The sequence below is a fragment of the Dromaius novaehollandiae genome, chromosome 6 (assembly GCF_036370855.1).
Source record: "Dromaius novaehollandiae isolate bDroNov1 chromosome 6, bDroNov1.hap1, whole genome shotgun sequence".
Classification (NCBI taxonomy): Eukaryota; Metazoa; Chordata; class Aves; order Casuariiformes; family Dromaiidae; genus Dromaius; species Dromaius novaehollandiae.
This window is the reverse complement of record NC_088103.1, coordinates 27,968,515-28,256,872: the sequence shown is the minus strand read 5'-3', so window position 1 is coordinate 28,256,872 and position 288,358 is coordinate 27,968,515. Positions and strand designations below refer to the sequence as shown.

At 42.7% G+C, this 288,358-nt stretch overlaps 4 protein-coding genes and 1 long non-coding RNA gene across 12 annotated transcripts; 3 read left to right on the top strand and 2 right to left on the bottom strand.

Annotated features, from left to right (window-relative positions):
• Positions 1–64,858: 64,858 nt before the first annotated feature.
• On the bottom strand, positions 64,859–153,347 carry LOC135328719 (uncharacterized). Its single transcript, XR_010389723.1, has 4 exons — positions 153,103–153,347; positions 143,789–143,948; positions 103,717–103,837; positions 64,859–65,983 (listed from the first exon to the last, which is right to left on the bottom strand). It is a non-coding gene; the product is annotated as an uncharacterized LOC135328719 (long non-coding RNA).
• Positions 153,348–153,876: 529 nt separating this feature from the next.
• On the top strand, positions 153,877–203,555 carry ERCC6 (ERCC excision repair 6, chromatin remodeling factor). Its single transcript, XM_026109965.2, has 22 exons — positions 153,877–154,013; positions 154,469–154,695; positions 155,622–156,055; positions 157,936–158,056; positions 160,358–160,466; positions 161,654–162,404; positions 172,329–172,454; positions 177,356–177,514; positions 180,938–181,073; positions 190,413–190,583; positions 190,976–191,152; positions 192,578–192,694; positions 194,149–194,244; positions 194,995–195,213; positions 196,061–196,171; positions 196,679–196,798; positions 197,925–198,019; positions 199,888–200,033; positions 200,123–200,851; positions 201,429–201,630; positions 201,955–202,033; positions 202,480–203,555. Exons 3-22 carry the CDS (start codon positions 155,625–155,627, stop codon positions 202,900–202,902), a joined length of 4,518 nt encoding a protein of 1,505 aa, XP_025965750.2. The 5' UTR covers positions 153,877–154,013; positions 154,469–154,695; positions 155,622–155,624; the 3' UTR covers positions 202,903–203,555.
• A 1,943-nt stretch (positions 203,556–205,498) lies between these two features.
• Positions 205,499–218,264, top strand: LOC112989065 (bone morphogenetic protein 2-like). 2 transcript variants are annotated; one of them, XM_026109971.2, is made up of 5 exons: positions 205,499–210,690; positions 212,387–212,526; positions 213,832–213,948; positions 215,143–215,344; positions 216,486–218,264. In XM_026109971.2, exons 1-5 carry the CDS (start codon positions 210,468–210,470, stop codon positions 216,935–216,937), a joined length of 1,134 nt encoding a protein of 377 aa, XP_025965756.2. In that variant the 5' UTR covers positions 205,499–210,467; the 3' UTR covers positions 216,938–218,264. The 2 variants fall into 2 exon arrangements, with proteins under 2 accessions (XP_025965756.2, XP_025965757.2); XM_026109972.2 differs by lacking the exon at positions 205,499–210,690 and adding an exon at positions 211,208–212,101.
• Positions 218,265–231,206: 12,942 nt separating this feature from the next.
• DRGX (dorsal root ganglia homeobox) lies at positions 231,207–251,325 on the top strand. The gene is made up of 7 exons (XM_026109966.2): positions 231,207–231,316; positions 231,898–232,067; positions 234,705–234,802; positions 234,967–235,068; positions 237,618–237,790; positions 238,136–238,248; positions 248,342–251,325. The coding sequence occupies exons 2-7, from the start codon at positions 232,034–232,036 to the stop codon at positions 248,605–248,607; spliced, it is 786 nt and encodes a 261-aa protein (XP_025965751.2). The 5' UTR covers positions 231,207–231,316; positions 231,898–232,033; the 3' UTR covers positions 248,608–251,325.
• A 14,144-nt stretch (positions 251,326–265,469) lies between these two features.
• C6H10orf71 (chromosome 6 C10orf71 homolog) lies at positions 265,470–288,147 on the bottom strand. 7 transcript variants are annotated; one of them, XM_026109959.2, is made up of 5 exons: positions 288,019–288,147; positions 287,704–287,779; positions 285,231–285,397; positions 273,333–273,498; positions 265,470–271,437 (listed from the first exon to the last, which is right to left on the bottom strand). In XM_026109959.2, the coding sequence occupies exon 5, from the start codon at positions 271,266–271,268 to the stop codon at positions 266,679–266,681; it is 4,590 nt and encodes a 1,529-aa protein (XP_025965744.2). In that variant the 5' UTR covers positions 271,269–271,437; positions 273,333–273,498; positions 285,231–285,397; positions 287,704–287,779; positions 288,019–288,147; the 3' UTR covers positions 265,470–266,678. The 7 variants fall into 7 exon arrangements, 4 of the variants coding, with proteins under 4 accessions (XP_025965744.2, XP_064370070.1, XP_064370071.1 ...); XR_010389721.1 differs by lacking the exons at positions 265,470–271,437; positions 273,333–273,498; positions 287,704–287,779; positions 288,019–288,147 and adding exons at positions 277,764–278,359; positions 279,350–279,530; positions 280,074–280,135 and having other exon boundaries at positions 285,231–285,549; XR_010389720.1 differs by lacking the exons at positions 265,470–271,437; positions 273,333–273,498; positions 287,704–287,779; positions 288,019–288,147 and adding exons at positions 277,764–278,359; positions 279,387–279,530; positions 280,074–280,135 and having other exon boundaries at positions 285,231–285,549.
• Positions 288,148–288,358: the final 211 nt, after the last annotated feature.

Below are 288,358 nucleotides of genomic sequence, written 5' to 3'. Positions count from 1 at the left end.
AAGCCACATCTGCATGCCACCTTGCCCATGTCCACCCCGGGATGCATGCATACACACCTCCCCATTCAGGCACCCCATAAAAACTGTGAGGCACGCACACCCCATGCACAACACCCACGTTTACACCAGCAGGCACCAACGCGCACAAGCCCTCAGACTCGCTAACAAACATATCCCATTGCTCGCACCACTGAGACCTGCAGGTGTTTGTTGTAATTTTAGTGCCTTTACTAGCAACTTTCCGTTGCCCCCAACACACAAAGATGTCTCAGCCTTGCATAACCTTGGTGTCGCGAGCCTATGCTAATAAATCTGAATAAGTAATGGACAGATACAAATCTGAGTAATAGAGTTAAATATCCCTTCTTAACTTAAACACAAACCAGATGTTTTCCATCTACCAGCAGGCCTCCACGATTATCCACACTGCCCATGTCGTCCCCCCAGGCTCCCTGCCGGCCCCTCTCTCTCGGGTGATGAATATGATGCATTGCTGTAGCTAGCTCAGGGCTCAAGTTGCGTTAATTCAATAGTACTTTTGTCATGCAGGTTTTCTACGTGTCTTTATTCAGCTGCTTTAAAGCACCTCTTGTTTTGTTTTGTTTTGTTCCCCCCAATCAAAACCTATGCTTGGAATCGCTGCTTTGTTGGGAAACTCAGCCCAGCCAGCCCATATGAGGCTGTAATAATATTTGCCATTTTTTTAACAGTGCAGTAAGTGATCTTTGCAGGCAGCATATGAGCAATAATTAATACTCAACGTATTCTGTGAGGGAGAGCTTTGCTGGCAGGAAACCGAGACAAGGTGTAGTTATTACACAGCCCTTTGGAAGTGGAGCTGGGATTCAGACACGACTTCACAGTTAGTGCTCCCTTGCCCTGCCTCGTGGTGTGGCACGAGCACACCAGCGCTTTCTGCCGACCAGGCAGCTCAGATCTTCCAAGCAGGTGAAAATTGCCAGATGGAGGCTTTTGTGTACAGTGCAATCAAGAGCCTGATGTTTTTCACTATATAACTATTTTATAATCATCAGGGTGTTTTTGTAATGTTCTTGTGAGCTACTGTGCTGAAAACCATGGCTGCAGGCACCACCGCATAGCACTGAGAAAGCTTCCACAGCCCACGTGGCAGCAGCAGCAGCAGGCACTTGCTGGAGTCTCTCTGACCAGTTCCTGCCTGTGGCAAAGAGGCCGTCTTTACTTTCTGGAGTGGAGATGGCCTGTTGTATGTATCTGGGATCAACATGACGCAGATGAAAAGATAATGTTGAGCTAAACAATAATCTGGCAAGAAGCTTTCAAAATTGGGCTTGCTTGCTTACTTTTAATTAGAAAAACACTTTTTCTCTTTCTCTCTATCTGGAACAAATTGAGAGCAGTTCAGTCTTGTAATTGTATTTCCACAGCATTGTGCCAAGGCAATCAGAGCTGTCAGGACCAAGCTGTCTTCTTTAAGACTTAAATTTTATTAGTGAGGTTGCTTGCAAGTCAGCTGCATGAACTCCAAGTTACGCCTTGGATCTGCACAGCAGAGCCTCCATTTGGACCGCCGGTTGCTCCACATACAGAATCCTCCTGGCAGGATGACTAGAATAATGTGTGCGAAGATTGTACCAAAATTCAATTAAAAATGGTGCTTTTTGTTGGAAACAGACAGGGGGAGCAGCTCACATCTCAAAAGCCAGCTTGCATCCCTGGGCCAGAAAGCACTGAGTTTTACAGGAAAGGCCTGTTTGGGGAATTGCGTGACTTGGACAGTAGACTGTGGAAGATATGGGGACTAAAGTCTGAGCTGATATACACTAAGCACTCACTACCAAATTCATCTTTGGCTTTCAAACATTATCACTGTTTTCTCACCCATTTTTGCCCTCAAATTCTTTGGAAATGGAGGAGAATTTTAATTGACCTTTAGCCATGAAATCTTGGCTAGCAATACAACCAATGCCTTCAGAAAGTCAAAGGTGCTTGGATCCAAACCAGATCCCGGAGCTCTGATCCTGCCATACGTCGCAATCTCTAAAGAGAGTCTGAAGAAAAGTGAAGACAGAATATGTGCTTCTCCAAATAGAAATTCCCTCCAGGGCAGGATTTAGGACAGAGAAATTTCCATTGCTGCTGCCTGAATTGGACGTGTCCAGCAGATATTTAGAACATCAGGGTGGCTTTCTGACTTGAGTTGGACTGAGGTTTGATCAGTACTCCTATCCTGGGGATTTCAATGGTTTCTTTCCTAGTACTAAGTCCAAAGAAATAAATAACATTCACATTTAAAAGGAAAAAGAAAAACCATGAACATCTGAAAGTCAATCCTCACAAATGGCTGCATATAATCAGGAATAAGCCATTACTACATCTTGCTTCTTAAATGATGGAAAATAGAATTGTTCTGAATTACAGTTCTCTCTGTTAAGAACCTGTTCCAGATAGGGAAGAAAAGAAAGCATCACTTGAAACAGCAGCAGAAGAATTTCAGCTTTTGAAAAACTCAGGTTTCCCCTGCGTAAACCATTCAAGCACTGGAATGTAAAGTAGTGATGAAAAATGAAAGCCATGTCAGCCCAGAAAGCGATATATTAAAGCAAAGTGTTTGGGAGTCAAAGGCCTTTAAATAAATCTAAAATACGTACTTTATTTTAAGCCCTAAATCTGCTGCTGCTAATCCTCATATTTAAAACCAGAAATCTATTTTCCCAGAAAGCTAGCTGAAGCAGGATGGAATTTGACATGACTAGCTCAACAGTAAGTTATCATCTTTGATATTTGCTGGGTCCATCACTACCGACATAATATCTCTGATATATTTCAGAATTACTCTAGTATTTTATTGCACTCTAGTGAGCAGAACATAACCCTGGAACTGATAGCCCCGCTCCCCATCCCGTGCAGCAGTAAATACAGAAGGTCTAGGTAGTATCCGAGCCTGCTAACCTCCCCCATTTCCTTTGCTGACAGCAATCAGCAATCACACCTTGTCTTTTCATCAAGCTTTGCATGCATTTAATCCTGTGCCAGTCGTGAGGCTGCAATTCTATTTGTCACGCTTTTACAGTAGAAGGAATCGGGAAAGGGAGATTAAATGAATTGCCCAGGGGCATAAAGAGATGTGGTGTTATAATGAAAGCTAGAAACTGAAGGTGACGTGGTCCATGGGTAGGACACATGCTACTGAGAGCCAGGAAATCTGTGCTCAGTGCTCGCTGCAGTGGAGAGGTGATGGGACTTAATGTGATCCCCCCTCTTCTCTGAACATCACTTTCCTTTCCTGTTGGTATCTGTCTCATCTGCTTTACCTAGCAGCCCCGTGGGCAGGAGGTCTCAAAAGAAAAAGTGTAGCCCAATGGAGCTTCCCTCTGAGTGCCCCAGGGCACCTCTGCGCTACAGACGTGTGTCCCCTTGCGGTGAGAACAGCCAGCTTCAGTAGTCACTTAGCGGTTCATAAATGCTCTTGCTTGCTGTTTGAGCAGCATGCAGGAAAAATGCTGTGTTGCTGTGAGATGCTGTTATGTAAATTTTGGGATAATACAAGAGCATTAGCTGTCAGCGCTCATGAAGCTGACCCAGTCAGGGGGCTCTAGGTGGGGGCCGAGATTCCTGAAGGAAGAGGTTTCCCAAATTGTCCTTGTTTCTGCCTCTGTTGTGGGACTGGTATAAAACAAGGTTCACTAAGAAAACACACAAAACTGACTGTTTATCAGCCCCTGCGCCTGCTTCAGGAATGGCAGGGTCAGCAGGGGAATAAGGAAAACAAGAGGCGTCCTTGCAGAAAGGGAAAAGGCCACAGCCTGTGGGTGTGAAGGGTTTCAGAGGATGGAAAATGATAAAGTGAACAATTTTGTGACAGGGAAAACCCTGACAGTGATTTATTGTCTCTTCTCCACCCCTCTCTCCTGTCTCTTCTGTATCCCTGCACTATCAGAGCTCAAAGCAAACCTGTCGCTGGCCGTGGGACAGGCTGGGGCCCGAGCAGTCCCAGTCCTTCGATGGGGTGGGCATGGGGAGCGGAGGGGCAGGGTGAAATGCTGGGCAGCGAAGGCAGGAGCATCCATTTCTCTTGCTGAACAAACATGTTTCCCTGCTGTGAGCTGGATCCTGCCAGCGTGCTAGCAAATACGTGCTGCAAACTTGAACAGCGTTGTGCAGCCTTTGGAGCTGCCCTTGGTGCAGTGGGAGAAAGAAACAGTGGGGAGAGATGTGCTGGGCTGCGGCGAGCTGCACTGAGCCCTCCAAACCACACCGTGGGGGCGGCGGGGCCGCCTTTAGACATCAGAGAAGATAAATTGGCCAAGCGTACCTCTCCGCAAGGCAAGTTTCCGAATACAGAAATATGTGAATACATGAATACATCCAGGTCACTCCCAGAGTAGGGGGATTTTATAAACATCTGCTGGCAGAACTCTTTTGGGGAAGAAAAGTCAAGTCACTGTGGAGAATGAGGGAATTTCGCAGACTGCAAGCACTTGTCCTGCTTGAGTAATGCCTCCAGCTCGTCCACACACTTTGATCCTGCCAGATCCTTCATTCCCTCCTTCTCCCTCCTATTATTTTAGGTTAAAATCAGAAAATCGTAACAGATTCAGTGGGAAGAGACTAGTGAGCCAGCATGGACGTAGTCTGATCTACACAAAGAAGTATCTGACTCCTAAAGCACTGCTAATGAATAGACTTGGCCAAACAATGAAACAGATTCCTACCAAATAATACATTTTTCTGCCAAAAATATTTGAAACAAAACAAGCCAAATAATTCTATTGATTTTTCAAACCCAGGTTCCTATTTTCACTTTGTTTTTAAACTTTTCTGATCTTTCTGAAGGGGTGGTGGAGGGAGAAAGGCTCATATTTCTCTCCTTTTTCCCTCAGGTGAAGGAAATGGAGAGGAGAGAAAAGAGAGAGAAATGCCAGGTTTGAGCTCTCCCTCCATATCTTCTCAGCTATTTTATTTCTCCCCACTTCTTAAGCTGGGATTAAATCAGAAGAAAAAGAGGAGGGAATGTGGAAAATGAAGAGGGACCAAGGTTTCTCCCTTTTGTCTCCCTTTTTTTCCCACTTTTTTCCCAAGAAGATAAAGAGATGGATAAAGTGATACTGAGAATTCACAAATTCAAATACTGAAAAGCCAAATCCAGTCCAAGAATTGTGAGGCAACACTGAATGAAAATGGTTCTTTATTGTGTTTTCATTTACTGAAAACGTTTATTGGCATGGAACACTTACAAAAAATGTGCTTTCAAAATAGACTGGATATTCTGTTGGTGGGAAAATATAACAGATAAAAAAGAGAATGAACAGAGAAGCTCAAAATGCAGAAACAAGTTCTTTCAGACCCTGATTCTGAGATACGTGACATTTCCCATAATACAGAGGACAGCTAGAAATACCTATCAGTCTAATCCTGCAAGGTGCTGAGGCCTCGTTGTTTCCAGGGCCAGGGAAGGATTGTAGTTTCTGGTCCCCGCTCACATATCCTACTGTGGAATCCCCCCAGGTTCCCTCCATATGGGACTGCAATGCTCTAGTCATCAGACAGCTGCTCTTGTCTCCAACCTTGCTGTGTCGCTAGCTATAAACATGAATGATAAATGAGTGTTACGGTTGTACGAGGAATGAAGCACCCCCAGTCAAGCTGTGAAAATTACAAACCTTGGAATAAAATTAACCAAAACATAATCTTCACTACTGTTGCTTTTGCTATAGTCAAGGGAGTCTTCAAAATATGTTTCCAAAAATATGTTTCCCAACACCTCAGCTTTGTTTTACAGGCTCCAGGTACAAATCACAGCCCTCTACCTCAAGGATGCTAGTGGTTTATTCTGTGTTGAGCCTTCATCACCATGTCTGAGAGTCTGCATAGCATACATTGTGCAATCAACTTATATAGATAGAGGCAAGCAAAACTATATATAGTCGGAGGTGCCTGATGTATTCTTTGATATGACCTTGTGACTGATACGACTTTTTTGTGTTTCAACCAGCCATGTTGATATTTTCCATGCTGGGGACATGAATTTTGGCTCAGGATTACATTATTATTTCCAGAGGGGAGACTTTCATTTGAAGTTATTCAGTTATTTTTCACAATGTTTGGAAAGGGAAAGAAATGGCTGTTTTAGACACTCTTATGAGAAGCCTACTTTGTCATCTAGCATCTCTCTGCTTGGAAAGTCTTGAAACTGGGCTGTCCACTCACCAAAGCAGCTAGAAAGCACCTTTTGTCATTCTCAGGAAATTTTTGCCTATATTTAGCAAGCTACAAATGGTTGAAACACTTTGGTTCCTTCATACTGAGCAGAGACTTGGCTGACATGGTCATGGTCATGTCCCAGAGACTTTGCCTGCACTGGGTGCTTGGCTCCTGTGTATGTCATCCTGGGGCTCGAGGAGGGGAGCCAGACTTTTCCCATAGTTGCTCCCTGGCTTCCCCACCACGGTCTTGCAACCAGGCCAGGCTGGGCAAGCACACAGGCTTTCTGGCCCCTTTCCCACGAGGGTCTCTCTCTGATGGATTGGACTGAGCTGTTTCTTTTTCAGAGGTCTCTGTAATCGAGCACTCTTGGAGCACTTGAAACGAAACAGGGAGAATTCATTTTCACTTTTCAAATACTCATGATTCATGTGCTAGGAATCACCAGTGTCTCTAGAGAGCTGGAAAAGCAGTGATTCAGGAAAACCAAGAGTGCAGTGGCAGTCTGGGGCAGTGGTCCGTGCTGTGTGGACTGTGCGTGGGCATCTGCGCTACACAGCAAGTGCCGCTGAACGAGGGACTTGGCTGCCTTCCTGCAAGGTGAGATCATCAGCAGCAGTTGTGTGATGTGTTTGCAGCTTCTTTAACTCAGCACCACATGACTGGCAGATCAACCCATCGGTGCATCCAGAGACACCCCTTCCACCCTCTCTAGTGCAAACACAGAAACTGTGGAGAAGTATCTCCCAGTGACCTTTGCACCGAGGAAATGCACTGCCTTCCTCATCCTCTGGCCCTGTACACAGCCTTGTCTGCTTTGATGCCAGGTTCTGCGGAGCAGAAATCACCCTTTTGTGCTGTGCTTATACAGCTGTTTAGCAGCCCCAGGCACTAAGGCAATGCAAGGCTAATCACTAAGCCGCACTGATACACTTTGCTGTCCCATCTAGCTTCTTTAAAATCACATTTCCAGAAGGGACTGCCATTTTCTCTACCCGTCCATTTTAGAGGCCCAAAGGTCTGTGCTGGCTTCACCTTTGCAAGCTGCCTCCCTCCATCAGGATCCACCAGAGTGAGTCTGTATAGCAGAGTCAGTTCCACTCAATCCACAGGAGATAACGTGAGTGGGGAACCTCCTTGGATTATTCTTTGCAGTAGTAGACAGGAAAAAAAAAACTCTTGGAGAATACCATGGGAAAAATGAAGTGAATACATATCACTTTAGCCTACTCACGTGCATTCCTGGCCTGAGTCAGGGGAGCGAGAGCATTAGAATATGACCCAAAGCACCCACTTTATTTCACTGTTGCTTTCTTTTCGATATTGTTGGAGGGAGGAAATGCAGGTGGCCTTCTCAAACATGTTGACTGCATGTAATAAGGGGAAGAAGTGGGAAGAGGCATGATTAGACTTTCAGAAAGGAATCAGTAGTCCTCTGGAGGGGTGGTATACTTCAGCTGTAAACATTTCAGCCCTCCAGTCAAGGCAGAGACAACGGTATGTGACTCAGACACCACTGTCCGGGATAGTCAAGGAAGACTTCATGAGAAAGTGCAGCTGAGCTCCTTGAGGATCACTCAGCATGTCAGTGGAGAGCAGGAGCAGCTCACGAGCAAACAGCAAGCAAAACAGAGGTTGCATATATATTTATATATGTTAAATGCCAAATTGGCAAGTGTTCGCTTGGCCCAGCCAGGGCCTGGACACTGCCTTGTATGAGTCTCTCCAAGCTGCAGGGACTGAAATAACTTTTCCATGCAACCCTCTGTGGCACCTGTGCTCTGTCAAAAAAAGGAGCCTTCAGGAACGCACACAGGCACACACACAGTGGCTGCATGATTGAGAGCTAGAGCTGGCTTTCTTCCACCTGCTCCACAAGTATGCCAGTGCTGCACGCACAGCTAGAGCAGGGCCTGTTGTGAAGCCAACCAACAAGACACTCCAGGATCACGGGCCTCAATCCACAACGCTCCAGTGGCCAAGCCTCCATCACGTCCCGTTTAAAAAGACGAGGTGTTCTCACTGCCAAGACCAGAATAGCTCTGCCTGTGCTTTGATGCTGCCTGAACACCTAAAATAGGTCAAAACCAGCCTTATCTCTTGCTGTCTCTCCCACCCTCTTTCTCGCTTCTCCCCGGCTCTCCCCCTGCAGTGCTGAGCACCTCCCAAACCGAGCAGCTCTCCGACAAGCCCGCTCCTGGGGCTGCTAGGTCTTGGGCAGGTGCAGATCAGTTTCTGCATTCTGCATCGCTCCTCACATATCATCTCGTAGCAGCAGGCTCTCTGGGTCCTGCGCTGAAGCAGTAAGTGACAGAGGAGTTGATTACAAGCAGATTTTTTCAGTGTATGTACATATAAACATATACTATGTTCAAGACTGGGAATCTTAGAATTATTTTCTTATTTCCTTATATTTTTCCTACTCATTCCATGTTCCTTTTTTAGCTGTGCTTGAAAGTTATTTGGAACTTTCCCTCCTAAGTCACATGGATGAATTATTACTTTGCTTTTTCTGGGAAAATAACACTATAGAACAGTTACTCTAGCATACACTACAAGTACTACTGGCAAAGAATATGTAGGTATTTTAGATTTATATGGCTGTAACTGAAAGCAGAACTTGGCCGTATCTTGCCTGACTATAATGAAAAGAGATAGCCACAACGGGCTTTTGTATGAACCTGACTCCTAGAAATTATGGCAATAAAAATAGCAATGCCATCATTTGTTAGTTCTAATTATTTCAAGGCTCAGACATGTAAGCCTATTCTTAAAGGGATGTGCTGACCTGAAGTGCATAAGGAGAAAGTAGTTCTTTTCCCGGCAGAGCAGAGGCAACATCAAGTCCTCCAGGAATTTATATCATGCTTGTCAGCACATGGTCTGAATATGGCAGGTTCTTCTAGACAGAAACAATATACGCTTCTCTCCCAAAATCCCTGGTGTAAGCCATTTTCCTTGCTTGTACAGTTTCTGAAACAAGCTGCAGTTAGTAAGGTGCATTATACATAGACATGAAGAGGTGCTATGGTGGCTGACTCGTGCCTTGGTCACCTGCACACAGAAATGTCACCAGCCAGGCTGTAGGCCTCACAGTTTAGCAAGTTAGCAAAAGATGGTCGGTAGTCCGCAGCCAACAGGAATCAGAAGCAAGAAAGCAGCTGTAAGATTTTTTTTTTTCCTTTTTTAATACAAGTTTCCTGTAGAGCCTTGGGGCTTTTCTCATGGATTTGATCAGCATCCCAGCCTTATCCTTCTCCTGTTCTTACCGTCTTACAGATGGTAATGGCACTGATTTACCCTATTTTGTCCGTCAATCTCCAATTAAAAGTATTTTAGGTCTAAGCCATTCCAAAACTCTGAAAAAGTTATTCACCAGTGCCTGTTGCGTGGATCTGCCAATTAACAGTTCTGAAAGAGAAAAAAATGTTTCACTTAAACGCCATGTCCAGCTGTTATATTTTGTTTATTATTTCTTGAATGTATTTGCTTACATCAGGTTAATTTAGGGAAGATGACAAGTATCATACTGACATGCCCTGAATTCAGCACAAATTCTTAGTGTCCTCATCATGAGAGAACTTGAACACCTTCCAGTAGCCCACGAATCTGCACAGCTCATCTACCCCCTGCAAGGTTTATTCCCTCATATCATCCCCCTGGGGAAAACTGTATGCGCAAGGCTGATGCGTTTGGGTGGCAGTTTGCTGAAGATGTGTTTACGCAGCCATGATCTCTGTCAATTAGTTCCCTCCGCAGTTATCTCCTCCCCTGCCACTTCTGACTGCACTGGCCAATTTCAGGCATATTTAGCAAAATGGGAGAGATCTGAAAGATAGGAAATTCCTATAAAGTAGTGAAAATTAGGGCCTGGGTAGAGCAAGGAGACCCCAATTAGCATCCTGACTGAGGAAAGGACTGCATGGCGAGAGCAGCAATTATCTGCCCTGTTTGATCTGCCAGCTGGCCAAGCAGCAAACATGTCCCAGAGAGCTGATCAGCACCACACAGCTCAAACGGGGCTGCGGCACGTGCTGCTTTTGGCTCCCCAGTGGCGGGGGGACTACCGGAGAAGAGATGAGGGCGTTGGGAGGCATTTCAGGCAGTGCATGGAAACATGAGATCACGGAAAATGACTATGCTGGTAGTGATTCTGCAGACGAAATACAGAAGTCCCATAGAAAACCAGGCCACATCAGTTCGCATGCTCAGGAAATGCCTTGTTTTAGTATTTACCTTCGCTGTGGAGAAGGTTGGTTGGTGCCGAATGCCTGGCACTAGGAGACAGAAAGTGCTGAACTGTATGCAGGGTGTTCCCTGGGGGACTGGGAATGATTTGTCTTCTGTGCAGATGGGTTGCCCTGTCCAGGGTTGTCATGGACGTCTGCCCCGCAGCAAATACAAGGCAACTGAAATCAGCTTAGCTCCGAATGAAGCAAGCCAAATTCACTCAAATCACCTTCCATGCACAGCGTGCAGAAGATGTGTCCACAGGCTGTTGCCAAAGTTTTGTTCAGCTGCAGTCAATGAATTAATCTGACTTCACCGTGATGCTGGAAAATACTGATAGGTTTGAGTAGGATGATAATTTAGCAGTAACACACCTGCTGGACTATTAATCATAGTATATTTGCAGCTCTTATCTTTTTTTGTACATGCTGGTCTTATTTCAGAAAGGATTCATTTTTCTCCTTCTAATGGGCTTAGCCTACTTTTCCTCTTACAAATCAGTAGCAATTCCAATTAAATCAGTGGAGAATGAGGAGAGAACAAAGCTGCTGATTTATACCACAACAGCATTGCTTTCACCAAATGAAAGAGGAGGTTCTCCTAAAGTAAACATGTGCTAGGTTCAGCAACACATGTTGCCCTATTGCAGAGTCCTTCTGACTGTTCATTAGTCAAAATAAGAGTTCTTTCCTTCCCCACCTGTATTTCTACATGGAAAAGATGCATCAGTAATGAAGACGACTGCCTGCATTGGCTTTGCATGTGACCTTTATCCAAAAGCAATTCTTTTTCATCAGTTTCACATAAAATCCATCAAAATCTCCCCATCTGGCTTATTCCTGTGAGGCATCCTTAGTTCTCTCAGCTGGATGGCTAAAGCCTCTGCCTATTCCCTGACCTTAGCATCCATTTTATTATTGAACCTCCCCCCGCCAAAAAGCAAGCTAGTCTTCAGAACGGCAGGCCAGACAGCAAACCTAGGCTTTAAGAAACCACACACTATGCCTTGTGTTTTGTTTCTACCGAAGATCGCTGGACTTGGCCAGCTGCTGTCTCCTGGATTAATGACCAGTACCTCCTCCCCTCAGGTGTCCCACTTAGCATTTCCCTGGAGAAACCAAGCAGTCATCAGACCTGCTGGGATCTGAATCCCAAACTACTTTGGACATTGACCTTTCCACGACTGCATGGATTTTTTAAAGCAGTTACTGAGAGTTCAACTAACAATTTATTTATTTTTTTATTAGTCAGCCCCTAGGAAGAAAAGGAGAAAGACTCTGGCAGCTCCTTGGTCCCAGGGCTGCTTATCAGCATCTGCAGTAAACAGGGAAAAACTCATAAATATTGCATTTTCCCTCAAGATAAGGGATTTCAGAGTGAAGGATTGCTTCCCAATAGCAAATTTCAGGGCAATGTCATGGAAATGGGTCACTTGGATTCCCGGAATACAAAAGCCATCACGGGTCTTCCCTAGAGCGAGAAGTCTCTCCTGCACCCTGCACCACCCCCATCTGGGTCCCACACAGCCCCGTTCGAGGTAACTGTCAGACAGTGTGGTCAGCACTGAAAATCAAGGCTGTGGCCTGGAGGCATCTGCATGAGTACCTGCACTGGTGGCCTTTAGGAAAGGAGCGGAGCCCAGGTTTGTTTCTTGTGCTAGAGAAATAGTTTCCTAGCAAAATGACTGGTGGTTAGAGTCTTCTGTCTGTGCAGACAGTACAAAGACTGGTTCTTTTCCTGCTCTGTGAGGGACAACATCTCGTGGACTGAAGGAACTGTGCTGCCTATGGCCCACACGCAGTCTCCAGCCCCTCTCAGGGGCTCGCTCCAGCACCAGCCTCTTTGCAGTGGGAACTCAGCAAGACCCAGACTCACCCCACCCAACCCAGCCAAGCAGGAGAGAGGAGTCGTCAAGCCCCAGCCCACCGTGGTGTCCTCTGGGCAGGGGTCCTGCAGTGGGTGGCAGGAGGTGGGAGATGGGCCCCCTCTGAGAGAGGAGTGACGCTCATCCACCACTGCTGGAAGTTAGCCTGGTTCCTGGCTTTCTTCAGCATTCACAGTGATGACTTGGCATGTTCATGCTCTCTACATAAATTCCGATAAACTCCTAACCTCAATAACATCCTGTAACTAGAGGCTCCCTTGTCTAGTTGCCATATTGTGTGAAAAAGTGCTTCTCCTTATCACTATTACATTTGTTGCCTCTGAGTTTCACTGAATTTCTTCACCCTCTTGTTTTAGGAGACAATGTGAATATTAATTCCTCCCTCTCTAATCTATCCCACCCACTCTCTTCATACATTTATCATGTCCTCTCTTATTAATCTCCTCTTTAATGTAAAGTGTTCCAGCTTTTTCAGTCTGGGCTCATGGAAGTTTTGCTTGTCCACATCTGTAATGGAGTCAGTCACTACTTACCTGCACTGGATTGGGACCAGCAGTCAAGTGATCAAGGTGGCTCTGTAGCTCATTATTCAAAAATTGGAACAAGCACCACTTCATTTAATATGGCTATGGAACTATGTTTAAGGAAAATCTCATGACAGCATCTCCTGATCCTGTTCGTAGCTTAATTTTACTATCATTATGTTCTGTACAGAAGGGCATATGTTTTATTCATTGTCAAAGCATAAATAGCTTTTTTAGCTTCTATTTAAGGAACTCCTGGCAAACTGTGTAAGGGGTGAAAGAACACAATTATTTCTTTTTACATGCCTTTAATCTCCTCCGTAAACAAATCCACTGAGTTGATTTTTTTTTTCATTTTGAAGGCAGCTGGGTTTCCAGTTTGCTGTGTGATACTCACTGATAATGGTACCCATCACATTTTTGTGGTATCAGCATTGTCTGTTTTCCATAAATGTGTCATCATAATTCAAAACAGCAGCTTTTGAATGTGTTTTGCCTCTACCCAAGAGAGATCACATCACGTTGTTTTACGCTCTCAGAGGAATTGCAATGACCAAAGTATAATTTGCACGGCCTGGAGTTCCCTTTCAATCTTAAATGTTTAACCAAAATGCCCTGGCATTGTTTAAATAGCTATTAATTCTGCTAATTTTCAGCCTGACTGTTAAGTAACTGCAGCTGCTCTACAAAGAAACCCTCCTTTCAGCCTTCCTAAGGGAGAAGGATACAAGCCTGAACCGCAGTTTCAGCTTATGGAGCCCCCTCTTCTGTTCCACTGGAGCACTTCCCATGTTCCCTCTTTTCAGAGTGAGATAGGAATTTGAGGAAATTGTCTCTTTATGTTATTGTGCTTCTCTCTCCATTAAAAAAATGAGTCTTTCCTTCTTTCTCTCACCCCTTCCATTACGTTCCCAGCATAAAACCTTCTTTCTACTACAGAGACATGACATAGTGCAGAACAGATGAGCCACAGTTTGCATGTCAGCTTAACTTGCCAATAGGAGTGGTTCAATGTAGTTCCATGATGTAAAGTAAAATTAAATGTTTGCATGTTTTTTAGAGTGTAGGAGTTTAGTTGCCAAATGAGGAAGACACCCTGAATACCTCAGCTGTCCTCTCAAAACTATCCTTCTTCCTTCTAAAATAATGGTCTCGCTGAATTTCTGCTAGCAGTGTTTGCAGTCCCAGAAGCCACACCAAGACCAAAGCTATTAACAGCATTACAGCTCCTAGACAAAGCTATCACCTTGAAATTTGTGTTTGTACCAGAGTCAGTGCTGAGACAAAAAGTGGTGCAGTGACCTGATTGTGTCTATCCACATTCTTTGGCCCAAGGGAATTTACTTGTATTGTTTCCTTAAAATAAAAAGCACAATTAAAAAATAATAATATATGAAAATACAAGCAAAAAGGAAATGATTAAGCACTATGCTCGGAACAATGGGATGGGTGACAAGTGACACGCCAGGCCAAGTAAGTATTGCAGTCTTGGCTCCAGCCCTTCAAGGGCTTCACTCTAACTCTGTTTCGCCTTGGCCTGGTCCTGCACTGATTATGTCACTAGGGCCCCAAGTTCAATAAGAGCAAGATCAAGCCCCAGGAAGAGCCACAGCGAAACCATTTTGCAGAGGCCAGACTGGAAGCTGAACAGCATGAACATAGAGCTGAAGTCATGCTGAAGTCCTGCCAGGGGAGAATTTCATTTCCCCGCTCTGGGCAAGCAAAAGGGGCCTGGTGCGGACTTAGAGGGTGACCTTTTATAAAAACTGAGAGGGCTGCAGCGGGTGGTCGAGGTGGGTCAGTGGTGGTTTCTCTCTGACCTCAAAAGCACCTAACGTCCCAGCAGAGCTTTAGGAGACAGCATGCAATGACAGGCATGAAATCTTCACCTATCATGTCCCGGGGCATTTTTCTTTCAGGTGAGACTGCTACACGTTGCCGTAGTTTGCTCTTACCTTTTACCAACAATCGTGTTATGCCCAGCTCTGGGGCTCTGTGCGTCTTGTTACGGAGTTTCAAGGAATCATTAGGCTGAACTGTCATCAATTTGTTCGGGGTGAACTGCATGTTGATCCCAAACAGCCCCACAGAGCTCTGTAGAAATACCCATGGGGTGATATTATACCCACTTGGGTAAAGTTATCCCAGTCTATTAAATAATCTGAAAATGGCCTTTTAAGCAGACTCAGAGGAGCCATTACAAAAGCCTTCAGCTAAGTGAAAAATATCATGCCATATGTAGCTGTAGCCCAAACATCGGTTATAAGGTAGCTAAAAATGTAAATACAGGACCAATATGTTGATGACTCATGATGATCATACGCAAACCCAGGGAGCCAGGGGAACAGAAAGGACTAGAAATCTCTGTCCATATTATGTGACACCGCTGACTTCTGGGAAGCTTAGGACAGAGATCTGATATGGACTATTAAATCAGTGATAGGAAGTAGAGGAAGCTTTTTACAAATATTTGTACATGGTTTCCAAAGAATAAGATAAGGTAATAATAGTAGATTTTAATTACCAAAAATTGGGTAGGAAAAGCAATAGAGAAGAACACCGTCTAGAGCGTTCCTGCAGTGTATTGGCACAACTTTCTGTTTGGAAATGGGGAAGAAGATAGCAGGTGGACTGTTTTTGGTTTGGTTTGAAAAACACAGAGGAATTAAATAAAATTCTAATGGCATGGAAATTTGGAGGCATGTGGCCATGAAATGCCAAAGCTTACCACTATTCCAGAAAAAGAAAGTAAAAGGCTGCAAGTAAGGATAAGCATCGGATCTCACTTTCTCAAGGACCTGCTAATTAAGCTCTCTCAAGTATATAACCAAGGTTATTAGCAAGAGGAGAAGACTAGACAGATCCCAAAAGATGGCTATGTTGAATACATAACGGCAAGCTACCCCTACGCAGAAGAACACCAAGCAGTTAAAGATACGATTACAGCTGCATCACGGAAAGCATGTAGCTCTCTGAGGACATACGAAATAAAAAAGTGGATAGTGTAGAAAATACACAAACAATCACTAAGGGTGAGTATAACGGAATAAGACAAATGTGGGATAGAATCAGAGCAGCTACAGCACAACAGGATTTTCAACGAGCAAAGGACATAAAAGGGAACAAGGAAAAGTTCTATAAATACATTTTAATTAGAGGAAGAAAAAGGAAAGTCTTGATCCATTACTAAACAGGAAAAGAGAGCAAATAACAAATGATGCAGAGAAGCCTGGCATATCCCTTGATCCCGCCCTTATAAAAAAAAATGTTTGTGACCAACTAATCAACTAAATTATTTTTAAAATGAGGTAGGACTGCAGGCCAAAACAGGAAAAGACTAAGTTAAAGAACACTTGGATGAGCCAACTGCATACAGGTCATCAGGGCCTCATGAAATTCACCTGAATTTATCCAAGGAGTAAGATGAAGTAATCTGTGAATCACTAACAATTTTTGTAAAGCAATTATTGCAAAGAAGTCACATAGACCAGGACTAGCCCTAGAGCACAGCAGAAGAGTGAATATATTAAAAGGGAATAATGAGACCCCAGGAAGCTATAAAGCCATCACTCTGATTTGCAAAGAACCTGGAACAAGTTATTAAACGATCAGTCTGTAAATACCTAGAAGGCGATATGGTGATAAAAAGCAGAGTTTGTCAAGGACAGATCATGTCAAACCAATCTAATTTCCCTTTTTAACAGATCAGCTGGATAAGTGGATAAAGAAGAGCAAGTGGATTTGATTTGCCTTAGCCTCCTGACATGGTCCAGCATTACATGGTCAACAGCGAGCTAGGGAAGTATGATCTACAGTGCAATCACGACAGAATGGGTGCACAGCTGGGTGGACTTCACTCCAAAAACATAGTTATCAATTATTCCTATCAAATAGGAAATTGTTCAAATGGGATTCCACCGGGACCTTTTCTGGGCCTCGTTCCATTCTTTTCACTAATAATATGAATGATGAAATCTTTAGTTACCATAAACTTGGAGAGGTTACAAGAGAATCACAGTCCAAGGATGAAAGTGCAGAAATGATCAGGGTAAACTGGAAATGTTGTTCAAAGCCAACCTGATTAAGTAAGTAACCACTAGGACAAAGCACTACTTTCAGGAAGGAGAAATCAAATTCCCAACTACAAAGCTGGAAGAACGTTGCAGGCAGTGGGTTTGAAGAAACAGGTCTGAGGCCTGTAGAAAATGACAGTCTAGATGATGTGTGTTGACAGTACAGACTGTGTTTCTGCCAGTGCCCTGGCAGAAAATATAAATTCCTCTGTGTGTTGTGTTTATGGAAGCATCATGTATAAGACCCTGTATAAGACTCTGGAGACTCTTTCCTGCCTAAAGTTCCTATAATTTTGAGACTTAGTACCTGGAGGTGCTGGTGTGGAATCTCTGACCCTATAGTGCAGCAACTCCGTTAATGTTTTAATGGCAATGATTTTATACATAATAATGATCAGCCCTGTTCTCCCTAGCCAAATATTCCCAGCTATCAGATTTCTTCTGTTGCTGGTCAGGCAAGACAGATATAATGAGAGAAATGAATACCTGCTGATTTTCTTACCTTTGCATAACGAGGTTTTGGACACAATAAAATCACTGTGTTAGTTGCAGTATAGGCATAGAGCATATGTCTGTTTTTACAGGCTTAGGTATGTAGCCAGTCAGCACGCCAAATTCATATTAGGGCCCAGGTACACTTCAGCCTCCATTTTTCCCAAATGCAAAGAGAGGGATGGGGCTGCAGACTGGATGGGATGCATGGCGCACTCCTCCAGGCCACCAGTCTGCCCAGCTGGGCCCGCTGAGGGACACGTGTGAAGCACCAACGGGTCAGTGCAGGTGTGCCTGGGCAGCCACGTATGCCTCTCCTTGCAGGGCTTGTCTGGGAAAGAGCTTGGGAGAGCAGACAGAGCCCCTGAGGGAGGGAACGAGGTGGCCATGGGCACACGTAGGTCCAGGGTAAATCCTCACCCGAGTGCAGCCTCTCACACTGCCATTGCTCCTTCGATCCTCCAAGAGGAGCTGACACCCTCTGAGGTCCTACTCCTACCAGCAGCCAAGTTGCTCAGCTGCCACCGCTTGGAAAGGGCTCAGCGTTTCCCACCCAGCAGTCCTCTGAACTTTACCAGCTGTCACCCTTCACTCCTAATTTCACACAGAAGTGTCCAGAATTGCGTACCACCTTCCAGGCTTGGTAAAAAGAGAGGGAGATAACAACCCCCCTGCCGGGATCATCCACCTTTGAGAATCCCTAATTCATATCCACAGCCAGGCATAATTTATCCCCAGTGCTTGTTATTCCACATGTCCAAAGAAGATTGTTCAAAAAACACAGGGTAAATTAAATGAATGAATGCAAACTGTCTTTCCCGTCTTTTTTAGTATGCTTCTATGTATCTCTTTGAAATTTATAACCTAACTTTTTTTTCTTTTGAAATTTCAGAGCTGGATTTTTGCTGCTAACTTATTTCAGTGCCACCTTTTGTTTTCTTAACTGCTTGGGTCTAGCACATCTGGTGAACAAGCAAAGTTTTGAGGGGGCCCAGCTATTTCCTGTGAGGCTATGATGTGTTTTGTCCTATCACTTCACTGGTCTCCAAGTGACACTGAGTTAAGGTACTCAGACTGCTTTCCTGTCTTGAATGCTGTAAATCAGTGCCAAAAATTAAGGGCGTCAGGAAACTACTGAACAGGAGAAGTGGCAGCAGTCATTAGAACATATGCAGCCAGGTGATGGCCAAAGATAGTACTAGGGAAATGATGGAAATCTCTGCAAGGGAATCAGATGGGACAGTATCATCAGTGGATAATTTAATTTTATAGTTAAATTAGAACTGTTCTAACAGAGGCACTGATTTGGATTTCACAGTTAAAGCTGAGTTCCGCTTTGCACTGAAAACAGGAATTCGGTCTCTTTGTTATGTTTGAAAAATACAGTCTCCTCCTCAAATTGGCAGCATTTATCCCTCTGGGTACAAGATGAATGGTCTGGTAATTCGTTAGCTTGTGATTTGCAATTAATTAGAAACTATGTCCTTTAAGAAATCTGTTCTAGTCTTTTCTTTGTTTGAAACATTTCAACAATGAAAAAATGCAGACCATTAAAACGGCCCGTGTAGTCAAAATTCATTGAAACTTTGCACACAGACTCTAGCTGAATAAATCAGTTTGCAATTAACAATTGTTATAGCTTATTGCAGACAGGGAATATTGTGACATCAAAGTAAACTAAACCGATCATCAACTTTCCTCTAGAGTGAGTTTACACATGATAATCTTAATGGTTGTAAGGATTTGTATTACATTCATTATTCCCATTGACTCGAAGAGCGCTGATTGTGTCAGGAACACATTACTTTAAGAAGTTTAAAAAATACTGTTTCAAAGGGGTCCACAAAAGATGATTAAGAATAAGTAGGCTATTGCAGGAGGCTCAGGTCTACTATGCAGGGAGATATACTTCCATTAGAAATTTCGTTGTCATCCACAAGCTGAAAAGGAAAATTAAATAAACCAAGAGCAGATATGATTCAGTGGTGTTCTTTGTCTGAGTAGCTCTGGTGGTGCACATCAGCTGTAAAATCCTGGCACGGAGCCAGACAAAAATGTCAAGAGTGAAAAAACAGACATAAAAAATAGAAGGAGATTCAAGAGTCATGTCAGAGAAAAAGAAAAAAAGAATAGAAGGATTAGTCTGGGAGAAGATATTTAATGAGCTCCAACAGACTCAGCAGAGGACAGAGGTGTCCTTGGAAGGACCTTCTGGATCCCTGCAGCTGTGCAGGTTTATCCCTCTGCTTCATGCCAAGGAAGGTTTGGCGAAATGGATGCCAATAGCAAGAAAGCTGCTGTGGCTGAGAGGTGGAACAGCTCCTCACCCACGGTGGGGAGAAAAGGGAGTGCTTGGGTTCTGGTAGGGAGATGGGAAAAAAATTCACAGAGACACTGACTGAAGCCAAAAGTGACTCATTTGGCTAGAGTTTCATGCAAGCCTTTAAAAATACTCATTTATAACTGATGTCAATTTGCAAATGAAAATGCAATTCAGAAGCAAAAGAATGTTTCTGTTTAGAAAGAGTTGAAAACAAACACTGTTTAACATTTAAACAGCCTCATTTTTTCCTCTCAGGCAAACAGTTTTTTGTGTTTATTCCAAACTCATAAATAGGTCTGATTCCTCCTCAGTTGTACAGTTGGATGAGTTTATTTGTCAAAGAAAGATCTCCCCAAATCTTAAAATAACTAACATCCAAAAACATCAGACCAAACATCGTAAGCTGCATTCAAAAGATTTAATAAAGATCTAGTACAAGAATGACCTAATGACTGGAAAAGAGAGCTGTCATCAAAATGCGGAGGATCCCTGCAGATCCCTCCGCAGAACTGCCATGAGCCCCAGGAGACGGCAGAAGCAGAAGAGTGAAGCAGCCTGCATGACGTGGAGCCTTTGCTGTGGTCACCAGCTAGGAGAGGGAAACAGAAGAGAGAAAACACAAGGGAAACGCAGCTGCACAGCTACCGTGACAGAGAGAGAGCCATCCCAGAGCTGTTCCTGCTGGCCTGCCGAAGCCGGCCGGGTGCAAACTGACTTCTTTGCATTATCTGTGAGGAAAACGCTCTGCAGCGGAAAACGTGGGAGGAAGCTGCCGCCCCACGGCAGGAGGGAGTGAGGTGGGAGCAGCGGCGTGGGCTTGGGGCTGTGCCATGACAGCGGGCTGGCAGCCAAGGTGACACCAGGCTGGTGTCCCGGGGGGATGTGGCCCTTCAACGCAGTGGCTGCAGTGAGAGTCAACGAGGGGCCTCGAGAGGTCCTGGTGGGCAGAGAGGCCGCGTGTGCGGGCAGCCTGCGAGCGGCTGACAGGGCAGGAGCTGTGGGAACGCCCCCGCCAGCAGAGCTGGGATGGGGTGTCCTGCATGTGAGTACCAGGGCACCGGCATGGGACCATCAGCGGCCCTGGTTGTCCTTTGGTACTGGAAATGGTCATCCTGGGGTTTAGGGCAAAGGTGCTTTGTTTCACCAAATTCAACGTTTTATTATGGGGCAAGGCAGTTTAAACACTAGCAAGCAAGACCTTCTTCAAAGGTAGCACCGGAAAGCTTGAGACTTCAGCCTTAGCTCAGGACCTCATGACTTCTGGTTTATTGAATTTCCATCCCTGTTTGGATGCTAGCATTGCACAAAAACCCTCACTAAGTGCAGTATTGCCCGCTTTCAGCTTTCAGTTCAAGAGCTGGGTTCAACCCCCCAGACCTAGGAGATTATAAAATAAATAAATCAAGCTGGCAACGAATCATGAGCTGATGTGGCTCTGCTTTTGGGTCTGGCAGCTGGGCCAGTGGTGAGGTCCCGCACATAAAGCAGGTCACAGGGCTTTCGAAGGACCTTTTATTTCTTCGGAGCTTATTAGAAATGGTGATTTATTAAAATCCAAATGGCTTGCAGTAAAGCAGTGGTTCTGATAACAAAACCTTTTAAGAGTATGGCCTGAGGTAAGTGCTTCATCAAGGAGACTATACATCACTATTGCAGCCCACTGAAAAGGTGCGGAGAGAGGAGAACGAGCGGCATGTGCTGCAAAAATAAACTACAAGAAAAGCTTTCCTCGCCACTTTTCTATTTTATACCGTGAAGCCCTCCATTTCAAAATTCAGGTAAGCCAAACATGTATTTTCCCCCTCCTCTCACCACCTCAGAGTGCGGCGGGGTGCCCGGGAGCCTCTCGCAGCGGTGGAGGTCCCCTTGGCACGTGCGAGCGCTGCGGAGAGAAGCAATTTCCCGTCTCGTTCAAAAGCACGGAGGTGGCCAGCGCAGTGCTATGGAAAAGTAAACGCGGTCTCGCCTGGCACAGTCAAAACAAAATTTGGTCTTGTGCCTCTTTCCCCCGCCTCGGCAAGCGTGCCCATGCTGGCAGCCGGATGTGCTGCGGCAGAGGCCGGGGCGCAACAGCCTCCGCGGAGCTTTGCGCTGCTCTGGCTTTTGTTAGATTTATGTAAAGAAAAACACTTCTTTTTTTTTGTATCAGTGTGTGCCTGCCTCACTTGTTGCCTGCCTCCCACAGGATCCCTCAGCAGGTGAGAAACCGCTCTCAGCTTCACCGCTGAAGGCTGTTCAGCGATGTGAGCGGAGGAGCAGCAGCTGCTGAGCTGCGGGACGGCCGGTGAGCCTGGCCAGTGGGTGACGGGGAAGAGCCCGGCCAGGACCTCGACCGGTCGCACCCCTCCCGAAACGAGAAACGCCCCCAGCCCCAGACGGCCCACGGCCCACACCCTGCCTGCGCTGCGGGACTCACGGACAGCCCTGGCTCACAGTCCCTCTGGCCCTCAACTTTACTGAAATAACACAGGGAAGTGGATGGAGACAAACCGAGCCTGGGTTCAGGGTCTGAGCCAGACTCTCAGTGCTGCTTTGTAGTATTTGTACTGATCTAACAGCAAAAAAGTAGGAAGACTTGGCATCACAGGCACAGCGAGGTTTTGCTCCATTATTAGATAATTTATAAACCAGGCAAACATTCCTGTTTGTGCACTAGGTTGCACCCTCAGTTTTATGCACTACAGGTCGTGGTTTGTGGCTATTCAAAATATTTTTTGCAATTGCTCATCTTCACTCGTAGCAATTTTTATTCATAATTTAGACAGTGCTTTTACAACTCTCACCCAAAGTAAAATAAATGTAACAGCTGGTGTGTCTGTAGCTGATGAGGTCGATAAAAAGAAGAAAGTATCTCTGAAATGAAATTTCCTTTCCAGGACATGCTTTGGGCCCAACATAAAAGACACAACAGAGGGTTTAATTTAAAACTAATTTATTGGTGAAATGTTATCAGAATCCCAGTAAAGACAAATAAATCAATGTGACACTGGGAAAAAGATCAGCTGGTGAAGATGAAAGCTACCAACATAACCATGCGCAGCCGGGGGAAGAGTTATACAAACTGGACTACAGCAGCAAAGCCAGAGTGAAATGCTCCTTCCACAATTTTGGATTCCAAAATGAAATAATGTGAGGTTAAAATGCTGATGGCTGCAAATATTTGCTCCTTTCACAAGAAGTAAATACCAGGTTTTTGACAGTGAAACATTGCCGCGGTTTCATGCCTCTGTTTCCCCCCATTCTGCAAAAGCACTATGTTGCATGCAAGGAGCAGAGAAAAGAGGAAGCAACATTATTGCTCTATGTTGATCGAACTTCACCAACGCTTGATTTATATGCTTCTCCTTATTAAGGTGAAGGACAGGGAAACTGGAAGGTCTGCCTGAAACAGTAAAACATACATAGCTCCTCAGTTGCTCTGAATCAGAAAGCTATGAATGTTTTCTGGGCTTTTTATTTTTTTTCCTGGAAAGAAGGTCTGGATGAACAAGAAACAAGAAACAAAATGGGCTGACAGAAAAGCCTCTTGTGACTCAAACTGCGCCCAGATTGTATCTCAAGCTGAGAGATGGGCCCTTGGATCAGGACCTTGTCAGGGGTTTTGGGGCTGCACACAGAGATGTTGTCTCCAGCTGTCTGATTCCTCTGATTTTTCCTGTCTGATTTTTCACAAGAAAATGTGACCACGTTGTTTTGCTAAGTAGTTTATGGGTGTCTGAGCACAGAAGAGTCCAAGTGCCCTCGGAGAAGGTTTGCCCAGGAACCCCCTCGTGACCAGAAGCTCAGGATGGACCCCTCTGAGGAGACCCTGCTATCATAAAGTCTCCAGCCTGCACTTCAGAGAAGGTTTAAATTTTGCATCTGAGACACAACAGCTTCACGAAGGGTCCCACAGCTTGCATGTTGAAGGATGCATTTTTTTTTTAGCAACAATGACCACAGAATTATGAACAATGGTTACAGTTCAGTTCAAGCAAAAACAGACACAATTGCACTTAATCAACGAATTCACTTCTGTGTGAACCAGTACTCCAATTTGGCCAACGTTTTCTTTCCTATATTGTGACAAATTACTCCTATTGACTGAACAGAGCGTGCCAAAGTTTCTTATGCTCTGATTTATATGAAATAATTAGCATGATATTGTCTGGATTTAAGGTCACTAAGCTATTTCACTTGTATTTTAATATCGACACTCATTTCCATCCTGTACCAATTAGCACAGAAGAAGCACGATCCAGCCATAAAGGACATCTCCTCTGCTTTACAACATTCAGTTCGTCCAGACTTTTCTTACACAGATTCTTACCAAGATTTTCTCCAAGGAAAACCCTGATATGTTGGTTTCAGAACAACAAAAACATTGACAAAAAGAAAATATCAGCAAGGGTGAGATGCCAGTGCATGCTAAAAATGTCAAGAACTGAATGTTCCTGATCTTGTAATTGCTTTCTTTATAGGAGATAACTCTTTGGGACAAAGCAAAGGGCATTTGTAAGGAATAATAAGAGACCCTTCTTCTGCTTTCCACCTAGAAGGAGTTTAAAAGGCTGCAAGGATTTCTGCAGAGCCCAAGGCTTTCAATTAAAGTAGAAGGCTTGGTTCAGTCTAAAAATGAACCTCCCAACCCTATTAAAATGAGCAAAATAAAACCAAGCACCCCACATCTAATCCTTGAAATATAATTTGACCGGTCCCCAGGGTGGTAACTCTGAGAGCCAGCTCTTCAGCTGGGGTAAATCAGCAGCTCCCCACTACAGCAGTGCTGACCTATGCCAGCTATTTAGGGACCTAACTGCACACTTTTATGAAAGAGAGGAAGTTTCTATGGGCTTTTTAATAGGAGGGTGGAATGGGAATGATGCAAACGGGTCAGGGAGAGACTTCTGGAGATTTCTTGGTGGTAAACGCTGCTATTCTGAAGGAGTCTCTCTCCTCTAGGCAGGCTGCATTGCTATTGCTCTATCAGCGGGGTTCATCAGCATTTTTCAATAGCAAAAGGACTCTAGACGGAAATGAGAGAGTTGAACAGGGTGTTTGTTCTCTGCAAGAGCTCCTCAGCATAGATACTGGCTCTCTACCCCGTCCTTGGCATGGAGCCTCCTGCCTCACAGCCCTCGGGCTCTAACAACAGACCCCGTCTGTGTAGCTAGCTTTAGATGGGCTGGTGTTGGTGTGCCAGCGTACAAGGGAAGAGCAGCCTGGCTTCTTCTTCCCATGGTGGGAAGGGAACTAGCTTCCAGCTTTACTGATCAGTGGATGGATTTTTAAAATCCTAGCTGCAGAATAGCAAGAAGCTTATGGCAGAAAGATGAGCCCATCTGCTGCACAGTGTTAGATGTCTACACCAGCTAACCAGATAAGGCTATGCACCACTGACATCTCTGCTAGTCCTTTTCTATAGGAGAACTTCATCCTCTCAGCGCACAGGGGAAGTGTTTGTTAGAGCCAGGTGAACAGAGACCTGTCCGGGCCCTGGAGAACTGGCTTAGAGCTCAACTTCCTCAGGTCTGGAGTGGCGGGAGGGCAGGTTTCTCTCCAGGAAAGATCGGGGACCCAGTCATAACCGAGATCGAGTTCATCTGGAGAGATGGCGCTCATTTTAGAGAAAAATGTTCTCTCCAAAGACATATTTTGAAAGAATGCAGTGTCAGTATCAAAAATATGCCTGGGAAAAACTCTGCTTTTCTCCCCCAAAACAATAAATCTTAAACCTGAAAGCTGTAATTTATCTGAGTCTGTAGTTGGGGTTGAGAATTTTTTTATTAGGTAAATGGCAGCAATCACCTTTCTCCTGTTTCCAACATACCACCCCGCTGACACACAAAGTCTGACCAGAGGAACCTTCTGCCTATTTCTTTTATAAACATGCTTTTGCATAAAAGTGAAACAGGAGAAGAAAATGTATGAGATAAGCTAATGCCACGCCATGCTGCAAGCCTTGAGCCAGAGCTTTTAGGAAATGTTTCATTTCTTCACCGCTTGAATTCTCCATTACTTCAGAAAACTGGATAGATATGATGCGATCTTTGTTTCATCTCTTCACGTTTAGCAGGATTTATCAGATGTTATAGCTTGCAGCTTTTTTTAATAATTATATTATCTCAGTGGACTGGAGTCATTGCCGGCAGGGAGAGAGATCTGGTTTCTGAGTGAAGCAAATAAGACCTGCATGGTCAGATCCTCTGATACAACGAGCGTGAAATCAAGAAGGGTAAGGTGTGGGTTTGCCTTCTGGGATCAGACCAGAACCCAGGATGACTGCTAAATGGAGAAAGTGTTTTTTTCAGTTCAGTGGCCTAGCTGAAAAACAGTTTCAGATTAGATCACAAAAGCTCTCTTTAAGATTTTTCATCAAAAATGATCTTCTCCCCCAAAATATGTCATCTTGCTCCAACATGACACCTTTTGTTTAGCTCCAAATGGACCTCTTTAATTTTAGCTCATTTCAAACTATTGTTTCCTCTTTTCCTTTTAGGATAGCTTTTAACCGAAAAAAAAGCTGCTGGAAATGGAAGTTAAAAAAAGTTTATTAAAATGTCAACATGAAACATTTCATTTCAAATGTACTAATTTCAGAGCTTCTCTCCCATTCTTGCTGTCAGTATTTTCATCAGAAACTTTTTCGGTAAAATTACTATTTGGTTACATAAGCTGTGTATGCCTCCTTCTGGCTCTGAGAAACAGTGTGACCTGAGGTAAGGTTTATTTGGCTTTTCTGCTGTTTTGCAAAAGAGCCAGCCAAATGACGATATTGCGGCGAGATGAGAAGATGTGAAGTACAGGCATTAAACATTTCGTGTTATTAGCAGTCTGCATCTATCCTCAGCACCATTGATTAAATTTCCTTCTTCCCTTTGGAGTCATATTCCAGGCTCTGCTAGCTGGCTGGCCGCTGCTTTCCAAGTTCATTACAGTAGTGAAGTGTGTCAGGGGTGTGGAGAGGCTTTTCATCTCTTGTGATGGAAAATGAGGTGTAATTGTAAGAGATTAAGGACAGACATTCTCTAAGTGGGGCTAAGGGGCTCACATCCCATTTTTAGGCATTCATCTCCCAATTTTCACATCTCTTAGGACATCATTGCTACATGGAAGATCAACGGATCACACACAGGTTTTCTGGCTGCTTACTCTACACTGGCATTTTCCCAGGGAGAAGCAGGTGGCACTTTTGATGTTACAATAATTCACAGTGAAAAAGAGAAGCCTGCAGATGGACCTGGCAAGGCACAAGTAAATTGCCTGCTAACAGATTCATGTTCTCCAAGCATCGCCTAGGCACATGATAAAAAGAAACACAGGATCGGGTTGCAAAGCGGCCTGTTATCAGGTGATGTCTCCTAGTGATATCATAGAAGGTCCCAGCTCATGAAACGTCAGCTAATTTGTCCTAGGTGTTCTTTATCTGGTAAAGTTTAAATAGCGCATTCCTTATGTGAGGTGTCCTGCACACCTGACACAAGCTAAACACGTTGTGATGGGGGAGAGCTGCCCGCGGTGTTTCTTCTCTTAACGCATAGCATGTTAGAGAGCACATACAGGGACTATAGGTCTGTTTACGTTTCAGAGTTTCCCACTGTACTTTATGGAATAAACATATCTGGTGTTACTTCAAACGAGGAATGAGCCAGAAGAAAACTTCAGCTCCAGACGCCCTCGGGGCAAAGATTAAACACTAGATCGCAGCACCTCAGGCTGGGCTCTTCTGACACTGTAGGTCAAAGCACCCCCAGACTCTGAGGCCATGACGTTCAGACCTGCAATTTGATCTTCCACTCCTAGCCGGGATTTTTATACTGATGTAACTTCATTGACTTGGATGGAGCTCCTTTTCTGTAGAAGGATCGATTAAAAGGGGAGCAAGGCCTGGTTCAGAATGCTGTGATTTGGGTACTTCTTTATCCCAACTCTTTTTCTCACAGCCTCCTTCAAGCCCTTTGGGGCCATTCAGTGGGAAATTTACACACATTTCCAAGGGCAAGAGTTGGCCTTTGAATTTTATGGGACTGGGATAACAATACGCATCTATTTGAAGTCCCAAAATCAGACTGAGAAAGAACAGCCCTTATCGTGCTACTTATGATAGCAAATCTGCATACGCACAAGTCCCAGATGAGCAACCAAAACTCTGCTGTGCTTCCAAGACTCCCTTGGTGTTTTGAAAACCAACAAAAAACGTGTATTGGCAGAGATGGGTGCCCAGAGGAGGCACTACTTGCTACCGTTTGGAAGACCCAGATGGCCCTTTTATGCTTTATGGAAAATAGCATACGATGCACTGGAAAGGACATTCTCACCAGAAAAGCAGAAAGGTACAAATGGAGCAAATAATGATTAATGCTATTGCTCACGTAACCCTGCGTTGTTTCACAGTCCTCTAATATATCTGGCAGCTCTTCTTCATGTGCAGCTCCTGCACACTGCCTGAGCCGCTCTCCGGCCTGGCCACCCACGGCCGCATGGGTGAGGAGTCGGCCCACAGACACGCACCCTCACACGTGGCACCAAGCTACTCATCTGCAACCGGTCTCTTCGGAGCGTCCTCATAACCTTGTTCCTGGCCAGGGCCGTAGGGACCCTGTGTTAGGAGAACTGCATCAGGCGCTTTCCTGCCTGACAATAAAATCTATTCTAATTATAACTCCCGCACATGCACTCTCTGAAGGGCAGGGCAGAGTTTTCGCGGCTCGAGGTCACAACTGAAAAATTAGCCGGTTGGCTCTGATGGGGTGGATTCAAGGAACACCTGCTGTAGGAGACTTTTGCAAGAGCAGAGGTGGCAGGAAAATTGATGACGACCTTGCACTGCAGACCTAGAGGAGAGATGTACAGACAAGCCCATGCTCTGGATTTTGGGGCTCGCCGAGCATGCAGCAGACTTGGCGCCGTGTCTCTGACCGGCCCTGGTGGCCTGGGAGGAGGCTGCAGACCCCACGGTTCAGGGGGAGGAATGAGACTTCTGGTGCTGTGGTTCCGCAGGATGCACCTCCCTATGGATCAGGACAGTCGAGATCACCGTGGGGCAGGCCCTGACCGTCCTCCGCGGGCTTTGCAGCTCCTTCTCCCCATCGTGGCATGGCTGCGTCCCATGGGGACAGAAGTAGCTTTTTTCTGTTCTGTGCACTAAGTGAATTTATACTTGGGAATCTTTTCTTTTTATTTTAAAATTCTGACAGGAAATCCAGAGGTTAGTGCTACATTTTTACATTCAAGGATTCAAGGGGTTTTTTTTTTTTTTGATTTATTAGAAAGAGACACAATTTTAGATTTTTCTTGGTTTTAGTCAAATGTCAAGATATTGCCAGCATATTGGAAAAAATATTTGAGAAGTTTCCTGAGTGAATAAAAAGTCATTTTCCGGTTGATTTTACTACCTGGATATTTATCAGGTTGGGCACATGAATTTCTCTTCAACCAAGGAAAGAAAGCCCACACAACATCAGTAATTCTCACAGCAGCCCAAGATATCATTCTCAGCCAACATGCCCAGCAGCCTCTGACAACATTTCAAGACATTTTTAAAGAAAATACATCCAAGTATTCACCATACCAGACCAAGGAAAACAGAAATTCTATATAAATCAGAGGGGAAAAAAATGAAACATCTATAGTTTTTCTCCTTACATAATGCATCATTCCAAGGCTGGAAGCCAGTTGCACAGTGGTTTTCTAGTGGTGAGAGCAGGATATTGGGTTTCAGAACTCTTGGGTTAAATTATCGAATCTGCCATTGATTTGCAGTGTGACCTTGGGCAAGTCACTTAAAGGGAAATATGTAATTATTAGCTTCAATTGCCCACACTCACTTATGGTCTATGGTTTTATAACACTTGCTACTTTTTATAAGGAGGATGATTTTTTTGGAGGGGGAGGTCTGTTTTTTGCAAACACATTTTCTTGCTTTAAAAGGCTTTTTTTTTTTTTTTTTTTTTTTTTTTTCCCCCTCTCATAATTCATAGAATACCCAAACAATCCAACAGGGAAAACTAATAAACTGGATTCTACAAGTACTGTCACATATGCTTAAAGCTATATTCATAATTAGTCAATTTAAATTGTTGTCTGAGGTTAGTAAAGTTAGTTGCATATGTACATCATTGTACATTTGGAGCTTAAATGACTAGCAAGGGAAGAACAAACTGCACAAATACATGACAAGAAGAGAAATATTGCCCTGTCTAGTAGTTTCAATACAGACAGTGTAAAATATGGGGCTTGGAGGGGGGAATTAATTACAAAGCCTTTTTTTTTTTTATTAGGAAAGAGTTTTGTCCAAAGTGAAGGGTAGAAGCAGGAATCATCTGCATATTTTTGTAAAAATATACGTTTTCCAATAACTTTCTTCTAAATGAAATGTTTTCTGGATAAAAAGAGTTGCCCACAAGAGGGTTCAAGCATTTTGTTAGTTTTATTTAAGACAGTAGCAGTGCTTCAGATAAGAACCCCCCAATTTTTCACGCCTTGAAGTAGATTTGCTGAAAACGATATAAGAAGGGTTGAGGGGGTTTCCCACCTATTGTCATGCTTTCTGCCTCATCTACAGTTTTCAAAACATTTCAAGATGGAAATTTTAATTGTGAAAAGTATTGTGGGGAGGAGTATTTCTAAAAGCTCTACTCTCATTTATAGCAATCTTAGATTTTATTTTTAACAATATGTTTAAAAGCAAGTTTAAAGTTAAGGTAGTTTGTAAGTTAAGGGTTTGTTCTATTTTTTCTGTAGTCTAATGGGACCATGCAAAATACAGTATAATACTTATTCGTCCTGCAGGATTATTTACTTTGAAGCTTACCTATAATTTATAAAGTGCTTAGAGATTGTCTGATGAAAATGCAATAACTATGTCATCGTCATCATCATTGTTATTATTGTGAATATCATTATTTTTATTCCCTCAGTGAAATAAGAAATCGGTTTGGAAAGATTACAACAGCTGCAGGGAATGTGCCTCGATAACTTCTCCTCTGCATTTTGTACTACTGCCAAAACAAGTTTATAAAACGTGGCAGGAGTAACCGTGGCCCTCAGCTATCGGGCAGGAATTTGCTTGGGCTGTCAAATGTTCACTCGATATGAGAAATAAAACCAATAGCTACATGGTGCACCATTTTTCATTGAAGGGATGCATAAAAGTCTTTTATATAAATGCCCTGGGATTCACATTTTTAACCTCAGACAGACATTTGTAATTTGTAACGGCATGCGAGGTGCAATTATTATGGGTAACATGTGGACTGTTACGAGTGACATCTGGCAAATGACACAGTAAAGAGCTCCCCGCTCACGAAGGCACCAGCGCCTGGTTTGCTACAACCCCAAACCTGGGCTGCGAGCGCAACGTCGTCGCAGCTGCCACGAACAGCTCCATTTCCTCAGTGACCTGAGCGCGTGGTTTCATCTCACACAGAGGTAGGTACTGCTGTGCTTAGGAGGAAAACAGTTTTGAGTGCTCTGGTAGGAACGAAGGGATCACAGAAATTCCCTGGAATTTTGCCTAAAATCTCTATATGGTACAAGTGTCACATCCTGGACCTCCCACTCAAACTGAACTCACATACATTAATGGGCATTTATCTGACAAGTTAATCCAGTCCTACTCATGTGAGAGGAAAAGGCAGCAGTGACTGAGGGTAGGGAGAAGGAGAGGTAGCCCGGAGATTGGGGCAGTAATCCGAGCCTTGAATGCCAGCGTCTGCTCTGCCACAGATTCACCATACGACCTTGTCCACGTCCGCGTGCATCAACTACCCTAATGTAAACTGGGACTAATAGCACTCCCCGGCTTCCCTGAGAGCACAGGAAGGATCGCTGCAAGAAAGCTTGCAAGGTGTTCAAATAAACACCTTTCACATGGAGAGAGCTGTGCTCACTAGATGTCTGAATCAGAGGGCAGTCTTGAAACTGTGCCGCTGAGATTTGTTCAGGTGACGGAGCACTTACATGCCCGCAGATGGAAAACTCTCCTTCTCATTCTAAAATGGTTGTAACAAACAACGGGAGAATTAAATCTACTTCCCAGGATACATGCCTGTACAGGAAATTCACTGGAGGGGCGTTTCCCTGATAGAAATATTCCCTGGGAAGAAACTGAGTCTGCCTTTTGTAACACTCCCTGCAAAATAACTCCCAGAAACCAGATCCTGTCAAAATTATGTGAGAACACTAGACATTTTGCTATCAAAATATTTTGGCTTTAGAAACTAGCAGATCTTCCTGCCTCATTGTGAAAAGACACAGGCAAATGAAGTGATTGCTCACTGCCACAAGTCTGTGGCATTGAGAAAATCACCTCATTTGCCTGTGTCTTTAGACCTCACAAGCTCCTGGCACCTAGCCCTGTGCTCAGACCACTGTATCATGCTTCCAGCTAGAAGCGTGGGTGCTTGTCTGGCCCGCTGGGCATTCCCCTTTTATGCTGATATTTCTTCTGCTAAAATTATGCACCACTGGCTCCATAAAAGAGCGTTACTGGGGACATAACTTGTATGCTTGAAAGCCTCCTCCTGAATTCAGTTGTGGTCATGGGACTCTGGAGGATGTGCACTGAAAACAGTGGCATCTCTGTAGATCCAAGCAGGCGCGTGGGAACTCAGAAATTGGGGATGGGGGTCCTGGCAGCTCTGTTTTCCATGCTGGGATAGTGTCATCCTGTACTTAGTTGGGCTTACCTGCAACATGGCCTGCCCAGCATTGCCTCATAAACAATTTACACATTTTGGATTGATTTTGACACTTTGGTGTACTATTTCATTATTTTAAGAGGCTTTTCTAATTTCTTGTTAGAGAGGGATCTGGAATTTGACAGTTTTTCTTCTTCAACTGATGTTTAGAGCTATAGTTACTCCCAAATCCTTCTGTTTAAAATAGCACAGCCAGATATTTTCTTCTGAAGTCTTGATTCAAAAAGTCCCTGTGGGTTTTCATGACAAAAATATTTCCAGCAAGCACCTTGTAATGCATGAGATCTGTGGAAGTGGGGAGCCCTCCAGTCTGACACTCATCTCCAGGCCGCCTTCCCTGACCAGACTGGGGAAGCAGCCCAGGAGTTTGGTCTCCAGGTGCTTTGGAAATGTCACTGTGCTTTTGTCTGCATCCCTAGGCAGGGACAGGTTTATTAAGGAGCTGAAAGGAGAGAGAGGGCAAAGGAGCTTTTTTGCAGCTCACAGCTTGCCCAGGTGGCACGAGAGCAGCTGTGAAACCTGCATGCGTCTCAGAGCTAAATCCAGCCCTTTTACAAACCCTTTAAATTCCTGGCTAAGACCTTGGAAAAGCCCATCCTCAGTTCACCTCTTTTAAAGAGTTCTCAGTTAGCTCTCTAGCAGGCAGGCAAGTTTTCTTCAGCTGCAACCTGCACCTTAGCCCAGAGGTGCTCATTGCAAGGTGCTGTCTGGGCCCGGGGGAGACACTGTGCCAGGCAGGGTTGCTGAGCCAGGCCAGGGCACCCCGAGGAGGTGCCTCTCTGCCTGCCCCAAACGTGCTCAGCATGCTTGTTCACGGCGTGGGGCGCGCCGGCGGCTTCCCGCGCAGGTCTGCTTCCAATCACCCGGCCGCGCTCAATGAAAGGCTGCTCACATCAGAGCCAGTGCGGGTCGGGGTGGCCGGGGCAGAGTGCATGAGAACTTCCCTCCATTCCAGGAAAACACTTTTAATAGAACAAATCTGGCTCCTCACAGCAAACAGCTAATCCGTGGTGGAGGGGAGGGAAGGGGGGACAGAAGAAGAGGCTTCTCCAACAGCTGTCAGCCTGCATTTAGAGCAGCAACTCTAAAAGCTGGTGAATAAGAGCCACCCTCCCACATTGCCCTCTGTGCTCTCATGGCGTATTTGCACCAAGGTGAGCGAGCTGGGTGAACAGTCCAGAAAAATTTTGCATTGGTCTCGTACGAGGAAGAGGCTTGCACCATGAGGTGCCTCAGTTTTCCCTCTGCCAGCCAAGGCAGCCCTGCACCAGCACCCGCTGTGAAATTATCACAGCGTTAGATCTTAGAGGATTTATGGGAAGGCTGGCCCCACCGCGATTTCAGGCTCAGATTTGTTCTGACCTGAATTAAATCCCTAGGCCAATATTAAAAATCGGGTGGTCTGCAAAATGAATCCTGCCCAGCAGGATGTGAGCAAGCTTGAAGCCAAGGCTCTGAGCTGCAGTTCACAGGATCAATCCCACGAAGCGTGCAGCTGCTTCGGCTCAGGGCTTCCTTGCGTGCCGCCAGCCTGCCGCACAGGCAGGGCCCTCAGGCATGTGTGAAGGCTGCACTGATGGACCATCACCTGGGCAGGGCAGGGTTTGGGTAAAGGCCATAGCTCCTGTCCTGGCCAAAAGGTGAAATCTAGAAGGAAAAATGGAGCTGATCTTAATAGGAACCTCGTATTTAATATTTGTCTGAGACACAGATTTTGCTCACTTTCTGCAAGTAAGTAGAAGAGCTGGTGCAGGGGTCCAGAAAGCCTATTTAAAGGTACATATGTAATCAATATTAGGTGGCACTTCTCATCCATCAAATGCAAGCTGCTGTCAGAAGTTTGTGGGCCAATAGCATTTTTCTCACTTTACAGAGGGCAGGGAGGCACCACAGCCAAAGTGACTTGGTGGCCTATGGATCGCTAAAAAGGCATACAGATTTTCCAAGGCCAACCAAGTAATTCAGCCACTAGGTCCAACTACATTTTAAATTTGTTCCTAAATAAACATTTATCCTTGGATCTTTTGAATGCTACATCTGGTGATTTGATCTGACCAACCCCATTCAGGTAGCCAAGTAACCCCAAGCAAGCTACTTTCAATCCACTGGTATGAAAGTTGAGCACATGGTCTTGGCTGTCTAAAATCAAAGCAGAAAGACAGGTACCTCCATGGGCTCTTCACCCCACCTACAGTGGGATGTGAGGCACATTATCTCAACTGGCTATTGAGAGCACCAAGATATCTGAGATAAAGAAGGTGTCCAACTTCTACGTGGCCAAATCTGTGTAAGCTCTGTACAATCATAAAAGCATTGCTTTTGTTATTTAAAAAGATACTTTTTCATCATCTGAAGTAGAAATATGAAGAATGAGCCATCCAAGCCAGACTCCTGCTGGCCACCGTGTTTTATCAAGGTCTGGGGATTTTTTTTAAATATATAAATATTTTGTGTCTTCTTATTCAAGGCAGCTGGGCTTTATCAGCAGGTCTCCACAGTAGGGAGATAAGAAGGCTCCTTTCCTAGGCGCCCTAGTAGGAGTTTCACAGTCCCAGCGTGGCTTATACGGCAATTAAAAACTCCTCTAAAGTGGTTTTGACCTCAGCGTCTTTCCCTGTGACAGCTCCATCAGCTCTGCGGTTCAGAGGGCTCTTGTGCTAACAGAGGAAATGGGGCTTTTGTGGCTCTATCACATATTGAAGTACAGACATACAGATACACCTTAAAAACCTCTTTTATTGCCTTTCTCATAAATTTATAAGGTGGGACCTCATAAATTTGCAGTCACTTACTCCTGTGCCTGCCCTTCTCATGCTGCCTTGCCGCATGCAGTGCATCTCCCGCAATGGGCTCCTTGTTCTAGCGGAGGTGGATGGGGCCAGGCCACCCGCAGCATGCAAGCTCCACTGGGCAAAGTTTTTCAGCTGCGGTTCCCTACATGCCTCTCCTGCCAGCTGAAATTTTAGGCTAGAGAAACATTTTAGGAGTCCTCAGTGATTTCAGTAAATTGTTTCTGTCAAAAAAAAAAAAAAAAAAAAAAAAAAGAGGGAGAAGAAAAGCAGGAAATTCTCCTGCTTCCCCCAACTGCAAGACTTGAAATATTTTTCAAATCAAATTGTGAAGAAATTTCACCTTCGTTTGAAAGCACCTTTTATGCAGAATTGCACTTAAGAAAGCCAGTGCTTCAAACTTACGCATCAGCTTTCAAAAATGCAGACAGGTGTTAAGTGGCTGGAAATCTTTTACTTTTCTGCAGTTCAAGTCTCCAAAATATGTCAGGGATGTTTCTGCACAAAAGTTTTTTTTCCTTGCATGCTCTTTGGGTCTCACTGGGGATGTGAGAAACCCGCTCTTCACTCAGCTGCAGCAAGGAAGGGCAGGGAGGCACCCACGGGCACCGGTCGGACTCCCGTGCCTGCGCACTCCGGACCCACTGCTGCGGTACCAGCGTAGTGCTGCACATGAGAAGCCCTGAACCACTTTCCTCCATGTTGCCAGCAGAGGGAAATCATCCCAAGAAGGCAATCATGGGCCCACTGCGGTAAAATGAGAATTACAAGTCACATACCCTTGCTAGCTGGAGATCTGCATGCAAGCACTTTGGTTTTAGTAAGACATAGTTCTGCGGTTCCGATTTGTTAGGAAATGAATCTTTGTAGTTTCCCTCCATCCTTATCTTTTTCATCAGCATGTCTTCCAAGAGTCAGGCACTCTGTGCTCAAGAGTTAGATTCAGGGTGTTCAGAAGACATTTTCTGCTCGCAAAGGAAAAATTGATTTTTTATCAAAAAAAAATTAAAAAAGCCTCAGGAACTTGTGGAAGACAAAAGAAAAAGGAAAAAGAAAGGAAAAAGGAACTCCTGTTGGACCCAGATTGAAATAAAATGGGGGCAGATATTTTGAGGGCTTTCAGTTTTCTGACAAAAAATACTACACTTTCTAAGAAAGCACATGCTTTCTGCAAAATAGCAGTGTTGTCAAAAACAAAAAAAACATCCCTTTTCCCATAGAAAATGCTTCTACCATCCTAACAAATCACCCCCTTGCCCTAGGACTGGCTGGTGCCCCAATCTCATCCCTCAAGCAGGCAGAGGGTTACAAGCTCCGCACTGAGCCTTCAGGCTCACGTTGCAGAAAGGGCAGCCGAGCAGAGCAGAGAAAGCTTCAAGGACCAACCACCTGGTTCCTGCAAGGGCAGGAAAGCTGCTGATCTGTGTCAGCAACACTTTCTAACTAGAATCTTTTTTTGTGAAAATTCAAATAGTCTTTGCCTTGCTCCTCGTTACAGCAAAGGCCGAAAGCTGTGCAGCAGAAACTGGGGAGCGAGCCTTCGAACGTTGTAGTTCCACTGGGATCACAAATGTGTGTGGGAAAAAGACAAAAGTGGCAGCCTTACTGATACCATTTCAGCTGGATAAAACACCATCTGTCTTTCATGTATGTAGGTGTAGATATTCCCTACGTATGCATATTCCTCCTTAGAAATCACCGTAGCTTGGAAAAGTTCATCTTGACTGCTGTCTGTCAAAATATTTCCTCATTCCACTAATAACAGTTTTGAGTATGTTTATGTAGCAGCTAACATTTGCAAAATGCTTTACCCATGAATACATATCCTAATGACTCACAGAAAATAATTTCTTTACCCAAAATTAGCCCTTTTTGTTTGCCTGACCTGCTTCCAATCAGATCATGATTACGGCAAACTTAATGAATGCTTCACGCAAGTATACTTCATCCTGTGGATGGCTGGTAATTGTGATTGCTGTGAATATCACTGTATTCTGCATTTGCTTTCTAAAATCAAAGCAGTTTTGACTGGACAAATAAATCACTGATATATATCTGTTATGTCCATTTTTTTTTCCTGAAAAAACAGTTAATTTTGAGTTGAAAATTGACTTTCTGTAACTAATATGAAATTTTCAAGTAATATTTGTGGTTTGGCCAACTCTCCTATCTGTAAAATTCTCTTTTTCCCCAGCTATACCCAGTACATACCCATCCATCCATACACATATTTCATATGTACTACAATAGTCACAGGAAGAAAAAAGCAGAACAAAATTCACTATGTGGTAAAGACTACAGTGAAATCAATTCATTCACTGAAGAGGCAAAGCCACCACTGAAGTGGAATATGTTTAATACCAAGCTGCCATGAAAAGATTCCAGTCGAACAGCACGAACATCTTCCAAACTAGAATATTGATAGTAGTTTAGGCTGAAACCTGTTCCAGACACCAGAGCCAAGACTGAAATGGTGCCTTTTGCATCTATTGTGGGATCTCAGCATATGCTACCCAAAAAACATGACCCCATTGTGGCCTGGTTTGGCACAGACGCTGTGGAGGAAAGCTGCTGGCTGTGTCCTCCGCGTGCTCGCTGGACGTGTGCTGTGCCAGTGACCCCAGGCCCTCTGGCTGGCAGGTCCCTGCGTCACAGCAAAAGCACTACAGCAGCGTCCACCAAGCAGGCAGCTCTGAAAATGAGACTTCATTAAAGAGCATGGACCCCCCAAAAGGGTGGAGCTTTGATGGCACAATTTTCAGAGATTTTGAGACCCTTTCTGTCCAATGATTTTGAATGATTTGGGGTGTAAAGGAGAAAGGTGGCGAGAGAAGGGAACAAGCTCAGACAGAAACGTGATCTTCGGCAGCTACAGACACTGTTGAAAAGCAGCTAGTCTGAAGTCAACAACAGGCAAAGCCAATGTTTCAAGGCCAGCATGTGCAACAGAAAAAACACTCACTGAGATGCACGTGCAGCTCCTCCACATACAAATCCCCACAGCTGCCGGCTTTCATCCATAGCAGCTTTTATCCTGGCTTGTGCCCATGAGGACGGTGCTGCCAACAAGGAGAGGGAAACCATCATTCCTCAAAACCTCTCCAAGCAAGGAGAAGAAAAAGTGGCAACCAGTGTGTCACTTCATACCTGGAGAGGACCCAAGTCTGTCACCTTCTAAACTGAAATTGGACAGGGCTGGGCTTGCTCCACTGAGGTCAATGGGAATACACTAGGGTAAACACAAGCAGAACAAAGCCTATTGTTTAGGGTATGTTGGACCTGCAACATCTATTCTTCTATCCCGCGTGCACAAAGCAGCAGGCACTCTGGCTGCCACTGCCACGTCAAGCCCCGGCAGGACCCGAGCGTCGTCGTCGCACAGGGCTGTCCCTCAGCGTGTCTCCGGTCTGGGATGGCACGGGGGACAGCCAGCCATGACGAGAGCACTCTCATGCCCAGCCGACGGGAAGAGGAAACCAGCAGAGACAGGCAGCTTAGGGACAGGCAGGAGACAGGAACAAGGTCAGCACAAACGCAGGAACCCCTGTTTCAGTTCCAGACAAAGGTAATCTGACTAGCGCCTTGAAACTCCCGAGTGAGTAAGGGTTTTATTGGGAGAGCTCCCATCGGGAAATAAGCACAGCCTTCAGGTCGGGGCCACAAAGGCCATCAAAGCTGAGTATTGTCCAAATATGCAGAGGGAGATCCTAAGTCCCATGCTTTTGGCAGACAAGTTGAGTCAAACTTTGGGAATTGGTGACGTGGACACCGGGATGTCTGGCATGTCCCAGAGTGATTTAGATACTTGTCACCGGACGGTCAGGCAAAAATAGACTTTCCTTGAATTGGGCAAATATGCCTCTCATCTGCATGCTCACTGTTAAAAACAGAAAGCTTTTATAGCAGTAAGGGTTGAATTTACAGTAGAGCTTTGTCCTCCCTGCTCCCCATAAAGGATGACACCCACGGCCATGCAAGGCCCACCACACATGGTGTGAGAGCAGCTGTACAGCTGTTTGGTCTGTCCCCAGCCCTCCGAGGGCTGCGCCCAGACTGCCGCAGGATTAAAGTCCACCATTCCCCCAACCCAGGATTAAGCTCACTATTTATCAGTGGTTATTTAACAGATTACTGGGAGGCTGAATGAGTCTTTTTAGACAGACAACTATTCTGCCTGGCCCAAAAGCATACTGATGTTGCTTTTGCTTTGGGTCCAATGTTCTGTCACAGAGTAGTGGGAAGCACAGATAATTACAGAAACTTGACAATTACTCCCTTTATCCAGATTTGATTTACATAGATAAAATTCGTACCAGCAAACAGTACGTGGGCTTTAAAAGAGCTTTAAAATTCTCCTCCTTTGAAAGGCTTTAAGTAGGATAGACAGAAAATTGTTGATACTGGGTTTTTACTGAAAACCTGGTTTGCAATTAATAGAAAGTTTTCATGAGAACTGTTTACTTTCTTTGGAAAAGTTTGGCTTTCTGTCAAAAATGAAGAAATAACCATTGGTTATTGGAATTGAACATTTTCCTTTTTTTCAGCTGAAAAGATCACTTCCATGCGGACTAATGCTGCAGTGCCTGCCGGGAGCTGAAGCAGAACATCTTTGACGTTCCACCAGGGAGGCAGCTGTGGGACAGCACGGCACACACTGCACCGGTGGGAGGTCACAGCAGAGAAAGCCAACAGTAAGGTCCCCGAGGCGCCAATCTGACTATTCACAATTTCAGAAAAAGGAACCAGCTGGGGCGCGGCCTGATAAATTTTAAAATTATCTGTGGAGAGGAGGGGAAAATGGCCAATATATATATGAAAAATACTAACCAATCCCTCTTCTCTCTGATTTTCTTTTGATTGACTTCTCTTCAAGTACGGCCAAAGATTTCTGTCATTGGGAAAAAATTATAGCAAGTGGAATGACATCTCCTTTTCCAGCTTTGTCCAGACCACACATCAGACCAGAGAACCTGTAGGGCCAGAGCCAAGTAAGGACGTTACCACCCAGAAACTAGGTCTTCCAACACTTCTGTTCCTCCAGGCATATTTAACTGGTGATCAGTTGATATCTTAGCTTGCAGAAAAGAATAAGCCAGCCTGGAAAGAGGTGTGTTCCAAACACCATGGGAAGATGAGATCTGGGCCCCATTAAAAGATAAGAAGAGACTTTGCCTTGGTTTCAGCAAGGTTAATATTCAGCACAGAATGAGCTCAGCCTGAACTCTCCTATTCTGCAGAATCTGCAAGGACTCACAGACCAAATCTGACTAGTCTTGATTTTAAATTCTCATTTGGGGAAGCATAGCAGAAAAATCAATCCCCCTATTATTACTTGCTAAGGCTAGTGACATCTGGTAGGGTCCCACCAAGAGAAGGCCTACAAAATCTGAGCTGTGTGAAAGGGACAACTGTGGGGCTCTGCAAACATCCCAGCTGTATTGCAACCTGGAGAGTGACACCTACATAACAAGGCATTGAGGTACAGGCCAGGTGGGCAGCAAGGCTAGCCTGGCCCTGCAGCCCGCTCTTCCTCATACAAAGGTCCCACTCAGACAGGTGCCACTTTGGGAAAGACTGGCAGGATCAGGCCAGACAACGGCTTCTGAACTGGTCTCTGAGAAAGAAATCTGACTCAGCACACAAATGTTTTGCACTCTCGCTAAAGCAATATTTCCCATTTGAAATCATATTCTTTTTAAAGCAGGAATGAAAGTCTACCTGAACTCTGGTCTGCCTTTCCCTATCTCCCTCCCTCTCCTTGCTTTTCTCTCCTGTTTTTGGATCAAACTTTCCTATTTTCTAAAATATTCTCTATTGTGAAAGCCCTTCAACAGCCACCCAGCAAACAGATTAGCTCCTGCAGAGCTAGCATGACGTACAGGAGAGGCTCTAGGTCTCTTTGGGATGGTTCAGGGCTGATAGCTGTCATGATGGGGCTGTGCAGACTGAATCTCCAGTCCCCAGGCGCTGATGGGCTCACGGGGTGCCTGGCCCCAGGGGAGGCCCTGGAGACCCTCTTTCCAGAGGCCTCCCCCACAGAGCTCAAGTCCCTGAAGCAACCCTGGGGTCATCCATCTGGTAGATCTGCCTCAGTCATGAGAAAATACACCTGACAGATCCACCCTAGACCAGAGACATGGGAACTGCAGGGTCTGTGACCCTGGCAGGGCCACCTGAGAGCAATTACTGCAGTGATGTCTGTCTGAGTCTGCAGGTAACCTGAAAAATCAGCCTTTGGAGATCTCCCTGAACACCTGAGCGCTCCACCATGCAGGCCCCTGCGATGCTCAGCCTGGAGGAGGGGAAGAGTGGGAGGGACGGTGAGGGAGCTGGGGGCAATGGGGCACCCAGACTCCAGCTTCTTCTTCCTGAGGAGCGATAAGGCCTCTCCCTAGCGCCAGGATGAATTAGCAACATTTTGCAGAGCAAGGACAAAGATTCGGGTAAAGAATGTGACTTGAACTGGCTGTGCAAGACTGTCAGTCTGGAAGCATTTCAAGAGCAGGGCATGCTCAAATTTCGGCCATTCCTAGCACAAGGCAGAGTTTGTATACAGGGTTCCGTAAAATAGACTTAAGTCTTTTTTAGAGAAAAATGCAGATTTGGAGGCCACAAACTGCTTTGCAAATTCATGTTGATTTTGTTGCCACGGTCATTTATAGGAGAGAAACAACACTACAAAAGGCATTTGGAGAAAAGAAACACTCCAATTAAGTCCTTTCTAAACAAACCATTTGGGACTCCAGGCTCAAAATGGCTTTTCATTTTTGAAATCCCTTTAGGAATTTCATGTCACCGTGTTTTTATAATAGAAAAAGTATAATGCATTGCACAAAGTCACAGCAGAAATGTTCTATTTCATGCTCAGATGTGTTCTCTTTTACTTTTCTATTTTCCAACTTCTTCAGAGATTGATCTGTGTAGCTCCAAACACAAACTGTTTGTTTTTACTACTAAAGCTCGCTGCTCTCTTATTTTGTCCTGCACCATCTGTTCAAAACTCTACTAGCAGCATTATAGTCGGTGATCTGCCCTGATCTGCAGTAGTCTCAGCTACTCAGGGAGGATGCCAGGGTAACCCCTGGGCCCCAGCCTGGACCAGCCTCTGGGAAGCCCACCCGAGGGGCTGTGCATCAAAGAGGCCACCTTTGGGGAACATTAGCCGGGCCTAAGCAGGGTTGGAGTTTGGCGCTAACATGCAGCCCAAGACCTGATGGAAAATTTCTGTTAATTTTATACAACCAAGTTTTAGAAACTCTGTCCTGGTTTCCCCTGGCTGTTTCTTAAAAAGAACAAAAAGGAGGGTGGAGGTAGAGCAGAGGGGGAAGAATATATCAGCTTTGGAGTAAACAGTTTGGAAGCCAAATATAATTGGCTGGTGAGTGCATATTGTGATTCACGAAGGGAAGGCTTTTTTTAAACTCCAGGAGCCGCGGAGCAAGGACAGCCATGCAGTCATCTTCCTGTGCAAACAAAAGCTCTGAGCAAGCGAGGTGCTGCACCAGCGCACTGCGACAATGGGGAGAGCATTACCTCAAGCCTCCAACATGCCACTTTGTTACTGGCCTCATATTTCTATAGACAAGCTATGTTTTTTAGGATCAGGGTGCAATGATTCAAGCCCTGTCCCCACTCAGGGGCTCTTAGCATTAGAGATCATTCCTATTTGAGGAAAATACCATACTCAAATCCAACATTGCCTCAGCTTACTATAAACAGTGTTTCACTCCATATGAGGTCTATGCACTGAAAGCTTTCTTAAACTAAGGAAACCTGTAATAAATACCTCTTTGTCTTGAGGACTTTATCACTGTGGTATGAAAGAAAACCAGTGTATGACTGTGTTGTCCAGCAAAAAAGTTCTTTCAGTCTCAGGAAGGGCAGTTTTGATTTGTAAATTTATTGCTCTCACAGTTATGACTTCACACTTGACCAAGCTAGTGATACTTTGTCAGGGCTCTGATCTGGCATGCAGTCTGCAAACACTATCTTTGTGTTTGACAGGAGGAGAAAAGAGGGTGATTTTTTTCCACTTTTTTTCCCCTGGCTTTTAAAGCAAAAAAAAAAAAAAAAAAAAAAAAAGAAGATTCAACAACATCAATATGTTTCACAACTTGTCTCTAGTGTGCCAAGCTGCTGTCAAGGGAAATTAACTCTGTTCTTGCAAAAATCAAACACTTCATTTTTTGAACGAGAAATGATTGTTATAAAATGTCCTTTGCTATTTGTTTCATAAAGAAAAACCTTCAAAACTGACCAAATCTGAATGGAATGCTTTATTTCATTCAAAACCTTCGCTTTTCTTCTTTACTTTCTGACTTGCAATTTTGGAAGTGATGACATGTACCTCAGAGTTGTAGCAGCAAAGCAGCGTAGGATTTTCTGTGACTGTGCTGGCAGAGATCTGACCTGTGTAAATCTTGATGCTAAATCACAGCAAAGCCTACCAAAGCCTACCTGCTGAAGGGGACAAGCTAGGTGGATCCCTGGCTTTTCTTTACATATGTAAAAGCTGCATGTCTCCTCAGCCTCATCCCACCTTTATTTCACTTTGACCATGTTGACATACAGAATTATGCCAGAATTATGCTATTATTTGGTTTGTATGTTAAAATGTTACAAGCCCATCATCTGTTTTCAGCCTAACTTGCTGTTAGGGGCCTGTTTGGGGAAAGGGCAGGGGAGAGTGTCCCTTGAACCTACACTGCCCATTAGCAGATTTCTGCCCTCTGCTTCGTGCCTCTGATAAAGCTAAGATCTCCTCTCCAGTGCAAGACTGTTAGGCAACAAGGCTCTAACGTAAGTGAAGAGAGTTTCTGGGCGCTGGTGACCATGAAGCCAAGACAGAGACCTCACTGGAGTTGCACGGTCTCTCTTCAGGTCAGCAGGGGACCTCTGCCAACCGCTGAATGAGAGACACAGCAAATTATGTCTCTAGATAAATATTTGTAGATTTTTGTATAAAACCACTGTACTCTAAAATGCCGAGGGCAGACGCCATTTGTCTGATTCAAATTAGGAGTCATCCTCCTGGAGATAAAGCTAAAGGGCTTCTTGACCATCCTTCCTAACAGACTATGCTAGGATACTTGTTAAGTATATTTAACACTTTGCATACTTTGTCTTTTACTGCGGCCTGTCTGACTTCAGCAAAAGCATTACCTCCATTTCAGTGGCAGAGGGGCAAAGTGCAAAAAGGCAAATGTCTTTAATTCTGTCTGATCCAGAGACAGTGAAATCCCACCCTGACTGGGTAAGTAAATGCAGTCCATTTATCATGCATCCAGTCCAAACAGGAATCCTGGCTGGCCAGCTTGGGTTTTAGCTGAAAGATGTATCACGGCAGCATGCGAAAACAAGAGTGTTCCCTGGCGTAGGCGGAAGCCCCAGGCGGAAAGGCCTGGGAGCACCAATCCTGCTGAGAACGGACTTGTGACACGAAACAACAAACAGGGCGTCTGGCGAGGCCCCGGGTAACATTCCAGGCACATGTGAAGGAAGAGTCATTTTAAACACAAGAATGGGACCAGATGAGCTGATTTCAATGGTTTATTGTAAGAGAGCTCCTTAGATTACGCAGATTAAAATCTTCATGGAAACACTTCTGGAGACTGTGTGTTGCTCAGCTTCCTGCGCAAGGCACCACTTGGTCATGACTACATAGAATGGCAGGCTTGGGGGGGGGGTTATTAGTTTATTATTATTACAAGGCTACAGAGCTCATGTATCTCTATATTGATCTCCTCTTGCACTGGAAGTAAAGTAAATCTCCACTTCCATATCACCCACAAATGAGGGAAGGAATATCAGCAAGGCAGAGGACAGGCAATCAGGTGAACTTTCCCCTCAACTCCTACAAAATGAGGCACAGGACTCCCAGGCTAAAGAAAGGGAATAGCTGGGCTATAGGCTTTCCTAGTTCTGGCATTCCACAATTAAACTAAATTATCTGAATTATTCAGCCATGGGTCTGGGGGAAGCTGTTAAGTTTTTACACCCCAGCCTGCTCCTTAGCATAATTCCTTTGCTGCGGTCAGTGCAGAAGTCAGAAGACCAATGGCTGTTGTTAGACTGCGAGTGATGGGACAATTCACCCGCAGCGGGAACAAACTCCTCAAAGATTTGCAATGCTCTGGCATTGTCCTGGGTGTAAACAGTCCTTAGGAAAGGCACTGTCACCTCCTGAGCCAGGCCCTTATCTACCCACTGCAGTCTGCCTGGTGAAAAAGCTTTAATTCTTTATTACTACAGTTTTTCCAATGAGTCTTATTAAGTTGAATCCCACAGCTGCTTTTTCCCTGAGCAAGGATTGAAAATTGAGAAATGAATAGTAAAAGTAAAAAACCCAGTACTTTATGCTTAACACTCCTTTCTCAGCCCCTCAGCTTCGGAGCCCCTTGCTGTTGGCCTTCACCTATATTCTCAGCATCTCTCCAGTCGAGCCTTAGGCTCATCAATCTGATCTGTCTTCCTAAAACTCAAGACTACCAGCAAAATCAGCTTCAGTCAATTCTCCAAAAGCACATTAGCACCATGAGTAAACGCTGTCAACCCACCACTCCACTTTCTTTCAGTTTTCTTCCCTTCAGGCATCTCACCTCCTGCCTACTGCCATTTCAGCAGTGTTAATCCAGGGAGGAATGCACCATCTGACTGTAGCCTCCCAAAGGCCTCCACAATCCCTTCTGTAGCTCATGGGGACACGTGGGCATGTCCAGAGGGTGCCCCATCATGGTCAGAGGGAGTTTCAAGAAGACAGAGGAGGAAACACTCCCCAGAGAAGTTTGTCTCTCTTCAGGGGCTGTAGAAGGAGCCTAGAGCGATGAGCTTATGCTACATGTCTAGCTTTTAGACAGCTGGAGGTAGGCGAGAAGCACACTGTCCACACCAACCTGTGACTGCTGCTCCTCCTCTGTGCATGGAAGTGCCATCACTAACCTGTGCTAAGTGCAGCTGAGAGACTGTGGAGAGGGGGAAGAGGGGTCAGTGTATGGGCCACTGGGAAATTGGGGAGCAAAGAAAGACAGGGGAGAGGTACTTTGAAACTGAAAAAAAATATTTTCATAAACGGTAGAGAAAAAATTTGTTTTCACTCAGTCCAAAATCCTGGGTCTCTTTTGTCTTTCATGTTCTTTAGCCATTGTAAATACGGCTTTTTATCATGCCTGTTTTAAATGAAAGATGCTCTCTCAAAATGAAAAGCCAAAAACCTTCCATTTGCAGCTATTTAGGGGAAAGGCTCTGGTGTTTCAAAATCCCAGTCTGTTGTCTTTCTTCCAAACTACTTGTCAAATTCAACATGATTCTGGAAATCGGTCCAACTCCTCTGAAACTGGTTCTCAATGAATTTACTTCCCTAGTATTAAAAATTTCTATTTCAGTTACCTTCCCTCCCTACCATGACCTGTTTGTCGTACTCTTTGGTCCTGCTTTTCAGGTTTCCAGCCCTGTGGGACAGAGGTCCTCAGTCCCATGCAGCCCCCACCAAGCGGGCCCAACCTCACTGGTGTTTGCATGTGCTCCCTGGGATAAGCACTCTCTAATAACACACGCATGATCACTCTGCAAGGTGCTGCTGGCTGCAAGAGTTGACTTCAATTACTAAACGTTCCTTTTAAAATTATCAGCCACACAAGCTTGAACCCATACAACAAAACCTGGGAAGGTTACACACTCCTTTACATCCTGCCGAGGTAGCACTTTCCTTTCACAGGGTGGGTGTATAAAACTGCTATCACAGAGTAAAGAAACATGGCATTCGTTTGAGGAAACATAAGAATCGTAAAGTATACAAGTAGCAAATAAAATGTTAAACTCACCACATCTCAGGCAAAACTCCTTTGTTTATGTTTTTGCTTCAGTGTTGTGGATGTCCAGAGGGCAAACTTCTGCTGTTTTCCAATTGCACTTCACTGTTTCCCACTTGCACTTCACTATGAAGGGTTAGCCGGGGCAAATGCATCTCCAGGTTGGCTTTCATGAGAAGATGCCTGTAGCCCCAGTGCCATCTCTACTCTATTGCTCCTGGAAATGGTCATGTACTCATGTTATATAAGCTGCCATTTCAAACTTCTAGATGTCCCCACTTCCCCATCCTGTCAGGCAGTCCTTTTCAACAAAAGCTTAAAACCCTTTTTTTTTCACTGCAGATGTAATTCTAGAGACATTACCTGTCAAAAAACCAAAACACCAGTGAAATATCACATTTTAGAATATCAAAAATTAATTACACTTTTGACAAATAGACAACCACTTTTTGAATGTTTTCCAAGAGGTCTGTGACTTACTTATAAAGCCAATGGAAACAGGCAGAAAATGATAACATAATTATGGCTAATGATTTAGGTTGGAAGTGGGGTGAGCAATTAATTTTTATTATGTTTATCAATATCTTTGGTCACAATATTTTGTGGAAAATGCTTCTTTTGTAACCCAGGAACTTGAAAAGCCATTTGTGGCTGCATGTTTGAGTAATATAAATAACTATATATTTGCGCATGTTTTATGTTGCTACAATATTGTTATTTCCTAGCATGTGGTTTGTGCATTCTTGTAATTGTCTTATTAGTCTAGCTGGAGTTTCAAATAGCACCTATATTACAATGTTTAAGATGTTTGCTTTGGAAGGAATTATGGGACACAAAAACATATGGATCACCTTATCATGCACAGAAAGCATTCAGTAAAAAGCTGGCTTTCATTACTCCATTACCGTAGATACATATATATGCACTCAGTCTTGAGACTTGGTTATTCATATGTTTACGACATTTAGGGCTGCTTTCTGTTACTGTGGATGTACATTCACTCTGCTGGAAATACAACACATCTCTCTGCTGAATATTCCTTCATATAAACACTGTGACTCCCAGGGTAAATGAAATCAGTGCGTGTTACTGGTGTCTATGGAAAGGTTAATAGGTTTCTTAACAGATTTGCTTCCAAACAGCTGGTCTCCCACCATCTCCCCTTATCTCTGTGCTTTAAATTTCTTCTCTGTACTGTTGTTCAGATTCTTGCCCTATGTCCATCCAAGTGAGGTTGGATTACCTTATAATAGTATGTAAAGGCTGGGCTGGCACCTCTGACAGGCAGCTTTTTCCCTGCCAAAACGTCACCTGTCAATGTTCTCCATGTGTGCTCTGATGAGACTTCTCGTCAGTGAAAGCGGGTCAAAAAGGTATTCCTTGCTATTGCAGTGGGAAACAGTGAGGTCTGATGCGCTCTGAGATCCAGGGCAGGGTCTGCAGCTTTATGGTGTCCCTTCCCACCCTCCAAAATCTCCATCCCTGAACAAGGAAGCTTTGTCCTTATGAAACATGTCACACATTGTGCTGGAGCAGCAGTCATGGGGCTGCCAGTGTTGCCCAGAGCTTCAGTCAGTCTTTTAGCTGTCTTGGATTCCGATGGAAAAGCATCTGGAGGATAAGGACTGGGATTTTGACAGCAGTGAAACACAGACAGGGGAATCACAGGGCGAGTAGAAGGACTTCCAACGTGTAATGGGAGCTCTAGCTCCGAAGAACGGTTAATACCTGGATTTGGGTATACTCATAGACAATCACAGACGAGGTAGTCTATACCGTGGCAGTGTTTTACTTCTCTGACTGGATGACTGAGACTTTCGTAAACATTGAGTGAGAAATCTAGCAAGACAGAGATAATAAGGACAGAAAATCTTCTGGGAACAAATCTTTCTTCCAGTACACATCCACACATATTCCTGGCCTTTCACCAACAAAACTACCCAGCATTGTGGATAAGATTTTATTTGCTAACATCTTTTCACATGCAAAGGAAACATGATAAGCTGGGTATACTGGGAGGAATAAGTGCTCCAGCAAGCTCACTGTATGCCTGGGTGACTTCAGTCTAGGCGGACTGAGGATTACTGCTTCTGTGGACAGAGTGCTTCATGGCAAAGGACAGTTGGCAGTGTGGAGTCATGCCCGATACACAAAACGGACAATCTGACTTTCAACTAAACATGTAAACTTTGTCATCATTCCCTCTAGTGGTTAAATATGGAAGAAGCTGATAAAGTTTCTAAGCATTAAACTTCATCTTTCTTCTCAAACGAAACTGTCTCATGCTTTCAGCACTGTTGACCATGGTCCTAATCCCAGTGACAGTACAAATAGGGTCTTTTACTGGATCACACTGGCCTAGGAAATCTTTTGGATACTTCCTGTTTTCCTAATGCTATCCTGGAATTCAGTGCCATACATTTCATTACAACACCCAGTCTTTGCGAGGGCCTAGAGAGATGTTTTCTGGGATACTTCCAGTGAGCCATAGGCTTTTGCAGAGGAGGTAAAAAGTCAGCAAGTGAGAATTTATTTGGTGCTGAACACACCTCCATAGCCAGATTAGAGCGATAGTGTTGCTGCACACAAAAACCCGAAGGTAAGCCTGCTGAGACTGTGTGGCAAATCGTTACACTGATCGTTAAAGTTCCAGCTAGCAAACACTTTCATCAGCCAAACCCACTGCACCATGAAACACTATGCTTGGAGGGCTACAGCCCGGGCAATGGAAACTTCAGGTTAAAAAAAACATATGTCCAGTCCTGGAAGATGCTGCAGTGGTTCAGGAAAAGTGTTGCGGCCTGAGGGGCTGCTTTTCCTTTTCTGACCCCACGTTCAAGCTGCACGAGTGTGGAGAAGAAGTGCCCTTGCCTAGACAGGAAAAGCTGTCTGGGGAGCACGATGGGAAGAAAAAGATTTCCCTCTATTTTTGTACCAAATAAACTGTGAAAGTGGTGTATGGGCATGTATGTGTACTTTAACTTTACTGAGAAGAACTTTGCGGGGAGAATCAAATGCAGACCAGACACCTGGAAGCTATGTGTGCCCCAGGGATTTCTACAACTTTGTAGATTACAGGATGCAGGTACATGGTTATGCTGCAGCTGAGAGTACTCCAGCAATTATGCATCTAGTCATCACCTAGGTGAAGGACAAACTGCAGCATCCTAAAGCTTGCTGTCGCCCAGTAGGAGCTAAGGTAATAGCATCCACAACATCCCTTTTCCTCTCTGCCACTTTCTCAGCTAGGCATTTCTCTTGAGATTTCTACTATATTCTGCATCTTCATTTTCTTTTCTCCCAATTTCAAGGGATACTACTTTAGCTTCTTGTCTTTTAAAAAATTCATGTTAACTTGAAACCTGAAGCCCAGCAAATGTTAGCCTATGGTAGAGTTGTATTCCTGCTTTGGATGATTGTGTTAGTGAGATGAGTGCTAAGGGGGATGATGGAGGAAGGGAGAGAAAGCTCTGTTCATACAGGCTAGTGTCACAGCTCTTCTGCCACAGCTGCCTCAGTTTCCCAGCACCTTTGCAGGACAGTGACAACAGAACCCAGTTACCCACCACTGAGAGCACCTGGCACTGATGGCAGCTCATGCTGAGACATTACAGCCAACAGCTTCAGTGTCAGCCAACTAGCCAGGAAGGAGGGCTGTATTCCACAAGAGATGATGTCTGCTCACTGCATACCTCCTCAGAGTGCTTCAATGGGTAGCTCTGCTCCCTCCATTGCTTCTCACTGTTAATTTGGTTTTGCAAGGTTTTAAAAAATGAAAGTCTGTGAGTGTTCCTGCAGGGAACCCTCACTCCCTCCAGGGCTGCCACCCCTGGTACACCAGCAAGCCCTGAGCGGCGGCTGCAGAGCCGCAGCCCTGGGGGACTGCGCAGGACCGTTTCTTCTGCGCTTTCTAGCAACATTGGAGGTTGTACCCTTGGAAGAGTCGCCTTCTTTCTCTGCTTCTTTTCCCTCTCTTGAAAAAAAATAAAAAGCTTAACTCCCTGAGAGTTAACTCACTGAGGATTCAGCGATTTCATGTGCTTTGGCCCACTCTGATTTATACCTTTTTTAATGCAATAAACATTTTTCCCACTGTATGACTCTGCTGGCCTGATTTTCAGCTCCCACTTAGCTATCCCAGTGTAACTCTCAATGCTAAATGTTTGAAAACTGGCCCCAAATTCCCCTCTGCCTCATGCCTCCAGGACAGAGGAGGCATGTTCTATTCTGTAAAATAAGAAAGACAAGATATACAGTTGGACTCATACCCTTTGTTGTCATTTGAACTAATTCTAAGACCATAACTTGCACACAAAGTCAGTGAATAACAGATTTTTAGTTCACTTGCAGTTTCAGTAGATAATTAAGTGTATTTTTCTCATATGATGTGGCTCCACCTGATATGAAAGTATTTTCAATTTATTTATTTTTCTGATGAACTGAAAAGAAAAAAATGAAGAAAATATGCTGGGGTTGACCCAAAAACCCCTTCATTCTTGATATATTTTTAAGGGATTTGCGGTAAACTAAACTCAATTAAATGTCTGTACAAAACATGTATAATGAAAGAATTAAAATGTTTTGTTGAGGAAATGCCGAAAGGAAATGTTTTCATTTTTTCCTGAAGGGAGGGATTTGTGCAAAACAGTTTTGTAAATCTGACACCAATTTATACATTTCAGTCACTCCAAACCTGCAGTTGTCAGTGGAAAAACCCCCCAACTGTTTGAAAAGTTCACATAGCTCTATTTACATCCATTCTGGCAGCAATTTTACCCTCTGCTCCCCATCTTGGGATCTGTTATTCAAAAGTTCTTAGCCATGACAGAAGAAACAATGGTACCGAAGTTCACCACAAAGACCCACATTCTTTGCTAGCCTGCAATCTCCCCCCATTCATAATTTATCTTACCCTCAAGCCCACTAATTTGTAAACTGCAAAAACAAAGACAGTGCCCAAGAACCACGCATGAGATTCCAGCACACAGAGCTCGCAGGAGTTCACAGAGTCCCCTGAGATAGCCTGTGAACTCAGCAGCACAAGTTTAATGTTGCCCAATCGTTTTTACAACTTACTTTCATGATCTTTTTTCAATGGCAATATAATAAATAATGTCGGTTTGGGATTTTTTTCCTTGCCTTTTTTTTCATTGCAACAGACACACAGAAAATCCATGATAAGCATCTGTTGTGAAGAAAAATTAGGTACAATATGTATACACAGAACACATATTAGTTTCCCAAATCATTTTAATGACGGGCTATAAATATTTTTTTGGCCTGCCTGCAGGCATATTACTTTCGGCTGTGATCATGTCAGATTCCATTAACAGAGCTCGATCTGTATTTTTAATGGACAGCTAAAGTAAATGTAGCTAAAAAACAAGAGCTCTTTTTCCTTAGTGCTGATCATAAGCTCCACCATATTTCATTAGGGTTCTGTGTTAGAGAAGAGTCACCTGCCTGACTGAAGTATAAAACAGAAATCTTATTCTCAGTGGGGAGCTCACAGCATTATCTTAAGAGTACTGGAGGACCACGAGGTTCTACCAAACTGTAACCCAAGATGTTAAATGTTTGTGCTCTGCCTCCCTAAATTCTCCATTGTGGTTGGTTAGATCCGTATCCTTTATTTCCAAAGACTGAGTGCCAAGTAACTTTATGCAACTGCTGTGTTCCTCACCAGAAGTGACTGCATTCCTGCACCACAGCAAGTAATCTATTACCCATCTCAAAGGTGCTGCTTAAGTAGATAAAACTCTATAAGACAGATGCAATTTGACAAAGCAGGAATTATCTACAATGGTTAATTATATCACTAAATATTTAGCCACAGCTGGACTTAAGCAGTTGGACAGACTCCAGATGAAGGGGAACTCCAAGAAAAAATCATAAACATTTTGTTCGAACAACAGCATTTCATCAAAAATTTCCAGCTCCCAAGTAAGTCTGACCTGATTGCACTTAATAGCACAAAATGTAGATGCTGCTGATTCTTGAACATATGACGTAGTACAGAGAGCAGCATTGGAATCATAAGGGCTTGGAGATGGAAGAGAAATGAAATAGGGAGAAGGGAGATAAAATTATACAGTGAGACAATGCTGGAAATCAATGGATACTGCATAGAAAAAAGGAGCAAGATTAAATACATAACATGATTCTTTAAAGGAAACAGACATAGAAACAAAAGACAAATCAGACCTGTTAAATAAGTCAGTTCATTCATTTGACAGGATTGGTTCTGGATTATAATTCATCAAGGAATTTATGAATTTGCTGGAAATACAGAGCATATGCCTTTAAGTCCCACTAACATCAGTAGGTCTATGCTTATACTTAAATTTAAGCACCTGACTAAGCACTCTGCTGAGGGAAGGGTTCAAAGGCACAATGCACAGTCCTTGTCAATGCCAAACTCTTGCTGTCTTTCATGAATCTGGTATCAGGCAAATAACCCCAGATAAAGCAAACATTCAATACTAAACTCACTTCAACTTTGCAACAAATTCTGATGAAATGATGCCAGGTTCATAATTTTTTAATGAACTTTGTAACTTTCAAAGACTTTACAAAATACGGTTTAATTAAAACTCTCAGAATGCCACTGCGATATGGGTAATTATGTGATGGTTTGGGGCAGGGAAGGAAAAAGGAAAGTTTGGGTTAACCAGTCCCACCCAGTAATCTCAGCTGGAGGCACCTTCCTTGCCTCCAGGGGCTGGATTAAGATGGCTTGAGCAAGGATCCAAGTTCATTTTTTCCCACTGTGAAGGGAAATCTGAAATATGCCAACAAATTTGAGGAAATCAGGCAAAGAGAAATGAGAATGATGATCTGGAGGGGTTGCCTTCAGGGGAAAAGGGTAAAAAAAGAGCGGTGGATTGTTAATGTGACCAATGCTGTGCCTCTTTCATCCCTTTTCAGCTGTTCTTCTGTGCTGAAAAGACACCCGCTAATCACTTCAACAGAATGCAATGGGTGCCCAAAGCCTAAGCCAACTTCAGGTCAGCACCAGTGGGGTGGTATCATAAAGGGAGTACTTGTAAAACAGAACTAACTCACAGGGAACAGCATCATGGACAAATTTAGCCTAGTTTCTTCTGTTCAAAAGTTATCTGGGAGCAAGTAGCAACTTTTAATAGAGTAGTTGTAATTCCAAACAAATTCCCCACCAGAAGCAGGATGTGGTAGTGACAGGCAAGGTTCGTTTTGTCTAGACTCATGTGCCATAAGCAGAATTCCCATCTAAAAATGGATTTCAGAACTGCTATTGCTGATGGCAGTGTGTGAAGCAGAGCAAGCCCAGTCCAAATACCAGGCTGAGATGCCAGGACTGGGGAGCAATCCATAACAGACTTTTGGAATCCTTCTCTCCAGTTCAGCAGCAGACCCAAATAAAAGGTTAAGTGCCCACACTAGGTGTCAGAGATGGAGGAATGCATTTCTAGTGCTTTAGAGAAACAGGCTTTTAATGCCAAGACCCACGTACAAGTTCTACTGATGACTCTGGCAGGGGCATTAAACCCTAGGGAGGGGGAAAAGCAGCAGACAGTTTTCTGGGAGTGTGTGAACATAAAGCAATGCCTGGATCTGGGAGTAGGTCATGTGTCCAGGATACAGGCTCACTTTGTTTTCATACGAGTATTCTCCCACTAAGCAAAGTCCAATACAGAATGTGTCCTGCTCCCAGTTCCACAGTATAAGGGGTTGCTTTCTGTATAGAAACTTCCTGATCCAGGCTTAGACTTCATTTCTGCCTCAGTTTCCCTGCCACAAGCTTGCCCACACCTGCACTGAGGCTCTTGTAAACCAAGAGGTCTCCCTTCTAAGTTGATAATTCAGAGGTCTGCTCTAGTCGAACACAGTCCTCCCCCAGCCCTACAGTCTCTTTTAAGTGATTGGCTCTGCAGCTCAGTTTTCTGAAGCTGTGGGGGTAGGCAGGCCCAGTGCAGAAGTGTGAACTCCAGAGGTGTGCAGAAAGCCAACCCTGTCCCCAGGGCTTTGACTGGCATGGAGACAAGCAAATAGAAGAAACTAGCTCCCTCACACCCGCAAGGCTCTGAACGGCTTGAAAGACGGCAGGAAATCCTGCCCATTTCCTATGCTGGCAGGCTTTCCTGGGAGGGAGAAGTGATGGCTGAGGCAGGGGCCACACAGCAAGCAAAGGAGCACTGAGGACAGGCCCTGAGGACACCCTGGGAAAATTCTGCCCAGGCATTTGAGACCCGCACAGAGCCCAAAGAGGTGGAGACCCCAAATGAGCAAAAGATTTGCGCTGCTTTTTGGTGCTAACCCAGCTAAATAGCAAGCAGTGTTCTGATGCATAAACTTAAGTGTCATAATGTGTTCAGAGCATCCTTGGTGGTACCTCAGCAAATGGAACCTGCTGTCAAGGTGCCTGGAGGGGGGAGCTGAGAGCCAGTGGAAAGGGGAAACACAGCAGAGACATCAGGGCCAGTATCTCAATCCTGGTGGCAAGTGCCAAGGGTGGCAAAGATTTGGCCTTAGCTGGAAGGATGGGCTGAGGGGAACTCTTGGCTCCAAGTCAGTCTGGTGTTGATAAAGCTGGCTGTTGCTACTGACAGGGTACCTGAAGTGATTTCCCAGTGAATTCTTGCCTTCTCTCCCAAAAATGAGACTGCCCCAATCTGAGGGGCAGGAGGGGGGAACCATCTCCTGGAAGGAAGGAGGCCACCACATTAGGATGGACAGACTTTGCTTTCACTCTTTCTTTGCCATCACAGGAGCTTTCCTGCTCTAGGTAGGGGCGTAAGTCAGTCTCTGTCTGGTCACTGTTGCAGGAACAAATCGGGAACAAGCACCAGAAAGGGGGCTCAGAGAGGTCCTGGAGTGTCCATTCTTGGACATCTTCAGGACTCAGCTGGAAAGGGCCCCGGGCACCCTGATCTGACTTTGAAACTAGCCCGGCTTTAGCAGGGGGTTGGGCTAGATGATCTCCAAAGGTCTCTTTCAACCTATATCCTTCTATGACTGTAAGAATCAGCATTGCTGGTGAATATCAAATGAGTATCTCCTCACATAAGAAAGCCCAATGCCAACACAAAATATGGACTATCGAGGTTTCTTCTCTAACCTCAGGTACTTCGGGGAAAAAAACTGAACTCCTGGAAGCGTGGAGGAACCCAGCTAGGAGCTGTGGCACTCTGCTGCACTGCCTTCTCTTCCCTGCTGAGCAGCTGCTAATGACTCACTCACCTCAGAAACACTGCCAAGAACTATAGGGGCCATAGGGACTGCAGGAGAATTCCTTTCTCTTCTGCATCCAATAATATTTATTGAATAACAGTGCTACTAACTCTGAATCACTGCTCCTGTCAATGGTCAGGTGGTACATGAACAAGCTCCTCCACTGGTTCAAACTGATTTCCTTGGCATGACACTTGGTACTAAAAGGTTCAAGGGCTGAACCCTGTTTGTCAAATATTCATCCAGAGATTAAACCTAGAGCAGAATGATAGTTTCATTTCAGATACCGCACACATGAAAAATTTGGCTAGGTTGAGGTTTGAACAGAAGCAAAGCTGTCTGAGCTTTGAAGAGAAGCCATTTGTCAGAAGGCATTTTGCTTCAGCCTTGAACAGTAAAATGTTATAACTGTAATGGTTTTTACGATAGACCCACACTACCAGCATAGGAAAACAATCATCTGTTTTTTTTAAAAGGCTCCAAGATAAATCACAAGTAGTGTACTACTATTGATTTATTTATATCTCAATGGAATATTGGAGCTATAAATTACGTTTGAATAAACACAAACTGTGCAGAATTTTGCATTGTTTGAACTTGTCAATGGCAGGTCTTTCTTGTGTTTTCATTTTAATGTAAATCAAACTGTGAAATGTATGGATGCAATTTATTTCCAGTTATGTTTATTGGACTTGGGAATGACTTATTAACCAGGGGCTTTACTCAAATTCTCATTTGATTTCCTTGGATTTGACGGCCCAGCCTCCATGGAGCTTTCATGACTTGAGCACTGCAGACCCTAAATCTGATATAAGAGACAACAGTGATTTTCTCACAGTGTCCTTGTGGAGTCCTGGAGTGAGAATCTAATGGAAAGAGCACATCCTGCAGAGCAGAGTGTTCAGAAGAAAGGGCTGGTGTCTGGGTGAAATCCCTGCTTGGCTGCCAAGTCTCCCCTTCATTGCAGCAGGGCCAGGAGTTCAGTTTCTGTGTGCAATTTAACTCTGTGGGGAGACTCACCCTCCAGAATATATCATAGGTCCCCCTGGGGTCAAGGAAAGGACTGCAAGAATTCAAGAGAAGATGGTCCTCACACAATTTTCAAATAAGGGAAGCAAAACCTAATAGTGCTAACCAAATCCAGATCAGCAAGGGCAGAAAAGGTCTGTCCCAGGATGTGACGGTCAGCAAAATCATCTGAACGCCAGTGGAGGTGTTTTCAGCCAAGATAGCCCGTGCCCTTTTATGCCAAGTCTGATGACAGAGCCTCTTAAATGGAACAGACACAGCAGCAAAGGTGGAAAAGCAAGAGGGGCATGGATTTTTCAGTCTTTCTTTTATTTAACCATCTGAAAAATCCCAACAAGGCATCTTGAATATAGCTGCCCTTACAACTCTTCTCCAGCTGAGAACTTCACTGAGTCCCCTATGGGACTTGGGGAAATCCAGGTGAAATCTTGGTCACCATGAAGTCAGTAAGAGTTTTACTCTGGCCCTAAAACAAGCTTCCCCTTGTGACCTTCATGAAGTCATCTCATCACTGGGTGCCTCAGTTTCTCTAGAGAATATAATGCTTTCCTATTCGACAGAGGTGTCATGAGGATAAATTCATGGTGTCTGGGGACCACCCACTGTAACAGTGATAATAGGCACAGGGAAGCCTGTGGGGGTCACTGGACACATTCCATTCTTATGACACTTGAATGCAAAAGAGCATTTAAATCAAAACATCACTGGTTAAACTCAGTCCTTGGTGAATGGCAGCCTGTAAATTTCTTAACCTAAATTATTAAAAGAACACTGCATACTTTATAACTGCATGTTTGAATATACTCATGGGGTCAGGCTCTCCTTTTAGCTCCAGCAACATAAAGTTGGAGTCATTGCCTGACTCTGAAGCAGCTACTCCAGATTTATTTCAGGGTAACTCTGAGCAGGATCCTGGTTTTTGTTTATGACTTTTCATTTGTATTTTGTGAAAACTTAATAAAAATCTTTTAAAACTGAAAAACATGGCTCCATAAACCCTACATATGGGATCTTTAAACTTGACCAACTTATGAACTTAACCCTGACTTGCCTTCTTCCTCCTGGCCTTTTCAGCAGCTAGCACTCTTCAGCCATGTCTATATTGACAGAGGTCAAAACACCCTTAGACAGCCATCTCTTTCCTTCTTTGCCTAAAATAATAACAGGAACGTATGAGAAAACTGAATCACCATGTACTGAAATGGAAAAAAGTGTAGAAAATGAGACTAGACAGTTCAGAGAATTCAACTTAATGCCTGCAAAGTGGAAACCCTAGTCAGGTTGCCTAGGACATGGCATTAGCTAACAGTTACTGGAACCTGTTTCGAAGTGTTGGTATACAACTGGCACCTTTTTTAGGGTTTGTATTAATGCATTGGAAAAAGTACATGCCCTGTCCTAGATGTCTTTCACTCAAAATTCTGCTTGTGTCCCATTCTGTTCATGCTAGTGACAGTTATCCAGAGATTTTAAGGCCAAATGGGACTTTTATTATAGTCTGTTCTGAACTTCTCAATGCTGGCCATGGAATTTCCCCCAACAACTTCCACATTAGACCCACCAACATGTGGCTGATCTAGACCGCATCTAATACAAGGTATCTGGTTTTGATTCAAACACTTGTAAGGACAAAGAGTTCGCAAGTTACTGCATCACTTCGTAACTTCTTCCAACAGTTTACTAACCCCCCTCTTAAAAATCTGCACTGTGTTTCTGAACATCCCAATGCAATTCCATTAATTTCAGTGAAGTTCCTCCTAGGTAAGAAAGCAGAGAATCAGGCCAACAGGAAACTGAAGAATGGAAGGGTAGAAAGATTGCTTTAGATTCAGACCTGGGATAAGACCCTTAGATATAAAACCCAATAGATCTGTGTCACCTCATACCTCCTGAGGATCTGCCTCTTTGCTTTGCTTCTGACAAAAAAAAAATGTATTGCAGGCTAAAATGTTAAAACTGACTAAGAAAAATTTAATTAGTTGCGAAATGAGCAAACAGATCTCTCCAGTGGCTTTGGAAACCTTCACTTCAGCCTTTTCAGGAGCTGTGGGAGAGTGAAGAATGAAGGAACTAATTAAGGGCCGGATCTACATCCCCAGTGGCAACACATCCCAAGGACATCAACATTAAATTTGGAAATGAGGTAGAATAAAATAACACGCAACTGGTTAACTAAAGATACTAGTTAAATACTCAAATGGCGTACATGGAATAGTGCCTCAGACAGCTTCTATGGAAAAGCACTAATCTACCTCGACAGTGCAGCCAGCCCAGAAAGCGCCACAAAAGAGCAGCTTCTCACTTTAGTGCCCGGAGCTCCTCTCCCCTCAGGTGTTCCCAGGGGTGCCTGCAGCCTGCCTGGAGAGCTCTAGAGCAGGCTTGAGCTCTGCTGCCACCCGGACTGCTGGTGATCCCTGCCCGAGGCTGGCAGTGTTTCTGGCACTGTTTGGGGATGTTCCGTGCAGTGCAGGCTGCTTAGCTGAACTACTCATTCTTTAACAGCTGCAGTCAAAGGTCAGAAAACTAGCAGAAGCCATCTTCTCACAGTCAGAGATAGCAGAGTCCACCCAGGAAACCGTGGTCTTGATCTCTCTGGGTGATGTAGGTGTGTACTTTCCAAACGCTTGTACCTTATTGCGAGCTCCTTGGGGACTGGCCTGTCGCTTAGCTCTTTTTAAGAACAAAGTCTCACACAGGGGGACCCTCATCTACTACAAATCTTCTCCTTCGGCAAGGAATCTGAAGAACTCCATGTACTTAGTTTCTCAAAAAGAAGACTGAGTGGTGGCTTGATTTCAATGTCCAAGTATCTTCACATGGAAGATCTATCAGTCATTAATAGAGCCTTTTAATCTAGTATCAAAAACAGTAACACAAAGCAATGGCTGGTGGGTAAAACCCAAACAAATTCCAGTTAGAAATGTAGTCATACTTTTTTTTTTTTTTTTAAACCAATGTCATCAGATTTTGAAGTAAATGACCTAAAAAATTGGAGGATGTTTCTAGCTCTTGGAGTACTTAGATCACAGCTGAAGGCCACCCTGAAAGACACACTTTTTTCTAACACACATTACTGAACTCTGTCCAGGAGTAATTGTTCAAAATGAACAGCCTGTGATGCATAAGAAATCAGACTCAATGACTGTCTCTTGCAGATTTGGCAGTGTTGCAGTAGTACCAGTCAGCTGAGGGCAATGCTTTGTTTTCTCTCTGGCATGAAGAAGTAGGCAACCGAGCACCCTGGAGTGCTCAGCAGGTATGGGTCAGGAATGCCTGGAAGGATAACCACCCCAATGTGATCATAATGCCCCTCTCTCCTAAGCTTTCTGCAAAGCCAGTTTCGAGCTACAGTAGACTGATTTTGAGAAATAAATAATTGCTTCTCCTGCCTACAGTCTGTGGTGTGGTTTTGAATCAATCAGTGCAGCACACAGGTGGTGGAGGGAAGCATTCTAGCCCACGGCAGGAGGACTCAGCAAGCGCAGCCAAAATAAGCTTTTATGTCCCAGCTGACATCTGTGGGAATGGACAGGTCTTTCACTGTGTGGGACATACACAATTTATACTAAGGGATCCCTAAACGCTTTAGTATTCATTATTTTTAAAAGATGCTGGATTCCACAAGGGGGAGGGAATGTGTTTTCATACCTTGAGAACATTATTCCTTAACATGACACCAGTGTTTTAACGACTCATTTATTTTCTCTCATCTAGTGGAACAGAAAAAAGAAAGAGAATCATTTATTTACCAGCAAATTCTAGTTACTCTTCTAGGGAATCTGAGAAGAATAAGGTTTCTTACTGATGTTTATTTTGTAAGATCCTCTATAAATGTTTGTTTTTTTGAGGAAATATATATGTATTTTTTTCTAAATGGTGGTTCACAAACATCTAATCCTCAGCTGAAAATGTAATGGTATTACAGAACTGCTGGGTGGCATGGTCCAGACCTTAAGCATTGCATAATTGAGGCTGCATTGCTGAGTGAGTATAAATAGTTGCAATTTATTTTGTACATGCAAATTAGGAATATAATGAAAACATTTCAAACTATGAGACTGGAAGGCCATTTTTACAGATGGCTTTTTCTGCCAGTGGGCAATTTGTTCTCCTCATATAAACATTAAGCAAGTTGAAACATCTGCTCCTAATTAGTTCCCTTGCACAAGTTACTGATGCACATAACTCACACTTCCCAGTGCTCACTGTTGTGATGTCAGATGATTAGTTTGTTTGCACACTGCTCCTTGGAATTAGACAAAACTGAAGATCTGAAGTCACAGCTGTTCCCCGCACCACAAACCCAATTTTTATTGGAATGATGAAAATTGCCAAGATCAGATAACCCTGGGAAGGTAGCACAAGTTAATTGGGCCCCAACTGACCCTAACATAGCCACATGAATTTGGGAAAAATCTGGCCAGTATTTGATTAATTTGTTTACAGAACATGTTGTTTGAATGACTTTTCCATTCTAAAGTAGGGTTTCCTATCCAGGAAATCATTTGCGAGTTTTACCCCTGAGCCATCGTGAGTTCCCTAACAGAGCTGGAACAAAGTCTCACTACATCTTTCAGTCCATTCAGCCCTAAGCTCTGCTCTGCCATCTAACAGCTGACCTGTATGTTCACAGTAATTTAGTGTTTGGTTCTGGCCATGGTATAAAACTCTGTCACACATAAGTGACATGCAGAATGGACAGAGCCACCCAGAGACTCTTTCTTTACAGTTCATTAGAGCACTGTGTAGTTTAGACCTTTCCAGAAAACCTCACTCAAACTTACCTTTAGTGTGTCTAATGATGCCACCAAACCTCTATGCAGTCATAAAAAGTTCCAGAAATGTTAGTTCTGGAAGATTTTCCTCAAACTTTTTATTCAAACCAATACAAGAGAAAAAGAAATCATTTGGCTGATTTGGAAAGACATAAAGTATACAGTCTTGAGCCTCCTGATAGTCAAATATCTCACAGAAGGATCTCACATACCTCGTACCAATATGGATCCAGTTAACAGAAGTGTAGTGAAGCTCAAAACCCCTCTTGCCTACAATACAATACAGTAACATTCATCTGCAACATATGATCATATTCATCATCAATATATTCAAACTTTATTGGCTTAAGAACTAAACCAAATGTTTCACCTGCCTTGTACAACATCTTTGACTTTGTTGTTCATACAGTAGCACAAAAGAGAGCATTAACAGAAACACAATCTCTTTGTAACTCTTCATGTTTTTGCATTAAATTGGCCATTCCTGTACACGTAAAATAGTGCCATGCAAAGATCTTACAGTCTAAGGCCTCAGCAAAAAGAAACTAAATTTTAAAGTGCATACAGTTTTTAATTACACTTATCTCTTGGGGACCATTCCTTTGCAGTAGTCAAAACACTTTCCAAAGAAGTCAAGCATCATTAAGCCCATTTTTAACACAAGTAATGGACTCCAAGAACGGAAGACACTTAGCCAGTATCACGCAGATACCTACCTGGTTATTGCATCCCAGTTATTCAGAGCATGCTTCAGCTCTCTGTGTGCAGACAATAGATGCTCTCTCTTTAAGAAAGCGTTGTCACGCATGTGCTTAAATTTTTTTCCGGAGAAGGATGTTTTCTTAACCTAACCCAAATATTTGAATGGACATAAAACTAGGCATGCTGGGAAATCAAAAGCACCAGAAACAATGAAATCAGTTTCCTTCAGATTTGTGTCTCATGGATGAGTGACTTTTATATCAAAAATTTGATTGCAGCTGAGACATCTGTTAGGGCTTTCCCCCACATGGATTCTCTCATCTCTAATAATGCACACTCTCATTCTGATCTCTTCCCTACTGTCAGGTCCTCCCAATGTCTTTTTCATCCACCTGGACATCTGCTTTTAGAAGCTTACTTATCTTAGATATCTTTACTCCTCTGACAAATCTGGTGAAATTCAGCCAATGAATTCAAAAGGCATCAGGGACACGCACAGACATACACATAAGCTTCTTTTCTGTAAGAAATCAGGGATCATTTCCCTAGGTTCAACTGACAAACCTAAAAAATTGCAAATAAATAAACTTCCCTTCCATAATTATTAAAACACTGCAAAAATTAGCTGCAAATTAGACTGACTGGCACTTCAGTTAAAAAGATCCCAACATCCTCTGTGCATTTATTATGCATCTAGATCTGAATCCATTAACTCACCCATTTTAATACTGACATGAGCTCTGCTGACATCACAGCAGTTGTATATGGTACGTGAGATCAAAATCAGGCCTGTTAGCTTTAATTAATATAGACAGCAGAACAGTAACTACAGTGTGTACTAAATACTGGGGATAGGAAAGAAAACATATTACTCTTCCTCTGTTAGAGACCAGGGTAAAGACCACTGAGTTTGTTTTTCAAGGATCTAAATAGTGCTTGTGCTATTCCTTTTCCCAGCAATGAGTTTCATCCTTTGAGTGCAATGTAGTTTGCTAAGTGTGAAGTTATGATAAAGGAGAAGCAGTGCTGTTAGAAAGATGGTTCTACAGCAACTATTTAAATGTAAACCTCTCAGAAATGTTATTTGACTGTGAAATCCAAGAGACCATACTGCCAATACCCTCACAAAGGGCCAGAATTGCAAAGCTCAGATTGACGTTTTAACTACACAGCAAAGTGTTCGGATGAGAAGATTTGGATTTTGTCTATTACGGATGACTGAAAGTTTCTGTTACAGAAGTTCAATTTAAAAACACCAATTTATTGCATACACAATACCTCGTTTGCAATAGCTCAAGAAGACTTTTGCCAAACTGCATTCCTGATGCATCTGGGGCCAGAGATTTCCATAGCTGCTCAGTGAAATTGATGCTCTTACCAATTTCTCAGCTAGGTTGTCAGCAAAAACAACAAAAGTTGTCAATTTTGATCTCCAGATCCCAGGAAACATCTCTGAATTTGAAGGTTTGTTTAGTTCAGACTGAAACCAACTTTAAAGACATATAAACATTTTGGCAAACTAAAAACTCAGGTTTTGTTCAACTCTTGTGCCCATTTCTACCATGGGCTGGCTAATACTTGTCTTAAAAGTGTCTCATTAAAGGAAATCTCAATATACCACTGTTTTCTTCTTATAGAGAAAATAAAACATTTGCTACTGCAAGCTGCTATTCTGCATCCAAAAAAATCTGTCCTTCTTACTTGGTTTTCACTCAGTGCTTACTCAGGCAAAATTCCCATTGACTTTGGTGGGTGCCTCATAAGCAAGTAGGAACGTCAAGATTTGGCCAACATATGTTTTGTAAGTAGACGCTAAAGGAAAAGCAATTTGATCTCTTTTCAAAGCCTGGCAGAACATAATATAGCATAATCACTAAAAAATCTAAGACAGAATTTCATCAAGCAAAAACAAACACTGTTCTAAAAGTCAGCAGGAGACGGCCAGTTCTGAGCCTACAGTAATTGTGACGTTGAGAATAGGAGTAAATTCCCTGAAGATGCTCCATACAGTAGCAAACCATCTGTCCAAACACTTGCAAAAAAGGCTCATGTTTGAAAACCCTGGATCTCGCCAAGGCCTTTGCCATTGGCTTTAGAAGTGTAATGAGTTGGAATATTCACAGATGTTCTTTCTGAATGTCCCTCACTCTCTGTAAAGCAGATGCATCTTGGAGACTGCAAAATGAACTACCAGGAAAGACAACAAAACCTTTTCTGCCTCCTGTTGCCTTTCTCTACAGGAGGGACTGAGGCTTCAAAAATCAACTGGCATTTTTCTGCTGTTGGGCAACTCTAAGGAAAATGCTTCCTTCAAAGATTGACCATTACTGAAACTGACTCCAATGCAGAATTTCATCAATGTGCACTTGCATATGGCACCGGACCACCAACCATATCCTTCAAAATAAGAATCTGTGATTCAAAGCAACTCCAGAGAATATTTCCTAATGAATCTTGGCAAAAAGAAGGCAGCTCTTGAGACCTAGCAGTCACCAAGCCTTGGATTTTTGCAGAACAAGTACAATTCATTGCTGATATACCTAGAAATTCTGGTTCACAGTAGAGTCTTTAGTTAATGGCAAAAGCTTATAAGGCAGAACATAATTCATATTACAGTGTAAAAGCAATAACACTTGAAGTTAAGGGTCAGCTGCCAATTCTAAGTCCTATTTTTCAGGGCTTTAAAAGTGAATAACTGCACAGAGCATCAGGTTGACAATCTCAATGATTTTTAAACAATGGATTAACTTTGTTAAGCTGATTTGAACACTTAAAATAACGTTCAATGGGTATTTTAGAAGTTGTGAAATGGAAGCACCCTGAGAGATATGCAAACTGGAAACTTTGCACCCCCACTCACTACACAGTCCAGCACCAGAGAAGGCTTCTTCTGATGCTGCATCACTGGGCCTCATCTCAACACAGAGAAAGCCAAGAGCAGATTCATCCCTACATTGTCCAGGAAGTCACTACCACAAGCAGATCAATAAAAGATTAATACCAGTGGAATTTTATGCTGGGTAAAATCTACATAAAATTTTCCATTTGCAGTCAGTTTTCATCTCAGCTTCCAACTGAACTCCTCAGAGTTGGAGTTTCAGGCCCCACCTACCTGCCCTCCTGCATAGGCCTTGTTTGGTGGCTGGACTACATCACCCATGCTGCACAGTGGTCTCTCCTTGTAGCTCAGCTGCTGCAGGATGGTAGTTTTCAAGCTGCTCCACTCAACGTTTTGCTCCATCGACAAAATGAAATTGTTGACAAATGGGAAGGCCTTAGATCTGGAAGAAATTCCAAACAGATTTTTGCACTTCATTCCAGGCACATGAGGAAAGAGGGACTCTGCCACTAGGCTGTCTCCTGTCGTGATCTGGATACTGTCTGGTTACATGTGTTTTGAGAGCCTCACCTCAACATCCGCTTGCTGGAATGTAATTGTAATATTCAGGGCTAGCTGTATGCTAACCTGTATAACAGTAACTAGTGGAGACAGATGTTCTAAGCATCGGCATCTGTGATTCATAAAGGAACCTGAGGATCTGGTAGATGCAACCTCCTGGACCTCCCAGAGAACTGACAAGAACCATCTCAGCACTCTGCTGACTTCTAGGCACCTCCAGCACAGCATTCTCCCCACTTTTACAATGGGGAGTTGTCTTAGCTACTTTTATGGCCCTTCTTACTGTAGTATCTCACAGTCTTTATTGAATGGTTCCTTAAAATACTGCTCTGAGGGAAGGAACTACTATTTCCCTGTTCACAGACAAGGAGATTGAGGCCAAAGTCTGATGCAGAGCTTGCACTGGGACCACACTAGGAGCATCCACACAACTCCCATCACTTAGGTGCCGAAGCCAGCACAACATCGGGACCTTCTAGGAAGGAGCATCAGCCACACCAGTGCATCTGCCCTATAGTGAGCATAAGAAGCTGCAAAATACCTGATATATAGTGGGGAACTTCACCAAGCCAGCATGGCCTCCTCCAAAGGATAGGCTGGACTGGAGCTTCTTCCCAGCTTAACTCGGGAGCTCAACTAAACCTTGTCTCAGATTGTTTGGACACTAGGCAAGTCTGGGCTCAAATGCAAGCTCAAAGTCACGCTTAAAATCCAAGCCAGAGAATCATTTGATCATGCACTCATGGAAGGTGTATAGCAGAGTAGGGACGTGGACCCAGGTTTCTCTATTATAACTGGTCTTTCTCATTATGTCTTGCCTTTCTCTTAGAGGTCTTTTACCCCATTATTTGGCTTGGGGTTTTTTTCCAGCCAAAAAGGAAGAAAGAAAAGAAAAGAGTAGGAGGGGAAGGAGAAGGTAAGCAGGAAAAGCAAGGAAAACAAAAATTGTAAACCAGAACATTGTTTCTGGACAGTGTTAACTGATGAATTCTGGAAGATCAAAAATTATAAAATCTTAAAAAAATAACCCACCAGTACCAAAACATTTTCACTACAGCAACTTCTGGGTTAAAAAACTGAGAAAGTAAGCTGACCAGCTCCCAATAAGAGTCTTTAAAAATCTCTCATAACAAGGATCGCAGCACATTTATGAGGTGGCCATTCCACATGCAATCAAGCCAACTGACTCTTTGTTGTGTTCCTAATAATAAAAAGAAGTGCTGCTACACTAGTGTAATGCCCATGACAAGAGCTCTGAGATAAGTTTACCTTCCATCAGGTCCTTCTCAAATGAATTCTGTAAACTATGCTTGCCCTTTTAACATCCAAGTGCATAATCTGCTTTACCTTTGCAATGGAAAACATGGTTATGAAGAGTCGTCTCTACCCTTTTCTTTATTTAACATAATATGAGGATCAGTAGCACTGAAAACAAGAACCCAGGTTACATGCCAGGAGCCGTGGAATATAAAACCTTGCTGTGGGCCGATAATATCTCACTGACTCTTACCGGTCTCCATGACCCTTCTACTAAATAAACTTCATGAAATCAAAACTTACACCCTTCTCAGAAGTCCAATCCCTTCCTGCAGCGAGCACTGCTTTTGTGATAACCAAAGGAATTCTATATTTAGGGACAGCACTTGTTCTTGACCTTCAGAGGACTGTTTCCACTGACACATGCTGAAAAGAAAAGGGATAAAAATCCCTTTTGGGACTTCATTTCAGATCCTACAGTTCTAATATGAAACCTAAACTACTTCAGGCTGCCAGTGTTATAATACCGCCTGCTAAGTATAAAGCAGAAGGGAAAAATCCAAAAGACAATACTTCATTACATGGAAATTCTTTGAATCCTAAAACCATATGGGATATTAAAAGCTTTCCCCAAATCCCTCTCAGATCAATCGAATTCAATTGCTGTACAAAATCGGTATTTGGAAGAAGAAGAAAATTCTGATTTTCTGCATTTCTGGTTACTGGGAGCTGATTGATAATCATCTGTACCTGGAAAAATAGCTTTTGTTTCAGAGCAAATATAAAAGCCAGGAGACAAAATCTCTCAATCATTTAATTGGTGGCTTTCTCAGTGAATTAGGCTGTGTGCCCTGTTCCAGCTCAATGAGATCTTTTAAGAACTTTTGCAAATCCTACATTTTATGAGTAAAGTTTCACAAAAAACTGCAGTTTGTGAACATTCCTACAATAGCATATGATGGCCAGCCCTGCTCACACAGTGATCTTGGAAGTCCTGTGTTTTCCCTCTGCTAAAGTACAGAAGTTGTAGTGATCCTATCAAAAAGTCAGGTCACCTCACACAACTCATCAGGTGTAAGGTACAAACCCCCACAGAGGCATAAACAGGAGGTAGTTCACACCTAAATGAATTTGCATATGTTGTTAGTCAATCCATTACGAGAAGAAAGCACATCTAGAAAGATGATGGCCTTCATCCTGGATAATTCATGAACAGAAAACGAGTCTGCACTTGACAAACACACTATCATTTTGCTACCACCAACTTAAGTTCAAGAGTCTGTTCTGCTGGATTGGAAAAAGTATGTGATCTCAAGCTCCCAGATTAGTGGCTGCTCCAGAATGGATGAGACTCTGTTTTAGGGCTTTTCTGAAAACCAAATTTTAAAAAAATCTTAATTTTGTCCCAGACTGTCCTGGAAGGGTAGTATTTTTTTAAATTACAAAAACTTTTCACGGGACACAAAAACTGTTTGTTTCCCCAGATCATAGTAGACACCAGGATTTGCTAAAATACCCCAGGTAACATGACTGATCCACCCTTTATCACAAAAGGCATTAAAATGGCACAGTATTTTTACAAAACTTTCACAGCACCTCTCCAGTAGTTAAGGGGGAGGGGGTTGTAATTTTTGTTTTAATTTCGCTGGAACAGCTCCCTCAGAGGAATAGCGTGCTGTGCTTTTTGGCCTCCTTCCATTCAAGGTTATGAATCAGAGCTGTGTTAACTAACTCGGAGAAATCTCCTTCATGCTGAGAGGAGCAGAAGACCAACCAACATTTAATTGTCCTTGCTATTGCAGTCCGCTGCTAGCTTCAAGCTACAGGCTTCAAGCCCTGAGCGGCATGGCTATTCCCACGACACATTCCCCATTGCACGGACCCCATGTCCAGCACAAAGGCAGAATGGAGCATGACCAAAGCATTTGAAGCAAGATCTCTGCCTGCCGCCACCTTGACTTTTCAGTGTGCCACGAAGAGTTGTTATTCATCCATTCTATTGCACCCTGTGGGTTTACATACATCTACCAACGTTGTTCCATCTGGTAACAATTTTCTGCAAACAGAAAAATCACATGCTCTTGCAGGGAGTTTGTATGAGCTGCATGGCTCCTGCTGCTCCCCATTCAGGAAATACTGCCCCTTTGGTCAGATCAGTAGGCCAAATCTTCACGTCCATACTCAGCTCATTTTTGTTGTGCAGAACTCTCACTAGCCATGGTAGGCATATGCCTCAGCCAAGATGGAGTAAAACACAATCACCAGACTGTCAGGTTGCATAACAAAGGCTCTTTTTTAATGAAAAGCTTCTTTCTATTTTCCTCAAATATCAAAGGGTGATACACAGATAGCTACATGGGTGCAATGCTCCCAGTGCAAAATTGGATATTTCAGAAGATTACATAACCACGCTCCAGTTTTTGCAGTCACTCTCCAGACAGTAGGGTATCAGGATCAGTTTCCCATCACCTCAGGCTGGGCACTGTACAAGCTGGAAGCACCATGGCTGTCCAAAGCTTTCATTCTGCTCTGATCACCTCTGATACAAAAGCAACATTCACTTTGCAGTAGTACAACTGAGGCTGAAGAGAGACAGGCACACACAGCCCAATTCCACATCACGGGGGCAGAGGGCCATCAGAAGCAGTGAGCAGGATGACGCATGTTCAGACAGCAACAGGTGATTAACCTTTAGCTCGTCTAACCAAAGGACTTGGTGGATCTTCTGTCTCTTGACAATTTTGGAACCACACAGGATAGAAAAATGTACTCTGACTCTGCCACAGTTCAGACCTCATAGATGATTCACAGGGTATCCCAGAAGTACACTATCCAGAGTCCACCTTGACAATCACAAAAATCCCTATGGCTTTAAACGCAATGAATTAGGCCTTGTTTAACCTACACCTGCATTATTTCCGGGGCCAAAGCCAACCCCTTTGCACAGCTCCAACACATTTCAAAGGAGCTGTGCCTGCTTACATTATGGGCCTGCATCCAGTCTCCACAGAATATCAGATGGTTTTTTAACTTTTTCCAAACTTCTGAAAAACTTCCAGGTACCACGTAGTTCCACCTCTTCCAACCAAATCAGTGACTAGTGAATCCTGGCCAGAATCTCTCCATTTAAACATCCAGGTTTCTCGACTGTGCTGGCCCATTTACACCCAAGAGTTTATTTTAACACAAGATTTCTTTTCCTCCTTCTCCAGTTTCTTTGTCTTAAATGGAATTTAGAAAAACAGAAAAAAGTCTTTGCTGATATTTGGTTACTCGCCACATGCTGAGTTGAGTTTCCTGTTTAAAAAAGAGAGAGACTTTGTGTGTGTGTGTGTGTGTGTGTGTGTGTGTTTTTGTGTGTGTGTGCTGGGACCTTTTTATGGGTATTTCTAACATGGCCTGACAACCCCTGCAGGAGCAAAGATCCAGGCATAAGATTTTCTGAGATATCTTGTCCCAGCTAGCATCAGACACAGCTCATGCACTACAAGCAGTGCTGGACAGAGGTTCCAACAAATACAAATTTTTTATTATTTCCTGAAGCAAGTCTTGATATGGAGAGAGCAGTCAGAAGTACAGCAAGAATGGTGATATTTGTCTTTGACGAGGATTTCGCCTGCGATAGATGGCTTTATTGGAGTGCAGGTTTCTCCAAAACTTTGTTCCCAAAATGAGGATGTGCAAAGTGCAATGACAGAGCTACAGAGCATGGGAGAGAGGCAATTAATAGCAGATGGGGCGAATAAAGAACTGTTTTCAACAGGCCTGTGAATCTGTATGGAAAAAGGTGAGAAAGAAGAGCTGCAGAGAAAGCTTATCTGCCCCTTGTAAGAACTGCAGAGAAAGGGGAGAGGGGTGGGGAATGGAGGAAGCGGCTGTGCCTTGAAAAACTAGATTTCCTAGTAAACAATATATACAATATATACAGTACATTCAGACCCTGAAAAAGAGGGTCATATATGGAAGGGAAGGAAAATACTGGGGCTAAGACTCCATGGATCCAATATTGGAAACATTTCTTTCAGATCCAAAGGGTTACCAGCTCTCATAATCTTAATGCGGGTATTGCGAAATTTTGTGATTTTTTTAAAAGTACAGCTTGTGAAATCCTGGGATTTACATGTGAACTTCAGCTGGTGTTTGCTCTCTGCTTCATGGACACTTAGAAATGTAACTTTCAGGTTTCCTAAAGGATCAGAAATCAGCTGCATGGAATAGAGCATTCACGTATCCTTTATTAGAAAAAACTTTTTTAGGGCCAACTCAAGAACCTATAAGGCTCATTATATAGCAGTAGTGGAAAATGGAAGTTGAACTTTGCTCCCTTTTGACAGTCAGGGACTTTTATATCGCTCTGGCAAAAGAAAACAAGCCTGAAAACAATATGATTAGGTAAAGCTTTTTCTATTAATGTCCTAGCAAGAAATCCTCTATGGCAGAAACAATGTCCTAATCTCTGATCTGCTTCTAACTCTGTAATATCACTGCAAGCACTATATTAAGCCTTATTGTTCCCTTCAGTAAAAGGCAGCTCTAAAATTGTATTTCTGAGGACAGCTTCACAGAATTAAAGACTCTATAACTGGAGAGGAATGAGGATTTAGCATGGCTCTTCCTAAAAGACAGAAGACATGAGAATAAAGGTCAAGTACTTTGAACCAAAGGCTGGGAAAGAAATCTGCTTCTTGCTACTGTAAGCAATGATACCATCTGTTACTATTTTGTAGAGCTGCTGAGCTCTCTTGTAAATGAAGGGTGCATATGATGACTCATATCCCATTTTCTTATGGGGTTCAAGTTTGCTTCATCTGTACTATACTTTGGATTGTTACTAGCCCAGAAAAAGGGCCTACCTAAACTACAACTCTTTCATGTTTTTTAAATGTGAGAAGGAGAAGGCGTAATATGAACACAAATAGAGGGGCTAACACTCTCAGTTTCAGAGCCTTGCTCTGACCTCCAACGGCTGCTCTACAGTTAGGCATATCACTCCTTTGGTGCCTCCATTTCCAAATAAATAATTGTATCTCTATGAATGGAAGAGCGTTGAATCTGGTTACTGCTTGCAACCTGCCACATACATGTGAGATATTGTTTAATAAGTGACATTTATTATAAAGGGAAATACAAACTAATTTTCAGATATATTCAGGACACGTCAGATATAATTCAGATATAGTCAGGACTATTGTCATTTGCTGAGGGACTCTGTGTCTCCCTGCTGAAGGACAGGGCTTTAGATCCCGTCCAGAGGCATTAAACAGTGGATAAGGAGTTTTGGCAGCTAACATAAAATTACAGTTATCTCTCTGAGTTGCAGAAGGCAACTCTGGTTTATTTCTTGGGAGTGACAGGAAAGGTAGAGAATAGCCTCAAGACTTAATGGAATTAAATGGAATCAAAAATAATTGTAAAGGGGCTTAAGTTTTTCACTTTCAACACAAATTGGTCCATAGCTGTGTATTCAGCTAAGGGAGTTCCTATTTCCAACCAAAAGGCAAAATTCAGAAGCAACGCAGAGCAAAAAGCTCCTAAAGTCTCAGCTAATCCTCTATCTGCCTTTTTCCTGTAGGTTCATCCAAATAATTGAAATGTCACTACATAATGAAGCTTATAAAACTTTCATATAGGATTTGTACTTTTTCATGTGTGTTATTTCCAAAGCTTGCCTCCAAGCCTTGTCAATAGACTTCCCCAAGGGTATGGGTGAGAATCGCAGCTGCATCTGATTTGATTGCACCCTAACAAAAATGGTGAGTTGATAAGTATCAGATATATCTGAGCATGCTCTAAAAATTATATCTGACATTTACAAGGAAATAATACTGTAAATTCAGCCTTAGGATCTAGTAGTTGCTTGTAAAGCAAGAATTGCCATTGGCAGGCTCATGTTGACCTTGAAATATCAGGAAATAAAAGAATTCCTTCAGAAGAAAAAAATCTGTGTCTGCATTGGCAGTAAATTTTAAGCATCCAGTGTCAATCAGAAATGAAATGCAATGTAATTCAATTCCACCTCTTGAGATCTGGCCAAAAAGGAAAGCTTTCGCAAGCTCAAGAACAGATACCAACCCATCCTCCCCTATTGCATAATGCCACCCAGTCACATATGGTTCTGCTCAGTGTTTATCAGACAGCACAGAACCCTTCCATGACAGGGAAAAAAGAGTCCTTGGGACAGACTGAGGAAGTAAAACGGAGATCCATGACAAATTGCATTGCCTCAAGGTGAACCCGGGAAGGCAGAGTGCTGAACACTGTCACTTTCCTGAGACAGCTCTTGGGCAGAGAGGGTCAGGCTTTTTTTCAGGGATTCACAATACAGTGGTATTTCATTAAAACTGTTTTTCTCCCTACGAAAGAGTTTGTTCTTGTAAACTTTTTGGCTCAAAGTTACCTCTTCCCCCAAATGCTCAAATGTTTCCTTTTCAAAGTAGCTTTTAATTTCTGATTTTAAGCTAATTATGGTATCTGGAAACCCTTTAATATGGCTAGAACTGAAACAAAACATTGGAAAATTATCTAAACAAAATGCTGCTCTTGACCCAAACCTTTTTTCTTTCCCTCAAATTTTCAGTTCACCAATATGTTTCAAATTTTGACTTTCTGGCCTCTGTGAGGACGAAAAGGTTCTTCCAGTACCTTGGAAATCCTCACAAAGCAAGAAAACCATTTCTACCCCAAATCTGGTCACAGTCCCTTGCCCTGCCCTCTCTACAATTCTTGGTTTTGCTGTAGTAACAAGGATGGTAAAAAACAGTTTTGGCATTCAAGAGAGTGCAGAGACTGTAGCTGTGGCAGGGAGAGAGCAGAGGAAACAAGAAAGACAGTGTCAGGCAGAATGCTTCCTTCTGTGAACTTCAGTTCTGCTCAACTCAGTTTCTCTCCACTCTCCATAAGCCTCCACTGGAGATGAGAAATCTCCCCATGGCATCAGGGCTCCAGCCCACAGGAGTTGCCTGTGGGAATTCCCTGTGTCTTTTACACTTGTTCTCATGTGCGCTAGCCATGAAGTTCAGATCTTGGTTAGGGTCAGCTCTCATCCACAGACTCATTGCTTTCTCTGGTTCAGATCCATAACTTTAGTGCCAATTCGTGTCATCCTTACTCAGCCAAAACTCTCAACTGACTCCCAGAAGACCTGATGGCTAAGTATGTCTCTACCATTGCTCAAAGTTCTTGCAAAACATCCGTGACCTTAGAGGAAATACTGGCTGCCCTTCTGGATTTAGGGGAATTGTCCTCTCCTTTAGAACAGAGGTCTAGTTCACATCACCCTTGCATTCTGCAGCTGCACAGGACACCAGTCCAGCCCCTCCAGCTATTACAGGCCTGAGTGGGAGCTGGAGAGGATAACATAAGTCATACAAATTCAAAGTAAGTATTTCTCAGGTCAGGTTAGTGCTGTCTCTCCTCCCATTTCCTTCTGCCACATTGGCCAGCATAACAGGCTGGAGGGCAATCTTCCAGCTAGAGACATGAGAAGCAAGGAAGTCATGCAAAGATTGTTGTTCTGAACAAACAGTGGACACACACATGCATATGCATGCACACACACACACAGCCATAGATCAAGCTGGCAGAGGTGGGGATTCATCTCACCTGACTTTAGCCATTTAGGCTAAAAGCATATTACGTAAGATATGTCATCTGGTGTCACTGCAATCAAAAGACAGGCACCTCAGGGGAGCAGTGACTTCATCTGGAAAATATCATCTCTTAGTCCATACCTCATGATGCCTGGGAGACCAAAGGGGCTGAGGGCTTTAGGCAACATCCTATCATAGCAGTATAGCAAAGGCTTTGGGTGATGCTGAAGATGCCTAAGTTCACCAGACCAGCCCTTGGCCCCACTCCTTCTCCCTAGACCTGTCAAGAGAAACCAGCCCAGAATGGGAAATACACCCAGTTCCTTGAAGTACACCACTTGTCATAAAACCAGCCAGATGAAAAGATAGGTGTGGGCTGCACTCGCTGAAGGCATGTAAAGTGCATGCACACAGTGCAGACTGCATAGTACAATGCAGAGCAGAGACACATGGCTCATACTGTTGTAGGCAGACAAGAGATCACATCTCTGAGCTGTCACAAGAAAGGTAATCTGCAACATCTCCACACTAGGCATGGCTTTTGCTTACAAGCCCAGAATTGGATCACAGAATAGCTAGGGTTGGAAGGGACCTCTGGAGATCATCTAGTCCAACCCCTCTACTCAAGCTAGGTCAGCTACAACAGATTGTCCAGGACTGTATCCAGTGAGGTTTTGTATATCTCCAAGATGGGGTCTCCGCAAGCTGTCTGGGCAACCTGTTCCAGTGATCAACCACCATCGTAGTGAAGAAGTTTTTTCTTATATTCGGGTGGAATTTCCTGTGTTTCCATTTGTGTTCATTGCCTCTTTTCCTGTCACTGGGCACCACTAAGAAAAGTCTGGCCTCATCATCTTGACACCTTCCCATCAGATATCTGTACACATTGATAAGATTGTCACTGAGCCTTCTCTTCTCCAGGCTATGCAGTCCCAGCTCTTTCAGCCTCTCCTCATGAGAGATGCTCAAGTCCCTTAATCATCTTTGTGGCCCTTCACTGGACTCATTCCAGTAAATCCATGCCTTGTACTGGGGAGTCCAGAATTGGACACCAGATGTGGCCTCACCAGTACTAAGTAGAGGGATAGGATCACCTCCTGCTGTCCCAAATGTAATGGAGCAGGGTGCAGTCCAGCCAGTGTGAGCTCTGGAAACCGTCTCGTGTGAACAGTTCCTTCAGGGCAGGACACACTGTTTAGGCAGTTAACTGTGAACGGGAACAGGCTGTTTGTTCTGGCATCTCATGTACCTCATTAAGCCAAAAAGGCAGCAAACATTCAAAGTGGCCTTTGCAGTTCCCTAGTGCCTCCAATTCTCACTTTATAATGACTGGAACTATGTCTAAGGCAGGCTGAATCCAAAAAGACTGATCTTTACCCCAGGCATCTTAATACCATAGCAGATCTCAGAGCAGTGTGACTGAGTGCTATGAAGCATCTGTGAGAGGTTTAGAAGGAAAGACTGCAATGGGACCTGGGTGTGGAGAAGTATGTGTGCCTCACGAGTGTGGCCAAACCTACTGTTTCAAAACCGTAAGTGAGATCCCTAAAGAAGGCAGCTTAAAAATCACTGTATTTATCAACCATAACAGTAAAGTTTCTGGGATTATTTTTATTTGCTATCTAGTTTGGGGACCTTTTAGATGATATTTGTGAGTGTTTTTCTGCAGTCGTAAGACCTAAAGTCCATGCTGAGATATTTATTGTTCCCATGAATCCAGGAGCAGGAGGTTCACAAAATGATCATGGGACTTACAGTAAAACTCATGGACTAAGAATATGTAGCTTTGCCTTGGAGAGGCAGCTGTGTTGTGCTAGGCAAATTTAGTCTGCATAACAAGATGTGAAGGGAAGCATGTGAAGAGGATGTTGTAAGTTTGTACAACGTGTCTGTGGGGGAGATGGCAGGTACGTAGGGCATTGTTGCATTTTTGGAACATAAGTACATCTCCAGTAAGCATGTTTTCTGAAATGTGCCTGGTATTTTTCTGCCAACTGCAGAAGTTAACCTACACAGTTTCCTAGCGACTTGCTGGCTGCATATGGGAGGTGTTAGAGAACACAGAAACTCAGGTATTCGAGCACTACATGGATAAAGCTTTGAGCAAGAATAGACACAAACAGAACTGGCCTTTGGGTTAATCTGTACATAACAGAGTCGACTTCTCTCCCAGCACACACACTATAGGACTGCATAGGCTCCCTGAATGCACATCACAAGGAGGATTCAATCTAGTTGAATCACACAGTGCTGGCTGGTGGTGAATGAACTGTAAGGCTGAAAAATAAAATACCAGAATCAGTTATTGTTGGCTGTTTTGCATCCATTTAGTCCTCAGTGCTGGCAAACCCTTGGCTTCCTCTAGTAGGCCCATCTGCTGTTCAGGGACTTTGCTGCCTAGCTTCCACAGCAAAAACTGACTCTTCCCTACAATGGGAATTCAAGACACCTGCACTAGTTAATGCTGTCTGAAATCTCTGACTCTGAGATCTGCTGATGCATGAGCTACCCCTGTCCCCCACACCCCTCATCATTTTTGAAGCTCATACGTGCTGTGTACCACACACACATACCCCTCACAACAGCACAGTGTTTATCTCCAGGGGCAAATCCTGTCACAATCTAACTGAGCTCCCAGTGCCACTGTGGCATGAGCCAGCATTGTGCTGTTGCATAAGGCAGGGGCACGCAGCCAAGATCGCCATGCCAGGCCTCCCCTGTGAGCCCAGAGAGGTGATCCTCTTGGAAAGTGGCCAAGGCAGTGCTGGAATATCAGCTGCTCCGCATGCCTGCTACCCTGCGTAGTCACGCTGGCTTCGTTAGTGTAGCCCTTGTACCCCTCTGCCCGTAAGGAGCTCCCCATGGGGATCCAAAGCTGCTCAGCGCAAGGTAATCCTCTCCTCTGTAAGCAAAGTAAGGCAGAAACAGAGCTGGGGGCAAAATTCAGGTCTTCTGAGTTTGTGCCAACTAGTGGGCCATGCTACCTCTCTCCTGAAGCACCACAGCACACAGGAGAGGGGGGTCTGCATGTCTCCTGTCCTTTCCTTAGCCTCTTGGGTGTCACAAATGGAAACATTCAGCATGCAGGACATTTTGTAATTCTCTAAAGACCACTCGATCTTTCAAGTGAGACTGTCCATTCAAGCCCTGCAGCCATATATCTGGTTACCCTTATCTCAGTGACATAACTACCATGTTATTATCAGCCATTAAATTGTCTGACCATTTTTAATATGTCATCAACACAGTTGACCTCATGACCTCTCCCCCGCAGGAAATACCACAGGCTAAAACCTCCAGGAGACCCTGAAGAAATCCACCACTTTATTAAATTGTCCCACTGTTTTTCTGAGCTGGTTGTGCAGTTTAAACTGCTCAGCTGTGTCAGTGGTTAGCTCTTTGGAAGACCTCTTCTCATGAATGCCTGGCTCATCTTCAAGATACAGTACTTTCTTGTTTATCATTTGTCTTCTCCAAGTTTTCTGCCTGAGGGCTGGCAGCTCACTTGGAATTAAGTTCTATTTCAATAATACTTATCACCTTGCTCTGTGAACAACATGGCACTCAGGTTCCTTAATAAGTTATCCTTGGGATTTCACTGGGAACACGCAGAAGTGGCCACCAGGAACATAAAATGTTGCAGACTTTCACACTACCCACCTCAGATTTAGTACTTTGTTAAGATTATTTAATAGACACATAGTAAAAAGGACTCTGTTGCTAACTGATCACCTGATAAAGGTTCTGGGCTTCCAGATCTCATTTTTCTACTGAACCAAGCTTTCTTTCATTGCCTGTCAACACAGTTGAACGTGAACCTTGCCCAATGTAAGCACAAGAGCTCTCTTCACTGGCATTACTTTCGTGATTGGCAGGACATGCCAATGAAACACTGGCTTCAGATCCTGCTGATTTAGAGGATTACACAGAGATATTTACTTCTATATAATGAATTGTTAATGATAACTTACAAATGTTGTAACAACTTCAGTAAGACAATCACTAGAAGAAGTGAGAGTCTTGCATATAGACAGCGCTCCCAGAAACGTCATCAGACTCACACAGAGCTTTCAGAGCAGGATGGTGAAAAATAAGCATTATTTTTTTCCTACTACATTTTTCTTCGTAATGTTTACTTCTAACCTTGCATTGGGAGCTGAAGCAGAAATGGCAAAAGCAACAGAAAATTCTGCTCTGGAGGTGGGCATGTTGGTGATGGAGGCAGAGCTGAGGAACCAGAACTTTGCAGAGCTGCAGTCAGACTGTTCCAGTCCAGTTTAGCTTAGCCCATCACGTTCAGAATGCATTTGCTCAGGGGTGGCCTGTGCCAAAGACGGGGAGAAAGAGCTAAATGAGAACGTATTTTTCCAATGAGTTACTATTTCAGTGACTCAGACATGTTACTGGAGAGTGTGGGACAGTCCTCAAGTGATTCTATTAAATTGATGGACAGCTGTTTTTCAGCATCAAAAAAATTCAATTACAGTAAAATTCCAGGCCTGACGCTTACCCACATGGATTTTAGTTCCTATATAAATCCTCTTGGCAGCATCACAAGGGAGGAAAAGGCTCTTCAGTCAAACAGTTTAAAACTTATTGTTTTTTTAAGTAAATACTTGATAACATCTATTTAATGCAAACTCTATGTGAATACATGTGTAACGAAAAAAAGCTGTGTGTGAGAGATATAAAACTATAACTAAAGCTGGTTTGCAAATTTCCGACTAAACACAGTTTCATCAGTAAACACTGCTTCCTTGAACGTTTCATCTGAAGGATCTCACGTTTGATCAAGTTTCGTTCAGCAAAACTCAATCAAGACAAAGCTAAGGTTGTCGAGACAAAGCTAAGTTTTAAAGGTTGATAGTGAAATTGCTCTGTATTATTAAGCAGCTGCAGATGACTTTCATTTCCCAAAAAACTTTTCTGAATTTTCAGCTACAACATTAAAAAATGAATTTAAAACTGAAAATAAGTAAACCCCAGAAAACTTTCCCAAGAGCCAGAAATGTTGATTTTTGGTCCCTTCTAATGACCACAACTTCAGCCACAACTTGAAGAGTTCCCATCCCTGTTCCTTGTGCCTTAGAATGGTGAGATGAGATATTACTAAACAATCAAAAAGATTGTAATTTTTGTCAGGAAAACAAAAAAACAACATTGGGGAAAAAATAAACAATTTCCCAACTAGCTTCTAATTCTCACCTCTTCAGTGTCACTGTGCAGAGCCAAGACAGACTCTGGTGTATTAAGCGGAAATAGCTGCAAGCTTTTTGTTTATTTCTATTTATTATTTTTGACCTCTGACAAAGCACTCAGTAAAGACACCAAAGAAGAAGCTGTGGCCACAGTTTTTGCAGTGACTAAGAATTTGGAGGAGCATACAATTTAAAGCATATCCTACGTCCCAAATTTCAGAAAGCACTGAGAAGTCATGCCCTGGAAATGAGCCTCGTTGTAGTATCTCCATTCAGAAACTCAAACACCAAGGCATTCAAAATCACCACCATATGGGCTCTTTGTATTCCTCAGAGCTCAGCCTATAATTAGGATGATGAATAAAAATGTGGTCAATTTTGCTATCTTTAAAAACTATTTTCTAAATACTAACTCAGTTTATCTCCTATCTACATACTGGGAAATTACCTACCTTTTAGTCAATCATCTAAAATACTGATAAAAAACAACTTTGCAAGAATGTGCCTTGATCACCCTGGGAGTTTTCAACACTATTTCATGCAAATCAGCCTCAGTGCTGTCATTGTCATTGTGCTTCAATGTTCAGGTACACACATATACATATGGGCTTGAAGGGGCCAAAATACGCTGAAAGGCCATCCTGGCATTTCAAAATCTTACAGGTCTTACAGGTATATGCAGTGACTGTGAAATGGGAGAATTTTTCTTCCTCAGCATATCTCAGCATCCATATCTGTACTTAAATCCTATTTCTAGCACTGACTAAGCCTGTCTGTGTATGTACGTATGTGTGTTTTGCTTTCTTTTTTTTCTATCTGCATCATTAACTGGAGTAACTCAGCTCATGTGCAACACATCTGCTTTTCAGCAAAGTCCTGCTTTTCCTCAGCTTAACAGCTGCATTGATTGAGGCATGAAGCTGTTGCTGAATTGTTCACAGTCAGTATGTGACACAGGCAGAACAACAACTTAGATTCTTTCCTGGTTTTGGTCCTTTTCTTTCTGGTGCCAACTCAGAAAAATTAGCATCCTGAATGATTAATAACACACAATCAGCTGCTGCCAGGACTATTACCATCCCTGATTTAATGAGGTAGGAGGTGAACCAATCTTGTTTATACTACTGAAATCTGGCTGGAGGGCTTTGGCTGGGCTGCGGAGGCTCAGTTCAGTCCATTTGGGGATTTATGTCAGCATTTCACACATTCTGGGAAACTTCACTGGCCTTGTGCCTCTAGCACTAGAAGTTAACCTGGGATATAGAGTCTCTAGGACAACACATCATTATCCAAGGTGATTTCCATCTCAGCTCCAGTTTGTAGGTAGTGTTTATTATTTCTAGAGCACCATAGGTGTGTACAGCATGCTTTATGGCCAGGCACGATGTGGAAACCAGGGCTCTAATCCTGCAAATCAAGTCTGCTAACCTGAGTTTCTGTGACCATGCTTTGACTGGGAGGGCTCTGCTGGAGTGTCAGCATCTGGGTTACTGCATCATGAGGCAGGATCAGGCAGAGTGCTAGGCAATTCACAGATAAGGGGTGGAGGGAGACTGAGACATGAAATCCTGGAATGCAAAACACTTAACTCACTGGTAGCTTCAGGTATTCCTCTGATGGTGGTGGTGCTATTGCTGCTATTAAAAGAATTCTTCACCTAATTGGCTTTTTAGTTGTATTAATGCAACTCAGCCCACATAACATCTGAATTTACCTGGGATATGCATGTCTGTCACCATGGATGAAAAAGGAGACGAAGGCAACAAAGAGCCTGATACTGGTATCTCAGTCGAGTATCTATACTTAAGCTAAATGGAAATGGGATGTGAAGGAGCCTAGAGAAAGACAGGACTGCTCTGGGAAAAATCTGTTCAACTACAAATGCTCCCAGTGTAAATAGGAAGATGACAAGCAGGCACAGACGGACAGGGCATTCTCAGGAAAGTTAGAATGCTAGGCAGAGTTCTCAGCACACCGGCAGCCTTGCCATGGAAAAGGCACCATGAGAAAGGCAGAAGGTTTTTTCAGGATGGAAATCGGGCTGTTCTGTGCAGGATGCTAGGAAACTTCTCCTGAGTCTGGGGGCAGCACAGGTAAATGCACAAAGGTGCTAATCTGACAGATGAATCATGGATGATGGAGACTGGTATCATGGGCAGGTCAAAGGCAGGAGTCTCCTAGTAAAAGGAGGTACACTGAGAGAAACAGGCTCCTCTAGGTCCTGAGGGAGATAACAGGCAGGACTGACGGGATAGCAAAGGAGGGACTAGCCAAGAGCTCCAGAAATGGTTGGCACATTAAAAAAACAGCTTGATGGCACTGTCTCACTGTCAACGCACATCATCCAGGCCTGGCTGCTACAGTCAAGTGATTCTTGATACAATGAGACTATTACAGAGCTTTTGGCTTAAATGAACCAAAATAAACTAGTAGCTCTGTTTTGGCTGAATTTGATCCATACTATTCCTTCCAAAGTAAATACTGTTTGGCTGTCCTGTATTATCAGTGTCCCTTCCTCTCAGGGAGTGTGAAGCAACTGCCATCTGCTCATTCATCTTTCAAATCGCACATGTATAGGAGAGGACATAGGAAGGCTGGGTGATACATGACAATGCTGAAGCCCCCAAAGTACTGATGACCTCCGTGCCTCAAGCTCTGTTTTTGTCTTGGTTGTATTCTATCACTCGCACTTACTCATGGCATTACCAGCCACACGTGGAGTTACAGCTGGGTTGGAGGTCCTCCTCCTTTCTGTTTGACATTAATGAAATTGCAAGCAGATATGGCTATGAGAGTCACATTCTTGCTGCCCCTGCTTCAGCGATGTTTACAAAGCCATTACCTTGCTGGGCTCCCAGTTCAGTGCCATGTGAAGGGCAAGCCTTTGAGGTTGCATCTTCTATTTCACCTCCCTGGGTAATGTTATGTCTGCTGGCTGGAAGCTGGATACCAGTGCAGACTGAACTAATTAGCCAAGCCTTTCACATCTGGCACGCGAGTACCCACATGCTACCATAGCCAAATGTTATTTGACCTGGGAGCTTGGTCTTCCATGGACAGCAACTTTGTTAAGGTACTGCTCAAGGAAATCTCCTGCCAAGCTGTGCTGTGCTAAGTTGCCCTCTGCTCAGTCACTCCTGACAAATACTGGATTGCTAACTAGGCCTTGGGGCATACACACAAAGCCACCACAATGTATTTTACTGGCAAACCCACCCTTCTCTGCTATTGCTTATTGCCATCTTTCAGCACAGTGTCATGGGATGTTTGTATAAAAGGCTTAAATATTCATCTCCCTGGAGGTTCATTTACACTGTAACATCTCAGACTTGAGCCCTACCTCTTTTAATATATTCTGTGGGATTTGCAGTGCATAAACCAACACAGAGTGGTTTATGAGAAGTTTCCTCCGGCAGTGTGTGAAGCCAAAGTTTCTTGAAGCATGGGAGTTTGTGTGAAGGGTGTGAGTTTGGCTTCTTGAAGAGCTGCTTTTTTCAGTCAGTTGGTTCTTAGCTTGCTCAGCCCAGATGCATGTGCAGTTTTGAGCTTGAGTGAAATCAAATGCCCAGAGTGAAACAAGCCAGTTTCATGGCAGGCAAAGACTTGATGCAATGATTATGACATTAGCAGAGGGCTCTAGAGATGCACATCCAAGTCGCAATAAAAAGACCCAAATAAGGATGACTGTTAATATGTACTTACTACAACCTCTTTCACAACTGAGAGACCTTTCCAGATCACCCCATCACAAGGGTAAGATCAAAAAAGGTCTGTTAAGAGATGACCCCATTCTAAATACTTATATAATTCCACTGTTGTAGCATCTGAAAGACTGTAATGTTAATATTCCTAACCTGTCCTAAAGCGCAAACTTGGGCATAGACAAAAAAAATTGGACGATCAAAGTTACACAGCCTGTCCAGGGCAGAAGATTGACCTTGGAGGCTTGGAGTGCAGGCCTGGCATTCTTTGCACTGGACTGGCTGTTCTCTCAGGAAGCTTCAATTACAAATAATAAGGACATGCATACAGTCTCTCTCTGTTTTGCTTCTCTGGCTGTACATATAGCAGGCAATGGCCTGGTTGCACTATAGTAAAGAACAGAAGAGACACCCTGGTATTTCTTGCTTGAGGCTGAATCCTAAGGGCTTCAAAACTGGGTGGTAAGTCTGTGCTACAAACAGAACATTTAAGGTGAAATGCCATCTGTCTTCTTTTGGATGTTGATTATTCAAACCGGAAACCACACTGTTCAAATCCAATCAATGACCTGTTTCCAAAGCCATCTTTGTCTATGAGTTCCTGTTATTTTCTTTATAAAAAGTGAATTTATACTTTAAAAGCAGAGGAGAAGGGGTAGCATTGTTTCAGTACTGTTTCTTGCTGTGGGTGGACTACCTTAGAAATAAAGCAATAGGAAATATTAACCATGCAATGTCATTGCAGATGTACTACAGATTTATGATTTACTATAGGTTCCTCAAAGTTTGCAGGCACTTTCAAGTGACCCTCATAACCAGAGCTGAGTAAATCTCAACTAGTTTACAGCTCCAGATCAGAACTAGAAGAAATTCTCTCTTCTGACCCCAAAGCAGTTGATTTTGAGTATGCTTAACCCTCAGACCTTGGATATGTGTATCAAAACCAAAGAAAACCTTTACAGAAGAAACCTTTTCACCATGAATCTGCCTAGTTTTCATTGAGAACTGAAGGAAAGAAAGCTCTTGTTCCCTCAGCTTTGAAGGAAGGGCATAAGCTGCAATCTGTTTAGAATCAACAGTGTTAGAGGAGAATGCTACAGTAGTTTATTAAGCAGCCTGGAATTCAAGGCACGTGGGTTCATTTCCCACTTGTACCACTACATAATGCAATTATTTACAAGTTCATTCTTGATCTCGATGTTTCAGCTTATCATCAGCACAATGTAGGTACTTTTGCTCCTCCTTGGTCTGCCTCCTCTCTTTAGATGCTAAAGAGATTACAAATGTGATGTATTCTGAATACAGTAACTGGCATTGGTGGAGAAGTAAGTTAACCTTGATTAAAAATCAGTAGGCGCTATAAAAGCAGAAATAGTAACTATCAAAATAAGAACTGAACTACATGAAAATGCCCCAATCTGTTTGTTGATTCATTCAAAGTTCTTACTTCAGAATAAGCAATCTCTGAAAAACAGAATGTGCAAAGGCAACATCACTAATACAAAGACTAGCTGGATTTGTTATACCTGCTGTTTAGAAGAAAGAACACAATCACCATAGGAGGGTTTTTGTCACACGTTAGGATGAATGTTTGACTGCATTGTACTCTGCTTTCTGTTGCTAATTGACTACAACATATACATCTGCTAAAAAACCAAAAACTAGGTACATTTACTGTGATCATGTTTCAGTCAGGCATAAAAATAACAAAATCGTTACACTGGCAGAGAAGCGGGAGTGTCCAGGGACATGCACCCTGCAACTACTCTAGAGGTCCCCTGGCCTGCCTGCCCCAGTTCAGCGCAGAGTGAGAGGTCTAGACGAGGGGCCCAGGTACCATTCTGACAGCCTTCTACAGGGATTCAAGGCTAAGGTGTGCCTCACTTTTTTTCTTTCTTTCTTTCTTTTTTATTTTTCTTTTTCTTTCTTCCTAGGAAGCAGAAAAAATAATTGGGCTTCCCTGGCCATCTAGTTCCCTACAGGTCCCATAGCAATGAGCTCCTTTGGCTCCAGATGGGATGCAGCCCTTCCACCTCTTGCAGCACAAATGAGCCTCCAGGCAGCCCTTTTCAGGAAGCCTTCTCCTCCATCTCCATCTGCTGAATGCAAAACAGGCTGCTGCACTCATGGACATGAGAATCAAGGCTGCCCATCAATAAAAAATTGCCATTTCTCTGGGCAATCTTCCTACTTTTTCTTCTCCGCTGTTTACGCTCTGGCAGAAAGTGTGTTTAGAAAAGGCCCTACTTCCTCTCTGCAATTACTTCTCCTATTAAGGTTACTGTTCCCTAAGCACCACATCCCTCTCAGCGGACATTTTCCCTCCAACCAGTAGCACACTCCTGACCTGTCTACTCTTCCAAACAACAAACTGATGAGCAGGACTCACTCTCACAATAACTGGGCTCATTTTCTCTCTTCAAGCTATGCTTATCTCAGTGCTTTGCAACTGGAGCTGGCCAAATGATTGGGAGCAATGAAATAACCAAGTGGTCTCAAGTCTGGTTCCCCAGCTTGATTGAATGGGCATCATTTTAACTATTTTTAATGTTAATGACTGAAGACAAATGACCTGTCTTGATTAGCTGTGATTGGGCAGAGAAGTCACCTGAGATTTTCAGACTCCCCAACCGGTGGATGCAAATCCTACACATGCAGAATATTCATGGTGAGGGATACCCTCGCTTGCAGGTGCTTTGTACAAGCTCGTGCCAGTGAAAACTGTCCTATTAAAAGCTCTTTGAAAACTGAAAGAACCCAGCTGCTATTAGATCATTAAAAGCATTTTGCAATCAAAGCATTTTGATCAAAAGAGCTGACTGAATTTTGTTTATCAATGAGAAATATCTGGTGCTGAACGGAAATTTGACAGAGCCATTGCTCCTGCTCTGTCTTTCTGCATAAGGGGACACCACTCAGGATCAGGTTGTTAAGATCAAGACTAAAACACTCAAACACTGTGGTTTGTGTGGGTTCCCCATCAAATTTGTGTGGGATACCCTATGAAAATTTGTTTTAAAGTGTCATGCCAAAAACTGAGGGCTCTTCTGAGATGAGTGTAATGGAAATGATGGCAAAGAAATCCTCCTCCAAACCATTCGTTTCCTTTCAGCTAACCTATCTAATCCACGGTTGGTGGCACACAGCTTTATGAACTTTCCTCTCTCCCACGCTCATATAAAATCTGCCAAGGAGAAACTCAGCTCTTGTTGAAGTTAGAAGGGACTTCTGCAATCCCTCATAAGGAGCACATGGCCATCATCCCTTCCTCCCTCCCCTTCACTGGGTACACCATGCAGAATGCCCCTTGAAGTGAACAGGAGTTTTGCCAGAGTAAGATCTGCAGGTTCAAGCCCTGCATGCTATAAATAATTAGCCTTAAAAATATCCACACATCAAATTCACCGCCTGAGGACTAGTAAATGTGCACAGTAAAAACAATTCTCTTGCTGCCTCTAAAATGTGTTTCTTATTAGAGATCTCTCCTGACCCCAAGAGTGCCCACACTGTATTTCTCTCTCCCTCATACTTTCATGGACATGCACATGCACACACACACACGGACACACAGTTGCTTGTTCATTTCTAAACGTGGCAGCTTTAGTAGTAACAGCAGTTGTAGACATTTTGAGTATTTATTCATCCTCATACGTTGTGAAAGTCTTCAGGGTTTCGGAATAAGATCCTTTGCTCTTGCAGAAAGAAGAATACGTATATAAAAACGGAATATTACAAATTTGGCAAAGACCACATCATAACATCAATCCAGACCCTCATCAGAGCGAAGCAAATAACAATGTGCAGATTTTATTAAAAGTAAAAGAATGAAAAAACTCTTTCCCACAACTGAGGAACTTAAAGCCAAAAATAAGTAAGCCTGAACTCTAGCTTTGCCTGTGGTAATGAGCTGTTCTTCCCCTGGTGGACTACAGATGACTGTTTGCTTCACCCTGCATTGCACTGCTTTCTCTGAGAGTTGTCAGTTAAAAAATAGATTGCATTGACCAAAAAAGAAAACATTTTCTTTAGTAGCCAATGAATCCTGATCCCCCCTCTGCCCTAGCTTTAAATGTTTTCTAAAGGAAAAATAACATTTTTATGGATGAATGCTTTTCTATGCGAGGTGCCTTCTGTTCCATTTCCCACTATGTGATTGCTGTTCAGTTTCCACCAAGATATAACATCATTTGATCTCAATCTTATCAATTTTTGATCAGAACTAAAGCTGATTTATTGCCACAACAGGGTCTAGAGCAAGCATGTGTTAATGACCTCCTTGTTGTGGATGCAGAGAAAATCGCAACCACGAGCACAAGAATTGAAAGTACTTTTTCAGGAGAAGGAAAATTCTTTTTGCTGTCTTTGGGATTGTAATCACTGAGATCAGGCATAAGAGGGAGACATGGTCACATTATAGGGCAATTCAGGGTTTAATTCCATTCTTTTTACTCTTAACTGATGATAACATGAGATCAGAATTTTCCCAAATGAAAACATGGAATAACTATTGGTTCCACTGAGGCTGCTCTGATTTACACCAATGGAAACAAAGCAGTGTCTTGCCTCAGGGGCTTTAGCTTTTACAAAGGATTTATTAAAGGGGTAAAATGAAGCCACAGAAGACAAAAAAGTAGAGTTAAGTTCCCTGCTCTGGATAGGTTCAACCTCAACAAGAAGTTCTGGGCTTGAGGATGAACTCACAGAGTGAGCTTTCAGACCTATGCTCTGCAAGAAGTCAGATTAGATGATCACAGTGATTCCTTCTGGCCTTAAAACCTCCAATCTATGAGATGAGACTATATAATCCAAAATAAACATTTTCTTAAAGATAATTTGCCTAGTTTCTCTGATTTCCTTTCTACTTCCTGTTTGTTCACCCTGTTGCTGCTGCATCTTTTTCAATGAAATGAAATGTTCTTCAGCTCTTTAAGCCAAGACTGACTAATAATTCCCAGCAGAACCCCTTGGTGGGTAATGCTTATTCATCAAATTTGACATTGATTTGCAATTTTGACACTGACAGCAACCTGATCTTTGAAGAAATTGGCATCTTTACATTGTCTTTTGAGCTGAAGGGTGTTTAGAATCATTCTTAAGACACTGTAAATGAAGATATTTATCCCATAAGAGGATTTTACACAGAGCTTTGATTGGAAGTTTGAATCAGTTGTATTAAATCCGAACATTTTCTTAGCAGTCAGGCAAGTTTAAACTCCAGTGAAGCCAAAACATTTGCAGCTACATAACAAACAGCTTTTTGTGCTAATAAATGTCATTTTCCTCCTGTCTACAACATGTCACTAGATTCCCCCAGCATGAAATGAAACTGGTTGTAAAGAATGCTAACAGAGACCTCGAATACATTTCTACCTCTTTGGACCCCTAAAGCTGGACAGCAAAGGTAATACTTTTCAAACTCTAGTGCTTATAACATAATTTGTCTTTGTCCTCAAGGCCATGCTTGCCTCTCTGATGAGGTGAAAGGGGTGACTGGGATGGAAGAGTTCCTAAGCACAGATCTCACTTCTGCCGTAGACAGGGTTGGCTATTCTAGGCAGGTCACCGGACTCCTGAGGGCCAAAATCAAAGAGGGAGTCTACAGTGTTGTAACATCTGTTTCCAGGGGCACCTTTCAGTTCCCTCTGTCCTTCCACACACAGTTTCTCTAGCTTTGTTTAGACATGGGCCCAGTTCCTACCATGTAACATATTCCTCACCCTTACAGAATCAAGCCAGTGTATGGCTCAGCCAGGACGATGTATACAATGGCACACGGCCTTCAGCTGCCTCTGGCTGCCTGCTCATATCCCTTACCCTACACGTGTGGGATCCCACATGCCAATAGCTCACACCAAGCACAGAGCAAGAGCGACTAGCAAGATGATGTAGACAGCTGTAAATTAAGAGACTCATTCTGGTAAATCTGCACCAAAGCAGATCCTCAACCACACTGGCTGGGAATAAATAGATCGAAGAGAAAATGAACAACAGGGAAATCTAAATCAGATCATAACCCTACTGAATGTAGCCCAACCTTATTTTCCAATTTACTGTTTGTAGCCTTTGCTAATGAAACATATTACCTCATAGCGAATGAATTAATATGCCTCATGGGAGCTTTTGGTGCACTGTCAGAGTGTTGCCCTGGACCTATTACCCAGTGTAACCTTATTAACAGAGAGTAAACCATGATGCACCGAAAGCTCCAAATGCAAAAGAAAAAACTGCTTGTATCCACTAAATGCATGCAAGTGAATTCTGATGGTAAGACAATATAGAGTTGCTGGTGTAAATTCCCAGTATAAAGACACCACAGTTTCCAAAACATTCATTCTAATAACTGAGATCTTCCAGACTCAGTCTCTTTCCCAGTTACAGTCCCAGTCCCAGAGAGCTCTCCAAACTTTCTTTTGTTATTAAAATATAGAGGAGGAAGGGGAGATTTTTCTTTTTAATTAAATCCAAATGCAGTACAAGTTTGCACCTAATAACAAAAAGAAAGAATTAAAGCTATTTTTACACTTTCTGCTCAGGTTGGACCATCGATAATCTCTGAGATGTTCTTCTACATCAGAAGGTGAGAACAGGCTTGAGGGATGCATTTTAATATAGAGAGATGCGTCCCTTGGACTTGTGCATTACAGACCCTACATTCCTTGTCCCATCCTCCAGTCAAGGTCCTGAGACAGATGGGAAAAACAGAAACAAAAACAGTCATATTAATAAAGTCAGGAAGACTAATTATTTATAGGCAGGTAGCCAGTATCCACCTGCCATAGCCTGGGACTGCACATTGCTTCCAGAGAGGAACCTGAACCATGATCAGACACAACTGAGGCCACAGACAGCTTAGAGGGAAGCGGAACTCCAGCTTTTTTGCTCCTGTTTAATCTTTAAATAAGAGTATGGCTCCAAATGGAGGTGGCGGCTGTTTCTACTGACAGCTAGGGGGTTGGCTGGGGTCACTGTGGAATTCAAGCCCATCTCAAGGTAATAGGCAGCATGAACAATCTTGGGACTCTGGCTGAACTGAGATACTGATTTATCTTTGGCAATGACTGTCCACAGAGCTTACAAGCAGTAGGGAGACAGAGGAAGCAATACAGGGAAAATTATAAAATATTCAAATATTCTACAGAGTTAGCCAGAGGATGTGAATTATGTTGATCTTGATGTCACGAAGTTCTAACAGCTGCTTCACATGTCACAGTGACAGCTATGAATTCAAGCAGACACATGTTCACAGCAATACTTTTATTACACATCTTACGATTTTGGCCTAAGGGGAAAAGTAACATGAGTGTAATTTCAGAACCGTATTGTACATATATATAACATGAAGTTGGCTTTGTGACATCTCCTGACACTGTTGTATCATCTTTCTACTGAGGAAGGAGGAAACTCCTTCCAGAAATCACAGCAATCACACAAAGAAGGATGAGTTAAGATGAACGTGTGCTGGGGGGGGTGGGGGGAGTTGCACAGTACAGTCAAAAGTGGTTCTTACGGAGCAAAGATGGGCCATCATAAGAGTTAGAGATCAAAACCTTCTACACGTAGAGAAATTATCTGGCCCACCATTTTCTACTGGAGTTTACACATGAGATTTTCTAAGCGACTTAATGGTCCATTTTCTGCAGGGTTTGAAGTAGATAGAGACTAAAATCCTGATCTAGATTTATGATATGCCAAATGTGAGGTTTGCAACACTGGATTTAGAGAATTCTCTAGTCCAAGAGACCTCCATCACAGTCCACTAAACCAGTCTCACTTTATGACACTTCCTCATGTAAGAGAGCTATAAATAAGTACATGACAGCTGTTATTATGGTTTATTTACAGCAAACCTTTCTCTCTGGACATTTGCAGTTCTGATTAAACAACATCATTATAAAATGCCTAATCTTTTACTATTTTTGCTTCAAAGGCTCATAGCTTAACAAATTTAAAATGTTTGCCACAAATTTATTTGGTGGCAAGGTTGGTGGAAAGAGGCAGGTTTGAGGCAAGAAGGTAGTAGTTGGTAGTGTCTGGTTTCTATTTTCTGCCAAAAATTTGCAGAAACACAAGTTTTTAGGGTTTGAAGAGGATTCTTGAAAAGAAAACAAAAGTTTCCATGGTGGGAAAGAGAGATACTTCTGTGATTAGCTCTACATGATTCATCAGCTCAGTTGTGTGTTAGATGAATCAGCAGCCTGAAGTTCAGTGTCTATGCTATTGATTATACAGAGTAATAGGGGAAGGCTGATCTAAACAAAGCACCAACATGGATAATATAAAACATATGTAGAGAAGGTTGGAGCACTGCACATGGGCAGGGTATAGTAGCAAAAGGAAAGGTCACTGAGAAGAGGAGATAATTGATTTGGCAAAAAACTAAGCTGTCATAAGACAGTGGACTGGGTAGGCAGACCAAGTCATGTCCAAAAGCTGAATTCATGCAGCACCCACACAAGCCAATAAGCCCTGGCAAGAGTATAGATACTCATTAGTTGAGGGGTGGCCCCACAAACACACAGGCAGCACGCTTGCAGGGCAGTGCTGGACAGACTAAATGAGCAACAGTATCTCTGAACCCACTCTGCCGCTTAAATCACCACTGTGCTATCCAGATTACTTTCCCTTTCATTTGGAGTACTTAACTTTTTCTCTTTTCCCTTTCTGCTAAGATGAAAAACCCTCTTCCACCCATTCTGATCCTTTGCATAAACCAAACACAGCAGTTGTTTGAAATGCCTGCTGATCACAGCTGAGTCAACTGCATGGAAGAATTTCAGCACAAGAAGGTACCTTATTCTGATCTGGTGTGGAAGCTGTCCTAAATAATGGAAGATGGGGTCCAGAAGATGGTACCTTCACTGAGATCCTAAGAAACAAAATTCTGTTCTTTAGGAAAAAGATCATTTCTAAGAAAACTCTTCATTCCAAATTTCCCTGTCAAGAAATGACAGCTGCCCTGCAGGAAAATCAGAAAAAAAATGAGCAGGGGGAAGGGTGAGAAAACAAAGACCCACTCTGTTCCCCACCTCTGACTGTCTTTGAGCTTTTTTCAGTTGAAAACCAGCTAATTTTTTTTTTATTCTAACCTTTGCCAGTTGGAACAGAGCTGTGAAACTATGTGGAAGTGTTGCTTTCTGAGTGGCAGTAACATTTCCATGTGGAAATAAAATGCTTTCAGCAAAATCCGTTCAAGGGAATCAAAACCTGCAATTACAAAATATTTCATTTTGGTAAAAATTTTCTTTTTTGACAAAAAGCTTTTCTCTTCTTTTAAAATGTCACCCAACATGGTTTTCTAACCAGCTCTATCTACAGAAGGTGTTTTAAAGCTCTATTTCACAAAAGAGTGCTAGTCTTTCTAGGGCTCATTGGTGTGGCATTTCTTTATCCAAAGCTGTTACTCTTATCCAAAGCTTTCTGCCTCAGCTATCAAGCTGATCAGCTTATTTGTAACTGCCTTGTTTCATACTTGAATGCCTCATTTACACCAATAAAAACATGTGTGTTGGCCCAATCATACTCTGCTCATTACAGAAGAACTGAGGGCAATTTCATTTTATGTAGAGCATGTTAACTACATAACAATGGCCATTGTGCCTGTTAAACCTAAAGCAGACTGCATTATTTAAAGCCCCACATGCTCTTAGTTGCTGCTCTGGCTAGAAGGACCAGGCTTCCTGTTAATGCTGTTCTGCTCAAAATGTTTTGGTCTTTCCAGCAGGAGACCAGATACAGATCAAACGCAGAGGATCCTCCTGCTGAATGAAGAAAAGGCCAGGAATCACCATGAAGTCACTCTTCTGTTATGATTCGGGTGGGAAACAGACTTTGGGCACTTTCTCTACAGTTATAAAAAGTTGGAAGCACAAAATGTAAAGAAAGATATAAATGGAGCTGTTCACATGACAACAGCAGTCAGCGTTTAGAGTAAGTGCCAAATTCTCAGTGCAGCAAAAATACCAGTCTCTATGAAGAATAACTGCCCTAACCTAAGACTGGATGCTACCCAATGAAACCCATGGCAATGCTCTAGCGGTGTAAAACTGGGCCAGAATGGTCAAGGGACATGCCCTTTATTACCTAGAAATCAGTGGCGGAGCTGAGAGGTTCTGTACGGGATCCCTGAATTAATCGATATATATCTGCAGGCCACAGAGCAGGCTTAGCTTTAAAAATTTTAATTTCTAGCCATATTGGAGACTGGGCTGGAAGCAGCTCCTTCAGAGGGTAGGAAGAACATGGAATTAGATAGAGCTCACTTAAAAATAGCTGCTTTCCATACCCCTGATTGAATGGACAGATTAGTATCTTTTTTCACTGATGAAAAACATTATTCCTCAACCAAGGCAGGGATTGTAAACTTTGCTTAGTTTGGCTCCTGCATAAGGTCATGCCACCATTCATTAAATTCCTCCTCTCTCCGCTCTCACATTTGCAAGCCCTCAAGCCTTCCTGTACAACAGGGATGGAAAGGAAGACACTACGCTGCGGCCTGAAACAGATTCACACATGAGCCTTTGTCCTTCTTGGGTTGCCCCTTGGCACAAATAGCCACATTACAATAGCCTCCTAGTTCGGAGAAATTTGCAGGAAACACCTAAGAAAAATAGCTTTTTTTCTTTTTCTTTCTGAGGGGTAAAAGGAGAAAGAGGACTGTTAAATTGCCCAATTGCAGCACATACTTTCTAAAATGTCCCACTTAAAACCAATCTCCCTTCATCGCTGATTTGCCAGGTAACTCTCTCAGGAATGCAAATCCAGAGCTCTGAACTCCGGAATCTATGACACCAATCTTATTGCCTTATTTATAAAGGAAAGTAAATGATAGGAAGGCCCTGGATGGACATGCCAGTGATCTGGTTTTATTTCTTGGCTGTGGCATAACAGTCTCATTACCAAACACATCATTATCTTGTGGAACTCATTTCCATTGGGTCCTCTAGACTGAGGCCACAGGCTTAGTGGGAATCAGGAGACAATTACACATACATACAAATAATGAGAACAGCCACATTAAGATTAGTTGGAAATTACTTTAAAATATAGAAGAGATAAAAGCTCTTATCTACTTTGGGCCATGAACCGAGCGCCAATTAACAGAAATTAGAACAATGGTGCACGCTCTCATAATTTTTCCATTACTGTTCACAATAATTTTTCTATGATTTTTTATGACTTTCTTGGTGGCATTTCATACTGGAAACAGAAGAAGGACCAGACAGACTATATGTCAGAACTTACGAACAATTTCTATTTTCTACGTATTTGTGCAAAAGCTACCACCAACCCCTAAAGGACACGTTGGCTCCTAAGCCCCAGTAATGTTGATGGGACTTCAGCTCTGTATATAACTAAAGAATTATTAGGTTTTAAATTGCTCTAGCCTTGATTCAAAGTCAAGCACATAAGTAAGTGCTTTCCTGAAGAAAGGCCCCGGTGTCTCAGTTTCCTATCTGTTTAACAAGCACAGTAGACTTGTCACTTCAGAAAAGCCTTAGGACAAGGAGAAAGATGTTTGTTCCTGAGGGTGAGAGGGCTCTCTTGCCACACTTAAAAGGAAGCAGAGAGAATCGGCCAAGTGGTTAATCAGATTTTGGAGAAAGGTTCATGGAGACAGCACCAATAAATCCCCTCAGCCACCCTACTTTACCTTCAGTAGCAGCCTTTCCCAGGACTTATGATGCACTGTGGCCCTCCCACGTCAAGCAAAATGAGGACCTGATTCTTGGCTGGGGACCATTTCGGCAACCTGTGATGATGCCACGCAATCAAAGATCAGTGTTAAGACATGAATCCAGATGCACACAGCAATGCCACTTTGGGTAGCCTCTTTCTGGTGCTGATGTGGGATGAGATAGTGTCCCCTTGGGATTGCTGATGGTGAACTCAGGTAGCAGAGACAAGCAAGATTTGTTTGGTGTTTGAAAGGGGTCAGGAGAAGCTACAAGAGCAAAGGGTGCCTCCACAACAGGAAGATAAAGTAGTGATGACATCCAACTGAACCGAGTGTTCACATTCATGCCTGAGAGGGATCTGAATCAAACTACGAGGTCCAATACATTACTTATTCTTGCAGGGCATCTGCCCCAAGGTCCGTACATTACAAATACGCATTCTAAAAAGGCTGAATCAAACTTATGTCTCAGTTTCCCATGTTATGGGGTGGCCAGAGAGAAATGCCAGACTCAAATTCTGAGCTTGATCCTCTTCCCCAGATTAGATCCCTTAGGGAAATTCAGAGGTTCAGCTTGGTTGCTTATCCTAGCATCTGTACTTTGCACAGTGGCCTAGAAACCACAGCAAGCTCGACTCCCCCCTGGCACTGCAAGATTCTTTCTACAGTTAACCCTGGAAAGCAACCAAAAGTCACCACAATTCAAAACCACAAAAGTCCTGCTGCTAGTTTCACAAACCTTGGTTTTGCACCAAGCTAAGAGCAGCAACATTACTGAAGCTATGCCTGATTCGTAGTCTGTAAGTGAGAACAGAAGCTGGCTGTCTGTGTAGAGACGTTAAATCCCTTTAATTATTAAAACATATCCTATTGCTATTCAAAATCCCATCGCCATTGGAAAAAATACACTTGTAATAAATTTATGCTATATATCAAAGGCTACTTTCTGTAAATAAAACATTTCTTCTTTTTTCTTTTTTCAAAAAAAATTTGGCCCAGGGGCTAAATTAATGTTTCATCTGTTATCTTTGAAACATTTCAGAGTGGCAGATTTATCTTCTGTTTACATTTTTCCTCCTAATATAGCAATGAATTATTTTGGTTGATAAGAGGAAAAGATTTAATATAAATGGTTGGAGGATCCTGTTCTGAAGTCAGTGGGAAATCTGGCTGGGCAGGAAAGGCAGCATTGAAATGGAGGGTATTAAAACTCGAGAAGCATTCCTGCAGTCCCAAATGCATTTCGCAGAGTGTAGCACCTGTGCGATCCTGCTTCCTTCTGGCCCTCAGAGATGAACAAAGCTGGATCATGATTCCCAACAAGTACAGTGTTTCGCTCTGAAACTGCAGCTATGCACCCACCTCTTGCTTATTTTGTTACCAATTTATAAGGACCCAGCTTGTGTTTCCTGGCTCCCCTCCCACCTGGCTGTACAAACAGCATTTCTGGCACAAGGGCCAGGGTCAGCCCTGCTAGCCCCCAGAGTTGAGCTTAACTGCCCATGCCCTGGGTGGGTGCAATGTGGCCGCAGTAGCATCCTTGCTTGAAAGCAGAGGTGGCAAGTGCTCAGCCTGCAGAAGTGAGGATAAAAACCAAGGCCTTCACCATCCAAACAGCACTGGTAATCCGAACTCTGCGGGGAAACCCAGTGTGAAAGGGGCTATTTTTACTAGCTGCATCTGGCTTTCCATGCTCTTGCCTCCTCTGCAGAGAGCAGATGGGCTTCTGATTTTTCTCCTGTGGCCGACTCTGGGGACAAGCACTTTCTGCCACCGATCCCCCTGCCGAAAGCATGGCTGGTGCCTGCCCAGTGTGCCATCTGCTCTGCCCCGGGCTGCCAGCACAGTGGGAGGGAGCCACTGGTGCAGCCCACAGTCCCCGCCATGCCCCTGCTCTCAGCACCCTGGTGACTGCCCTGCCACCTCAGGGTGCCACTCCTCCCCAGTCTGTCCAAGGAGGCCTGGGCACTGAAGCAGGTTGCTGCTTTCCCTCCTGCTGTGCATCACAGAGACCCAGCCAGCACAGCATTTGTGAAACGCTTCATAAACAAGACTATCTAAATAAGCGCAACATCTGCTACTGAGCCCTACCAGTTGTATTCCTGGAGCACTTCCATCAGCACTGCCCCTGACTCCGAAGTCCAATTAACATAAGGATGGTGACTGCACATTTCTGTGTGGACCATCACTTACACTGCAATGTTGCAGGGTCAAAGTAATGAGCCCTTGGTGTATTGCAGAAGGAATGTGCTCCTGGAGGTCCCGCGGGCCTTCAACTCTGGGCTTTTTTCTGGCTTCCACCCTATTCAGCCTCTCTGACCACCAGGGAGAGACCCCCACCATGGATGGCCCTTTTTCAGAGCATCCAAGAGGAAGGAGCCATGGGGCCCCCCTCACTGGTGGAGCCTCCAAGGCATCATCCTCTGCCTGGGGACTTCTGGAGTGCTCTGAATTTGGCCTCACATACCCTGTTCCCCTTACAGGCCCAGGACACGTCCCTGATGTGTTATTTCCGTAGAAGGTCCTGGGAAGATCTCTAGCCATTATGTGATGCTTGGCTCTGTCCTTGTACAACTCTTCCGTCCCTTTGTGGTGCTGGACTGGCACAAAGGGAATGGCCCCAGGCTGAGGACTCACCTCCTGTGTGAGTGCTGCCTGACCCTGACCCTATCAGAACCGGATGAAGTTGAAAGTAAGACATAGACTATAAAAAGGCAAGAGAAAATGGCAAATTAGCTCAGCAAATGGTGACTAGCTAGATCAGGCACTGCTGGGGCTTTAAGACATTAAAGCAGGAATTCTTCTAAATTAAGCCACTTAAAAATGAAGGGTCATATCTAGACCAAATATCAAGGGCCTCTATATAGTCAGAGGACGACACAGACACATCCAGAGTCTATTCAGATCATTGATAGAAGGACAGCTCTAACAGGATCTTTCTGGAGATGCTGGTCTCTTTCTTTTGACTATAGAGACAGCCTCGATGACTGCTTTAGATTTGATGGCATTTACATGGCTGAAGTTGGGAAAAAAGCAAAAACAAAAACAAAACCAAAAAAACAGCTATTGCAGTGTTAGCCCAGCCAACTAAAGCTCCCAGCTGTTGGAGGGGGAAGCCTGGAAACAAACCCTATACCAGGCTTCAAGCATCAAGAATGCATCCCCTCAAAACAAACCCCAGGTATAAATGTTCCCAACTTAGGCCTTTCTACTCCATCCTAATTCTTACAATTGCTATTTATAGTATTCCGTTACTCCCCGCCTGATCAGATTTGCAGACGAGGAGACTCTCTTGTGTGCTTTTGCCAAATGTTCACACACTCCCTGTGTTTGAACTTTCCAGTCATGCAGGCAATTCTTATTTTGAACTATAATAAATCCAGCTCTGGTTGGCAGGACATTGCAAGTACTCCCTTAGCTTTCTTGCTGCCCACAGGGCTGAACTGAAAGAAAACCTACCATCTGAAGAGAAGAAACAAATGCAAAGCCTTGCTTTTGGGTAGTTAAGAGTGCAGGATCTATTTTGGGAGCAACTCAATGAGAAATTTGTTTATGAGACTCTGGGGAAGAGCAGAAGTTACAAGCTATAAACCAAAATAGATCCTTTACCCTATTCCTAAATACTGTGTACCTGAAGACTCCTTTAGGGTGGAAATACATACAACCCTTAGAGACAAACCACAGGAAGGAGACTAAAAAGGAAAACAGCAGTGCTCTGCCTACCCACCCCCTTGGCAATATCCCTCTGTGAGGCAGCTAGCAACATGGGGCAGTGGTTGGAGATTGTCTAAATGGACTCTAGTCAAGGAAAGCACTTTAGCAGTGCAAATACTACCACAGGTTGAAATACAGACCTGTAGGGCTGAGTCTCAACAGGAAGCCATTGGCACCCCACACTTTTAGGGCAGCTGTGGCCAGGCACATTAGTAGCTATAAGAGCCTAATGCAGAGACAGCCGCATGGCCCCATCTTCTGAAGATCTGGCTATTAGCCGTTTTGGCAGGCAGTTAGTCCAATGATTTATGACACCAAATGCTCACTAGAGAGGATACAGCAAGGTCTTCATGAGGGAACCAGTGGCTGAAAGTTTCATTAGGATTTTAATAGGGTTGGGCTTTTAGCTTCTTAATTGCATTTGCATCTCTCTCTGATACATCACAAAGCAACAAATTGGTAATCCAAAGTATACATCTACGTCAAGTCTACACACTTTTACATATTCTGCTCTGTATCACTGGGATTACAGAGACCCTCTTACTGTAGACCAGGCCATGCCCTCAAAGGAGCTTGGCAACTATTGGCAAAATTAGGTGAAATAGTTTTGACCAAAAAAATTTTTTTTAATTCTAATGACATTTTTTAAAATGAAAGGTCTCATTTTGAAAATGCTGAAAAACTTCATGATGACATTTTCTAAAATTATATTTAGGTCAGAGTTTGCTTTCAAAATGGAAATTTTCACTTAAAATGATCTACACTTGAAAAAAAAGGCAAAACAGTTTTAACATGAGCAAACTAACTTAAGAGCAAAGCAAAACTTTTGTTGCAGGTGGATCTGAATTTTGATCCAAAATCTTTTTTTTTTTCTCACTATATCTGTTTACTCTACTTACAACAACTGCTTGTCTCAGTCACTGTATCAAAAAAACGCTTGCTGCTCCAGCCTGAAGTGAAACTCGTCTTCAGCTACTGGCAAGACTGCTTCCCTAATGAAGTCACAGAAGCTTCAGGGAGTAAGGTCACAGCAGACCCTTGTGAATATATGAGGATATAATGGCCCAGTGCTCTCATTCTGGGGTGTACCCAACCCTCTCTCCTTCCAATCCCTCCATCTCTTGAGGGAAGCTTAACTATGGCTGGGAGATGCACTGAATGCTGGAGATATGCAGAATACTGGAATGATCCTGATGGGCTTCTTTATTGACCACACAGCCTCAAAGTCAGTCCCAGCATCACTGTCTACTCCCTTTTCCTGATCATCTCAGTTGGTCTCTGCCCAAACCACATTTGAAGACCCCATAAAAAAGCAATGACACTTCAGCTGGAAGCTGAATAACATCATTTAAAAAATCTTGTATCCATCTGGCTTTCTTTTGCACCCCACTCAGTCAGTATGATCCAGAAGGCCTTCACACACAGCCTTAAAAAATCTCCCATCATAATGCAGGTTCCTTTTCATTGCTCTACTTATAGCATATCATTGACTATAGCTCAGGAAAAGCAGGAGCTGGATACCCTCCAAGCCTGATGAACAGAGCACCAAGACACTGATTACAGAGGAGGAGACTCCTCATACCCTCTGCTTCAGAAGGACAGACACATCTGAGTGAAGGATCAGGGTCTTGCAGTCCCCAGAACTAGAAGAGTTTTCAATGTGAGGTCCCTTCTGAGGCCCATCGATCACTCTTCATTACAGGGGTGATGATTCTCTGCAAAAACTGATCTGCCTTTTGTGAAAATCAGAGTTGCAGCAGTTTACTCCAAAATACCTTTCCACTTTACTGTGTTTCACAGCCCTGCAGACCCAGACACATAAGATAATTAAGCTAGTGAGTTAGCCAAGGGCAGACAGCCTGGAGTCTAGTCCTGCTTGTGCACTGCCAGAATTGTCTACTAAGTTCCAGTCAGGAACAAGGAAAGCCTACCTCAGAAAACTGGGACAAGTAAGTACAATTTGTCTGCACTTTTTGCTGGTAATCTCTTTGCGCAAGGAATCAGCCAGCTTGACTGTCAGATTCCAGCTGGGTTTGCAGGGTGGACAGTTGGAAAGGCATATATCTCTCTCCTGGCAAAGGGGGTGCATCTGGCTTGGGATCTCTGTGCAGCAATAACTGAGGCACTGCTGAGAGCCATTTGCTTGCCTCACTTTTCAAAGCAGAAATGCACTTAAATGGGAGATGCCCAAATTAAGGGCCAGGAAACTGAAAGCAGCTTGAGACCCTAATTGCAGGCTGCAGCCTCTGCCTGCTGGAATGGCCACAGAAGCTCCCCTGGAAGAAAATGAGCCCCCATGCACTTAGGGAACTAGTCCTTACAGGCTAGCAAGACAGCAAGTCCCGGGGCCTGCTATTCCTGCTGTCATTCCTTGGCTGTATTAAAGATGAGGGCGGTGTCTGTCTGTTCTACTCTATGCACTCTGTGCTTGGCTCCTGGCAAGTTACCAGCTGAAGCCGTGGTGGGAAAGCCTGAAATTCTTCCTTTCCATCTATATTTCCCCTTCAGTTTCTCATGCACTCTGGGACAGTCACTCCTACAGTCTTCCTTCCCTTTCTCCCCGACCCATTCAGCACTCCAGCTAGGTGGTGATGGCATCCTGCCAGATGCTGAACCTGAAAGCACCCCCATCTTGCCCAGAGATCACACAGGGTGGGAGGCAGTATTTATCACCACTCCATCGGCCTCTGCCAGACACTTTTGCCATTAAGATGTCAAAACAGGTTTCTCTCTGGAAATCCAACAGCCCTGCAGACTTACCCTTACAGGCAGCAGCCCCAGTTGGACATCTGTTCCCTTTCAACCTCACACGTGCACTTAAAATGCCGGTACTGTCCACTTCTTTGGGGGCTTAGGCACCTATTAAAGCTGCCTTCAGCAAGATTCATTGTTATCTCCTGGTGTTGATCTGATTTATGGATTGGCCTGTGTTAATTAAGGTCATAAAAATGGCAGCAGGAAAAGGCTTCCAGCACTGTGATGCTGTTTAACGTTGGATTATTTTCCAGCCCCTGTGCTATTTTGTAGGGGATGGGAGATGGCGCAGCTGAAGTTCTGTGATCAGAAATGAAACTTCGCTGGGATGAGCCCTTGCTCTTCTCTCAGCCTGAGGGGAGGTAAGTCACTGGGAAAGGGAAGCCATCTCCACAAAGCACTGATTCACAGACACCAATGAATTCATAGTCCAAATGATTATTATTCAGATTGGCTCTGTGTCTACAGCCTCATCTGAGGTTGGAGCTCCATTGTGCTGGGCACTGTGTAAGTATCTTGTAAAAGCTATCCTTGCCTCACAGAGGTTACAGTCTGAGTTTGGAGTTTGGGGCTTTTTGTTAAAAAAATCTTCAAAGTCCAGAGATTTTTATCAAGATAAAAATTAAAAATGAGATTCATATCTGATATAATAGCACACCACCTTAAGGATGTACATGTGACCTCATGTGTTACCTATTAAATAGACAGATAAATACACACAAAACCAGTGCTACATATTTCTGTCTGTAATCTGCTACACTTTGTTACACTAATTTGTTACGATTTGTAATCTATTACACTTTCACAAAAGTGCTTTATCCTATTTTAAACCCTGCTTGTGCTCTTTGGTGTTGCAAGTTTACTTTCGGCATGTGAAGCTGCCTTCCCCAGAAAGGGTGATTTCTTTCTCTTTCTCACTTTCTTCTTTCTAGCCAATTTCATCACAAGGTTCCCATGACCTGGCTCAGAAATTTGCTCATGTGGCCACATTAGTGACCTGGGACTTCATACGCATATTCTTTACACTTTTGTTTTAACATCAAACTTAGTCACTGTAGACTCCACTGGCAGCCACAGCAAAAATGTGTGCTTGATGCAAGTATCCTGCAATCATATGTATATCCAGTGCAAGACAAAAATATTTTATGTCTCAAGATAAAAATGAAAAAAAATGCTATTGTACTTTGTCAAATTCAAATTAAAAAATGTAATTGCAGCATGTAAATAAACTCAGTTCTTCAGAGATCTCTAAATAGGTTAAGAGTCACATGAAGTCTTTATTTAAAGAGTACGTATCTTTCAAAAAATGCTACAAGTTATAGACTGGTTGAAGGAATTTCTGAATGAGTTTCTGTGACCTTTGTAATGCATGAGGTCAGATCAATTATCATAATGGTCCCTTCTGGCCATGAACTATGAATCTGTTAATTTTAGCTCAATATCCTCTTTCTCTGAGGACTAAGCTAACTGAAATGATATCACATTTTCCACTTTAGGACACATAGGCACATACACAGTCACCACAATTGAGCTGATGTGCACTGCTGTATTACCATACACTAACTTCTGTGTATATCTGAACTTTTACTTAGCTATTTGTTAAGTCACATTCTCCTCCTCAAATCAGCAATTAGTACTGACATCCCAGATGATGAAAATCAGACTGAGACATCCCTTCTGCTCCATCCTCCAAAAATTAGGACATTTAAAAATAATTAAATACTTACCTTCCTTCTGGCATGAATGTTTACATTCTGTTTCAGAGTTCCTCTTCCATTTTACAGGGTTTATGTATGTTTTCTAAGAGGAGCTGAAATTCTCTCAGTCACTTGATTGCCATAGGTGGTGCTTTAAAAATGAGTAAACAGATACTGTGAGGCTTAGCAGTGCTGCAAAAAACATTACAATTGTAGGTTATCAGAAGATAGATTGAACAATTTTGCAATTAAAGCACACCAATATATTTCATGGCGGCAAGGCTTCTCTGCAGCCAAGTAAAAGCCACAAACTTCATTTCCAGACCCAGCCGCTTGTATGACACAATGTTAAAAAACGTCCCTTTTCAACACAAATAATCCACCCACAGTTAACTGAGAGTTGACTATTCCATTTCAGACTCATTAAGGTGAAATCAAAACATTTTGTCTTGGCCAACTGAACAGAAGCATTCTACTCCAAGGCAGCTGAATACTCCTCTGCCTTTGGGCCTGGTGTCTCCCCGCTGTTGTACAAAGCAGGGTGCAGCACACCTGAACGCTTTGTAGACTGCGTCCCTCATCCATTTTGAGATTCTTGACTCCCCATTTTTCCTAATAGTTCTTTTTGTGTGGGAAACAAGGTAGTTATTTGGTCTCTTTCTCACAGCTTGGAATGAAAACTAATACTGATATATGAGGATTTTACTCGAGACAAAATATCCCATTTTTGCACAGCCTCTATTTAAGATGTTGAACTTGGATAGGAAAAAGCTTTGGTGAAAGCAGAGTGGAGGTTTTTAACCCCAGGAAAATTTACATAATGTTTAGTTGTGATCAGTTCCCCAGTCCACCCCTCCCCAGGGTGTGCAAAGAGCTGTGCTAGTACAAAGGAAAGGGCAAAGGAAGGCATGCTGGGGGCTGAAAAGAGTGGCACGAAGCCAGGACAACTTAATCAAGTACTTGTGAAACTCAGCATCAGAGAAGGAAGGTCAAAATGGGGTTTATAACAGAAATGCAGACACAACATGATGATGCAGAGACAATCTGCTCTCCGTAATATTCTTATTATCCTAAGCAAACAGAGGACAAGAATGGCATGTACCACGGGACTGTTCTGTTGTGTTTGTGTAAGAATCACATTTTAATTCACTTTCACCAGTGGCTTTCAGTCTATACTCTTCCATAGCCACATTCTCATGTGAAATGTATATCCTGGCAATTTGAATCAAAACTGCCCCAGGTCAGACACCTGTAAAGCTGAACTACAGTGGGAAAGAGTGGTGGTTCTGCATTAATAGGCAAGAGAAAATTCAGAGTTATGGTTTTCCTCCTGTACCTTTAGGAGGCAGGAAGGAATATTTGCCTGAAATTACAAATGTTCATATCACTATGCAATTTCTCATGAACCTCCCTCCCTCACCCTTCTCCACACACAGTTGTAGAGAGGCAACTGAGGGAGACAGACTTCAGGGCGAATTGGGCATAAAACATATTCATGCTAAATCTGTCTACAAACAAACACTTTTGTAGATTTAATCAGTTTTTAAAGACTTCAGCTCCAGGTTCTTTGCCTTTCCCAGACTTTGGTCTCCAAGATTTGTCTAGTTAGATTCCTGTGGCTTAGTCACTGAAAGCTACAATGGGACAGGGATTTGGGAGTACGAAGGAAGAGTCCAGTCATCTGTAGTTTATGTCAATATAGAACTATTGAAAATGTCATCAACACTCAGTAAGAAATCGCCTCAGGAAGAAACTGCTTTTACCTCCAAAAGCCACAGTCTCTGCCTTGACCTAGTAGTCCACAATGCAAAACGCGTTGCGGGCTCTTAACCACCTTCATCCCAACCAATCCTTAGAGGATGCTCTCAAATGTACCCACAGCCCCTAGAAGATGTTTTGCCAGCTCAGGGTAGGCATATACAAGGGAACCTTGGTGAGGTCCCCTTATACCCATAACCATCCCTGACACCTGTGGTGGGAGCTGGGAGAACTTGCTCACAAGCCACAGAAGACAGGTTGGGGTGGCAGCCTGGGTCGCCCTTCCCAACCTCTCCACTCCGTCATGCTCTCAGCGATTGCTGCCCCTGCAGCAGGGGTGGCTTAACTGTACATGCGACTGCTTCTGAACTACTACAGCCCACAGTATTGAAGGCTTTTCCAGACATGCTGGAAACAGCCTCCAATAGAGCAATGAGACAAACAGCCAAGGACAGTGATTTCACCAGCTGTCCCAGCTGAACCCATGGGTGTCTATGATTCAATGCCCTCCAGCTGCTCAGCTCAGAGGCAAGGGGTCTCCTGGCACACAGTTCAGCAGTGCTTGAGTGTGAAGAAGAGCAAGTACTAGCAGATCAGGCCTAGAAAGAGTGGCTCAGTAAAGTGCCAGGGACACGCTCCTGTTCTGTGTCTTCCAGCAAACAGCTAATGGTCTGCAGGAGGCAGCTGCAGGGGAGCGAGACATTGATACTCTGTATGGATTTTTTGGATGGTGTCTTCTCTAGCAACTCACTGCTAGGATTCTCTGAGCAATTCTGCTGTGGCTTACATCAGATCTACCAATTTTCTGGAAATGCTGAAGAATTTATAGGCTATATCCTAAGCCTTAAAACATCCATCAGCTTTAACTTAAACAAAACTGCTGTATATTACATAAGATGAAGTCCTGCTATTTTCCCCATGTGTTAAGTGTCTCTTAATTTAAATCCTTGATTGTTTTTTTCCAGGTCCCTCTCCAGCACCACCCATAGCTGTGTGTGTAGTAACATGTCGACGTGCAACAATGTGTGGTAGGGATTGGCCATGATTATTTCACCAGTTCTTCTGTGGTCTGGTCTTCTTACTGAGGCAAAAAGAACTTGCCAGACTTAATTAAAATTAAGTAAGAAGAAATTTTTCCAGGGGTCTCCACAAATTAGAAATCACATACACAGCATTCAGTTTTCAGCCCATAATCACATTAGTAATGCAACTGAAGTGAACAGAACTCCTTGGGTGAGTAAGAGTTACTCAGAAAAAAAGTATTTCAGATTTGGTTACAGCCTAGGTTGGACTCATTCCAAAGTGAAAGTTTCATATACCCTAGTCCTGTTCATGATTTTGGGGCAAAGTTCAAAGGGCAAAGTTTATCCTTTCAAAAAGTGATGCCAGCTACATATCAGATGAGCGTGGGCTTTCTGTTTAAAGATACATTGAGTGGTTCTAACAACTTAATTCCACTGATGCTATGGTTACAGTTCTAAAATGAAGGACTGTTTTTGCAGCTGACATTAGAAATGAAATAAAACCAATGCCGTCTTGTAAGGAAGAGTCTTTTAAGCCACATTGGCTTGGATGCATGCATATATCCCTGAGAAGCAATCAGAGATATATGTGCTGAACAGAAGAGGAGAACAGAAGAGAAGAGGAGAGAGCAGGTTCTGGCACCAAATACTATTTAACATAGTTCATGTCCATGGAAATGCCTTGCCTGGGATGTTCAAAGATGTAAAGAGAGCTGGGCATCTTACTTGCAGTGGACCTTTCAGATAGTGGAGTGTTCTAGGGCTCTGGGTACAAAGTTTCAAGCAACAGCTGTATCTTCTGCTGTACAAAGCCCACGGTATGCTGTGGGCTTGCACTGAGGGGGTCATTCATACCACCGGAAGACATTCCAAAGCACTTCAGTTGCTAATGAAGGCATTCATCTGGGGCTCTGCTGACCCACTGAGCTCCTCTCCCAGGCTTTGGCAGGCAGCCCAGCAGCTCCAGTAGTTCTCCTGTGCCACGCCATTGCATAAGGAGAAGCATTACAGATGTGGGCAATATGGTCCAGGACGATATTATATAAGTGCAAGCCCCTGTGGAAAAACCTCCTACCCCCTGAAGACCTTAACTCAAATAGATCTGGCACTGGACTCTTATTTATGGTTCATTCCCACACCAGTCCCGGCCCAGCAACTTTCTGACAAGACTTACTGGCTGACACAATTATCAACAGCTGCTGAGGCAGGTTGGAAAGGAGCACTTTGTTGTGTTTATTGTATTTTGTGAGAAGGGCTTGGAGTTAGGCGACAAGGTAATTCAAAGCAGTATTAAACCTGAAGGGAGGATAGAATTAAACTATAAACCCTTTAAAGTGTGATTTCCCTGAGAAGATAAAGGAGTTAAGTACTAAAGCCACACAAGCAGTGGCTCTTAAGGGAATTAGCACCTAGCTCCCTTTAGATCCTTTTGTTCATACACAATGCTAAAATATCTACAGCCATCACAGCCAATATTAGTGACTGAATAGATCTCAAAAACCCAAACCACAAGGTTTCAGATGGACTCGAGCCACAGAGCTAGTCTGCACAATGAATGCCTGCACCACACACATCCACAAACGGTCAGAGCTGAAGGGCCCCTGAGAGTCATGAGACACTCCCCACCTCACACAGATGCTTGTTGTTTGGTCTTAATTCCTGTTCTCTTGGGCTAGACCATTTGCCCAAGGAGGAGGAACCCAGTGCCGGCTTACTCTGAAGTTCAAACCAGGCCCCCCCAGCACGGTCTCCCTTGGAGCATGAACAGCAAGTCACACCAGAGTTTTGTCATTCCTTGGTGCTTTGCCATCCTGACATCTTATGGAGGGTGCCCAAGCTTTCAGGAGAAAGGGCTTTCATCATTGAAGAGGTGGCTAGAATGGCCAGGTGGAGCTTCCAAAAAATCTAGTACAAGGAATGTCCTTCTCCCACTCCCAAAAGCCCTTCCCACTAGAGCTACCTCCAGCAGAGCAAATCAACCAGCTAACAATAAGTAAAAGTTCACTTCCTATGAAGGATCTTTTAAAACCCTTTGGGACTGCAGTACAGATCAGAACAATATAAGTCTTTTGGATTGCAAGTGCAGGAAACAATGAAACAATGTTCAATTTTTTATTATATTTTTAATAAAATGAATTCCATATTGTACTGCAGTATTTCTATAAGACTGTGCTCTTCAGCCACTCATGGCCCTTAGCACACCCTCTTCACCTTCCCTGGGGGCATCTGACATTTTTAACATCAGCAGATTTGAACGTGATTTATTCAGTTTCTTAAATATAGCACTTACCTAGTTATAAAATACTGCCCCAATTCTTTTATATACAATAACCATTGTGCTTATGATGACTTAAGCCATGCATATTATTTTTTAAAAGAATTATATTTACATGGAATGTTTAAGAAAAGAATTTCCCAGATTCCGGAAGTAAAGCTTCCTCTAGAACAGGAAGGAAATCATTAATTTTTACCTTAAATTCCAACAAGTGTAATGGTTTACTACCCAGCAGGAAAACAGTGAAAGAGTTTCTTTTTAATTTGATGAGGTGGGTGTTTATATTAAGAGACTGCTCTGAATCTCCGGTGCCACCAGAAAGTGAACAATAAGGCTCAGATCTTACCTCAAGCTCAAAACATTTTAGAGATGAAGTAAATAATATTTTACAGGGGGGATGGGAACTGAGACACAACTAAAAGCAGTGACTTACTCAAAGCCACCTCGAAAGCCAGTTGTAAAGCTGAAGATTGAACTCATGTCTATAGCCTTTCTCTTCTACTGGTCTAACCATGATTCTTACCTTGCATTTAAAGCACTAGTCAAAGTCTTTTTTTGTAGTGATTAATTCCTCCTTAATAGATAGGTCTTTAGGGATGCCTTCTGTCATGCCGCAAGGTTCTAGTACACTTTGTCCTGGATTTAGAGCTCAAAACAAGGAGATTTGAGGAGACTGCCTGTAACTCAGAATCTGACAGCATTTTGGAGAGTCCTATATAGAAATTAAGAGGAGTAAAGAATAAAAAAGGTCTGTGGTCTTGCTGCAGCAGGACCACTGTGTGTTCACACCTATTCATATCTCCCAAGTGACCCTATTTCTGGAAATGCCCTACATGGATCTGCAGGGATCCGAGGAGGGAGATTTAACAGGGAGTGTTTTCCCAAATCATTCCTGAATCACTGTTCTTGTAAAACTGAACTGCCCCAGCTGCAACACAAACTGAAAGCAAACTCCCCTTCCCCTTCAGTGCTACAGGATCCAGCCCAACACTAGGAGCTTTGTGCCATTGCAAATACTTTCTTTCAGCCAGAAAGCGCTTGTCTTAAGCGCTTGTGCTATCAGTGATCTTGTGACACATGGGAGTAGCATGATACCAACACTGATATCCTGGCCATGTAACAATTAGGAAAGCGTTTTTTAGACCCTTCCACATTCCTGCTGGTGATTTAGTTCCCTTCGTACACTGCTTTGCTGCACAACTTTGCTGGTAAATAGGCTGCCCTGCTGCATCCCAGAGATTGGGCTGCATCTCAACAGTGGCAAAAGTAATTCCTGAGCATAATTGTTTTCTTTTGTTTCCAGTCTTCAAAGCATTTTGTGATCCCTCAGAAGTTCGGAAGATATTACTCCTCCTATAGACATGCACATATCTCTAGGACAAGGGGAAGTTCAGTCCTAGAGTTCATCTCCGACTGCATTCACCACCTCATCTGCTATTTGATGGACTTTTGCCAATGGGCATTATCAACCTGGGAGCAAGGCAGGGGGGACAAAAGGACATGAAACCCTTTTCAGCTAGTATTTCAGAGCTGTGAATTACAGGCCATTTCCAAGAAAGAAGTACAGACATTTTGAGCATGGGTGTTAGCTCTAGCTGGACATGGGGAAGGTGTGCAGCTGTATGACTCCTCTTCCAGTATGAACACTGTATTAATCAGTCTTAAGGGGAAGAGCTGCAGGCCCCTGGGCCACGTGTTCTCCCACGGTAAATCTGTCCCTTCACTAGAATTCAGCAAGAGGGTAAGGAGCAGGGAATAAGATTTCATATTGGGGTCTCCTTCACATTCAGATGTTCCAATGACTTTAAAGTAACTCCAGCATACATGTGCCAGTGAAAGCAAGTCCTGTTCTGGCAGTGACCCAGGCTCATGGGAGACTTTCTGTGCCTCTGCTAACACCAGTCCAACCGCAGCTAGGGAAATGGGCTGCACAAACCCCTGATCCCTACACACAACTCTCAGAGACTGCTTTTAGAGAAGTCTCCCCCTGACTTAAGGGCAAAACTAAACTCAAAGAAAAGTTTTCTGCACCCTTGTATTCCACAAGAGCAGCACTTTTCCAGGCTTTTCCATCGTGAACACCCCTCATTTGCTTCCTCTATTTAATCGTGGTTTGTCACTTCACACCAGTGAGTGGGCTGGGCTGAATCTGGTGGGGGGCACCTCTGTGTGCAGTCACAGACAAGTACATTCACCCTGAACGGGATGAAATCAGAACTGCAGGACTACAAAGCTGTGTGTCCTTGACCTTCTGTACTGCAGAAGGCAACAAAGGATTCTCTTAGCACACAAGACCAGCAATCTGAGCTTCTGGAGCAGTAAGTTTTATTTCCCTGGTTTCTGCGAAATAAGATGTAGCTACTGGGGATATAGCCTAATCAGTCCTGGAAACCATACACTTGTTAAAATTCTTCCTCTGTGGGATTTGCAGTTCTCAGAATTGGACACAAGTGTGCCACAGGCCAGTAGCCTGGGGGATTAGCTGACTCGCATCCTTTGCATTTCTAACACCTGTGATTCAGTGAGCATCAGACTCTTCACCTTCTGTAAGAGACAGACCTAATTTGTACGTTTGCTGCTGCTTACTATTAGGCTTCTCATCTTCTTGGATGTGAGGTTGTCATCTTGAAGAGGCAGAGCACCTATAGCATCTGCTCCTCAAAGGATCAGAGCTACAGATCCTCTTTCAGTGACTCATAGCAATCTCAAGCATCTCAGCCTGAAAATGTGCAGAACATTAGGGACAGACATACTAGTGTATGAGTGGACACTGATTCAGAGGATATGTCTGACCTCATTGCCAGGACTGGGGGGAAAAGGAGGGAAAAAGAGGAAGGGAGAACTGGAATGAAGTCAAACATTAATATTCTTCTACTTGAAGAATGAGTCTAGAGAGCAGAGGCAAATAAAGTCAAATGTTCATTAAAATAATGGGATATAATAGCCACCAGGCACAGCTGAAGTCACTGAGCAATATTTGCCTTTTTTCCCCCCTCCAAAGAAGTCCTGTCTAAGCAAAATTAAGTTTCTGAGGAGATGCTAATCCGTATTTACAGTCCTCCGTGCTGAGGCAGAATGGAGCAAACTGCCAGATGCAGGGTGGAGGCAGCTGAGAATGAGCTGCTCTGGGCCTTGGGGATATCACCACTACTGTGCCACAGAGCAGCGCACACTAACTTAGAGCTGCACAAACTGCTGTTACAAGCAAGTCACCTCTGGGCATCCCGGGATTTGCAGAGGTGGTGGAGCATCCCCTCATATGCAGTAGCGAACAAGATGGTTGGGAGCTCTGAACCACTGTACTTCTTCCCAGTTCGGGTGAGAGGGCACTTGGTGCCTGGAGAGGGCTCAAATGAGCAATGCTTTTAAATGTTGTTCCCCTGTATCTTGTTACTAAGCCATGAAGCCCCTTCCCATACCCCTGTCTGGATCTGATTCATTGTGAAACCAATGTGAAGAATCTCTGTGCTTTCACTGACAGGTCCTTGAGAAATCACTGGAAAATGCATTTTTGTACACACCTTTTTCACAGATCTGGTAGGAAAGTCCCCATCTAGTGGTTTGGCCAAGGAAGTTACACCTACAGACTTCATGCTCCAACTCTCCCTTCCATTCAGAGCAAGTCCACTTTGTTCCACTGTGCTCTGGCTTCTCCAGCTGTACATTGATACAACAACATTTCCCAAACTTCCAGGGGGTCCTGTTAATGTCAGAGAAAGGCCTGGAGATTCTTGGCCGGACACTCGGCTGCGAGCTAGAGTCCAGATTCCGCCCACTCAGCTTAGCCAGAGCAGGAGGGGATCAAATTGTCATCTCAACATCTGTTTTGAATACAGTAAGAGCGATGCTACAGTGTGACACATGCACACACACACACATGCACATACACTCAAGCGCTTACAAATATTAGGCCTTGGTGACATCCCAGTGGTTTCAGAGAGTGGAGGTGTGAGTGAGGGGAAAATCTGGCTGTCCATTAAACTCTCTCTTAACTACTCTGGCCCTCCTTGACACCCTGTACAATTAACACCAACATTAATGCGTTTATCTCCTCAGCATCCCTGAGAGACAGGGCAGTGCTGTTAATCCCGTTTTACAGAGGGGGAAACAAAGGCCAAGAGTAGCCCAAGTGAGTCAACCCAAGTCAGGCCAGAGGCCGAGCACGGAGGTGAGTACAGGTCCTCGTGGTTCAGCCTAGCCCTCTTGCTGACTCCACTCTTGCTGACAGTCCTGGAGCCTGGCAGAGGGGTCCAGAGCAAAGCTGCAGCCCAGTATAATACAGCCTAATTCCCCAAGCTTTGTGGAAAGTACTATCTCAGCGAGGGGACGCACTCAGATATCTCAACAGGAGAGCTTTGTGTTGTCACCAAGTATGATGATGAATTGCCTGCTAGAAGGTAGATTTCATCCTCCAGGGGAGATGGGGAACAAGCCATAAGGACAGCTCACAGGAGCACTGAGGAGAGAGGGGCTGGGTCCTCCTGCTGACCAGGCAAAGTGCATTGCCTGCCATAGTGTCTTGGCCCCAAACGAAGCATTTTGAGGGGCAGCCAAAATGGGAGAGTAGAAATGGACAGGGAGATACAGAATATGGCAAGGACTTCACACAATGTAAACAGATACATTTAGGATGGAAAAAGCAGCTCTAATCAAGCGGACCTCTGCATTTCCCTCTAGACGCGGGGTATTAAAAATAATCCCAGCTGAACTTTACCCACCTCTCTCACAGCACCGCCCAGCCGCTTCAAAAATAAACAGCTCTGTCTCAGTGGAGCTGCAGCCACACATGGTTATGGGCTCTCGGTTAACCCACACTGAATGCAGAGAGAGCGAACAGGGCTTCCCTGGCTCAGCTCTCCTGGGGGGTCTGCCACGCACAGGGTTTGTGACTGCAAGGCTAACCACCCCGAGGATGAGACACAGTGAAATGCAGTGTGAGAAGAAAGGCTCGGAGGCCACAAGCTGCTCCTCACTGACCTGCAGCCTCCCGAAGCTCACGGACACACTCCCACCCCTGCAGCCGCCGTGCTCTCCTACCCCAGCACAGCATGCACTCTTACCCTGCCATGGGGCCGCCTCAGACCAGCCCTGGCTCCAGCTCCACCTTTCCCCAGCAGTGGACCTGGTTTGTTCTTACTCAGAAACCCAAGGCGCACATGCTCAGCCTCTGCTCCGTTCCCGCATGCCCACCCCAGTGCGCTCCCCCGCTTGCCCAGCGCTCCCAGACGGCCCCCGCTCGCCCGCAGGCACTCACACCTCCCCACAGTCCTTGCTCTGACACCTCCCTCCTTCCCACACACACATTCTCACGAGCAGTCCCCTGCGCCCCCCAGCCTCACACAGTTACACTCATCCCCCTTCCCCACACACGCTACCTCACAGTGCCACTCTGCCCCATAGCCACAGGCCCTTGGTACCCACTTGCTTCCCCAGCACACTGTATTTTTCTGACGCATGCCTCCTTCTCTCCTTCCCCTGTGCCTCACCCAGGCTTGGAAATCTTGTCCAGGGAGGTTTTGAGATAACACTATGTTTTTCTTACCACACTGTCAGCAGCACTCCTTCACGCCATCCCACCCCTGTGCCTTCATGCGGCAGCACCTCACCAGGCACCCTTCAAAGAGTCAGGTTTAGGCCTCACCTTGACACAGCATGACACAACCACCAGGTTACGAGCTGCCAGGCAGTGCACTCACCACATATTAAGGGGCTTTAGCACAACTTACATAAATCCCGGTGGTCCCTGGGGTTGTTTTGCCCACAGGCTATCCAGGCCCCAGACAAAGATTTTGCTGGGAGGGCTGTAGCGCAGGGACTTCTAGCGCGCATGGGGGCCTGCAGGGGCCAGGGCCAAGTGGGGGTGCAAGGCGACCAGAGCACCCAAGGGCTCTCAAAGACCATGTTTGACCACAGTCATCACAGGCTCTGCATCTCTCCTCCACAGCTGGTCTGGCAGCACATCCAGGCTGAGTCTGTCTTGTGCTATGTGGGAGTCAGGGAACACAAAACCAAGGCTGTATGGGTGCCAGGGAGATTACAGTGTTGGGTGTGAAATAGTCCCTGACTGGATCTGGAGTGTTAAGCAGCTCATGCTGCAATCTCTACATCTTTAAATTATCTGAGGTTATTCAGGTACACAAAATTTCCTGCATCGGGCTTCACCGATCTTCCGACACCAGAAGGCTTTCACTTTTGAATAAACTCCCTCCCAGAGGCTGAAAGATCTAACAGAACCTGACAGATGATAAATTAGCCTATCCCAGGCTAGAATGCTGCTCTCCATCACTTGTCTTTCTGTTCCCCTTTCAATCTTTCTCTCATCTTTGAAAGGTCATGGCGATCAGGAGACATGCCTGAGGACTGGAAGAAAGCAAACACCACTCTACCTTTCAAAAAGGGCAAGAAGGAGGACCCAGGGAACTACAGGCCAGTCAGCTTCACCTCAGTTCCTGGAAAGGTGATGGAGCAGCTAATCCTGGATACCATTTCCAAGCACATGAAGGACAAGAAAGTGATCAGGAGTAGTCAGCACGGATTCACAAAAACAATCAGGAAATCATGCTCAACCAACCTGATAGCCTTCTACAATGGAATGACCGGCTGGATGGATGGGGGGAGAGCAGTGAATGTTGTCTACTTTGTCATCAGTAAGGCTTTCTACACTGTCTCCCATAACATCCCCGTAGACAAGCTGATGAAGTACAAGCTAGACGAGCACACAGTGAGGTGCACTGAAAACTGGCTGAAACTTAAAATGCAAACTGCTTTTCTGAACCTGATGGGCCAGTGAACATGTCTTCCACTAGGGTAGAAGATGGCCCCCTGGAAGGGACTTTGTGGTTTCTGCAGCAACGAGAATGTTTCCCCAGGGGGGCGACCGGCTGCACTTCCAAATCCTGTTGGTCATGTGAAAGCCCAGCTTTACTTCCACCCTCCTATGTAGCAGAGGACACAGCAGACCACCCCGTAGCTTCTACGGAGCATGTCTGGCAGTGGGAATGGCCAGTCCAGAGGCCTGGAGCTAGACGATACATAGAAAACTACAGATTTGTTAATTTAGATCAGGAATCACTACATGCATGTGGGCACTAATGCTACTACCAAGGCAGACCTGGGAAGGGCCAAAAATGACTGCATGGCTCTTCGGGTAACGGTCAAGAAAACAACGCCAAGTAACATCAACGGGCAGAGTGCCGCCTGTCGATGTCGGCCATGACGACGTAGGAAGTTCCAAATCTTTGAAGGTGTTAACCTTATTTGAAAGCAGAGCAAGGAATAGGTCTAGGCCACAGAAGAAATAATCAGACTGGGTGGGAATTACAGCTCATTTTGGCTGGACTGCACAATGTACTCAGCAACAAAACCTTTGTTAACAATCTCTCACATATTTCCTGCCATAACATTAATTGTTGGGCATTATTCATACAGAGGAAACAGGTATTTCATAGGAATTCTATTCTAAACGAGCAGTAGCCAGCACTCCCTCACTGGGAACAAACAATGCCTTTTTGGAAAGCTCCTTTCCAAGGGGCTTGGCCAAAGGATTGTTTTCTGAACTGTGCTCCAGGCCAATTCTGGCTGCTCTAATTCAGGCAAAACATGAACACTCAGCCGGGGTCTCAATGCTTTGTTGCAGATTCACTGTTTACTTTTCTCAGATTCTGTTCAGGTGAATTCCGGTTGACTTCTGTCCCTTGGTACATCTTCCTCTGTCCTCAGAGAGCAAACGAAACCTTACTGATGCCCTCAACTGTGCCAAGGCAGAGCAGCCTATGCCCTGCTTGAACCTGAACTGCTGGGCTGCAATCTGCAAGGAAGCATTATTCAGACATGCAGCCACATGTGCCCCTCAGCCTGTCTGCCTAGGGTTCACAGTGGGAGACTCTCCGCAGGGGAATTCTCCAAAAGAGGCTGCAGCTGCTGTTCCTTTCAGGCCATCCAAGCTGGGGGGAAGTAGAACAAGGCCAGACATCTTCCTGCTCCCAGAAGAGGTTTCCCCAGCAAGGACATGGTGAGAACTCAACCAGAGTTGCATGACTGACCCAGCACCAGCACGCATAGAAGTGCCAGGCCTGGCACTGTTTTCCTTTGGTATTTTTAGAAATATCTGTCTGGCATGAGTGAGGAGTTTTTTGGGTAGGACACGCAGGGCATGGGAAAAAAAGAGACATGCACATGAGAGAGCCCTCAGGCAGCATTTGCAAAAGATTTGGAGAACGTGACAGAGACTGAAAATCTAACACCAGTTAGTTCACAAAGGGACAGAAGACCATCAGTAGCAGCCAGTTCCTCTGAGTCCAAGGCCTCACAGACGTTCCTGAGCCTGGCAGTCCTGCCAGGTGTATTCTGATGTGACAAACTCAAATTTTTAACGTACCAGGCTGCATTCCCCACCTTTCCTGTAGGGATTGTTTACTGTTCTCTTATTCCTTATGGCAGGCAATTGCTCCATGCCACACAGTGTCCAGTGGATGTCATAGGTTTCCTGAAAACTGTAGCAGGGACTCTGAAACTAAACACATGCTGTACAGTAAGTCATAAAGCACGTGTGAAAAATAGTTGACACAGAAGCTGTCATGGAAACCAGTGCTACTAGAGAACACTCAGTCACAGAGCTCCCATTAAAGGCTACAATGTTGAACTCAAATGCTAATCACTAAGGCAGAATATATTAAATTTACCCTCCTGCCCCATTCACTCTTCACAGCAGGTTAGCTGAAAACTGTAGCCATTTCCGCTAGCAGCACTGGATGGTAGTTAGTAGTAATTAAATTACCAGAAGTCTTCTCATAGAGAAATTCTTTTCATCTCATGTACCATTTACTGGCTAGACACAATCCTTCTCCCAGGAGTAAGTCTGTTTCAAACAGACTGCATGCATTCCCCAGATTTTGATTATATTTTGCTACTTGATTGTCTCCCAACTCCCCCTGGTGAACTAGATCAGGCTGGTCAGGCAAGATAAAGGGAGACATACTGAAAACTAGACAATACTCTGCAAGTATTACAGGCGTCTCCCACACCAAGAGCCAACCTGTGGTCATTAGATACCAGCTAGAAGGAAGTAAGTGGCCTAAAAATATTTGCATGGATACATCCTCCTAAACACGCAGCAGGCACAGAAGGTGTCTGGGAATCTTTCAGCTGACACTGCCTTGTGTTGTAGAGAAAAAGCCCTACTGGCTTTCTCCATTTCCAAGCCTGGAACATTTCTTGGATGGCCTCACTGGCTGGGTTTTGGACATGGATAGTGCATATTCTGAAATGATGGGGATAGACCAGAATTTATTACTGACAGCAGCATTCACAGATCAGAGCAGTGCTGAGCTATCTGGTGTGGTCTGAATCTAGACACAAGATTCTATTTATTCCCTCTGCCTTTTGTTTCAAAAGATGTTGATGTATCCAAGGGCCAGGGCTGTTCATTTAGTGTATTTTTTGTGCTCTCTCTCAAGGCCTGGTCTTTATCCCAGTGACTTCAGAGAGCTTCAGGATTGCGCTAGTTCAGTCTACGAGGAAAGCCAGCTTTTTCTGCTGACTCCACAAACACATAACAAGGCTTTTACTGACCTATAAAGGAAGTGTCTAGGCCAGAGTTGTCAAAAATCGGGCACCAACAAACTTATTTCACCTTATTTTTAATCCACCTAAATACCATAGGTTGGAAAGTTCATCTTATACTCCAATGTTTATAGGGATCTTACTTTGCTCAAGAGGTTACAGAAACAGGAACGATGGAGAAGAAAATAAAATCCTGATGAAGAAAAATTAAGGCTGGTTAAAAAGTCCCAGTGAAGAAAAATTAGGGCTGGTTGAAGAATTTGTCAAAACTCTTTTCTGGACAGAACTCAGATCCTTGAGTAAGTGAAAATTTCCAAGTACATGAAAAATGCCTGCTTTCCATAGAAAATGGAATGTTTGTCATAACCTTTTGACTGAAGAGAAAGCAATTCTGCCAAGCACTTCTGGCTAGCACTTTCTGGTTTATAGGTGAAAAGTAGACTTTTTTTTTCTTTTTTTTTTCTCAGAGGTAGAAGCAAGAAGAAGAGGAAAGATCAGGTAAAGAGGGATCCAATTACAGCTCTACAAGAAAAGATTTAAAAGTAGACTAGAGAATGTCCCACCACAAACAAGAGAGGAAGGAGGACCATGAAAAGTAGACAAGACGAGAAAACGTAAAGTGCTGCTGGAACCTACTAGAGTGAGGCAGTTCAGGTCTACTAATGCCAGTGGAGTGGGGCTAACTTACACCAATGAAAGTTGTGACCTAAACTGTGACTCAGACCTCAACTTTTTTTTTTCTTCTCTATGAAAGACCTCAGAAATGCCAGTTTTATCTCCCTGGGTTGACAAAAGCAGCTTAAAGGCTTTCCCATCACACTCAAAGTGAGAGCTGATAAGGCTCAAAATCCAGAAATTGTTTACTTTACAATTCTAAATCCCTTTCAAGCTGACCCTCTGCCCTGAAAGCCTAAAAACCCCTCACCAACAACTATATTTAGGCAACTAAAGAACTGGAACATCTGGGAATAATAACAGCAATCCCACTTGGAAATGGCATTTATATACCAGTGTCTAGAAAGCATCATCATGCTGAGAAAGCTTTGGAAAATCCACTTTGTACATTTCAGACTGGAAAATTACCTGCTAGACAATTTGTGTGTCACCAAGGCGATGAGTGACAATCACATGTAGGAATAACCAGGTTATTTGAAAAATCTTAAAACAAAGCTCAGTAATGAGAGCTGGCACAAAAAGATAAGCTTTTAAAAAGTCATCCAAAACCTTCTTTAGTCAGAATGTTTTTCATGATTTTTGAAGATGTATTTCAACACCGCTCTCCTAGCACTGAAAATGCAAAGCCATCAACAACTGACCAATGCCTGAGAAAGAGGAAATAAAAGTGACAAGCGTATTTTCACTTCCCAAGCTGAGCAGCATGTGAAAAAACAAACAAGCAGCCTTCAGGATCTCATGGAACTTTCTTTTGATTGCTTGCTTTTAAAGGGGTCTGGAAAGCTAGATGGAGCTCTGGGTCAATATTAGCAGTGTTAGCTGTTTGTCTAGCTTCTCTTCATCACAGCTTGCCTGGGGCTATGTATGTTCAATGCGTAAGTAAGCAAATAACTAATCTTAGCTAAAAGTTCTTTGTAGATAATCAGAATTCTGTTGGCCTGGCCCTGATTCCTTGAGCAACTATATAATGTTTTCGTAGTGTTGAAAAATAATAATTAAAAAGTCTACCTCATACAGCCTGGGGAGCAGAAATAAAGGGGGGATCTAGCTTGACATAACACTAGATGCTCAGGAATGCAAACTAGATGCAGATACTAGCTGGGGACCCTTGGATATCCCTGGTAAAGATCTCTTTGCTAGGCTGTCCTGTACCAGCAATAGGTGATGAATTGCTACTACTCACAGCTAAAGCCAGTGGCTAAGCTCAGAGCAAAGCTCAAAAACTGCAGGTCATATCTAGACAGTACATCATATCAGTCAGCTCTCTAACGAAAGGCCACCCTTCCCTGGGTAGAGTCTAAAGGCCATTATCTGGACGGAGAGCCAGAACAAACCAGTTCAACGGATCAAGCCTGACAGATGTCTGTGCTGTGGTCAGGAGGTACAGACAGTCAAGAATTCATTTACATCCGTAAACTTCAGCTGATTATTTAAGAGCATTTGATACATCATGTTGATATATGCAGGATGCAAATATCCAGGGCCATATTTTGACCTTCATTTGAGGCCAATAACCTACTGCCTTTGGCTGAGATACTCATACAGATTTATATCTCTGGCTCTGCCTGCTTGCAGTCACAGCAAGTCCATGTGGTAATTAAGTACCCATTACACTAGCAGGAACATCCTAAATTTAGCACCACAGCCTTAACACAGACAGTAAATAGTGTAAGAGTAGAACTAGTTAGCATTTGCAAAAATCAAGAGTTAGGCACTTGCATGCTAGTCGTGATGACATCTGACAATAAAGGCTGGGTTCGTCAGTCCAACAGCATGTCCACACTGATCATTGGGATCAACCTCAAAGTAGCCCTTAAGCTATGATCCAGTGACCATCTGAGTTGCAAACCCTTATCTTGACTCCTTGTGATCACCATCCAATGCAATCATGGGAATTTTTTTAAACTCCCACATATGAAGTCAGCACCATCTCATCATCTCCGAGTCCTGGTCTTCACTGCTAGATATCTGCACCCTACTTCTACCTGCCCGTAAGTACAAACAAGTCTGTGAAATCTGGGACGGGAGCTAAAAGACATGCATAGATTACTTCCTAAAGGGGAGCTCTGCAAGGAGTCCGGAATACATCTTCAGTGTCATGCTTAAAAAGCTAAGAAAAAGCAGCATCATGTGGACGGCCCTGGTGTCGACTGCAAGGTGCAGAGCCTGCAGAAGAACAGCTCACATACTACTTAGCTGGTGGATTTAGGGCCACGCAGCCATCCCTGCTCTGACTGTTATGTCACACTTCTTCAGCTCCCTTTAGTGACTGTGCAGTGTCTACTTGCTTTTTACATGCCTGGCGAGTGCTGAGGTCAAACTGAATCCCCACCACCTCTCTGATTTCAACTCTAAGCTCACTTAAAAACCCAAAGCTGTATCATGTAGCATACATTATTTAATTTGAAAATTCACTTTTTGAAGGACAAAAGGTGAAATAAAGCAGGGAAGTAGGACAGGGAAAGGCAAAGGAAATTGCTTTTCTGGAACACATTTTATTAATTTTGGTACTGTCTCTTTTTCAGCTGGCCAAATAATTGTCATGGCTGTTTCAAACCTTGCAGAGGAGTTTGTAGAGACTCAAATGATATGCACTTGTCACAACTCAGCCAGTCGACTTATGGTTCCCAAGCACTGGACTCTGAGCCAACAGGGAACTTCATGACTCCACTAAGAAAACTAACAATTAGAATTACACAGAGTGACAGCTATGAAAAATAAACAGCAACAAAGATTAAAGACTCCAAAGACCCCCAACCAAAGGGAGCCAAAGTTTATGTACTCAGCCTAGAAAAGGCCACTTAGAGCTCCCCTGTGGTCTTTTAGCAATTTGATTTAATTTAGTCTCTCCCTCCAACAAATAATTTTTAAATTAAAAGCAAAAAAAAAAAAAAAAAAACAACCCAAACACTGCAACGCATTCGTTCAATGCTCAGTCTTGGTTGCTTACAGCTCTCTAGCTTCCAGGAAATCTGGTAAAGCTTTAAAAGCCACACAGCTGCTATTGGATCCATGAATTCTTCTCTTTTGGAGTTGTTTCTGCCTCCATTTACACCACAATAGGGCTCACCACTTCCAGTCATAGTTATCTAGGAAGATGGGAGTCCTCTTCCTCAGTAGGAACAGACCATCCATAATCATGCACATGGCCAGCAGAGAAGAGGACTCTACGTAGGAGGAGCTATCCCTGGTCCTACCCCCAGCACCACCAAAAAAGTAAGAGGAGAATTTAAACACTCATTTTCACCCAAAACACTGGAGGCATTATTGCTTTTATTGACTATTACACACATGTTGGATGACAATACGTTTTTTATTCTGGCCCTCTCCTCCAGGCACCTGGCTTGCTTTTCTCTGCTTCCTCTGATTAGACAAATCATCTGACAATTCAAAGGGTTTATCATTTTAATTTTTCTCTGCCTTTTGTGGCCTGATACCTTCACCTCCTTCCTCTGCACACCTGCCCCCCAATCTCCCTTCAGTCCTGATCAAGCCAAGGGGAACTTGCTAAACCAGCCATGCAAGCCCCAGCTTCCCTGTGCTGCCCATCAGGGTTACAGCCCTAACCTGCCTCTCTGTAGTCCAAGTCTGGAGCTAAATATCACAAGCTGTAGCATGAAATTAAGCTCTCCAGCCATGCCCTGAAGCTGGAAGTTACACTAGCTTTGACTCATGCAGGCAGGATTGCATATGAGTGCTTTGTGCCTGTCAGAATACCCAAGTCCTTCAGCGCCATGGAGCGTGCCAGCCCGAGGTTACAAACAGGATCCATGAGCTGAATGCCATCTTTTAGTCAACATGACATGAAACTTTTGAATTCCTTTTTTTTTTGTTGTTCTCAGGTGCTTCTTTCCAGACAGATATTTGTCATGGGCTCACCCCACACACCCTGAAGTCAGCAGAAAGGTTAGCAGGCACGGAGCCAGACATCAGCACTGCAGCACTAGCCTTAAATTTTGATGGAACAAATTGCAAAATATAGATGGGAGTATGCAGACAGACACCAGTCACTCAAAGCTGAACTGAAGAGTGTTCATTTTTCTGCACTCCCCAGATCCTCTTGCTATACCTTTTGAAATATCTACCAGTATACCACTAGGTATCAGAAAATCCTCATTTGTTTTGAGAGCAATGTCAAATGCTACTTGTTAAAAATTTGTATTACTGGTTTGACAGAAGGGAGTTCCAGTGCAATGAATCTGAGGAAGGAAGTTTAAGAAAGGAAAACCCTGAATGATTTATTATTTCCTGAATAGAAATAAATACTATCTGTGTAACTTTCTGGCAAAATAGTGGTATTTAATGATTGCTCATTTCATCCTGGAATATATATCTTTTATACTTTTCCTCATCCTTTCCTGCCAAGGAAGTTCCTTCCCCCTTTTTTTTTCTTCCTTGTACCAATGGTGATTTCAGGAACTTGTTTTTGAGGATCTCAATTCTACAGTCATGGTTTTTAATAAGAGACCTTACTCTTTTTTATATCCTTGTCATTTACTTGTACCTAACACCGGGTGTGAAACATGACGAAAGAATAACAAAAAGAGAATTCAAAAAAAAGTTAATAATCTTGGCTTTGGGGGGTTCTATATGTGGAACATATATTCCTGTCTTCTAGGTAACTTGGCAACATTCAGAAGACTTGTTCCTTCAGGCCAGCACACACACCACTCCTGTTTAAATAATGGACCCAACCCCGCCCCGTGCGAGGGCAGTTTGTGGCCAGCACAACTCAACCTGAGGACAATGGTGGCTCTAAGGATTCCCATTATCCCTCGATTCTTAAAAATTTGTCAGTCTAATCCATTTGGTCAATGTTTCATATAAACAAATTTCAGCCTCTGATCTGTTTGTGAATAATTTGCATTGACCTGGTTTTTGACTTCTTTTGTATATCACCAGTCATCTGAATCACAGAGCATTATAATAGCTAGAGTGCAGAAACCAAGAAGAAAAGTCATGAGAAAAGCTACCAAAGCTCATCTGGCAAGTACATCCCAGCAAACAAGGTTTTGCTTTTAAAAACAAGATTGTGGTGTTTATATCTCCACCAAAGCAATTTCAGTAGCACAGTAACTGTAACACTTTGCTGGGACACTGCTTTAATACATAAAATATCTCAATAAACCAACACTACTTCCTGAAACACCTGCTCTTGGCTGCTTCCCATCCAAGTTTCGATTAAACTGAATCTTGCTTAGCATTGAGATCTGATGAGATCATAGCCCAAAGCAGTACAGCCAGAATTAAAGGGAAAAGTCAACCAACATCGTCAAAACCCCTAAATTCTCATTCAAGTCAACACTGGTGGGCTGCATGCCCTTCGGAAGTAATTACTGTATAGTTGTTGGCAAGGCACTTAAGAAATCACCTTCTGTCCTGCAATTCATTTTTATCAGGAAAATAACTAGAAAGGGAGTGAGTTTAAGTTGTTCCAAGTCACTTACCTTTTCCTGAATTAAAAGGGACTACAGAAGTGAAAAAGTCATTTTTGCAGTTCTTTGAAGGCTACTCCTCACAGTAAAAAAACAATGCCAGCATTTTGAGGTACCATTACAAAAATCAGTTCCCTAGTGAGACTTTTCTGCAGCTGAATAAGCCTCACTATAGTAATGCCTTGCATGTAAATCTCTCTTTACATCCTCATTCATACATTATCCCTCTTACACCTAATCAATCCCATTGTGATTTCACTGTAATTTGCAGAATCACTTCTTATTTGATAGTGGGAGAGAAGGGCAATAGCTCTTGGGGGTTGCTTCATAGGCCATTAGAATACACATCAAGTGGTAACACTTAGGGCACATTGCAATCATTCAGCAGAACTTTATAAATTCCAGGCTAATTGTTAGGCTGCTGTTGACCACGCTGCATGCCAACAGTTCCCTGCAATAGGCTTCTTCACATGACGAGTGAGAGATTTGGCAGTAAGTGGTCAGTAGTGTCAGTGGCTTTCCTGAGCAATTTCCTGAGTTCCTACAGAAAATTAACCTGTAAGACAGCTGCCTTACAGTTCAAGATGCATAATCAGACACAGATGTGAAACAAGGGCAGCCCTTTGGGTTCAGTGAGGGGAATACATCATTTTGAAGACACTCCTCCATTGGTGGCTAATTAGCTCCAATAGAATTGGGCATGTGCTGTTCGTCTGGGCTTTGAAAAGTCATGCATTCCCTAGAACACGGATAACAAAACACTCTGCCTGACCCACCTGTGCTGTCATGGAAGCAAAACTGATCATGCTGAAAGATTTATATATTTTTTGAAAGATGTCCCATCAAAACAACTGATATAACACCTATCAGAAGTATTTCCAGCAGCTTTTTAACTACATTGATTCCTCTATGACCACTAGGTACAACCCATTCCTGCTGCTGCTACCTGACTAGATTTGCAGAGGCCAGTCTTAGCTGAGATACACAACCCCAAGCCCAGCTGCTCAGAAAAGCTACCTTCACCTTTCCCAGTGATGCAGCATTGCTGAATCAAGACAAAAAGCCTTGGAAGATAGAGGACCAGGGTAACAACGATGTCACTCTAACAAGCTCAGACAGGCAGCTGCAAGGTCTTCCACAAGGGTCAGTTAAGAATTCCTTCTCCTTGTCTTCAGACAATCTGCTATCCAGAATCTAATCAGGAAAATCAGGGGCTTGGGAGAGACAGGGGTAGGGAAGGACTGGTTAGGACTCTTTGGTATTTCATGGTAGAATTATTTTGTAGAGAGGATGAAAGATCTTTCTCCAGCTGTCTATGCAGAGTTCCCCTTTGTCCTTTCAACTGTCCTGACACTGATATTCTAAAGCAAAAGGAAAGTTAAGAGACAAGAGAGGAAGTTGAGTACCTGTTCACCTACTTCCATACAACATACAGCACATCTGAACACACATTCCAGCCCATCCCACTAGTAGGCACCACTGAAAGCCAGGAAGCAACAGCCTTCAGGCAAGTTGGCTGTTCCCCAATGAGAACTGCCTGGAAGATCACCAGAGTAGAGACAGAATATGCAACATTGCACTTGCGAGACCCTCACTCTCAGAAAACACTGCTTATGACCTCAGACAGTCTCCTTGAACAATTCAAGGGTCTGAGACAAGAGTCTACCACAAACAGAGGCCGATTTCTGATCCTCTATAGGTGGTAGTGCATGCAATGGTAATACAGCTGGAGCACTGACACTCATCCTGATTGGGCTTTAAGCTCCTCTGTTTAGAGTCTTGGGAGAAGCACTACGATTCAGCTAGGGATGGACGTGGGCTTTTCAGGGTGCCCAGAGGAATCCAATCTCTCAAGCCATTCTGATATAGCAACAGTGTAGAAAGAAGGGAGATTCTTCCTCCCAATTTGATTAGAGTGGAAATCCACTGACATGAAAGGAAATCATTGAATTGATATGGGTACTGAAGGCTGATGGACAGCAACAGGGATTCAGTGCACCCTTCTGCAACCAAGTAATGAGTGTCAAAGGTAATGAGCTTCAGCAAAAGGTTGTTATAGAAAAGCTGATCACTTGTTCTGTATGGCCACCCTATGTAGGACAGGGAGAAAAACTGGGAGAAAGATATTTTGAAGAAATGCTAGGGAAAAGTAACTGTAATGGCAGAAAAGTCCTCAAAATGTTGGCAAAGGAAACTGTGAAATCCTCGTTACTGGAGATTTTAACAGCAGCTTTGCCAAATACTTTGCAGGAAGATCAAGGCAAACTTAATCCAGTCTCCAACCTGGGAGAAAGAATGCAGTATTTTCATTTTTCATTTCATTTGCAAGTAATCATTTGATACATGGAAGACATAAGCTCAAATCCCAGCTCTGTTGAGCTAAGACCAAGAATAAATGTCCCAGTCATCCAGATATTTGAATTCTACAGGTGAGTATTTCATTTCCATCAGAAATGTTATCCTGAAACTGAAACCTCCTTTGAACAAAAATTTCCCTAAACCTGATATTCCCACAAGATACCATAGTTGCTACAATTCAGTACTTCTGCTGAAAAGTGCCCAGACAGCTCTAAATTTAAGTTGGCATATAATTTTGCACAAAGTGAATTGCTTGTTTTCACTGGGAAGTTTCTTATTTTGTCAGCCCTTTTTTCCTCCCATCCTTCACTAAAAGGAGCTGAGATTTTGTCTAAGACTTGTTAAGTCAAGAGAAAGAATTCTCATTAACCATGAAGAGTGATGCATTGGACTTCTGGCAAGGACACATTGTTGGTTTGACTCTAGTAGTGTGTGCAGATTGAAGATGCTTACATAATATTTACAGAAGGGTCTACTCCTTGGAAAAATTCCTAAATGAATCTTGTAATGCTTTCTCTTCCTGTGAATCTTAAAGATAATTGCTTTGGCATAATCCAGTAAAGATTGGTCCTTCCTTGATACAATAACCACATCTTTGATTAAATAACAATAAATTTGTATTTGGAGAAGAGATGGATTTTACATGTTCTGCTCTGTTCACTGAGCAGATTTTTCTGCAGCTTTCCATCTCCTCCCCATCACAAGGAAATCCGTAAGTGCAGGGTGGGATTGTTTTTCTGGGCAATCTCGTTATTAAGCCAAGGAGCTATCGGAGCTTGTCACCAAGGAGCTATCGGAGCTTGTCACCCTGCCAGTCTGATCCTTTCACTGCACAGATAAGTAAGAGTAGAAGCTGCTGGCCTTCTCTCTAATCAATACTACACTCCCTGAGGAGGTTAGAAGCAAGCCAGGGTCAGCAGAGAGAAGCTGTGGTCATTGCAGGTCATGGGTGTATTTTGTTTCTGGCTTCTTTTCAAAGCAATACCTTTTCTTGGATGAGAATTTATTTTGCATTCTGAAATTATTTTCAACAAGACCATTTCCTTCTTTAAGTTATTTTTTGCACGGTCCTTTGGGAAATGTTGTAGTAGGCTGGCCAGCATGCGTGCGTGAGTACATGCATGCCTGGGTCTCACACCACTGCCCAGGACAGCATCAGAACTTTCCCAACAGCTTCTGGCCTCCACAACTGCTATCAAGTCTTGAGTGGTTGCTCAATGCCTAGGCAGCTGCTAACATATCTAGAGAGAGTCGTAAAAGAAAGAACTAGTGGTTCAGCAGGCCTAAACCCAAAGAGTGTCTTGCCCTCTCACTCAAAACCTTTTTTTTTTTTTTTCAAACATCACATATAGCTCAGCCATGGTAACATCACGTGAGTTCGTGTAAAGTTAAACCAGGCAGGATATCTGTTCCAGTGACTGAAAGAGAAAGCATCCATGAATATCCTGCTGACATTTAGCACTGCCTGGCCTTTCTGATATCGCTGTACAGGCACAGAGACTGCATACACCAAGTGAAACAGCACACTTCAGTTAAGACCCTGTCCCAGAGGTCAGACTGTAGATATAAAGAAGGGAGGTGTGGAGGAGAGCTACAGTCTCATCTGGCGACCCCTCTGATCTAGAAGGAGCTCCCACTCAGTTGTCATAACTCTGTTCATTCTTAAGCACAAGATCCAATCTGCACCAGTTGTGACAACTGGATCCCATCCCTTTTGCTTCCAGTTCAGACACCAGACTAGTAAATAGTCTCAAATCTTCCAGATGACAATAATGTTGGGTCACAGCGGAACAGCTCTCCATTTAGGAAATGGAAGATTAAACAGCACTCTGGTTCCCTCAGCAACAGAAACACAGGGAATTTCCTTCAGCCCCATGCTTTAGTTTCTCAGAGGATGTTTACCCACACACTGCCAGAGCTAGTGATGTACTGCAGGTTCAGGGGCTTGTCGTGAACCAACCGTAGAATGAACTTCAGGAGCAGATTGCAACTGCCTGGTATTTCTGAAGGCAAAGAATGACTCAGTGAGTAGGAGCAAAGGATACTGATTAATCTTACTTACAAATTACACAGCCTATTTGTCCTTACAGAATATTTCTGCTGTACCAGAAAAAGCAGCAGTTTGAAACATGTGAGACATCACACTCTGTATTTGAAAATGCTTCTCTTCAAATTATTTTTCTGTCAGTCACCATGGGGCTGGTTAGTTGTGACAGATCACGCAACGTTCTCCACAGGTGTTGGACTGGCGTAGAAAGGCAGGGCTGGTGACTTAGCTAGTCCTTTTGGAAAAAAAAGGAAAAACTGAGCTTGACCCAAAAATTTCATATTGATCCAACTTTGATTACTATAAAGAGGCTTTTGGGACAAGTAGCAGGGTCAGCACAGCCACTGTGGTTTGTATTCAATATTTTTTTGTTGGAAAATGGAATCTTATTGAACTACAGTTTTTCGATTGGCAAAAGATGTCAGTAGAACTGTCCCTGCAGAAAGGAGGGAAGCAAGGAGGGAGTGAAGAGGAAACATTTCATTTCAAATAATTCCCTGCATCCACTCCTCATATCCCCATTTTTCCAATGGACCCTGCTCACTTCACAGCTGTCTCTTGATTTACTTGTCATCAGAGGCAGTGTGAGCTGCAGCTTCCCTTTTTCTTCCCTGTTGAAAGGACCTGTTTAATGCAAAGGTAGGAAATATGACAGAGTATTTCCTCATATCTTCCTGCAGGTTTATGTGTACAGCACTACCGTACTGAGACGGAGAGCATAGCCTCCCCCATTAGCTCAGGACACAGCATGGTCTCTACCTCTGGCTCAGGGTGTCTAACTCTAGCTTCGCTGTGCCACAAGCGTCAGTATCAGAGTCCTTTCCCTGGACACAGCTCTTCCCAGTCAGCTCTAAACCACAGCTCACTTGTACCTTTCTTCTGCTCTCAACTCTACCTTAAATGTGAACTCACCTGCAAAGCGACTTCCAAAAAACTTTGAAGCTCAACTTCAGCAAAAGCTACCAAGTGAATGAACTTCCATCTTGGAACTTGGGCTACTCAGAATGCTCCAGCTGGGCCAGACCAAAGGAAGAGAGGGCACCAGCTTCATCAAATGAGCCACACAGAATTACCACATCTCTTCGAGTGAGGCCATCCTTATCAGACTAGGCAATTCTCACCAACAGATTTCATCTTCTGTGCCTGTGAGCAGCTTCTCAAGAAGATTAGAAACATTTTGCTTTTCCTTCTGAAAAGCAGGTTGACAAAGTGAGGGAAATATAATATCAGGAAACCAATCTTCAGGATCACCCCAAAATCTGTGATCTATTAAACATTCTGAAATGAACCACTTCCAGAACACGTACTATTCACTACCCATTATACACACCCTGGAGAAAAAATGTATCCCACCATGCAGTCTGCCCCCAGATTAATGCTGTGCCTGCTTCACCTGCCACCCTCCCTGTCTGTGCGCCCACACTGTACTGCAACAGGGAGCAGGTGAGAGGGCCATTACCTGAGAGAAAGGATCACACTTCTACTCATGGCCTCTCCTGAAGTGGCCAAGACTTCTCAGGATCTGAGGAACAATGAATTCCTTCTCCTTTACAACCATTTTTTTAGCCACTGCTTCACCCATATACCCAAATGTACAGTAGAATGTGGCCTTACTTTAAGAGATGCTTTCCCAAAGTTCCCAGATTTATGTTCCTTTTGTTAAATAAATATAATAACCTGAACCTCTAATGGTCAGTAAGCCATGGATGTTTTGTGTTTCAGCAAAGGTTTAGTTCTCAACAAATGGAAATGGTCACATTATTGTATGGCTGATGTGATCTGGAGATTAATGCAACACTAAGTGGGTTAATGAGCTGGAAGAAAGTAAGCCCTGCTTAACTACTAATGTTTTTGCATGACTGCTAAAATCTGTAATTCACCCAAATAATTGGCAGATAAATGATCTATAGCAGCCAAGAAACTCCGGCCAGTCCCACCTGAATAGTAAAAAATCTTGAAGATTAAACAACAAGTTTGAATCTGCTGGTGGCAATAAATCCTTCTCGTATGTTGATATAGGATCCAAGCTAGCAGAGCCCATGCAGACCAGGGACACTCTGCGCTGGGTAGGACCCACCAGGCCAAACTGTGGTTGGGCTGGCAGAACAGGTAGCTACAACATTACCCTCCAAAGAAAGTAAGTAGCAGAAAATAAGGAGCAAGTGTTAAAGAGAAGGCCCCATGCTTTATATACAACTTCAGGGAAGCTAGAGCTGTGTGGCCTCCTTGGCTGGACTTGGCCTCATAGCCAAAGGTCTGCACTAGGACTGTCAACTGCCACATGAAGTTCTGTCAAGACTGAGCTTTATGGAAAGAAGGATGTGCCCCATGCCTCACAACTAGCTTCCAAAGAGAGGATCCGTTAGATTCAGTTAAATATGAGAGACAAGTATGTCAGAGAGAAATAAAACTGCTCTAATCAGAAAGAGGGTGAATTCTTTCTGATGGCTACCACCCACTCAGTTCCAGGAAAATAAACACTACAGAGTGGACGCACAGCTTCCAGTACACAGACACTCATAGGTGCTCTGGAATATATTAAACCTTCTGACAAGGAACAGCAGTACCAGTGAACTTATAAGATAACAACAAAAATACACAGAGCAGAGCAATGGTTGTGTGTGCTGTTAAGACAACCAGGGCTAGGGTTCCCTTTCAGGCACTGATCCAATATTTAGAAAAATACTGCTGTTAGATGCAACTCCAAGGCAGCTGTCAACACCATCTAGCTTCTGAATCTATGCGTTGCTAAATCTGCCTTTGAATAGATGATCTGAGCCTCCACAAATTCTGGTGAATCTAGATACTGACCAACTTTCTGTCTCAGACCAATCTGTAGTTATAGTTAACAGAACCAATAATGTATCTTTTGAGCTAAGAGCAGGATTTGCCATTAGCAAGGCTCCATGCTTTAGATTCTTTCAAGACAGGTCACTGATGCTTCCTAACATGGAAATCATAACACAAGCAAGACTAGACACTGTAGAGAATTGCCTCTCTTCACCTCAATATACTTCTATACTTGAACCTTGAATTAGTCCAAATACCTCCAGGATATCACCACGAAATCAAGACCTTTTGGGTACGTAATCAAATAGACCAGTATCTTGGAGAAAAAGAGAACTGATTTTATTTTATTTTGATCTATCACTTTCGCAGATAGTTAGAAACTAAGATATTCATCTATCTAAGTGCCTCTTCTGAATTTATCAGTTGGCATAGACTACAAGAATCAGAAACAAAGTCATGTAGAACTCAAGACAGTCTTGATAAGAACTTTCTTTATTGGCCATCGGGTAAAGAAAAAGCAATAGCGTCATAACAGCCACAAGAGAGGCCCATTCCAGAGTTACAATGGCACAATCCAACCATTTTCATTTTCTCCCATACATGCTATTCAAACGAATGCTTCTCCCTGTTCTCAGCAGCGCACACTTATGCCTTTGCAGTGCAAAGACAAAGCATCAGGGATTTGATGTGCACTTTTAACATGTTCTTGTTTTAAAGAAAAACGTGCTCAAGAAACCTCAAGTACTTCCTCAATAGGTTGCAACTCTCTTCTTTCTGCATCTGGTTTACACTTGCTTTCACTCCAACTCATTTCAAGTTAAGCCTCCTGATTATTAACCAGAACAAATTGCTCTCATGTTCCTTTCAGCTCGGTAATCAGGGGAAGATTTCATACCCATAAAAATGCATTAGATCGCTGTGATAACACTTTTGGGGGAAGGGCTCTTAACAAGAAACTCCTGCCAGCTTGAACAGATTGGATACTTTCTCCTGAGGTAACGGTGGAGGCTGTGCTCCACACCTCCAATAAAGTGACTTAGGCTAGTGCCGGCCACATAAACCACCAACAAAGCATAAAGAAATGTCCTGTCATGCTTCCTAGCTTTGCATTAAACAGGTCCTCCTGACAAGGAAAAGTAAAGAAAGGAAGTTGCAGCTCACACGCCCTTCATTATAAGTAAATCAAGACAGTTGGGAAGTTAATCTCAGATGTAGCACTGTCTTTGATGCAACACATCTCCCCCTTGTGAAGCACTGCCTTCCTGTAAGCAGCTGTGAGTTCTTTAAAATATTGCTTTCCTAAGGGTAAGGCATGACAGGCAACAGGTAGCTTATATGAAGCACATATTGGTATGCTTAACTCCGAGGAGGCACAGCCTGTGCTGTTCTATATAGGCACGTGCAAGACTGGAGCACAGAGACTGCTCCTGCGGCATTGAAGTCAAGTGGAATTTTGCCACTGACCTCAATGAGAGCAAGATCGAGCTCCTGGAGACTCCGGCTGCAGTTTCATGAGCAGTTAATCTGATCTCCTGGCTCACTGTTGCTGAAAGAGGGAAGGTCTTGCTGCCCTTCTTCACAGATAATTTTCACCTAGATTAATGAACTGAATCAGGTCACAAATGGTCCCAAAAAGCAGCAGAGCTGGCAGAAGAAAGGTGATAGGATGACACAGGTGAGAGCAAGAGCAGGAGACACAAACTACTTTTCAAGAAAAGTACATTAACCAAAATACTTTCAGAGAAGACTCTATAAAAAGAGGCAAAACTGAGGAGCAGTTGTATGATCAGCCAGTGTAAACCCAGGCTACTGAAGAAAAAACAAAAAAAAGTGCATTAGCAAAATACCCCCTACATTCCTCTATTAGGCTAGACCACTGGTGGCTGTGGGACAGACTGGACCCACTTGCTGATCTAGCAAGCCTGCACTGAACCGATCCACTTCATCCAGTGGCCACGCTATCGTCACTGCTGATCCAGAAAGAGCACAAGCACCCAGTCAGGAGCAAAGAGAGCACAGCAGCACCCTCTTCACTCAGCGCACTGCTGTCAGTTGGCTTAAATCAGATGTGAACCTACATCACAAGGATCCAAAGTGCCAGGAAGGAACTATTCTTGCTTTGATTTACTGCCTAGTTATGTTCGCTTGTCACAATCTGATTACTTAGGGCTTTAGTAAGTTTAAGACATGCTATGTTCCTATTTGATACTGTAATGCCCCTGGCTTGTCATTGTGTAATTTAAGAGTCACATATTGTCAGGTTGCCAGAAAACTGTACATGGGGGTGGGTGTTTTTGTATTGTGTAACAATTGTTTAAGTTTAAATAAAATCATAATTACAAGTGGAAAAAAATCTGCCTAGCTAATCAGGCTGGCCCACTCCGAAAAGAGCTTCCGAAGCTTGTTCTGAGTTTCATAATGGGACAGTTCAACCCAGTTCACACAAAATTTACTGGAGCTAACAACGTGAAAGAGTTTGCTTCAAGCGGTTATAGAATTCCCTGCTCAAGGCAGAAAATCAGCTGAAGAGCACCATCTATTGGCCAGAAAAATTGCTGAATTTCCCTCCTCTTCCCTTTATGTAACCCTTAGCCAGATGCACCTTCCCCACCTGGGAATCCATGATTTCCTGCAGGCAGTTCCCCTAGCTATGCACAGGTAGGTTATGCCTAGCTCTGATATGGCCCTGCAGGGAGTGGGATGGGACCCAAACCCACTGCACAGGGACCAACCACAGCTACAGTCCCTGCGCAGAGGCAACCCATTTACACTTAGGGAGAAGATCCTGGCTTGAATGTATGTGACCTGAGGGCCAGCTCCTGAGGGGCGGACAGTCCACGCCATCCTAACGGTTCACTGCCATTTTTCCTCCCTACTGACAGTCTCTGTGTTTAGTGACTTCATGGCACAACCAAGCTACAGGTGTTTTCCAATTCCGGCTTTAGGTGACCACTAACCAATCACCCAGAAAAGGTCTAGTACACAGAAGAGCAACCATCCCAGTCTGGTAAAACCAAGGTCAAACTGGGCACCTGGCCATTCTCTCTGCATAGCATTGAGCAAATTCATCAGCCCCTCTGCCTCTTTCTCCCTCACACATACAAGAGCAACAACAGCATTTTCCTGTATGTCTCAGTATAGAAGGGGGAGGAAGAGGCTACTATATCAGCACCTGTATCTTTGTGTCACTACACAAGTGGCCCCACAAGATGGCTGGCTTGCCCAGAATACGTATGTTTGACCCCAGAATTCTGTTTCTGAGGATTCCTGCTCCAAACTGATCTTATCTTTAGACTGCATTTAGATCTCTATTTAGGTGCCTAATTTTAGATTTCAAGCATTGGCCTGTAGATCCTATTTTTAGCTGTGAAACATAACTCCCTCAGGAACACTTAGTGCTGGCTAACACTTTTGGCCAGAGAAACAGGAAAGAAATCCTACGTAGTTTTTCACTGCTTCTTGCCCAATTGCAGTTTGTGTTTATTATACACACCACAAAGGCATAAAAATGAAGCTAATGCTGTCCCTACATGCCAGGAGGCTGGCCCAGGCAGAGTTCAACAACACCGGATGCTGCCGCAACCTGCGGCACCAGTGATCTCCCTGGAATACTTCCTTCCAAGTCAAACAGGTTGAAAGGCTCTTTCAGCCTTCACCCACACAAGGTCAGCATGACCTGACTGAGGTACAAATGTAACAGGGGAGCAGAGCCCCCCAGCAAAGGCACTCCTGCAGGTAACCAGAGTTCAGGTTTTGGAAGTGACACCAGTGGTTCAGATTCTTAATAGCCTTGAGAAAGGCGCTTAACTTCCCAAGAAATGAGTTGAAGAGGGATTATCTTTTCACAGGAATGTCTCCTTGGAACATTTCCAGATCCAGTTGTTTTCCAGAGAACTTTCACAGAAGCTATGCAGAGTAAAGTTGGATAAATAAGTTATCAGTGATAACTGCAAACTAAATTATCACTGACATCAGTGAACTAAAAGACAATACAAGCTTTGTTTTGGTCTGAACTATAATGAGTTTCCTGAGAAACAGAAAAGCTCTTCTGGTCAAACCTGAACATTTCACAGATATTTATTCTAGAAACAATTCTGTTACATTTTTTTCCCCCCATAGCTAAATCCTGAGTGGATCCAAACATTAAACTTCAGAGCAACCAAAATCTGGATCCCAATCAGAACTTTTCAGCACAAATCAAACTTAAATTGGCCACAACTGCAGCCCCAATATCTCTGGAAAGGTATGCCCACCACAGCAAATTTCCCAATCTAAAAATGCAGGATGAAACAATATAAAACTAACTGGATTCCATGGGAGGTCCTTTTTTGCCACAGCTCTCCTTCTCGGTCTCCACTCAAACTGGCTCAAGATACGGTAAGAGATGTGGCAGCAGAAAAATTGAAAGCAGGGTGATGGTGAACTGAAATAAGTGCTTAAATAAATTAGTGTCAATAAGCTGTCATCCAAATTTCTGCTGTGGAGAAGAAGAGACAGAATTAAATCAGAAGCAAAAAATATGGATGACAAGTAACTTGATAAAATTAGAAGAAAAATAAATTGGCTTGTTAGTTAATCCAGAAGAGGTTAGCGAGGGAATCTCAAGCGGATAGCACCCTGTCTGAGCTCCTTAAGTGGAATTCTCACGGGAGGTGACAGGCAGGTCTGAGGTCTCAGAGTCCAGAGCACAAATTGGAAAATAATGAAGCCGGTCTGCTGTGATTGCTAGAGAGGTGACAGCACTGACAAACAAAGGGATTCTGGAGCCTGAATTAGGGTGGTGGGAGAGATCAGCTTGCACACACAGCATGGGGTTGGGTTACGTGTAATTGCTCCTGTGAAGAGTGGGTGGTTTGCAAGTGTTATGACAGCTGCAGAGCACAGGATGTCTCTGCTATGAGACAATACAAAGCTGGTCCAGAAAACAGAGAGGCACAAGTCACTGAACTCTCTAATGCAGGGCAAGTACTTTGCCCCAGGGCACCTGCACTATGCTGGGACTCCAGAAACAGATAAGTTTATCAGTACTTAGGTACATCCATTCCCCTCCCTGCATCCAAGGAGCACACAGTGGCTCCGCAAAGGCAGAGAAAGTAAATGCACGGTAGCTGGTACATGCATTAACTACATAAATCCATGCAGAAACCGTATGAGTGGGACTTTCCCTTCTCACAGCTTTTACCACTGGGCTGGGGGACACTGATTTGTAAATCTTAGTTTATTGTCTTTATTGGGCTTTCAGGTTTTTTTCGTCCTCTTCACTTAAAGGCAAAAGTTTTAATTGTGCCTTCTTAACATGACGGGATGTCTTGCCAATATAATTTTTATTCAGAATTTCCTGGAACTACACAGCTAATTATAACATCTCTGAATGATTTTAACCTTTAAATGACTGATATGAAACTTCACCTTTAATTCCATTTTTGCATCTTTTATCTAGCAATGCATTTGGCAACAAATTCCTCTCCTTAACTTGTCTGTACTTTCCATTCAAGATGCTTAACATGAATGAGGCGACAGCTAGCGCATTCCTGCATTAAAAGCTCCCCCACACAGGAGAGCTAGCCTTAAGTCTTGCTGCTTTTAAAAATCTCTATGTCTGCATGCTGCCTTGGATGCAGTGCTCAAAAAACTTCCCCTCACAACCTGATAAACTAGACAACGCTGTCTTGCAAATACACACATAGGGAGCCTGGCACTCTGCCTCCAGCCGCAACACTAGCAAGGCCCTGGGCTCCGGCACACTGGCCGGCTGGGGCTGCCTGGCCTGCTGGCAGGCATTCATCGTCACATTGCTGCTACTGCCTTCTCATCAGCTAGCCCCACTGTGCCTTTGCCTCACTGCTGCCCAGCAGGATGCAGTGGGGGCTGGTTTCTTTCCTACTGGCATCAGCAGCAGACACCATTTGGAAATGCTTCACAGTGGATGAGCTTGTGATGCAAGTAAGGTGGGTTCTCCCCTTCCTATTTTACTCTGCTGAATCCTATTCTGCCTGTGCAGTGGTTAATCTTCTAAGCTGTATTTGGGTACCACGCTGTTTTCCTGTTCTGGGGCAGCTGGCAAGTGAGAAATGGAATTGGCCAAAAGGGGAAAAGTCATCCTGAAGAGCAAGATAGCAGCTAGCCTTCTCTCAGCCTGAGGGGAGCAGGACAACATTTTGCATATGCACTGAGCAAGCTGAAACCCTACCTCAACAGCTCAGTTTTGACACTGCAGCAGCAAATGTTATTCCACAGCACTTTCCAAGGCAATGGTTGATAAAATCCCTGCTACAGAAATGAAGCAGGGATCCCTACCCACCCACCTTCCTGTCCTGGTGCACAGGATTCCTGACACTTGATACCTATGTGACTGTTTCCTATAGGCAACTGTCTGGCCAGTCTCAGTTCACTTCCCCACCCTAGCCCTGTGCTCATTCCCAAAAGGATATATGCTTATTACAAACCCCACCTAAAGAGCTCACTTCAGCTCAGCCTGAACAGACCCATGTTTTTCAGCACACGAGGCCTCACCTTTCAGTCCCAGGTGAACTAGCCCAGATGACCACTGTCACAAAACCACTACAGCCAGATTGTGCCTTCAAGGCTTGTGCTCATTTGGGAGCATCACAGTGCTGCATCTCCTGGGGGGAAGCTCAACATGGGATTGCCCTGGAGATGCAGTCAACCCACAGTCAGATCCATTATACTTCAAGCACTATCTGTCCTTGCCTTGCTCACAATGAGGGTGGCTTGTGCCTGACAGGTTCACTGAGCTCTGAAAGTAACAACTAGAAAGGTGCTAGGGAGGGGAGAGGCAGAAAAAAAGCACAAAAGAGATAAAGAGGCCATATATCTGCCCCCTTCAACATACATGTTCTTTTACAAGAGCCAGACCATGATCACAGTCCCATGACCTGAAAGAACAGCTCTTGGTTCTGCTGATGTTCTGCTGAACCCTGAAGACAGCCCTGTCCTTGATGCGAAGCAAAGCCATCCCCAGTGCATCACAAACTCGGACTGTTGCAGGAAATCGAGGAGGAAAGCAGATAATGGTGCTGCAGAAATCAAGCACCTCTCCCACCACAGCTCCCTGTCCTTGCAGAAAGGGCAAACAGCTGGCACAGTGGTTTGCTGCAAAGTAAGGCAAGGAGCACATGTCAAGCCCTCCTTGTTTAGTACCTCAGAGAAGAGGCAGTTCTGCATCAGCCTATCCATGAGCATGCTGTGTGAAAGGAGAGATGAGCAGAGAACCCACAGACTGGGGGCCAAAGCTGTACATTTCTGTGGCCACCCCTCCCCCCACATTATTCAATCACACAATGGTGGCTCACCAAAGGTGTTGGAAAAGCCCATTTGACCCTCACTGAGCAAAAGTTTCCTTGACCCTGCTTGAACAGATCTAGCAATATCAGCAGAAAGAATCAGGCTATTTGTCCAGTTTCACTCCCATTTAGTTCTTTAAGAGTTTACCTGAGTAAAGGCTGAGAAAGTCAGTTTTTGCACTGTATGTCAGTATGCACAAACCATTAGTAGAACCTGGCCCCACTAATACCCACAGTCCATGACTCCGCATTTCATTTTCTATTGAGGAGGACAGAGAAAGGCTTCCATTCTTCCCCTGCCCCCACTGCCACTAGTGCTTGCTTGCTCTCCAAATCTAGAGCACGATTTGCTTGGGAGATTCTTTATTATTTTCCTGTGGTAGCACAAATTTGACATGCAACGACCTTGGGCTTTTTGATGTCAGAGATGACTCACGAGATAGACATTGGCTTTACTGATTAATCTTACTTACGCACATGTCTTATTTCTCCCTTATGACTTGCCAAGAGCATTTATTTCTGCTGTACTAGGAACAAAATCTCAGCCATGTCTCCAGAGCATTACATATTGCAGACTATGTCTCTTTGGCCCTCTGCATTAATTTTCTTCAAATGACACCAAGGGGCCAATATGTTACATTTGCCCTATTGGTTTGACAAAATTTTGGCTTCTATTTATAATCATTTGTGTAAAAAGCATCAGTTTGGGTTAGTTTAGACCTATTGTGGAGGGAATTGCTCCAGCACAGATCATTCCAAAATTACTTTCACTTTCTGTACTTGCTGAGGTTTGTGTTTTTGATACAGTGTAAATTGTATTAGGGATACTGACAACTCTCTGATGTGCCACTGGAGGTGCACACTGAAAGGCTCTATTAATACTAGTCTTGGTCTCCTGTCCCTTTTAAGAGGATTTCTTTATAGAATTACCTATTGAGCCTATTCTAGTTATTGGGGTTGATTCACAGCTGCATGACTCCATGGCCCACTGGTATAATTAAAATCAGATGAATATTATGATCAACAACATACAAGTTGCAACAAGGGCAATTCCGGTTAGATATCAGGAAAAAAAAAAAAAAAAAGCACGGTAGGGATGCTCAAACACTGTGAGAGGGGCCCAGATGGGCTCCAGAACCTCCATCCTTGAGGATATTCAAAGCTCGACCCTGATCTAATAATCTGCTTTAAGCAGAGATAACCTCCAGAGGCCCCTTCTGGCCTCATTTATTCTATGATATGATGAGAAGGGCTCTCTTGCTGAATACAGACGAGAGTGCTTTAGGTGGTGTATAATATCTTTGTTCCAATGGCAAGCTCAGTCTTTGTAGTTTTGTCATCTCTCAGGAAGGCCCAGTCCTTACAAACATATCCCAGCCCCCATTATATGAAACATGAAAGATGAAATTCCTTACTCTGCATGTCACATACAATATATGTACCAAGTCCTATTTATTTCCAACAGCCAAAGGATCCATACTTCAGAAAGCCAGGGGGAAGGGGAGTTCTGGCAGTAGTTCACACATAGGAAAAGACAACAGCCCACCAAGTACATGTCTGCACCAGTGCCACATACTCCTGGGCTGGGTAAGCAGTGAATACTAGAACACCTTCTGCCTCAAAAGGTCCTGCTGATTCCCTTCCTTCAGTAGTTAAGATCTCTGACCCAGTCACACAATGTAAACCCCAGCATAGGAGTCAGGCTTGAACCACTTGTGAACTACACAGAGGCTGGCCATTCTCTGCTACCTAGGGCTTGAATAAGATTTACGTGGAATAAAGCAGTGCCAGGCTTTATTCAGACTAGGGGAAAGACAGCATAAAAGAAACACATTTGGCAAATATATTGGATTTAAAGATAACAAAGCCGTCTTTGCTCTTTTTCTCCATCATCCAGATAGAAAAGTCTAAGATTATTCCTTACTCAGCATTCTCTCAGGCTTGGGTATATCATAGCTGTACATGACCCATGCAACAGGGCTTCTGTTGTTTCCTTAGGCTGAGTGAATTCTAATGAATTTAGCTGTCATGAAGTTATTTGAACTTTACTCTAAATTTTATTTTTTATTTAATTTTGTCATAACACTTCTGGTTACAAATGAATATTGTCCCCCAGATATTCTACAGGGAGAAAGACTGTAAAGCAGTTTACCTTCATCCAAACAATTTGGACAACACAAAGGCTTCCCTAACAGTTAGCGCCCTGGGGTGGATCCTATCCAATCAAAGGAAAAATCCCCCCTTCCATACATGGTTGCTCATGGATACATTGAAAAAACTCTTGCAAGCTTCCTGTGGATGCAGGAGCTATGAAGTGCCGTCAGCTAGATTAGGTTGCCCACCTTGTGGACCCTTCCAGCACAATTCACTGGGACCAATCCTGGGAGCGACTTGGATGCACACTGAATGCTGGCAGTCACAGCTGTGTCAGCCGTCTATTCTTGGACAGCTATTCTCCAGCCCTTCCATAAAGTGAATGCAAAGTGCTGCCATCTGCTCTGATCCAGCAGTTCTGGGAATACTGTGTTTCCTACACATGTGCAGAACAGCAGTGATACTGATACTCAGTGAGACAGATGCTTCCAGGAGTATCAATCTATCTGCCCTATGGGGCAGGGGAAAGGCTGCACCATGCTACCATTTCCTTCACAGAAAGGAGGCAAATAACCCATCAGATAAAAACCTTAGGCTCTGCTGGAGGAGGAGGTGACCTCTGTAGACCAGTCCCAGACCTACTTTCTATTATTCTCTAATCACACAATATGTAGGAATGGGGAAGAGTCATGCCAAAGTCCTGAATGGACTTAACTAATATGGAAGTTTTAATACAGAACTGATTGGCTCACAGTTCCAACTATTTGTCCCAAAAGAAAGCAGAGCAATACCTTTTGTATAGGCACTGCTATACCTGGCCAAATGGCAAAACACAGACCAGAGCTCCTACCTTCTAGAAGTGTAATGCCATATAACCGGCTCTGTTTTGGTAGCAAGCATTAAACTGAACTACTCTAAGTTAAAAGCTATTATGGGACTATTCACTGAAGAATCTTGATCTGAAATTTTGGTTCTTGGTCACTTCCCAACTAGCATGAAAACTAACTGAAGAGGCAACTGCTTGATCGACTTTTGGAAAAATGTATTGTGCTGATAAATAGAGCAGGAGCATATAGCTACACCAGAACTCTCCCTACTGCCTTGCAAAAATAGTTCAGCATGGACAGAATCCCAAATATCTCATCCCTTTCTCCTTCTAACTACATTGTAATCATATTTGGCAGCTTCCAGAATTTAGGAAATATAACAGCCTACAAAATATTACTTCTTCTCATATGTGTGCTTATGAAACAAATTTCTCAACAAATTTTTGCAATGTTAACTACAGCTTGCTGTAATGAAAAGCTTCTTTGCATCTGAAGAACCTTTAATAATCTAAAGAGCTGGATCTGTTGCAGTAAAGTCTATGGAAGGCTGCTTATGGATTTCAACCATTTAGGCTCAAATCTAACAAGATTCATTCAGAGTCCCAGTGATGCCAAATAGCTAGGCTTAAACCAGGCTGACCTAGGATATTTGATTATAGATGCGAGCATCTTCCCTTTGCAGAGAAGGGAATGCTTTGGTCCATGGATTCTATTCTGCTTTTGGCTAGATCTGTGTAAATCTGGAGTAATTCCACTGACAGCCTAAGAGTCACCCCAAAAATACACTAATGTCACCAGGAGCCACACACAAGCCCCAGTGACTGAAAATGGGTACTGAACCCTTTAATTGAAACTGAATCATACACTAACAAGCAGGAACATATTCTCTTAATTGCACTTGTGATTATTTTTAATTTGTAGTTAATTATTAATATATCCATTAAAGCCTAAGAATTCATGTAAATCAGCATAATTTATGTGAGGAAGTGACCATACCTAATCAACTCCAATTGCTGGTTATTAATTATTATTTTCATGGATAACTAAGGCCTCTAATACTACAGGGTGAACCAGAAAGTCTAGTCTGCTTTCATAATCTATGAATATTTGGGATTTGTAGCACACTGAAAGGCCCACATTTTCTTGAGTATATCTTCCCCCTCCACTCAAATACATCCAAAAGGAGGTGCAGGGAAATGTTTTTTCCTAGGTAGAATCTCCATGAAAGCAATTTTGATTTGCTTCCAAAATATATGAATTTTTGACCAAAATAAGCCAAAAACATATATGAAAAGAGAAAACTTTAAGTATAAAAACTCCATATTTTTCAAAAGCCTTTTTTCTCAGAGAAAAACTTTCTGAGATACCTTTTCTCCACATAATTCATAATGCCAAAGCATTAAGCCAACTACAGATATGCTGGGGTTACTTTAAATATTATTTGATGTAACATTAAGAAATCACTCGAGTTCCTGGCAAAGTCTACTCATTCCTTTATAAATGTTTAAGGCTCAGAGGGACCATTATCACAATCTAGTCTGATCTTCCCCTAAACAGACAGCCGAGCATTGAGAGGGACTATTTTGTGGATATCATTAGTAGTGAAGTTTTTGTATACCCAGTCTGGACATCAAAGACTCTATGGTGCCATTTGGAAGTTGCACTGTTCTTCTATTCTTAACCTATCAGACTAAATTGGTGGAAATTCTCAAGGTAAATTAACTTACTCAGCCATCTTAGGAAATTACATCATACAGAGCTGCAATTATACAAGAAAATAGCCATTTACCTCATAGATGATCTTCACCTTTTCACCCCACTTTAAGTTGCAACCAGTACTGCCTACCATTACATAATGGCCTCTAGAGGCACTTGATGGAGGTATTGTACCTTTTAAACCTCCCAACACATGTAGTTAAACCTCCACACTCAGTAATGTCCCTCACTGAGGCTCACCTTGGGTCGTTGTGCCACAGAAGGGCGGCTGCAGGGGCATTATTATTTCATCAGTGATGTCAGCAGCCAGGACATTTATCCAGATCCTATTTCATCCTCCAACAGGCCTCTTGCTTCAGAAGATGTCACGGGGTCAGGAGAGCCAGGGAAAGATCCAGAGCTAAGGAGAGGAAGAAAGCCAGCCTTAGAATAGATCACAGAGGGGTGGTATCAAACATGTTGTATCACAGACAAAAAGGAAGCCACTGTAAGGCAGCAAGATGGAAGATGCTTTCCCATTATTCCTACATCTGATATTCTGGGCCCAATCTGTAATCTTGAGTTTTCCAATAATCTGCTCAGCCCTGTGGCCTCATCTTTCTAATTCCCACTTCATGCCCTCTGCATAAAACAGTCCAGCTAAAGTAATTTTGCTGGCCTGTTATTTGATCATGTCACACACACCAAACCTGAGCCAAAGACAGATCCAGTGCAGGCAGTGGTTTCAAGACCTGTTTTCAGGTCCAAAAGAATGCTTGTCTTTGATTTAGCTAGAACAGTAACAAATAATAGCAATGTAATAGCTTGTAATAACACCTGAGCTTTCCAACAATACAGTCACAGATGAGTCAAAAGAAGAAAATAATCCTCTTGGTGATATGGGCTTAGAATTAAAATAGTATGGAAACAGATCTTTGGAGACATGCAAACACTGATCCAAAATGAAGCAGGGTTTGTTTGTCACTAAGCATCTGACTTTGACTCCTTCCTAATGAAAATCAAAATTGTATATACTTTTGCATCTTCACCCTAACTTACATAAAATGATTTCAACCAATTTAAAAAACAAAAGCCTCCCAAACTACCGAAGTTCAGGGACCTCTATTTTTGCAGCTCCAACATTTTCTACTAAGACATCTCCTACTCTGTGACATTTTAATTATTCAGAGCACCAGGGGTCTGCAACAGGAACATGCTGTGTATTCTCCATCCACTCATTCATTAGTTTTAATTAAACCCTTTAATTTTATTTATGCTGTCATGAACTGATTAACAATTTGCAGCACAAACCAGGAAGTCTTAACCAGCGCCTTGAGAAATCTTCCTTGCTCTAAACAGAGATCTGCTATAATAACTACAGATCTGCAGGATTTACAGTCTGAAAGGCAAAAGGAACCACATCAGCAGCTTTCCCAACGCAATTTTCTTTTAGTTGTTTAACAAAACATATCTCAAGGCCTTAGGTGAGAATAACAAATGATGAGGTGTCCAAGGGATTCAACAGAATGAAACTGCAGACAGACACTGCGAAAGTTCCTTTATTAGAAGTGATACATAGCTGAGCTGGAGCAGCGTGGTACACAAGGAATCATGGATAAAGTCCCACTTTAGCAGGGACTCAGGACATTTTAAGTGTTGCCAAAAGGACAAAGGCCACTGCCTGTAACTTGTTAAAGGCTATATTCAGACAACAGCGTAAGTGACCCTAAACAGGGTCTCAATAGCTGTAACTCACACATCTTATTATTCTTTCAAATTCCTGCCATCCATTTGAAGTATCTGTACCTTCTTACAACAGACCTTCTGTCTCTCAAGACCTTCATCACAGGGATCTTAAAGCACTCAGGCCCCTTACCATGTATGCTATACCACACTTAAATCCAACGATTTAAGTCCTCTGAAAACAGCCACCCATACACTTCTGTGCTGCCCTGCTCAGCAATTAATTCTGGTCCCCAGATCTCATAGCAGTCCTTCCCCCAGTCTCCGCATCTGTTCTTTCCTCTCCAGTCCCCACAACGTTTCCCCCTCACATCTGTTCTGTCCCAATTCCCCCATCCCAATTCTGTTTTTCATCCCATCTACCCAACTGAGGAAGACTGCATCATAGCTTTTTTTCCCCCCTTTCCCCCCTAGGTGTACCTGTGCTCTGCATCTGAAGCCAGGGGGATATAAGTCTGGGAGAGGAAGAAAGAAAGAAGCATCCCCACTGAACAGAGCTCATTGAATAGATATGGGCAGAATACCCAGAGCTTCTGGGATTTAGGCTACTCTACTTCCCTTCTCCATGAACAACCTTTACTCCTGAGAATAAGAAGGAAAGAAAAAAGGCAATCAGACTCCTTCCCTCGCTTTGGTGGAATTAACTTGCAGGACTTTCAGATACCTGGTCTCTACCTCAGAAACATAATTTCCCACTCTCTATTCAGCACAATATATCCCTTACACCACTCTGGGTTACCTCCTACTGCTGCTGAGTCCTCACAGAGTTATTCAAACTTTTGTACGGCCCTTTTGTGCAACCCAGCAAAATAGCAGTAACCCTACTATAAATGAGGGAGCTGTGCATCATCTCCCTCTCATCTGGTACAGGATCCACATTGCAACAGGAGGATCTAAGGGGAGGGGGGGGAACAGCATTCTCAGGGACCACAACCCTCCCTACCTCCCCTCATTAAGTCAACCCCTATTGTTTTGCTTATAGGCTAGCAATTCAGGAGAAATAGATACAGAGTGAGGCACTGAGATGTCACCTTTTTGGCCTCTGTTTTGAGCACAAACAGAGGCCAGACAGGGGAATCTGTTTGAGTGTGTCAGTCTGAAGTGAACTGGAACAACACAACTCTCTGTATTTTGGCACAGCCTTCAAAATCTGCTCACACAAGAATTCAGCAATGAGCTATTTATAGAGACTGAACTACCTCCAGGCCCTGTGCATAAGGTTCTCCCGGGAGAGCCCAGCTAAGACAAAGCAGAGCAGTGCAAGCTGAATCTGCCTGCCTCATCATGAAGGTTGAATTTCACTCTGGCCAAGAGCATTCTCGGCAACAAATGAGGCCTCCCATAACGTATTCCAATAAAAACAGAGGCTTTAAAAAGAAATCAGCATTTTGTTCCCTTCCAAGACACATAAATTGTTTTAAATTGTGCTATTTCAGAAGCCTTTGTGATTTCTTTTAGACGATGACTCCCTCTAGTGTTAAAGCAGGCAGATGGCAGCTCTTGGGTCTGCCTCTGTCGGCCTATTTCTTGAGGAAGTGGAAAGATTTTCGAGTACTTGAATATTTACATGCTTCTCTTCCTGCCATGATCTGACAGTTCATGTCTTAACATGACTCTCTGCCAATGAGCTGTAGGAAGCATCGTAAGTATTAGTCACTAAAAGGAGATTTAACACAGGTCATCAACAGGTGAGAAAGTGGCAGTCTGCTACTGTCTGGGTAAGAGAGTAGCAGAAAATCCTGGCTCTGGGAAGGGAATGAGGACCAACACCTGCTGATAAGATGCCCACTGAACAGCTGTGAAGTACACAAAACGTGAAAGGCTGGTTTGCAAAGACTTGCGGAACTTCTAGGTTCTACTCCCCTCTCTGCCTCCAGCAGCTGGACAGAATTGCTCTGGCAACAGCCTGCTATATGCTTACTCAGTACTTAAAAGTGAAATAAACTTGTCTGCTTTCTATACAGGGCCCTGAAAAATGCTGAGTATGCAGAGCCATAAAAGATAGATAGCAAAGACAAAACCTGAACTGATGATCTGGCTGCAAGGTCAGGAACATTCCTCTATGAGCTGCAGCAGATTTGGCTAGAAAATCACTTCTTTTTTCCTCTGGAGAAACACACAGCCCAGCTAAGCACAAACATGGAACTTTCCTAAAAAATTGGTATTCTCAAGAACTCTGGTTATACATGAACCTTAGTCTAGAAATGTTTGCTGCTAACATACACAGGAGGAAATGTAAAGAGTGAGCAATCTAACCACAGTAAAGTAGTGGGAGAAACCTCCACTTCTGGAATGTGTTCCCATTTGCAGTCATGATTTTTCAAACTTAACATTACATTAGGACTAGATTCCTGCATTTAATTTCTTAAATGCGCCACAGCAGGGAGAGGGAGGGAGAAAAAAACATTTTTATTTCTCAGTAATATACAGAGTAAAAAGTATTGTTGCTTGCCAACTACACAATTATTTTCAAAGAGCTTAGCATCTCTCTTCAGTTGATATATTAGCTTTATTACACTGGCGTGGCTCTGAGAGATATTTGCCACTCAACTTGCTGGTACAAAGAGATGCAGATGCTTTATTACTGTGGATGGAATTCCCATTTCTGCCTATGCTGCCAGCATTTCTGTACCCTCCTGAGAAGTAATGCAGACCCTAAATCATTTATTGTCTATTTTCATCTCAACTCCACAGTTTTAGCATTTTGTTTTAAAAGTGTCAGTGTGCCTCAGTTGGTAGCATTTTCACTACTAGCGCAGAAACCTCCCAGAGTGTTAGCGGAGACCCACAGCTGATACTTCATCAGGAAAAGACTGAAAACTACAGAAGCTAAACCGGCATGCACTAAAATCTGCCACTGTCATCTGTTTTTTAACAGAACCCAGTGCTGTCTGTGGGCACTAAGATAATTCATGCCTAGCAAACTGACCCCTCTAACATAGCGCTTGGATATCCAGCTTCTAAATTGGCCTCAGATAGGACAGGGGTACCCGGCTGATCAGCTCAGTCACAACGGCAGTATTTCTGGGCATGGATGGCCATAGCACAACTAACTGCGCAGGGAAGTTTTAGTTGAACCCTTAGTTGTCCATGCCATTGCAGACTTCTAAGCAGATAAGGTAAGGTTTGTTCTTCTGAAATTCAGTGCCAAGATTTTACCAAAGTTGCATGTGACGTTCCTTCCAAAATTCCACCGGGGTCTTTCCCTCCTCTATTTTTAAAGACAGGCCCCTTGTTTAGGCATCTGTTTCTTTAACGCTAGTATGTTTCAAGCTACCTAAAACATGTGTTTTTCATAGTGAGGGGAACTAACCTCTAAAAAAAACTTACCACGTCAAACAGTGGGTTTTCTATTGTTCAAAGTATTTTAGTCAAAATGGGATGTCTTATTAAGCCGTCTGTGCTACCTCAGCTCCAAGACATAGGCTTGATGTAGGAATTACTGAGTGACATTTTTTGCTGTGTGTCATACAAGAGGTCAGAAAAAATGATCTAATGGTCCCGTCTGGCGTTAAGCTCTATGAATCTATGAATAAATGAAAACCTTAGGCCTAAGCACTTTGGGACAAGGAACGTCTTTAAATATTTAGCAAGGCACCACATCCACTGGGACTGCTCTATAAATAAGAGTAACAATCGCATGCCTGAGGCTCATCCATCTTAGAATGCCTTAATGCATGTATACATTTGCATGAAGAGCGCTGGAAGAAAATGCTCGAATCCTGCAGTCACTCATTTCTGAAAATGTAGTGATCCAGATTACCTTTTTCCTAGCTAGTCTGCCCAAGCCTTTCTTTGTGGTAGCTCCCTTGTAATCACTCGTAGTTCGCGTACAGCATTTCCTGACTATGAAATCCATAAATATCATGTCATGAAGTCCTTTCTTAGCTTTTAGTTGGCCAAAACAAATATTAAAATCTCTGCAGGAAAGGCCTAATTTAAAAAGCAAGAATGAAGATTTGGCCAACTGTCAGCACGGCATATCATTAACAGCACAACCAGGCCATTAAGAAGCCAGGGAGAATCATCTCCTGCTATGAACCAGGGGCTTATACATGGAAATAAAGCAGGTTATCACTGGGTAGAGCCACAGCCTGGACATGTTTCTCATGGAATTCTGAGGCCAGGACTCTATGGACAGCATTTTACAGTAGGAAACAGAATAAAAATGATAGAATAAAAATGAAAACATTGCCCATTTCCATCTCATCGTGACAATAAATTACGGAACCTACTTTTTCATTATGCACTTCAGAAGCCCAGCAACTAAGTGTTTCCTTTCCAAGTTGTTATCCTATTTGAGCTTCCTTGGAAGCCTGTCTGCATTTCCTCACAACCCTCCAGAACTGACAGCTGAGCTCTGAACTATTGCTTTACACACTCCGCCAGGATCCTTTCCACTAGACCCGTAAGGTTGATGCAAAAGGAAGAGGTCTACACAGTTTAATTTCCCAGCCCTGCTAGTTCAACTCAAAGAGCATAATCACTCTATGTCAAAAGTCGCCAGAACCAGCTCCAGCAGGGATTAAGTATCACCATTAATGCTTGCATGCTAGGGGGTGAAGACTGTGGCAACATGGACAACATTAAAAAAAACCTAACCAAACAAGCAGAACTTGATCTGCCCAGGAAACCACACTGCCAGTGATTTAGCAGAGCAGCTGCAGTGCACCCCACAGTCATCTACACATAGGGGGAGAAAAAGAAAACAAGGGTAAATGCAATACTGCAGTAAAACGCTGGGAGAGAGACATGGACGCATGGAACTCTGCTGATCACTGCACGAAAGGACGAAAAGGCATGCATGGATGTAGCTGAGAGCAGAACTGAACCTTTAGTTCATCAGAGGTTAATTTTCTCTGTGAAGATGACTGCACTGGAAATATAACTTCAAAGTTATTTTGTTTTCTAATACAGATCTTGTATTTTTACAGCCTCGCAGTGGACAGTTCCAGGCAATAGCTGAGGCTGGGAACAGATTTAAACCATAGATCACACCTGCTTAGGCATAACTACGCATTTAAAGTAAATGAAGTCTACGGTGTTGTAAATGTACCCCTCTAACAATGTTCAGGCTATTGCACCAAGTATGGACCACCACAGGATGAGCTTTCAAGGTCTACAGAAATCTATCTGTGCTAGGATTTTAATGAAGCCACATTGATTTTCAGCTGTTGGGAGACCTAGCTTCAACAGACTTCAGTCGAACAGCCTTCGTTCACACCACCTGGGAGCCTGACCCAGTTTGCAACAGACTAATTGCACAGTATGCTTATTATTTATACATCATTCCCAGTGTGTATGGTGTTTCACAGACAGATGACACTGATCAGTCTCTGCCTGGAGGGCCTAACATATTTTTATATTATTCTTTCAGAACACTCTCACAAAGATCATCTTCAGTCCCAAAAACTCTAGTAGCCCCCTCACATACAGAGCACATAGGGATCTTTATGCGTAAGCTATACCAGGGAAGTTTGGAGTCACTGTCAGGATTCCAACATAACTGCTTTGTTCTGCTAGTACCTACCCCTTAGCAATAGTATTTAATGTTGGCGTATAGCCTCTTACTTCTGGACTTAGTACTGACCAGCTCCAACATGAGAAATCTGTTAACATATAAGAAAATCTCCCCTCATTTTCCATTCAAGCTCGAGAAAGAAACAGCTTTTCATTTGAAAACTCCTCTCCTGGCAAATAATACAAAGCTCTTTTTTTTCTTCTTCCAGGACAAGTTATCTTTTCCTCCTCATTAATCAGTTTCTGGAAAACTGAGCCTACCCCTCCAAACAGCAGATTAGTTTTGACAATAGCTTGATGTTGCTCTGTCGTTAAACGCTCCCTGGTTGCTGCCTTTCTCGCTCTGCTGGAAGGCTTGGCGCTGCACATTTTCAACTGTTTCAGCAATTACAAAGTATCATTCCTTGTACTTAGAAGATGGCAACAAAGGTTAAAAATAAGCCCCTTCCTTCTAGTCATTAAATACTAAGTAAAGGAAATTTGCAGTAATAGCCTACTTCAAAGCAAGGGAAACAAGAATATATCTTCTAAGCAGTGTCTTATCTGTTCACTGACCTTTAAGGCCTCAGCCTTATGGACTTTAGAGGACCAGTTCTGTGTTTCCTTGAGACTTCCAGAGATTGGGGGCAGAAGGGAGAAAGGGAATGGAAGGAAGCAAAAGGAGCATCTTTAGCCAAGGACTTCTGTAGTTCAGAATAAAGTCAGGCCACCAACGTGTTTGAGAGTTATTCATTCAAGCTGCGGGTATTAACACCAGTAGGCATTAAAGGAAATGGTATAATTTCTCACAGAAAGCTGGCAATACAGAGAAGTCAATAGGATATAAAATTTTATGCAACTATCTGTGCTGGTGATTTATAAGAAAATACAACAGAACTCTCACTTTTAGAGCAAGCGTGTAGAGACTCCGTAGGTGTGTTATAAACACAACAAACTGGGTAAAAGAGTTTCAATGATGCTTGAAATGCTTGAATCACTGGTATTTCATTTACCAATAAAGTTTTACTACAGCAATGTGGGCTCCATTGATGCACTGTAGAGACATGGTTGAGAAAATGTCAGACAACCACTGTCCTAGAGAGACTGCTGCATCCTGAATTTAGCCACCTGTCCATTACAAAGAGTAAGGGGAGCCCAGGATGCGCCAGACAATGAAAAAAACCCCAAACCCTAAATCTTAGGATAATGGAAGTAATGGAGAGCGAAGTTGTGAAATGCCCAAAAGATTCCCTATGGAACTAGCCACTGAGATCAAGCCAGGATCTTTATGTTCCGTTTAAGGCTGGCCACACCATATTGGTACTGGCTCCTAGAAAACTCCTTGCTGATTTCTGCCTCAGGATCCCCAGCAGACAGGTTTCTGAGAGCACACCTGCTCCCAAGCTACTTCTACATAAACACAGCTCAGGAAATGATATACCACAGTACCAATAAACCAGATTCAGGTAGGTGAACGTTAAACTAGAACAGCGAGTGAATTAGGCAAATCACACCTCACTGCTTCACTAGGACTGGAAGAGCAGGAAGAAGCAGAAGTCTCAGAGAGATAAAGTACTATCAAACTGTAAAATGCTATCAAACTCTGAAAGGTTTGTTAGTAAACTTGTCCTGTTAGATCTGTAAGGACAGAATGCAAAGCACGATTACCAAACACTGCCTTTGCTGAGCATACGTAGGAAGACAAAAAAAATCACAAATCACATACTAGTCTGAAACTTGCTGCTGAAAATAGCAATTTTTCCACCTCTACTACCAATTTAATAAAGAAATCTTTTCTCCCTATACACCCTAACCTACATCCTTAAACTTGCATGACCAAAATGACATTACGTCTGGTCATACACAAGCATGATCTTTGCTATTTTTCTGTTAAACAGCTGTGGCATTTCTGCATAGTTATGATCACATCTTCTACATGGAGGCTGACTAATCAGTTAGATCTGGGATTTCTTTCGAGCAAAGGTGCACCATAAATCTATCAGCATTCTTGGAATATGATTTCTTTCTCTCTTAGTCTGTACCATTTTTTGAAAGGAAGTGCGAGAAGGATAAGGTATCATCATTCTGTAACTTATTTTTATATCCCTTGTCTTTATCCCTGAACAATTTACAAAACAGTAATGCATTTTGTAAATCTGCATCTTGTTTCAAGACACTCACTGCAAAAAGATGACAATAAGACTACACAGAACAGGGCAGCTAAAAGGGAGTTGTAGAATACAGCAACTCTGTGGTCAAATCGAATCACATAAACTCTCCCTCGGAGCCAAGAGTTCAAATCTAGCTGCCTCAGTATTTTATTAGCAAAGTACCTGCAAATCTAATCCGGATTTATCCTCTCAGAGTGGGCCCAAAGCTCTCAGCAAATAAAATTCAGTTCTGCCGTCCAAAGGAGGAGACGGTGTGTCGAGGACTCTCTGCCATTAGAATGGAGAGGTAGAAAGAAGGGGAAAGAAGGAATGGAAAGCAAGCAAGGGCTTGTCAAAGCACAGCAACCTCATTTCAAAGCACATGACGGGGAAGAATGGAACTAGCAAACCCCATAAGCAGCTCTCCTGCAGCTCCAGCCTTGCAGGCACACCTGCCAAGAAGCGACACCTCCAGGCCAACCTGCCTAAGCTGATCTGCAGGCCAGGTTGCCACAACAGGAGGCCTGCAGCTGGGCCCAGGCACTGCCTAGTGAAACCACAGTAACAAGAAGGCCTGACAGCCCTTGAGAAAGGTCCGAGGCTGCCAGCTGTCCCAGGGAAAAGCACAGCACTGCAGCACCCCAGAGAACCTCTCCTCGCTGGCAGGGGGCCTGTGCCCCTCTCCTGGCCCTGAGCCACACACCACACTTATCAGGGCATCGGAGCAGGTACCCCAGGGCAGGGCTCCACAAAGCATAGGGCACGGGGGAACCACGCTGAACCACGGCCCCAGGCACACAGGAAGGGCTGCCGAGGCTCCACCACTCACACCGGACCCAGCCAGGCCCCCAAGCTGCCCAACCACCCACGGCGCGGAGCGGCGAGTGCATGCCCCAGCATGCCCGCCGGGCGACGCATGCGCACCTCCGCCGCCGGCCCCGTCACCAACGCGCGTGATGCGCTGAGGAAGTCACGCGTGCGCACTGACGGAACAGCGAGGCGCCAGACGTGGGCGGGCCGTGAGTCGGTGCGTGCCGGTGGCGGGCGCCGCGCATGCGCTGTAAGTTGTGGCGTCCCGGTTGCGGACCAGCGAGGTGAGTCCCCGCGGCGGGCGGCTGGTGCCGCTCCCCCGCCCCCGCCCCCGCGCGCGGGCCCCGCTAACGGCTCCGCCAGCAGCCCCGCCGCGCAGCGCGGCCCGCCCCCGCCGCCTGTCACCGCGGCCGCGAGCCGCGGCCTGGCCGGCTCGGGCAGAGGCCGGGCGGCCGGTTAGGCCCCCCCCTTCCCGCGGGAGCCAGCGGCGCCCCCGGAGTTCTAGCCTTTCCGTCCCGAGCGGGCCTCGCCTTCGTCTGGCGTTGGCGGTGGTGGGGGAAACCCTTCGGCCGGCGGGACTGTCCCGCCCAGCCCCGGCCGGCTCCAGGCTTATCATGTGTGATGAAATATATTAACCTGGAAATCAGTGTGGGCATCAGGAGGGAGATGTGGTCCCGGGTCCCTAGCGGGAAACGGGCCGGGGCAGGAGGGTTTAACGGTGTCTGTTATCTGAATGCAGGGCCCACCTCACTGCGTGTTTGGAGCTGATGGAAGAAAGGGGTGGACTGGGACTCGGATCCACTGGCTGCCATGCTAGGAAAGGTTAATGCAGCCTACCGGCCTAATTAATGTTTTCCTGCAAATTAATAAAATTAGTTTTTTCCTAAAGCTGATCAAAAATACATCCTTTTAAAAAGCAGCCTCACCCTAAAGGCTCCAAGGAGAACCAGCTCTGTGCTTACCTTGGTAAGTCATTTCTGTGTTAAAGCATCTTTGTTGTTAGGAAATTATGTTCTACTTCAAGGCTGAATTTATGAAGCTGCAGCCGACAGCCGGCGGATCTTGGCTGTGCTTTTGCTGGCAAGTAGTCTGGTCCTGTTTTCAAACATCTTGCCTGTTTTTTGTTAACTGGTCAAGATTCCTTCAGCTTTCTGCTAAAGTGAGTTCTGTGACCTTTGCACTGCAGCACTGGAGATCTCTGAATTTCTCTAGTAGCTCTTATCTACCTCATGTTTTCCTATTTTGTCAAAAGGGAAGAGGGTGAATATCTGAGTTAGATATGGTTTTCTAGCTATATTCTTACCAGTGCTGAATACAGAAGCAAAACCACTTTCCTGTTTAGGCCTGACTCATCCCTTTTTCTGCATCCCAGACTCACCTTGGCCATGTTGCCATACCACACAACTTCTCTGAAGACTTACATTGAGCTCTTTACAGTAAGCAGTAAATATCAGTGTTTTCTAAGCCAGAGCTTCATTGTATCTAGAGCTTGTATTTTTCCAGTTTTCAGATATATTGTGTTGCATCTAGCAGTATTTTCTTGGAGCTCGACTGTATATCTGCATGATCCGGATCACAGTCTGGCAAGGAGAACAATTGTTACTGGCTATTTTATTTGTGTTGATACCGGGAATATTTTGTATGGTTGTCTTCAAGGTATTTTGCTACTTTTTCCTTTTGATTGTGGAAATCAGTTTGGAGAAGCCTTTGGGAGAAGGAGGATGTATGGAAGAACAGGCTACTAGGTATTTAGAAACAAGAATTTGCTCACAAAGAAACTTGCTCTTTGCTTTGCTTGCTTTTATCTGGGCACAATCTCCCTGAGGAATTTTGTGTACATGAGCATTCTTATGATGACTTGATTTTTACCATTCTTTCTTATGTTTGAGCAGAGGATGCCAACAGACAACAGCCACCTGCCAGGCAGTATCCAAGAACAAGACCTCATTACCACTGCAGGCAATAATTCCCTGCATCGTACTGAAGATTTAGGAGTTGAACAAGAAAATGGCTTTTGTAGCAATGACTGGGGTAATAGTCTTGGTGTTCCCAACTCTCCTAATCAGCCATCCACTTCTATGGCTGCTCCTTTGGAGGTGCCCAGAAGAGGACAACCCCTCTTACAAATCAACAGGCAGCAGATTCAGTCTATTTCATATAGTGCTCAGGCTGCAGAGCTCAAAGGTTTAGGAGTTGATGTCTATGATCAGGATGTATTGGAGCAAGGAGTCCTTCAGCAAGTAGATCATGCAATTAATGAAGCTAATAAAGCAACAAAAATAGCTGATGCAGAGAAAGAATATCAGTCAGTGCTCGATGACTTAAGGTAAGTTTTACTGTTCCTTTCTGTTACTGGTATCTAATGATGTTTAGTGTCTCAGGTTTTTAAAAGTTGGAGGAGGAAAAGATGTTTTGCAAGCACTAGATCGTGTTTCCTGTCCTGAGCCACCCACCTTAAAACAAAAAAAACAACAACAAAAAACCCCAAATGAATGATCAGTGAAGCATTGGTATTATTTGACTCTTAGTCATGCAACAGGACAATAGAGACATAAGGAATAGAGCATGTCTTCTTTCTCTGCTTTGTCTACTACCTTACTAAGATTCACGTGTATTTTCTGGGCAGTTAAGAACTGCGTTGTACTCCATCATTCAAAGTTATATTCAGAAAAAGTGCTATTTTTCCCGTTCTGTAGGCTTCATGTGGTTATCTGCTTCTGGTTATGTGCTTTATGTGACTTGGATGGCTCCATATCATCACTGTACTACAACCAAAACAATCTAATCACAAGTTTGTGTACAAAGTACTTCAAAAAATCAAATGCTTAACTGGAAATGTTGTCAGTAGAAGACTTCAAGGGATAGCAGTCACAAGTCTTTGAGTTTTGATCTTAGGTCCTCCTTTCTGCTTCTAATTTCATTTTAGAATTACTCTGTGAACTAATACAGGTAAATAATTCTACTTGTGCTTCTGTTTCACTGTACTGCCTTTATGTTGCTTTTTAGTGCGCAAGAATACTGTATGCCTTCAGTATCTATGTCAGCTCCTGCATAGCTCTCTTCTTATAGTTATTTTTATGCACTTGATTAATTTTCCAGTTTGCATGGGGAGATGTGAGATTAAGTAAGTTTGCAAAACTGGAGCCTCATTTCAGATGCTATGTAACTGCAAGGAGGTAAGAAGGAGTAGATAGCTGCTGAGAGGAAGAATGGAGCAGTGTAACCATTGTAATTAGATTATGTAGTTATACAAAGAGAGGTGCACAGCATTGTGAATTAGTTGATATTTTACCTGTTTTCATTTTAAAAACATCCTGTTACCTTTTTCTTACCTCTCTATTTTTACCGTCCACTTACTATCTTAATAAGGGCTTTACATGTGGACATGCAAATGGTTTGAGCAGACCCGTTGAACCTCTTCTGTCTGGGATGCCATATGCAAGTCTGAAAGATGATTTTGGAGAAAATAGGCAAAGATTTAGTTGATTTGTTGAGCGGAGGGACCAGCAAAAGTAAAGATCTGAGAGCAGAGCAGAGCGTCATGGAGTTGATCAGAGTCCTAGAATGCTGTGAATGAATGCCTGGGGGTAAAACCAGGTGAGAAGTGTGGGTTTTTTTGAGTAGCTTGCACTGAGTTCATAGTGAAAGGTACATGACGAGATGACATCCACACAAATTAAAGTTGAAGAGAAGTAAAAACGATTGAGGTTAAATAAAGCATTGTGAAAGAGGACAGTAGCAATATATGGTAAGGGACTGTAGGACCAAGGAGACAACAGCTGAAAAGGTAAGACTTTCAAGAGAATGGTGTACTTTAAAGAGCAAAAAAGAAGCCTGAGAGAGAGGATGAGATGGTTCAAAAATGTTGAAAGAGAATGGACAAATCAAGGAGCAGCAAATGATACCTGGGGAGCTGGTTAGAATACATCTCAACAGCAGAGTGGTAGAATCCAGATTAAAGAAAATAGGAGTAGATTTGCAGAGAGCCAAGCTGAGGAAAGGATTGTAAACTGTACGTTTTTAAAATGAGCAGATGTTTGAAGAGATAGATATGGCCAAATGATCTTCCCCCTAACAGTTGAAGAGACTGCTTTGCAGGTGGTGTAAAGACTCTTTTTGCATAATTTGGAAAATTATTTTAAATAATTTTAAACGCTTTTTCTTTACTAGAGCTGAATAGTACATTGCAATCTTTTTGTTTTTCAGATCATGTACAGTATCTCTGAAACAAATAAACAAAATTATCGAGCAACTTTCACCTCAAGCTGCCACAAGCAAGGATGTAAACCGAAAGCTAGATTCTGTAAAACGGCAAAAATATAACAAGGTGATTAGATTACGTTAATTTCCTGCTGATATTGCTTAACTTGTACTTTGGTTTAAGATTTGGATTATGTGACCTAGTTCGTGCTTAATAATCTAGTTCAGAGTCAGCCTAAACTTGCTGTACCTTCTCTTTTTTAATAGTTCAATTTTCTACCAAAAAATGTTAATATCTAATTTAAAGATGTGACGTTTGGGGGAGGGCCAGCTATGTTTGTTTGTTTTACTCTGAGCTTCAGAACATGCTCTGCAACTGAAGTTCCAGGACCTGCTTGAAAAACTGCCTTGTGTTAATTTAATCAAATCCTTCCCGGTAGTATTTGGAACATTAGCAAAGCATTGTTAAGCCATGATTTCATAGTTCATCTAAGTCTCAGATCTCGCAGTCTTCAATCCCTACCTTCCTTTCCCTAATCCTCTGTCATTGCTGTGTCCTTCTTGTATGAATATTTATCATTCCCTTCTGTGAGCCATTTTAACTTACTGATTTGGCAGAAACTTCTCCAGCTTTTTTCTATCGAAGTGATAAGTTAAAGGAGCTTATAGAAGAATCTAGTAGGCATCAGTGTAAGGTAAGCAATGGGCATACACAGCTGTGAATAGGAAAATGGACATTTGAGGAAAGGGAAACTTCTCATTGTCAGGAATGGAGCTCTTAGAACAGCTCATTGTTTCAGGGAAATGCATTCTAATATTTTCTCTAATGATCAACTTGACTGAAAAAGTTACTGTCCTTCGCCTCCAGACACTTCTTCCCAGTCTTAGGCCATTTGCCGCCGACCTAGTCATTCTTTTTTTTTTTTTCCTTCTTCTTAATTTTGATCATTTCAGCAACACTGATAACTTTTTGCTTCCAATTTGGCCAATTAAGACAGTGAGGGGGAAGGTACTGACCTACAGCATGGTACTGGGAACAAGTAGCTGGAAATAATGAATAAAGATGCATTAAACCAGACTTACACTGAAGAGTGATCATGTAATTGGACCTTTTATATTTTTTTTGTTCATGCTACCTGAAGTAACTTACTCAGGCTTTAGTTGCACATGAAATTCAGACCTAATTGGGAGTCCATTGTTAGCCATCTCTAGCAGTCCTTAAGTGTAAAAATTTATCTCTTTATAGAATCTGTAAGTTATAAGAGTGTTCCCAATAACCTCAAGAGTCTGGTTGCATTATACAGTGTGTTTGAAGTCAGGTGCTGTATTTGAAGCTGGACTTCTTGGACTATTTTTTCCATGCAGAAGTTCCTTTAAGTACTCTTGCTTTTGCAATATTTAAAAAACTGTTGAAAGAAAGCTGAGATCTTCTGTTATTGAGAGAAAATGGAAATCAATGACTGTTACAAGACAGCTATTTCCTTAGAGCTGTCGTACAGGGAGTGTTTTGTAACATAAATACTGTGGTAGCAAGGATAATAGCACATATACAGGAAATGTATATTGTACCATAGAAAAGAACATTTACCCTTTGTAGTTTAAGAAGTGTTATATGAAGGTATGAGCAGGCTAGTAAATCTTTCTTCCGCAAAAATGTTCATTTTGAGATAAACTTGATCTTTAACCTCTATGGGTTTGGAACACCACCAGAGAATCAAAATGTTGCTGGTAAATATGCAGTTGATGGTGTTAGGGTTGGATAAAAGGTGTAGCAGAAACGCTAAGTGGAATTCATTTCCATAGCAGTAATGAGCTGTGCTTGTGTACAGCAGCTGTAATGTTGAATTTTTTTCACTTTTACTATTCAAAAGCATTTCACTTTTTTTTATTAAGATGACTGATTTACAGTATCAGTTTCTTTCTAACAAAGCATTTCAAAACTTTTACGATAGTAAATCTTACTAAATTTTATAGCTGGTTTTAGTAACTTATTAAATAGTAGCCAAATCTTGCAAATTAAGAACATCTTTTTGGTGTTCTCTGTACATCCCAGTAGCCCACTTAATGGGCTTCCTTCACTGGAATCCACGCATTCATAAAATGGCCTCACAAGATGGACATCAAAATGCCTAATGTGCATGTGAAATTCAAATTTGTGTGTTTGAGCAATCTGACCTTACCGTGTACATATCTAAGGGTGATCATACGCACCAAATTTGTGCATTCTGTGGGCAGTGCCCTGTAAGTACTGTGGTGACCCTTTTTCATGATCTTTTTTTTTTTTTTCCCCCAAAAGGGATACTGTCAACATTTGAATTTGACTTTCTGGTGGAAAATACTGCAAACATAATAACTTGAATTGTTTAAAAGGATAGCAAGTTTGTAAATCAGATTAAAAATTAAATGATGTACCCGCTTGTCATTCAAGGAGCAACAGTTAAAGAAGATCAAAGCAAAGCAAAAGCGACTCCAAGCAATTCTGGGTGGAACAGGGATTCTTGATGAAATTAATGATGTTGAAATCGAGGAGGATGAAGGTATGGGGGAAAGTTGAAATCACTGTATTCTGTCGTACTTTGATGTAATGCCCTTTGTAGTTTGAAGCTAATTGGCAAGATCTTTGCCGATAAGGAAATAAATTTCAGTGGTTTGTTTTCAAAGAGGGATTTAAAAACACTTAATTCTGCACCTGCAGAATTGCAGATCTTGTCATATTCACATGGGGAGTTTTAAAAAATGGAAGTTAATCCATGTTCAGCTCAGTAGGGAGGGCTGATGCACATTAGAGTATTGGGCTTAATAAATTGGAAATCTTAACAATTTTCACAGCTAATTTGATAAAGATGACTAACATCATATAAAATGTAATTCAATCATGCTGAATGCCATCAATCAGCATTAACAAAATTGTTTTCTCTTATTGTTGGGAAATATCACTAGAAATGGAGAGGGGAAGTGCTTCTCTTTGTCAGGCTGCACTTTTTTTTCTTTTTTCCTTAAAGGAAAGGCTTCATATAAGTAGAGTATTTGTTGTCTCACTGTTTCCTGCTGAAATGTACTTCAGTATGTGTTCTCTCTTGCTGCCATCTGTAAACTCAGCTTGGGTTTTGTAACTCCAGCTTGACCATATCCTGCCCACCATCACTGGTCTGCAGTATTCCAAGGGCCAGGTTTGGACCCTGTTAACCTCTGTGCCTCCCCCTTAGGCTATGTTATTTGCAGAGGTGCAACCTCATCGTGCTGCCAGTAGTTCCAGACATGTGGCTGGAGTGGAACTCCAGATCTCGTGGAGCTCTTGTTTTCTCCTAGCTCCGCAAAACATGGAGGTCAAAACCCCTGTAAACTTTTCTTAGTAGAAAAGCATATTGAGGCTTTTTGTTTTTACGCAGGTTCATGCAGTAAAACTCAGACACCTGGTATGATGATGAAATGTAGCTAAAATGTGAATGGAGTCCCAGACAGAAGAAATGGAGTTCAGTAATTCCAGTGGTTTGAGAATTTGGCAAGGGGAGGGGGAGCAGCAAATGTGGGGTAGGCGGGGAGGAGTAGTAATCCCCTTTTGCTAATTTCTCTTTTCGTATTCTGTGTGATGTTATTTTTGAGTTTTATATTGTATATAAAAACTGAACTGCATGCATTTGAAGCTTGAAAATAAATTTGTTGCTGTGTTTGAATTATTCAGAAGGTGTTAATGGGATGCTGGATGTTCCAATTTTTGTTATAGAACCTGGGCCATCATCAGGTCCACTGCATCTTGGCAGTATGCTTATGCCAGTTCAGGAAACAGAGTGGGAAGAGCTTATTCGTACTGGCCAGATGACTCCTTTTGGAACTAAAATACCTCAGAAGCCAAAGAGGAAGCCACGACAGTTAATGCTAAATGAAACATCTGATTTTGAGAAGTATTTAGCAGATCAAGCTAAGCTGTCATCTGAAAGGAAGAAGTTATCACTTCTTAAAGGAGCAAAGAAGAGAGCACAAGCCAAAAATGTTCAGCACGCAACTCCCACATCCATCACGAAGGAGAAAAGGAGTAAAGCCAGAACTCTATCAAAAACAGATAAGCGCTTAAAAGAACACCTGAACAAACTTCAGAAGCGTGCCCTTCAGATTCAGTCAAAGGCAAGGATTCCAAAAGAAAAGAAATACCTTGAGGCCAAGGAGAAGCTGAGGCATGAACGAAATGATGATAGTGGAGAGTCTGAGTATGTACCCGATGAGGAGCTCTTTGATCCAGAAGCAATAGAAGAGGAGGAACAGCAGGCATGTTCTCATGCTGAGAATGATTCTGATTATGAACTTAGGACTTTGTCAGGAAAAGGAAAGTATCTGGTGAAAAGAGGTTTTAAAGAAACTGAAGACGATGCCGACTTCTTTCCAAGCTCTGAGGAGGAAGAAGAGCATACAGTAGGGAAACGCAAAATAAAGAGATGGAGAGATGATGGAGATGAAGACTATTACACACAGAGACTAAGGTTAGTCCTAGACGTTTTTAATTAGTAACTTTAACAAATGATACTGCACATGTAAGAGCAGTATCTCTAATATACTGGTAGGAATTGAAATAGGGGAAATGAGGCAGTCAGAATGATAACAGCCCTCTAATAGGAATCAGACATACCTCTTAATTATAAGGACTTTGTTATTTCATTTTTCTGTTTGTTACAGTGTCTTTCAATAATATGCAATTTCTGTATTGGTATTTGTTTGTAAAATTGTGAGTATGCCCATAGTAGAGTATATAAAACAATATATTGGCTGAATTACCATTTACTTAGGTAGGGCTTTCATCTGCAGAGCATATATTTTTGAAAGGTAGTATATGTCATGTTTTCCATTTGATAGGTAAAATTACAGTACAAACAGACTATGACTCTTCAGAGGAGGGTACCCTTACACAATGTGAGAAAAGTCTGGCTTAGGTTGAGATGGGATTCTTAGTTTTCTGCTTCAATTAGTTAACTGTGCTATTCAAGAAGAAATAACTTGAACAAATGGTAGTCATACACTATTTTTGTAGAATATGTTATTGAAATCTGAGGCCACAGGAAGTTATTGTCTGTGGCAGAACTTGTCTTAGATGCTATAAAATAAACTTTTATTTCCTTTCATGTAAGAGCAGAGAGGGGAACTTGTGTCAGATGTGTATACTCTTTAATCAAATATTATTTAACTGTGTACCTATGCTCATCACAATATGCTCAGTATTGGAACTGTTTTTTACTTTTTTGTGTAAGTGAAAGTTACAGTGATCACATACTGTTATCAGTATTGTTGTGCAGAGCTAGCTGAACTTTCATAGATGAATTTATCGGAGCATACTTTCAGCCACTTTGTTTTGTAAGGAGAGCGTATCCTCCCACAAAACTCATAGCTTTCTCTTCAGGCACAGAATGAATTTCCTAAGTACTTATAATGTGTCTGGCTAACATGTTTACTTGACAATCAATGTAAAATGGATCTCAGATTTAAATTTTTTAAAAATAATGGAAAGACTTAAAGCCTATATTATTTGATTATTAGCACATAATATCTCTTTCATAAATTATGGTGGATGATGTAAGTAGTGAGGACTGGACACTTACATTGCTATTATTCTAGTCTAAAAAGAGCTGTCCTGTTTGACAGTGTTTTTTCTCTCTTGGTTTTGATGACAGTGATGGTAAAAATGTCCTTATTTAAAGAGGTAGTTGTGTCTTTTGCTACTATGATGACCTAAGGTTGTAAACTTAGTAAGATTTCTAAGAAGAGATAGCATCTTTTATTAAATAAACTAATATAGTTAGGTGGGAAAATATAACTAAGTTGTCAGAAATGCAAGTTACTTTTTAAAGTGGCAGCTGAAGGACTTGCTGCTAATCCGGTGATTTATGAAAACTGTATAACCTGGATATTAATGGTATCTCTCTAGCTACAGTGTGCTGTTGAGGTCTTTTCCTAGCTGTTGAGCTCCTAACAAGAAGATTGTGCAATGTTTACATTTTCACAACTGCCCAGAAAACATTCTGAGGGACAAGGAAGTGACATCTATTTTGTTCAGCTGTTAAATTACTAATTAGACATGCCAGTAAAGTTCAGAGAGATTTCTGGCCACAGTGGTAACCAAAAGATCAAGTTCACAAAAATGGTTGTTTTGTTTGTTTAATTGTTCTCTAACCAGTGGCATCTTGTCTCCTTTCTAGTGTAAGCGTTGAACTCATAATAACCTTCAGCTTCCTTACTTGTAATTATCTTTCGTGAATGTCTTTCAAATAGCTTTCAAATAGTCCTCCAGAAATTCATGGGTTCCGACTTGAAAACCACTGCTTTAGAGTAGAAGGAACGATAGACAATAGGGCTGTTAGTGAAGAGCTGATTCATGTAGTGATAAGGCCATAGCACAAGAACCTGGTTAATGCTTGGGAGAATCAAATTAGGTTTCCACAGAAATATAAAAGCTTGTGAATTTAAATGAAGTGGTATAAGAGAAGGAGTCAAGGAGAAAAGGTATTAACACTCATCTTTTCCCATGGTGAGAATCTGAACTGCTGTGGATGAAAAGGTTTCTCCTGAAAGCAGAAGTACTTGCATTCCAGTTGTACAGTTGTTATTGCTGGCAGTGAAACCTCAGGTAGGAAGAGCCTAACTTTGCTTTCAGATCTCAGACCAAGGGAAGGTCTGGAGCCAACTGAGGCAATAGGCTTGCAATTCCAGGATGCTGCTTTTCAGAGTTAGAGCATAGTTTACTGCTCTTGAGAGCAGAGAGATTTGAGCAAGAGGATAATCTGAACGAGGTCCATAGGTTTAAGAAGAAATTTTTTTTTTATTGGATGCCTTAACAAAAATTAATTCTATTAATTGTTAAAATATTTACTATTTTACTGAATAAAACTGTTCTCCTCACATTTAAGTTAGACCAATATTAAATCATTTTTAATTCAGTGTTTTCATCAAGAGTAATTTATTTTGATTGAAAGTTTTAATATGACTCGCAGTTTAAATTCATTCAAATGCGTTTTTTAATAACGTTAAGATTGTGACAATTTATCCTTAGCAAAGTCATATCGTAGACTACATTTCTTTTGGTTACTAAAGTTACAATAAAAGCCTAAATGAATTTTAGAAATATCAATAACCGTAATTGCCACCAAAACACTACATCTCTTAAAAATTTCATAGCTACAGTTATTGTAGCTGTTATGCTGCAGCTGTCCACATTGACGTTTTTATGCTGACACCCCCAGGTAATCTTCATTATGGGAAATGCCGTAAGAAAATAAAATGTAGTGAATTAAGAAACATATTAAGAATGCTATAGAAATGCTGTCATTTGCTTATGTTTATGTCTTGTTTCATGTCAGTTTTACTTTTGAATGCAAATGAATGTGTGAGATTATAGTATATTTTACCCCAGAGAGAGCAGGAGAAAATCCTTTAGGATTACTTTAGTCTTCTGAACATTTAGTCTTGTGCTGGGCGCTGAATAAAGTCCTACACTTTTAAAGATTGAAAATGAGTTTCCTTAGCATTAAAACTTTTCAGGGATGGGACTTGAAGAGATTGGTCTGTGTCAAGGGGAAAATACTGTGATGTTGTTAAAGCATGATAATTAGCTAACTGTGGGACTGCTAAGAATCTCTAGAACGAGAGACTGTTTTTGGAATAGGAGCTGGTGTTTCTGCAGTAAACAGGGCAGGCAAGTGGGAGCACTGAGCTCTTTCCTTTCATTCCAAAGGTTACCCTGGCCACTCAAAGAAAAGAGACACAGAAAGAGAAAGGTGATCAAGAGATAGTAAAAAAAGAAAGTTAGCTATACAGAATTCAGCTCACACTCCAAGTAATTTTAGTTCTTTTTCCTTGTGCAGGTTCTTGTTGAGATTACGTGACCTTGCCTTTCTCCAGTTACTGTAATTGGAGTAGCATTTGCTATGCAGACACACAGGGAAAAATACTCTTTTCTGAAGAGGTTAACATTTAAGATGAGTTATATCAAGCAAGAATAATGGACAGTAGCAGGGAAAATGAGGATTACGAAGAGGTAAAATAGATAAGTAGAAGACTCTCAGGCATTTAAATATAGGGTTCAGTGAAAGGTAGTAAATCATCATTCCCAACTCTCCTTCATACTGGCTGTTACCAGCTGTATCCAGAGGCCTGGATTAGGTTGAAGCTAAAGGTCTCAGAGACTTGATCTCCATCAACAGCCAGATGTCAGTTGTATAGTTTGTTTTATGCAGCGGTGACTTTTGGTCTAGAAGTGTTCAAAGTTGGGGCTAATGGAATTGTTAACATGTTGCCTCTTGTGTGGTGGAATTGTCAGGTCATGACAGAACCACTTTCTTTGAAGACTGTTGAATGAGTAGAACTGCATCTGTTTTTTGGCTGCTTCTACCTAGAATCAAAAGATAAAAGTAACTTATGCAGGTTAAAGGCACAGGAAGTAAGCCTTTGCCAGATTCGTTACAAGACGACTGCATGGTTTTCTTAGGTTACCGTCTTTGAAGATTTTGCGGATGTGGAAGCTGCAGTCTGTCAAGACTATCTGTTGAGATTCTTTTTTTTTTTTTTTCCCACATGCTTATCAAAAATTTCCTGTGCATTTAATAAAAATATAACTGAATAACTTGCTGCTCATAATAAATGCAGTTACTCAATGTGATATATTATAGGCATCACTAATACAATGTCTACACAAGGTAATAGCTTGGAGTTAAAAAGAACATTTCAGGGATCTCATAGTCACTGTCCCCATGGCAGCTGACAGTACATACCTGCTGGCTGCTTCAGGGAAGGAATTATATGCCATGTTGTGGGAGGTAAGTGCTGAATCTGTATTTTCGTGTTTATTATGTATAGTTTGTGGACTACAGTTGTTTAGTTGATAGCTCTTCATTCAGTTGCGTCAAATGCTTGCACATAAGGCTCCAAAAGCTTCTTTCCGTGCCTCCCAAGTGACATCCAAGAGACTGAGTTGCTGGAAGTTGTGGCTATCAGTACACAGAGCAGTTGCTACAAAGATTCAAATCAAAAACAAAGATTGGCCAAAAAATTAGTTGCATTTTCCTCTGATTAGATCAGTTTTCATGTGCTAGCTGTCTTTGAAGTATCTGAGTCACTGAATCTTTGAATATTTCAGAGTTATAAATTAAAAAAGGATTAAATATTACCTTTCCTGGAAGACATTTTCTTAGAGCATCTAACTGCTCTTTAAAATGACAAAGCCAAGACACAAATGAAGATATATTTTGGCTCACTTACTGAGTACACCTTTCATTCTAAGCTCAAGTGTGTAATTGTCTACATCAGTCTCACTTTACTTGCAGAGACTTGTGCTACTAACTGCATGTATTTCATCTGTTAGGATGTACCAATTAAATCCACCCATATAGACCATAAAAAGTTAGATCAGAAAAGTAATGCTGAATGCCTCAATTTAGCAAATTAGGATAATCTGTAAGGGATTCTTAGCTGTCTAAAATAGAAAACATATTGTGCTTCAAAAATGCAAACTATATTAAACACTCAGCTTGGTTCCTGACTGTATTTTTAAAAAAAAATCAAATTGTTCTCATTACTGTGTTTTGGATGTAGAATTTCTTTCTTGGGTATTGCAATAAGTGGGAAATGAGATTAGCTATCTGAACAAAATCCTACATTAAGAAAGATTTAATTGTGTGATATATGGCTTTCATACTACATTTGCAGGATAAAATCATACCCATGTTAGTGACCATGGGCAATATAAAAGTAGATTTCTCAAAGGTCAGCCTTGTATTTTCAAGAAACTGTAATACAGTAAAACCCGTATTTCTTGTTTGTTTTGGCATGTCAGTAAGATTTAACTGAGATTAGTAAGGAATTTTCTTATTAGGTCAATATGTTATTCTGTAATTAAGTAAAATATGTGCTACTGCTATTCCTCCCTCCAAAGTATAACATCTGTGGAAGCGTAGAGGACCAGACTGTCTAACTATCTGATCTGCTCTAGGAAATAGTGTTTGTCCTCCCATTGCTTCAGCCATTACGAATATTTACACTCTTTTAAGGAAGATAATTAAGTTTTGCTGTAGACTGTGCCTTAATACAGTGGTTTACATTAAGTTCACAGCTTTTTAAAAACTGGATAATTTCTTCATGTTTTGCAATTTTTTTTATTGTGACGTTAACAACAAATTGCTACTACTTCATTTGAACTGGTTTTTGTTTTGCTGGGGAGAACAGACCTTTGGTAGAGATGTAGCACCAGAACCTTCAATTCTGTGGTCCTTGTAGTTACGCACTTCAGTAAAATAACAGATAGAGTGTGTGTCAAAGAAGCATTTCTTCAGGAAAGTTAAGAGCATAACTTAACTCAAATTCTACATGAACTGCTTTTCTAGGCATCTAATAATCCCAAGAGATATATTGGCTAAATTAAGCTGAAGTAACTAAATTCTTGCAATGATGCCTGACAGCTAAACACAGGGCAACTATCAGCTTTTGTTAATCGCACTAAGGAAGTTTCTTCTTCATTGTTTCTGGATCACTTTTTCTAGTGTACACTAGAGGGCAATCTGTGTCTTCTCAGGGGAGACTGAAGCTTCACTGTTGGCTAGCGGTTATTTGTGCTGGAATATAGAGTTAGAGGCTGACTCTTGCACAAATTACTGCCCCGTTTGTCACCTGTATTTATTTAATTTGGTTTTAATATGGATACTTCACCTACTGTCACTTCAGAAGCTTTGTAATTTGCAATTGTTTGACTATAGTGTGATAACCAGGTGTTTCCTTTCTTGTTTTCAGTTTTGTCAGTAATGATAAAGTCTGAAGCAATCACTGTCAGCATTTGTCAGTTTGAATCATTGATCTTTTTCTGCAATTCAGAATAACTGACCACCTCTGCCTGGTGACACGACATAGTATAGAACAAAAACAAATGCATTTTCATGGTATCCTTTTGGAATGTATCGTATCTGCCTTTTTGGACAGGTTAGCCTCTAGAACATGAATTTTATTTTCCTAAATCAAACTCTTAACAGACTGCTAGTCTACGATTGAGGTTTCCATTCCTGTGTTAATATAGATAAGTCTATGGGGAGAACTTCAACCTTTTATATATTTTATAGTAAGTTCTTTTTTATTTTTTAACTAGAAAATTGATTTCCCTTAATGAAATAATAGCAGTCTGTGTGCTCACATGTGAATATTAGCAGCCCATCAGTTTTAATCAGAAAACTGTAAGCTGTCTTTGCCTCACCTGTTTTCTTTCCTGTGTATGCTGTTATTTCTTTTCATTGTGATTTTTTTGTTTCTGAAGGCGGAATGAGTTAAACAAGAGAGAGAAAATATTTTTCAAGTGAAGCTGGCTCTCTAAACCTGTACAGTACTGTGTGTTCCTGGTTAATATTTCAGTGCAGCCAAGTTTGACAGTTATTGCAACTTGCACATATTCGGAGATGATAGTGCTTATTTTCATTAAATAAAGCAGGACCAAAATACTTCATTTGTGGCTGGGTTCATAAAAGCAGACTGTAAGTATTTTGTCAAAAGATAAGTAAAAGGCTGATCTAGAAAACTGCCATAATTAGCTTTGAGAAAACAAAGAGTGTACAATTGTTGTTTGCGTATCCAGTGTTGTATTTCTTTCCTTTTCTCTTATTCCTAACCGAATTAAAACCGAAGGTTTTAATAAAACCAAAGGTTTTAATAAAAAAAAAAGTCAGAGACACAGCCTTTAAATGAAGTTCCTACAAGTTTTGCCAAAGTAAGTGGTCAGGAAAGGAAGAGAGACCCTGTTAATGCTGCCACTGGGGAAAACACACTTTAGCTTAAGTTGTACTGAGAATTTTCAGATCCTTGAGGGAGGCGATTTTTGAATGACCTAACAGTAGGAACAGTCTCTTTTTGAGTTTTCATCTTATTTCCTACCCAAAATGCAAACACAGGTTATATGTCCTTACAAGGGCAGGTTTCATTGGTTTAATTGCCTGCAGAACTGCTTATTTAGTTAAAAATACAAGGGGAAACACTAGAGCTTCATTCCCCTTGTTGTCCCCCCATGAATGTGTTCAAGACAGAAGACTTCAATCACATTTTATTTTAAACTGTTTTAACTGAGAGGATTTTTAACTAGTGGAGAAGACACTTATTGGGCTGGAAACAGTTACGGCACTGTATGTGTCATTGCACCAGTGGTATCTATTCTTAACATGGTTTAGCTAGATGGCATGGGTGAAGTCTTAAAGATTTAGAGCAATGATTAAAATGGCTTATAGTGTCTTCTGTGTTTGCATAGTTGAAAGTGCAGTGTGTCAGGGATGGTAGGTGGCTTACAGACAGTCAGTTGAGAAACATCTGAACAGTTACTTTTATCTCTCTACATTGACTGATTAAGTCAGGACATAAGACAATAAAATTGTTTTTAAATTGTTTCTGTAGCTGGTGATACTGTCAACTTTATGCCATAAGTTAACTGACATTTTTATGATGCTGCTTCTTTTTCCAGGCATAGATAAAATTGAACTAGTAGCTCTGAAAACATAAGACACTCACTTGACCATAAACTTAAAGCGCTTTGGATTGGTTGTAGCAAGACTGGAAATGCATTAAACTTTGCATATCAATGCCTCGGTAAACTGTGTCTTCAAATGCTTCAGGGAAATGGAGAGCTTTATAGGAAAAGAAGGATGAATGACTTCAAAAAATGTTTTTCCGCACAGAGTGGTGGTGGGGTTTTTTGTTTGTTTGTTTTTAAGAACCCTGTTAATCATTTATCCTGCAATTTTTTTGCTACCATGGCTGTCCAGCCAACTGGGAGCTGTTTGCATAGTGGGTAAGCTGGAGAGGTAGAATGTTACCAAGGGGAAAACAGGTATATTCACTCACCTGTAAGGCCTGTCATTCAGAAACTGGAGGTGTACTGGAAAACTGTTGCAGCCCGCTAAGTCCTCCTCCGTCTGGCCACGGCGGGATTGTTTTAGAGTGTATTCTCTAGCTGTTTCTTCAATGCAGAGTTGAATGACTAACCAACTGAGTTTTCCAGCGTCTCACCTGGGAGTGTTTTTTTGTGTGTGTAACTTAATACAGTAAATTTCAGTGCTAGGAGTAGCTTAGTTCTTGGCCTGAATTTTCACTTGCTGCTTTTCATCCCATCACTACTGTTACGGCTCTATCACATGATTTCATTCTTCATGTATTATATTTTGGACGCCTGTAGACTGTCAGGTCTCTTCCTTCCAAGCATCACTCAAGTTAGCATTTTTAGTTATGAGTAAGGAATATGTATTCAGGCAATAATATCTACAGTGGCTTAGACAACAGTGCACACTTGGTTTACTGGCCTGTTTGGGGAAGGAGAGACTGCTCATTGGGGTGAGGAGAGGATTTTGGTAGGAAGATGAATATATCTACAATGTCTGTAAGGAGGTACCCAAATCATTTAGTCCGAACAAGCATGGCAACCTTTTATTAGATGAAATAGGGCTACTTCTGTGCTGCACCCAGAGCAGTAGCATGAGGGTGAGTTTTCAGTCTGTTCTATAGTTTAACAATTGTTTATGTAGGAATTTCGTCAGATTATACAAATTCAGCTTGGCTGCAGTGGATGGCACTTCTGTGAGAGCATTCTAGCAAAACCCAAATTGTTCATGAAGTGCTGTTGATTGTTTCGTACTTATTTGGCCAATACTGAGTCTGTTCCTCCAGCTGGCAGTACATGTACAGTTTGCTTTTTCAGGTAGATGGTTTTGTTTTACTAAAACAAAAATGAGGCCGTAATTTCCTTGGATGTTGATGGTCGTCCAGTACTTTTTTTGAAAGGGGAGAAAAAGGTAATTCTACGGACTGCCTAGATTCCAAATACACGGTTAGGCTGCATACCTGGAATCACTGTGTAATTTCAAAAGCTCGGAATACTCTCTTAACAATGGCTGATTAACAGCTTTACAAGAGGACATCACCCCAAAGACAGTGACATTGCCGGTTGATCCCTCTGTAAAGATTATACATTACTGTAACATTTCTCTAGATGAAGGAAACTATTTAAGTATTTGGTTAAATTCATAAAAAATGTCTTTACCTTGGAATACCAAGTCTTACTGATTTTAATGGAGGTTTAGAAATTTAAGATGTCCAGTTTCTTTTAATGGTGTTAGCCTTTGATTCCTTTGTATTAGTATTTTTGTCTGTAGAAAACTGTAACTAGCTATAAAACGCTGAAGGCTTATAACCTAATATTCAAGAGTGCATGCTCTTTTTAGCATGTCAGTCTTTTGAGCATGTAATTGCATAATTATAACTCTCCGCAGCGTGTTACTATTAAAATGTGTGCCATCTCCCCAGAATGTATTTGTTGTTTTCTGCTTGGTGTAAGATTCAGTTTAGTTTTCATGTAGTATCTTTTAATTGCAATAATTGAACGTTGACTCTTTGTGTCACTCCAGGAGGTGGCAAAAAGAAAGTCTGAAGGACAAAGAACATCGCATGGCTGAGGAACTTTCCGATGAAAGTGATACTGAATTCGAAGAGGGTTTCAAAGTACCAGGATTTCTCTTCAAAAAGCTTTTTAAGTATGTGCTGAACACTTTATTTTAATGTTATGCAGACACCGCTATATGGTACTAATATTAGAGTAACAGTGGTGATGATTTCCAGATGCACTTTGCTGCAACTTTCATTCAGAGAATGATCATTTAGGTTTCAGTAGGAAAAATGTATAAAAAGGTATAAAGCTGCAGGAGCAAACCTCAAAGAAACTCATTAATTGTGAGCACAAAAAGAACTTAATGAAATTAAAAGTTAAATGCAGTTATATAAAAATACGGTTAATAACTGACTTGTTAAAATATTGTGAAATATATGTTAGTAAACTAAGGATTGAGAAGCTGTTCTTGTCTGTTTCTGTAAATGCTTTCTTTTGTTGGTAAGTTTTCTTTTAATTCAGGTGTGGAGAGGAGAGAGAATAGCTTTAAATTGAAGATAAGAAGCTGACAGGTTGTGATAAATGAAAAGAAGTAATATAGATGTTTCTGTGACTGGATAGAATGAGTGGAATTTTCTGCCAGCAAAAATAGTGGACACCTTTTTTCTGAGAAGTTGTTTTATAAGTCATATTATAAAATAGTTTTTCTTTAAAATTACGCTAGGCAAAATGTTCAAAAACGGTGCATTCTTATTCCTTGTAGTAGATGGACAGCTGCTGTGCAGTTCAGTCTTTGATTATTTAATGATGCATCACAGATTCGGACAGGACTGCTGTGTTTCATTTTTTGAGACAGTGGTGTTCAGGGATACTTTCAAGCAACTCTTCTTCATCTCAGTAAGCTATTTACAAAAGACAGTTCAAACAAGTTAGCAGCTGACAAGTTAATTTATTACATAATCTCTCTCTAACTTTGATGTATCATTTGTTTGAATTCATTTTTGTTGGCAGAATTTCATACAGCAGGAAAAGCATCTCTTTCAAAAAGCTAACTCTAAAACCTTACAATTAGTATTGTAGGTAGCCACAGTTTCTAACAGGCATGCATGGTATCCCTTTCAACAGGGCCACTTAGTCTTAACCTCAAAGAAATTATTACTGTTGTCCTGTAATTCTTCAGAAGCAAAGCAGCGGCTCTGAAACGGAGTTGAATTAATGACTGTGTTGCCAGGACCCTACACAGCCAATATGTGGTCTCCAGTTGTTTATGCAAAGGTACTGCAGAAATAATCATCCTGAGAATGGATGCGTGGTCTGAGCAATCTGAAGGGAGTTGAAATGAGGCAGACAACTAAAAATTAGTCTTAGAGATATCAGCCTCACTAATGAAGGGTATCCCTGCAAACAAGAGTCAGCTGACAAAACTTCCTAAGTGGTCAGAAAGATCAATTGAGTTGAATGATTTGTCTGACTTGTAAGTTAAATGCTGAAATCTCCAGTGTAGGAAGGCTCACAGTCAATAGGCATTAAACTTTGAGTTCTGACCAAGTTCAGTACAAAAGATGGAAGTATATTGACCCGAGGAGGTGTGCATCACTATACTGTAAGTGATCTTTCTGCACTGTTGAATTGAATTCCAAAGAAGTTAGCTTGCACTTCTAGAAATAGTAGATTCTTACGTTCTTTTTTTCTGGTAAGCCTGTTAAAGTGAATGATCTGTTTCTTCCTTGTGTGTTTATCTGCTCTGAAAAATATTCAACAAGATGTACTAAGCTAATACCACTGGTGCTGTTGTGGAACAAAACTAAACTTAGTTAGCAAGGCTAACTTACTAGCTTTGCCTTACACTCTCTGCGCCTAGCCTAAGAGAAGTTGTACATAAAAAGAAATCAGCTTTCTTCATTATTTGCTCTCTGTAATTGGTTTCTCTGATACAACTGAGATGCAGTTTTGTCTTAGTAACAGTGTAACTAAACTCTACTAGCTACAGCAGTGCATTTTAAAATATGAATCATAGCATGGTTACTCATGTAAAATGCAATTCAAACATAACTATTTGGAAGACCAAGCAGCATTTTTATTAGACTTGCACAGTATTTTTAGAATGAAAAGAATATAAAATTGGTGCAATGAAAGCACAAAATTCAGGAGTTAGCCTTGATTATCTCCCTGTATAACCATTTTTAAAAAAAAAAGTGACTTGGGGTGATTTTTTTGACTTTGTAAACTTTTGTATAGCTGTAATTATAGCAAGCCTAGATGATTAAACAAAGAATTGGTATAACAAAGCACCTTAATTTATGTGTTCTAACAAACTAATGTTTTTCTCTGTTTATTTTTCAAGTCAATTGAATTAATACTATGTCCTTGAGAAAAATATGCTTTATCTTCATTTTGGGAGGTGCTTATAACTGAAAGAATTTGAAAATGTACTTTGTGTGGAATCATTTCCATCCTTCCTGTGCATAATAGAAAATATATATTTAAAAAAAGAAGGCTATGCAACTAGTAAGACTAGTAAGATTATTTTATGGTGGAAATTTTTGTAAAAACTACTCTGGCGCAATGGGTACAAATGCTATTGACCTTCAGAAAAGGTGAAGCATGACAGCATGAAAAATTGTCCACAGCCTAATAGATGGGCCCTGTCTACCCAGAGCTTTTGAACTGTATTTACAAGACATTCTCTAAAAATGTGTTTCTGGTTTTGTTTGATATGTTATGGGATTCTCATCTCTGGTCTGACACACAGTATTCCTGTATTAGGAGGATTTGAGAGTTGAAATCATCTGTCCAGCTTCATGAATGTGTTCTAGTATTGCATCTGGAAAAGGGAGAATAAAAATCTATGTAGTTAATTAAAGCCCTATATTTGCATAGTCTTGAGATCTTGTGTAGAGCGTATTTCCTGCATAGGGAATGGAGGGATGCTGCAGATGGATGCTTTATTTCCTTAATGATGAATAACATTCAGAACTCTTGAGTATGAAAGGTATGAAAGTCTTAATTACTATTCAGGCTTGTTTGGAAAGCTTCTGCAGGATTGACTTAGGAAAAGGAAGTGTTTTGTGACCCAAAATGCTTCGACGTTTTCATTTTCTATTGTTTTAAAAAACATGATTTTATAGAAAGTAACATGACTCTTGCTATTCTCCTTCCATCTTAAAAATTAGTTCTGAATTTTTTTAGCTACAGATTTTAAAACTTTTCCTAGTAAATTATCATCTGATGTGCTTATTTAGGCCTATTATGGTTAGTAGTAGTTACTAATACACTCTTTGTATTTTGTTGATCTGAATGCCTTTGGTCAAAATACCTGCTTTTTTTTCCCATTTTTAGATATCCTTAGAGCAGAATTTCTCCCAAATTTTAATATCTATTGTGAAACTTTCTGTGGAGAGAGGGGGAGTGGGAGAGAGATGGTTATAAATGCAACTAGCTATCAAATGCTGGGTGTAATCCTAAAAAATAATACAAAATAATATCATGGAATTTTGAGTGGTTGTTGTTTGAAGATATGTGTTGGCTATTAGTCTGGTTGAGCAGCTTCTGTTTGGAATTAAGATTTTCTCCAGTTCTTTAATATTTCCACTGGAAAATGTTCTGGCCTTCAGAAAGATAAAGTAACAGGAGCATCTTATCCCAATCACAGCTAATCCTGCAAAACATTTCACAGTTGTTTTTAGATTCCTTCATTTTTAAGATGAATTCCACCCTAATAAAAGGGTGGGGATTTGGGGTGTTTTTTTTGTTTTAAGGGCTTCCTGGTATAGTACATTTGAGGTACCAGCATATTGTGTGATAATGCCTGAACCATTAGATATGTTCTTTGATCATCTTTTTCTAAATACTTGATCCTTTTTTTCCTGTGTCAGCATTCATCTAAATACAGACAGCTCACATAAATTGATTTTAATAGTACTTCATAGACACTGGTGTCATTAGCTGTCAGTATTCCTAAATATTCTTTGTTCAAAGAATGAAACAGAATTTTGAAGTGCATCCAAGAGAAAGCCCTAAAGTGAAAAATCGCTCTTTCATAGAAAGCTATGATTCCATGTTCTCTCCACTCCAGGAATGCATGCCATCAAGGAAATACAATCAGTAACCTTGTTTTTCTCTAAGTTACAAGATACAGAAATGCTGCAACACGTTAATTATCTTTGATATTGTTCTTTAAATCTACTGTTGCTTCTTTTCCTTTTGTTCTGTTTTCAATTTAAAATGCATCTTTTCAAGATGGGTATTATTCCTACTGCTGTCACTATTTCATATCATTATAGAAAAAGCATGTCCTAAAATGATTCTCAGTCCAGCACCCTATCTGCACCTTTTTGGCTTGTCATCATAGATGGTTGTTTTCAGATCTACTTCTTCCAACTGGAATGAATTTTGCATCATTGCTTTTTCTATTCCCAGTCTTTCACTGGAAATTTTAACTACCCTGCTATTCTCACGTAGTAGTGCTTTGTGGCATCCCATTCACTAGAACAGGCTTTGTTTTGCCTTGCAGAACGTTTTTGTTTTGTTGGCTTTTTTTCTTTATTTAAAGAGATTAATATTATTAAATTAATTTGTTTAAAAACAAAAAAGCATGCTTTGATAGATGAGATCTGTTTTCACAATGGAGTGTAAAGTCCCTACCTCATAGAAGTCTTAACTTTTCCTTCAGTTCAAGTTATACATTCCAAATAATACAATTTATTAGACCCTTACATGACTTGTTTTCTGAAACGGTAATGCTTTGTTGGAGTAGCTTCTCAAGCTGCTTTTAACACTTAAAATATACATGAAATAAAATACCCTCTAATTACTGTGACTATCAGTTTAATTAGAAATGTTTTAGCATTGCATAAAGAATGAATGTCACATGTAATGTCTAAATGCATCAAAAATGTATGACCTAGTAAATACAGCACTCATGTAAAACACACTTCCAGCATGTTACTGTAACTAGTATAAGAACCTTACCAGATGATTAATTCATGAGTACTTTGTGTTATGATCTGTATTATCAAACATTTGCCATCTTCTTTTTCCTTGTTTTAGGTACCAGCAAACAGGTGTTAGGTGGCTCTGGGAATTGCACTGCCAGCAGGCAGGAGGAATTCTGGGAGACGAGATGGGATTGGGCAAGACCATCCAGATAATTGCCTTCTTGGCAGGTCTGAGCTACAGCAAGATCAGGACTCGTGGTTCAAATTACAGGCAAGTGCTCCTCTGCAGACTGTCAGTCTGTGGAGCTCAATGAATATTTCATCAGATGTATTGCTGGTGGAGGAGGGTCCTGTGAATTATTAATGACATTTCAATTACAATATTCCTTTAATTCTTTTAGTGGGGGACATCAAAGGAAAAATTTTACGAGACAATGGAGCTGTAGGGCAGGAAAAATTAAACATGTAACACTTTTAATGAATTCCAGGCATTGATGCTTCATTTTGCAGATGAGCCGCACTAGATATTTTGGGTCAATAGTGTCTAAGGTTAGCTTCCACAAATGGATTGTTTACAAACTCAATTACATTAATATCAATAGTTTACACAATATGGAATTTTAAATTAGATATAATACCTTCAGTTCCATTTATTAAATTTTACATTAAAATATTTGTTCTGGCAAGACACCAGGTGAATGCTTTACAGGAAGTAGCAAGCTGATTTGTGATGAAAGTTAGAGTTTCTGATCGGTGGGGAGTCATCCATGCCAAGAAAAACAGTAGTAATGGTAACAACTGTAACTTATACAGAGGAATTCCCACCTGCTTTTTGCCTCCCTTGCTTTTGAAAACTCTGCTAGAATGACTCACCTTTCTTCCAAGGATCTTTCATGTTATGTTACTAAACAATATTTAAGAATTCCTTCTTCATAGGTGAAATTATGAGAAAAGGTACTTCTTGGTGTTGTTGGATTTACAAGTGCTTGCATTCTAGTTCTGTTGGCCTGTTTTCCTAATGTAAATTACTATGTACATTTTAGGAAATGTAGTATATTAAAAATAAATTTTACCTTGCTTTATGTAGAGGTGTATTTAAATTACACTTATCATGGACATGAAATGTAAAATAATGTTTTAAGTAGAAAATATTGGTGTCTTTCAGAAGCACTTTTTTTTCCAGCTGCTTCAGTTTTGTTCCTACCATAGTCTTTATGTACAAAACAATTGCTCTGTCCTCCATCACTCAGGCCAGTTGATTTCTTTGACACAACTGCCTGATTTAAGATGCTGCTCTACAGCTTATTCTGTGCAGTTATATTCTCTGCCCTTGTTGGAGCTCCAGTGAGTTGATAGAAATCTTTCAGGAACGTCTCACCAGGCACTGTTAAACAGTTACAGCTTAGGACCTTAGAAACTGCAGTGAAACTGCAAAACAACTTCAAAAAGGCCAAAATAGAAGTTGCAGTATTCTTTCTGAGTATGAGATCCTGTGTTCTATTCCAGTTTTTTTGATTTGTGCAGGTAACTAGGCAGACCAGCATGACAGTAACTCCTGAGAAGAAACAGGTTTTAATTTTTTTGTGAAAATTCCTTTATTCTGATTTTGCTTTTGTTTCATAGGGCAGAAGGTCTAAATGACTTGATCCTTGCATGGTGGAGCATTTTCTGCCTCTGCAGTCTGAACTAGAAAGGCACTAGCACTAGCTGGCTTCTATCTGAAAGCCCTGTAGTCTTGTAAGCAGGAGACCTTCTGGTCAGTGTGGCTGAGAGGTAGAATTTGTTGCGAGTGGACAGAGTCATGTCATCAGCATGCCTAAATGCTTCCAGCTCAGCTCGTATCTTACCACTTTGGTTTGCAGATGGAGCTAGTGTATTGCTGCATGAATCTGGCACTGCAGCCTTTCCCATAGTCTCTTGCAGCCTCAGTTCCCCATCTGTAAGATGGAGAAAATACTACTTTGATCACTCTGCAGGATTATAAATGTTACCATTTTTAGGAGGCACTCGAGTATTAAGAAAATAGAGCCACTATAGATTTTTGTAAACATTCAAAATACACAACTTTATCAGTGAAATTCTCTTCAAAGTGTTCTTTGCTTCAAAATAAGATGACTAGAAACATTTTTCTGTAAACTACTTCTGATTCCGGTATTTGTCTGTTTTTTGAGGCAGCTTGAAGACTAGCTAAAGTATGACGCAATTTTCTTACTGGGCATATTAATATGTTTCTTCACTTTTAACAGTTAATGAGCTACTTTAAAATAATAGTCACATGGATGGGGAAAGCCAGATGTCATACAAAGTATTCAGTAGAAGTGTTGCAGTCATGATGGTCTAAGGATATAAGAGAAGCAAAATTTATAGGGAGAGGAAAGGTCATTAATTAGAAAAGTTGACGTAGCTGGAGCAGGTTTGGAAGAAGCAAATGAGCTTTCAGATCAGTGGTCCTTTCATCAGGAAAGACAAAGCAGCAGACCTCCCCTTGGATTGCTGGGAGTTCTCATAAGCTTTCATTAGACTATGTAAGTTTTGTATATATTACTTTTTTGATGATGAAAGAGAGAAGCAACATCCAGGTTGTCATTATGCAGATGGATAAGCTTTTAATAAACAAGGTTACTTCTAAGTATTTTCAGTTTCTGAAGAGTGTTACTAGTGTTTTTTTGTTTTTGTTCTTTTTTATGCAGGGTCTTTCTGCTGTTCTTTATTGCTATAGGCTTGTGATTTTGAGTGTATAGTGTGATCTTTTGAATTGCTTATGTATTGCCACTTGAAATGTACACAGTTATCCATCACCATTTTGCATGATGTAAAAAGAGATCAGTACATAACTGTAGCTCTTGCCTTTGTTTACAAACTTACTTTGTTCTGTTTTTTAAACAGCAAATATATGTGAAGAGTTAACATGCAATATTTTAATTTTTTCCTACAGATCATATTTCCTATATGACTGTTGCTGTTTGTTTCTAACTGTAGTATTTCTTGTTTGGTTGTTGTACAAGAGGTCTTGTTTTTCTTTTTTAATTGTAAGAGTAGTTCTGAACTAAATGTATCATACAGAAAAGCTTTGTTTCTAATATCTCCTCAGTAATTGTCAGAGAATTATCTGATTCTGAACAAAAGACCTGGAGATGGTGAAGTTTTAGCCTGGCTCCAATGTCAGCTTCTTCTGCGGGTGGTATATTCTGCTGCGTTAGAGCCTGTCTTGTCTTGCTGTCTGTAAATTAAGGTTATAATACTATGGTGTATTACCAATATTACCAACATAAAACAAAACACCCATGTGCAATAAGTCCATTTGCAAGACTGTATCTACACATTTTCTATGAATAGAAGTAATAAAATGGTTGGTTGTTAATGATTTCATTTCTCTTAAAGAAACAGCAGTCACTCCAAACCTGATTTGTATTACCACAGGAGGAAGTTCCCTTTTGCCATATTGTTTGGAATTTTTCTATTTATGTGCTTCTATTGATAGATGCAAACATTAATTCTTCAATGGATAGGTTCTTACAGCTGTGCTCCTTTCATCTTGCTTTGAAAAAATAGACTTCTGGAAAAAGAAAATGCCACTCAATTTCCATAGCTGTCATACTCCACTTGAACTATTTTGTCGGGTTATTTTAATGGGCTGCTTAATACAGAGTATTTATTTCACACTGAAGTTTTATTCTTGAATATTCTATTTTAGGTACCAGGGGCTGGGTCCGACAGTGATTGTTTGTCCAGCTACTGTGATGCATCAGTGGGTAAAAGAATTTCATACTTGGTGGCCTCCGTTTAGAGTTGCCGTTCTCCATGAAACTGGTTCTTACACCAACCAAAAGGTAACTATTGACATTCCAAAAGCTTGTCTCTTCTTTTGTGTGTTACCTAAAGAAAAGTATCCCCTTTTCCTGAAGGTCTCTGTGCAAGTTTATGCTCTTTCTCCGATTGTTTTAAAAGGATAAAACATTCACTGCATGTATGAATCTTTTTTTAGGAAACTGTAAAAAAAAAATGGCAAGGAGTACACTTGCATTGTGGTGTAGAGTAGAGTTACCTGAACAAGTGAAACATAGTAGTAGATTTCTCATTCAGAGAGCTGTGCTTGTATGGAATTCCATGCTGCCATGACTAGACTGCTTGCGATCTAATCTAGTGTGTTTAAAACTCGCTATGGTGCTTCTGCAGTGTTAGATATGCTTCAATTTATCACAGAAACACAATATGTACGATGGCTTTAATGTTAACATGTGTTCTTTTCCTTGAAAAGTCTGTGTATATACGTACAGTAGCCAACATAATATGATACGTAATGTATTTTTACCATGGTGTTCAGGTGGTGTTCATGTAATACTAGCTAACTTTCTTGAATGTTTTCACTGAAATTGTTTGTGCTGAAGGTAGACATGTCTGAAGGTTGATCACTCTCACAGATACTAGAAAAACTTCCAAAAAAAAAAAAAACTGATGTTGAATTTAATGCAAACTGTTTTCTCTCTCTCAATTTCCACAAGGCCACCCATGTCAATATTTAAGAGTCAATATTTAAGAGTATGTAGTTTCCTCTAGTCACTTTTACAGTGCAGTGAAAACTTAAGCACACATATATGCCTCCTGTGCAAAAAAAAATTGTTTGCAATCTATACTTCAGATTTTCAAAAAAGAAAGATGCTGAGATTATCCTCCATTCTCTGGATTCAATATGGAAAGCCTTCTATATTTTTGATAAATTTGCAGAGCTTCTCTGTAATTTTCAATGAAGAGTCTCTTCAGTGAGTGCCTCGCTGTCGTTCAAATGCGTGATCCATCTCTTCCCACTGCCTACTTTACAATTACAAAACAGTCTGCATTATTATCAGCTGTTTTTGCTGCCACTGATCAATCTAAGAACCTGTTGGCATACCCGTTTCCGGTACCAGTGATTTTTTTCCTTGCATTTTTGTATATCAGAATGTCATTGATTTACTAGTTAATTCATTCAGTTTGCACAGGCATGCTCAGTTCTCATCAGTTGATCAGTATGTCAGCTGATATCACCTAATCTCACTTCCTTTAAAGACAGTGTAACTTTGTTTCTGCTTTTCTGTTTTGTGTTTGGGTGGTGGGGTCTTTTTTCCTTTTTTTCCCTTTTTTTTTTTTTTTTTTTTTCCTTCAAGTGGTGTCTTTTCTGCCTTTTTATTTGCTTGACCAGTGTCTTACCGTGTGTGTTTTTGTTTCTTTTCTTAAATCAATAAGCCTAACTTCTGTGAAGCTTCACTCTTTGGTAGCTTGAAGGAGCACAGCAAGGAAAACTTAGATTTCTTTTTTTTCCCTTGGCCTCATATTTCAGATGCTTAAATGGATTTGCAGGATTCAGCAAACCATTTTTAAATTTCTCTTTAAATATTTATTGAGTTTCTTGTAATAATGTTAAAATTGTATGGTGCTTAATTGCACTTGATTAAACGTATTGTGAGATAATCGATACAGTTACAGTATATGGCAAAAAAAGAATAGAACGCTCTAATGTGCTAATAGCTTCCTGTTGTTCAATTAACTTGGTATGTCTTCAAGCCCTAAAAGTCTGTTGACCTCAATAACATGCTTGTATGTCTTCCTAAATTAAATCATGTATGCTTATTTTGGGGTATTTGTTAATTAATGAGCTTGTCGGACTGGCTCAAATCTTTCCATCTACAGGAGTAGAAGAATAGTCAAGTTTTCAGGCCTTCATCTTCCCATTGTCATTCCATAAACCTGTTCTCAACAGCTTAAAGAATTTGCATGCCAGCTGGTGACTTTAAATAGGTTCAGTTCTCCACTTTTGCCCTTGTTCTTCATCTTTTGATAGCTGAAAGAGGATGCTTTAAACAAAAGCTTTGCTGTTGATGTGGTCTTCAACTCATATACGTTTTTCCCAAGCTGCTACTTAATCAAAAAAGAGCAAGCTTATGACTAAAGTAAATTTAAAAAATATAAAATACTTTCTCATTCTAGATGTCCTTATACTTGGAAGAAAGGAATTTGCTACTAATTTACTAGCATAAATACCACTTGTACACAGAAATTTTGTCACATGAAATTTTATTCTTATCTAGAATTTCTTTTCAACCTCCACTCTTTCTATGAATATGTTAGTGCTGATCTAATCTTGTTATGATGGTTCCATCTTCTGATTACCTGTGGCGTAAGAGGAGACTGCTTTGCATCTGTTCAGATTGTATGATATTCATCCAGAGACCACACTGGCTTTATGTTCTGGCTAACAATAAGTTTAAGAAATAAATAAGAAAATTGTCATTAGATTACATAAGCATATATATTTATTCTTCAATAGGGATTAATTTTACATGGCCAGTAGCCAAGTAACTGTGCACCTGTTGTCTCAGTATTGCACAGACTTATTTGTAATTAAACTGACAGTTCCAGTGTTGGCCTGTTACTGTTAGTGTACTGTGGTTTGTTAACATGTAAATGAGAAGAGTTTTGTGCTTGACAGCCAACTTGAAAGCAGATAGGATCTGGAAACTGAATGTTGTTCCCTCTTTTGGAGTCAGAAAGATTACATCAGCCTCTGGGCTAGCAAGAGATTAGACTGGTCTGGACCAGTAGAGGAACGTAATTCTTGCTTAAATTAACTGGATGTCAAGGAGTGAAGGTCTTAATGGATTTTTAGAAGAGTTTTAACTTGTAGTTGCTGGACAGCAGAGTGTTCATGATTAAAACACAGTAGGGCAACTTGATCTGTACAGACCTATGAATGAGAGGGACAAATGATTTCTAAGAAACAAAGAAAGGTTAATCTTAAAACTAATGAAAGAGATTTATGGAGAAAAAACAGTTGAGTAATGACAGGTGTCCTACTGGACAGACATTACTTCATAGCAGCAAGAGGCAGCAACTGGAGTTCCAGTTGATAAAACTTAAGTTTCTCTCATATGTGAGATGTTTCTAAGTACTTATTACTAATTCATTGTCAGGAATCCTGAAATATTTGCAAATACTGAATCTTTCGATATCACCAAACTGGTAAAATTATATTCTTTATGGATAGGTATTTTCTGTTTTAGAAATTGCACCTTCTAAGATGCCGAAGTGTCAGTGATTAAACTGACGTGATTAATCCTACCTCTCAGTTCTTTGGATTTGTCCATAAATTTATTTCTTCACAGAGAAAAGTGGGAAAAATATCTCTTCTGAGCTAATTGTTTTCTCATAAATTAATACTGGCCAAAGCCTTATGCTTCATTTTCATTAGTGACACTGATCGTCTAGCTCAGAAAATAAACGTGGAAGAACAGAGCAGGTTTTTTTTGATTCTGTGACCTGTTTTAAAAACCTTCTTGTTCCTAGCTTCTTCCTACCAGCATTCTTTTGTCAGAACTGGTAAAGGAATAGCACTCTTGCATGACTTTTTTTTAGAAAATATTTCAGGTGCCACTCTAAACTGTTGTCCATTTATTGAAACTTAGATAACCAAGTGAGCAATAATATCAAAGGTGAGAACCAAATATCAGAGCACAGATACTTGCTAGTGGAAATTAGGCATAAAATTACTCAATTTTACATGCAGTGCCAGTTGTCTGCATTCTCATTTGCAGTGGAGCACTCTGTCTTCACATGTAACCAGATTTGTTTTATTCCCTCAGGAATATGGGTCTGTATCAATTACAAGTCCCTGCAGTGTGCATTATTCAGTTATCGGTCTGTTATTGATAAATAGTTTTGCCTGTTTGAAGAGCACCGAATCTGTTTTTCTTGCTAAATTTGACCCTAAATTGTTTCTCAGCAGAATTTTGAATCACACTCAGCTTTCAGACAGGAAAAACTAAACTGCACCTATATTATTTGATAGGTGACTTAAATGCAAACTGGATTCACAGAGCAGCTATGGGCTAAGAAGGGTTTTGAGATGAAAGAAACAGTTATTAAAAAAAAAAAACACTGTACATCAGTGACACTCAAGGCTAGATTTTAAAGAACTGAACGGTAAACTATTTCTGTAGCTTTGCTCAAAATAAGAGAAGAACAGTTACAGGTAGTATTCAAGAACACTAAACTACTTTTATGTTGATTAATGCACAGCTTTGGATCCTTCAGACTGTCTCAACTCTACAGTAGAAAAGCAAAAATACAGACTTAGTATTAAAGTAGGAAAGCAAAAATATAGACTTAGTATTAATTTGTGTGAGATTGTGCCCCTCCCTCCCCTTTCCTGTTCCAGTGTTGAGGTAGACATCCCTTTCTGGATTGGTGATTTACAGTGGAAGCTGAGTTATTTCTTTAATGTGAATCAGCTAGCACCTACCATTTCTTTAGTGTCACTAAAGGACTTCTGAGCAGGGTGATAAAGGCTGAGCCATCATTTCCTCAGTATATCCTTTTTCTCACAGTCCATTTTTGGTTTTCTTAGCAAGCAGCTTTAGGGTTTTCTGCAATAATAGTATGGAACACCCTGAATTGTGAGCACCAAATTGGCCACCGATTTAGTCAGCCTGCTTCAGATAAGTCATTGAAGCATCCTGCTTAGATAATACCCCTGCTGCCATAGTATTAGTCTAGGTTTTTAGCATACGTGATGCTTCAAAAGACAGAATACTACATTCCTTTGCTGGAGTAAAAGTGATAGGCAGTTTGGTAATATGGGAGATAAGTATCAAGTTCCAGTTTCAGCCCTTAAAGTATGATTAATAGTTTAAAGGTCTCTAGCTTTCCACAAGGGAAGACAGATGGTATTTTAGGTGATGGGAGGAAGATAAAATAGCAAGTTGGATCGGTTTCCAAGAGTTTGGAGCTAGTTCTGAGACTCTTGGCTTGAAATATCAAGCTTATTTTTTTTCCTGTTTGTGATTAGAGAAGATAATTTGCTTCTCTTATGAAAAATGTGCTTAAGCCGGAAGTAGTAGGAAGAGTCAGATTTAAGTAATAGTCTTCCTCCATTAAGTCAACCTTCACTTTGAACGAGGTACAGCATTTGTAGCTAAATGTGTCCTGTGGTGCTGTTGTATGCTATTAATCTCCTGCAGTGGTTTACACTAGACCTTTATCTGTTTTAAAGGGACTTGTGACTACAAAGTACTCTGAGACCCCTAAGGATGAGAGAGAATAAAATAGTAAATCCAATATAGCATGCCATAAATGATGTTTTATTTATAGTATAGAACATAAGATATAGAGGAAAAAGCCCTCCAAGTATATAAGGGAAAAAAGCCTTCTGTACAAACAACCTGTCCTGTTGCTTCAAAATTTTTGACTGCACATTAGCATTTATAAACCATAGAATCTAAGGCAACATGAATGTTGGTTATCTAGGTTTAACATCCAAAATATGGAGGGAGTCTGTAGCTTTAAGGTCAATGCTGAACTTTTGATTTCTTGATCTTCAGAAGAGCTGTCACTGGGCTTAATGATTCTCTCTGATGATTAGATACACTCTGTAAAGCCATAACTTCATGTTACTTTATTCTGGTCAAATGCTGGATGCAAAATACAGCCTTCAAAAGTAATTTTTGCTTCATGATAGTTGCATCTGTAGCACCGTCTATTTGAGAATAACTTTACACACTTCTTTGTAGAAATTTAAGCCTTTTACCACCACAGTAGAGTACCTAATCTACATATAACAAAAATAACTACAGAGGTTAGCATTATTGGCATAACTGGATATAAAACCTGTATTTTAGCCAAAGACTGTATTTCTATCTTAAGGACCAAACTCAGATAAACTTAGTATCATGCCACAGCAAATAACATTCCTGTTAAAAAGAGTTAGAGCACTTACTATATATTTATTGCAACTTTTACATTATTAAACATTGTAATGTGTTCTCTTGTAGCCTCTTCATGATGCCATTTAAATTGTTTTATTTGGGGTGGGGAAATAGTAAAGAGGTTTATAAGTTGAATTTATGGTTCTCTGGGCTTAATGGTTGTTTATGAGAGAGTGAAAAGACTGCTGAAGAATGCATTTTTGATTGACAAGTGATATATGATTGTGTAAATAACTAGATATCTTGGTGGATTCAGACTTGCTTTAAAAATAGATATCTGATGTTTAGGGAATATCATAGTTATCACTAGTGTATTTCGTGACATTCACTCTTATGTACGCATTTCTATTCAAGCATATTACCATTTTTAATACATAATATTATAGAAGAGTTCAGGTTCTCTTAAAAAATCTGCTTTAGCTGCTAAAAGGATAAACTGAACCTTATTTCTGTAGGTTTCATTCAAAACAACTGTACTTGGGTAGCTTCAAAAGGAGAAGAACTACCTACAGCTAGGTACTCAACGGGGAGAAAATGTTGCTTGTCAAAAATCTTCCCAACTTTGTACTGTGCATCCGTGTATCAGTAAGGGCAGTGCAGCCCAAGCAGCTTATTTCTCCCACTGTTAGGAGAGAGCTCTGTTCTTGAATTGTAAAAGCCTGAAATACTCTGTTGAGCAAAACTACAAGAGTAAAATTATTCCACTTACGTGTTCCTTTATTCATGCGCATCTCTTTAAAGACGAGAGTTCAAAATTTCAAACCACCGAATTGCTGTTTAACCTTTTTGGCATTAATAGGATCTGTCTGTTAAGCTGAATTTATTCTCAGGGTTTTGTTTGTTTGTTTTTTCAGTTAAACAGGTGGTGCTCTGAAATATTGAAGTTTGTTCCCTGAGGAAAAAAATAGAAAACTAATAAAACACGTTTGAATCTAACCAAATAGGCACTGCGACCTAAAGAATAAATGATAAAATAGCATAAATTCTGAAATGCCACAACATCAAAACAGTGTGTTTCCAGTTTAGCTTTAGATTTATTAGCATATTTTAAAAGATTTAAAGTATTGCAAGGTCTGCAACTAAAGCTGCATGTAACCTATAACAGTAAAATGATAGTTAATAAATGTTGTAGAGTGAGTTGTTAAAATTGTGTTGTATTTCTTCATTGTCAGCACAAATCCTTGTTTATTAAAGATTTAGCTTGAAGGAAGTTTTAATTAATTACAGGTTCAGTAAATCCTGACTAGGATTCTTCTGTGGTGTGTTTACAGTGAATGGCCTTCATGTGCCTGTGTTTCACTCCTGTTCTCTCTGCTACCTGACAATGTGATTTATGGCTGTTGTTTTCTGCTAGTCCACTGTTTGCCCTCTAGGAGGGATTGGTCTCTTGAGTCTCTGTAATAACAGCAGCACTTTCACAAAACATCTTTTAATGACAACAGTGTAGCATTCTGTGAGTCGGTCTAATTGCAGACGTACCCTATTAATTGCAAATACTAGGAGAGGTTACATATTTTACAAGCTTTTAATTTGAAATCACCCGAGATGATTTGTCTTAAGTGTTTGGGTGGGGATATCTACAATATTCTATGATGGGCCATTGCTGCAACTCTAGGACACAGTTGCAGACTATGGGGAATGCGCCAGGTAAAATTAAGCTCTGGAGGTTCATACCTGTCTAGGAATCCTACTGCTTCCCTAGTACAGATTATTCTAAAGATTGTGTATCCTTCTGAGAAAATAAAAAGGATGCCAACTTTAAATTATGTGCTATGGTTTCATCAGGAAGCGATAATCAGAATAGAAATTCTAGAATAGTTAAGTGCAAAAGAACTATTTGATTCTTTGGGTTATGTCTTTATCAGAAAGAGTAATAGCAAGAAATATTACAAGAAAGAAATTGATATGATTCCCCCCCCCCCCTTTTTAAGGCACTTCTAATGAGTGTTCATGATGCTTTAGACTGTGCAAATCTTTTAAAAATGTGATTGCTGTTTTATACTTCTGTCTTTCCTTTAGCAAAATCAGGGAGGAGGGGTGTTTTTTACATTGGGTGTTTATGTAATCCAGAGCTGCTTTGCAGCCCATTATCTTTTCTGGTTTTGCCCCAGCATGCTAATACGATATCCATTAAATCAATTGTAAAAGTGCCATTCATTTTGCCAGTGTAGGATCAGATCCTATGTCAGGACCTAATATATACAGCTCTTAGAAAATTACTGAGTAACTGTTGATGCATTCCAGTGGTGAATTCATACATAAACAGGCATGAAGTTTATGAAACCCTAACTATAGGATGGGCTCAAAGTCCCAGAGATTTTGAGGTAGCACTGACATCCTCTGACTGTAGGGAGGGAATACCTCTGGCTGTAGTTTGACTATTTTGAGAGTAATTTAAAGAAAGAAAAAGTTTGGAATTGGTAGTTATTGATGTAAGTATCTTTTTCTCACACAGTGAGTAGTTTTTATGTAACAGCAGCAGCGGAAGACAGTCCTATTTTGCTAGTTGCTGTGTAAATATAAAGTAACAGAGAAAAGATGGTCTATTAGGGTGCTCCTTGGGGGGGGGGGGGGGGAGGGGGAAGGAATTTGGTTTTGTTTTCCCTTTCCTGTGTGAGCTTCTGCCAAGTCATTTTTGCCCTGATATTTTAGCATCTAACTCCAGCTGATTTCCATGGCAGTTAAACACCTAAACGCTTGATGGATTTAGGCCCTAGGTTCTATGTTCTTTTCCTTCATCTCTAACAGAAGATAATGGCATTTCATTACCTCAGTTGTATGTAGAGGATAAATGTAGGGAAGATGAAATTCTTGAACACTGTGAAAGCTGTGGAAGTACCTAAGGAAAGTGATACAGACTGTCCTTGCCCCACATAATTTACAGCCTAAAAAAACTACTGAAAGTTAGGGAAAAGGTATAGCTTACAAGAGAAACAAACAATTTGGTGATTAATAACAGATACATTAACCCTATTAATAAGAAGGGTGCGATAGAATTTAGGATTAACCAAATAGATTTTTGTGATTTTTTTTTTCAGTTTGTTTATTTTCCTCTTCTGTTTTGTTGTGTCTTTGATGCAGTTTGCAAAGCTAGGTTTGTGAGATAAATAGAGGAGAACTTGAAGTAAACAGTTGTCTCAGTCATATTTCTTATTTGTATGTTTCAGACATGGCTTTTGGGGAAAAAAAAAAAATTCTTCTGACCAGATCAAATTCTGATATGTTATACCACAATAAGAGAGTGGTTCATTCTTTTACAGATGAGTTAAGAGTCATATACTCTAAGTCTTGTCTAGACTTATTCTTGGCAAAGTATATTATCTACTTTTTCAAAATTTTTGGTACATATCTTGGACAGCAAACCTGTAGTTCATTAGGACAGATTATTTTTCTCTCAATATGTTACTGACAATATGCACCTTTTGGTTTTAGGCGAAACTAATTCGTGAAATTGCTTCATGCCATGGAATTTTAATTACGTCCTATTCATACATTCGCCTGATGCAGGATAACATCCACAGCTATGACTGGCATTATGTGATTTTGGATGAGGGTCACAAAATCCGAAATCCAAACGCTGCAGTCACACTTGCATGCAAGCAGGTACTTTATCGCAAAACAAATAGAAGGTTTGCAGTGCTTGGGGGATTGGGATGGAGTTCAAGACCTAATAGCTTTGTATTGTTTTATCATAAAAGTACAAGTTTGACTCTTAAAAAAGAACAAAAGCATAGAACACAATGATCTATGAAGGTACAGAGTTAAGATAGAGAAAAAAATCAGAAATGTATATTGTGTAATAATTTGGTATTAAGGACAAATGTTAAATTACGTTATAGTGTTCATGTTCTGCAAAATAAGTACAGTTTCTGCTAACGGTTTATGGACAATGTCCTGCAAAAAGCTCTTGTTTATTTCAGAAATATTAGGCAATGTATTTTAAAATTAGAAAATTCATGGTGGTGAAATTGAAAATCTATTTTTTTTATTAATAGTTCCGCACACCCCATCGAATCATCTTGTCTGGCTCCCCAATGCAAAATAACTTAAAGGAGCTCTGGTCCCTCTTTGACTTTGTATTCCCAGGGAAACTGGGAACACTACCTGTGTTCATGGAGCAATTTTCTGTTCCAATAACCATGGGAGGATATTCCAATGCCTCTCCTGTACAGGTAAATGCAAACAAAATATCTGATAATATATAACTGATAATACTTGATAATACTTTGGTTGAAGGAAACTGTTTGCTTTGTTTCAAAATTGACTCTTATATGTACCACATACTGTTCATTCTAGACACTGATCCAGTAAATATTGCATTTGTGTTTACTTCTATGCATGTGAAGAGGACTGTTCAACTAGATGAGACCGTTCTTTCTGTGCAGGCTTAGCATATATACGAGTGTTGCCTGTCAAGAACCTTAAATTTAAGTCATTAGAAGTATTCTCTGATTTAAAGTAAAAATAAGCATGTGTATGGGAATGTGATTCATCTTACATTTTCATGTAATTAAACAGAATTTTCCTATTTCATTTCAAGCTTTAGTAAATCATTTATAGAGGGTAAATTATACTTTATAGAGTAATGCTGAAATCTGAACTGAAAGCTATTTCCACTAAGACTACTAAAATAGCTACTAGAAGCCTTATAAGTATTTAAACTATTTAATTTCATAAGCAAAAATTCCTTAGAATATTCTTTTGAATGAGTTTCTATGTTCATCTTCGTAGTTTTGGTTCTCTTAAACATTTCTCATGTTAGCTGATAGAGAAGTTGTCTATATAGTGATAGTCTGTATAGATTAAAAGTTCCGTATAAATGCTAATAAAGTTGTTTCCATTTTAACATTCTTTTTAATGTTTTATGCACGTAAATTTCTAAAGTTTTATTTTCTCTTTGAGTTTAAGTGCTTCCCTTGTCGAAGGCTTAGTAATTTACTAAATTGGATAGCCAATTTGGTTTTTACGTATCAATAATTTATTGTATTCTTTGTTTTGTGTATTTTAGCCATTATGTACAGTTAATACCCATCTCACACATCCATTACTCATTATGGAACCGTATGCTCCATTTAAGGCCAGAGTGACCTTTTGTTTCTGTGATCATGGGGATTTTCTTGTACCGATTTTTTTTTCCTTTTTTTTTTTTTTTTTAATAGTCTCAAGTGGGCACTAATCTTCACTTATTGTCTAGTAACCGCCATTGCTCTAGGCTTCCTTTTCATCTTCAGTATATGTATTAGTATTCTTTCCATGTGAATTTTGGTTTATACTCATAGTTTGGTTTCTAAAAGGGGAAATCAGCTCTTGCTAGCCAAGAAGTCTCTTATTTCTGTTCTCTCTTAATAAATTCCTCTAAATTAGGAAAGATGAATTAGTAATATCTGAAGGAGACTATTCAATGCTATTGTTGCTAACATGAGATTTATTGCAATTTATGTTGTTGAACAATTAACTATGTATCAGCACAAATGATGAATGTTCATAGTATTGCATTTTATGAGGATTTTCCTATTACTAATTATTGAATTTTGTCTGTTGCTAATACTGATATCAAGAACCAAAATACAATTTTGTGTCTTTTTTTCCTTCTTCAGGTAAAAACTGCATACAAATGTGCATGTGTGTTACGAGACACCATAAACCCCTACTTGCTGCGAAGAATGAAGGCTGATGTAAAAATGAGCCTTTCACTTCCAGATAAAAATGAACAGGTTTGCTTCTCTTTACTATTAGATTTGAGCTCTTTTCCTCCCCAAACCATCATCTTTCATGGACCTTAGCAGGCTATTAGCAGATCAAATGCTGTTTAACAAAAGATAAGATGGAGAACTTTTAAGTTGCTTACTCTTTTCGCCTATTTTCTGAGCATGCAATGGCTTTAGTCCTGCAGGGCCTATACATCTCTGCTTCCATCTAAAAATGAAAGGTATAATAAAGTGCAGTCAGGTCTATTTTATGCTTTTGACTGTACTCATTAGTGCTGCCCTCATAGGCCATAAATGCGTAGAAGTGAGCTGTCTGTGGGGTGTTTCCTATGGTGCATCTCTTGTTGGACACTTCAAAGTTGTTTGATGGTAAAAGGTTAACTTGGGCAGCAAATAGAAAAATATTTGATGGCAGTAGATCATACTGTAAGCTAGCTGGGCCTGCATATTCTAATAATTTTCCAAATTTTAGTCTTTTGATTTGAAATTTATTATTTGGTCTACAAAGAGTTTAGATGTTTTTAGGAAATATTTGACTCAAGTTAGAGTTGGAGAGGATGATTTAAAAGAGGATGATGTGAACAGCTGAAACTCCTGCAAATACTCACTTGTAATAAGGTTAGATTTTTCTTCCTCTCAGGTGCTTCAAGCTTTCTTGTCCTGTCCTGACTCTTTTCCTTCTTTCGCCCTCTCTCTAAAAGAGAAGCAGACATGTTAGTGATTCTTCTTAAACGCTGAAAGCAGACAATAAATAAATAGGATAGATTCTTTTTCTGCTCTGCAGTCTCATGTGCTTTTTTAATCAAATTCTCATTTCAGTATACTTCAAAGAATCTAGGCTTCTTACTCTAAAACATGCAATCATAAGCAGAGTAAAAGAATTTGATTTTTCTTCTTGTTAGTCACAGGGCTCTATAGAAGTTTGACTTACAACATAATGTTGGGTGTCTTGCAGGATGTGAGGAAGTGATTTTGTTCCATTTTAGCCCATCAGACTGAAAAATCATTATTTGCTAATGCTCAAAGGCTAATGACAGAACAGATTATATGTGCTAACCTGTTGTTTTCCCATGAGGTACTAAGAGAATTTGCAAGTTGTAAGGGACGTAGCAGATGCACAGGAAAGCGTGTTCTATAAACATAGCTTTGAGAGAATGCTAACACTGCACAGTTACTTAATTGAAACTGGAAGATGGCAGCACTTTCAAAACTAAAGGAATTTGAGGGAAAAATTAACAACTGGAAAAGGGCATAGAAAAGATTGTGTTCATTCTCTAAGAATTCTAACTTTTCTTTTTTATCTGTAGTGATCTCTGTGTAGTATCTTTTAATTTAGTATTTCACTGTGTCAGACCTGTCTGTGAAGTTTCATTGTAGCATATTCAACATTGTGAAAGTGTAAAACTTACTATATCTGGAGTTTACAGCTTGGGTTTGGGGTGTTTTTGTTTTTTTGGTAGGTCCTGTTTTGTCGTTTGACAGATGAGCAGCGTCAAGTCTATCAAAATTTCATCGACTCTAAAGAAGTTTACCAGATTCTCAATGGAGACATGCAGGTTGGCATTAATTGAGGTCATTGACAACAAGTGGAGTTTGCATGAAGTCATAGATTGACCTTCACATACTTGAACTGGATTCTGAGCAGAAAGGGAACCAAACACATTGATCTCAATTCTGCTCTTGTGAATGTCTACTCTTTTTTATCTCACAACTGTTTTGTGAAATTCTTAGTGTTAATGTTCCCTATGTAATGGGGTGACAAGATAAAAGTAGAAGTAGAATGGGCTTTGAAATGTCTGGTCCTTGGAACAAATTACAACTTTTTAGATGACCTGCTGTAGATTACTGTATGTGTGCTTTTAGTGAACTGCAAATGTGAATTAAAGGAAAAGAGTAACTTGTTCTGACAGGAGTGCAGTTGAGAGATGGTCTTCATGTGACAGCTGATGATTTCGTAGATTCTCATGGTATAGCAAAGCAAATAGCAGGCTTCCTTGTTACTGTGTGGGTAGTCACTTCAACATGTCTTGCATCCATCCTCACGATGCAAGTGTTGAAATGGCTGTGGCCAGGGTGCCAGCAGTAACATGAAATACATTCTAAAATGCCTGTTATTTCCTGTGACTCCTGCATATCAGACATCTGACTTCACACGTTTGACTTCTGTGGATGTTTTCCGTTCCCATTTTAGCTGCAGGACAAAGATCTCTTGTAAGACAAGAAGTTTCCTTTCTTTAACCGCAACCCATATAGATACAAGTTTTTGTCCAAAAAAAAAAAAAATTTTTTTCTCCTGTATTCTTTAGATTTTCTCCGGACTGGTAGCCCTGAGAAAGATTTGCAACCACCCTGATCTCTTCTCTGGTGGTCCCAGGACTTTGAAGGGTGTACCAGATGCTGAAGTAGAGGAAGCAGATCAGTTTGGATATTGGAAACGTTCTGGAAAAATGATAGTGGTAGAGTCCTTGCTGAAAATATGGCATAAGCAAGGTCATAGAGTGTTGTTGTTTACTCAGTCAAGACAGGTAAGATGAGCTGTTTTTAGTTTATTTTAGTTTTTACTAAAAGTAAAAAGTGTGTGTGTATCCCAAAAGATTTGTAATTAGAAACAGAGTTACTCTTTTGTGGTGTCTTTCTCAGAAAATTAATGTGTCTCTGAAAATACCAAAATGTCTAATGTTTTTCTTTGGAAATAATTGGAGTAATTAGTGACCGATTCCCTAGTTCAGTAAGCTTTATTGTAGCAACACTTGCGCTATGACATGTGTTGCCCCAATTCAGAATAGTGGATCAAAGCTTGTATCATTTACACCTATATAATACCAGGCTGAAGCTGCGGTGATGTATTTATTATCCCTACTTTTAGTTTCAGTATAGAATTGCTAGTCATTTTGCTCATTCTCTTTAGCGCATGTGCACAGCTAGACCTCAGAATTATGTACGTTAAGCAAGTAGCACAGCCACTGACCTTCCTTTGTCTTTCCTAAATATTCAGGACTTTGCCTTGATTCTGTGGACTGCTCCACCACTTACCTGGTTAAATTGTCTTGAGACCATAACTCCTGACCTCCCACACCAACATTACCAACACTTGCACATTCCCAAAAAAACATTCCATTCCTGCACTCCAGCAGCAAAATAACTACTCTGTTTTTTTCTTCCTTCTCTCAATTGCATAAGTTAATGAATTTTCTTCTCGTTTAGGTTTCACAAGTTGTTGTTTCTTTTCTAAGAGTTTTTTTTCCCCCCTCATTTGCTTGATTAGCAGTGCAGTTAGTACCAGGAATTGTTGTGACTTGATCAGACAGTCACTTAGTCTTCATGTCACTTAGCCTTTGTGGATTTCGTTAAATTTTTTTTCTGTCATAACAGATGCTGCAGATCCTTGAAGTCTTTGTGAGAGACAGAAACTATTCCTACCTCAGGATGGATGGCACCACAACAATAGCTTCCAGACAGCCCCTTATAACAAGATATAATGAGGTGAGATGTTGTATCCCACACAAATGCCTATCAGTGAATATGGTACCTGGGCTTAGTTCAGGGTTCTCGGCATTCCTTTCTGGTCTGTTTTTAAATACGCTACTTCAGTTTTGACAAATGAATCTGGGAAGTTCAATCAAATGAAACCACTTGCCTTGTGAGAGGAAAAGAAGTCACCATATTTTCCTCATACTTGTTAGATTTTGTGCTAAGAAAAAAACCCACAATTGGACAAGGGGAAAAGAAGCTTTAACTGGAAAACAGTAAATGAAGTTAAGACCAAACTACTTTTATTTGTCAAAAGAGTTATTAGGCAAGCACGGAAGCTTAATCCTCCTCTTGACTCCCTTTGCATTTTTGCAGATAATACTGGTAAATGCAGATTAACTTTTTTCCTTTTTATATTAAATTTAAAATCAACATTTTAATAAAAGAATCCAAGAAATAATGAGAACAGGCTTGTGCTTTGGTAACTCCCATTTTATTAAGTTTTCTCTTGTGTTGTAGGACAAATCCATATTTATCTTTCTTCTGACAACTCGTGTTGGTGGCATTGGAATTAACTTGACAGGTGCTGACCGGGTTATTATTTATGATCCTGACTGGAATCCCAGTACAGACACACAGGTGTGTTTGGTTTATTACATTCCATTTACCAGCTCAGTTGAAAATAAAACTGAAGATGGAATGACATTTTTCTCCATAAATTATGTGTTAAAGCAATGTTACTCTTCCCTAAGATGCTGTTGCCAGAAATGGTCGCTTAGGGTGCAGTTCTACATTATGATTGTTTGCATGGTAAAGCCAATTTAAGTGGTTCCCACCACATCCTTTTTATGCTATCGTACCTTACCACTCTTCAATATTGTCGATTCATATATGCAGTTCAGAGTGTAGTCAGACAAGCAATTAAAATGATCTAGGTTTTTTTAAATAAACAGACAAACTACTTGTTTCCGAAGGAAGAGTACAGCTGTACAAGCTGTTGAACAGGCATGACTTGAGGGGGTGGTGATTTATGCAGGGTAGGAAAAACAGAGCAACCTTTGGGAGCAAGACCTGGGAGACAGCAGGAACCCTCTTTGTCACTAAATCATGTTATGTAACTGTGCTCTCAAGAGAGTCTGGCATTACGCTTATCTTAGAGGAATTGTTCTTTATCTGATGATGTGTGATGGACTCTGGGTTATCAGATCACTTACAAATTTATGGGGCTTACATGTTTGAGAGGAAAAAAAAAAATTTCCTTAAGACAGGCTACACAGGTTCGGGATCTGCAAGTATGCAGTCCCACTGCAGTGGTCCATTTTAGTTGTTGGTTCAAGTTGTTTCTAGGAAAGCTTTCAGTTAAGAAAAAGGGAAAAAAGTTTATAGGAGATGTATGCATTAAATAAAAGTGACTTCTGAAATAGGTGGTCTTGGGAACACGTCTGTACGAAGTACAGCATCCTAGATACCAGTTCTAATTTAAGACACCAACTTGTTCTTTGAGATTTTTGCATAATTTCTTGGTACCATTGGAGTGTTATCTTTCTACATATGTAACCTTTCTAAATATTTTTTCCTCTGCTTCTGAGTTTGTTTTCCTAATGCTATAGAAATACAACAGATATAACTTCTTGAACTATTTGTTAAATGCCCACACTAGATCTAAAACAATAGAATCAATATCAATCAAACAATGGTATCAATCAAAATGTCAAATATGTGTCTGGAAGGTTAATGTCTGGTAATCAAACCTGTTTTGTTTTAGGCTCGGGAGCGTGCTTGGAGAATAGGCCAAAAGAAACAGGTGACTGTGTACAGGCTTCTCACTGCAGGTACTATTGAAGAGAAGATATACCACAGGTCAGTTCAGCTGATTCTTTGGATACAGCCCTATGCTCAAGAAAATTTTTGTAATGAGTCTGAGGTCATATAACAGTGGCACACCTGTGCATGTGCTCACATGGCATGTAACCCCTAACCTTGTCATGATGGGGTGTGTGACAGGGAAAGCTTACAAAATTTCTATTGGGAAGTCGGCCTTCTAGTATTACATTCCCAGCTACAGGACTGTGCTGCTGCTTCTCTAGCTCCAAGACCCCACATGCCAAACATACTTCATCAATCTGTCCAGCAGCTGCAGTTGTGTCCGGCACATCCAGAATTCACTGTAAGTGGGACAGCATGAGGCTGAGATCAGAAAAATGACTCTCTTGTTTAGAATATGAGGCTTGACAATGAGATGCAATTTGAAATCAACAAGTTCTTTATGCTTCCTTAGGATATGTAGAGATGTATGTGGTAGGTACATGCATTTGCTACTCTGCAAACACAGTTTTATTGTATTCCAAGATTGTTCTGAAGTGCAAGAATTAAGCCCTTAAGAGCAGCCTGTCCATAGTCAGGTTATTCATTCCGGAATGTAGCTAAATCAATTAACTCTTTTTGTTTGCTTTCCCATTCAGCTGTTTGAGTAGTTAGCTTCATTCACATGAATTCCAAATGAACGTACTTGGGAATCCTCTGGCTAGGTATTATTCTTTAGAACTGGAATAGCCTCTTTGAAAATGCAGATGAATGAAAAGCTCTAAATAATGAAATACCCACACTTAGTGATTTTTTTTTTTCTAATATGCTTTACCACATGGACGCAAAGCATCCACTGTTAGTTGGCTTGATTCCCTCTGGCATACGTTGTTTTGAAAAACACTGACCACATCAAGGAAGTGGGCTCGAAGGGTTAGGACAGCCATCAGAAATGCATTTTATTACCAGAGCAGTGCAGTGGACTTCGAACTTCAAGCAAGTTGTCTTCTATTTTTGCCTCTGTTTTGCTCCCTGCAAGTATGAGATCAGCCTTGCAGGAAGCTATGAAGCTCAGTTAATTCTTACAGATTGTAAAAGTTGTCTGATGGATGCATTATGGTAGCTGGAAACTATTTTTGAACATAAATTTTTGCCAGCTGGATTTGGATGTAGTTTTCCTGCTTTGTGCCAGCAGACCAAAACCATGGAACTGAGTTCCATCTTTCTTTGAGGATTTTGGACAGGAAATGGTGCTTATAACTTGCAATCAAAAGCTATCAAGTATAAGCATGGCATAGGAATAGATTTAACCAATACCAACAGACTTTTGGCAGCTTAGTTTTCCACCAAATTTGTTCCCTTCTGTCCTCTATAGGTGGGATCTTTTTTTCCTCTTTCTCTCACCCCAACTCCGATTTCTCTTTTCAATGGTTGTCATACATTCCTCACCATCAGACTCAGCTCCTCTGCTGCTTTTGGTTCCTCCAACCAACAGAACTATTTAAATGTTGTCATTTTAACAAGATCATGTTTTTCTTTGAAAGAGCTTTTTGATGGTTTTATTGTAATATATGTAGGCTTTTCAGTTTTAATGGACAAAACAGTCTCTAGCTGTGAAGTTATTTATTACTTAGATAAGGGATGCCTCATAGGACATTTCAGAATGGTGGTTACCTGTTGTGTTAAGGGATTGTTGCTATGCAATAAATCCCTGTGTTTAACAATTTAGTGGGTTGTTTGAAAGTTACTAACTCAAGATTGTCTTTTGAAAACTATCATCATCTTCCCACTGCTTAATTGTTCTGCAGGGTAAAATTTGTGCTGATACAGTTTTCTGTTTAAGTAATCTATTCAATACTTAAACATAGCTAGACAATTTCATACACAGAGTCACAGAGTACTTTTTCTTTTATTATTATTTTTAGACAGATCTTCAAACAGTTTTTAACGAACAGAGTGCTGAAAGACCCAAAGCAAAGGCGCTTTTTCAAATCCAATGATCTTTGTGAGCTTTTTACTCTGAGCAGCCCGGATGTGTCTCAGGGGACAGAAACTAGTGCGATTTTTGCAGGTACATTTCCCCCCCCTCCCCCCAATCTGTTAAAAGCAAAATTGTTTGAAGTGTTTGAGAAATTGATGTTGATTTCATTCATCCCTCAGGTACTGGTTCAGATGTTCAAGTCCTAAAACACCAGTTGAAAAGGAAACTTGAAAAGCCACCTGATAATGACATTTCCAAAGGTGGTCTCCATCTTACAGAAAGCAGCTCACGAAAGTACAGCAAGCCATCCAATTCAACCAGCCACATGGCAAATTATTCTTCTAAAGCAATAGAGTCAAATGAAGAAATGAAAGGAGATTTGGAAACCTTTGACCAAAATAGCTATGCAAAAGATAATGCACAAGCTACTACTAATGTAAATTCAGGGAGTAAAAGCAAAGAGAAGAGCTTGGAAGGAGCTGAGAAGTCTGTGTCCCAGTCGTTGCCAGATAGTGCAGGGTCTTCAGAGAATGCAGAATGTCTGGGCACCATGGTAACTGATGAAGTACATGGAGCAGCTAATGTAAATGCTGAGGGAGGTTTTCATCTTGCGGGTGGTGCAGCTGGCTCTTGGGAAGAGCAGGATGCTAAAGCTGAAGATGGCCAATTAGATAATAATCATTATAAATGCACCTCAAAAACAAAGCACAGGGTGGATATGCTGCCACATGAGAGCCACAAAGATAGGTCTAAGAAGAAGAAACATCACAGAGATGCCAAATTTGAAGGAGAGCGCATTCCTCATCTAGTAAAACAAAAGCAATATAGAAAGGAGGACAGTGAAGAGAAGGAGGAAGAGCTAAAGAAAAATGATGATTATGTCCTGGAGAAACTTTTCAAAAAATCAGGTAACCTTTGTTACTCAGTTATTCAACAGTGCCAGACTGTTTAATTTGAGGTGTATAAAACTCAGCAAGTGAGGGAAGGAGCAGTTCCCTTGTTGTGATGGTTAAACCTTCAGTACAAAAAATGGGTTCTATCTATTTAGTTATTGTAATGAAAAGTTAAAGTGCTCAGCAGATGTACAGCATTCCAGAAACACTTTTGGATATAGAAGTAATATGTTGTTTCTTCTGGAAATAAGGATGTAATCAACCTTTATTTACACAAGGGCTTCACTTCTGTCTGTCTTGTCCATGACAATAGAAATGATCAGTTTACACACGTAATTGCAAGTCTGTTGTAAACGATGACCTCATCAGTACACCAGAAGTGCTTTGCTGTCAGTTCGTTGCTCACTTGATGCAAGCGTATCTCTTACTAGAAATGACTGTACTGAAGTGCAGAATATAAACAATCTGAAAAAGGAAAAAAAAAGACAAAAAGTGATTGTGGCATTCACTTAAATACTGAATACTTATTTTTACAGATTAACCTCTTAATTAACAGATTTCTTCTCTCATGTTTTCTTGTGTATTCTGTTAGGGGTACACAGTGTTATGAAGCATGATGCCATTATGGAAGCTTCCAGTGCAGATTATGTGTTGGTGGAAGCAGAAGCAAACAGAGTGGCCCAAGATGCCTTAAGAGCCTTAAAAGTCTCTCGGCAGCGATGTTTAGGAGCTGCTTCTGGTGTGCCAACCTGGACAGGCACAAGTGGTCTTTCAGGTGCACCATCAGGAATAAAGTAAGTTCAGTTTTTGCACTGTTTAAGGTTTCTTAGGATGCTATGAATTTGTCTTTTTTTGCACTTGGTATTTGCAGTAGCATATATCAAAGTGGGGGGTTGTGCTTTACATTTAATAAGCATATAAAGGCATGTTACAAGACCAGCAACTAGTCCATCCTGACATACAAAGAAAGCTTTACTGTTGCACAGTAGAGGAGAGAGAGGTTGGCAGAGAGTTCTTGAGAACTCTCAAACTGGAACCCAATCAGAGTCTCTGTTAAACGTATCCTAATCTTTTTGAGAGGGATGTTTTAATGAATTACTACATTTGCATGTTTTTAGGAGTCGGTTTGGTCAGAAAAGAAACCCTATGCTGCTTTCTCCACGTTCTGCTTGTGCATCACCTGGAAGCAAGTGCAAGGTAAGACAAAGGAGCTAGCATTTCTCTTCTATTAGATGATGAATTAAATGCGTTGATTTACACAAGAAATCTGATCTATACAATAAGTGCATGTGTCCCATACCTACTTGCCTTACAGTCCTATAGAAGTCCAGAATTTTAGCCACCCCATGAACTTGATTTTTCTTGTTTTGATTAAAGTCTAATCAGATACAGCAGTCACAAATTACAACATTCTCTGCTTGCCCTGTTTCAAGACCAGTGCTGGTTTTTTTGGCTTGCTCAGGGCCGAACTACATAATCCAGTTGAGACTAGAGCATGTTACCTGTTTATTACGTATTTCAGATGGGTAGCTCCTGTGTGTTCACATTTGCTGTTTAGGCTTAAATGGTAGGTAGATTCCACTAAACAGATTTGGTGAGTCTCAAAATCCAACTTTTTCCATAGTCCATATGTTTATTTGCAGGATACAGGTACAATAAAGAAAGAAAATGACAAGAGGAGTAATTCCAGTGGGCACTTCGATGGGAAATCAGAGACTGGAGAATCATCCTCCAGTGCACTAGATTCTTCATCTTTATTAGCAAAGATGAGGGCAAGAAACCACCTTATTTTACCACGAAGGACAGGGAATGAGGGAGATGAGAATCAAGCTCCAGCCCCAGGTTCAACAGAATACGATGAATTGCTAGTGGATGTACGGAACTTCATAGCATTCCAGGCTCGTGTGGACGGCGAGGCTAGTACTCAGGAAATACTGCAGGAATTCGAGTCCAAACTGCCAGTGGCACAGTCCTGTGTCTTTCGAGAACTTCTCCGCAATCTCTGCACCTTCCATAGGAACCCAAATGGTGAAGGCGTCTGGAGACTGAAGCCAGAGTTCCGCTGACCTTTGCTAAGGGAAGGCACCTGTGTGTGTACTCAGCCAACACTCTGCTTTCAAAGATTTACTGTTTATCTTTCAAAATGAGGAGTTATTTTGTGGTCATGATTTAATAATTGACTTGAGCAGTCAGTGGTGCAGCACTCATTGCAGGCTCAGGGCTGACTTCACTTTGATTTACACTATTTATATGAAAGTGCCATCTACCTCACAGATGAAAACAATACAAAATATCAGCACCTTTTCTTTAAAAGAAAATACAAATGGATGATGAACACATGTACTGACTTAATTGCAATAAGAGCCATGGATGTTGCCATGGGTTGTGAGACTTTTATTTGATTTCTGTGAAATTCCAAGAACTTTATCTCAATTTACTGTATGGTACTTGAATGGTCGTGAGGCACACAATGTACCACCAAAAGAAACATGAATAATAAGAAGATAGAGGTGGTCAATGTAAGAGAAATTCACTTGTACTGACATTACAAAATCATTGTAAGAAGATTGCATCGGTAGTGGGAATTTGCTTTTGATGTTGCTGCTTTCATTGTTGCCAGAAGCTAGCATATGAACTGTAACTTACATGACTAATTTTCTTGGAAATAATTTTACTGCCGTGGAAGTTTAATTATAAAAATTGAGAGCCTGGCAGAGTATTGAGAGGACTCTGAAGTTTGATAATTATAGAAAATTGACTGGATTATGGAAAACCCCTTTACGCCATAATCAGTGATTTGGTTACAGTCCCCTACACCATTGGTAATTGCATGATACTGTTTTACCATTGAGGTAACAATAACTGTGATGTTTGCACATTGTGGACTGATAGTGGGATCCTGTGAAATATATTTTTGGATCTCATTGTAGCTGTGGGATCCTGTGAAATATATTTTTGGATCTCATTGTAGCTGACATGAAAAACTGCAGTTCTCTGTTAGCACTTACAGTCTTTTACCTTGACAAAGACTGAGACATTAGTTCATCAGAGGGGGAATGAGTTCCCTGTATGTCACTAAACATAATCACTTTTGCCCAGACGGAGGCATAATGGGAGCACATTCAGAAGTTGCAAGTCATATGTATTCTGTAAATAGGGAAAGTCTCAGTCTCCCTGCCAGTCAGACGAATTCTAAATTAATACCCATTTCCTTCCAAGAAAGAAAGAATCGGCTTAACTTAGCAAACCTGACTGCCCTCTTGGGTAAGTCTTCAAGGTGTTGATGTGCTAGGTGAAGAAATCTCCGTGCAAAAAAAATGAATAGATTGTGAGAACAAAATGACATTCTTGCACATTTTTGCAGCAACATTGAATTACTGTATGCTTTAACTAGCAACAGCTAAATGTGGCTAATGTCCTTCTCCTCTCTAAGCTATAGGGAAAAGCTGAGCTACTTCTTTTTTTTTTTTCTTCAGTGTTAAAGCATCTTTTTTACTTCACATGAAAATGCAAACAAAATTTGAAAGATGAGTGGTGAAGCAAGAATACAAACTGTGTTATTTTGCTGTGCTAAAGAAAGGTGGTCTTTAAGATACTTCCAGGAGCTTTTCCTATTGTTTTTGCTCTCTGCTAAAGAATCAGTAGAGAGATTTGCAGAAGATGATGCGTCACTGTTTCAGTAACTGCTCATAGTAGTTGGCTTTTCCAACTGGATTTGGAGAGGGCACACAGTCCAGGAATATGCTTCCCTTCTTTATGGATTTTGGAGGCAGGATTGTTGCATCTTTTTCTGACATCTGTTTTTCTGATCCAGTTATGTTCATAAGGGCTTTCAGGAGAGAGATGAAATGAAAAACCTAGCTTTCAGTTACAAAAATGCTTAGAAAATGGTAAATCTGTTGATATGACTCATAATCGATCAGTAAAAGAGTATAAACAAACCCATTTTGCTGTTCTTCTCCAGAGCTGTAGGAATTTCTAATTGGTTTTGAGCTTTTTCCCCCTTAAATAACCCAGGAGTTCAGCTGTCAGCAGAGCTGCTCTTAGCTGTCAGTTTGTGTCCTTTTTTATTTACTACTTTCAGTCTTAAAGACAGTTCCCATCCTAAGGAAAGTTTGTAACTTCTCACTGATGGTCTCTTGATGTAAATGGACTTGCATGTGCTTTTATAAATCCTTGGCTTTTATGGAGTTATTAAAATAACAAAACCAAAAATCTGTTCTAGAAGTCTTTCTGGGACAGATAGGATGATTTGGGGAAGCAGTCTTTTCCTGCGTGATGTGGCTCCATGCCAAGTTAGTCATATTATGTTTAAGTATGTTTTCTTTTTTCCATGAAACTTCAAATTATGATTTCTAGCAACTAGATCTTTCCAGTATTGGTGGAGATTACAGTAACAGCCATTCAGTCTTTTAATTTCAGAAATTCATATTCAGAATTCATTTTCAGAATATATTCAGAAAGTATTTTTAAGCATTTCATTTCAGGTGTGTGTGTGATTAAAGGTCTGTGGATTGATTTACAGGTGCTGGTTGTTCTGGAATATAGCTGGAGTACATTTTAAAGTAGAAAAGTTGTTTCAGAATACTCCTACTCTCACTCTGGAATACTCCCACTCTTAGTCAGAATACTGCCACTCTTCATCTGATTTGTGTTTGTTTAGTTTTACCTGTGTGTAAAGTGAATTTCTCTCAGTATCTTTAAAATAGGTCTGAAACAACAATTCCCGGCTAATAATGTTGCATAGACAAACATATTCACCATCAAATATTTTATAGATATATAACACTTTCAAAAGCTTCGTTTTTAGCCTTCTCAATCTCCAGATATTCATCTATATTCAGTAGCTGTTACTTACTTTGTGTGTGATTCCAAAAATCACTCCATATGGAATATGCGTATTTTGTATTTTATTTTCTTAGCAAGAAGGGGATAAAGACTGATCAAAATGAAGGTGTTAATTTAGGAATCCAGTTGAAGAAAAACATAAAATCTTATTAAGGAAAGCCATTTCAGCATGAAACAGTGACTATTATCTTTCAGAAAAAATGTACACCACAAGGAGCTATTGAAATGTTATTTTATGTAAAGACACTAAAAGTTACTGAACCCCATGGTACTCCAGAAATTTCATGCACAGATGTATAAGATGTACCCTGTTACCCACACAGCTCAGTAGATGAACAGGGTTGAACAAAATCTAGAGAGCCCAAGAACAAAAATTTGGACTGTTCTGTAGATGGTTGTGGGGAGCGTTGACCAGAGACACTATTTGCTGGATTAAACATGCAACACTTATGTCAACAGGTGAAGTTAGAAATTACCATATTTCTTCCTTTCTTCCTTCTGGTTTCAAAACATACACATTTGTTAAAAAGAAGTGTGTGGGGGGGGGGGGCAGTTCCAGCTTTGTTTAATAAGATGTTCTGTTTTTTCCCCTCTGTCCCTTCATTCTTCCCGGTGTGCATTGTTTTGTTTTGTTTTCCTTTGTTCATCCATTTGCTGAACACTTGAGTGGGTTGGCTGTATAAAACTCATTTCTGATGTAATAACTAACCCAGAGAACCTAGTGTAAATTCTAACCTAGAGAAAAGTGGTTGTGCTGAAGGTTGTATGTGTGTGTCTGACTATTCTGAACAACAATGGTCCTCCACAAAAGAAGTATTAGCAAGATGCTGACTGGATAGATGGAGATAAATGGTATTAAAAATGGAAGGGAACATTTCTAAATCCATAACCTAATACTGTGGCTCAGCATCTTCTCAAAGGGCTACACCATGTGGAGAAATGAGTCTACTACAGCTAATAAATGTGATCCTCCCAACTAAAGCTGTAAAGAATGGGGCTTTTGTATTTGTAAGTCTTGGCTTCAGATGAGAGTCACTTATAGACACTTGCACTCTAATGTTGCCTTTATTTGACTACTTTTGATCCCAAAATTGCTAGAACTTAGCTGATTTTGACTGTCATATTAGTAGTGCAATTATTCCCCTTACAAGGAGCTTCAACAGAAGGGACACAATCTTCAGACGGACATGATGGGATTGTTGTTATTTGTAAAAACCCTTCAGTACTTCACTTCTTTGAGCCACTAAGTCATTAGGGCTAAGAAGTTTCCAGGTCCTCAGCTGTTGTAAATGTAGCTCCACTGATCCTGATGGACCTATTATTTCTTTTCTTGAAGACCTAGCTTTCTGATAGAAGCCTTCATCAGAACCAAAAATGTGTCTCTGGGACATGGAAATGGGGGATGCTGTACATGATTGAAACGATCACTGAATGCTGACTTTTCTCCAATTTTCATGTGTTTATTGACATTGCTCTATGGAAAGGACAGTTACAAATGAGTTGTGCTATTGAAAAGAAATAGTCTGTTGCATGCGGTTTTTTGGTTGATTTTTCACAAAGAATGACCTTGTGGGTTCCACCGTTGGCTGTATTCCAGAGATGGTTTTTGAGATGTGCTTTTCAAAAACCATGGTGATAGATGATGATAGTGACTTTAGCAGCCAATCTTAAAAGACTGTGTCTTGATTTTTCACATTCTTGGTAATCACAACATAGTTAATGAACTTATGTATGATCAGTTCTTGATTATACTGATGTTAGTCTGTAATTGAATCTAGGGCTTTTCCCTCATCTACCAGCTAATACAGTTCAGTAGTGAATGAATACTACCGGGATCAGTAATGCTCCCTCACTAGTATGTAAAGAACTAAGACTGAGCAGATACACAAAATCTGTTCAGTAAACAGTGATACTATTGTGTAACTGAAAATGAGGGAGGGGAGCCTTCGAGAAAGCATTCATGGGGAGGGATGGAATTTTCCAGTAGACCTTAATGTTACTCATTGAGAAGTATCACCAAAAAAAACCCTGCATATAAAGATACAACATACTTTTAGACAAATCCATTGCCTCCTTTGGACATTCTCAGTTGAAACAACTATCATGGTGCTTTTTTTAGTTATGTGATGCCCACCTGGATATTTAATTGTTACAGAATGCATCTTTTGGGGAAAGTTGTCACAGGAATCAGTAATTTAAGCAATTAAGTTGACAAACTTAGAGAAAACAGTAACTTAGACTAATGCCCTTTCAAAACGGTAGCACTTTGCTCCAACATTATTATATCCTTAAAAGGAAGAACCAGGTACATGAATAATAAAATTGGTGAGGAAAGAATCCAGCACGATGTAGGTTCTCCTGTGCTAGTGGCTGTGCTTTCTCAGATGATATGTGAAGATGAGATGTAAAGAGACTCTGTGGCAGCTTTATCCAAACTTGGGTTTGGCTCTAGTGTATTGGCCAAGAAATCACTTAATTGCTTCCTGAATTTTCCTGATGGTTTAAGTTAGGTAGCATAGTCACTGAGATAGTTTAAAATGTGGAGTAATCTACCTGTTTTGATCTTTTAAGAGAAAGTAGATCTGGATTCCACTGCTGTGAATTGCTGGGTGACTTTGGATGAGGTACTTTACCACCTTCTCCCTTGGTTTCCTCATTTAACCAAGGCACAGTCTTTGGGGGAGGCAGGAAATCTTCCAAGCCTTTGGAGATGTTTCAGGAAGTGATGGCAGAGTGCAAAGAAGCCCTGGCTGGAAAAGAAGAGATGATACAGCATCTAATTGTCTGGATCATGATTTCAGCAACTGTACTTTGCACAAAACTATCATGTAAAATGCTGACAGTCCACTTTTTTGAAGGGCTTGAGTAGGGCACATGCCTTGGAGTCAAGATGTGCTGGCAAGTCTGCATTTGGGAGTTTATCTCCCCAGGGAAAGGTATTTATATATTAGATACATAGTAAAAACACTCTTTGCTACTTAGGGCCATTTATAATTTTCCTGTTCCAATGTCCAGGCTAAATGCTGAATATACTCTTACAAACTCAGTAGCTCTCTCAGTCTACCTGCCCCTCGAGGGACTGCTATTCTAGGCTCTGGGGTGAGGTCAACACTCCTACTTCACATGGCATCGCTGATGTGGTACAGTCATGTTCCTTCAGCTGAGACTTAAAAGATGATGCTTTCCTTATTAATTCCTAAATTTCGTTGGCAATCCTGTTTTTGCTGCCTCTGCTATAGTTAAAAGCAAAGTCAAGTCTGACAAGCGTTATTCCTCTCTTCTTTTTTAAATGGGGGCAAGACAGGTGCTATGCTGCAAGTGTGTTCTTGCTCCCTGCCTGCAAAAGCCACAGTGAAGACTACAGTGTGTTAAGCTGTGTTGAGGGAGCAGAAAACTGGTCGTCTTTCCAGAAAGAAGATATCTATCGTGAGTCACTGAGCTAAGAATAACAGAACCTGGATGCAAAGAGGGTGTGAGAAGTGTCACGGCAGCTGTGGGGAGAAAAAAGCAGCTTCCAGCCTCCTCTATTCACTGGTTTCTTTATTGTCAGTGCTAAAATGAAACAAATATTGCTAAACTAAAGGGAAGGGGAAGTATATTCTTCATCTCTGTATGGCAAGGTTGGACTTCCATTTAAATCCGGATTTGTTAAGGCTCTGAAATGCTCAAGGGAAGCTCCCAGATAAACTTTTCTCTGCCTGCTAATAGTAGCATGTGACAGCCATGGTATTTCACTACTGCTGTCCCATATTAATCGTAATGGCATCAAAGACGAAGTGACAGACCATGCAAGAATTGTATTGTTCTCACCTATAAACTATGCTTGAAAGCCAGATGATTTTGAATTCTGTAGACCAACCTGTTCATACACTCCCTTGAAAGAGGGAGAAGGAAAAAATGACACCAGTGCTGAACATTTTAGAGAACTCACCTATAATGTTATGTTGTTAACAAAATATCATAGTTCCCTACAGATTCCATACTTCTCCTGGGTTCCCAAAACTACTCTGTTCATAACATGTAAGTTGAGAGAACCTGTTTTGCTTGTGCAGAACAAGGAGGTTGGAGCCTTGCACTAGTTGCAAATCAATATGCAGTATCATCAGTGGAGCCAAGACCAGCTCCTGTGTAAGGCTTATGTAAGTGGTGAGTCATGCAGTCTTACGAAAGAATAGGGAGTGAGGCTTTCATTATGTTGTTTGCCTAATCAGGAATATGAAAATAAAAGAACACAGCACTCAGTGGGTTATGTCTGGCTAACAATAGGCTGGAATTTCTGCACTTGTACTACTATGATTGAGGCATTTCATTGTTTGTGGTCCCAGCTTATATTAAACAAGGAGGACATTTTCATAAATCTTTCCCTCTAGGGCAGACTTAAGGTTGTTTGGGAACCCTAGCTATGCATTTCCAGACATTAATGTCTGGAAGCAGCACCGTGGGAGAAGGAATGGAAGTATATGTGTAGGGAAGGTACTAGCAGTAAATGAAGAGGCCCAAGGGCAGGGTGGCATTTGTGAGGATGAGCATGCAAAGAAGCAGTGGAGTGGAAACAGCTTTTAGGAGCACTGAAAAAGAGTCTAGTGATGATATCCCATATATTACTAGTCTCCTTCAATGCTCTGGTGCAGGTAGTAGCAATGGGTATTACTTAAACCAGCACTGCCATTAGCTGAGACACCTTACAGCCTTTACAAGACAACTGAGAGTTTTGAGGATCAAAGCTGGCTTAAGATTCATGTGCTGCAATAGTGCTCTTTAAAGTGGTTTGATTAACCCAAAGATGCTTCTTGTTTTCCTCCATCAGCACTTACACCGCACCTCACATGGCAAACTGGCCTGCTGGGGAAAAAACATTGCAATAATAACTATCCACAAATTCTTTCAGCCATGCGGCTACAGCAACAGCTGGAGGCCGGAAGGAGCAGCAGTAGGAGGGAGTCTGGAGCCGAAAACCCTATGGCTAAATAAGTGCCCCAGGAGCTTCAGCCTTAGAGCAGCAAAAGGTGAGTGAGTTCCCTACATCAGAACTGTTTGTATGATCTCGATTATACCTTTTTTCTTCAAATGGCCAATTTGCAAGTGGGTCGAATAGCCTAATCAACACAGCTGTAGCCACTTCTTCATCACCTTGCTTCCTCCCCATGTGCTTCTTGTTCAGTGCAAGCTCTCCTTAGGCACACTGTGTGAGACTAAGGAAAGGAGCCAGGAGGCATTTCTACCTGACACATAACCTAGTTTCCTTTTCCTTTCTTTGTGGAAAGGGAACTCTGGGTCATGTGGCACAAGCAGAGGGACAGGGTGCCTGAGCTATCGGGAATTTTAAATTGTTCCTTATAAGACAGACAGACCATCTTAAAAGGACTAATATGCAGGATGCCAGGGGTGAGGGGAGGCAGAATTCTCTTCATCAACCAAGGAAAAAAATATGTAAACTAGTGGAAGCTTGTTTCATTCTGGGAATAATTTAAGCTTTAAAAAAGACTTTTGAGATGCATGTGTTCATACATTATCTCTCCTTCCTCCCTCCCCCCCCCCCCAATCTCTAATTACTTTGAAACTTAGCTGCTCTTGCTTCATCGTAATAGCAGAAACGAGGACTCGGTTCCTAAACCCTCACCCCGACCAGCTTTAGGGTCCGAATTAGAGACTTGCAGCAGAACCACGAGCCCTGGTTCCTGCAGCCCGGCTGAGCCCGCCTTTGCACCGGGGGCTGTGGGAGCGACTCATCTCGGAGGAATTCTTTAGGCCGTAAGGCTGGAAGTTTGCAGGGGCTGTTTGGTACGATGGGGGCAGTGACGGGAAACAGCACCCTTAACAGCACCTGGCATCAGCACTGCCTACATCAAAGCCCGGGAAAGAAAAAAGAAAGAGAAAAGGAAAAGCGGCGGGGCCGGCCGAGCCTTTAGCGGCCTTAATGGCCGGGGCGTGGGGCGCGGCCCCCCCGGCGCGGCCGCCAGCGGGGGCGAGCCCGGCCCAGGGGTGTGCGCGGCCGCCCCACAGCCGCCCGTCGGGGCAGCGGCAGCAGCGCGGCGGCGGCTCGGGCTGCCCGCAGCCTCCCCGCGCCCCTGGGGGCCGCGCAGCGCCGCCCGCCCGGGCCGCAGCCGGCCATGGGGCCGGGGCTGGCGCTGGGGCTGGCGCTGGCGCTGGCCCTGTCCTTGTCCTGGCTGCCGAGCCGGCCCCCGGCGGCGGCGGGGCTGCCGCTGGCCCCCGGCCCGCGGGAGGAGGTGCTGGCGGCGGCGCTGCAGCGGCTGCGGGAGGTCTTCGACATCGAGGAGCTGCCGCCCGACGTGCTGCCCCGCAAGAAGCCGCCCCAGTTCATGGTGGACCTCTTCAACAGGGTGGCGGACGCCAACGGCATCACCCGAGCCCCCGGGCTGCTGCAGGGCAACGTGGTGCGGAGCTTCGAGGACCGAGGTGGGCCGGGGCGAGGCGCCCCCGGGGCCGGGCAGCCCCGAAGGAGCCCTTTCCCTCTCCCCAGCGCGGTTTCCACGATTCCCACGCGGGGAACCGCCTCCGTGCCGCTTCCTCGGCGATGTATTGGGGCTTGCTGCGGGGAGCCGGCTTTATTTTCCGCCTCGTGTCCGCTATTACCAGTTTTAACGCGCTTTTGAGCACATCTGACAGCTACTAAGGAAAACATATTGGTGGGTTTTATCTTGTGAGAGCTTAAATCGTTCCTAAAGCATGTTCCTTTCCCAGTTCGCATAGATCAGTATCACTTCTACTTTGACATCAGCGCGATCGAGAAAGGAGAACAGATGCTGAAAGCCGAGTTCAGAGTCTTCAAGCTGAAGAAGAAAGCCGGGGCTGGGAGACCTGATTTGCCACACTTCTGCAGAGTAAGTGGGGAAAAATCTGTCAGCTAAGCATTCGCATGTGCTTTTCTCGTTAACGATGCTGAAGGAAAATGAGAAAGACAGAAGTGGCGAGTGACCGCTTACCAGATAAACCCTCTTTACTTCTGTTTGCTTCTTTATCATCCTCACGGCAGAATGAAGTTTCTTTCTTTGCCTCCAGCACGCAAAGTAGTACACGCAAGGTTTGGGGTTAGGCAGTGTGCACTCCTCCTTCACTATCTGGTGGAAAGCTATCCCTAAAGATGCCGAAGTCATCGCGCAATCTGCAGTTTTATCTTGGCAAAACTGACACGGCATTTTTGCTTAAAAGTTAGTTCAAACTGTAACCGTACTTATCTGAGTATTGATATTTTGAAACACAGATTCAAAGTTGTCTGCTTGCACCGCTAAAATGTGTAATCATAATAACAGGGATTCATAGGAAAACAGGGTGGATGAGGAGTCTGGAGTTCAGTTCATCTGTTCCGTTGCCAAAAGCTGGGGTCAGACTTTTTGCAAACTTGAGGGTGCAGGCACGGAGTAACAGGAGGTTTAGGTAGTGTCACATGTTCAGAAGAGAAAAGGATGGTAAGGATATTTTTCTATGTGTGTATACTTCTTTTTGATACTATTATCTTAATGCTTAGGGACTATATGCAATTACAAATGCTATGCTGCATATTTCATGTTTTCATTACGATCTGAAAGTAAGTATGCTCTTATTTGTTATGCTGAAATTCCACAAACAATAAAAGCCATCAAAGTAAGCAAATACTTGTTCCTTCCCCACCCCTCAGTGTCTTGTTCCCACCCTGCAGTGTTCCTCCCTTGTAGCACAAGCATTTGAGTAGCCACACAAGTTCCCTAATCCACATGAAAACTAACCTCCATAAAGTGGAAAAAAGAAAAAAGTTTCTACTTGGATCTGTTCCCTGGTGCAGGTCACCACTCTGTCACACAAATGCGTGTCAACCCCCCCATGGGTAGAGGGCAGCGGTAGTTTTTCTTGTGCTTGTGGTGCTTGCTTAGCTCTTACTTAGTACTAAAATTGGTTGCTGATTAAAGGTAAATATGCATAAGATAATAGCAAACGAGTAGTCATTCTGGGTGAGACCGTGTGTCCATATGGTCCAGTATCCTCCCTGTGAACATAGCTCACAGCAGATGTATGTACCCATACTTACTTTTCTGTTAAGCTGGCTAAAAGCAACTTTTTGCCTAGTTTGGGAACCCAGAATAGCTTTTCAGCTATTTGCTGAAAAAACCAATTATTTTCATCTCCAGTTTTGTTGTATTGCTCTTTTCAAGGTGGAAGTGTATGAACTCTTGGAGAGTGGAAGTAAGCCACAGAAAAAACACCTCATCACATCAAGATTGTTATCCTTGTACACGGAGGGCTGGGAAGTGTTCAATGTGACACAGACAGTAAGCAGAGAAATATGACCTCCATTTTTAATTCAAAATCTGTTATGATAATGGTCAGCTCACAACTCCAACATTGCCTTTATGTTGCATCAAGCCAAGCTCCGGGGCAGCAGAGAGAGAGAAACTTTCCCACTACGCTCAGAAACATACGTGGTGTTACCTAAATTGAAGGAGGAATGTTTATTATTTGTTGCTGGCAGCACTGGCACGATGAGAACTGAGTAAACAAAACCCAGTCAATAGGGACGTGAGGCCATATACGTCACTGAGATTAAAACACGTTTGTGCTTATGCTGCCAAAGTAGATGACATTGTTTGTGGGGCCAAGAGTAGGTTTTAGTTTTTCTTTCTTATCCTCGTGGTATTACTACAGAGCAGATGTGTGGTTGTTCTGGTGCCTTAACATTGTGTTTCTGGAATTTATCATGTTTGAATTGTTTTTCATTTTAACTTCAGCTGTAAAAATCCTAATTCATTAGTTTGAAGACTTGTTTTGCAGATATTCTTAAACCATCAGTATCTGAATTCCTTTTACTAGCAAACAAACAGTTTTTTTTTAAAAAAAAAAAATGTCTCAGGTTTAAATATATAGTCTCTGATAGTGTTTTTTAATTGTTTAAGCCTTAAGATCAGATCCAACAGAGTGCTTGGCTGATTGGCAGAGTTGCATCTTTGTAGCCTTGCTTGAGAATGGCCTGGCCTTATCTAGTAGCCTGCAATTATAACAATTAGATGACAGAGTAAATTTGCTTGATTGCAAGCTAATTTCTTCAAATGCCATGTATGTGTGAGATTTAAGTGAGTTTTAGTGCTAGGGAAAATCTGGAGAGCTCATATTATCCTGTAATTAAGATTACTAGGGGAAAAAATAGTTCTGGCTAAAGCTGGGAAGGATTCAATTTTAAAGTTAATTTTAACTCCTAGACTCCTATTCACTGGTAAATTGTCAGAAAATTAATTATTTTCCTATAGATATAATTTGGGAAAATATAAACTGTGTTTTTAAATGTTGAATTATTGGCTTAAATACTAAACTTAATTCAGTCTTAACTACACTGCCACCTCACTTATGTGATTATGTATGTCCTTACACTCTCATAGCCTGTTCTCTTTTCTCAATATAAACATTTCTTAATCCTAATGCTACAACTCGATTACTGAAACAATATTTTTTCATCTCCTTTTCATTACCAGGTTTCCAAATGGGTTGGAAACAGCAGCTCCAACCATGGCTTTTTGATAACTACAACACATGTATTCAGCAACAGAATTGAGCACAACCTGGTGAAGTTTGCTAAGAGCCAGGGAACTCTGCAGGAGAGTAGAAATGCTCTCCTTGTCCTCTTCACGAACAGTCACAAACGGAGGTTTTCCAGCTTTGTACCTTCTTCCACAAGTAGGTCCACAGAACAGCAGCTCTGTTTTAGAATATGAAATTCCTACTCATCTTCTGTCACCTTCTGCTACCCAATATATACCTCACCTAAGTATTTACTTGCAGTGTTGAATACCCTGTCCAGCTTTATCACTGACCAGAGTTTGCTTTGATACAATTCAATTCTTGCTAGCAGGTTACTCAACACCTTTAAGTCATCTCTATCCTCAAAAAAAAAAAAAGTATTTGTAGGAAGTATTCAAAGCTGGGTTTGATTTATTTTGCTTCTAAAAGGACACGAATTTTTTTATACATTTTTTGTAGTGAAAACTGTAGTTTCAGTTTAGGCTAGAAACCGCAGTGACCTGGAAAACTTTGTGAAAATGCTGGTAATGCATCTAAAAGTAGAGTTATTAAGTGCAGTTTTCAAGAGTGGAAGGGGTTGTTAGATAAGCAATTGAAACCTCTCTGTCCTTGGCTTGGTTTTTAAGCACCTATTTAACCTCAGTGACTAATTAGCATTGTGACTAAAGGCTGTTTTCATCAAAGACAACGCCCTCATTCCTTAAATTACAGAACAGTCTCTTACTGCTCCCACTGGTCTTCCAATAAAGCCAAGTAAGGCTGGCTTTTACAGCCTGATACATGTGAAGAGGAAGAGCTGGGAGGAGGGGGTCTGGAGGGTTTTTTTGGGGGGAGGGGGCCGCAAATGATTGCATTTGCATATTAGGAAGAAACTAGGTAAGACTTGCATGGATATTAAAAACCAGGTGGTGAAACTGATTCAGAAAAAATGAGGCTGACCTGTTGAGTTTTGTTATCAAATGAAAATTATTACAGTGAAATCCTGCATCCTGGTTTAATCAGCAGCAAGCTTTGTGTGAGATACTATGCTGGAATTTTTGCTGAACTGTGGCTTTTCAGGCCACAAAAGGAGGGGGGGGGTCCCTTTGAGGAAGATGGGCAGTTTGTGAAATATAGCTGAAATGGCGATGGAATATGCATGCCTTTCAGCACTTTCATAGTTTGTGATTTTAGAATCCATTTTGAAGACTTTGATGTAAATTCATGCGATGGACTTTCTTGTAGAACAGTTAACTCACTATGCATAGAAAAGAAACGGATTTCTTTTGAGAAAGGTTAACATACAACTCCCTTTCAGAAACAGAGCTGAACCCTGCCAGAAATAACGCTTTGTTACATGTGCCTCGCCAAACTCATGTCAATGAAAAAAGCAATGCAAGCATGAGCAGGAGATCTCGGGCTGCTGCATTGCCCTCCACCAAAAGCCAGGTAGCAGCATGTCATCGAAGGGAACTCTACGTTGACTTCCGTGCTATTGGCTGGTCAGGATGGATTATTTACCCAAGTGGATACAATGCATTTCATTGCAGAGGAACCTGTCTGTTCCCCTTAGGGGAAAGTCAAAATGCAACCAACCACGCCACTGTCCAGTCCATAGTCCATACACTCAAGCTGTCTCAAGATATTAGCACGCCATGCTGTGTGCCAGATGAATTGAAGTCCCTCAATCTTCTCTACTTTGATGACAAAGAGAATGTGGTCCTTAAAAATTATAAAGACATGGTGGCAACAAGGTGTGGATGTCATTAACAGAACCTCCCTTTTTTTGTCTGCATTTGACATGTACCTGGATTCAGTACCCCATTTGCTGCTGAAGATATCAAGGGAAATGGCATTTCAGACTATGGAGCAGGAGAGCCAGAAACTCAGCTGTGCTTCAAATGCTGCTTCCCCCACCGTGGCCATGTGGAAAGCAGTGTAAGGCTGGGTTTTAAAGAGCCATGAGCTTCTAGTGAGTGTGCCAACCTGCACAGAGAGCAGTCTGCCTGCCTAAGAGCCAAGGGAAGCCATGAGAAACTGGAACTTGTTACGTGAAAGAATGCAAGCACATTAAGTGAACATTCAAATTAAGGTTCTGTTTAGTATATCAATGCATCTCAACTGGCATCTCCTTCTGCCTCAAGCCAAGACAGGGATGCAGGTCCCCCAGTAACAGAACCTTATTCAGCTTTGGCTGCATGATCCAATGGGGTCGTACATGCTTACACACATCTTTGAGGATGAGTGTTTGCTCAGAGCTCTCGTCAGAGGCCTCCTCCATCTGCAATTTATGCATTTGCCAGAAATGCACTTCACCCCACTTTTCTATCTGCAGTCCTACCAAATGCAGAGGGACTTACTCCTAAGTCCCTTTGGTACTTGGTGGCCATTAAGAAATCCAAGGGAACACATAACTAGTAGCTATGTGGGAATCAGGAAACCTGACCTCTGACTCGGGGTTGCTCTTCTGTATGGTGAAGGGCCAGGCAGTCCCCCCTCTTTGTATTCATTTTCTTCCACCATGGTCTGATGTGGCTGTTCAGCTGTCTGTGGGACAGCAGAGTCTGCCTTTCAGTGTGTATTTGTACGGTGGCTATCCAGTGGGATCCTCAGCTTGGCCAGGAACCCGTATAGTACAGGAGGAAGGAAGAAAAAGAGCAAACTTTGGAGGGCTGTGAGAACATGCTGGATGCTGCCCTGGTCCTGTGTCTAAGGAAAGTTCAATGGGAGATACTCATTGATACTTCCCTTTCATTCTTCCTTGACACATAGGACACAGGCATGGAAGGGGGAACCCTGAGCTCTTCATGCCTTGTTACATTTTAATATAGGCAACCAGCCCATAGCAGTTCCTCAGTCAACTCACTGAGTTGTAACCTAAGCCCAGTTAGGTTTCTTGCCTCCACTGCTCATTGAAGGAGGCTGACATCGGACAGAATGTGACACCTCCCATGGTTAGAAACTTTATGGAGAATTTTTTACTCCAATGAGATGAAAAAAGGACCAGAAAAATATTTATGTAAATGTTTTTCTGTAAATACTGATTTCTGTAATTAATAAAATTATTTTATTTAAAACCCAAATATTTGGAGTATATTAACTTAATCTGTAATATAAAATATTAATTTTCAAATAAAAGTATATAATGTAACATTGGTCTGTTTTGTCACCCTGTATTTGAACCTTCTTCCTAAAGTTGTGGATCAAATTCTTTCTGGAAGAGAGGTCATTCCCAATGGTTTCAATGAGCATTGAATCCAGCGTTCTGCTTCCATGTCAGAATATAAGGGATAAGTAAAATAAGCTTCCCTTCAGGCAGGATCCAGTAACTATTCCTGAGGTGAAACTCGCGTTGAAGCTTCTTGTAACTCTCACGTGAATGAGGCGTGGAGATTAAGCTCTTTAGGGTTGGACACATTTGTTTTTTATGAACTTCACATCCCTGAGATGGTTTCCATTCTCTTGGTGTGTAAGGCCTTATTTGCACACATTGTGATATCTTGGGATGCTTTCATTAAAATTGCAGTAAGTTAGAAAGCAGGAACAACAATACTGTTATTCACAGGTGATAATATGTGGATGAGAAAACTGTGTCCTGTATGTGTAGGCCAGACATGTACTTCACTTGGACATGCAGCCTGGAACAGTGTGGGGTGGAGGAGCCTGAGCAAGACAAGAATTAGAAAAGATGCTGTACAAATATGCATGGGTGAATGCAGAGAAAAAGGTTTTCTCCCACGTAGTTTCTTCTCTGAAAGGTGGCAAAGGCTGTTTTAAGTAGTCAACTGAACTTGGACACTGCAATGTCAGAACGGCCTTGACAATGACAAAGAGCAGGACTGCAATTGCTCAGGTTGAAGGTATTGAGGGAAGCGGTTAAGGCAAAGGACTCTCTGCTCAGTCCAGGTTAGAAGAGACAGTGGAGCATTCAGAAACCTTGTTTCTGTTAGGGATAAAAGGCTTGATTCCTCCAAGCCAGAAAAATCAAACTGTGACAGAGCTTCTGTATTTCCATCCAACAGACCCCTGGTACGCCTGTGGGTGTGTGAGCTACGCAGGACAGGAACAGGCAGTGCAGTACACTTGAAAGTTTCAGACCTGCTGTATGTGCCCGGCAGGAGAAGGCCAAAGCGTTCATCCTTTCTGCATAACAACCCATCATTGCCATGCTGACCACACTGCCTGGTGTTCAGGATTCCTAGGCAAATGGCGAAAATCTTTCTTTGGGTAAAATATCTGGGTAGAAGAAAAAAAAGACAATATATGGTCACCTTAGTAAGGTGAAATACAAGCCTAGTAGATAGGTAGTGCTAACTACTTGCGTTAATGGGACCATTAGCCACTCCCAGCCGTTGAATTCAGTGCTAGTGGTAAAGTGACTCGGAAAGAATAAAGGGTCATAATCTTGCCTTACTGATTTATTTCCCAGGTTGCTCTTTTGCTGTATTCCTCTCTTACTGCAAAGGTATCTGTGGCATTTTAAGTCTGTAGGAAACATAGCTTGGAACTGGAAAAACATGTCTGTAGTGAGAATCCAGGCAAGGTCATTTCTGAATGGTGACTTCGGCTGGTGTTACCTATGCTTGTTTTAGTAGGGATCCTACAAACCGAAGCCTGAAGTTTTTGCTGTGCAGTAATGCTGGGAGAAGGACTGTGGAACGTGCTGGCTGATACAGCTTCTACATCCAACACACTCCAGTCCTGTGTCTGTAACATGACAAACGCTTCCAGCACCGTCAGCGGCCTATCTGCTACATCCTTCGCTGCCCAACTCAGAATTACCCTTTTTTTTTCTTCCAGGCTATCTTAATGGGTTTCCTCTTGTTTCAGATGCCAGGAAAAAAAAGGCAGATTTTTCCATTGAAAAGCAGGTATAATTAATAAATAAATGATGGGCACATTGAATATTAGCTAACAGAGTGCTGCACCACAATAGGTGAAATATGCACAGTCAAGCTAGAAGCACTCAGTAGTTTTGCACACATTAAATTATTATTTTTTTCTGCACCACTCAACATAGTCTCATTATGCCCCATTAAACCCTGATAATTAAAACAAAATATATTGGAATTGTTTATCCTGGACTTTGTAAGGAAATGAGGTTCATAATAATGCCAAGGGAAAAAATTTACACTACACCAGAACTTGTAATTAGAATAACAATTAAGCACAAGTCAGTTCCTGGGGTTTTTTTGGATAAAGGTACATTTTCTTGCTATTATTTAGCTGGAATGAATAAGAATACCAAAATAAGAAATGCTGCACTTTGAAGCCTTAGTTTTATCACAGCACCATGTGTTTAGATGGCATACAAAAAACAACAGCTAGGGTTTTGGAGGGAATAGAGTTAGTCTTCAGAATGGGCAGTCTGGAAAACGACCAGGGATGCAGTCAGGTTATCCGCTATTATTCCTTTTTATATCACGACAGCAACAAGGGAAAGTGAGAGCGATGGCAAAACCCCGTTGGGATAGATGCTGTGCAGATACCAATTAGGGACACACCTAGCCCTGAAGAGCTCTCCCTGTAAATAGCAGAAACAAAAGGGAGTGACTGCAAATCTCACATACAGGGTACCACTGTGAGCTATCTACACCCAAGAGACGGAAATTCAAAGGTAAACAGAGGAGATCCCTATATTAAAGTCATGGCTGGGAGCAGCATGCCCTAGGACCTGTTCATACTGGTGGATGTGCACGCGTTCAGCTGCGCGCTCAGGGTTGCTGGCTGGCTCTCCCAGACCATGAGTCTTTGCATCATCTCCACTGCACGGGCTCAGAGTGACATCTGTTATTTTCCACGGTAAATCATGCAACTTGCCTTTTACTTCCACAGGCTCACAGAAAGCAGGTTTTCGGAGGCAGAAAGACGCAATCAGTGCCTAGCAAGAGAATCCAGTCATATGGTAAAGCTGTAGGGCTATGCCCTATCCCATAGGACAGATGTTGGCCCAGGTTTGGAAGTAGAGAGACCCATGTATGTCAGGTGTGAGCAATCACTCTAATTAATGCATGGGTTGGGGAAAGCACAAAACCCATAAGCCAAGGCAGCACTGCAGTGAGATATAGGTGGGACCTAGGTATGTTGTGAGGGAGAGCTAATGGCAAAAGGGGCACAAATCCACATGAGAGCAGAATTCTGTAGGTCTCTTGCTTGTAGAGACACTGGTTTTAAGGGATTTTTGTGGCGCTCCTTGTAATGCAGATGATGGGAATGTGCTCCTTGGCACTGAAGTGTGGGAAGGGATATGCTGGGGATGTCCTGGCGCCTGCTAAGGCAGAACAGATTGGCCTGGGGGAACCAGTCAGGGCTGGTTTCCTTTGTGAAGAGGAGGCTAACTTAAATGTGCTTCTTGAGCAAGCTGGAGCACATGCAGTGCTGTAACCAGCAGACCGGCCTATGCTCTATTTTCTCTATTCTGTGGGCCTTGAAAATGATATTCAGCATGGGGCATCCAGTCAGGAAGGGTCTGAGCTCTTTCCAGACCGACTGGGGTAGTTATTGTGGTTATGGCCTTATGCTCCTTGCAGGAAAAGTGGCATGTGTGTGCTTTACTTGAAAGATCTGCAGAGGGTAGTATTTGGTTCATAGCCCTGGAGCTTTGTCTCCTGAAAGGAGGGGAGAAGCTGAGTGTCTATCATATGTCCAAGGACCTTCTCACAGACATTGAACTCTCCAGTTTGTGTCCAGCTGAGCTCCACATCCTTTAAGGTCACATATGCACCCATTTGCAAATATGTACACATAAACGTCTTACACATTGTTCTTACATATGCTCATGGGCACATGCATAGGCACATGTTCATACAGAGGTACCCTCCCTCCTCGTTCATCCTAAACTGCTTCCCAAAGGATGGTGCCACTTACCCATAACTGAGATGGAGCACTCGGGGCTAATTTGAGAACACTGCCACATCCAGGGGATGCATTTCAATGGCTTTGTACAAAAATATGTCCCGCCTAGGCCGTTTGTCCCCTGCTGCTGTTGAGTGTAGCTCACCTCCAGGGAGAGTAGTTAGCAGGTGTGAACTGACCTATGGTGAATGAGGCAATTGTGCCTTAAAGCAGCTTATTAAATGTTTTCTTTCTTCCTCCTGGGTTTATTGCTAGAAGCCATTCACAGAATAAGAGGGTCTGCTAAATTTCTGTTGTCACAGGGATATGTGCCCGTATAGATTCATGCAGCTACTAACTGCCCTAATTCAGAGCTAGATCACAGTCTGTGTTTTCTTGTGTGAAAAACAAGAGCCGTAAGTTTTGCCTGCAAGTAGGAAAATTACCTGTTACCGAAAAGTGACTGACATTTAACTGAAACCCTGATTTGGTGATACTGTAAATCCAATTTTAGGATCAAAAAGTGCCGTGGCTTCATAACATAAAGTATTGTTATGGCATAAATCCCAATCTACTGGTTCTGATCTGCTCAAAAAATCTTGCTTTTTAACTTTGAACTATTGGTTAGACAATTGTCAGGCAGCATAAAACCAGTATATAAACTTAAAAGTCAATGTAAACTCTGTATTATGTGATCCAGCTAGCTTGAAAGAAGTACAATTCTTTGCCCATACCTAGTCCACATCAAATTTGCTAGTGAATTTGCTAAGCCAGTGTTGATAGTCATGGAACCATGTCCTCAAAAAACATAGGAAAAAAGGCAATATAATTTCCAAAACCATGTCTAAAATCACCCAGATTTAAATCACACTCAGCATTGGTCCAGCTTTCCTGACAGGGAAAGCTTCAGAATAGAGACACAAATTCAAAACTTGAAATAAAAATTACTTTAGTGCCTGCAGAACTATTGCAGAAAGGCCTACAGACCAAAGAGCTACTGGGAACAAAAGATCAAAATTTTCAGAATAAACAATGAATTCTAGGTCTCCGTTGCCACCTTTGAGTCTCCCATTTCACTACTGGACCCAAGCTATCAGTGAAAGGTGTCGAGATTTCAGCAGGACAAAATCAGTACTGTAACAGATGATGATGTGAGAAAAAGAATGGAGGGACAGGCACTAAAACCCTGGCTTCTGGACAGAAGAGGGCAGGCATTTTCTAAGGCATCATCTCTGTTTAAAAAATAATGCCTTAAGCATGTTTGATTCTTGATATCTAAACTAACTAGATAAGCGAAAATACATCTCTGGAATTTTTTTCCATTTATTTATTGAAAGTTTTGCTTCGCATACCACAAAAACAACAGGATTATGCAGCAAGTCTGGGGAGTGGAAGAACTGATTTAGTTTGACATTCATAAAATACACTTACGCTTGATTTATCAAAAACTACTCAAGAACAGATTCACAGAAAAATTTAGGTTGGAAAGGACCTCCAGAGATCATCTAGTCCAACTTTCTGCTCAAAGCAGGGTTGATTTCATGCTCAGGGCCCTGAGCAGCTGAATTATGAATCTCCAGGGGTGGAGCAACAACCTCTGTGGGCCCCTGTTCCAGTGCTCACCCACTCCCAGTGCGAAAATTTCTTTCCATATGTCTAATCAGAATTTCCTTCACTGCAGCTTGGGACTGCTGTCTGTCATCCTTTCACTGTGCAATTCTGTGAAGAGTCTGGCTTCATCTTCTCTCTAGCCTCTCTTTAGATAGCGGAGGACAGATGGCAATTCGATCCCCGCTTAGCTTTCCGTCTCTAGGCTGAGCCTTCCTGTGGCAGGCTCTGCAGTTACTTTGATACGGGGCGGGAGTGGCAGGAAATGTTTTTTCCCTATTTTGTGAGAATCAAAGCATCAAAGCAGGATTGAGCACTCAAATCAAATTACAAAATTCTTGTATGCCAACAAGCTGCAAGAAAAACTTTACAGATTGAAATATTTTGTAGTTCCGTAATCCTTTATTCTGATTTCAGCAACATTAATTACACATTTTTAAATAGAAATAATTCTAGGACTTTTTTCTTTACAATAGCATGTTGTCATTTTCAAAACTTCTATTTTTCCCCCAAAATTTCAAAAGGGAAATCTCATGAAAATAGATGCTTTTCCAGGGAACAGCTTCAGTGGTCACAGCTCAATATTTTCTTTTTAAAAACAAGGTAATTAAAATATTCTGAACAATACTCTTCTCATTCTGGACTGCAAGAGATGTGTTCTGAGACTTGTGATTACGACTCAAATACACATATAAAACATGAACTTAAACTTTGAATATGTAAATGTAGCTTGCCCAAAGTCAGGCTGAGAAAATAAACGTTGATTTAAAAAAAAAAAAAAAAACTTTGAACATTACATACTCTAAATGTACCCCAGAGAGTGCCAGCAGGGTTCTCTGCTCCCATCCAGCCAGGCAGCATAAACAAATTGATTAACAGCATGACCATGGCCATTCCACTTCTGTTGTTTATTGGAGGACAGCTCATGAATATCACTTGCTTCTTGAACAAGGCCAATAGGCACAAGAAGTCCATCAGCTGCCAGAGCCCTGTGCTCCTTGAGGCCACCCAACATCTCCTCCTTCACTACACCCTATCATGAGCAATGCACTTAGTGGTGACTCTTGCTCTGACTCTCCCTACATATACATATGCTCACAAGGTTGTTTACGCCTCTTCCATTGACAGGTAAGTGACCTTGCAAGCACCATAATGTGTGATAACCTGTTCCTTTGTAAGACCCTGTCTCAAAACTTCCAGATTTATTTTGCCAAATGCTCCGAAGTATATGAAATAGAGTTTGGATCAATATTTTAAGGTAAGAAAATGAGGGAGAGGACACAGGAAGGGGGAGGGTCTTTGTGGTCCTGGTATAAGAAAATATGTTGGGAAAGATAAGATTCATGAAGCTGGAGGTAAAAGGCTCAAAGGCTGCATGGATGGTATTTCAAGTTGACTTCTTTTTTAGAATGCTTTAGGACCCTGCCTCTAAATTTTGCAAGGCCCTGCATTGCCTTGTTCTTAAGTCCAAAGACTGTATTATGATTTCCTCCTTCCCTTCATTCATGTAATATTCAACTTGTTTAAATGGCTCCATCTCATTCTCTGAATCAACAAATCTCTGAACATCAGTGAATACCATTATCGGTGGTGTTTCAGTAATGCCTTTCATTAGAAATACTCTGGCCCAGAGCATCCAGATCTTTGGAAATACCTCCAGAGGGATTTGGTTGGAGAAAAGTCTAATCCTAGTTTTTCATAGATCAAATGCGAAGAGGTGGGGCGGGAATGAACTTGACTTGACCTTTAGCCACTGTTTCATTTAAGCTGTCATCCATCCACCATGAGAAGAAGGAAAAAAAGAGGGGGAAAGCATGTTTTTATCCTTGTTTGTGCTATTTCACAGAATTAGCACAAAGAATTACTTTGTCGATAGTAAGACAGAAATTTGGTTGTATCTCACTTAGCCAAGAACAAGGCCATGACAGCATCAAAATGGCCATCCAGCTAGCATAAACATGGTTTTGGACCATCACTGTACCCAGCTAGCAACATGAGACAGGTTTATTCTGCTAGAAAGCCTATTGCCCCTTATCTTGTTCACACAAGAAATCTTGGAGAAGTCAAGAGACTATGTCTCTGGAAAACTTGAGCTGTTTTCGGAGTGCCTGAAATCTCCCAGGTAGTCTTTTGACAATAGTCAGCATTATTGAAAAGTGCTCATTGTTTGAGGGGCTTTATATGGATCTAGAACCTAACACTGATCAGCTATATTTGAGAATTATATTATTATACCCAAATATTGCTGCCTTGAAAGGATGTACAATAGCACAACTGATGTAAATTTCAAGGGCCAGATCCTGCAGACTTCAAGCATCTGAAAAATTCCAAATAAAGTGATATGGCCATGGTGAAATAAGGACCACCCAAAGAGAGTGCAAATCTAAATCTGAGATATCAAGTGTCTTTCCACTCTTAAATTTGAGCTACCATGCTCTCAAACTTCTTGTGCTCTGCACACCTTTTAGGCAAATTGTCTTTGCCTTTGACCAGAGCAAATAATGTCAATAATCATATCATCCACATTTTTGTAAAATCTATTAGATTTCAAAAAAGCATTGGATTCCAGGAAGCCAGAGCAGCAGCTTCTAGCAAAAAATAGTCTCCAAAGGAAAGGTCAGGTGGTCAAGATATTAACTTAAACTCTCTGAATCCATTGCTGTCTTCTGCAGTAGTTGTCCAGAGTGAAAAACCTGAGGAAATTTAGTCTGTCTTAACCTCATTTTCCTACCTTCAAGTAAAGTTACTACTTTGTCTCAGTCTTATAGCTGCTCCCATAAAAGTCTTTCTCACAAATCTTGATTAGGAAACTCATTTCAGAGGGAAAGGGCACTTCTAAGAAGAAACCCCAATATTTCTGCTGAAAGCCAGTGCTGATTTGCCTCAGCAAATCTTGATGTACGCCCAGTCTGCACTCTCTGAATCACTCCAAATGGTAAGCAATGAAGGGACCATGCATATATTTGGTAAAGGCATAGCTCCAGATAGAGAACTGTTGCTACTGAATAAAGCTTCCTGGCAGACTAATCCTCTGTGCCACTAAAGATGCCACAGAATATCTTCTTGTTCTCCACAGAGAGGGAAGGTGATGTACGGTTTATGGGCTATCTTCTGCATGTTCATACAGTTCTGGCCGTAGGAGTACAGTCCTGGCTGACTCTGAAAGGAAACACACAGTGCTCACAGGCAAAATAACTACGTGAGATTGCTATGGATTGCTATTATGAAGTCAGGCCTGGCACACTGAAGGTCTTTTCAGTGGTATGCGATTTAAGTTAATATCCTTCTTCCCCTCCCCTGCCTTTCCCCTGCCGTGCCCTGAAACTTCTGGCCACGTGTGTTGATTGTTCAGCCCAGGCCCAGGCTTTGATTAGAGACTTTCCTCTTCTATGTTGCCTGTTACCTTGTCTTAGAATCATGTAATTTCAGTCCAGACAGCAGTTTTTAAGTGAGAAAAAACATACCCAGTATATCCAGTCCCCATTAGAGAAAAGAAAAAAGGCTTACTTCCATTGTAAGTGGGACCAGAGATGTAAAAGTTCAATTATGAGAATGCATTTGCTTTGTACATTTTAAACCTGCTAGTATAACCGGCACATGCAGTTTGATCTAATTGCTGCTTTCCAGCTTGGCCTAATTGATGCTCTGATTTGCAGTCACCTACCTCTAGGAGCCCATGTTTCATTACATTTTACCCTTGCTCCCGAAATTCCTAAAATCCCCGTGGGGAGAAATAGATTACAGCAATCCAGAGCTTTTGTATGTGAACTGACAATTCTTTCTCCCCCCCATACTTCTCTTCATCTACATCCGAACAGTGAAAATGCAGTAGGACAACAAAGAAATATATTTGCTACCCACAAAGAATCTTTATTTAGGCAGATATAACTACCTTTGAACTCAGTAGGAGTTATACTTAAACTCTGAATGAAAACTGCAGTGGTATAAATTCAGCTAAGAAATATTTTTTGATAACCTAATTGGGATGTTTATATTGCAAAATTGTGTTACTTAGTCTCTGGTCACAGTGAGAAATAAAAAGTTCTCTACTGCAGATTGTGGCAGTATTTTCCATGGGAAATGATTTAAGTACAAGCTTTTGAAATACAGAAACCTCATGGCTTTAGCCTTAAATAAGCGTTTCAGTCATAATAATAATAAAAAAAACTCTAATGTCTGCTGCAGCTTTGATTTCAAACACGTCACATTCTTCATTAAAGCAATCATTGTTAAAACAGAGGGACATAAAGCAACATAGGATTTATTCTTTCATTAAACTGATGATCCGTATATGAAGCCAATTAACATTATGAGTCTGGTGAACATCAAGTGTAAAGAGGTTACAGAAAATTAAAAGCAGTCACCTTGGTCTTTAGATAAAGAAAGAACACTTTTACATTATAAATTATAAGAGTGTCCAAGCGGGACAAATCGGCAAATTTGGTTAATTGGAAAATACATTTTACTGCACATGAATTAAGGTAAAATAACCTTTTAGCTGCTAGTCTTTTGCGTGTGTGTATGTGTGTGTGTGTGGGGGGGGTCAGATATTGGGAATTATGGGAAAGGAAGTGTTTGGACAAGAAAAGACATGCAAGTCATTTGTTCAAACTTGAGCCATTCAGAGTTTGAGTTTTTCAGACAGTCACCTCACAGCTGAAAGCTCTGAAGGAAAATGTCCATTCGGTGATTTTGCTCATTGGTTCAATCCTAAGTTTTATTGTTATGGGAGAAAAATGAGAAGACGTGTTTGTGTACATAGCACAGAAACAGTTTTGCTTTAAGATACATGGCAAGCAACAGAAAGTCTGCCCAGAATTGCATTTACTCAGACTTTCCTTTGCAGACCTAGTAACTACTACTAATAACAATATGTGTGAATGTATGTGAGAGAGAGACTTTAAGGACCTTGCTACATTTTTTTTTTAATGAAATATTGTCGCTCACCTCTGCATGTTATTTCATGCTCCAGGTTGCTTTTGCTGCTGCCCTTTGGTAGCTGGATGAGAGGGGCTGCTACATAAATGCTAGCCGTTGCCCAAAGGTCCCAGCCTCGCCGGACAGCAGCTTCGCGAGGGAGAGGCACCGAGGAGCCCAGAAGCAGCCGCGGCAGCAGCCGCCCCCGCGGCGGGGATTAAGCCCCGAGAGGGCCGGGCTTTGCCGGGCCGGGCTTTGCCGGGCCGGGCGAGGGCTCCGACGAGCGGGCGCTCTCCGGGGTGCTGAAACGCGCCGCCCCCGGGCGCCGCCGGCCCCGACGACGGCGGTAAGCTAACTTTTAATTACGTCAACTCCGCGTTTCGTGCATTAAAATTAAACAGGCACTGAGCTGACGAGGCGTGGGGGTTTGTATATTGCTTAGTTATGGCCTTGTTTTGCAGCTGCTGCTCCTTGGGAGAAAGTTGAGCCTGGCCCGGCTCAGGGTCCTTCTGCTTCTATTTAAAAAGCAGCGACTTGGAGCACTTCCCCGTGCTCCATTTCACCCTCTTTGCCTCCTGGAATACGCTGAACTTGCAGGCTTCAAACTACTGGGGAAAGTGAGTCTCGGAGCCAAAAGAGCAATGCAGCCCTCTGACTACAGCAAGGCCTGAGAGCGCCATAATGAAGTTATTATTATTTTATTAGGGGGTTTTATGATAAAACACTCTCAGTCTCTCTCTCTCCCTCTCTCTCTCTGCCCAACGTCAGAGAAAAAGGAAAAGGTGCATCTGTCTATGCGCAAAGGGATCCTGCAGTGCTGGTCCTGCATGGATTTTAAAGCTCTGCATGCAGAGGCTGGCAGGGGAAGACCCAGATAGTACCTCTGTGTTTTATTCTTTTTAAGGTTAATTGACCTAAAGCTTGTGCTGCTATTTTAAGGAGTACAATTGGATTCAAAACATTGGTCTTGCATGATGCTGTAAAAGCCAGCTCAATTCATAGTATACTTTTCTGTTCAGAGACTTGCCTGGATGGTAAGTCTTAATAAGATCTCTTGTTAAAGGCTGATTTTCCTAAAAGTGTTTCTATGTATACGTGTATATATATATATATATGCACATCTTTGAATGCAGCTTCTAAATCACTAGCATGCGAAAACTGTAAGTGAATGGATAAGATAAGATAAGATAAGATAAGACAAGATAGATAAAATAAACTCTGTTTGGATCTCTGATCCAACTAATTTCTGCATTGCTTTGCTAAAATAATGCTTTATAAGACTGAAGCATAGTTTCAGCTTGAGTATACGTTAGGGGGATTTCCACATCCCTTCCTAGTGTAAAAGACGGATAGAGCAAATGATATTTCTAAGGCTTATTAGTGTTTATTTAATGAGATCTTATATGCAGAATAACTTTCCAAAGACATCCTCTTTTTAAAATTTCTATCTATTGCTGCACCTGTATTGTCTGTATGCATCTCCTTTGCTCCGGTATGAATGTGTTATGTCTTTAAACTCCCATCAGATCTAAGAGAGCCTGTGTAGATTTGCTCGCCCTTCCTGCACAGAACATTACAATGTTTATAAAATATTAAATTTGTGTAGTCTGCCGGAGAAGCAATTGTTCCAAAATAAAATCAGCAGTCTAGACGTAACATAGACACCAGAACTTATCAACAGTTGTCTGACTTACATCTTCTGATGCATCTTGAGTGGGTCATAATACCAACTTTATTTTCAGTGGTGCATAAATTAATTACACGCATTTAATAACCAAAATATCATTATATTCCCCCTTTAATATCATAAAGGCTTTACGCCAGGGAAGCACTTAATGTGCAGGGGGCCATAACAGGCTATTATCCTTGTGTAATGCTATTACAGAACCAATTATGCGCCATTATACTTGCTTTTTTTGCAGTTTATGTGATTTGATCCAATCCTGCGTCCCTGACTTGAAAATTTCATCTGGGTACTTTAAAGTCTAATTTTCACCCGGGCTGAGGCAAGGGCCATCTCTCTCCGCTGAGCCTCTGTCTCGGATGCATTTTAAAAGTAATTGCAAAGGGTCCCGCCGCATATCATTTGCAGACGGGAAGCGAGCATAAATCCAGAGACCCCTCGCTGTGAACAAAATCAAACTTTGCTTTGGTACGATCGCTTGGAAAGCCAAGACGCGTGCAAAGCGGCCCCCCAAAACCCAGCCGGCGGCAATTAGCCGGCGCTTTGTCAGCGCCGGGGTCCAGGCGGCGAGGCAGGGCTCGCCCGGCTCGGCTCGGCTTGGCACGGCCCGGCTCGGCTCGGCTCGGCACGGCACGGCCCGGCTCGGCTCGGCGCGGCCCGGCTCGGCGCGGCCCCGCCGCCGCCGCGGGCACCCAGGGGCCGCCGAGCCCCCGGGGCGCCACACGCTCCGGAATAATGGGGTTTTGTTGTTGCTGTTCACATTCCTGATGTTTGCTGAGAAATGACGGGTTTTTCCTTTTCTTCTTCTTCTTCTTTTTTTTTTTCTCCTCCACGCACCACGTGGGCCATTTGTAGGGCCCAATAGACCTATCCAAGTTACTCACTGTAGACAGCGCTGGAAATAATCAGATTAAGGCCAATTATGCGTGAGATTATAAAGGCAAGTGCTGAGAGGCAGAGCATGCTGTAGACAGATATAAAGACATCTGGCCACTTCCAGAACTCCACAGAGCCCTTCTGTCTCTGCAGCCAACAACTCTCAGTGCCTTATTCCAGGGCAAAATATCCCCAAACCTTACTGGTGATTTGACTTCTGTTCGGTTTAGGTATGGATTATTATTTTTATTTGCCTTCTGGATTTTTGATATGACTGTATATAAATTTGAGTAGTTTTTTCCTGCCGAGGACATTGGTTTTCAACCTGAACGCAGCTCTCAGTGTGGTGGATGTTTTAAAAAGAAGACAGCTTTTAGGTTTTATTGATATTTCATTTAGGCAGAATAGTTAGGGGTTTTTTTAAGCAATCAGTTCTTTGCTCTAAGATTTTTTTTTCATTCTGTAATTATTTTATCTGGAAGGGAATGTTTGAGATAAATATCTGGATAGATGGATGGATGAATAGAAGGATGAATGGATAAACGGATGGATGGATGCAAAAGAGGCAGACATTATCTACTATTTGGAAAAAAGGCAGCAACTAACTTTTGCTGATTCTGATTATTGTGCACCTACCACGGAGTTTTCCGCCTTTGGCTCTTTCAGTTCGTTGCATGCAGCGTTAGTCACTGTTTTCTCTGCCTCCTCTGGGACGGGATCTAGGATCATCAATGAGTTTCTCTAGGTTCTTTCTTCTGGTTATTCACCTGTTCTTTTTTTTCCCCCTTCCTCTCTCTCTCTCTGTCCTCAGGTCGGCAGGTGACAGCGCGGCGGTGCCCGGGCGGGGAGCTGCTGCTGCTGCGCCGGTGCGGGGGGAGCGCGGGAGCCCCGCGGCCCCTCGGCCTCGCCCGGCCGCGCCGTCGGGGCGCCCGGGCGGCGGCAGGGCCATGTTCTACTTCCACTGCCCGCCGCAGCTGGAGGGTGAGTGTGGGCGCACGGAGCCGCCGAGTCCGAGGCTGAACTTGGCGCTGCGCGTACGCGTGTGTGTGTCCGCGCCGGGCGACGGGGGTAAAACTGTGGTCCGGCTTGCGCCGAGAGACACCACTTCTGCCTGTCCTCACATGCGCGGGGTGCTGATGCGTGCTTAGATAAGATGCAAATCTATAGCGATAGCTCAATATAAAAGCGCATCGTCTTTTTCAAAGGGAAAACACAACCCTGTTTCCCCACCCCCGCCCCCAGCTTTCCCCCTTTTGTCACAGGGTGGAAAGAAGGATTGCATGATTTTTTTTTAATTTGATTCCTGTTGGAAAGGCCTTGTTTTTACACCCCCCTCCCCGTCATTTTGCCACCTGCCTCCCCTCTGTGGATAGCGATCCCGCAGTTGAGCCTCAGGCTACGAAAGAGATGCTTTTCTCCCCTCCCAGCACAGATGTTGGTGTCATGGCTGTAATCGGGACACTTTCAGGACGTGGTCACGCCTCCTCCCTCCAGCCAAAGGGACCGCATAAATCTTTAATGTTATTTTACGAATTTCTGCGGGAGGATGGGGAAAGGCAGAGAGCGACTAAAACAAAAAGAGAGCGAGAAAGAAAAGAGTTGGGAGGTTTTTCCCTAGTGTTTTTTGGTTAGGGGCTTTTGTTTAATTTTTTCTTTGCTTTTTTTTACAAAAACGGCAGCAGCCGGGGTTTCCCCCGGTCACCCCTGCATGTGCCCAGACCCCTCGCAGCGCGGGGCCAGCCCGGGCCTCGCCGTCCAACTTGGCTGCCGGGCGGGCTGCCCTGCCCGGTGCTGCCGCCGCCAGCCCCCAAGCCCCCCCCGCCCGCCCCCGGCCCCCGGCCCGTGCACCGCCGCCCAGCGAGGGGCTTCCCCCGCCGCACCGCCGCCGCCAGGAGCGGGCTGGGCGGCTTAGCCCTCCTCCGGGCGAGGGTCTCCCCCGGTGAAGCCCGCGGACCCCGCGGGGCTGCGCGTCGCCGGCTGGAAAACCCCCCCCGGCCCAGGGGGGGCCGGGCCCAGGGGGGACCGGGCCGGGGTCCCGCTGCGCCCCGCCGGCCGCCTGCGCCTCGTCCGCTAGTTCCTGGCAGCCGGCTCGGGAAACGCGCTTTTGGGGCGCCTGCTTGTCGGCCGGCTGCGGTGCGGGCTCGGAGTCCGGCCGCTAGAGCCGGGACCGCGCCGGGCCGGGCCGGGCCGGGCCGAGCCGAGCCGAGCCGAGCCGAGCCGAGCCGAGCCGTGCCGTGCCGGGGCCGCTCACCTGGCCCCCGCGGGTGCCGCAGGAGGCGAGCACGACCGACCTGCCGCGCTAAAGGGTGAAGCCGTCCAGCGTAGAGCATCCTAAGTTAAATACAAAGAAAACAAACAGAAAAGAGCTGCCCTCCAAACAAACAAAAACCCAGAGAAGCAGCAACAGAAATGCCCTTTTCGGGCAGCGTTTGCTGCGGGTGCCCCGAGGGCCAGGAGGGAGGTGACTGGGCCCTCGAGGCGGCCGGGCCATCACTTTGCTCTGTAATGGGCACCTTCCGGGGCGATAGGGACCCCTCTGTGTCCAGGAGGGCTGGGGGCCGCCCGCATTTCCCAAATGTTGCTGCGAGACGAGCGCGGCGTCGCGGCTCCCCCAGCCCCGTGGCCGGAGGGCGGCAGCTCTGCAGGACGGTCCTGGGGACCCTTGGCGCCGCTTTGGGGGCTTTGCTGTTTAGTCGTGGGTTTGTTTGTTTGTTTGTTTGTTTGTTTTTCACCCTATATTGTCGGTAAACAAAAAGGGAGCGAAACCTCTGAGGCAGAGCAGCAGCGGTGTTAATTCGGGAGCAGCGGAGGCTGGGGCAGCTCCCACGGCCGCCGCCCCGGCGGGGTGTCTCCCCTCCCCCGGGCTCCGGCCAGGGACAAACCTCCGGCGTCCGGTGCCTCCATTTGCCTCTCGGGTCCCTCGGAAATCACCGCCCGGCGGGGGACAGGGACTTGCCCTTTCCAGCACCTCTGCAGAGACCCTGCAGTCCAGCGGCGGCCAAAGTCCCCTCCTCCCTCCCCTCCGTGCCCCCGCGCTCGGCGCTGCACAAAGACCCGCGCCGTCTCCGCGGCCGTGCGGTTCCCCGTCCGGGGATGGAGGAGGGCGAGCGCGGGTGCAAACTGCCAAGCGACCTAACTCCTGCTCCCTCCACCGGCACAGAAACGCTCCGGCCTGGGGATCCCTCTTGCTCCCGGCAGAAAAGCGCTGCTTTTACGAGAACGACTTGCAGTCACTGTGCTTCCATCTTAGTCTCGTCTCTTCGCCCTTTTAGAATATAAATGGGCCGAAAACGACCCTTCGGAGGGGGCGGGGGTGTCCCTCGGCTGCGGTGGGCTGAGCCGCGACGCCCCGCGCACGGGCACCGGGGCAGCTCCCGCGGGCCAGGGGCTCCCCAGCCCGTCCCGAGCGCGGCTCCGGCCGACACCGGCGCCCCGACGGCGCCGAGGGGGCTCCGCGGCGGCGGGTGCCCGAGCTGCCGGGGCGCTGGGGCCTCTCCCGGAGGGCCCGGCCGGGGCGGCCCGGCGCCGGCCCTCTGCGCCCCGCGGCCGAGGCGCCCGCAGGGCCGCGGCTCGCCGGGGGCTGCGGCTCCGCGGCCCTAACGCGCTCCCCGCCCGCAGGCGCGGCGCCCTTCGCGGGTCACTCCGCCGGCGACTTCGACGACGGGTTCCTGCGCAGGAAGCAGCGCCGCAACCGCACCACCTTCACCCTGCAGCAGGTAGGAGCCGCGTCCCTGCTTGCCGCCCTGCCTGCCCCTGCCCCTGCCCCGCCGGGCCGCCCGGCTCCCCCTCGGGAAGCCCCCGGCGAGGCGGCGGGAGCCCCCGGGGCCGCCCCCGCTGCGCGCCGCCCCTGACAGATGCCTGCTCTCCTGCCCTCCGCCAGCTCGAGGCACTGGAAGCCGTTTTCGCCCAGACCCACTACCCCGATGTGTTCACCAGGGAAGAGCTGGCCATGAAAATCAACCTCACGGAAGCCAGGGTGCAGGTAAACATCCTGGGGCGTGATTTAACCCGGGGGCAGCCAAACTGGCAAACTTCTTCTTTTTTTTGACATCATGACTGCAGAGTGCACATTTGGCCAAAGAACGCAAATGAAGACGATCTGTCATTTTCATGATGCACTTTAATAACATCAACATAATGTGGAATATTAGATTAGGTTGATTAATCGGTCATTCATAATTAACTAGTGATAATGTTCTACACTAATTTGTCCGCGTCTCCAAGGTACTAAATTACATCAATGCACATCCATTTCCTTGCTTTTGGAGGGGGTGTGTAGAGAAAAGAGCTGAGACGTGATTCTCCAAAGCGGCTATGACCACTGTCAAGCAGTGGGGTTAGCCAGCTGCAGGGAGCCCAGCTGCCAGGAAGAAATCTTCTGCAGCTCCTCAACTTTTCTCCCTTTTGCCTACTTTCCAAATGCTTCATTTACATGGCTAAAGAGCCTGCAGACCAATTCCCACACATTTAACATGATCCAATAAATACCACCGGCCACAATGGCTCTCCTCTCCCCTCTGTTTTCCCCACTTCCCTTTCTTCCCTCCTTTTTTTTTTTAGTTTTTTGATCCAAGTATATTTTTTCCACATCCAGCAATTAACTTTATTTAAGTGTCTCCAAGCTGCTAAGAACAGCAGTCCTGCAGTTGTAAGAGATGGATCCATATAACTCTGCAGGCATCCACTGCTGATTTGCAAGCCATTTTTTGAACACAATTATGTATTCATTTTATATATGGGTTTTTCTTCATGCTGTTTCTGTGTGTGTGTTTTTTTTTATTTAGGTGCTCGGGGTTAAGACTATGCAAAGATCTAATTGTAGGAAATATAATAGCTTGCCTTTTGTTCCCTAGGGTCATGTTAGTATCTCTTAAAACCCAATGGCTGAAGAGAGATAATGGAATTCACCACAGTAAATTGGGGATTGTAAACAAATTATTTCTCCTATAATCAGATTATGCGATCCTGATTATTAAATCTGAACATGAATCATTGGTCATATGTGGGCAAATTAAACTGATTATTATTTGGAAATGAAAATCTCCTTTTGCCGGTGCATTGTAGGTACTAGCTTAAAAAAATAATAAAAAATGCCATTTTGGCTACTGGTGCCTAAAGACTGAACTGCAAATTGAGATAAATGGGACAATTATTGAGCATTCAGAAGTGGAAGATCATAACTTCTTCCTGAAAGGTGCAAGGGTGAGATAGGGGTGGTGACAATGAGATTGCTGAGGACGGGTGTTTAGCCTTGTTGTTGGCTATTATGCAAACAGACAATAGATGCAAGCATTTGTTTAGCCTGCTTTCATGCAGGGACATGAGGAAACACAGAGGATGGGAGATATGTTTACATTTATACCCCTTGCTCATTCAAATATGATTAATGTGCTATAAAGCAGAGTCTTAATCGAAGATGATGTTGTCAAACAATAACTAAATAGGGAAATAAACGACTTCATCATGCTCTTTCCTCAGAAGCAGGCGAACTGTCAGTGCAAAGTCATTAAAATATGATAATGAAAAATAGCTCAATTAAATGTTGTTATAGCTGTGACCTTCATTCAATTAAGACGCAAGAAAGTGTCTGCATTTTGCTTTGCATTTAACTGCTCTAAATTTAGAATATAGATAAAATCATTATTCAACGTTTGCTGATACATGCAATTAAAAGGCAGCTAACTAAAAATGGAGTTGTAGGAGGGGAATAATAATAATAACAATCTTGCCTGTACTTGAAGTCATGTATTAAAATGTGGATTTCCTGACCTCAAGGGAGGCTCGGTATTTTCCACCTCAGTAAGGTGCTTTCAGAGCATCAGCCCCAAGGTGAACGGAAAAAAAACAAAAGTGCTGGGACTAAAGAACATGAACATTTAAGTTGTATATCAAGGAAAAAAAAGTTTTGGAAAGTAACATGTATTAGACTGCAGAATGGTCTTCCAAAATCAGTACCTAGCCCTCCTTAAGTCATCTAAATGCAGGTTCGGCAAATATATCAAAGAGTAACCGCTAGTTAAAACCCTCATTGGGAAATGGGATGGCTAAGATGGCCTAATATACGGCTTTTCAGTTTTGATACATCTAATTCTAGCAGGAGATCATTTAAAGATCTGCATACAATTTCTTCAGAGTACTTAGATATGTATTTAATTCTGTCCCTATACAGAAGGTATTTAAACGTGTTAAAACATAGAAATGAGTGTTAAATGTGTGCATAAAGGTAAGCATATGTTAAAATGTTTTGCTAACTGGTACAGTAACATCAGAGATTTGGATTTTTTTCTTAACATGCCTTTTGGATGTCTTTAGACATCCCTGGCTTGGTTTCCAGGCACAGAAATATTCCAGATAGAAGTGTATTCCTAAGGCTCAACCAGAATAGCAATGAGGACACGAAATATGTAACAGGAAAGTTTTAGCCAAGCTTCAAAATGACTTTACTTCACAAGAGCGGCAGCTTATGAACAGTTTCCTTGCTTCACATCCAGCTAAACGTGGTATTCGGCTTTGATTGCTCTCCCGCTCCAGGTATGGTTCCAAAATCGGAGAGCGAAATGGAGGAAAACAGAGAGAGGCACGTCCGACCAAGAAGGCGCTAAGGAACCAATGGCTGAGGTGGCACCTCCTGTGAGGAACTTAAATTCCCCTTCTCCAGCAGATCAAACCAGGAATAAAAAAGAGAGTCTGGAGATCCAGCAGAGGTAAGAGTACTAGACGTAGCAAGCACCTCTCTCTGCATGCAAGCATGCATCGTACGTATGTATGTGCATACAGACTTGCCTCATGCCAGGCTGAGACCTAGCCAGTATCATTTTCAGGTACAGCCCAAATCACTAGAAGACAAAGCGTCTCTCTTGCAACTCATGGGCAGAAGTGCTCCCTGCAGGGATGTTGAGAAGCTGGTGGCAGTGGGAGGCTACTGTTATCCAGGCTTTGGTCCCACTGAGCCTGTGATCATGACACAAATATGCATTTGTGTTCCCACACATGCACTGTCTTGAATCAGCTAGTTCTGGTTTTGTGAGCTATTTTCTCTTCTCCTCCAGCCTGAGTCGAGCCGTTGGTCCTACTGGGCCTTTCTTCCCCTCCTGCCTGCCAGGGACTCTTCTCAACACAGCCACCTATGCACAAGCTTTATCCCATGTTGCCTCTCTAAAAGGTAAGTGACTTCCTTTAACTCCAGTGATAAGCTCAAAGAGCATCTCTTTCAAGCCACGGGTGTGCTCCCAGTTGCACCAGTGGAGAAGCCCATAGGAAATGATGGATCCTTCATTCTGCTATGGCAGACAGTAATTGCAGTGGTTGCGCGATGTTGCAGGTCAGGAGGGAGTCTCCCGTTGTAAATTGTAGCATGGTTTGGGGGCAAATCCCCTTCAGACAAATAGGTTTAGTGAAGTCAGAGTTTGTCTCCAGGAGTAAGGCAGGTAGGGTTTGGTCCTTTGAAGTTTACTCCACATGTGCTTTCTTCTTTTTAGAGTCAAATTTATACTAATAAATTAGTTATACATGTCCTTTTGCATTATACATTACCTGGCACCATTACTGATGCCTCATCCGCTCTTTGCATGCAGTTTCCTTTGCTGTGCATCTCTGCACAACGCCAGAGCTTTCTCCTCTCCAACAGCAGGACTTCTCTGAGAACTTGGATAAAGCGTGTGCATGGGAATAGGGAGTGTACAAAGCAACTCCTCATTGCCTGGGGCCCAGGCATCAGGAAGGGTACATCCAGTATCCATACCCTTTTGAGTTGCCAAAAAGCAGCAGTATGCATCTTTTAAAAATAAATCACCAGCTGATCCATTAGCTGTTCCTCGTCTAATAATTTGTAAGTCTAAGGGTGTAAGTAGGATGAATTCAGTTTATAGATTTGTAGGATACAAAATCTCAGACCACTGCCAAGCACAAAGCGGCACACCTCTTTACTGAATGTCCCAATGCATTACGTATTTTGCGAGGAAAGTTTCCCAAAGTTTAAGACCTTCCTCTGTGAATATAGAAGTATTTTTATGTCTCTCACTATGTTCTGTGCCATACCTCAGGCACCTCACAAGTATGTCCAGGTACATCAGCATGGCCAAGGTATATTCCTGAAGCACATGTTTGGAACTGCCGAGTTTTGCATCAAGTCCAGTGTCCTACCCCTCCGCTCCTGTCCTCCTGAAAGAGCAGAAGCCAAACACGCCATGTAATTAGTGCCACCCTGGTGGGTGTGGAATAGGGATTTTGAATCAAGAAAAGCCATGAAAGTTAAAGGATGACTTTCCACCTGGACCCTGTAAGTGGGCAGTAGCTGTTGTACTGCACAAGTCCTCTTGATCTCTGCCCTGTGGCCATGAGGTCTTGGGGCAGACACTTTCTGCTTATTTCATCAGGCAGGAACAACCTCTCTCGAGTAGATCCAGGTGCAATTTTTCAGACAAAGAGATTATTCAGGCATAAATGCAGTTGAATGTTTTGGAAACAGAGTCAAGTTCTGTGAATAGTTTTAGATGGAAGTAAGGACTATTTTATTCTTAAAGCACTGCGGTTAAGCATTTGCAAAATTGAATGCTTCAACACTTTATTCTCCCTTGCTTCGTTTTTAAATTTAGCTAAATTTTAAGGAAAATAATCCAAATAAACCAAAGCTAAGCAAAATGAAATAATGTTTTATTTGGCCTGAAAAATCTGTTGTGAGGGTTTTTTAGTTTTATTTATTTGGATGACCTCCAGATATTTTTTTTCTTGTGATTTTACAGCTCACCCCCTAAATTGAAAAATTAATTATTTGCTCCTTTTTGCTTTATAGAAGTTTCACAAACTAAGGGCAGGAGGAATCCTATTCCTGAATCTCTTATAGAGAAGCTCATTAGATAGTCATTTGCCCAGGCTGAGGCTAAAAGGTTGTGTCTCTGAAAAATTGGCCCCAAATGTAAACATTGATTTTTTACAATTTGAATAGAGATGGGCAGGTATCAGAGAAACCCATCTGAGTATTCCCTGGATGAATGTTCTCAGCTATACCTGCAATTCATTGCTGAGATGCCCAGTTTATATTTCCTCTCTGGCACTAGAAATCTCTAGGTCCATGCAAGGGGACTGGGATAATGCAAAACATTGCAATTTTCAGAATTCCTGTTATGGGTTTGCGTATCTGCATATCCACCTACCAAGAGCTTTGTGGAGCTGCAACTGCCTGTCAACAGACTGAAATACTTGCAAGGGACTAATAGACTGCACTGCTGCTTTGAGGGGAGATCCTTTTCTTCTGCAGTTAGTTCTCAGGTGCATCATATTTTGGCTTAGAGGTGAGAGGGAAGAATTCAACTGTTGTTCTGTAAGGTGACACATTTGATTTATACAAACAGAGAAGAACTGTGACATCTTTCTTGCCATATTTACCTGTGGAATATTGTCTCTCCTTTCCTTGGCTCACCTCCATAAGTTCCTCTTACCCTGTTTCTCCAAGACCAATTCACCTGGGCTGGGGTAGGGGCAGTGCACAGGAGACCTTGAGATTCAGCCTCATCAGTTGGCAGTGATGAACAGGACTCTTGCTAATGGTTGTGAGTGCACCGAAAGGATCACAGGACTGATTCACTTTCGGTTTTGCTTTGGAATGGAAACATGAGTGAATAATGGTCCATCTAAATTAATGTATATGAGAGCAAAACCAACCTCACATGTCAATCTGAAAGAAGAGAAAATGGTTGTGGGAAAGAAGCAATAGGCAGGGAGAAACAGTGCTCCCAAAACCTTTGTATGATCATCTTCATCTTGCTAAATTCATTTGGTTTGAATATATCTTCTCGTTTCCTCCTTTGAGCTAGGAGATGATTCACAGCACTTTAGGCCCGTGGAAGGAGAACTAACTCTACATTTAGGTGGACATTAGTTTGTGTTCTCCTGTATCTTAATGAAGTGACCTAAACAGCTAACATCTCCCTTGAAAATTCAGTCCCATTTTGCAGTAGAAATGCAGCAAAACTCTGCCATACTGCTTCTGAGGGGATAGGGGATAGGTCTTTCTGACATGCAGAACATCATCAGATTCAATACAGAGCATAAAATTCTAGGATGTGTGATTTTTGGATTGTTTAAGAAAGAGAAATTCAACAAATAGTAAAATTTTCCAAGAAAGATCTGAAGTATCTTTTGCAAGTTTTATTGAAGAGTCAAATGACCTAAACCCTTCCCAATGCCTGTCCTGCTCTGACCACACTTTGAAACTACCAGGAATTCTTTGAGCCTTTGAAAGCAGAACAGCTGCCCCAGAATCAAGGCACCATTTCACTACCAATGGATGCATGACCCGGCTTTCTTCTATGCAAATTTCAAGTGAAATGCTTCTGTAGAGTCCATCTGCGTGAATCCTGTAAATAGATACATATTCCCACCATTAAGAGAGCAATCCTGACCAGTAAAGTGAATTGTATGCTTCAGTAAGACAGTGAAAGCCGCCTGCAGACAAACAGGCCCTCCCAGTGCATCAGATACCACTGGGAAGTTTAGGTTGTTATTCTTTTCAGGAGACAGGATTTGCTGTGTTGAGCTTGTGAGCCAATGCTTTGTTCATGTCAGTGAATAATATTTGAGTGATGCTTTAGAAGGAGACAATTAAAATCGATACAGTAAATAACAAGCGATGATGGTGATCTAACTAATTAACAATTATTTTATGCTCTTATGGGCCATTTTCATTGTGCCACCTGAGAATTCTCTGTCTTATGTAAAGAAACCAATACTTCTCTTTCTCTGAGTTTGATTGCTTGGCTCCAGCCCCAGATTTCCAAGGCTGTATAAAGTGTCTAGGGAACATGCTACCTGGATCTACTTTGTAGTACAAGGATGTAACCAACTTACTTTTCCAGATGAAGTCAGTCTAGTAGAGACATGAAATCTCAGAGCAGCCTGGCATAGGACAGGGTCTGAAGCTGCAACTTTGTTTTTGGAAAGACTGCAGTGCACTGTAAGCTTGCTTCATGCTTTTTGTGGCTCTGCAACTCTTCAACATGCAGTGCTGATCTGAGTCCTGCATGTGCCACTTCCAGATAAATGGGAATATTGTTGGAGCATGAAGCTAGGTTTGCACAGGTGTCAGAGAAGCAAACTATTCTCCCTAGGCAATACACCCTATGAACCCTGCTGTCTCTGGAACTGCATTTTTTTTCCCCAAAAGGATGACATTACCATCGTAGGGTGCTCTGTGAAGAAAACAGGCCATCTGTACAGCAGAGATCAGAACTGTAGTTCAGACCATAGACTGTTCCAGACAAAAGTATACCACCACTGATCAGTTTTTATTTGTTTCTGTCCAATATTCTCTCTTCAATAACACATCAGATCTTTTCCTTCCCTTAAGTCCTCTCCCTCTCTAAAGTTTATCATATCAGAGGCTGTATTTAGTATCAAGCACCTCTTAACCGCCATATTACCCCACGGCATACTGTTCTTTCAGGCAGTTCAGTTTGTCAGTTGAAAAACAATCATAAGATCATAATTTCTATGGGATACAGGCCTTCCTACTTCAGGGTTTTAGTTCTCCACTACTGGCCATACTCAGGAAGAAGATTGACTCACATAGATGAAATTTCTGGTGTTTGTTACTGTCTGAAATTGTGCTAATTTGACAACTATGCTACTTCATTGTGGTGACTTCGACATTTCCATGATCTTCCAAGATGAATCACTTACTGTAAACCATGCATCTGCAGTCCATTTAGTAGATTTAATTGCAGACCTCAAATATGAAGGGAAAATACTTGTTTTATTTATGGGCTGTATAACAATAGAGTCATCAGGAGAAGCTAGTGCTCTGTGCAGAGAGAGACCTCAAAGCACCTTCTTAATGGATGACAGCATGAACGCAATTCATTAATGTAGAAATGTTATTAATGGGAGTAAACAAGAATCTCCGGTTTTTAGCGGAAGTGTTCTACCATTCTGGTGGCTGAGGCCAGAAGTGTATCTGTTACATTCCGCTGAAATTTCCCCAGACCCCATGATTCAAAGTGCAGTGTATGAGGAGAGAAATAATTACACTTGCCAGGGAATTACTTTCATAATTCACCCACAGCTCTGCTCTGTGCAAGTTATAGCTCAGTTGGTTTTCACAGCAGCTCCACGCTACTGACAGAAAGGCAGGACTGCATTATGCACATCAAAGTGGATATTCCGGGGCCCCATTGATTAGGCTCTTTTATGGTTTGTTGCTGCTGTGGTTGCTGTTGTTCATATAAGGGAAGCTTAATTGCAGTATCCAGGAGAAAAAAAAACTAGAACTCTCTATCCATTAGATTTCAGTCTCTATTATGGAAAGATGAAAAGAGTTTGCTCAACATCACTGGGTTAGAGACAGGCTGAGAAAGAAGCATTCAAGGACCCGACTTACTCTTGAACTAGTGTTTACTGACTTGAAGCACAGTGGTTTATCATACGACTGGGGGACGGGAATCAAAACTCTTTGGGTCCTTTATTGTCTCTGTCATTCATTAGTACTTGATGATGGATTTACTGAGCTTTCTCAGTGTGTGACCTTGGGAAACCCATGTAATGTAGCAAGTGTAGCGAAAGGGTTCTGTTCAGCAAATACATATGTCCTAGTTTACTTGCTACTGTGACTTCAGAGAATTTAAAACATTTCTTTAGCTTGCCGCAGATATACATACCTCAAGCAAGTTACTTTGATTCCATGGCCACAGGTCCCCAACTGTGGCACTGCCCTACCTCACAGGTATATTTTTCAGTCTCTGCAACAAGGATTAGGGAATACCCAGATGCCAGGAGTCCTAGGGGTGGGAGCACCTGAGCCATACGAAGGAAATGAGTGCTGGACTGTTCCTCCAAACCAAATCTTGATTAGGTGGATGAATCTTAACTGGGCAGGGGTTACCATTGACCCCTCTGAGAGTGACACACATCAACAGGATTTAGGGTCTGATCATGTGCTTGGGAAAGGCTGTTGTTGGGGAAGGGAAGAGTGGTAAATGGTTACTGAACTGACAGTATCAAAGGATTGTTTTTGTTCTCCCAGCTCTTATGGGCATTGCTGCCAAATTTCCTGTCCAAATAGGCAAGGTCCTTACTTCTGAATTATTTTTTTGGAATTGTGCTGATGGCACAAATCAGGGAGGATGAAATCCTCCAGTTCTAGTGTCAAATTATTTGCACAAAACAGCTCCTTCTAGAGCAATTGAGCCAGGTCATCAGCTTGGTGCTGCTTGCATTGTGCACAAACGGTTTGCAAGCCCAGGACATCTGAAATTCTCACATTTGGACTCTGTTGCCAGCTCTGAAGTGCCCTTTCCCAACGTCTTTCCAACGTCTTGCCTTTCCCAACAGGATGTGTAGCTTCCACACTTAACTAGCTTGAGACGAGCCATCTAGCACAACTTTGGCAGCCTTGAGGCTACTCTAAATTATGCTGGGAGAGTCTGGTAACCTCCTATTTCAGGCTCATCAAGGTTTGGATAAAGCCACCATGATTTTTCCTGTTTGTGCCACAGACTTTATCAGACACAGTGTTGGCATCATATATGAAGGGCAAGAGAGGGCCCCCCCTTTGAATCAGCTCTCACCGGTAACTGAAATTACGAACTTGAGGTTGCTGTTGATCTTTCATCCCTTGTGAAAGTGATTTCAGAGTTTATGAGGATTCAGAGCTCAAACAAACCAAGGTGATTATTATCAGAAGAAAACTATATTTAGTTCAAGCATACCGTTTTTACTGAAAATTAAAGAGTATGCATTGACAGATGAGGATTTTAAATGGGCATTTTTCCTCACTTCCCTCCATATCAGGTTGCAGCTCATGTTCAGCTGTTCATATCAAACACTGACAAATACAAAAACTGCAAGAGGAAGGGAACTGGGATTTTGTCTTTTGGAAAGACTGTCTATTAAATTCTTTAAACTGTTGAGTTGAAATACAAAATGCATATTTTAAATACTCATGAATCAATATGGGCCTACCTCCCGTTTCACTTTCCTAAGCTGAAGCTGAACCTTAGAACTGCACAGAAGGGTCCACAACAAAAATTGTAGATCAAATATCATTACAATTGAAATGTGATGTTGGCAGAGACAAGACAGAACTAATTTAATTTTTCCTGTCAGTCTCTGTAGTAGATCAATTAAACTGCCAAGTGGATCAAATATTTCAGACTGTATTTATTACATTAAGTATTTATGTTCAGGCTGAGCCTTTAAAGTATGATCTCATATAGGAATACAAGGAGGTTTAGATCAATTCAGCAGAATTTGCTGTAAGTTAATGGAAATCTAATTGTGTATTTTAATTTTGCGTACAAGAGTCAGTAAGTTCCTGAAAGAAGAAAAGCTGTTCCTTGTCTGCATCTTAGCAACTTGCTACAAATTCCATTAAAGTATTATAAGACTGTTGCAGATGTTAGTGGAAGCTGGATCAGGCACTAGGACTAAAGGCGTAACCCTCACTGATTTCGGTGCGAGTGAGGTGCCTGAACTCCTCTGAGGAGCCTGAGTAACTGGAACGATTCCTTCTTTCCCAGCTGGGGTCCACAGGCTCAGAATCACTGCGGTAAGATGTGAGAAAATGCTGATGTCTGCTCTGTGTGAACACGTCTTTCTTGGGGAAGCTCTGTCCATCGTGGACTGACTGACAGGCAGGCGGAAACCATGGGCTCGTGATTCTCACATCATTTATACTGGCTTTCATACTAGCGAAGTCTGACAGATTTCGCTGGACTTACTGCCCTCAGACACAGACAATTACAAGGTAGATTCATCCATCCTTCTACAGCAAAAAGACACAGGGCTAAATCCTACTTTCCTGTACTCTAGCAGGACCCTGGAGCAAATGACACTAGTTACTCTACATTTATTCATGTGTGAGCTGTTGTTTGCAAGTGTTTTAACCTCAGTGAAAATGAAATGAATGGTTAATGGATGAATTATTACTAGAGAGGCCCTGGTCTCCACCACGGGTACCTGTGTTGCCTCAGGTTGCAGAGCCACAGGGTCTAATTATTAAGCAAAGAGCTTAGATTGGTACTGAAGACTGATAAACATTTTATCCCCTTCTAACCAGGGAATGAAAATTATTTTTAGGGGATGGAGACGATTCCTGCTCTTCTGAAAATGGGAAGACTCTTCTTCCCACCCTGTTCAGCTGCCAGGGTCTGTGCTAGGTGTCTGTGTTAGGTACTACAGAGAGGAGCAGAACAGCTGCATTAGAAAAACTTGCTCAGTTTGCATGAGAGGCAGCAATGTAAAGGCAGCTGATGCACAGTCAGGCCTCTCTTTCCCTATTTCAGAGCCTAACTTAAAGTTAGTGAGGTTTAACAGTAGGGGGAAAACTAACGAAGTGTGGCTTCTGCAGCTGAAAGACCTCTGCAAGTACCAACCGTCTTGGTCTTCCCCCTGCTGTTGAAACAGTGGCTGCCCAGCAGCCCTGAAGTGGCTATATTTCAACAGGGCAAAAAATGTCTTTATGAGTGTGGTTGGAGGTGGCAAAAACTGGATGTGAGTTACTGAATGGATTTTCTTATAAACTGTCTTTCTGTGATGCTCAAAGTAGCACTCTGATGCTTAAATTAGCCACAGAATTCAAGACTGAGCTTCTTAGTGTTAAAAAGGAAAAATCTGAGGCTTTAAGTCAAGTAGTAGGATTTGCATGTGGGATCTGAATGCCTGGACCTGTGGTAATGTTGCTTTAGTGATCATATGCTTGATCAGAGGAGTATTACAGGAGTAGTGAAGACTTTTCAGTTATATTAATAACTCATTTCTTGCAGATTCTGTTTTCTAAAATGCAAGAAGTATTTTCTCCTGAACCTACAAGCTGCTAGTGTCCAACAACTGCTGGGGAGAAGTCTTGGTAACATCCTAAAACCAAACATCTGTCTGCCTTCATTCCTAGCAGACAGGTCCTGACCCGTTGCTACCAAGAGCAGAATTATAAAAGAAAGCGTACCTGCTCCCTGCAGGTTATTAGTTCCATCACTTAGTCATGAGCCATTTAACTCAAATATTAACTGCAGAAATTAAAGCAAGTCCTTGGCTTGGAAAGATCAGAGGAAGACATTGCATCGTGTCAGGTTGTGTTCTGGGGGGCTCTTTCCTGTTGGGTGGTAGCACAGTAGCAAAGGATGAGTTTTCATCAGGGGAGTAGAAAAGCATGTGGCGTTTGTTTGCACCCTGGGAAGAAGGGCACCCCTCGGGTTTCTCACCAGAGGGCAATTCACAGTGGTAGCTCAGCCATCCCTCCCTGCCTCCTCTTCCTGCTCCTCTTACATGCTCTTCTCCATTCGATAGCAGCATCTGCACTAGGTACCAGGGTGGCTCTTTGAAGGCACTGCGTGTCTTGGAGGTGGGTCAACCTGGACTTCCAGGAGGGCTTTTTTGGGAACCATCCTAGGTCCCAGTGTTGTCACAGACTGAGCTAGAGGAAGAGCTTGCAGTGGTCCAGCTCAGGAAGGTAGCTGGTGTGGGGAGGACTACTTCCAGTAGTGGGGTGCAGGGAAACTTTTTCATTTAGATGGAGAAGAGTGCCCATTTCACCCTGTCTCCAATCAGTATTGCCTGCTTGGGACAGCCTGTGTATCTCAGGTGCCAGGCAGTGATGGTCCAGCCCATCCCTTCTGCTGGGAGTCCAGGCTGTGGTCAGTGGCAGTAGCTCTAGGTGGCCTTGGATCACTTCTGGAGGCCCTTGTCTTCGAGGTAGCATCAGTATGCAAACCCAGAGGTGGGGGGGGGTGAAGGCACAGCAGCCCCCTTCAGGTAAATATGATGCCAGTAATTGGCAGGGCCGTAGCCAAGCAAGCGTTAAGAAGCCGTGCAGGGCTGGGGGAGGGCAGGGGCCACCTCCAGGGAGTGGCTGGTGGTAGCCACAGGGCAGAAGCTCAGGACAGGAACTGGGAACCAGCTCAGCCTGGTTTGCGGGGAAACCTGGTGTGATCTGAACTTCATTGCTCATTTCCAAGTCTGCTGCCCTAATTCACTCCCTTTATCACCCAAATGACTGCGTGTCTCAGCAGAGCAGAATCTGGCTCTTTTAGTCCCAACCCAGTAAACATCCACCTACCTACGGAAGGTCGATTGGAGAAGGGCTTTATGCCAGCCAAGACCCAACCCCATCTCTGCCCTCCATGGAGGGGAAGGCAGAGCGGGATGTGATGCCAGCAGGCGTGAGTCGTCCCGGCCAGGTCAGGGGACAGACCCCCGCTCAGAGCCCTCGCCAGTGGGACCCTCTCCTTGCGCGGCAGTGACAGTGCCTTGTCTCCTTCCTCCCCCAGGGAGCCCGCTGTGCTCGTGCTGCGTTCCCGACCCCATGGGCCTCTCCTTCCTGCCCACGTACGGCTGCCAAAGCAACCGCACCGCCAGCGTGGCCGCGCTGCGCATGAAAGCGCGGGAACACTCGGAGGCCGTGCTGCAGTCCGCTAACCTCCTGCCAGCCGCCAGCAGCAGCCCCGCTCCGCCAGCCAAACCCGGCCCGGAGGGCAGCCCGGACAAGCAGCCCTCCCCGGCCAAGGAACACATGGACGGAGAGAAGAGCGTATGAGGCTGGGCCGGCGCCAGCCCCTCGGCTCGGAGCGAGGACCCCACGGCGGGGGCTTGTCGTGGGGCGAGCTGCAGCGTGGCCCTGCCCCGGCCGGACGCCACGGGGCCACCAGGGACCCTGGGAATCCAAGGCAGACCTGGGCGGCCTTCCCAGCTGCCTTCCACACGCCCCTGCTCTTCTTGCGCTGCTGTAGATTCACTCCCCTGATTTACTGGCACCATCTGTGTTTGGAAACGTTTGTGAAACTGTTTTTAGCCCCCTTGCTTCCCAGTGACGTCAAAACGAGGGCTTGCTCCCCTTCACCTGCGCTCCCCAGGGTTGCTTTTCTCAGCAGCAGCATCGAGCCCAAACACCACTGGGGCTGGGTCCCACGTAGGCCAGGCCTTGACCCCTCTGGACCTGGACCTGGGACGATCGCTGCCCGCTGCCGGACGCCGCGCTGCTGGCGGCACAGATGCACTGCTGATCTCCTCGCCAGGTCCCTTCTGCAGCGGGGCGGCGTGCTGCCACCAGCAGCCATCCTGCCGCTCCCTGTGGCCCCAGCACCCTGGGTCCCCTTCCCGCACGGAGATGGGGGCTGGGAGCAGGGACAGGCTTCCAGACTTGTGCACGGGGGAAGGAGAGGCCTCCAGGACTCATTTACCTCCTCTGTGCACAGCACGGGGTGAATGAATATGCTGGAACATACTGCTTACGCCTGCTGTTTTCCATTTGACTTCCACCAAATCTATCCCAGACAAGCCAGGTCTAAGGGAAGCAGAAAATAGAGTGAAAATCATTATAATTTTCCTTCTCCCTTCTTTTCCCTGAAAGTCAGACTTTCCACGGAGTAGATTACTGGGAAATTGCTGAGATCAGTTTACCTGTGAATAAAATCCTTGCACTAGTCTCGATGTGAACTTTAGTCTGTCACACTTGCCATTCCTTGGGTTAGATATAAAAGATACATGTGATTCCAGAGCAGTGTTCATAGCTTCAAATGATAATGTTGATATTTAATGGAGAGTGCAGTTATGTCTCGATCTGCACAAAGCTGGGGGTATTTTAGCATCATTCTCTGACCTTTGAAAAAGTTCTTTAAAAAATATCCATGACATTTTGGAAACACATTTGGAAAGAAAGACTGGAAACCAAAATAATCCTATGTTGCGACATTGCAAATATGTCTTTGCATGTTGTGTTTTTAATAAAGAGGAAATAAAACTTGGAAGGATATTCTTTTATTCCATCTGCAAGCAAACTGTTCCATTTACTGAAAGTTTGTTGTTTAATGAATTTAGACATGAAAATGTTGTAATTATTAGACAATAGGCACAGTGCAAAAGAGAATTTGACGCCTCAGGAAAAACACCCTTATTTCCAACCCAAAACTCTCCCCAAAGCAGAGTAAGTAGGTGTTTTGGTCTGGGGTGCTCCACATTTTTCCCATGGGTAATGCAGACATGGGTTTAAGCTTGCTGATGTGGAACTGCTTTTTATAGCTGCCTTTTGCAGACTCCTTAGAGCAGTCCACAGCTGGCCCTGGAGAACAGGCCAATACCACAGCTCACAGACTTGCCCAAATAATGTGGAAGCCAACGGAAAGATTCCTGTGAGCTGCCAAGGTCTTCAGAGCAGGTCCTTCATGAGAAAAGTGCCCTACTCCAAATGAGATGCTTTCCACCACAGCCCTGAAAGTTGTGCCGTTTAAACCATGGGCAGATTTTGGCACAGAAGCTCGGCTAACAGAGCCTGTAGGTTTCCGTCACCAGCCCAGGCTTTTCTGCCACTTCTTCTTTGGGACTGATCCTGTGTGCTGTGCTGAGGACCTCCTGCAACGTGCTGTGCACACACTTCCGTACTGGGTTGTGCTCAGTTTCTCGCAGGATCTGGGCTCAAGGAAGTTCTTGGAAAGGCAGTCCCAAGTCGGTTTGGCAGCAAAAAGGTCTCCCCATCCCCAGGTGACCTCAGCCCATGAATTTCTTGGGACTGGAACATGGGACTTGCCCGGGGCTCCCAAGCCCCACCTGTCCTGGTGTGCGCTGCCCCTTCCTCAGGGCAGGGTTTGTGCTGGTGCGCTCTGGAAGGGAGAAACGGGCAGCCCTGGGCTCCAGGAGGCCTGGCAGCCCCGCGTATGGGCACCATCTCCTCTAGGCACCAGCAATCCAAGCACGGAGGAAGTTCCAGCAGGACCCACATCCATAGAGCAGAGTCATTTTGCTCTACACTTACCCCGCTGTGTATTTCTTCCGGCAATCCTGAAATGGCCTAATTGCAGGGGGGCACGCAGTAGCCTGCGATCCTTCTTCATACGCCAGCTTCAGGAGCTGCTCTGCTGAACGGTAAATGAAGACCGTTTCCCTGACTGTAAATTATGGCTTAGTTTAAACAACAGCAACGGCCTTTTTATTCCACCAAAATAAAATAGATTGTGGGGGGCAGCTGGAGAAGAGAGAATCGCTGTTTTCTTAGTGATCCTTTCAAACATAATTTCTTGTCTAGATTTCCATGGCCAAAACAAAAAAAAAAGTAAAAACAAAATCCACTCCAGATCGGCAGGCCCAACTTCATTTCAGCATAATTACCTTGCGTTCAGTTGAACTTCAGCCCTTCTGTACACTAACTCTTCAATCTAATTGTTTGATTAAACTCGTATTTCCTCCAGAAAGGTACATAAATAAGTGAATTGTTGAGCAAATTAAGAATACTTAACAGCATTGCATCTGAAAAGTAGTTACGCTGATTAAATTTTCTGTCCTTGAGGATTTTCAGGAAATTACTTTTGATCGTCAATAACACAATTAAGTAAACTACACACACATTAGCATGAATAATTGATAAGAAATTATGTATTACCACGAAGCACTGATTTAATAATTCATGATGCGACACTCTAGTGACTGTGCAAAACTGGATAACATCGACAAGTCTGCCTGATGTTGCTGGAAATGCTGCAATTACAAACAAGTCCATAGTTTTGTTGTACAATAAAGAAAAGTATCTGATGCATGCTGTAGTTTCTGTTTGTTTAATACATGAATAAATTTAGAAAGAACACCCTGAAAAATTCCTGTGCTGTTTTCATTCAGATCAATGTCTCCATCCAAGCATCTGCTCTTACACCAGTGACCGTCCACTTCTGCTTAGACCACAGGGATGCTGCAGAGCGGGGGAGGCGCTCAGATTCACAGCTAAGACCTGGGGCTCTTAGGCCTTTTTGACCCTTCAGTGTCTGATGCATTCGTGATTATAATCGCTCAGTACGATTTTGTTCATGGGTGCTCTAGTCAGCAGTGCACGAAGCATTTGTGTTTGCATTTTTTTTGAGTCTGCACAACACTGTGTTAAATCTTAGGCCAATTCACCAACAATTCTTGCAGCTTCCCTAGGGGAGCCAGATACGTGTGTATCCTCATTAGCATGCTGGGGAAATGGAGGCAGGATGAGTCATAGTCTCCTCTCATATTTTGGTCTGAGACTTGGCTCTTCAGGGCAGTACTGCCCACGGGAACTTGCTCGAGGTCACAGAGCAGCTGAACAAGGACAAGAGCAAAACTCAGGAGAGCTGCGTCTCTCCTAGCCACCAGAGCCTGCTCCCTACCAGATCCACAGCCCCGTGCCTGAGCCGCCCGCCTGCCTTCTGTGCTATCATATATCAGGACTATGCCACTTAAACCACTCCTGTAATGGCCATCTCAGTAGCTCTGATTAAGGCTGGCATTTAAAAGTTTATAACTCGGCTATAAAAAGTCACTCAGGCTGAACCCCAGTCTGAGATGCCCAAGCCCGAGGGGATGATTTACATGCAAGCAATTCCAAAATCAGCTTGGGTGATATTTTTTTCAGTTCTGTGAAGGAAAAAATGGAAGCCCAAGGTTTGAGGGATAGGTGTGAGACAAAGATATTCTTTGTTTAACGGCTTACTTCATTCGTCACTAGATCTCATGCAGTAATTCTCTGTGAATTTCCATGCTAGCATGAGCAAGGCGCAGTTTGAACAGCCTCTGCGCAAATGTCACTTACACAATTTTGGCAAAGCATCACCAGTCCTAGGCTCCTCTCACATGCGGACGCAGACATCCAGACGCACATTTCTCAACAGCTTTTTTCCTCATCCTCCCACTTTCCCAGCAGGGCCCATCTCCCAGCCTATCGACTCACCACCCTGAGGTGACCCCGTAGCTCCACGTCCTGGGCTGCCACTGGCTCCGCACCGCGGTGTGCCTTCCCTGTCCTGGTGTCCCCTCTCCCCCTGAGCTCTGCTCCTGCCCCACGGCCCCAGCACAGCGGTGGCTAGGGGCAGAGCCCGGTGAGGGTATCGGTGCTCATAGCCTGTGGCACGCTGTTATTACTGCTTGCTAGTGGGGGTTGATAAACTATGCCAGGCCATGAGACCTTCTTTATAAGGTTGCGCGCCGTCCTTTCAGCCCTCCACGTGGCTCTGCTTTTGCACATCTATGTAGGCCGCTTTATGCCTGTATACATTATAGTGTGAAATGTGAGGCAGAGAGCACAACTTTGCTCAGTTACGCCGCAGGCTAGTGCTTCCTACGCTGCATGCTGGATAGTAATGAGATTGTTAGGCTAATTGGCTCTTTATTAAGAGTATTATTTACAATGATGCTGAAGGCCATGTGCATGCAGAATAAGTCAGTGGTACATCATGATACTCTCCCCTCTTGCAGTCAGTGCCCTCCCCGCTGCGCTCCCTGCAGGCTGCTGCTCTTGGCGAGCTCAGGTCAGCCTGCTGGCCAGCTCTCCGGGACCCCCTCCACACCCCCCCCCTCAGGGCCGAGGCCAAGAGCCTCCCGGTAGGGCTGTGCCCGTGGGAAGTTTGCACTTCTGCTGCCTGCTGATGTGGGGGCTGCAGTCACTAGGGCTGTGTGTGTCTCTCCTCTGGCCAGTGTCAAGGCTGTCTCAGTGCAGGCGGAGAGGAGCCCACGCCAGTCACTTGTGTGAGACCCTCCCTGCATAGCTTAGCTGCGGATGAGACAGATAGTTGTTCTGTGAAGAGCAGAACGAAAGCAGCTTGCTTTGCTAGATAGCTTATGCCCCCTGCATGCCCTTCCTGCAGCGTTCCCCGCACAGTTTCTCACCTCACCTTGAGAAACTAACTCAAAATATGGGTCCGTTTTGGAAAGAAAGAACCTCTGAGACATTATCATGAAGTGTGGTTTCCACTCAGCCCTAAAAAACCAGGATGTGTTTACAGCTGGGTGTCCAGGTGTGCGGCTGGTCCGTGGGGATGTGAGAGCCCTGCCCCGCTCCCGAGCCTTGGCGTGCAGCGAGGTGTGCGGGGAAGGCGGTGTGGCAGGCCAGCTCTCGTTGCTGAAATGCGGGAGAACAAGTAACAGCATTAGTGCACATCTCCTCCTCCTCCAGCCCGGTCCCTGCTTGCCGGCAGCAGAGACGAGGCGGTGCAGCGCAGAGGAAGTCGTTTGTTGCCGAGCTGGACCACGAGGCAGCAGGGGATGGAGATGAAGTGCTTGTGGTGTGCGGCTGTGGCACATCCCTGCTCAGAGAGAGCCGCTACTCGATACAGAGCCTCTTGTGCCTGGCTGGCGTGTGGTGGAAGCTGCGTGTGAACCAGGGGAAATGAGAAGCTGTGAATTTATACCCGGGCTCTGAATACATAATTCAGCCCTTTCCCCTGAAGAGCTTGACGCCCCTGCCGTAAATAAAAGAGCAGCCTCTGCTGAGGATTGTAAACAATGCGTAATTCTTTCCAGTTAAAAACTTCCTTTCACTGTAGTGAAATATTGACTTTAGGTGACCATATTACCACAAAACATGGTCTTTTCCTGATACCGAGCAGCAAAGTCTTTACATAGATCTGGCCTGTGAGAATGAGGATTTCATTGACATGCAGAAAATCCAGCCTTGTGTGAGAGTGATGTGTTGACAATATTTTAATAATACAACCACAGTTTCCTCACTGCCTGCCCCAAGCTCTCTGCAATAAGACAAGCAGGCATTAATCTGCTGCCTCAGAAGCCTGAGCAACATTTCTGGCGCCGTGACAAGCCTCCTTTGATAAACAAGTAATTGCGAAAAATCACCAGGATTTAAAACATTTACCTGTATAACTCTTTCAGTATTTAACTCCAACAGCTTATTCTGTAGCCAGCGCTTTTACAACGTCTGTAACATCCGTAACATGCCATAGAGGAGGAAACTCCGCACCACCACCACCTGCATCACTATAGCAAGGAAGAGTTCTCCTATGCAGAGCTACGTAAGGCAGCTCTTTCCTGGGCTGAATTACTTCCAGCTCTAATTCCTCCCCTAACTCTGTTCTGATGGGGCTGAAAGTTACCTTGCACCTAGATTTTCTTGTAAAATATGACAATAGCATTGAAATTGTTTCCAGTCTCGAAGCGTTAACGGTACAGCCTCATCTAAGTCACGCTATCTTCGTATGATCTCCTGGAGCTCCTGTGGTTGTGACAACTGTGTTTGTACAGGGGAAATACCCAGTTCTCTGGTTTAGTTAATTATAGTAATGTTGTTACTGCCCTACTTTCTAAGCCCTGGCACAGGACAGAGCACTGATGTTAGTGCTATAGGCAGAACGGGCAGCTAGTGCTGACCTCAAGTAGTTTCAGTAGAAGTGTGAGATAAGAGATAGCAGAAGACTGCACATAAATGACAGCGACAAACACTACGAAGGCTATGTCCATGCAGAATTGGTGGGTGACACCTGTAAGTATGGCATCCTTGATGACTTATCTATCTTCTGCCCAATGGATGGCCTGGCCTGAACAAATATGGCTCATTACTTGCCAACCTCTACTCTCATATGTGAGTTCCTGCATACCCTGGCCAGTGTCCTTCAGCCAAGCTTAGGGCCATGCTTTCAAGATCCCCAATGCCATGGTCAGCAAGTGAAACCTGAGAGCAGCCTTTGGCAGTCCATCAGCGGTAGCACAGACATCCACTCTGAGACTATGGACCCTGGGACAGGTCAAGGCCAGGAGAAAACTTTTTTTTTCTAATTAAATTGCAGTTGTTTTGTCATCTGAACTGGTTCTCCTTTCAGTCCTTCTGCTTCAGAGTTTTTGTTTATTAAACTCCAATATTCATACTGGCCCTAGAGACTACCACTTGCTATAGCAGCAAATTTATTAGGACTCCCCTAGGTATTGAATAGGCTGAGTTTTTTTGTTGTATACACACAGCTTCTTTACACCCTCACTGTACGTGAGCTGATATTTTAAATAAGATCCAAGGCCCATTAAATGAAGGAGCCTATCTCTGCAAAGATGACTCCCCAGGAGCCTAAAATCTGCCTATCATATCACAGCTGGCTCACTCTTGCTCCATCATGCTGGCTGAAGCTATCAGGTTTTGGCAAATGCTTGAGAACTAAGCTGCTGATGTGATCACCAATCCTTGGCACAACAAGGGATAGAAGCATCCCTGGGAGTTGTTCGGTTTTATTAGAAATATCTCTGTAACAGTGTGCAAGAAATTGGCTGCTGGCAGGGAAGGAAGATCTACAGGAGAAAAGAGCTGATCCTAGCTCTCGTTTGAACCATTACTTGTGCTTAGAGCTAAACCTAACTGGGTCTGAGCCAGGGGTTTCCCAGGAAAGATTTCACAGTTACAGCCTAACTGGGGTCCAGAATGGAAAGTTTCAAAATCCCACCCAGAAAGCCGAATACCTAAGTACTTCTGTGAGGCTGAACCCAGCAGTACACCAGATCAGTGTTGCAGCCTGATGTTCAGACAACTACCACAGGTAACAAGCAGTCATACATTTGGGATGGATTAGCAAACCACAGATTCATCCCTTTTTGAGGAGCTGTCCCCTCCACAGGACTCAGGAACTGCATTTAGTTGAGTGAGATTCATGCACCCCACAGAGCCATTTATCCTTCAGCAAAGCCCAGGATTCACCATACAAAATCTTACCCCGTCTCCACCATGAGGATGCTCAGGACAGGGCTCCCAGCTTGTGCTGGAGCTGGAGGGAAAGAAAGGAGGAGTGTTTCTTATTCACTTCTCTCATTTGTGATCAGTTTGCACTAGCCATCTTGAACCCAACGTTACTGCTTGTTAGTGCAGATGTAGCTGGCAAGCCATCTGCGAGCCCTTCGTGCCCAGCTCACACTGTTGCTCAGTGCCACATCACCATGGCTGCGATACAGTGTCACCAGACATGAGATGTGCTCGAGCTGAAGATACAGGTGACAGTACTTGCTCCACAGAAATGATTCACTAGATCTGGGCTGAAATTTTTGTTTGAGGTAGTGTTGGTTGGGTTTGATATATTTTGTTAAAACGTCTTAGGTCTGCTGCTCCACAAAATAGTGAAGTGTCTAGAGAGCTGCTGAGGTTGGGAAGCTTCTTGTTCATGGGAAACTCCAGAAACATCCCAATTTCTATCCAACTGAGATTAAACCAGGCTTTTTAAAATATCATTCAGTGAATTAGAAGCTCTGCTTTTGCATCAGCTCTATGACTCAGACACCTATCAAAATGCCTTCAGTCATGCTGGTTTTCTTCTCTCTTTAATTTGGACTGTAATATACCATTTGCCAGAAAGTGTCTGTGAAAATGGGAAAGGAGTGAACAAACGAGAGTCATCATTATCAGATAGATTTCAGAATTCCATTAACCAGCAAAAAAATGAAGAGCCAAGATACTGGAGACACCTCGCTCCTACTCCCACCACGTGGGCAGGTGATTTGGTCTTGATTTCATAATCTCAGTCTGTGGGACTTCTATGTCCCCAACCAGAATAGCATCTGCATGGCAGGGTGGATATATCTAGACAACAACTTAACAAGGCCTGTAAGAAAGGAGGTGTTAACTCCTGCTACAGAAGAGTTGCATTGGCCAGATACTACTTCCATAAATAACCACACCAGTTAAACATATCTCTTTTTTTACCCTCTCCCTCCTCCCCTCTATTACCATCTCTCTTCCTGAGCTCAGCCCTTTGCATTTCTGCCAGCAGGATGGAGTATTTTGGGCAGATTCACCTTGGCTTGGTACATGTGGATTGGGAAGCCGTTATGGAGGACTTCTGCAGCAGAGCCACAAGGCCAGTGAGAAGCAGTATTGTCTTCAAACAGCCCAGCCTGGCATGATGCCTGGTGTGCGCTGAGCTAGTTAACATGCTATATACATCTATGTGAGCATTAACTATGGATTAGGAGAGAGTTATCTGTTTTAATTTGATTTGGGCTGGATTTAGGATAAGCTGGAATAAAAGTCCTCACATTAGGATCTGTGTGGGTTTAGCCGTGGCCAGATGAATCTTACAGGTTGCCTCCTGCTTGGCTGTGTCAGGCATGTGTGACCCTGGGCTGGAAATGTTCATCCAGCCAAAGCCCGCGATACGCATGCAGCCACAAGTAAAAGCTCTGCTTTACCTCCTGGGTCAGATTTGGTTACAGGTGGTCTTACTGTCACGGTGCAAAGCTGGGTTTTGCTGTGCATCCCCAGGAGTGCTTCACAGCACAGGACAAACATGCTGTTGCTCTTATACTAGTGCCACTATCACAGGGTGGATGTGGCCAGAAGCTGTCCAAAGACCAGGCTGCTGTTTGGGTTTTCAGATGAGAAGCTTAAACATTGACAAACATAAACCACATGGTCAGTGTCCTGCTAAATATCATCACATAACCCCTTTTAATATATTGCAAGGGTGCAGATAGTGCACACCATTAGATGTCCTGGATGCCCAGAAGGATATAAAACCACAACCTCTTCCCTCTCACTTGAAAAAGCAGTTGGCAGCAGTGATAGCCCCCTGCGAGCTGATAAGCAGCCCCTCAGCACTGAGCTGGGCGGCAGGGCAGCTGTGCCCGGAGATGCAGACGGGCCGGCACAAGAGGGAGCTCTGCAGTCCTGGCCGCAGGAGCGCTTGCCTGGGCCTGGACCAGAAACTGCTTTCCCCTCAAGCAGTCATTCTGGCGATGCTGACATCTTTCTTCCTCACCCCGAACTGAGACATCCCCCCCCCCCCCCCAAAAAAAAAAAAAAAAAAAATTGCAACCTAACAAGACACAAGGTGATAAACCAACTTGGGCTAATGGACACATTTCGAGATATTTGAAAACTTTTGCTTTAGTTTCAGCTTTTAAATAGCTTTTAAAAATATATATATATTTCTTCAAAAAAGGCTGTTTCAAGCCAAAAGAAAAGTTCTAGGACTTTTCACTCTCACGCACAAGTAAATGTCAAATGAAGACTTTTTGGGAATTTAATTTCCCAGCTCAAAAGACAACTGGAAAAGAAAAGAAAAGAAAAGAAAAGAAAAGAAAAGAAAAGAAAAGAAAAGAAAAGAAAAGAAAAGAAAAGAGAAAAGAAAAGAAAAGAAAAAAGAAAAGAAAAGAAAAGAAAAGAAAAGAAAAGAAAAGAAAAGAAAAGAAAAGAAAAGAAAAAAGAAAAACAGACCATGCTTTTTTTATCAGCAGTTTCAGTACAGTTAGAGCAGCCTTTTTTCCAGCAGAGAAGTTACTTTATCAGAAAAATCCAGGCCAGGTGTGATGAGGGGGATGGAGTGTGCGGGGTGCCTTTGCTGGGGGCCGATGTGCCCTCGGTCCTGAGGGCAGGTTTCTTGCTGGGGTTTGGGGAGCTCCCCAGGGGGGACGATGAGGTGTCGGCTAGGAGGAGCCCGCTGGGGCAGTGCTGCTGGGTAAGAGGCTCAGACAAGCTGCCCGCGGGTGCCAAGGTATCCCGGTAGTTAAGCAGGGATGTTTTGTTGCTATTGGAATATTGTTGGGGCCACCTTGCTGCATCAGTAAGCTTTTGGGCTGGTATTTGATCTTGCTGGGTTTGTGTCATCTTGTTGCTAGGGAAGGCAGTCTGCCGCCGGTAGGGTCAGCGCTGGGGCCGGCTGTGCCGCTGGGCCAGAGCGCTGGGGCCGACCCTGTTGCTAGGAGAGGAGTTTGTTGTCTCAGCTTGATAATGAAGCTGGTCTCATAAAGGGGGGGCGTAAGCAAAGGGGCTTCTCCGTTTCCCTTTACAACCCTCGCCGGCATGGCCAGAAGGACTGCTGAGCACTCACCGACGTGCCATCACCAGCCAGAGGCACCTCTGCCTCCACGGGAGGGAGGCGACTCACCCTTGCAGCGGGAGGAGATGGGTGGCCAGGGCGGCCCAGGTACATCTAGCCCCTGGCAGGAACGAGGGAAGAAGCAATCATACGCCTCCCCGGGGCAGGGGAAAGTGCCCGGAGCATGCAGGAAGCCCTGGGAAAAACGGAGCTCACTTGGGGCAGACCTGGCATGTAACAGGACACGTGGAGCGACAGGTGGGAGAAGCAAAGGACAGCTCAAGGACGCGGTTTAGACCATGTCCTAACACTAAGCATAATATAAATACTGTATCTATAGCTATATATAGATCTATGACATAGCTAGATTTATCTATATATAGTCATATATACATGTATGGACATATTATCAAAAGTAGTACTGTTTTATGTTATAATGCAACATGACATTCTCCTTTCATTTCATTCTGATTTTCCCTTTGGGAAGTTGACAAAGCCACAGCCAGTTTTGGTGCCAAATAATTCAGAAATGTTTCCACCTTTATTCCTCTGGAAGGGATGGGAGACCTGATCCAGGTAAGCAGCGTTCGCCAGCAGAAACTGGTTCTGCCACCAGGCTTTCAGCAATCCCAGTGCAAAGGGTCTCTCCTGGGCCAGATCCATTTTGCATCCTCCACAGCTTATCGGGGCTGGGGATAGAGAGAAGGGTGGCTGCTTATCTCAGGCCGTGCTACCTGTGGCTGTCAGTGTAAGATGATGCATGAGGCCACTTTAAATGCTTCATGTCACTGGTGACTACACTAGCTGTTACTGGCATAGCGAAAATGCAGGGTGCCCACCTTGTTGTGCTCGAGTGCCCACATTCCCTGGGCTGGTTTTAGGCAACTGGGGGAAGCAGGTGACAGAAGAGCTGGCTCTGACAGTGAGTGCCAGCAGGCAGGAGCTCACGCACACTGGGGAGCTCCCGGAAAAGTTAGGACAGTTACGACTGTGCAGGCAAACTTGACTTTAGCAAGCCTGCCTTTTCAAAGCCTGTCCCTAACTTTGACCATTTTAGTCTTTTTGTTAAGGTTCAAGCTTTGTTTTTGCATTGCCAGAAGGATTTCAAAGATTGTCCCTGCTTGTCTCTCTCTCCTTCTTTCTAAGTGCCTCAAGTTTCAATTTATTCATCTTTGCGGGTGGACTTGACATGGGAAGGTGCTGAATTCTTAGCACTGTGAGCACCTTCCCCAAAGGCTTGACTTAAATCTGCTTTAATAAAAACACAGAGCTTTAAGCAATTGGGACATAAATGATTTCTCTTCCGTGCTATTGAAATGCTGCTTTTTAAGTATGTTCAACAACATAATAGAAACAACTCTCTAGTTGCCCATAGAGTACCCAAGACCTGACTACCTAATGTAAAAAAGCAACACCACGAATATCAAAAAGAAGCAAGGGAAGACCACAGGTCATTTTCAGCCATTCCCTGTCCAGTTCAACCCCGCAATTCCAATATTATCTTTAATACCAGGGAACAGTGGTGAACATAAGATTCAGAATAATCATCCTAAAGACAAAATAAATTAATCATTGACCTCTGTTGTTATAATAGGCATTGCACACACAAAAAAAATTAAAGTTCAATTTACTCAAGTGTTCCATGTTCTTTCTATCTCCTATAAGACTCTGAAGCAGAATTTCCTTAATAAAAATGACTAATGTATGTCAGTTGTTCCAAATTACCCATTTGTATGTGTTCACTAGAGCCCATGTAGCCCATCATGTACAATATCACCAGCTTCTGATGCTGTTTTTAAGTGAGACAGAGGATCAAACTTAGAGTTTTTTATTAACTCAGAAAGGAAACAAAGTATATCCCCCAAATGCAGATATGCAAATCTGTCAGAGTATTTCCAGTAGGCACAAACTAGTCAATTTTTCTGTTTGTGCTCATTTACATTCAAAATATGAGAACACTCATTGCCAGCAAGGACTGCTTGGTTAGGCAGGGATCAAAGCAAGGAGTTTCCAAAGACAGTTGCCAGTCTGGAGAACAACTGAGATGAAATTACTTGGAGAAGAGTCTCAGCTGTGTTTCATAATGTAAAGGACAAGAAGATAAGCTGAAGAGAAGTGTAAAACCATCACTGACAGACGTCAGAGATTACATACAGTCTGTAGGGCTGGTTAGCAATGAAAAAGACAAGTTACACCAAATTACGCATCTGGTTTCTGCCAGGTGGACAGGGCACACGGAGTGAGACTGCCCAGCTCCTGCCCTGTACGTTCGGTGGAGAGGAAGGAGCAGAAAGCGTGCGACCAGCCCTTTCCTAGCTCTTTTAAGTGCATACCTGCCTGGCCACGCATATGCACACACTTCCCTGTTCTCAGCTCTCTCTGCTGGCATAACCAGAGATGCAATTACAATGGAAAAGCTGGCTAGAAGTCATGCCAGTATTGTAAAACAAGTTCCGTTTACTTTGTTATGAATTAATAAATAATTATTTATTTGCAAATACAGTTCCATTGATAGACTGTGCCAACGACACACATTGTCTTGGACAGATGGTACAGGAAGGGACTGAACAACTACGGAGGAGCTGATAAAAACTCGTATGTCTAGGCCATTTCAATTAAACTGCACTCACTGAAATAAATGCAGCATTTTGCAGGAAGAAAGTAGAGTTCTTGGGACTGAGGGGTGGCCGCTGGATGGCAGCCCAAGTCTGCCATGGGACAGCTGGGGTGGAAGGTGTTGTGGCTGCCCCGGAAGGAGAGAGGTTCAAAGGGAGGTGGTTCTGGCCCTAGAGTCAAAGACTCGGGAAGCCTGGGCCTCTCACTGGACCTTTCTTTGCCTCAGTCACATTCGCTGTGGAAGAACTACTACTGCAAAAAAGCCTCAAGGTACCAAGAAATGCAGCATGCAAAAAAAAAGGCAACTTGCAAGAGAAGGGCATCTGTGAAAATGATGGCCTAAACTCCATTCCTGCTGTGCTTCTGCGCATGCAAAGAGCCTGCAGTTTTCGTTCATTTTGGCTGCTGGCAAGGCCAGAACTCAGTTTTGCTCCAAATGAGTTTGCCTAAACCTCTCTTCATCCTATGACTTCTATTGCTGTGTCATGTGACAATGCTTTTCTACAATTATTTTCATGACTATTGCACATTTCCCAGCCAAAAACAAAAAAAACAGTCAATTTACAGCTGTCATTGTGCCTTGTAATGACCTCTTCCATCCCAGATTTCCCATGGTGGCCATCGCAAAAACCAACTAAACTAAAAAGGGCAAAAAAAAAGGAAAGTCTTTGTTATTTGATGAAGCATCCTTTGACTTCCTTTTAATGCACAAACATTTTGTGATCATCATCAGAAGCATTACTGCTGCCTTATATTGCTATGCAAATGGCCACAACCACAGTGTGTCTGTACATAGCTTTAAAAGCTGCAGAGGTAGTGCTTCCAGAGCAGAGGAAAAGAGTTCTGCTTCATTTGTATGACATCAACCCACTCAGCAGATATAACTAGCCCCAGCTCCATTAGACTCAGTGGACCAGTTTCTTTTCATTCCATTTTACGATCTAGCTTTTTATTGTTACACATATCTATTGTTCTTCCACTGATCAGATGAACAACATTAGCTTTGCTAACGAGAAGAACCACAGCAAACTAGTGCTCTTATCCTTGCTAGACACTCTTGATTTAGGATCTAATCGCAGTAAGGGAAAGCACTAAACATCCTGATGTAATATGATGTAATTAGCCAGTCTAATCTGGGAAAAAAAAAACCCAAACTATATATATATATATATATATATATACATATATATATATACACAGCTAGATATTCTCCTATTTCTGAATATGGCCTAGCAAGGAGCTGGCCGGCAGCACGGTCCAGGCCAGAGACAGGTTTGCTGATGGGTTCACACTCAGGCAGAATCAATACTGGGACCTGGAGTAACACTTTTACAGCACATGCATCATTCGCTCACTGTGGCAGAGTGCTCTAGGGAAAGTTCTGGATACAAGACAAGAATAATTTTCATGTTTGTTTTCAAAACTCCCTAGCTCTATGCTTGTTTCGTTTTGCTACAAACTCTCCAGGCCAAAATTCCCTCTGCGACATGTACAAGGCCAGAGACTCAGTCCAGCTTGAACACAGCTCCCTTAAGCTAACAAAAGTGATTGGCCAAAATAAAGAAGTCTTACTTGAAATATATTTGGTATCCAAGTTAGGACTGGCTTCTCTCCAGATCCCCAGGGCTTCAGTTTGCCTTCACAATGAGCAAAAAATACACTCTGCTTTCCTAGCCTACCTGAAAGCAGTATATTGGAGGAGCCCATCCTCCACAGTAAGCCTTTAAGAAGCACCTTGAAAATACGGTGCAGAAAGGTAAGTGTGCACTTTTACAAAACGAACAGCACAATTAACCAAGCACAAAGGATATAGCGTTTTTTTATTTTTAAATGCAGATTTTGCTTATCAAATTACCATTCTTTATATCTGTGCGTGGATACTTTGTATCCAGAGTCTCCCCTTGGAAAGAGTGCCTTTACGCTATTCTCTGAGGGTCTGCCTACTTCTGGACTTGTGGCTGGAAAGGGCATTTATACAAAAACCAGCAACAACAACAAAAAAAGGCTTGCACACTCTTCTAGGATTTTAGATTACATAGGTTCCTTCTAATTCTACCATAGAAAACGTTAATAGATCTGTTTATCTACACTTTAACATGTAGATGGCATTTTGCCCTATGCTGGGTTATGTTGCATAAAGTAAAAGCAAACAACAGAAAACTGCAACATGAATGGTGCCACGTCAGTTTGGCAAAACATTTGTGACGTAAAAGAAAGGAAAAATATTCATAATGGGAGCCATTTCCCTTCCTTTAACAACTTGAAAATATATCCTTGTTCCTGAAACACTTGTTTTTCAAATTCTTTTTTCTTTTGTTCAAGATGAGCCCTTTCCCAAGGGAGATTGGATTGCATTTTCTGAATTTCAAGTCAAAGGTGGCTTAGAGATTTAAATGTTTAGAGAATAGGATCAGAGGATAATTCAGGCTGAAAAGGGCCTCAGGAGGTTTCTAGTCCAACCTCCTGCTCAAGGCAGGACCAGCTACGAGGTCAGACCATGTTGTTCAGGGCTTTATCCAATAGGATGTTGAAAACCTCCAAGGATGGAGACTGCACAACAAGTGCTTAACTGAACATGAGCATTTGGGCTGAACATGACAGAAAACCAAACTAAACCAGTACAAACTTGTCCATTTTCACTGCCTATCTCTCCCACAGACATCACTTCCCAACCAGAAAATGGCAAGTTTGACACAACTCTGCAAAATAAGTAAAATGGACAACAGAAAATCATTTAGGGCCAAACTCAAACTCCACTGAAATCACTGAAAGATGTCCTTAGTGTTTGTTTACCCCTTCTATGGGAAATGTTTCAGCAAATGGCATTGGTGAAGGGACGTGCCTGATTTGAACTGTAAGGGTTCTGCATGCACGGCTGTTGTCAGGGATGGAGGAAGTCTGGAAGCTAAGTTCAGGTTAGGGAAGTACCCAAAATGCAAAGCTTTGCTGTGTGTCCTGTGAACAGTCTCAGTCGTTGGGAAATCAAGTATTTACTGAAAATAACCTCTATCACAAACGTTAAAACTTGGGAGGAAGGTGCCTGTGTCCCATCCCCAAACCATAGTTATTAACAAAAGGCCTGATTCTTCCCTTTCTTTTCTGGAAGCCAAGAGTAACTCCACTGAAAACAATCCTATAAAAGTAACCCTCAGTGTGAATCAGGCCCAAAGTCATTAATATTATTCTTCCTTAGAGCTTCTGCACTTACTGCAGTTTGCATTGGGGAAGACAATACGAAAATGAAACAGAAGAAAGCAAATCAATACTCCAAATATAGATATTTATAAGCAGGCACACTACATTCAATATTACCATCTTTTCACCTAGGTTCTCTTATTATGCAGTTTTGGAGAAGGTACCATACAATAGATGATTAAAAAAGAGCTTAAGCAAGGGTGAGTTAAAGTTTGATACAGATTCTTCCAAAGAAGTTTCTTTCTTATAGCCCTTTTCTAGAAATTAATACTTTGAATGTTTTATGTCTTTATTTTTTAAATCACAGAATGCACAAGTCCAAAACCAGGAACAACATTTTTCAGGTTTTGAAATTTAGCTCTGTATTTCACTGGGAGCCTGACAAGGAAAAAAAAAAAAAAGGCATTTCAATTATAACAAGCAAAAGTCTTTTCATCCTAACCAAAATATAAATACTGCAATGGGATTTCATTCAACTTTGCTCCTTTTACCATAATATATCAGGCCAAGTTTTCAAAATGAGTTTAAAGCTGAATTATAAACAACCCCTGATTCTGGGGGAGCATATTTGGAGATTATCAACAAATTTAAAGATTTCAGCAGCATGTTAGTGGACACTGCAAAGGTATATGAGAAGTCTTGAGTAGCTGCAATTGCACTCTGGTTGTTAAAGGGTTTTTCGATAAGGACGTTGTGTTGCACTGTGTATCCACATACAATCTTCTTGTCAATAACATCTAGGTAATCAATGTGTGCAAAAAAATGAATCTTGGGTTGATGGCATATTTGTAGCCATGTACTTTCTACCTGTCAATATAGTTTAAAGGCAGTGAGTGAGGAAAGTTCAGCTGATGCGGCGTCTGTCCTAATCTCACAGGATAGACAGGATGGTCTCATAAGTTTTACTTTGTGTCATATATCATGCAACACATCTGGGCAAAATGACACTTGCTTTGGCAATCCCAGCCACCGTAATGGCAAAGCAGCAGCAACAGCAAGCAGGTGGCTTCATACTGTCATATGGATTTGTTTAGCTGGCATTGCCCCCTTTATATCACTGATGATTTGGGACTCAATATCACACTTCTTCTGAGTAGTCATCACTTCTCTTCTTGCAATATGCTCAGCCTTCGTTTTCCTTTCCACCCAAACCACAGTGAGATTCAGATAAACAGTGTTTTACAAACATCAAATCTACATGTGCTTGTGTGTGCATGTGTCTGTCCAAACAGATCTTAAAAACAGTAGTTGGCGTATTTTGCAACTTTAGCTTTCAAGATACCCCTTCAGCTACAAAATCATCTAAATCAGTGAGGGATACTGTATCTGTATTTGGGGTTGGACTCACATCCTTTCCTAAGTGAACTTGAGTTTCTTTGGCATATTGATTGTGGGAGTAAGAGGCTGGATCAATACAGGGCTGGCTATCTACAGGTTCAACGTATCTGTAGTCCTGTTGGTGATTTTCAGGTAGTTCTTCTGGCTCTCCTGGTACATCTTGCATTAACCAGGTAGGTTCAGAGAGCTGAGACGGTGACTTCAGTGCTGCTACAGATGAAGCTGGCAAAGGCAGCACTCTAGGGTAGGAGGCATACGGAGGATTTATCATTTCTGAAGAGGGGGTTTGGTGTAAGTTCCCTTCTGAGGAAGAGACTGATACTTGGATATATTTGCCAGTTTCTGGATCATAAAATGTCTTTAAATTAACTTCAGCTGGTAAATCAACTACATAGTATTGGCCAGAGTCAGGGTCTTGCAGGAGTTTACGCTGGGTTGAAGAGGGTGAAGGGCTTACTGCTGATGTACCACTGAGTCTTCTCATACTTGTTTCTGTAGGAGTAGAAGTTGAGTGAAGGGCAGGATGGAGAGGAGAATCTCCCACGGGTGAGGGAAGTGCTAGCATCTGCCCAGACTGAGATGGCTTTCTCCTGCCAGCAGCTGTATGCTCTGTCAGATGTTTTTTCTGCTGCTCTTCTATTTTCTTTCTCTTGCTTGCCAACCTTTTGGCCCGCCGCAGAGCCTTTTCGGTTTTCGGTGGCACAGCAGGAGGCTTGCCTGCTGCTCTCCCCCCAGGGCCCCTGAGCTCCAGTCTCTCAGCTGTCCCTGCAGAATCGGAATGCAGATTCCCCTGCGCTGAATCAAGTATCTCTTCAGCAGATACATCAGCTTGGTTCTTTATTGCCATGTTTAGCAAGGCAGGGTTTATAACGTCCTCTGCCTCTCTGAGGCTAGAAATTGTTGGTTTCTCTGACGGTGATCTGGTAAGAAGAGAGTGCATTGTGCTCCCTGACCTGGGGCTTGTTACAGCAGAACATGTGAGATTGTCTAACAAGACTGGTGTGCCTTCCACGGGTAGGATGTCCTCTAAAACTTCATGGGATACAGGAGAATATGTGTAGTCCTCTGACATGGAACCTGCCACAGGGGAACTTGTCTCCCTAGTGATTATTTTTTTCGCACAAGACCCACCTCTGCGATTAGATAAAAGATGGTTCTTAAAGTAATTAATCTTTCCTTCTGCAGGACAGTTTGGGTTGTCTAGTGCTTGGTCATTTTCCAGACCTAAATTTGGCTGTGTTAACCTGTGTCTTTCCTTCCCAGTCTTGGGTTTCTCTTCACTTCTGCAAATGCTCTCCTCATTCTTTTTCCCTGCTTTATTCAACAAAACACAAGTGTCTTCATCTTCTTCCATCAGCTTCCCTAATGGAAAGCTCTCTACATCTTCCGGAAGACTGGGGTCCAGTGTTGCTGAAGTAGATCCAGGCTCACAAGCTTCTATCTTTCTGCTAGCTGCTCCTTCCCTCACATTCTTTTGCACTCTGGGTCTTGACAACAACCAGTCTAACTCTGGGACATGCAACATGTCTCGGCACTGCTTGTTGTCTGCAGTGGCCATAAATCTACTTTCCATTTCCTTATAACTGCTGCTCACTGTATCATCTAAGGAAAAGGACCTAAACAGGGGCAGCTTGACAGCCCTTATTACCTGAGGTGACTTGAATGTGTTATCTTTAATCATAAACATACTGGGTTTGAATGAGCTTGAAGATGGTGGTGTTTGTGGCTCCTCAGACCTGGAGGTGGATGTGTCCTTTATACTGTCCAAAGCAGAATCCACGCTGTTGGCCTCTTCCTTTTTCTCTCTTCTCATTTTCTCTTTTATCAGGCTTCTCTGTTCATTCCCAGTAACCTTACTCTCATTCCTCTCTGTTGAACTAGTACCAGAACTGATACAAGCATAATATTGCAGTGCATCTTCCCCAACTGCTTTCTCTCTCTCCTTATGGCTTTTCTTACTGTCAGCACTCATTTCACTCTTATTCCTCTGGTTTTCTTGAAGGCATGCCTTCTGAGTCAGTGGCACCAATGGAAACGGTTCCTCCTGAAAGGGTTGCTCTACCGTGGACACGAAAGACTGCTCGGAAGAACTAGCGCTTCTTTTGCCTTTTATTTCATTGCCAGTTACTAGCATACTGGTTTGGTTCTCACTGTAAGGCACATCCTCTGCCGGTGAAAGTTGGTTTGGGAGGGCTTTGAAGGCAAAATTTTCATTCTGATTATCAGGCTGTCTCTCATTTTCCTCACCTCGGAAACCGGGATTTTGCATTGGCTGCCCAGCTGTTGTATCTGCATTGCTTCTACTGTATGGTTTCAGGGTTGGATAGTACAGACTTTTTCTTAAATCAAGTTCTTTTGATTGATGTCTGAACAAGGGGAAGTTTTCATTACCTCTAGCGCTTTTAACAAGATCTTCATGTTTTGAATCATCTTGCTGCAAATTGTCTCTGGTTTGGTAAAACAAAGGATCTGTTGTTGTCTGGGGTGAACTCAAAGTCAGATAATTATCCATGAAGGATCCAACTAAATCAGCTTTATTGTCCTTTTCATGAACATTGTCAGATAAAACAGAAGTTATGTCACCTGTTTCATCCTTTTCTGCAATCTTTTTGTTACTGTCTTCTTGCAAAGTCGACAGCAAGTCATTCAGTTTTACGCTCTCCTGTGTAATACTTTCCTTAGTCTTATTTCTATCCTCCAAGGTCCTCAACATAGGAGAAGGGGTATAAATGCTTTTAACACGTTTACGGACATCCTTCAAGTTGAATAACAAACTTGTTGCTTTAGATTTGTAACTATCCCGAGATTGGTAATCAGCAAGCCCACTCCCCTCGTGTTCTCTCCCTGCCACACTCTCGGTGGGAGGAGGCACCGCTGGGATCAGCTCACTTTCTGTAGGATCTGCCTCTTGTTTTGGTGGTATGACGGGTGTTAAGAGTTCGGTGATGTTGAAAGAGGGACTGCTTGATCCCGGGGAGTTTGCCTGTTTAGTCCAAGGAGTTGCGTCCAGGAAAGGTTCAGCTGCAGCGGCCTTTTCAGGCAGCAAGCATGTCTTGCTGTTGGACATGAACGTCTGCTTTGAAGTCTGTCTCCTCTCTGCTGCACCTTTTGTAATCCTCTGTCTCCTCCACGGCGGACAGGTACTACCTAGCTGGGGACTGAGGGCTTCCTCCTCAGTCAACGTGGCCGGGGGTCCCAGGGCAGGCAGGCCAGGTGCCTGGGATGGGGGCGAGGGAGAAATGGTCCTGTAGGACACAGACTGGGGTGAGATGGGGGCCTGGGACACAACAGGGGGGGAAACCAGGGCTGGAGCCACAAGAGGGGCTTCAGGGACAGGGGGTTTTGGAGGAGGGCCCTGGTGTGTGTGGATCCTAGAGGTGGGTGGAGGAGGAAGAGCAACATGAAATTCGGTTCCTGATGGGACCGGGAGAGGGCCCTGAGGTACGTATACAGTTGGGAGGGGGACACTGAAAGCAGTTTCTGGTGGAGTTGGCTCAATTTGAAAATCTTTCTCCTGCTTTCTAGCAGTAGTGGTCTTGACAGGTGGTAATTTATGTTCACGTGTGCGGGCTCCTTTAATAAATGGTGCTTCTTCAAGGTATGTAAGACCTTCTTTTTTCATTATTTTATCAACAAATTCCTCTTTTTCAGCCAGTTTTTTATGATGGACATTCCATGATTCAAAAGCACTGTTCTCACTGTGAAGAAAATTACCTTTTTTTGTTGGTTCATTAACTTTCACGCTTCTGTTTTTGACAGCCTTTTTAGAAAAACGGGAGAAATTTGACTTGGCTACTTTTGACATCTCAATCAGTACAGGACAATAACTATCATCGGGACCACAATACCTCTGATCTGTTTTATTAGGCCTTTTCTGTGGCTCATTTTTGCCACTGAGATGGTGGCTATCTGGACAAGCATCAGAAAATTCAGAAAGTTCCTTCTGGATGCTTAAAAGGGCTGTGTCACCCCAGCAAGCCATATTATTTCCATGATTTACTTTACATTTTTGAAAGCTATTTTTAATGGGCTGCTTAATGGCTACCAGGGAACTTCCTGACTCTTGGTTTTCAGTCTTATCAAATGTCTTAATCAGAGAGGACACTTTTGAAACATGTTTATCGTTCCTTGGCCCAGGGGCTGGCAAATTCAGCTTTCTCCTTTCTGTGCCAAGGGTGCTAATTTTAGCAGTCTTTTTCTCCTCCTGAGCACGTTTTGGTAATTGCTGGAATGTCGAAGCCCATATTGCTTGTTCATTGTTTCTTGCTGTTAGCTTGTTGCAGACATTGCTCTTCTTGATGGCATGGTTTAACGTCCCTGGGTGAAATTTAGCAGAGAACTGGCGAGTGAAGTCAGGTGAAATGGCAAGATCTGGTTCATTGTAAGAGTCTTCAAGTTCTGCCACACATAAACTTTTGAAAGCCCGGGCTGTGAGGCTGCTCACCTCTCTGTCTGTGTCATCCAGGAGACTCCCAATACTCGAGGAGTCACTGTGTCCTTCTGTATGTTTCTTATTTCCCTGCATTGTTCATGTGAGTCATGAATGAATTATCCCAATGGTTATTTTCAGGTGTCAAATAGGCTGTGTTGGGTAGTTCCAGCTGTTTGCAATTCACAAGCATAAAGTGATTCCTCCAGACAGTGCGGCTACACGTTGGTTCATCTTATGGAATAGCTGAAGGAAACTTTCTTCTCTGAAAAGCCAAAAATTACAAATTATCATTTTTATATATTAACCCTATTAGACAAAGAGCATTTTCCAGGTATATCAGTCATTGGCTAATTTGATCCTACACATATTCTGAACAGAATGCTAGCAACACAATAAACAACACAAAAAGCAGTTGTTATTCTGGGCAGTTCAAGTAGTTATCAATAGATAGTGTAGGTACTGGAAAGTGCCATTAAAAAAGTGGTCTCACCTCAGATTCTTTATTTGGGCTCTTAAACAAGGATTTAAGAGCCAAATTTCAAGTACTTCTGTTTATATACCTCCAAGCATAAACACTTCCAAGTGCTGTGGATTTGTTTGGCTAGCAAAGTTAGCCTGTGTTGGCCAGGGAGAATTAGCTGTAATAAAAAGGAAGCAAACTGATTTTAAAAAAGAATGTTGCCAAGTACTTTATAGCACACCATGTCCTACTGTTTAAAACGAAGGAAAAGGTGGCAAAACATATTTGGCAACACATCATAACTGTAATTAAAACACTGTGTGAAACTCAAAGTTGCTAAAGAATATTCTGTTCTCACTCTTCTGCTAGCTCACAACTGTGGGAAATGAAGTCCATCGTGATGAACCTGCTTGTCTCAGGCTGGAACTAGGCTGTGACAATTACCCTAACTCTTACCTGACTCTTGCTTAAGAAAGCAGAATGGCCCCACAGGTAAGGACTGCCTACCGTGCATTAGCATCCTCCAGACAAATATTGCTGGGGTAAAATCTTCAGCTGCCCATATCCAGATATGGTTGGGTTGGTATATTGAAACTGAAGAGGCTGCTAATATCAGCTTGGCCAGCAGAAGGCAGGAGTGCCTAGGGGACTCTAGCAGACCCACTGAAGGAGCATTTGGTTTCAGTCCCAGAAGTGATGAGAGTAAAAGGCAACACATCCAACACAATTATAAAATATCACAGCCTTCCATTAATCCCTGGGTACGATGCAAAGGCAGGGCTCATAGCACTGCAGTTTTTGTCTGTCTCTGCATCAGTCTGAACACAGGGTGTAAGGTCTTGGATGGAATCAGTCTTTACAAGCAAAATAAACCCTTCAGCTATACTTGAAATGTACACTCTACAGCTCCCCAGCATTCACTCTGTAAAATTTTAAGATGCTTATTCTGGCACTCAAAGGCTTGAGCAGGCTATTGATTGAACTATAGTGCGACTCAGTTTAAAAGTGTATTCAAAAGCCAGCTAAAACCTACTGCATAAATAAAGTCTGATCTGTATCTCTATTTCCTAGTAAACGCACCATTAACTTCTGATGTGCCCGTACTCCAGAGTTCACATCTACAGCAGGTGGGAGTTGCCCCCATCTAGAATTTGGATCCACCCTAGGGCTCAGCAGCGAAATCTAGATCCAGATTTCAGCCCCTCCAGTGTCCAGATCCATGATTCCACTTTGGCCTGTCTCAGTGAGACTCTTGGAAAGGGCATGTTTTTTCCTCATGATGACTCAGTGTTGGCCAAAGTATGAAATGTCAGAGGAATTGGGCTTACTCAGCTGAAATACTCAGACAGTTCTTTCTTCAAATGAAAACACTTCTGACCTTCCTTTTCTATTTAGAAACCCAACCAACCTATTTTTAGACTCAAGTTATCGTAGTGAATCTTGATTCTGTCCTCACAGCCATATAATTCCAATGACTTATACAGAAATCTGGCAGATGTGCACTTGAAATAAAACAAGCCTAATAGAGTTTCTCTATTTTATTTTCTATGGAGATTTTTCAAGAACACACATCCATATCCCCACATACACACTCTGAATATAATCCAGCAAGAAAAAAAAGAGAATATAAGTGAAAGGCCATCTCAGTCTTGGTGGGATTGTTAACTGTTATATGAGGAGGTAGTACCGGTGCATACCTGCCATATATGCTTCTCATCTTTAGAACTTCTCCTCATACTTGTATTTTGCTTCATTTCTGACCATCTTTAGTGAGGAGGTAAAAATAGTCCAATGATGTAGACTCGGCTGAAGTAGTATCCTGGGATGTTTCCGATCTTCAGCATTTTTGACCTGAAGTGAGCTCTGCAATTTGAAAACAAAGGCATTTCTTCGTATGAGCTGAAGATCAGCTCACATGCTGTATTTATTCATCCACATTTTACAAACATTTTAGGAGTGATTTACAGTACTTCTCACCAAGAGACACAGGTATCCAGCACAGAGTGATAACAACCAGATAATCTGGGGGCTTGGTAGCTTGTGGAGTCCAGTCAGGTTTCTAGCAGACCACTGCCATAACCCCCCAGCACTCTGCAGTAGCCCCAGCAGAGATTAACGCCGAGTGAGCAATGGTCTCCCAGCAGCCTTCCCACACAAATGGCGGGTGACATCTCCAGGTTAAAAAGAGGGGTTTTGCTGGATAACTTCTTCCCTGCCGCTGGCTACCTCCCCCCCGTGCCACCCTTCTAGCAGGACCACAAAGGAAAACGCATGCCTCCCCTCCAGCTGCATAGGACTGTCAACGAAGATAGACAGATGTCAGTATGCTAGACTGTGAGCTAAATCAGCTGAGGTGCGAAAAATCTTTTTTACTGTCCCTGTTATAAAGGAGAGGAAAGGTAGACAGCTGGGATGGTGATGGGCAGTAAACAAAACAGCTTTTTTATCAAAGAATCAGAGCCAGAAGATACTGGAAAAAAGCTCTGCTATGGTGGACACATGTTGCTGCTGCCCTTCTGCTGTGCAGAATCCCAAAGATTTCAGGCTAGGTTATGCGTCCTAGTGAGACAATATCTACTTCCTGGAGGGACAACTGCCTTGTGCTGAGACAACGTAAACAGAACGTAGGAACAGATATGGTAGATCTTCCTGGACCAAGAGACTCTTCTGAGAAAACCTGTTATCATCCTGCAGTATACAAAACACACTGGCAAAAGCAGCAACAAGGGCTCGCCTGCGGGGATGGTCTCCTATACCTCATCTGGGGATGGATGGGTGTCAGCAAGTTGGTTGTGAGTGCTAGTTTAGAGAAAGCCTGTATCACTCAGAGCTTTTTGTGGCCTTTTTAAGATCTCTGACTAAAAAAATGTAAAAGCAAAGAAACAGAGAAAAACTCTATCATCGGTTGCAGACAGGAGTATATAAAAAGAGCATCCTCACTGCACAGAGCTGTTCTCAGTTTTCTCCTTGCTCAGAGGTTAAATTAAGATTTTAATGCTTCTGTGGTACTCTTAACTGTGCAAAGACAACCCCGCCGTGGGAGACTGTGCTGATTATGTTTTGGCTCACTCATCAGCGGAGCTGTTGACTAAATTCCAACAGCACAATGCTTATCACTATTTATTGGTGGTGATGCCTGAACCAGGAGGAAGCTTGGCTTTCAAATCTCATGGACCAAGGTCTGAAGAAACATCTTGTCCCTTGTAAACTGAGAACATTCACTGAAAAGTGAGTAGGGTAACAATAAGCATGGAGATCATGATGTAATCTCAGCAATTATTTTCCTAGTTAGAGTCACTATTACAAAAACAACTCAGCATAACTGATTAAAGAAGAATAGTGACTGTCACTGTCTCTGAAATCCCTGTGAAGATCCTTGTCTCGCCTGGCCATAACACTAATACTTGGACAGTGTAATGTTTCAAGCTGCAAAAGCTGTATCTGTACAGGCGTTCAAGGGGCAAATCACTACAAGGACTGGAGGAAAACAGCAGCACTTCACCAGTCTGCCTATCCCTTGTACAGGCATGATGGCAGCTCCTGAACTGCCAGGCAAAGAAGCTGCTCATAACTAGCTGATGGCAAAGTCACATTTCTCTACCTTTTTGGACAAGGAAGCAAGGTGCAACGTTCGAGCTAGCTCAGGATTCAGCTAGTTCTATAATGTAGGGGAAGTGAGTTTAGTCCATTCTCCAGATACACAAAAGCAAGGCTGAGCATTTGGAACTGCTTGAGAAATGCTGAGAAACACGAGGTGTTTGCGATAGGTATGATCTGATCTGAGCTACCGAAAAAGCTTGCATGAAGGTACAGATTTCAAGGAGCTTAATCAGAAAGCAACCTCCCCTCCCTTTAAAATAGCCTTTTCAGTGGCTCTCTTCAGTGCCTAGCAAGTTGTGATGAGGAGGTTAAGTTACAGAGACTATTTCTGGCCTGGCACAGACTGAATGTCAACTCTTTTTCACTAGATGGGAGCCTCACGAACCAGCAAACTTGGCTGGAGCGGGTGACATCATTGCTGCTGCAATATATAAAGGGCTGCTTGGTTCCCCCACCTCCCTCGGGTTGGTATTTGGCTGAAATGTTGTGCCATGAGACATCACAGTGGCATTTTGGCAGCACCTCTGGGAGTTACATTGCAGTCTCAGGTCAACAGCACTGCATTTCCTTTGAGGATGAGAAGGAAAGGGGGAGGGAGTGAAGGGTTTTTTTTTTAATCTTTGTGAGCTGCTTTCTCCATGTGATGCTCACTGCACGGCATTCTCCCACAAGGAAGCGCAGAACCGGGAGCCTTGTGGTGACTGCTGGCTGAGGTTTGTTTAGCAGTGTGCTTTACTCACCCAGCCACCCCCACTCTACTATAGCTTTGGGATTTCAGGGACTCATTATTACAAAACATAATTAATGCTTCTTACTCCAGGAAATAGGAAAATCCCTAACAAATTGTTGATTTTTGTGCGTGCATGTGTGCTTGTCTGCAACACACGCATGCAGGCTCATAACGGAGTGAGAGGGCTGGCTGAAGCAGACCAGTTCAGCTGTGTGTTGTCTGGCTCAGACGAAGCTCACAGGCGACAGCAGCTCCCCCAGCTCCAGGGGGGCTATCTCAGAGTGCTCTCTTGGCTGTAGCTGCAAAGTCCTGCATGGCAGCAGGGTTCAGTATGTGAACGGCTGTTGTCAGTTAACAACTACGGCATCACTGTATTTCCCCAAACACATTTTGTATTTGGGGAAACTGAGGCACAAAGGTCTCAGGGAGTTAAAGGTCGCCCACAGAGTTCCTGTCAGAGCTGAGAAAAGGAGCCAGAGCGGCCTTACATGAGAAACAGAAGATACCTGTATTCTGGTGTGGGAACATCCTGAACAGTCCTGCGCTGGGCTGCTTGGCCTGCAAGGAGCGTGTGGGCTGGTCATACTGGGCTGCATCAGAGCTAAACGCTAAACTCATGTGCACCCCGAAGCACACAGGCGCAGGGGAGGACGAGAACACCCTCACCAAGGAGGAGAGCTGCCTGGGAAGGGCAACAGCTGTGCTCCAGCCAAATTTCCCTGAACTGTGAAGAAAGGTAATTTCTGGATTAAGATGATAATAAGGGAGGGGGAAACTATTAGCACAAGTCTCCATTTTCCTCATCCAACAGGATCACTTTCATCTAGGCTTTGCAGACATAACGGGCAGCCAAAGTCGATTCTGGGGAACTTTCCTCAAGTACAAATCCCTGCTCCAGCTGGTAGAGGATGGAGAACTGGGCCTGCCCAGCTTAGAGTGAAGATCCCAAACGCTGACAGAAATGACTAAAATAGAACGAGGTGACTTTGACTATTCCAACATCAGACCTTTGATTACTGCATGGGGTAGCAAGCAACCATGTGTCCAGTCCCCAACCAACATAGACTGGGGTCCATTCCCCTTGAGAATTTGGTCCAGCAATTGTCTCGGACAACTTGTCCTGGGCCAGAGAAGAGGAGAGACTGTTCTTGACTTTGGGCCAAATTCGGTTCTCAGTTACACGGGTATAAATCTAGAGCCATTTTATTGACGTCAGCAGAATAACTGAGAACAGAATTGGTGACTCAAACTACATCTACTTCCTAAGCCAACACTGGTGCTTTATTCAGGCTACATAAGTAACTGTAACCACAGTAAAGTTAAATCCAACATCTCTGCAGAGCCAGACCTCACACCCATGTGGCATTGGGACCAACATGTGAAGGAAAGGGATTTGGAACCTATATAGCATTGCTATGCCACCAAATCATGTTCCCTAGACAATTCTGATTTTCTCGCCTGCATCACTCACCACTGAAAATAGTAGTGCATTTGGGCTTAAATAATTTTACTCTTTTCTACAACTTCACTAGAATATCTAGATCTAAGAGCCACAAGGTACATACTGCATAGTTGCAGCCCGGACTAGTAGGGCTGGTTGGAAATCTGAATTGTCATTCTGTAGACAATATCGCCATTTGGAAATAGGTTTGTATGTGTATGTATATGATGGGAGGATGTTCTGATTCTGATGGTTTTTGAAATTTCACATGGAATAAAAATTCTGAAGAGAAATTCAGTTCAGCAAACTTTTTCCTCAAGAAATCTTCAGAACCTTGTTCTGAATTTCAAAATTTCATTCAGAATTTTATACAATTTATTTTCATTTTAGATTTTTTTTACGACTTTTATATTAAGGTCATGAAAAGTAGTTTATAACAAATATAATAGTTAAAATAGTCTCTTATTATCTTTAAATCAGAAAGGGCACATGCTATTTAACCTAACTGAAACTTTTCATTTTATTTTCTATGTCAAACAACACTTTGATGGTATTGTGAGAGGGTGTGAGGTTGTTCTGAAATTTCCATAAGTAAATATTCCAGATGATAAAAAAAAAAAATTCTGAATGATCTTTTGAGGGGAAATGATGTCAAAATCAATATGATAGTGATTTTTTGTTTAACCAAAACAGTTTTTTCCTGAAGAAAAGACAGCTGAAGTCATTTTCTCCCAGGGAGCTCTACTGAAGTTGGCATGAGTGTTGCTGGAAGCTGGATCTGGGGCTCATCAGACTCATAACTCAAGGAAGGTCAGTGCAGCTTGGTGAAGTATCTAGCTGATGACTGCGTGTTATGCATCCTGCTCTGTGTCTTCTCCCCAAAGGACATGAACCTCTTCCAGGTCCCAGCTGGAATGCTTGCCTCTTCAGCTCAGACCACAAAGCTTCAAGCACTGGAAGATGAAGACCTCACGTGAGGAAAAGTGGAAGGAAGAGAGACTGCTTGTGACAGCTATGGAGAATCAGGGTCAGTCTCTCTACCTTTCCCTTTCTGGTTCAATGGCAAAGACCCAATAGTTATTTCCAGCTGCTCTCCGGACTGCCTTTCCCAATGTCCTCCAAATGCCCCATCCTGCCAAGAGCCCTGTCAAGTCTGGAAGAAGGAGATGTCTCTCAGAAAGGGTTGCGTCTAGACTAAGGCTTTCTTGCAACTCCTGTTTACCCCCCCTTCCATTACCTCAGCCCTACCCACTGCCTTTGAAGAATCAGTAACATGTAAAAATGATGGAGGAAGTCAAAGGCAAAAAGAGCATAACTAACACAGGCAAAGGGCAGGTAGAGCACAGAAGAAACAGTAAAACTCTATGAGAATCACAGGGCAAAGACCTGAAATCAGCATACACAAGTGACATTTAAGCAACTGAACCCAAACAGTGCATTTCTTGGCATTAAAGAACTGACTGGAAAAGGCCACCGTCTGTAACTAGGTCAGTCATTATATACTGAGATATTTATACAGCTCCCCACTAGTATGGTACATGAGCACCTCATGGCTATTTATGCTTACGAACTCTCCTGCTGCAAGCAGGATTTCTGTCTCATTTACAGATGGGTAGCTAAGGCCCAGCTACAACTGACTGACTTGCCCAAGATCAAACAGGGCATCTGTGGCAACACAGGTAACCAAGAGGACTGGTATGTCTTTGAGCCCCACAAGAAGAGCTTAACCTTTGGCAGTTACGGCAAAATGTGCCTTCTCACTTCTCCACAGGGCATGGTACTTTATCATGAGTCTCTGCAAGAGCAGGGAAGAAGCTTTATGCCACAAAACCCTTCAGCTGAGTATGGTGGTGTACTTTGACATTACATTATACAATGAAATCCATACAGATTTCCAGGTGACTTATTGCAAAGACTTCCGCTCCTCCTCAGGTTCCTGATACCTTTCTTTGAGATCATGAAGGTTCAAACCTTCCTCACCAGGATGAGGTGACAACTGGCATTGCATTGGTACAGCTCCTCCGCTGAGCACTGACAGGATTTGGCTTATGAGATGGGTTTTCATCTCCTTTCACTCAGTCTGAAGCAAGTCCTAGAGGATGAAAGTTTCTGAGCTTCTGCTTCCTGAGTGGAAGAAAGGAAATTATCTCACAGTAAAGGGGGAGTTGTAGAGTACTGAAGCATCCCAATGGCTAGAGACAAGAGATCACATGGAGGAAAGGGAAGAAAAAAACATGTACAGATAAACAAATGTAGTGGCCTGGAGGCCTTGTGAAACAACATCCCAGACAGTCCCTGTCCTAGTCACGAGAAAACTGTAATGATACCAGCAAGTATGCTAGACAAGAGAGAGGCCCTGGGGCACTCTTCTCTGTGATCTACGCAAGGAAATCTGCAGCTAACATCCAGCCATGTTGCACTTCTCTTTCCAAGCTGGATGATCTGAAACTCTCCCCCACTTATACTGGCCCTCCTTGTTGAATGCTGGGGCATTGGCATCACTGGCATCCCCAGCACGCCAACACTCTCTGCACTGTCAAGTCCACACTTAGACCATTCAAGCTTCTTGACAAAGAAAGTCTGACTCACAGCCACTCACACAGGACACAGCCTTAGAACTAACAGGCTTGCAGAAAACAAGTACTATTCCTTTACTGGTAGTCTCACCTGCTTCTTTCCTTTATATCTTCTGCATCTTTTTAAGGGTTTGGGCAAGGATTTTGCTGATTCTGTTTTCCATAAAAAAACAAAAACAAAAAAAGCTTAAGTCACTTCTAGGTGCCAGGTTTGAAACTGTTTCAAATTCTAAGTGGTTTTATCACCCACTGAAGTCCACGGGATTTAGGGACATGCAATATCCTGAAAGACCTGTGTGATGTTACTATAGAAACCTTTCAGATAAATTCATCATGACTTGTGAAATATGCAGAACTTTCTAAAGCTCCTGCAGGACACAGAACATCACAGGCTTTTATAAAACAAAACTTCTAACTCAAAACAGACATCAAGATTTGCAGCTTGTGTTTCAAGAGTTCATCCACAACAGTATGTAACACATTAAGGAATCCTTCCTCTTATCCCGGAGTCCAGTGCAGCTAGTAGTATCCCTGTGAAACACATATTCGAAAGACATGCCTATAGACACAAGACAGTATCAGAGGATACAGAACGACGCTTTGAGGAGCCTATCAGTACATGAAAGTCTGTGACAGACACAGTGCCTGCAGGCTGCATCCTGTGCCTTGCTGCCCAAGACCAGTCTGCCTTGACTTGCAGCTAAAGCAGTCCCTCTGGATGCCAGGGTGCAAGTCAGTGAAGAAATCATCCATAATTGGACAACAAGAACTCACCCAATCTTAGTTCATCTTCATATGTTCATGCAGCACAGTCTGAGGATCATACCCAGTGAGGCTGTCTAAGGGCATGAAAACCAAGCCCCAGTTTGATTCTCTTTACTCCAAATTTGCACCTGAATGAATTCATCAGCTCTAGTGAACCTCCATCACGTTTACAGCAGATTAAGCAAGGGCTGGACTTCACACAGAAGGAGGGCATCATTAGCATGACCTGCTAATAATATCCAAAATGATGCAAAACAAATCTAGAAAAATAGATTTTAGGGGAGACTCTTTACTCTGAATTTCCAGGCTGTACTCTGCTCAAGTAATAACCCTGCAAACATAACCAAACCCCAAGAGCTGTCATGGCAAAAAGCTCCAGCCAGCAGATAGGGATATGCACCAGAGTGGGGAAGAAAAGGTGAAGGATTTAGTTTTAAAGGTTTTTCAGCTCAGGCTGCAGAAATACAGTTATTTCTTACCTATGCCTTGCTGTAGCTTTCAAGTGCAGTCATGAGAGCTCAGTTCTACCCACCAAGCTGTGCAGCAGGGAGGGAAGTGCATATTTATATACATGCTAGAGTGTATGACTCAAACACAGTGATCCATTCGCTTAACATCTTTCCCCTGATGACAAAGTGCTCCTCAACCATTTGCGACGATAACAGAGCCGTTCCAGCTGAAGGACAAAAGCTGTGGCTTGCCATACTCCTCCCTGCCATCTGGAAGATGGCCATGGGACAGCTACCCACCCATGGGAGGACATTAAGAGGGCAGGAAGGGGGGCTCCCCTCTTTTGCCCCTCCCCCCCGCACATGACTTTCTCTGTGGGAAGTAAAACCCAGCCAGCAGTCTCCTGAGTGAGATGGAAGCTCCTTCCAGCCCCCTCTTCAGTGTGCACCAGGGTTCATTTTTTTCCTGGGAAATTAAGACTTCTTGTTCCTATTCAGGGATTGATTCATAGCTATGATTAAATGGTGTGTCCCTGAGGCACTTCCTCATTCTTGTACAGTTAATGCATATGCTAAGGCTTTTTTTGTGATTGTATGGTAAAGGATATACATAAAAGAGAGAAAGAAAGAAAGAATACAGGAGTTTTCAGTAGAATTTGCATCGGTTCCCAAAGAGAGGGGCCACTGACCCTGGCTGAATTCAGGGTAGCCCAGGGTAACCCTCTCAGTGCCCTCCGCTACCTCAACGATACTGTCACCACAGCGCTTTTCCAGAGCTGCCAGGCCCTCTGCAGAGCCCTGCGGACAGGCGATAGCACAGCCCAGAGCCCAGTGCTGTCACAAGCCACTTCATCTTGCCCTCGCCCTTATCCTCATTCTCCCCTGTACCCCAGGCAGCAAGTCTACCTACCTGTCTATGGCTTCATGCAATTCCCAGGCCTGGTCACAAACTTCTGTAGCTCCATGAATCATTTCTCAGTTTTGGAGAAACAGATCAAGTCCTAATGTCCCTACTTCAAAGTAGATCAAGCAAAACAATGAGTCTCAGTGAGCCACAATTTTGCAATTAGGAACGCTGCCCTGTTGCTCCAGCATAAAGCCCAGACACAGCTTGCAGGCAGCGGACGCTCTGAGCGTGCTGCAGAGCTCACATGCGTGCTGCCTCCGCACAGACGTCCCACATGGATCCTGGGGCACTTGCTCCAGTTTCTGTACAATGGAGCTCCATGATGTCAAACATGTAAAGAGTAGGGACAGAGACACACAGGAAATACACCTTGACCCATCAGAAGTCATCCAAAGTGGGCTAAATTGTACAAGGGTCTAAAATAAAGCTGACAGACAAGCTGAGCTGACCTTAAGGTATGACAGCTTATGTGTGATCCAGCTAAAGCTGACAGACAGAGGCACATCTGAGACTGAGGATCTACAGTAGCTGTAAACTGCCAGATACTGCTGTGTGCTAACTCCACAGGTGAAAATGTAGCCAAATGTTAATCACATGTACCTTTCTTAAACACTTTTCCAAAGATTGCATGGATTTCCACCTCTATCTTGTCCAAGCAGAAAATTAGAGTTAGGTGTTGTTCACGCACCCATCTCTGTCAAAATGCTAGCACACATCCCAAACAGCTTCAGACATAATGTGTAAGTAACAGGGAAAGCATGTCTGAAGCTACCAGGAGGTAGCTAAGTGAGACCTCAAAATAAAGATGCATCACTATTGGACTGGCTTTGTTTATGGGGAGGTTGGTCTGACTCTGTTACTAAATGATTTACATTAATCATTACTTGTTAATGCCTTCATGTACATCATTATTTGCAAGCACAGGAGATGGAGGATAGAGGATAATTAAATATCTGCTTTCTATGCCTCTCTAAAGAGTATCATTTGGGAGGGGAACCCAAGGGAGAAGGAAACCTCGATTTTGGGGAAAGACTGTCCTCTGATGGCTTTAGCACCACCTCAGTTTCCCTGAGACTGCCAAGGGTCTCAGTGGCAGTTTCTGACCATACAGACTTGAGAGCCATAAAAATCTGGCAAGCAGCAACATTATCACAAAGCACTAGGCTTAATACACACAAACATATGTATATGTCTACAGATATGTATGCATAGGTAATCACTGACCCACCCAAAACCCACCCACCCAAAAATACATGCAGTCTAGATTCAAGAGGCACAGTATATGCCCAAGGGTAAAATTCCCCTATCAGGACACACGTACAGCCCCCACCACGCTCCCTTTCACCACACACCTGTCAGCTAGTTCACAGACTGCTGGTCCCCAAATGAGACCCTACCTCAAGCTGTGTACGCTAGCTCTAAAAGCCATGAACTCCCCCAGTTGCTCAGAGCAGCCAAAGCTGTGTGTGATCTGGCACCCTGGCTGCACAGTCTAGCGCAGTGGAGCCTACAGCTAAAAACCACTTGCAGAATTTGCCTCTGCCAGCAACTTTCTGTATGCATAAAGTCAGCTAGACTGAAGAAAGGGAAGACTAATGCAGTTGAATGACATTTTCTCCCATTCTGGCTTGCAGGGTTAGTTTGTTTTTTTCCAGGTCTTGGTGGGATTTGCCTTTCACACAGCTCTAGTAACACAAGCACAGACATTAGCAAACCCTGAGCACAGATAAGACAAACATTTCAGGGAAGCAGAGAGGAATAAAAGGCTAGAAGATGAAATTTCCATGTGTTTTTGGTTGGTGATGCAGGGATGCAGTTAATATCTTACCTCCTTCTGGCCATGGCCTTCAAGTTCACTGGAGACCGCCCGTTATAACTGTTTTGCAAAGTTGGGAATATGTATGTAATTTAAATACTCTTCCAGTGACAAGCACGGGAGGATGAAGAGATTTAGTTGTTTGTGGGCCCCAACACACTAGGAACCTTTCCTTTGTTAGTATTTCCCACAGGCCTTATCTGTCAGGCATTTAACCAAGGGCATTGGCTTTTTACATGGTCACTTCTCTGAAGAACTGAAGGAAAAGAGTTCCATGGCTTTGATCCCGTTTGGAAAGCTTATTTCTCCTTTTTACTTCTCATTTTCCTTCTCTCCAGCCTTTCCCTCAACAATGTCAGATCATCAGTGAGGGGCCCTCTAACTGATACTATTACAGAGTCAATCCGAATATGTCGTTCAGCCTGCTGCTGGAATGCTTTTCCCTATGCAGATCTAATCAGATTGCCTGCTCATAGACCATTTGAAAAAAAGTATATGCACTTTGGATTCTCAAGCACCATTTCAATTATTTCTGTGTTTTTATTTTGCTGCTGAGTTTTGCAGCTGGGCTAATAAAGCATAGCTCCTTGGGATGGCAGATTAAGAAGTTCTGCAACAACTGGACTCAGAAAAGCTTATGCCATTTAAGAATTTTTCCAGTGATTAAAATTGGATACAAGTCATAGTCACAGTCATTTATACTGGCCTCTTAGCGCTGCCTAGGTATTTGAACTATTTTACTTTTTCAGGCTCTGTAGCATACTAATTGCTGCCTATAAAATATTTAAATTGTTCTCTTCCTATTTGTTCCAAAAAAAGAAATAAAAATGCCTTCAAACTCCTACACAAATCACTAAAGTTTTTAGAAGTATCTTATCTGTAGGCAGTAATCGTCTGGAAAATAGAATCAATGTATATTTGCTTAAAGTTGCTTACCACGCAATGTGCAGGACAATTAAATGGAGCTTCATAGCAATTTAATGAGCTGTTTAAAAGATCATACTCCTCCACCAAATAATATAACATTACACGTGTCATAAGCAGTATTAACTGCATACAAATCTGCATGTATGTCTCTTTCTACATACAGACTTTCAGACATAATCCTGCATTTTTCAGAGTGGAAAAAGCTGGACAAAATGAAAGGACTTTCCACCTCTAATCACTGAAGAAAAAATATAAATGCTGTTCGATTTCTCTCATCCAATCAATCACACAGTTGATCCCTGGGTGCAAACACATTCACGTACTCAGACACCACCACTCTTAACCATTTCCCTGTTTAAAAATGCCCATGCGCTTCCCCCTTACCTTCTGTGTTCCAGCTTCCTGATCAGAGACAGTACAGTGCTGTGCTTTCTTCCCTTAAGTCAAAGCCCCAGCACATTTTACAGCAGCCTGCTTACTATTAACAACTCCCATTATTCATGTGTTTCGGACTCTCCTTCTGAACATGGTTATCTTAACAGAAACGATCACTGAAAAACAAGCAAACAAAAAACGAAGTGGAGGAGCTAACCCTGGAGCCCTGACAGACCTGCCCAGCCAGGTGAAGTGCAGTGAGCAAGGAATCCAAAGTTAGTAAAATGTATTTAAATAGTTATCAGGCAAGGGGAAACCGAACGGAGATCATGGTGGGGAAGAGGCAAACATACGTATTGGAATAACCATGCGGTGTCAAGTAACAGACAGATGAAACAAACAGTCATCGGCTATTTTTACATTCAGATTCGCCTTTGGTAATACTTCAGAGATAACTAACACCAAAAGTCATGTTGTGCGATTGGCTCGCTACTGCCAGTGATTCAAACCTTAAAGCACTACATTTTTGTGTCTGCAGGTGGGAGTGAAAATGTTTATCAAGGTCACCATTAAAAATACTGTGTAAAAAGTATGTTCATGAGTAACACATTGCTTTCCTAATGATGCCTTTTCATAAATAGCGCATTTCATCATCAAGCCTGGACAAACGTATCCAGCGCTGTTAGAGTAAGACCCCATTCCAGCGCCCTTCCAAAGCAAACAACACCCGCAGCATCCTGGGAGGCACATGCCAGCACTGGGCTTCACCGAGCGAGCTGCAATGGGATATTCAATAATAGGGGAAATATGCCGTGAAGTCAGCAAGCTAAGTTTCTGTACAGCAAATATAAACAAGGGATTGCATCCTGTGCAATGAGAGCCCCTTACTGAAGTCATGGGGATCTCTTGGGGCTCAGCATCACGCTGGACTGAGCCACAGACCGCAGCAAAATTAAGAGCAGAATCTCCTCTGATTATGGCCCAAATCCCGCTTCCATGGCAGAGCCGGGCTTGGGGTGAGCCCGGTGCTCAGTCACATTTTAAACAGAGCTGCTAACTATACTGTTTTAGAATGAGTGGAGTAACAACCCTGCAGCATCCTCTGCAGAGAAGCCCCAGGCACTGGGAGGATCGGGATCAACTAATCCTCCCAGTGACCCGGGAACGGTCTGAGCTCGCATCCTCAGAGGGCAACAGCTTATATACTCCAAAGCAGCCTTCAGCACTGGAGTCCCCTTTGGGATAGGTGACTCGCCTCAGGAAGATTTTGCAAAGCCTGCTCTCCTGGACTCCAGGTTTGGGCTCCAGATGCTCAGCTGCTTCTCCTAACTCACCACAAACCAAACCCTGGTCTCACTGAACGCCAGGGCACGTCTGCTCCGTCCTGGCCCACCACTGCACACCTCCAGCAGCCACTTGCCTCCTACACCCCGGAGAGCGCGTTCGCACAAAGAGCTGTGTGAGTCACGGCACCTACAGGCCGAGCCACCTGTGAGGACTGGTGTGTGCTGGGAAAGAAAAAAAAACCTTCGGGATAAAAACAGACGGTGGAAAAGTTGTTTGCAGGCACCCACTGACACTAACGTAGGCAAAACTGTCTGTATATGTGTGTCTGTCTCTCCCACACATTTCTGAAGAGGGGTGGAATGTATTTCTGGAATACTTGTGCTAAAAATAAACCCATCCCTGCTGTCTATGAAGAGAGGCAGGTATAGCCTGGTTTCTGTAAGCCCATGAACTTCTGAACTGCTAAGAGGCTGAATCACAACTAAAAAGACCCCTAGGGAAATGGGTATGACTACTAGTGTAGGGAAGGGTGGCTGATTGCTTCAATAATCCAAAATAGGCCTCTCCCACAAAAGCAGCTGCAGTTAATGCTAGAACTAATAACGAATATGCTTTTCAGACTCAGCTTTGAAAGGGCTCAGATCTTGGGATAAGCTTTTTACTTGTTCAAACATGCTGATAATAACTACTTGTATTTGCAAATCCAGTGCTCAGATGAGAGTTGGGATCAGATGGCCTGTCATTAAAATAAAACTACTTCTGGGGGAAATTATTGAATAACACACAGCAAACACAACCCAGTTGCACATAGATGTTGTTATCCTTCTCCCAGGAAAGTTAAAAAGTAAAAATTCCTGCTGCTTCCTTTCAATGAATGTGGAGCAGTAACAGATCACATTAAACTTTTGTAGACAGGGATTTGGACTGAAATTCTAAGTTTATGTGAAAAGAGCATACAATTTACACAAATATGCCAATGGAAAGTGAAAATATGTATGTATAATGAACTGTAGCTTTTGCAGACACACATTTGAAATTTTAAGTTCTTGGTGAGGCTGGGAAGACAGACTTATGCAAGAGCAGTAGTTTTCAGCCTTTTTTGACTTGTACCCCATCCAGTAGCACCTTCTCCAGGGCAATAAATGGAGTAGGAGTTCAGTCCTACTAAGAGAGACGGTTTTTTTTCCTTTGTTACCTTAGCTGCAAATCCCAGGGAACTGGTCTGCAGATCCTGAGAGGCCAATGGATCACATGCAAAAAGGCACTGGTAGCTGGAAGCCAGAAAGCAGAATTTATCATAAACAGAAAGGAAAATAGGCCACCTTAGACCATCAGGCAAACAAAGGAAAATGCAAGCATCAAACTGCTTTGGTTGTAGAAAGTAAATGGTTTATAACTCTATTGGCATTAATAAGCAAAGGGCTTATTTAATAACCCATGAGAGCAATACGGCTGTATTCAGTTTTCAGCACTCCTTTGCCCAGCAGAGCAATGCAGGTTCAGTTCTTACCTGGCAGCCACAGATTGAATGATTTGTTGACTGCTACCGCAGTCAGTGCAATAGCTTGATCGCTGGGTACCAGACAGACAATTGCAGAGCACCACGAGCGAGAGCATCCCCACGGCCGTATCAGCTGAACGTACGCTACAAAAGCAGGGAACCAAGGATGAGAACACGTCCCACACAGCAGGACGCAGCACCTCACTCTGCTCTACATGTCAGTCCCCAAACTCACATGTAGGTGATGCTCGGCCCCACACGAAATCTTGCAGGCCTTCCGTTTCTCTGGGAGAGTTTTCTGGTACCTACTGACCTGGTCCTGGACGTGCCCAGAAGTGCAGCAGCACTA

Coding starts and splice junctions, on each gene's coding strand:
- ERCC6 (XM_026109965.2), top strand. CDS start 155,625: ATGCCAACAGACAACAGCCACCTGCCAGGCAGTATCCAAGAACAAGAC. Junction 172,455..177,355: donor CTCTTCAAAAAGCTTTTTAA/GTATGTGCTGAA, acceptor TCCTTGTTTTAG/GTACCAGCAAACAGGTGTTA. Junction 196,799..197,924: donor ATCCCAGTACAGACACACAG/GTGTGTTTGGTT, acceptor GTTTTGTTTTAG/GCTCGGGAGCGTGCTTGGAG.
- LOC112989065 (XM_026109972.2), top strand. CDS start 211,795: ATGGGGCCGGGGCTGGCGCTGGGGCTGGCGCTGGCGCTGGCCCTGTCC. Junction 212,102..212,386: donor GCGGAGCTTCGAGGACCGAG/GTGGGCCGGGGC, acceptor TTCCTTTCCCAG/TTCGCATAGATCAGTATCAC. Junction 213,949..215,142: donor TGTTCAATGTGACACAGACA/GTAAGCAGAGAA, acceptor TTTCATTACCAG/GTTTCCAAATGGGTTGGAAA.
- DRGX (XM_026109966.2), top strand. CDS start 232,034: ATGTTCTACTTCCACTGCCCGCCGCAGCTGGAGG. Junction 234,803..234,966: donor CCACCTTCACCCTGCAGCAG/GTAGGAGCCGCG, acceptor GCCCTCCGCCAG/CTCGAGGCACTGGAAGCCGT. Junction 238,249..248,341: donor CCATGTTGCCTCTCTAAAAG/GTAAGTGACTTC, acceptor TTCCTCCCCCAG/GGAGCCCGCTGTGCTCGTGC.
- C6H10orf71 (XM_026109959.2), bottom strand. CDS start 271,268: ATGCAGGGAAATAAGAAACATACAGAAGGACACAGTGACTCCTCGAGT.